Below are 241,872 nucleotides of genomic sequence, written 5' to 3'. Positions count from 1 at the left end.
CCCTTATGTATTTTGAGTATTTGTACTGTACTCGCGTATTTGTATTTTTGTGTACTTTTTGACTAGGACGGGAAAAAAGTACATTATGAGTTGACCACTTAGGCTCTATTTCAAATATGGTGAAAATAGCAGATTTACAAGCTCACAACGCGTCACATCGGAACGCATTGTGAGCTTGTAGATCTGTTTTTTCCTCAATATTTATTAAATTTTTGATCCCACGATTGTTGGAACCCATTTTTTCACCCAGTGCCAATTGCCTAAGCTGTAATCCCGGGCGCTACTCTCCCTCTGCCCCCAAACTGAGCTCAAGTTTCCTTCAACGCATGAGGAGTGAGCAGCCCGCTTCTTATCACCTGACAGGTGGGAGTTTCCCCGGTAGGACGTAGCGCGTGGAAGGAACACGTTATTCCAACCAGTTCCTTTCCCCTCCATCAGGCGCCCCGGCTGACCAAGGGGAGGCAGTATAGAGACCAGGATTACTGCATGTTTTTTGTGAGGGTACCTACCCTAGGGGACACGGGGAGAACATGCAAACTCCACACAGAAAGGCCCTTTTACCAACCCCACCTAGGGTATGGGCACTGATGACGGGAGGAGAGGACACGCCCACAGCGTCCCCGGCGGGAATCGAACCCATGACCTTCTAGCTGTGAGGCGACAGTGCTACCGACTGTGCCACACCGTGCCCCCTTTTTCCTCAATATTAATGATATTTTTTGTTCTTTGTCATTTGTGTGTGCGCACGCGCATGTGTGTGTGAAAGAGAGAGATAAGTACATTAGTGTTATGGGTGGTACATGCAGAAAAGGTTCTTTCTCACCCTTTATTTGATGTCCATCTACACAGTAGATAAATGGTCCAGTCACAGTGTTCTTGTAAATCCTGATCATTAAGGTCGCACTGCATTGTGCATTCCGTCTTTAATTTTCCTGTTTAGTTCAGAATGGATCAGTCGTGAAATGTCTATGTTTAAGTGGTAATATGGGTAAAAATGGGTCCTTTGATGTATTTTTATTTGATCCTTTCCATTGCAGTGCTACACCGCATGGGCATAACTTTGTAATGGGTAGATACTAATGTATAATCCATATTGTTCCAATGGATGGGTGGATCAGTCAAAAAACCGACCATAAAAATCACGTTTCATGGGAAAAACAGAGCAGAAATCTACATTTTCCTCAACCATGTCAGTTGATAGGATAAATAAATCACTGTCAAGAAAAAAATAAAAAAATAAATGTGCTTTTGTCCTTGGACAACATCATACTTGTGGTGTCAGTGAAAGTTGACTAGCTGGAAAACACAGTTGATAGACAACCATGGCTAATGGAGACCACCTATAGTCCAAGACGAGTCAAGACCGAGCATGGCGACATCAAGTCTAAATCGAGTCTCTCTTCTGCCTGAGACCAAGCTTGAATATACTGTACATACATACTGAGACTTGAGTACTACGGTCGTGCTTGCTACACTGAATATGAGTAATTTGTTTGAGGGATACAGGATACATAACTATGCCAATATAGACCTACAGAATCCATGCGGTTTACCTCCTGTATTGTACATCTGATTGAAGATGAGCTGATGAGATATACAGTACAGGTTGATATATATTTTTTTTCAATTAACTTTTTATCCCACGACTTTTGTAACTAATTTTTTCACCCAGTGCCAATTGCCTAAGCTGTAATCCTGGGCGCTACTCTCCCTCTGCCAGCCTGGGGAGAGCCCAGCCTGGGGAGAGAACACGCCCACAGCCGAGCGCTACCAACTGTGCCACCGTGCCCCCAGGTTGATATCCTTCTATAAATGTGGGAAATCCTCTGTGTGTGCATGCGTGTGTCCTACGTATCTCGAGAACCGCCCGACTGATCGACTTCAAACGTGCCGTGCGGTTGGTTTGCCCAATAAATCCGCAAATCCCCATATATAGATAGAGTGCCCTGATCATCAACATGACTTCATATAAACCAGTGGTGGAAAGTAACTAAGTACATTTACTTAAGTACTGTACTTAAGTACAATTTTGAGGTATTTGTACTTTACTTGAGTATTTCCAATTTCCAATACTTTTACTTCTACTCCACTACATCTCAGAGGCAAATATTGTACTTTTACTCCACTACAATTATTTGAAAACTTAAGTTACTTTTCAGATATAAATTATGATATTATAAATCATACATTAACCACTTTAGCCCTATTTTATACATAGGCTATTTGAAAATAGCAGATCTACAAGTTCGATGCGACACGTTGTGAGCTTGTAGATCGGCTATTTTCAAATATTTAGTACTTTTACTTTTGGTACTTTAAGTACATTTTGATGCCAATACTTTTGTACTTTTACTTAAGTAATTTTTTTATTCTGGACTTTTACTTGTAACAGAGTATTTTTTATATTGCAGTATTGGTACTTTTACTTAAGTAAAGAATGAGTACTTTTTCCACCACTGCATATAACTGACTAACACGGAGCCCCATCAATGGGCATAAAAGGGACAGAGACAGACAGATATAGAGATCTCCATATATGGGCATAAAAGGGACACAGACAGTTAGACCAAGCCCCCAGAACCGAGAGGGAGCAGTGGAGCGCATTGGACGTGCTGGCCGTAAGTACTGCAGCTTTTTACGGCCGGGGCCAGACACATGAACGAGGCAAAAGAATGTAAAACAACACAGTTACATTTACAAGTAAGACGCGCGAACGCTGGAAGCGAACGCAGCTCGAAAATATTGTGTATTTACGGACTTGTAATCCGTGTTATTTCACCGTGATGGGGAGAGAACATTGACATCGTGTGTGTGTGTGTGTGTGTGTGTGTGTGTGTGTGTGTGTGTTTTTTGCAGGCTGTTGTGCATTTTAATCAGAGCATTGTCTACATTCCTGCACTCTGGCGCACTCTGGCGGCTGCACACAGGCAGTGCATGCACACAGAGAGACACACACACACAGACAGTCAGAGACACACACACCCCGACCACGGTTTCATAGTAAGCTCCACTTGCGCGGAGGCGCGCCTCCTTCCGCTGCGTTCGCAATAATACTTTTGTCTAAAAGGTCCGACCAAAAAAGTCCTTGCGGACTTGTTTCCGTTGGGGTCCTTGAATTAATTTCATAGACATATATAGTAGCAACCAAACAGTTCAAATATCAACATAAAAATACAGAGAAAAAATACCACTATGTTCAAAAAAAGCATGAAAAAATATATGTATATACAAAAAAATCACACCCTGTGTGAAGTGGGCGGTGTCTTGCTAGCTAATCACAATACTGAATGGAGTCAACCAATCATGTACAAAAAATAAATACATTTATTGAAACTCTTTATGATGGAAGAAACCTTAACTTAGAAAAAACAAATTTATGTTTTTTTTAAAGTTATGGTTTCTTATATAGGGCTATGCACATGTGTCATGTGACACTGGCCAATCACAGTCCTGAATAGACTGTGATTGGCCAATCACGGTGCAGGGTTAGGCGGGGTACCTTTTTGGCCAATCACAGCGCAGGATTTGTTGTACAAATATCCAAACCTCACTTATAGGGGCGGTTTCACCGCCCAAAAAGGGGAGGGGGTCGTCTGTCTACCGGGAAACTGGTACTACCTCCTCTTATGGCCTCCAGAAAGATGAGTTTTTAGGGCTGTTTTAAATGAGCCCAGCGAACTGCATTTTTTGAGGGATGGGGTTAGACTATTCCATACCTTGGTGGCCGTGCTGTAGAAGGAGAATTTGCCCATGTTTGTTTCAATGCAAGTGGATGGGCGGGGTTTCCGGTGCCCTCTCTGTTATTTTTAACTCTATGAGTTAGACAGGTACAGCGGGTTACCCTGACAACGGGTATACAATGGCAATTGCATAACCGGGTGGGGCGTGCATTCCCAACTTGCATCGTTCCCGACCCTGCCATACGTTCCCTAACGTATGTTACCCGTTAACAGTAAAGGACAGATGTGTGTGTGAAGTGTTTTAAGGGCACACGCCTTTTTTTTCGTCTTCTGTGCAAACTTAATCTTTTATGGAACAAGCGGCAGCAGAAATGCTTGTGACGTATTAGGAGCAGAAAATGTCTTAATCTCTCCAGAGACTTTCTCGTGTCATGTCTCGCCTTTTAGGATGCTGTAACCAGATCCGCCACGCTGTAGGATAAACCCCTTCAGCCAGGAAATACCTCATTTCTCAGCCTTGTTCTCCCTCATTAAGTGGATCGGATCTGTCTGACAAAAAGACGGACAGGCAGGGTAGTCTCTCAGTCAGACCCAAAGAATATGTGGCACAGTAGAACACAAATCATGAATCGTGTGTCTGGTCATTCACTGATACAATTATGTCAATGGTTTAGTGAATTATAAGACCTTTATGCCTCCATGTACAGTAAGCCCAACAAAGACAGACGTCATGATATTTCCCCATCGCCAAACAGATCCATGGGCGGGAGTAGAGTAGATTACTGGCAAGCTGATTTTAAAGGTTTAGTCACAGATATGGGAAAGTGGCTCAACCGTGCCACAACAGGTTGTCAGATGCCACAACACGAAGATGATCGCATAATCACATACCACAGGAAATGTAACAATACGCTGTGACGTGACCCAAAAACCCACGGAATACTACAACGTTACAGCCAAGTGCGTTCACATGCAATTTGACGTAATTGGTGCATTGCACTGAGACAACACAACTAATTACGTACAGCTAAGATATGAGAACTAGTTAAATCATTATAGTTCAAGCTTTTTGGTCTCAGGGGACGACTCGATTTAGACTCGGGGTAACTCTTCCTATGAAGCCCTATTGTCTATACCCATTAAGACTGTTTTTATGTGAGTATAAAATATAGTTGAATATAAGTAAAAAGCAGTGGTGTAAAGTAACTAAGTACATTTACTCAAGTACTGTACTTAAGTACAATTTTGTCATACTTTTACTTTACTGGAGTATTTCCAAATTTCTGTGCTTTTACTTCTACTCCACTACATCTCAAGAGGCAAATATCATTTTTGTTAATGTTAATGTTTCTACATTGTGGTATTGATACTTTTACTTAAGTAAAATTGTGGGTACTTTTCCCACCACTGGTAAAAAGTAAAAGACATTAATGAGGAGATAGACACAGACAGACAGACAGAGATTTACAGACAGGATGACACACAGATAGACAAACACACAGCTGCAATGACTGGAGTAATCCCTGGTTTAGACTCCTTTCTGATGCAGAGAGAAACAGAAAAAGTGTGTTGAGAGAGAGAGAGAGAGAGATTGAGAGAGAGAGAGAGAAATAAAAAGTGTGTAGAGAGAGAGAGAGAGAGAGAGAGAAAGAGAGAGAGAGGGGTCAGAAGCGCAGCAGCAAAAAGCCACACAAGAGACACCCAGGAGAGAATGTGTCATGGCTGCCTTTATGGAAATAAATTAACACACTGGAGAGAATGAGCCAACAACAAGGCTCCTATAAACACGGCTCCTGGCATGAGTCGAAAGAAAGACACCCTGGGATATACCCAGATTACCCACTGACCAACACATCCACCCCACCCTGGCCTGAAGTCTGTCTGATCTAATACGCTGTCCTACCAGTCATATGGAGCAACCCAAAAAAAAATGGGGCATCTGAGTCTTCAAAATGCCAACCATAAACAGTGGTGTAAAGTAACTAAGTACGTTTACTCAAGTACTGTACTTAAGTACACTTTTGAGGATTTTTTTACTTTACTGGAGTATTTCTAATTTTCACTACTTATACTTCTACTCCACTACATCTCGGTGGCAAATATTGTACTTTTTCTCCACTACAATTATTTGAAAACTTTAGTTACTAGTTACTCTGCAGGTATAAATTATTACATTATAAAACTTTAGCCCTATTTTATACCTAGGCTATTTGAAAATAGCCGATCTACAAGCTCACAACGCGTCGTGATGATTGTGAGCTTGTAGATCTGCTATTTTCAAACATTTTTGTACTTTTACTTTTGGTACTTTAAGTACATTTTGATGCCAATACTTTTGTACTTTTACTCAAGTAAATTTGGAATTCTGGACTTTTACTTGTAACGGAGTATTTCTATATTGCAGTATTGCTACTTTTACTTAAGTGAAGAATTTGAGTACTTTTTCCACCACTGACCATAAACCACTATAATTGTCAATCTAAAAACAGTGGTGTGGGTGTGTGGGGGGGGGGTACCACTGCATGGGCTAAGAAATTGAACTGACACCGTGAAAAAACCTCCAAACCCACGTGGATCCAGTCGAGTTAAGAAGATGTGCTGCACAGGACCCCCGCGGTGCATTGTGTTTCCAATCCCGAGAACATCTGCACTGAGTTTGAACAGTATGGAATATTCCCTAACACTGCGAGCGGTCCCATATAGGCTAGGCTGACCCTGCATGGCTGTAACTGACACAGACTGGCACTAGTCTATCTATAGTAACATCTGTTCCGCCTTAACAGCCTAGTAGGTGAATACAGTCACCTTCACAATTCACTGATAAGCAGATCAAGACCTCACTGTGGGGCTGGAGCGTTTCCAGGAGGATTTCTCCCTCTCTCTTCCCATGCTGAGCGAGATAGAACCCACCTCCTTTCTCCTCCTGCCTGCCCTGCACACCACAACCTCCTCCCACCACCTCCCACCTCCTGCCCGACCAACCCATGACATTTAAGGGCTCCTGGCATCCGTTTGAAGTGGGAGACGGGCATTAGCTCTGGTTTCCTGCCCCAAATCCCACACGAGCCAATAAAATGTGAGTGCAGGTTCTGAAAAGTATTACAAAAGAATTCCTTGTCCAACATTAATGTTAAACAAACAAGCTTGGGCTATTTATCAGTACATTAGAATACCTACACAGTGGAATAGTTACCTTAGCTTTACCCTAAAAAGATCACGAGCCTGTCCTAGTTCTGTTTGAGCGTGTGTGTGTGTGTGTGTGTGTGTGTGTGTGTGTGTGTGTGTGTGTGTGTGTGTGTGTGTGTGTGTGTGTGTGTGTGTGTGTGTGTGTGTGTGTGTGTGTGTGTGTGTGTGTGTGTGTGTGTGTGTGTGTGTGTGTGTGCATTTATATCAGTGGTGGAAAAAAATTCACTTAAGTAAAAGTATCAATACTGCAATGTAGAAATACTGTACTCTGCTACAATTGAAAGTCCGGAATTCAGAATTTACTTGTGTAAAAGTACAAAAGTATTGGTACTTTAAGTACCAAAAGTAGGAAGTACTCATTATGCAGAAGGTCCCATTTCACACGTTTTCAAATGTATAAAATAATTGAGAAAATAGCAGATCTACAAGCTCACAATGCGTCGCGATGAGCTTGTAGATCGGTTATTTTCAAATGGTCGAAATGTATACATAGGGCTGAAGTGATTAAGTTTTGCAATAATAATCAAAATCTATCTAAGTATTAAGTAATATAATCTATAAGTAACTAGTAACTAAAGTTTTCAAATAATTGCAGTGGAGTAATAGTACAAGTACTGAAAATTGGAAATACTCCAGTAAAGTAAAGAACACCTCAAAATTGTACTTGAGTACAGTACTTGAGTAAATGTACTTAGTTACTTTACACCTCAGATTTATATATAATATATATATATCCCCCATTCTCTCTACCCCCTTATATTTCAGTAATCCCTCTGGCAGGGCTGAGGGGGTAGAAAGGTCAGAGGGAAATCCCAGGAGCTTCTGAATTCATTTTTCTGAGGTGGAAGTGGGACTTAAGCCCCTTTCCCCTCCAAACCCTGGCTCTAAGTAGCAACAGTAGGCACTTGGAAACAGTCCCTGGAGATATTTACGTGTTGACGCTGATCCTGATCAACAGTGCTCTCCTGATTGACCTTTGTTCCTGTGGCTGTGTTCACTGCATGGACTGCCTAGAGACACACAGTCAAGCAGGCTAGTTTAGGAAGCACTGCCATCTTCTGGCGGACTCACACATTTCACCTCCTGGTTTGGAGTTGTTGAGAGAGAACTGTATATTAGGTGTGATTGATTATTACATGTGTGTGTGCACTGTGCAGTGGTGGAAAAAGTACTCCAATTTTTTACTCAAGTAAAAGTATCAATACTGCAATATAAAAATACTCTGTTACAAGTAAAAGTCCGGAATTCAATATGTACTGGAGTTAAAGTCCCCAACGTTCCGGGTGAAAGGGAGAGGCCTACCTCCCTCCCTGGTTTGGGAGGTGACTTATCTTGGGCCCTGTTCAATTTTAAACTGCCAGTCGATGCTTTACCTCCACCCGAGTTCCCTGGTGAAAGGAGGGAGCTGGGGGAATATTCTGGCCCATTTGAGATGGCTGACGTTTTGACTCGGTGCTGAGAAGACAACCGAGACAGAGAGAGTGAATCCGAAAGGCCAGGCGGTGTAGTTTCTTGGTGTTTCAGTGCTTGAGCTGGTGCTTGAGTGGCTAGGGGTTGAGAAGGACCTGAAGGATGGTTGGAATGATGCTGCACGGCCAGCTGAGACAGAAGTGGCCTGTCTAGGCCTAGTAGGGGCCCGGTGCGGTGTGTATCCATGTTCTGATGCTGGGAGGCAAGCTGAGACAGTGAGAGCGTTTGTACTGGTGTCACTGGATTCTGTGACACTATAGGAGTCATGCTGCTATGGGGACTGGGCATGGAACTATAGAGAGTGGGGCTTTGCTTTGAGTGTTCCTGGATTAGATCAGCAAGCGATGGGAATCCATCAGTGGTCTTCATGACCCTGTCTCCTGCCCCAACCTCCACCGACCGGCTGCTCAGAAGGACGGGGCCGAGACCCCTGAAAACGGGAGTGGGAGGGGCCAGAGTGGAGTCACATACCGTCCCTCTTGGGTTGCTTGGTGACAGGCTACTCAATGGAACAAGGAGGGGAGGCACTGGAGGAGATGCAGAGGACATATTCAAAGTCCCCTGCGTTCCAGGTGAAAGGGAGAGGGAGGGAGGAGCAGCACCCAAGGAGTCCAGGCCTAAACCCTGGCCACCTGCCGCTCCCTGAGTATTCTGGTTGTGTTCAGACACGAGCTGAGCCAGGCTAGGACCGCCGTTTGAGCTCGACCCGGGAATCGCTGGGATGTCAGATATTTTGTACATGTTTTTTCCTTTAATGTTATCTCTCCAGTTGATATTACTCCCTATTTGTCAGGCCCTATAGGCCTGTTGCTATGGCATCTACGACGTGACGTCACATACAAATGCAGACCTTACCAAATAGCGTCAATAGTTAATTAACAGGATGGAGTCTTGTTAATGAATGTGGCTCCCACGTGGCGGGCTATGACGTCAAACATCTATGATGTAGGGCTTACATCATAGGAAACGTAGATAGGCTACATTGTAGGCTATCTACGTCTCCATATTTGGGCACGGTCTCAGCCTGAGCCATAATAAATGTATCCATTATAAATGTTATGTTAGATATTTCAAAGAAATACTGTATAAAACATATACAAGTACAGTATGTGAATTTTGCAAACACACACACAGAGACCCAATTTTTGGCAGAAATTCAGATATACTGTTAGTTTTGTTGAAACCATTTTTTTACTTTTACAATATTGGTGTTCATTGGTTCCCATGGTACACGTGTGTGAAGTTGAGCATACAATGTCCAGATAGTGGCCACCAGCAGGAAAGGAGGACAATCATCTGTGTGTTTGCCAGACCCAAGGGGTCGGCTTTGTACCTGTTTCGTCCATACATGGGCATGCCCCCTTTTCCCTCAGGCCTCAGCCATAAAAGTCTGTCCCCCTTTCGTCCATACATGGGCATAGACACAGGCTGACACGTCATGTGAAGTCCGGCTTAGCCGTGACGTAGTGCTCTGATCTTATAAGTACTTATTCTGGGTCTGGCAGAACCAGGCCTCCTGGTCTTTTTTCCTTTTATATTTGATATATTTAACTTCAATGTTATAATGGAAGTCAATGGCAGTCAGATCGGGCTGAAACCTTGCCCAAATATGAGTCATTATGTCATAGTTGACTGACATCACATATTGGTCACATGAAGTCTGACATCCACATGAGGCCACGCCCCTTATTGGACCCCGTTTTATTTATATTATTTATTTGTTGCTGTTGTTAGTCATGGCTTCCAGTTCCCACCTGATGTTGTGTGGGAGTTGTGATTGGTCCAGATCGTACTGAATAACTGCTAGTTTGCATAATGTCTTCAGACTAGGACTTAAGTCTAACATGTACAGGTCAGCAGGCGTGTTTTCTCCTCTAGAGAAGATGATACGATCTCCCACAATACAACAGCACATCAGATACATCCCACACGGTCTTTTCCCTTTGGGCTCAACCCTCTTCCAGGAGAAGGTCTTTGGACTGAATTTCCACAGATCATTGAGGGTAGTAGTATGATTTATTCCACCAAATATGTACAGCTCTCCATTGTAGGTAAAGGCTGAATGACAACAGCGTTCTCTTGGAAGAAGCTGTGCAGAAGGTGTGTTCAGCCAGCAGTTGGTCTCTGTGTCAAACACTCTGATGTTCTTGCTAGAGGAGGCTCCGCCCCCAAATACAAACATCTTTGTCCCGATGATGGTGGCAGAGTGACATGCAGAAGCAGGAGGTGGAGTGCCTCTGGTGTTAATTAAAGCCCAGACCATTGTGGTGGTGTCCAACTTGTACATGTCATTTTGGTGTACAGTCCCTCCATGGACACACATGACCTTCCCCAAGACACAGGCTGTGTGGTTGGTCCTCCTTTCTGGAACAGTTCCAGAAACTTTGGGCTTGAACCATCTGTGGGCGTTGACATCAAATGCATACAGCACGTTGCAGTATTTCCTTGTGTCATATTTATAACCCCCCCAGATGTAGATCATGTCTGTTAAGTTATGCTTAGTTCTGCAGCTTAACGTTGCATTCGGAGAAAACACGGAGATAGAATCCATTTAGCCAAGCATGGCATATTTTATTAGGAGGGCTGCACGCATCAGTCTCACGGTGCAGGCTCCACTACTGATACTGAAGTGAACTGGTTCCACACACAGGTGGTAATGATATAGATGTGATTAGGCTATAGGAGGCAGGCATGCATCCTATACCTTGTACCTTGACGCCTCACTGTGGCACAATCATAACATTGCACATCATACATGGAACAGTGTTACATACAAGTGAGGACATATCCCATCAAATCTTAACACCCCCACTTGTTCTCAGGTTGTTGTAATCTTAAACAAAAACAAATCAAAAACATACAGAATGAATGTGAACCTCTCTTACACATTTCAAACTCCAAAAATAACAGCACCAAACTTCTTCAGTTTCAATTTAGTTACAGGTTTCGTCATTATATCAGCAACCATATCATCTGTAGGACAATACATCAGAATGACTCTCCCCTCACTCACAGTGGATCTGATAAAGTGGTACTTTATGTCCACGTGCTTACTCCTCTGTCTGTTTACAGGGTTTTTGGCGAGAGCAATCGTTCCCTGATTATCCTCATGTACTACAGTTTGTGTGTACTTGTAGTTATCGATACCTTCTAGTAACTGTTCTAGATATAGACACTCCTGTATGGTTGAAGCCAGTGCCATGTACTCCGCCTCGCATGTTGAGAGCGCTACTGTGGGCTGTTTTCTAGTTTTCCAAGACACTAGAGAACTGTTATTACTAAGACTCACACAGTATCCTGTGGTACTGCGCCTGTCGCTGACATCAGACGCCCAGTCAGCATCACTGTAGGCCTGTATACCTAGCTTCTCACCGTTTCTTTTGAAACTTAACCCTTTCTCAGAAGTACCTTTGAGGTATCTTAGAACATGTTTCACAGTAACCCACTGCTCTTCTGTAGGCTCAGCAAAATACTGTGATAACCTGCTTACCACAAAGCTTAAATCCGGTCTGGTACAAGTGGTTAGATATATAAGGCTTCCTACAGCCTCCCTGTACATCCTGACATCATTCATTTTGACTGCATCCTCAGAATATTCTAGTTTTGGTTCACAGGGCGTTTCTCTGGTTCTACAGTTTTCCATATTAAAACGCTGTAGTATCTTATTAGTGTACTTCTCCTGTGACATGGTTACACATCCATCAGATTGGCTGAAATTGATACCCAGAAAATGTTTGAGTCTGCCTAGATCTTTCATTTTAAACTTTCCTGCAAGCATCTCTTTCACCTCTATCAAAATCTTCTCATTGCTGGCTGCAATGATCAAGTCATCGACCCATATGATTATGATTACCTTTTTGTCTTTTGACTCTTTGGCATAAACACAGTGGTCGGCTGGATTTTGTGTGAACTCATTTTCAGTTAAACAATCGTGCAAGACTTTATTCCAATTGCGCCCTGATTGTTTGAGACCATAAAGTGATTTTTCAAGCTTATACACTAGACCATCATCTTTCTCTTCATAACCCTCTGGTGGATTGATGTATATATCATAGTCTATGGGAGCGTGTAAATACGCTGTTTTCACATCCATCTGGTGAAGGAGCAGGTCCTCCTGCGCTGCTTTCTGTAACACCACCCTTACACTCGTCAGGTTTGCTGTGGGTGAAAACGTCTCCCCATAGTCTATTCCCATTACCTGGCTGTAACCCTTGGCCACAAACCGTGCTTTGTACTTGTCTCTTCCCTCTACATCACTCTTGATGGAGTAAACCCATTTACCCCCCACTGTTTTCTTGCCTATTGGCAGGGTTGTCAGGGTAAATGTCTTGTTCTCGTTTAACGAGTGGACCTCCTCATCCATGGCTTTTACCCACTCTTTTGAGTTAGCCGACCTCATAGCCTCCCCAAAAGTCTGTGGGACACCATATACCGCTCTGTAGCAGTAGTCTACTGTGGTGTGAACCCCATCACTATCACTTTCTTCATCTACAAAGTCATCTAAGTGACTAGGTTTCTTCCTTTCTCTAGTTGGATACCTCCTATTCTCAGGTTCATCACCTGTCACACTCTGTTGTGTTTGGTTGTGATTATTAGGCCTCATAACTGCACCTGGACTAACACTGTGTGTATTTCTACTCCTTACACTTGGCTCTTGAGCATTCTCCGCTCTCCTATTGACCTCCTGCGTGGTCTCACTAGTCCTAGGCTGTCTCATATGGTCATAACCATCATTTGAGTCTGTCTCACCTGTCTGTGTCTGTTTCTCTACAGCTACCCTGCTTACAAACTTCACTAGCCTGTGTTTTTGCACTTTATTTGTATCTGGATGATAGACCAAGTACGCCGGGCTGTTCTTGTCATATCCCACAAAACACCCCTGGTCACACCTGGAATCCAGTTTTCCCTTATCCTGTTTGTACGTGTAGCATATAGACCCAAATTTCTGCATTTTTGATACATTAGCCTTCTTGCCTGTCAGCAGCTGGTATGGGGTCTGCCCTGTACGCCTGTTAAAGCATCTGTTGCGTACCACTGCTGCTGTTTGTATTGCATAGTGCCATAATTGTTTTGGTAGCTTGCTTTCAACTAGCATGCACCTACCCATCTCAAAAAGAGTACGCCAACCCCTCTCAGCGGTCCCGTTCTGGTGCGGGGAATACGGAGCTGAAGTTTCATGTCTGATTTTGTTTTTCCTCATCAGTGTTTGAAAATCATTGCAAGTATACTCTGTTCCGTTATCGGATCTCATGCACATCACTTTCCCATAAGGGGATGCATCTGCTAGGAACTTTTCCGTAGCTTGTGCTGTGTCGCTTTTCTTTTTCAGAAAATATACGAACACCGCGCTCGAGTAATCGTCAGTGAACGACAGAGCATATTTGTAACCATCTGTTGACTCTGTGGCTACAGGACCTGCTAGGTCTGTATGCACCATCTGCAAGGGAGCCTCTGCTCTGGTATCAGGGTCTCTATTCCTCGTTTGGGCAAACTTTCCCTGAATACACACCTCACACTCATGTTCGGGCCTAAGTACTGCTTTGCCCTTGATCTGCATACCCTCAACCACATTCTGCAATTTAAGAACATCGTCATAATTACAGTGGCCTAATATCTCATGCCATGTCTGAATGTCATGACATGCATTACATTTGTCATTAGACTCACCCTCAGTATGCAAATAATACAACTTGCCATATACATGTATGTCAAATCTGGTACCGTCTCTGGTTATCAGTGCATCATCCTCTTCTTTAAAAACAACCGTGGCCCCACTGGTGGTCGCCGCCTTTACCGAGAAGATGCTCTGGGGGTACGACGGTATGAATAAAGCGTCTCTCAGCGTCGCCTTGTGTCGCTGTCCTCCGCTGTCGATTAGGGAAACCTCAGCATTTCCCCTTCTCTGAGCGACCCCGTTGCACCGGGTGCCGTCTGCCAACTCGACGCTGTGCTTTTCTGGTCTGAACGCGCTGTCGAAATCCTTAAACTGAGTCACGTCGGTGATTATATGTGATGTGGCCCCCGTGTCCACCATCAGGCCCCTCTCCTGGATGCCACTCGCCGGCTGCTGCTCCCCGTCCCTCATCTTGAACGCGAAGTCGGCGCCGTCATCTGCTTCAGTGACTTTGCACGCGCCATCCCTTTTGTCCTTAATGTCCTTATCCTTACGCCTACATGTGGCGTCTTTGTGTGTGTCGCTTCTGCATCGACTACACCATGTCTTCTGTCGACATTCTCTCGCTCGGTGACCTTTTGTGCCACACTTGAAGCACACCATCTCTGTGTCTTCTTTGCACCAGTCACGTGCGTTTGTCTTCGCGGGTCGCCGCCCGGTTCTCCCCTGGGTCTTCATCACACTGTCGCCCGACTCAGCTGCGTTTGTCTTCTCTGTTTCTTCAAAACTTCGTAGCTTAGTCTTGAATTCCGCAAATGTGATGTTATCATTTGTATGTGCCACATGAATTGCGAATGGCTTAAAACTCACAGGCAGTCCTTTTAAGATCATTGCTACTAGTAGACCATCTCCCAACGTCTCACCTGCATTTCGCAGTGCAGTGATGGCTGTTTCTGCTCTGATGATGTAGTCCATAATACTTTCGTCGTCCGCTTTCTGGAGCGATGTAAGCATGGTGTACAGGTTAATTATCCGGGGTTTTCCCTTCCCGGCATAATACTCTCTTAATATTTTTAGAGCCTTTCTTCCATCGTCGGCAGCATCCCTCATAATTAATGAGAGGCTCTTGTCGTCTAACAGTAGAATCATCTCGGCATACGCGTCGGCATTTTTCTTCTCGTCTGCCGCTCTTTCAGCGTCAGTCCTCGGTTCTCCCAGGACCGTGTGTTTTAGTCCAATCAAATGAAAATGTCCCAACATTTTTGTCTCCCAAATCTCATATTTGGTCTCATCTCCGTCAAACGCCAGTCGAGGCAACCTGCTTGTTCCTCGTTGATCCATGATGCTAGCTTGCTCTCCTTGCTAGCTTAGCAACCCGTTAGCACGCTGTTCGTTGCGCGACTACACGGTGGAAACCGACAAACTTTTCTTCCGAACGACTCCTGGGCCCATAACCTGTTAAGTTATGCTTAGTTCTGCAGCTTAACGTTGCATTCGGAGAAAACACGGAGATAGAATCCATTTAGCCAAGCATGGCATATTTTATTAGGAGGGCTGCACGCATCAGTCTCACGGTGCAGGCTCCACTACTGATACTGAAGTGAACTGGTTCCACACACAGGTGGTAATGATATAGATGTGATTAGGCTATAGGAGGCAGGCATGCATCCTATACCTTGTACCTTGACGCCTCACTGTGGCACAATCATAACATTGCACATCATACATGGAACAGTGTTACATACAAGTGAGGACATATCCCATCAAATCTTAACAATGTCTTCTATCAGCACAGCTGTGTGGGCGCTGCGATTGGATGGAACCTCAAGGTGACATTCTCCTCTTCCAGTTGTCACTGTGGCTTTACGCTGGAGGAAGTTGACTGGGGTCAACTTCCTCCAGCGTAAAGCCACTGTGTTGAAGACGTGAACATCAATCTTGGCGACGTGACGGTACCCTCCAAATGTGTAGACTTCGTCTCCCACGGCAGCAGCAGCAGCCTGACCATCTAACACTGGTAATGTGTTCAGATGCAGCATCCAGTGAGACATTTGTCACAACAGCTCCTCCAGGGATCAAATTAGATTCTTAAAGTCTCGTTGTATAACAGAATGGAGTCCTAATGTGTGCTCTACCACTTATATTGGTTCAGTGGCACAAGTGTCATGCAATGTTTGACCAATCCACTGATGGGTCGGGCTGGCCAATAAAGGAAGTCGATGCCTGTTGATGTCTGCTTCATCTCTCTCTCAGCTAGGGGGTCCTTGGCCTGCATCGTAATGCGACACGTTGTGAGCTTGTAGCTTAAAAAAATTAATTAAAAAAAAGCCTATATTGACATGGCCAAAATATGGGGCGGGTTTATCACCAGAGACATTTGTTTTATCTGCTCCTTGGAAATGCAGGTTCCACACAGAGATTCCAGACTCATATCTACACAGTGATATTAGTCTGACCATGCCAGGCTAGTGAGTTAATACATTGTCAGATACTTGAATGTGTCCTTATATTATCATCACTTTACCCACATACATAGCCGTGGGAAGTGGGGGTGCTGAGGGGGCTCCAGCACCCCTGAAAATAAAGTATGAAAATTTTTAAAATATATATTTAAAAACATTTTTGCATAATGTGCCTGTTGTTGTTGGTCGTTATTTGGGGGGGATTTAGTGCAATAAGTGTTCTGGAACGTGCATACAGCACCCGTAACCTATAACGTCTTCCCACGGCCCTGCCCACATACAGCTCAAGTGGAGTTAGGAGGTTTTTTAACCATTAATGTGGAGATTTTTTTTTTGTAATTTTTTCGTGACAAATTGTTTTTAAAAACATAAACAATGTCTGGTTTATTTTTTTGAATTCTCACATGGAATTTGGATGAGGCTGGAGCCTTGCCTTTTTACGGGGCCAGGCTCTGCAGAGCAAGGCTCCGTTTTGTTATTGGCATTATTCTGTTTCTTCTTCTGCCGTTTTTGCCAGTTCTGGCTTAACCGTGCATACGCTTTTTTTAGCACTCAATTGAAAATGCCAACTTTGAACAGGTACAACTCCTGCCCTGTTTGACCTACAGCCATGAAACTTGGATACACATATGCGTCTCCTCATGCTGAACAACTTTCACACTCTGACCTTTAGATACCCCACCATTTTGAATGATATGAAAAACAGTCATTGGCTCTTTAAAGCTTAATTATTTCACTTATGGAAAATCTGCCACTAAAGTTTTGTCGGCAGAGGTCCAAAGTTCATGTAAAAAGTTTCGTGCAGATTACTCAAAAGTCCCAGGAGGAGATAGATTTGAACTATTGCAGTTTTATGACAATTATTCATCTGCCCCTAACACATACATGCAGACTCACATTTCTTTGAAACTTTGCAGAAATGTAGAGGGTCATTCCAAATATCACTGAAACCAATCTTACTCCAATTGGCCAAAGGGGGGCGCTATAGCAGTTTTTTGAAAATGCAAACTTTAAACAGGCATAAGTCATGCCTCGTTTGGCCGAAAGTCGTGAAACGTGCTAACACTTGTGCCTTGACTCATGAGGAACACATGTATCACTTTAACCAGTAAGCTCCGCCCTTTTAACCAGTAAGCTCCGCAATTTTGAGCAGTTTGAAAAACACTTGTTTTTGGCAGTTCTGGCTTAACCGTGCATACTCTTTTTACGAAACTGCCGTCAGATAATAAATCGGTAAAATCAGGCAAAAATAAGAATTAAACAACATAACCCTAACCTAACCCTACCCTAACCCTAAAACCGAAATAAAGTGACAAAAAGCCCCCCAAAAAGTGACCGAATCCGCCGAAAACCCGCAAAATTTGGCGCGCGCGTGCGCAGGGGGGGGCCTGATCACTGTGCTGTGCCTCCCGGCCCGGCTTTGAGTTGTTCCACCACTGCTCGGCCATATGGTAGATGGTCATGAAAAACTATCAAGAAATAATTCTCACACTCATTCGTCAAACTCAAAACTTTTCAGATACTGTAGCAACGTTTTGTGAGCATGTAGATCGGCTACTTTCACTAGTTTCTGTTCCGAGGACACTTTACAACAATTTCTCTATCGGTAGATGGTTATAGGAACCAGTGATCTAGAGTAGTTAGCAAAACAGAGGCTTGGTCCATCAGGGACGGAAAGACATATATATCAACAGACACTACCAGGGCTATCATATCTCTAGTTTCCTTTTATATTTGATATATTTAACTTCAATGTTATAATGGAAGTCAATGGCAGTCAGATCGGGCTGAAACCTTGCCCAAATATGGAGTCATTATGTCATAGTTGACTGACGTCACAGATCGGTCACATGAAGTCTGACATCCACATGAGGCCACACCCCTTATTGGACCCCGTCTTATTGCCAGACCCAGGGGGTCAGGCCTACATGTGGCTTTGTCGGTCCCCCTCTCCAAACGTTTTCGTCCATACATGGGCATAAAAGAGGGGGTCAGGCCTACATGTGGCTTTGTCGGTCCGCCTCTCCAAACGTTTTCGTCCATACATGGGCATAAAAGAGGTCTGTCTTCTGTCCTCTTTTTGATTGGCCAAGCTTAGCGTGACGTAGTGCTCTGATCTTTCAACCACTAGGGGTCTGGCAGTACCAGGTCTCCTGGTTCCCTTGTTAACAAACATGACCCCTCGCATGCGTTTACATTTCTATAGATTACACCTGTTGCACCAATTATTTAGGGAACCACAAAGACCATTCATTAATGATTGTATTTTATAATCTATTTCTTCACTTGTTTTCGTTTTTTTTTCTCTTGGGGTTTTGTTGAATGCAATTATTCCCGAGTTAAATTGTCCCAATGTAAATCTAATCCACACATCTGGTAAGGACTGGCATATTTGAAATTAAAACGCAGAGAGAGAGAGAGAGAGAGAGAGAGAGAGGAAGAGAATTGGTCGAGTACAGCAGAAAGTATCAACGTTCCAAAACTCAGACATCGTAGCCAATAAGGCCTCCTTTTCCCATGCACTCTCCAATATAGAACCACATCAACACTTCAGTGGCCACCAGTCCATTCCTTAGTGCATCCTTCACTGTTGTTTGTCCAAGGCGTCCTGTCTGGAAGCCCTTGATGAGGCCTTGTACACTCTCAATAGCTCTGGGGATCTCAGCAGGAGACGGCGGAACCAGCTCAACGCGAGCGTAATGCCAGAAGGTCGCCAGCCGGGGTCTGGAATAGGTGACAGTGGCGTCGACCAGTGTGGGTACCTTTGCCATCAACTTCTGCACTGCTTGTGCCATGATGAAGCGTGAACTCGTCCTCTACAACCTGGATCTGTCAACTGAATGTCACCTCCAGCAGACCCACTTTGTTCCTTTTGAATGAATGATGACAGACAGTGACGTGCTTCTCAGGTGGTGCGCTTGCAAGGTCAGGATGTGATGATGATCACAGGCTTGACGCGATCAGTGACATCACCACTGATGTCATGTTATGACATCAGTGACATCACCACTGATGTCATGTTATGACATCTGTGACATCACCACTGATGTCATAACATGACATCAGTGACATCACCACTGATGTCATATTATGACGTCACAAACGAGCGCAAACTGACCTCGCCAAATAAAGTCAATAGTTCACGTACAATATTTGCTTCAGAGATGTAGTGGAGGATTGTTAAAGGTCATACTATGATGTAATTTTCACTTTACTGTCATTTGGGCTATAGCCTGTCCGAAATGGGCTTACTCAAGAAAAAGTATGAGAAACAGTGTAAGGATGTTATGGTTTCTGTGGAGCTCCATGTGTTTGGATCCCACCCTTCTTTAATTAAGCAATATTACACGAGAGGGTGTGCTTTACCGTCATTATTGGCACGCCTGTGATGGTCAGGAACGAGGCGAAGCCGAGTTCCGCCTCCGCATCACAGAAGTGCCAATAATGTAAGGTAAAGCACACCCTCGAGTGTAATATTGCGATTATACAACAGTTACCAACAAAACACATCCAAATGTATTCATATTGTGGAGCAATTCATAATAAAAATGTTTCGCTATTATCCGTTTCCCTGTATAGAGAAGAGTTTTTCACTGAGACATTAAATAGTCCCTGTAGCAGCACTATGAGCCTGAGGCACCGTCTCATCAACACAGCCGAGCTATCCTTGCGCAGTGGAATGAATTCCAGTAGGCTATATGCTCCGTCGTACGACCGTGTCACGTGACCAAAATAACTGATCTACAAGCTGACAACGCGTCGCGATGGCGACGTGTTGTGAACTTGTAGATCGGCTATTTTCGCCGTGCGATACCTTCGTACGATAACGTATAACATACACTGGACTGTTAACGAAATGGGAGTAATTTTACTTTAACACAGGAGGATATTTATAACCTTCTAACCATTGATCAACCGTAAGTCCACCAAATAAGTCAAAATTAACAACATAGTCCATTTTGCATAGCTATTTGTTCTCCGGTGGCGGCGGTGGGTCAGGCTATGCAGGCTACTGTCTGTTTGTTTTCCTACCGTGGGACAGCGTGACTTCACAGCACAGCTGTGCGCTATATGGTCTAATCAGGTGCGGTGTGATTTATTAATGTGATTAGGCCCGTGCTATGATGCTGGTTTGAAGCACGGCTAGAAAGCTATTGCAGCCAATCAGATTGCTTGGTCGGAACTACCTGTTGTATAATAATAATTAGACCTAATAGATCCTATGGAGAAATTCAGTTTCATCCAGTTGATTGCTGCTCACAGCTCAAGGGTTTCAGTGTCTAATTCATGAACATGGTGACACATTACCGGAACAGGGAATCAAACCCTGGACCTTTTGCTTTGCAGGTGGGCTCTCTAGCCATTCAGCTATGACGGCTGCTTTCAATGACCTAGTGGTTCTCAATTTGTACTTGTCGCAGACCCCCTAATGGATATCAGACCATCTTAGGGGGGCGGGGGGTGGGGGTGGGGGGACGAAAGACATGTGTTTAAAACATTAAAGTATTCAAAATGTGTCAATTTTTTTATTTACAAGATTCTTCAAAGTGGGTGTCTGCTACTTGTAGGAATTGAACCCTGGTCCTTATGACATGTAGAAAGTTTCTTACCACATTGAGCTATTGTGGTTGTAGTCTGATAAAGGCCAAATGGATTCATCACACAAAAGCCAGAGGCTTGTTTCCATAGACATTGAAACATCTAAACAAGCAACAGCACAACAATGACACAGAAACTAAATCATTTTAACTACATATTCTGATATATATTTGTTTGTATCGTTGTTTGTTACTTAACCCATTAAGACCGGGGATGCATCTGTGTGTCATTTTTAGATTTCTTTTGCCATTCAAAAATAGCAGATACACAAGCTCATAGTGCGGCACCGAGTGCTGCGCTATGAGCTTGTAGATCTGCTATATAAAATAAAATAAAACTGGTTTTAAAACCCGGTCTTAAAGTGGAGTGGGCAGATAGTATGATAGCTCATTGTGTTAGGACAGTGTCTACATGAGCCGAGAGAGGTGGGTTCAAATCCCCATCTTTACTCTAAAGCATGTTTTAAAGACTAACGTCCAGAAACCACACGTAAAAGCACTGAAGAAACGTGTGTAATGTGTGGAGGTGCCGTAGGGCAGCGGATAATTGGTGGACACCACTGTGGTATTTGGTATCGAAAGCCGCACGGCTTGCTGGGCCACAGGTTCCATTCCCGTCTCGGCAAGTAAGGCGCACAGGATTGTCCAGCCGGCACCGAGGCCAATAGACCAATTATTTGTTTACCAACATTGAGACTGGATGCACAGGTGATTGTTTCACGCAATCAATTCTCAACCTGTTGTTTTGGGGTACGCTGATTTCAGCACACCCCAACCCCCTCTTGTGTGTTGGCTGGTGAGGCGTGTCCTAGCGAGACCTGATAGAATGGGTTTCATTGCGCGCATACTGGTTGCACGGTTCTTATCAGTGTGACGTTGTCTGTTAAGGGGTCTATACTCATCGATGTACCTCGGTACAGCGGGGCTGGGAAGCGGTTTAGCTCCCCGGTGTTTCCACACAGTAACAACGAGGGGTTATGGCAACACAAATAACACCCACCTGACCTTAAACGTAACCAAGGTAACAATGTCAACTAGGTGAAGTCACTTCCTGAACTGCACTCCTCAATCCTATCACTGTTTGTTGTTGTGTTGTGTTGTGTTGTGTTGTGTTGTGTTGTGTTAGTTTTTGTGTCAAACTAAACTTGTTTATTCACACATGTGATGGAATACAGCCAGTCCACTAGATGGCGCTCGCACACTGTCTTCTGGGTTTGTGGGTTCAGGTGTTGTGTATGACGTCACATCCAGGACAACAGTCAGTGTGTTTGTTTTGCTGCCAGAGAGACAAGTCCTTTAGATATGATATCAGATCTATAAACACACTGAGTGGTGAGTCACAGTTAACCTTCTTTATTGTCACAGCTTTTTTTTTACGTTGGTTTGGTACAAAATGGTTAAAAATGTATCTTTTTAACCTTTTTAAGAGGAGCTACAACCACACAACATCTCTAAGGTCTTCCATACATCAAATGGATTCTTATGTCAAAATATTTTACTGCAAAAGTGTTTAAATTGATTTATTGTTATTCTACACCCCTAAACTAATGCTAATCTTGTGAATCACAATGAGAGGATTTAAACAGGACATGCTTGAAGCCAGTGTAGACATGGTTCACATGACGCTCGTCTGTCACAAGCGTCATGGAACCACTTCTTCCTGGTTTGCGAAGTTTGTACATATACAACTTGTACATCTACATAAACGTTCAGATTTCAAATATAAAGTGCTGAATCCACGGCCACGGATGTTACAAGTTAAAGCGCCCTGGTCTAAGTGCCTGTATCTTCCGTATTGTTCAATAAGAAGCCTTTTTATCCGATTAGTGGCCATTTTTTCCGAATTTTCTCTGATACTTTCAACGACGTGACCCTATCGGTTGGAAGGTGTATTGCACTCTAATACATTATGAAAAATTAAATAGATGCTTGGACAATGCTTTTTATTGAACAATACGGAAGATACGGGTACTTAGACCTGTGCGCTTTAACTTGTAACATCCGTGCCTTGGGGGTAAGCACTTTATTTTTTTAATTTGAGCGTTTATGTAGATGTGGCAGTTGTAAATGTAAAACATTCGCAAACCAGGAACACGTGGTTCCATGACTGTCATGTTTCAGGGTTAGGTTTTTTCCCCAGCAGTGACAAACAGCTCCCCCTACTGGAGACGAGCTACAACCACACAACATCTCTAAGGTCTTCCATACATCAAATGCAGAAATATTTTACTGCAAAAGTGTTTGAATTGATGTATTGTTATTATAAACCCCTAAACTAATGCTAATGCAACAGAAATAAAGCCTGACTGTACCACAGGTCCTGGCCACCACCCTGCCCCGGCCCTAGTGGTGCTGCTCATCGACGGGAACCTGGGCTACTGGCACGGTGAAGCTGATGGTGGCACAACGTGGGCGTGTTCGGGCTGTGCTCATGATCACAGCATGGTGCCAGTGATACTGGACACCATGACCATGACCAGCAACCTGGGCTGCAGGAGGTTAACCCATTAAGACCGGGAACGCATCTGTATCATTTTAGATTTCTTTGGCTATTCAGCTCATAGCACGGCACCGAGTGCCGCGCTATGAGCTTGTAGATCTGCTATTTTTGAAAAATCGTGAAAAAAGTGTGCAAATCTTTGAATATTTATGTTTTTAAAGCAAACATTTTTGCTTGCTTCTGGGGGATTCTACAAATGTTCTCTTCAAAAGTATATATACATTCAAAGATTTGCGCAAATTGTCACGATTTTTCAAAAAAGAAAATAGCAGATCTACAAGCGCGTAGCACGGCACTCGTTGCCGCGCTATGAGCTTGTAGATCTGCTATTTTTGAATAGCCAAATTAATCTAAAAATGACAGATGTGGTCCCGGATTCACAAGTGTCTAACTTGTGAGACAACACATTCCGTTTAAACCAGGTTTACAAACTGTAACCATTGTAAGGTATAAGGGAATGTGTTAATATAGCATCACAATAATTTTTACCTTTTTTAACCTTTAACCTTGTGACAATTTGTGCAAACCTTTGAATATATATATATATTTTTTAAGCGGGGGTCCCTGGAAACAGATTTGTCCACGGCCAATTACATTTCATTTTGGGGGTCCTTGACATGAAAAGGTACAGCAGTGGTTCTCAAACCTTTTCATGTCAAGGATATATACTCTCATTTCTCACAGTCAGCAGACACTTCAAACTAGGGCTGCAACTATCCATTATTTTCAAAGCCATTACTCTATCGATTACACATTTATATATATTTTTTATATCAACAAATCAACAAATTCGAATTGACTTTTTGTCCAATTGATTAAATCAATTAGATTAACCCCAGCCCTATTTTATACTTTGCCGAACAATGGTATAAAGCAAAAATTGAGAAAGTAGCTGATCTACAAGCTCACAATGAGTCACAAACTAATCTACAAGCTCACAATGAGTCACTACAAGCTTACAATGAGTCACAAACTTGCACATCAGCTATTTTATCAATCCAACTGATCGCAATCCAACTCATCCATTCATGCTGTTGTGAGCTTGTATTTCCGCTAATGTTCCCCTCAGAATAGGGATGCTAGGGTTTAGTAGTTGAAGTGGCTAGTGTAAAAAAAAATCATGTTGCTGACCATGACCATGTTGCTGTGGATAACATGTTGTTTGTATTTTTTTATGGGTTTGTTTTGTATCTGTGTGGCACATTTTTGCCAGACCCAAGGGGTCGGCCTACAGGAGGCTTTGTCTGTCGGTCTGTCCCTCTTTTCCTCCCCAGCCATTCAGGAACCGTTCAGATTTCAACCACCAGGGGCAACAGAGCAGGTCTGGACTTGCTACCATTTGAAACAGCAGTGAATGGGGACACTTACAATCATTGAATTACCTTTAATTCAACTGGTCTAAAATATGTGCCGTGTAACTGTACAGGATCTGTACTTGTTGTAATTGTGGTGCCTAGTGCCTAGTTTGGTTCATTATTGGCCATTAGATCATATTTATGGAATAGTTAAAAGAAAGACATGTCTAAATGTGGTCATTAACTACAGTACATTAGAGGGCAATAGACTGTCGTGACTGCAACTATTAGTGGGGTAACATTCAAAAACTAAATATGTGATACAGTTTATCCCCTCCCTCTATAACCCCCACCTCTTTTTCTTTCTAGCCACAACCCTTCTTCCCTCTCTCAATTTTTCTGTAAAATTTCAGCTACCCGTTTATATTTTTTCTATAACCCCTCCGCTTTATTGTCTGGAAATCCCGGGGTATAACCCCCCGAGCCCATCCCGCTCAGGCATGGATGAGACGAACTTCAGTACCCTTGCTTCAGTGGGACTTGAACCCGCGGCCCTTAGTGCGACGAGCCCTAGCAAGCTCTGCTTGGTGGAACTGCTAGGCCTTGTGCTGTGACTTAGTCCGCCACGCTATTAGTACCGGCTAATCCTGCTGCTTTCTGTGTTGCTTTTGAGTAGAGGGTAAAGAGTGAGTGGAGTTTAGATCAGATTATGAAGGCAGCAGCGTTTTATGGAATATTTAGATCAGATCATGAAGGCAGCGTCTTATGGAATAGTTAAAAGAAAGACAGATCATGAAGGCAGCGTCTTATGGAATAGTTAAAAGAAAGACAGATCATGAAGGCAGCGTCTTATGGAATAGTTAAAAGAAAGACAGATCATGAAGGCAGCGTCTTATGGAATAGTTAAAAGAAAGACATGTCTAAATGTGGTAATTAACTACAATTAGTGGTGTAACATTCACTAAATATGTGATACAGTTATCCCCTCCATCTATATTCTAGCCACAACCCTTCTTCCCTCTCTAAATTTTTCTGTAAAATGTCAGCTGCCAGTTTATATTTCTTTTCTATAACCCCTCCATTTTATTGTCTGGAAACCCCGGGGAATAACCCCCCGAGCCCACCCCGCTCACGCATGGATGAGAGATCTTCAGTACTATGCTTCAATGGGACTTGAACCCGCGGCCCTTAGTACGGCAAGCGGTAGCAATCTCGGGTGTGCCAGGCTTGGTGACTCTGACTTAGTCCGCCTCGCTATAGTACCGGCTAATCTCACTGTTTTGTGTGTTGCTTTTGACTAGAGCGAGCGAGTGAGTGGAGTTTAGATCATGAAGGCAGCGTCTCTAAACTTTGCAGCGCAAGAATATCAACGTTCGGACACGTGATCCATTTGCATTCTCGTTCCCAGGGTGAATAGTTAATATCAGACGCCAATTCATTCATTTTATTAACGTCTCTCTAGGTATATTTTGCCTATATATAATGTGACGAACTTGTTTCCCTGACCCTAACTAATAAAATAGCCTACATTTTCAGTCATGTCATTGTTATCCAATTACCAAAAATACTCATTATGCAGAATGTCCCATTTCAAGTTTTCAGATTGTAGTGGGTTGAGCTTTTGCTGGTTGCCCCTAGCAACAGGCTGATTAATAGGCAGCTGTACGCAGCCGGTTAGTTTGACGTTTGTCTGCCTGGTTGTGGGAGTGTTCCGTTTCTATTCTTAAGTTTGCTACCGTATGTGTGTGTGTGTGTGTGTGTGTAAACTGCTTAGAGAAACCTAATGTCCTAACTCTGCAGGTGCTCCCCCTCGTAAACGGAGGTGCGTGTCCGTCCAGTCTGTGCCACTTTATAGAGATAAAGGCAGTCGCGCTGCGCACATTGTAGTTTTTGTTTTAAGTCATTATGTCCTTTGTTTTGTTAGAAGCTCCGTTTGCCTCTGCTGTTTTTGTCCTTATTATTTCATTTAGGTTTATTGTTTGTGCAAACCATGTTCTCACTGATAATAAGAAGGGTATATTGGCTCCGTCCCGACAGGTGGGTGGTCACGGGTGTAGTATTGGGGTATTGTATTTACCTTTAGTGCATGATCTATTGCTTGCATGCTCAAGAATCCAGTGTTGTGTGTATTTTAATATATTTCTCTCGTGTCTTACAGTGAGTGAAGTGCCTGTGTGCGCTTTTGGTGGCGGTGAAACCCCTCTCTACCTGCCTCCTGTGTGCTAAGGACACCTATACCCCCCCGGCTACTGGTATCTTAGGCTATTGCCCCTTTTTGATAGATGTTTTAATTAGTTGTGAAATAAATATATTTCATGAACTTTCCCTTTCCATTTTTAGATGCTTATTCTGCCTTGAATTATAAATAAAAACAAACATTATTTTAAACTGGAAACACACGTCTCTGCCTCTTATTAATAACCTGTGGCCGGTATTCAATGTGTATCGTGCATCATGGTATTCTCTGGGTGAAACTCGCAGGGTGGCCTAAGTGCCCTGGTCACAAATAATGCCAGTCCATCAACATAGGTATTGGCTGTAACGTTATGATCAGATCAGTCAAATTGGATATTAAAGAAAGGAGGCCCACAATCCATGTATTTTGGCAGATCCAGTACAGGAGCTGGACAATGAAAACAAAAAAAGGCAGTAAAGATTGTCTCTTGCCATTTGAACAACCAACTCATTTTCAAATGGATGTGTGGGTCATGTAAAAAAAATAACTTTATTTATTTAATCCTTGCTGTTCCTGCTTATCCTTGGTCTGGGGGAAATATTTAACTGATCAGTGAAACAGTAAATCCAGGACTAGGATTGGTCGCCCAAGCAGAGAATGCAGGACCGGCCCAACCTCGACAAAGAAGTTACTGCAGTGCAGGAGCTCGGCAGCCTTGCTGTGCCATCGTCTTCATTCCTCTTTGACACAAAAAAAACTGACTATTAACATGATACTGACTATGATTCTCCTAAACTTTGCAGGTAAATACTGTCCCTAAACATAGTTTAGTCAGAATCTTGTCAGTACCAGAGTATTAGTGTTTCGTCAGTTCCAGGCTCTCTCATCATGACACTGAACTAAACACTATGATACCGACTATGATTCTCCTAAACTAAACAATGACTATGATTCTGAACAAAACACTATGATTCTCCTAAACATAGTTTAGTCAGTACCAGAGTATTAGTGTTGCGTCAGTTCCAGGGTATTAGTGTTTTGTCAGTTCCAGGCTTTGTGTTTTGTCAGTTCCAGGCTTTAGTCAGTACCAGAGTATTAGTGTTTTGAGGCTTTAGTCAGTACCAGAGTATTAGTGTTTTCTCAGTTCCAGGCTTTAGTCAGTACCAGAGTATTAGTGTTTTCTCAGTTCCAGGCTTTAGTCAGTACCAGAGTATTAGTGTTGTGTCAGTTCCAAGTCATAGTCAGTACCAGAGTATTAGTGTTTTGTCGTAGTCAGTACCAGAGTATTAGTGTTGTGTCAGTTCCAAGTCGTAGTCAGTACCAGAGTATTAGTGTTTTGTCAGTTCCAGGCTCTCTTATCATTATACTGACTATGATGATGTAAACTATGACACTGATGCTGAACTAAACCACTATGATTCTCCTGACTATAATTCTCCTAAACACTATGATACTGACTATGATTCTGAACTAAACACTATGATTCTCCTAAACAATGACACTGACTATGATTCTGAACTAAACTATACTATGATACTGTCTATGATTCTCCAAAACTATGACACTGACTATGATTCTCCTAAACTATACTCTGATACTGAGACTATGACTTGGAACTAACACTCTGATACTCTGACTACGACCTCTAATACTGACAAAACTAAACTTGATTCTATGATACTGACTACACTCATAATATGATACTCACTAAACTTGATTTATTGAACTATGACACTGACTATGATTCTCCTAAAACTATACTATGATACTGACGAGGAACTCTAATACTACTGACTAAACTAAACTTGATTCTATGGTACTGACTAAACTTTATTCTATGATACTGACTACACTACTAATATGATGCTGACTAAACTTGAATCTATGATACTCACTAAACTATGATTCTGATACTGACGTTTCACGGGGGGCCGCAATGTATTTCAAAAGCTCACAACGCAAGGCATTGTTGTGAGCTTGTAGTCCAGCTATTTTCACAATTTGACCAGTTTGGTTTTTAAAAGTCCTTAAACTTTCACTTGGGCTAACCTGTCCGAAATGGGCTTACTCAAGTAAAAGTATGAGAAACAGTGTAAGGATGTTATGGTTTTCTGTGGAGCTCCATGTGTTTGGACCTGACCCCATGTCTTTGGGCCTCCTCTACTGTCCTGTGGCAGCTTGTTCTGGAGGCCATCAGTCTGGAATCAAACACACACACACCTCATAATTACCTGGAGAGTAATGGAGTTTCAGGTCACCATCAACTGCTGAAGTTGCACACACACAGAGAGGGTTCTACCCAACATTTCAGGTAAACATACAACAGGACAGGGGCGCCGATATTTATAAGCTCTAGTGGGTGCGCAACCTGACCCGTTCGCGCACGCACGGAAAAAAATGCGGGTTTTGGCCGAATAATTTACTTTTTTGGGGGGGTTTTGTAACTTTATTCCGGTTAATTCGGTGGCGATCTGAACCAGGCGAGTGGGTGCTCCTCATTTCACCTGGGTGTTTTAGCCCCGAGGCACCCACAGTATCGGCACCCTTGCAACAGGACAAAGGTGAAAAATGTCAGCAGGGCACCGCAGGGAGTTGAACCCCATCCCAGTAGAGCAGGAGTACCATACTACCAGCGCCTTTTGCTTTTTGACACCATGTCCTTACCTGCATGTCAATCAGTGTTGATTTTGTCAACAAATAAAAACTAGACTAAAATGTAAGGGTGGAGAAGAGATCCAGTAAAAGTCATTTTATGTTTAGTTGCACTCGGGTGCCTCTACATAGATATTCAGATTTTACACTTCATTTTCCATCTATTGTAGGTATGTGTTCAAAGGACTATATCAGACCTATTTCCAATTTTTCTAGTATTTAGAGCAGGGCTCTGCAACCAGTGGGCCACATCAACATTACGACACCATATCAAAATAAACAGATTTAGTTTTCTTTCACGTCATCAGGAGCCCTGTGTCAACGGTGTACCCAGATGTAGAGGGATGTCCTGGCTTCAAGCAGTGTGGTGTAAAGTAACTAAGTATATTATGTCCTGGCTTCAAGCAGTGTGGTGTAAAGTAACTAAGTATATTTACTCAAGTACTGTGTGTCAAGTACTTTTATTTTACTGGAGTATTTCCAATTTTCAGTACTTTTAACTTCTACTCCACTACATCTCAGAGGCAAATATTGATACTTTTCCTCCACTACAATTATTGTATTGTGGATTATTAAACAAAACATTAACTACGTCAGCCCTATATGTACATTTCGACCATTTGAAAATAGCTGATCTACAAGCTCACAGTGTCGCAAAGCTCAGGCATTGTAGATCTGCTATTTTCAAAAGATTTTTAGAAATTTGATATATTTGAAAACATGTGAAATTGGACTTTCTGCATAATTGGTACTTTCTACTTTTACTCACTTACAGAGTACTTCTACATTGCAGTATTGATACTTTTATGTCAAAAAATGTGAGTACTTTTTCCACCACTGGCTTCAAGCATGTCTGTTTTAATCCTCTCATTGTTGAGTTGATGTGACTAAACCCCCGTACAGTCAGGCTTTATTTCTGTTGCATTTAGCATTAGTTTAGGGCTGTATAATAACAATAAAACAATTTAAACACTTTTGAGTAAAATTTTTCTGCATGGAAGACCTTAGAGATGTTGTAGCTCCTCTCCAGTAGGGGGAGCTGTTTGTCACTGCTGGGGGAAAAACCTAACCCTGAAACATGACAGTCATACCATGACAGTCATGGAACCACTTGTTCGCGAATGTTTTACATTTACATAAACGTTCAGATTTCAAATATAAAGTACTTACCCCCAAGGCACGGATGTTACAAGTTAAAGCGTACCGGTCTAAGTACCCGTATCTTCCGCATTGTTCAATAAAAAGCATTTTAATTCGATCGGCAGCTATTATCTATTTTATTTTTTATAATGTATCAGAGTGCAATACACCTTCCAATCGATAGGGTCGCAAGTATCAGAAAATTCGGGGAAAATGCCCACCAATCGGATGAAAATTGAACAATACGGCAGATACAGGCACTTAGACCAGGGCGCTTTAAATTGTAACGTTTTAACTTGTTACATCCGTGGCCGTGGGTTCAGCACTTTATATTTGAAATCTCAACGTTTATGTAGATGTACAAGTTGTAAATGTACAAACTTCGCAAACCAGGAACAAGTGGTTCCATGACGCTTGTGACAGACGAGCGTCATGTGAACCATGTGTCTACACTGGCTTCAAGCATGTCCTGTTTAAATCCTCTCATTGTGATTCACAAGATTAGGTATAATAACAATAAATCAATTTAAACACTTTTGCAGTAAAATATTTTGACATAAGAATCCGTTTGATGTATGGAAGACCTTAGAGATGTTGTGTGGTTGTAGCTCCTCTTAAAAAGGTTAAAAAGATCAATTTCTAACCATTTTGTACCAGACCAACGTAAACAAAGCTGTGACAACCATTTTGTACCAGACCAACGTAAACAAAGCTGTGACAATAAATCAGGTTAACTGTGACTCACCGCGTTTATAGATCTGATATCTAAAGGACGTGTCTCTCTGGCAGCAAAACACACTGACTGTTGACCTGGATGTGACGTCATACACAACACAAACCCATCTAGTTGACTGCTGTATTCCATCACATGAGTGAATAAACAAGTTTAGTTTGACACAAAAACAACACAACACCAAACAGTGATAGGATTGAGGAGTGCAGTTCAGGAAGTGACTTCACCTAGTTGACATCGTTACCGTGGTTACGTAAAAGGTCAGGTGGGTGTTATTTGTGTTGCCATAACCCCTCGTTGTTACTGTGTGGAAACACAGGGGAGCTAAACGATCCCCAGCCCCACTGTATCGAGGTACATCGATGAGTATTGGCTTCGGTGCCTGCCATGGCTGGACAACCCTGTGCGCCTTACTTGCCGAGACGGGAATAGAACCTGTGGCCCAGCGGCTTTCGATGTGTTGCGACGATGCGCCTTGCAGGACCGCATGTTACGTGTGTGTGTGTGTGTGTGTGTGCACATGTGCAAGAATTGGCTTGTGTGTGTGTGTGTGTGCATGTCTTTAAGTGGCGCATGCAACGGTGCACCTCATGTTACGTGTGTGTGTGTGTGTGTGTGTGTGCGCGCGCATGTGTTGAAGTGGCGCATGTGTTGCATCTTTGCAGTGCTCAAACGGACGGACACACACACACACGGTCAAATGTAGAGCGGCTGGCACCGCTACAAATCGGACAGATCAGTCTTGATCACATGACTATAGAGCTAATTGCATGGTGTTTGGACAAAATCTGTAGGAGTAATATCAAAACAATTGTTTTGCAAAAATCGGCCTCCTGGTGGCGCTATAAAAGGGCTTTGTGAAAACTTTGGGGTAGATGTGCCAGAGATTGGCCGTTCACAGACAGACAGACAGACAGACTCACAGGAGCGAAAACATGATCCCTTGCCTTCAGCCGTTTCCGGCCTACTGGTGGGGATAATCAGTAAATATTCTGAATAGATGAAGCTATAGATTCATATACAATAATATTTGTGTTTAAGAATTATTTTGGGGCTTTTTATGCCTGATGGTACAGTAGGTAGACAGGAAATGGGGAAAGGCTGTTGGGATCGGGACTCGAAACCAAAACGCAGAATACATTGAGCCTAGGTGTACAAAACGCAGAATACATTGAGCCTAGGTGTACAATAATTTAATATCACTCAGACTCAGTGAGTAAGAAACATTGTTGGTTTTATTTTCAAAATAAAAATAGTCACGATTTACAGACCGCAAGACTATTATATAATAAAACGGATGCAGACTTATCACCAACAACTGATTTTGAAACGAGTCACTTCAATTCTCTGCCCCAAAAAAAAAACCTGATTAGGAGTTGCAAGTTTTGTTAACATACAATTTGATGCTAATCATGCTATTCTGTACAAGTAAAATAAAAACGTCTACAATTATGTAAAACTAGAAAGATAATTAACATTCCAGCTTATCTATAAACATGTAATCTATAAGAGTAGAGACCCATTAGAGTTGTGCAAAAATCATGATTTACAGTATACAGCTTGAAATGTATCATTCAAATACAGTATTATCAAGAAGATGTGCACACTGCTGGCAACTGTATTGGAACAGACTTTAACATGTGAAAGCCATGGTGGAAGTAGCCCTCATTATGGACTCCAGTCTTTAACATTTATTTCCATCAGCCTGAGTTTCAACATGCCACCAGAGGGTGGCAGCACTGATACACATCCTCTTCATCATTCAGGTTACCATGAACAAAACCTATGTTTTTGTTCTAGTTCAGCTAAGCTCCTACAGCCCCGCCATCATGGAAGGAGGACTAGGTTATTAAACACACACTGCCCATGGTAAAGTGTGTCTTTAAAGTGGCAGCAACCTGTCCAAAACAAACTCTCGATATCCAATGAATAAAAGGGAAAATAATGTAATTTTTTTTAAATCTCAAACAAATTCCAGAAGGGAAAACATTTCACTCCGTTTGCCAAAGTTTTAACAAACACTGTTTACTTTTTTTTACCTTGATAAAAATCTCAACAGGCAAAAATAAATGAAATAAAATGTTCTTTTTCATTTACAAAGTGTTATTAGCTTTCATTAAGTTTACAATATCATCCAACCCCACTCAGCTATTTTCTGTCATATAAGGGAAAAATACTTTTCTTTTATATTTCTGTTTAACATATTTCTATTTATGATTAAAAACAATCAGCTGTTAAAACAACAAATGGCACAGGAAGACAAGTGCATTATTAGGAATAACATCCCAACAAAGCTCCCAATAAACAAAAGTTACAGAACAGCACAAAAATGGCAATAGATTCCACTGATAACTAAAAGCACAGAGTCACAGTGATATCAGGAGGTTGGGAGGAAACGAGGTACATTTAATTCTTGTTGCGTGAAAATAATATTTAACTTTGATAGAACTTTGGGTTGTATAGCAATCGCTTCCTGGCCATGATAGAAGTCTAAATATTGTTAAAGAAGGTTTCTGGTTCGATGCCTGGTGTAGTTGAGAAAGACGCTGAATCTCGATGAGCAAGTTGGTGCCTTGAATGGCTTCCTCTGCCGTGGGTGAATGCGTGTGTGAATGACTGAACGTATGACACATTATAAAGCACTTAGGATAAAGGCAATATATAGAGAGTGAACAAGGATTCCTTGTTCCCCACTAAAGGAGCACAGGAGCAACTGAAAAGGCGTTTGCCAATATTTGGTCTTATATCTACAACCCAAGTTATTTACCAAAGTTCACTTCACTTTGCGAGGCACAAAAGAGGCCGTTCTAGTTTGGTCCTAATGACCCGATACGTGACCAACAATGCAAAAAAAAACAGAACAATAAACAAGGCGGTAATCTCTCACTGGTAATGAAATGGAGTATCTGGGAAGCAAAACATACAATCCTGACAAAAGAATAAGCAAGAAAAGTAATATATTGTACAAGGAGAGTGGTGCAGTGTGACTCTGAACGTGTTTGAATGGAATGGGTCTTTGGATCAAACGCTGCAATGGCTGCGGGGTGGTATGGCTGTGTCTCTGACGCGAGCGGTGGTTATCATTGATGAATGTACCGTTTGTGTGAGTGTGTGTGTGTGCGTGTGGGGGGTCACCAATATGGCTCAGAAGTCATGCTCAGCGAGTGAGGGGTGTCTTTGGGGCAGTCGTTATGGTACAGTAGCTGAGGCTGTGTTATCACGCGGCACTCAGTTTCCACTACTGTACAGATCCACCGTGCTGGAGCTCAGACCCCGACTCTCCCTCAGCCTGCCGCCGCCGCCGCCGGCACTACTACTACCCCTCCCCTGGGTCTGACAAACAAAGAGACAGAGCGGGAGTAGACAGGGAAGACACAGAGGGCAACAGGGACAGCGGTTAGTGAAAGGGACGGCATAGCATACAGATGTGGAGGAGAAAAGAGATTACCATTACACATTTACTCAAGTAAAAGTACCGATACTGCAATGTAGAAATGCTAATGTTACAAGTAAAAGTGGAATTTAAAATTTACTTGAGTAAAAGTACAGAGGTGTTGGTATCAAAATGTACTTAAAGCACCAAAAGTACAAAGTACTCATCACGCAGAATGTCCCATTTAAAGTTTTCAAACGTATACAAATCTTTTGAAAATAGCAGATCTACAAGCTCACAATGCGTTAGATCGTCTGTTTTCAAATGGGCGAAATGTATATAGGGTTGAAGTGGTTAATGTATGTTTTGTAATAATAATCAAAATCTTTTTTTGTTATATTGAGGGGGTATTTATGACAATACCACAAAAAGGTATTAATGTTACTATGATGAGGATGTCTCTGCTTCATATTTCTGGGAAGACTGTTGTTCAGATTTCATTTTCATTTTAACTTGCTCTCTTAACTAAGAATACACTTTATTCTGAATAGCTATGCAGCTGGGTCTCACCTGGAATGGGTCATCACTGGTCTTGTTCAAGTAATTTAAAGAGGCAGCTCTCTTCATGCTGTTGAACATGAAAGAGTAAAGTGTTAAGAACTGATGTTTTTTGATACAGTGAGTTGCACTTGATACAGTACAATGGTGCATGGATGGCAATACAATTTGTAGGCTCCAGACGGTACTTGTGAGTAAACACTTAAGTTTTAAAGTACATATACATTCAAATTGATTCAGATTTCATGACACCGTTCCACCTTTTTTAAGAAGATGTTTTGGCATTTTATATATTTAATTAGAAGTTAAGTGTAGAGAGAGGTACAATAGGAAACTCTGGGCATAGAGAGATGGGTTAACATGCAAGACTCAAACTCTGGTCCTTGCACTAACTGGCTGAGCTACCGGATTCCCCAACACACAGGAAATAACAGATCCTTTTTTCCCCTGGGGCAGCACAGACTGCCGAGTTGCATAGATGGATGGACTGATCTGAGGTCAGGTCAGATGGTAAACAATACCATGTTGAGCCGACAGGAAGAGTCTAGAATTTGTGTAATTTCTAAAATGAACTGTGGAAGGCAGCAATACACTCGTTTACTCACATTCACAACTCCACTGTGGAGCATAGACATTCTGTCACTCTGATATACCTTGTTCGACTAAATGTGTTTAACAACACACTAGCAAATGATCACCTAGGCTGGCTAGGCATTCCAGCAAACAGCTATTATAACTGCTTTGCCTCAATTATCTGTGGGTCCAAGTAGTAGAGATATGTAAGAGGCAAATGATATATTATACTGTACAGTAGGTCTAAAAGGTGCCAAACATACCCTGTAACCCATTAAGAACGTGTCATTTTCAGATTTCTTTGTCTATTAAAAATCAGCAGATCTACAAGCTCATAGCGCGGCACCGAGTGCCGCGCTATGAGCTTGTAGATCTGCTATTTTTTATAGACAAAGTATAAGATAATGGTTAAAGTGGTTCAAATCTAAAATGACAGATGCTTTCCCAGTCTTAATGGGTTAAGTTACCAACAATCTTTTATAAAGTGACAAATATATCGACTTCTCTTGTAGGCGTCACTTTCTGCTCCACATTGATATGATGGTCTTCAGGTCTTACTTGGTGGGCCGAGGTTCAGGAGGTCCATTGCCTTGTAGCTTCTTCACCAGCAGTTCGCTGCTCCTGCGTAAGACGTCCCTCAGCTTCCCCAGAGAGCCACTGCGCTGCAGCGCTCCACTGCCATCCTGTAGACATAATGCACTTTAACAAAACAATAATACTCACTTCACAAGTTAATGCATGTGTGTAACTTATATTTAAAGTTTACTTAGTAATCTATATACAGTGAGGGATTTTCATGACATGTCGGCCTTTAAAATCGTAAATTATGTAATTTCAAAACCACACAATAGTCAGTAACAAAATAAAAGAACCATTGTTTTTCCTCAAATAAACATTGTGTAGATAGTTTTTATCTGCATAATATATGTCTTATTTATTGGATATTCCAAATCAAAATGGTCGGCTTATGGCTCAGAAGGGACGTATCTGGAGATAACACACATCTATGTGAGCTTATAGGCACAGCCATTAATACATCCTGACTAAGATGTATCACCAGAATGACTAACATGCTGAATATGTGAATGCTCGTTTGGTTTTGAATGACATGCAAGCAACTCATTAACACATGTCCTGGAGTTATTAATGACCCTTTTAATGTACCACATCATTTAGGATTCAAGTGACTCAAACCGTGTCCTGTGAGTGACAGTGACTCAGCTGTGATTGATGGACAGACATCTGTCAAGTGAGTTACTGTGTTGTGCCGAGAGCTCGCTCATTATGACCCAATGGCTGCCGGCCTATTTATCAACTGATGACCGCATTGTTCACTCATTAAAGAAGAATACGGAAAATGTGTGCAATAATGTGAGAAGCGTGAGTGTTAAGAGTAATTTGTAACATGTGAACAATTATCCATCCATCCATCCACCCAAGAACCAACCGTTACCGTAACAGCTCTGTGCATTCAAGACCGCAGGTGTTTAACTTAAAGGGATAGTTCACCCCCAAAAGTATTTTATTTCTATCAATTAGTCACCCCATGGAGACTTGAATTCATGGATATTTTTTTAGCTTTTGTCGCATTCCTAAGCGAGACAATAATTTGATGACCGGCAGCGGTTCAGGTAGGAGACACAAAGTATCCTTTGTGTCTCCTACCCGTCTTATTATTGGCTCGCTTAGGAATGCGACAAAAACTAAAAATATCCATGAATTCAAGTATCCATGGGGTGACTAATCGATGGAACAAAAGTCATTTTGCGGGTGAACTATCCATTTAACAAGTGACCAGTTTACAAATTAGTGATTAAGAGTCATTTACCTTCCTTTGGCTTTGGCCATGACATGCGTCACATGGTAAATACAATGTATGATGGTGGAGTTTATGCATTACAGCAATAGCACCCACAGGGGGCACTATAAGACCAGAAATAAGACCAAGAGCTAGACTTACAAAAGGTACACACCACTAGGGGGCTCAAGAGGCCAAGACAGAAAATGAACATGGTAAAAAGGTCTATTGCCATAATTTTGCAGCAGATGGATACATAAGAAATGTTTTAATTTCATTATGAGATGACATGCATAAATCGGTCGGCAGAGAAAAGATCAAAGTTCAAAGTTCACAAATGAAAAACTTTATTTGAGAATACCAACAAGTGTTGATGCAATAATCTTCACAATGCAGAATGGTAAATATAATGCAGTCCTACTTTCTAAGATAGTGCTTAATAGACCATTACCATTTAGTTAATGTCCGATTTAGGAAAACCAAAGTCACACTATATATGTCAAGAACAGACAGCTCAATAAATAATCAGCATTCCACTAACACAATAATATTGTCAGAATTACGTGATGAACATTGTCTCTTTAATATCTCTTGTTTGGAGTTTGCATTAGAAGTATAGGCCTACTCACTGTAAGGAATGGTGAATCAAGGCGAGTAACATACCGATAGCCATATAATGAATGCACTTATCAAACCCATAAATACAACCTACAATTACACTTCCATGATATTAAAGTAATTTTACATTCAGTTATTTGAAACATCCGAAATGACATTTTGGAACCTTGAGGAAAACAGAGTCACACTTTATGTACTGCTGATGTCTAAAATAAGAGAAGCTTGACCATAGCGACAATGTTTAGGCAACACTCCATTAAGCTTTGTGTTCAAAATACAGTATCTATTAGCCAACGTGGGACCGTATACCACCGAAACGTACACACAAACACACACCAGTACTACCGTGGAAGCCAGACTTCCATCCAATTGTAAAAGCCCCGTGTCGATCGCTGAAAATAGATCCGAAATAGACCCTCACAAGCTTGTAGACCTGAGCTTGTAGCGCTGCAATTTTCTGTGAGCGACACTGTTGTATGACTGAGTATACATTATGCATAATAAGACTGTCTATTCTATTTCCACACTGACAACAAGTCAAAGGCAATATTTAATATTGAAACCCCATTATTGTTGCAATCTCATAGGAGGCCAGCAGCGGTCTTGGATGCTCCAGGTCTGATCTTTATTTGCTTAACATTTGCTAATGTTTGCACATTCCCTTTGTAAATGAAGGCTACCCGTTACATGGTGTACAATACAAGGTACACGGTGCCTGTGTGAATGCTGTGTCATAGGAAAAGACGTTCTAGCCAATGAGAGCATGTTGAGAATAAATTAATGTGGCGATAGCGGCTTGCTTTTTTCGATGTATCTCGCCGACAGCCAAAGCCTATAACTGATGTACTTCAGTCAGAACCTTACAGGCTAAAGCTTTAGTACTGTTAAAAACATTGATGTCTATATACTCAGCCATAAAATACACGCAAAAAAATCTTTTAAAAAAAATGTAAACAAATAAATCATATAAAATTAAACTTAACAAAATAATTATTTATAAAAGCAAAAAATACCAATGCTTGTTTGGGGGGGGAGGGGGAACCCACAATGCACAACCCTTTCACATATCTTAACCCGGCCACAAACGTTTTATTAAAAGAGAGAAGAAAGAAAAAGAGAAGATGACCTATTGAGAGAAGCATTTGTAAGTATACAGTACCTCTTGAACTACGTAGCGTGTTGATCTCAGGCATTTGAACACATTCCAAATGATAAAATGAACTTTAAAAGAGGGGTAGTAAAATGCTATGACTAAAAAACAGGCACCTGGTCTGTTGTAAACCATTACATTTTGAGGCCATCTATGCTCACTGCGACTCGATCCAGTAATAGGCTAAGAGTGCTCAATGCTAGCAAACAAATGCACAGACAGACTGAGACCAGTACAGTAATAATTTGTCTTTTTTATGATATCCAAACAATATTAGTTATTAGTGAGTGTAACTTTCTACAGCGTATCAAGGATTTGGAGTGACATCTGGAGCACTGGAGTTGTGCTTCCAATCATAGTCAGACATTGATCCTCGTTGTTCAAAATCCTAAATGGCATTCCTTAGCTCTCGTTTCCCTCCCCAACAGAATAAAGTTCCAACTCCTAACGCTGTTCTATTTCACTGGTTCTCAACCTTTTCAGGCTGTGACCCGCCCCAAAATAATCATATTTGAACTGGGGACCCCCCAGATAAATATTATGAAAATAGCAGATCTACAAACTTGCTTGTAGATTTTCAAATGTTTTGCCCATTTCTTTTATTATTTGACAATTTGGCCAATGTTTCACCTGTATTGTTTGTTGATTACTTTTGATGGTGTAATGGTAATTTCTTTTAGGTATTAAAAAGGTCCTAAGAGTCCTTAAATTGTCACTTCACTGTCATCCCCCCAAAAATCATGTGGGGACCCCCCTGGGGGTCCCGACCCACAGGTTGAGAACCACTGTTCTATTTAGCCAAATAGATCTACTAAATACATGTGAAAAGTACAAAGAGAATTAAAGTGGGTGAGTTCCTCAGAGAGAAATGTTACACACATGACATTTCAATGTGTTTTTCAGAGAGAGAGAGAAAGCCAGAAGAGTGAAAGGGAGAAGCATTGAAATGACTCCCGACAGAGTGGACGATGACACAAGGTTAGTGATCCGTAAAGGACAGGATAGGAGGAAAAAGTGAAGAAGGAGAGGAGAGGTAAGAAAAGATCACGCATAAAAGAGTAGAAGAGCGATCATCCCAGCAGGTGTCAGTTGAAGAAGGAGGGAGAGAGGGGGATTTGGGGGGGTGGGGGGGTGGTCTGAGTCTCTGCCAGGGCACCAGGAATGGTAGAGGAGCTGAGCTGTTCAATTGGTGGGAGAGAGAAGAACACCAGAGGGGGGTCGACAACACACATCCTTTTGCTATTGTGTTGGGGAAGGAGGGAAGGATGAAGGAATAATCTTGATGGCTTTAGGCCTGATGAAAAGAGAAAGAGAGAGAGATACAGAGACAGAGAGAGAGAGAGGGAGAGAAACAGACAGACAAAAAGACAAAACAGCACACTTTGTAAGATTGATAAATCTGGGAATGGTTGTTCCTACACTGCACTGCAAAGCTAATTTCCATGTATTCTAAGCTACATTTCACTGCACTGTCTGTCCTTAACCTACATCTGGTCTACCCAATAATGTAAACTCACAGATATTATTTCCCCTAAACTTTAACCCATTAAGATCTGAGGCGATTCTTAAAAATGTTTTCTAAATCCTAAGTTTTTTTTGAGAAAAAAAATCTGAAAAATATTTTTTCACGATTTTTCAAAAATAGCAGATCTACAAGCTCATAGCGCGGCACCGAGTGCCGCGCTATGAGCTTGTATATCTGCTATTTTTGAATAGCCAAAGAAATCTAAAGTGACACAGATGCGTTCCAGGTCTTAATGGATTAATATAAAGAGTTACTGCATAGAAGAAAAATAAATAATAGACAAAATCAGCACCATAATTGTTTTCAGAGTTTGATAAATCACAGCGTGGCTTATTAATTAATGGTGCTGTGGAGACAACAGTTGCCTGGTCAGTGATGTAGTAGCTGGGACTGGGTGGGTGCAGTCACTGTGACTCAGCTGTTTTCCCTGTCTCTGTGGGCAGGGGGAGGTTGGCACACATCGCCCCAGCCAGTGACTGTGCAATGCAGACACGGAGGGAAACTGCAAGTATTCAGTGCTGCTGCAACACAACATCTAAATGTTTTTTATATTAAGACCATACCTGGCGTGATCAAATTACTACAACTAGGACAAATTACTGAAATCTAATAAGAACTACTATAGGTAGATCTAGCCTGCTGCCCTATAAAGATTGACTAAACATCTACGCTATTGTCTGATGTCTTATATACCAAGCTTGCTGTGTAGATTAGAATGTGGAATGGGAGACCAAAGAGGGAGAGTACAATCCACCAAAAGGACAGAAATTTTGATTTGATAGGCTGATTGGATGTCATGGCAAGAGTGATCAGCAAGGAAGTAAGGGTTAGAGACACAGAAAAGATAAAAAAAAGGCATCTGAAGCAAAGGAGGGAGGAACTTAAAAGAAACATGCAAACTACTGCGCAATAGATGGGAGGCATCTAGCGTAGCCAACACACAGCCAGACAAACACATAGCGTCATGCATTTGAACAGGCACACAGAAATGTACGTAGGCCCTACACATAGCCTCTATATGAACCCAAAAACAATAATATACCACAAGATGGCGGACATGCTGGCTCCTCAGTACACCACTAATATCACTTGTGCTTTAAAAAGTCAACTTGTAGAGGTTAAGAATAAAACAACTGGTACTTTACATAAGAGGTAGGAGGAGTAAGGAAAGGACAACTGCCTTGAAGAATGACAGAATTGAAACTGAAAATTAAGATAAGATAAAGACGAGTATAACTAGTCATTCTAGAAATCGTAATGTTTACAAATGTCTTTAAAAAAAGAGCAGGCAGCTCCAAACTAACGATCATGTAATCTCTAACACAGCCACCTACTGTATATACGCAGGAAATAGGCTATTTACTGCCTATATACGGTAGGTGGCTGTGTTAGGAATGTACTTTGCATGTTCTATTTTAGCATATCACCTTCTAGCAGAGGTAGATACAGCACAGTGATTATCAAGTCAGTTTTGCGTAATGGTTGGTTGGTTGGTTGGTTGGAATGGATAGAAGGAATTGAACGCTTATTTGTAAGTCAAACCTCCAAGACGGACTGAAAGATTAGAGCACAGTCTTCCTGTTGAACGCATTAATAATAAACTTCTATTTTTACAGCCATCACCAAGGGTAATAAAGAGCTAGCACACACACACACACACACACACCCAGCAATCCTCTGCATGCTGTTACGTGTCTTACTCTTGAAAGACAGAGAGGTACGAGACTTAAGATCAATCAATGTGCGATGACGTGTTTTTTACGGCGGTCATTCTATTACGCATATAAAATAAATTTTGTGCGGATTGCCCAGGAAAAGTTACACATTCATCACCAATCGCACCTGATCCACCAAAACATAATGTTACTCTCACACAGAGAGCACACACACACAAAAAATAATCTGGTTAACAGACAAGGGCAATGCACTTCAAAACAACTGAAAACATGTTCAACACAAAAACGATCCACAAGAGTGCATGTTAAGGGTGAGCCTGGCAGGCCGGCAGTGCTACATGCATGTTGGCACAGGGTTTTAATGGTGAAGGGGAGGGGTGGGGTGGGGGGTGTGCACTAGTTAGGAGAGAAGGCAGTACAGGCACAGACTCAAGACAAGGCATCTCTATTGGGGTGGAGTCCTCACCCTCTGGGCTTTTTGTTGAAGCTCATCGGGCCCTACTTCAAGCTGAGCGTTACCACGTCAGGTCTATTAAACTAAAACCCCATAAAAATGCTATGAGGAAATAGCTTTGTGTCTCGATACCTCTCATAGAGAGGGAGTGATTACACGTTCTGCGGCCCAACAGGACGAGCGGAGCCACAGATAAAAGCCGGGCCGTGGCAATATCTTTCTAACGACTCCCTTGCTCTGTGAGACACACACACACACACACACACACACAGGCTCAGTGGATGTCGTAATGAGGCAATAAAACAGCAGCATGACACAATTACATGTCCACCCACCATTTTACTGCTGTGAGGAGAGGGAGTATGCGAGATATTGGGATTTCTAACAACTGCGCTCAAGAAGAGTCAATACATTATATCATTCCAATAAGGACGTGGATGGGCAATAACTTTATGGACTCTATTAAAGCAAAAAGACATGTTTTCACATGATGATGCCTCAGAATGAGCCTGTGCCTTTCCACCCCCTCACGCCCGCCCCCACCCCCCCCGGGGAGAAGCATTACCAGCGACATAGAACACAACCACTTATTAAAAACAAAGACACTTGGACTTTTTCATTCACAAGCACTGTAAAAAGTAAAAAAGGCAAAAAGAACAAGTCCACAGAACACTGCTGAACTCAAGCAACCGAGTCAGTGTGCCAAGACACTCAATCAGCTTTATAATGTATTTCAACCCAAAAGGGAATCAGGATTTTCCAGTTAAACCCTTATGGGAGCATAGTGAGTTGATGGACTGGTACAGATACAAGCACTTTAAAGCTTGATTTATACTTCGAAAAATCTACAATCTACAAGCTCACAACGCATCGCGTTGTGAGCTTGTAGATCGGCTATTTTCGCCCCTTGAGAAAATGAAGCGTCGAGCGCATGCAGCTCAGGGGCCACGACTGAGTGAACATTTACATCACCACCACTCTCTATTCCTCTAATAATGTTCATATCTCAATTGACAGCGTCAGAGGCATGGAACGGAAAGGATGCTCTGGACCAGTCCAACATCTCAGTGATTTTAACATAGTCCCTACAGTGAAGGCTAATTTATACTCGGGTGTCACACGACATTCATGTTTAAATAATATACTTTTGTCAAACGACAGAAAGTTGTCGTGTGACGGAATATAAATCAGCCTTGAGGCCCACTGTGGCCGAGGGGACTGGAGGACATTATAGTGGATCTGTACTCACCCCATTCCACTCCACGCCCATACTCACTTCCTCGCCGGTCTCCGAGCCACTCTCATACTTAACGTTGGAGGACAGGCTGTCCCGGCTCCTCCGCCTGTCACCGTCCCCATCCTTCAGGATCTCCACCACACGTGTCTGGTGGATGGGGTCGATGCCCTGGTGGAGGGAACGCAAAAAATAAACAGGCTTACGATATGTAACGACTACACTGTACAGTGAGATGTTAAAGGGATAGTTCACTCCGCAAAATGACTTATTTTCTATCAATTCAATTCAAACTTTATTCCAGACACTCAGGGGGTCCATATTACATACTCAATTTACTCGATTTTTTTAGTTTTTGTCCCATTCTTGAGACAATAATTTGATGACCGGCAGCGGCTCCGGTAGGAGACTCAAAGTATCAACTTTGAGTCTCCTACCGGAGACATTAGCATCTTTCCGCCGGTCATCAAATTATTGTCTCAGGAATGCGACAAAAACAAAAAAATCTCCATGAATCCAAGGCTTCATGGGGTGTGTAATTGATAGAACATAAGTCATTTTTTGGGTGAACTACTCCTTTAACTAACACTACAGCATGGTGTGATGTGGGTGTACACAGTACAAGTACATGGAGGTATTAAAGTGATGTTGGTTCAATGTATCTTCTGATGCGCCGAGAGCATCACATCACAGAGACAAGGACACATTGAGAAATAGTTGTTAAATGCATGTGGTTGTTAGGTGCAAGAAGTGAAGGGGGGGGTAGCCTGGGGTCCAGACTGCTTCGCTACGTTCGGCGGATTTCTTTTTCTCAATCGCTATACAGTCTGGAAAGCCTCCTGTGAATCTCTGTTCACAGCACGAGTGAAAAAGACTCGCGGCTTCTGATTGGTCTTTTGGGGGGGGGGCGGGACAATCACTGGTCCCGCCCCCCCCCCCCCAAAGACCAATCGGAAGCCGCGAGTCGGTCCAATGTAAAACTCGAGTCACTTGTCAAATATGAGGCTGGCCAGACTGATAAGCGCAGTGAGAAAAAGAAATCGGCCGAACGCAGTGAATCAGGCTGGATCCCAGGCTAGGGGGTGGTGGGGGGGGCTTTAGTAAGGATATCCGTTAGAAATAAACCCACTTACTGTGTTGCTCTGAATCCAAAGCAATGCAGAGAGAGGGGGGGAAAAAATAACATGAGATTCACTGCCCTAACACTGGAATGCATAAGCCACATCCCCAAAACGTGCATATTGCTGCATATACAGCGTGGCAGCAAATAAGACTATATATGACCAAACAATCTACCTGCATGCAAAAGGGCCATCTCAGCCTGAACTAGGGCTGTCACCATTACAAATTTAAGTCGACGATTAATTGTCACTCAAATAATTGATAATCAAATATTAACGATTTAATTGTGTGTTTGGCATTGAACATTGGAACATATGAAGCCTTTGATATGACAAATTACTGAAATATACATAGAAATTGACATATTAAATAATTTTATACATGTAAAAAATAGCAGAAATAGCGGATCTACAAGCTTACAACGCGTCACGTGGAAGCGATTAGGACAATTATGCAGAAATTTGCGATTATCTCAAATAATTGCGATTAGACGATTATTATGTAATAATTGTGACAGGCCTCGCCTGAACTTGAATTCACGTGAACACAGATCCTGGGTGAGTGTGTGAGTGAGTGTGAGTGTGAGTGTGAGTGTGTGTGTGTGTGTGTGTGTGTGTGTGTGTGTGTGTATGTGTGTGTGCGTCTGTGTATGTGTAAATGCTGACCTGTTTACGAGATCTCATGGCACATTCCTCCAGGGTCTCAGCAGCCTCTAGCTTGCCCTGGCGGCGATACAGGGCACCCAGGTTTCTCAGGGTGGTGTTCACCGTGGGGCTGCACACACACACACACACACACACACACACACACACACACAAACATGCATAGAGACACACACACGCTAGTACCAGTATTTACACCACCAGGTCCGAAATAATCATCCTTTTTCCTTGATAGTAATATCCATGTTCCAATTAAAAACTAACATAGTACTTTTAACCCATTAAGACCTGAAGCGTTTCTACAAATGTCTTCTAAATCCCAACAGTTTTCTGAAAAAAACGTATGTTTCTATATCAGTGGTGCTCAAACATTTTCATGTCAAGAACCCCCAAAATGATAGGTATTTGGCGGCGGACCCCCATCTCAAAATATGTTGTTCCAGGGACCCCCAGAAGCAAAGATTTGAGTTAAAAATGTTTGCTTTAAAACAATACATATTCAAAGGTTTGCACACATTTTCACAATTTTTCAAAAATAGCACCGAGTGCCGCGCTACGAGCTTGTATATCTGCTATTTTTGAATAGCCAAAGTGTAAAATAATGCTTTTTAGCTCAAATCAAAAGGTTACACAGATGCGTTCCAGGTCTTAATGGGTTAAAAGGTGGCATATTAAATGAGGACACTAAGCATTGATGTTTTAATTCACAATTGGATGCTTTAAGTGAAAGACTGCATAGTGATGTTCCCACCAAATCACTTTATTGAAAATCCGTTGATTGTTCCAAAAGGTCATGGAAGATTATCCCTTGGAATTCCAGGTAATAATTGACTTGGGAGCCCAGCACATGCCCTTTACTAGTTTGTGTATTTACTAACAAGTTCAATCACGATCCAACTTGTATAGTCATTTATTTTTTAACAATACAATATAATGCCCAAGCCTTTGGGCTCTTGCCTCACCTGTTGACTTTGCAGGCCTTGTACCAGCCTCCATACTCTCCGTACGGAGTGTTATCTCTGTGCTTGCCCTGGAAGTAAATAAGGCACAGGAGGAAGACAGCGTGAAGGGGAGTGGTAATAGTGAAGGATTTGAAACAGGAACAGCAGCATTTCCGCTGTGTTTACACAGGACTATGATACTGTATGCCTCACAGGGCTTATGTAAATTGCATCCTGCAAACACTTAGTATAATAACTGCAAAAAAACCTGTTAGACCCATTCATTTTAGATGGGAGTTTCGATAGATTCTCAGTGACATTTTCATATAAAATACATAAGTGCAATTTTCAGACATTTTAAATGGGAGTTTCTGTAGATTCTCAATGAAATCACCAGGAATACACAGGATACTCCAAGACTATACCAAAACACTAACCTTGCTCATCTCCTCTCTTTCCTCTGCATGCATCCAGATGGGCTTGTTCTCAGCTGCAGACAGACAAACAGGAGAGGCGTTCGATACAGGGTACAAACTAGTAAGAGGCTCTAACCACGCACCCTTGTGATGTATATAGTGGCGTTGATTCAGAAAGCCACATACAAATCCTATTCAAATATTTTTTAATCACCAGTTAGAAAACGTTAAGTGGACGTGTGAAACTCGCATTCACTGAGCCTCATTAGCCAAATGACTAAGAATGTAGTGATGACATTGATGGGACATGCATATCAGCTACCTGCTATAGTACATGCTAGTTTGTCCATAATTCTCCAGCTGTAAGGTTAATAACAACCCATCTTTCCCCCTCATCTATTTCAACACCTTTAATTAACTTTTTGGCTTTAACCTGGGCTTGCATTAATTGTTACTGCTTATTATTAAAAGCCGAAGATTAAGATGACATGAATTACATGTACAGTAGTGGTCAAAATCTTGCTCCAGAGGCAATTCAGTCCCATACCATTTAAATGTTATGCATTTTGTGTTTTTGTTTTTACAACTTCAGAACAACAGAATCATTGGTGTGAAACAGAATTTATTATAATGCCTTGATTATATACTTCAATACATTTAAGATGCCTTACGTAAGCGTTAAGATAAGGCACTCATCATTACTTGGCACATAGATTTGTCAAACATGCAGTTGGAACCCATGGACATCAAAACACAAAATGTAAACCATATTTAACAGTTTTATTACAGAGAGCCCATATCAGTGACCCATATAGGTTCAATAAAAATACACTAACAATAACATAATAACCACTCATGGAAGGATCATGTGATTGTCATCTGTTGCTAAGCCAACAAGTTGCAACATCAGAAAAAAACAAAAACCACCACCAAGAAAGCACTTGGTCTCACGCTCAAGAGGGAAAACCCTCTTTCCACGGCGTTTCCCCCAGGTGGGTGTGGTTTTACAGGACGCAGCAGTGCACGCTTTGAATCCTGCATGCTTCGGCGAGCTCCATGCCCTGTCTCCGAGTGCCCGTTCATGAGTAGTAGTTTTTGTACAATCTACAATGAATAATGCTTTCAGGTGTTAGGCAGATAGTACTGTACTGTATGTAAAAGAAATGTATTTTGATATGGACCAAACTTCCCTTCCACGTAATGAGTTTCTAAAGCCTGGATAATTGGGCAAACTAGACTATATAATTATTGAAATTGATCAAGAGTCAAGAGTACGGACTGGAAATAGCAGAGCTAGATCGGCTATTTCCAAACCAGGTCCAACTCAGACTATAATGACAAGTTGGGGAGGGGCGGAGTGTTAAATAATCATCTCTGTTTGAAGCTACAACTTGGCGTGAAGTCGGCAGTACATTACATGTTTGGGTTAAGTCAAAGATCAGATTAATAAACAACTTTTCATGTTACGGTTTTGCTAGCTCTCCAATGCTACCAAAATGAGAACGTCCCGCACACTGCACTGTGTGTGATGTAGCACGCAATGGACGGTACCTGGGCGAAACGCTGTGGAAAGAGGGGCTTCCCTCAAAAGAGAGCTGATCACTGAAGCTGTGACTGTGTTGAAACGCTTTAGTTTTGCTCAGCTGAGCATCAGAGCGGTTCGAGTACCTTTCCCTCCATGTGTAGTCAATGTGACACATCAAAAGAAGCAGATAATCTATTCTCTGGAGGCAGCTCATCAAATAGCTGAATTAACCCTCAAGGAAAAGAACACTTTTGCACCTGTACACAAATAAATTGAGTCTTCGTTTCTTCACAGTGCCTCCAGCCTAAATCCTTTAGTCCTCTGAATGGTGGAGACAGGCAATCTGTTCAGAAGGGGCGTCCACTTATCCACGTGAACCCTAGCGTCCCTATTCTGGGCATGTCATAGGCAAATATTTGGCAAAAACAGGCGAACATTCAGTGAAAATCGCTGATCAACAAACTCACAACGAGTTGCAAAGCGATGCATTGTGAGCTTGCAGAGCAGCTATTTTTGGCGAAGAGGGACAAAAATAAGGGGGCCAAGTATAGACCCCTGGGGAACTCCAGTCAACAAAGTATATATGGTTTGAGTGGTTAACCATGTGCCCATCTCTGACCCTGCTCTTTGGTGCAGGACGATGAGTAGATGGAATGCAAGTATAGGCTGGGATACAGCTAACACAATCAAATGGATAACATATCTCCAATGATGAGGATTTGAGGGACATTTTACTGCCAACATTTTGACATTTTTTCTAGTCATGCCTTCATTCCATTCATGAAAACACTTGAAACGCAACGGCAATGTCATCACGATGAACCATGGATATGTGCAGCCATTCAATATGCTCGGTCCATTATGAGTCCTTACCATCAACCGATCCAAACTCTTTCTCGTGGGCACGGGTCAAAATCTCTTTGTACAGAATCTCGGCCTCCTTGTATTTCCCCTGTTTGAGAAAGCAGGATGCCTGTGGAAGGAGAGGATGAAGAAATGAGAGAATGCACTTCATGTTTTTTGTTTTGTTTTTAATAGGCCCAATGAAATGTCCTGTCCTATCCATGAGGACAATGAGCCAATCCTTCAACAATACGACTTCCTGTCCAGTTTATGGCCCATGACAAATGATGTGGTACCACTGTGCCTACCCTTAATGTCTCCTTTGAGTCTCTATCGTTAGTCAGATTAGCATGGAATGGGAGACGGGGGTTTAGAGAGCTTTCAGAGGTATTCTGTCAATAAACATAGTCCTGCTGGCCTTGTACGCAGCAAGCAATGTCATGTAACATGTTTTTCTTCCCACTCCTGCTCACTTCCTTTTGAGGCAATAGCTTAGATCAATTCTGAATATCCTCTATCAATGCCTGTCATGCCAATGTGGGCGTAAGAGAAAGAGACAAACACCTTGAAACATCTTTCTGAGCGCCAAGAGTCTCCTCTGCCTTTCAGGGATTGAACAAAACAGGTCAAATGAAAATGCAGGGATCCATGCTGCAAGCTGAAAAATCCCAAGGTGAAGCTTTTCACGCTGAAATCACTGATAGTGAAAAGACATTTCTGCAGTGACCAAGCTAAGCGGAGAATGTGGAAGAATCCTGCTTTCCATAAATGAATACACACACTGGGTTGGCCTTGGTAAAAATCACAGTTCAACAGAGGTGACGTCTCTGCTCCAAAGTACACCGTCTTACACAACAGCCTGGATTTGTCACACGATGGCCCCGTTACCGTCCCTCTACACCAGTGGTAACCAACCTTTTCAAGCCCAAGAGCACATTTTATTTCCAATTGTAAGCCATGATCTACCACTAAAATATGTTTTTAAAAAAACACTTGCATGATTGCAATTTCTGACATGCTCAATGCATGTGCATACATCCACATAAAGACTAGTAGTTTAAATAAGAATAAAGATGATAGTTATATGATCAATGCCTAAATATTAAGAAAAACGTATTAGAAATATAAATATTAGGACAAAAATGCAAATAAACTTCTTTGTTGAGTTATTTTTAAATAAAACAAAACACAAAGGACATGAAATAAATTGCTTTTACAGATTTCTTCTCTTCAATGCACAATATTTAGTTTCTCAGTTCTCAATTTCTCAGAATGTTCACATTTACAGATATTCTGTTCAAATGTCAAAAATGCATCCATGACCTTATATTTGCACAGATATGGTGACAGATACAATACTCTCAGGATCAGCTTATAATAAGCATACTTGGCAACACTGCCTTGGACGCACTAGTCTAGTCTACACTACACAAATTCTGTGAATTGTCGATGGCTGCCCGTCTGCCACTGGGCCCACCCCGCGATCGACTTAGAAGGCTTTGATGATCTACCAGTAGATCGTAATCGACTGGTTGGTTTCCCCTGCTCTACACTGTGCTACAACACCTGATAAACACATCCATTTAACTCGCTTAGACCGGGAACGCATCAGTGTCATTTTAGATTTTTTTGGCCATTCAAAAATAACAGATAAGCAAGCTCAATTATGCACCGATAGATTCATCTGGTCCCAGGCTAATGAGCTTGTGGATCTGCTATTTTTAAATAGCCAAAGAAATCTAAAATGACAACAGATTTCCCGGTCTTAATGGCTTAAGAGGATAAAAGTGACTCATGGAGGCTGACATGGCAGTGAAAGTAGTGCAGATTATATCTCACCAGGTTGTTCTTGGTTTTGGCCACGTTGGGGTCATCGGGGCCCAGCCTGCACTCGTAGATCTCCAGGGCCCGGCAGTAGTAGTACTCCACCTCCTCGTACTTGCCCTGGTTCTGACACAGCAGAGCCAGGTTGTTCAGCTGCTTGGCCACATCAGGGTGGTCCTTACCGAGGACCTGAGGGGAGAAGCGCAGACACACACACACACACACACAGTTAGACATCTGCAGGGATAAAAAAAGAAAATTACATAATATGACCACAGACATTGTAAATGCCTGTATGAGTCACAGGGCAAATGGCCCCCACAATTTTCAGTCGAAAATGTTTTATACGGCCTAGTAGTTCATGTTCATCTTTTGACATTATTGCCTGCCACTGACGAGATTTCTCGACAGATTTTGCTAAGGCGCAGCCTGCCATTGACGAGTTTGACGAGATTTTGTGTTTTCAGTGGTTTTCCACCAGACGGCGCTGTTCGCTAACCTATGAATGATGCCTTGCCTGTCAGAAAAGGATAGACCCGGAAATGACATAATTTCTTTGTATACAGCTCGTTTACTTCCTGCTTATTCGTTGTGGCTGTATCTCCGTTTCTGTTGCTTTTTGGCAAAAACAAGCCACATTCGACTGGCCACAACTATGCAACAAATTACCGCGACCCCCCCCCCCCCCCCGATTCTACGAGATTTTTCAAATGTTAGTAAAAATCGGATTCGCTGGCAGTGGCTAAGAGTTAAAAAAATAATGCAAGCACACCCTCCAAATGTAACAATAAAACAAAAACGGACCACAACGCGGAAACAGTCACGGTTCATACTGTGTGTACACATCACAGCAGACAGTTGTTTTTGGATTTAGTGAGTATTTCACTTCGCAACCCTGTTTTAGCTTCTCTTGCTTTTACATGCGCCTATCTCCGCCTCCCATCTCCCCATGCTGCCTTCATCAGACAGGAAGTCTGTCTGCTACATGCACTCAAGGCTATGAGAGGAGATTAAAGAAAGCTCCACTGATCAATGGACGGTGTACTGAGGAGGGCTTTGAGGTGCATAGATCCTCTACCATTTATCAAGCTGAGCTCTTTAGTTCATCCACCCACCCCATCTCTCCAATTCCTCGCTTGCCCACTCCCTACTCTTAGCATCCATTTTGCTCTCAATTAAACCCTAGCATTCCCCTCAGACACAGAACATTCCCCGGCAGGAACTTCACAGACAATTTTAAGAACCTAATTCGGTCGGTTCTCTTTTTATAGAAACCCAGTGTAAAAACGGCTCAGTGACATTCCACAAATATAATTAACTTTTTTTCCCTTCTCAACTCAATCTATTTTTTTTACAGATACAGTATATAACCTATTGCGCAGGAAGTAAAACAATTCAAACTAGCATTTTGATTGGTTAAGTGCTGTTGCCCATTGCCCATACATGACCTAGACTTTTGTACAGTTAATGTGCCCACCCACCCACACACACACACACACATCTCAATTTACAAAGACAAAACTATTTCAAGACTACCGCTTCAAAAAGCAATGAGTTTTCTAAAGTATTAGCCTTTGCTATTTTCATATTTTGCTGTCGACATACACATACTGTAGCTATGTTAAGTATGTTATCACAAAGAGATAATTGTTCACCATGTTATCACAATGGCATAACTGTTCCAAGTACTCAGATCTGAGGTCTAGATAAGAGTATGGAAGGACAGCTTTGTTCTCCAGATAGGAACATGGCGGACAGCAGTGAGTTCTAGATAGGAGTAACGTTATAGCTGCAGTGCAGCAGGGACAACATGGCCCACCTTTTCTCTGATCTCCAGGGCCCGCTTGCACAGTGGCTCAGCCTCCTTGTACTTCCCTCTCTTCCCGTAAAGCACGGCCAAGTTGTTCAAAGTAGCAGCGACCTGGACCCAAAAGTATGCATGTTAACAGAAGACAAAGTCAAAGAAATACAAAGAGAAATACAGAAACACAACCGGCTGGGATTGCTACAATCAGTGCTTTCCTTCTTCCATTATCTTCATTCAATTGTACTTCTGGCAGTTTGTCGATCACTTCATTGTTTGTACAATGTTGTCTGATGACAAATCCGAGTCATACGATTACATACTGGCTAATGTAACAGAGGATTCCTCTACATGGTCTTCCTGAATGGAGAAATGGCTAAGGGGCTGGTATAACCCATTCAATTCGGGGACACATCTGTCATTTTAGATTTCTTCGGCTATTCAAAAATAGCAGATATACAAGCTCATAGCACGGCACCGAGTGCCGCCCTATGAGCTTGTAGATCTGCTATTTTCTACTTTTTTGATTGTGAAAATGTGTTCAAATCTTTGAATATATATATATATACATTTTTAACTCAAATATTTGCTTCTGGGGGTCCCTGGGACAAAATATTTTCAGATGGGGGTCCGCAGACAAATACATTTTGGGGGTCCTTCACATGAAAAGGTTTAAGAACCACTGATAAATAGCAACACAAAAATAAATTACGTTTAGGATTTAGAAGACATTTGTAGAATCCCCAGAAGCAATAAGATTTGAGTTACAAATGTTAGATTTCAAAAATATATATATTTATATCACAATTTTTCTAAAATTGCAGATCTACAAACTCATAGCTTAATGGATTAAGGGAGATGGTGGAAGCCTGTGTTGTTGTTTTTTTCCCCATGATTCTGTCTTATGGGATATAAGGATATCAAGAAAGCCCTGAGTGCTGCAGGGACCAGAACTGTGCTTTAATTGCTTCCTTTTGGTTCAACACAGTCATCCACTGGCGCCGCAGCGTACATCTGTTATTGATCGCTTGACAAAAGTCAGGGAAAGATTTCATATCTTAACATCTTAACATACACTCCTATCTGTCACTTGTTTTGGATGGATTTAGCTAGGGGGGATTGCGTAGCTGTGATTGATTACTTCTATGCCTGTAAAGACTGAGGGGGGAAGAGTGGTCAAAAATCCATACTCCAATAAGAGGATGAAATCCATACAGCCAGACTGACAGGGACGGAAGAATAAAGAAGACTTCTCAGTTATTTCTTCCTTATTGACACAGTTTTTGTGCAATTTTGAGCCAAACAGCCTCTGATGCCTAATCTGTTTTCTCTCTCTCAACACAGACTTGTGCTCATACCAAGCGCATGTCTGACGTGGTGGGTACTTACGGCAGGGTGGTCTTTGCCCAGGGTTTTCTCCCGGATGGACAGAGCGTCGTTGAGCAGGTGGGCGGCCTCTTTGTATTTGTTCTGATCCCTGCAAAGATAAAAACATGATAGATTGGGTTATATGATGTCAGCTATATATATGATGGCTATCGATAACTATAACCAGAACCATGCCATAAAAAGGGTGAAGCTTTAGATTAGCTATGGCTGCAGTATGTGCCTGAGAAGGATGCTGAAGCTTCTTTTTATTGACATCTGACATCTGTATGAATGTATTGCAACTGGAGCTGTTGAACGGAACAAATTTCCTTCTGGATTAATTAAGTATATATCCATCTGATGTGCTGACCTGTAAACCAGGGCCAGGATGTTGAGCATGGTGGCCACGTCCGGGTGGTCGTGTCCGGAGGTCTTCTCCAGGTCCTCCAGGGCCTGCTTGCACAGGGGCACCGCCACCTCGTACCGGCCCTGGGAGGCGTACTGGATCACCAGGTTGTGCAGGGTCCTCAGGCGGGCCGGGATCTCGTAGCCCCCTTGTTGGGCGGCCGCCACCGCTGCACTGTTGTGCTGGTGTTGCACTGTGGGGGGGGACGGAGAGAGAGAGGGACCATGAGGCGAGTGAGTGCATGAGGAAGGATGGACACAGGAGCTGCAAAGTCTTCCACCACAACTAGGGCTGTCAACTTTCCTCAGAAATGATATTCGAATATTGGTCTTAAAGATTGGCAGATATTCGAATATATTCGAAAATTGTTATTATTTCTTTGACAGAAACAATACAAAAAACAATGTATCGAGTGCTCGGATCCAATAAAACATATATTTTGTTTTTTTTTATAACTTGATACATTGTTTTTTGTATTGTCCCAGTCAAATAAACATTAAAAAATGTTTTTTTTTATTTTTCATATTCGAATATAAATGTTCATATTCGAATATACATATTTTCCCCATATTCGAGCAATATTCGATATTCAAATATTAATTCACCAGCCCTAATCACAACTCATACAGGCAACAAGTAAATCTGATTATAAAAATAAATTACTTATGGAATCTGCTTTTTGTTTACGGCTAACTGCACACTGTTTAATGTTTTTACATAGTATAACTGTATTTGTAAACCTGAATTTGTAACCATGGTTGTTGAGGTATCATTAAGATGTTAAATGTATGCAATCATTTAGGCTACTGCACCATATAATCGAGATTGATTATTATTTGTTACCGTTTTGGTTGTATTTTAATTGTTTAACTGTTTTTTTGATACCGTCATGTAAAATGTTTTCATGTTATGTAATGTAATGTGGAACCCAGGAAGAGTAAGCTGCTGCTAAGGTAGTAGCCAATAGGGAGCCAAATAAACAAACAAACAAATAAACAGAGGACAAAATAAATAAAAAAAATATGATGCTGAATGATAAATATTTGTATGCATTTTCCTCAATTGGAAACATATGTTCCGCTTAGTTTCAACCTGTCTTCCCCATTTTGAGTCATTATAGGCAAAACCTTTAACCCATTAACTGCCAGAGGTATTTTCATATTTTTTTAGCCAGTGCCAGAGATTTTTCATTGAAAAAACAAAAGTACTCAGGAGCCGAGATACAGAGTTTTAAGTTAACAAGGAAGTGGATAGGAGTCTAGATCTTCGAAAAATCATATCTCCTTGGTCTTTGGGTCAAATTGGGGAAAAAAATATATTAAAAACAATTTAGTTCACGTAGATCTACGCGACTGGCACGTGGCGGCTTTAAATAGGTTCGCGTAGATCTACGTGATTGGCAGTGAATCAGTTAAAGAATATGGAAAATATCAGATTTACAAGCTTGCAACGCATTGCGGCATGTTGTGAGCATTGCCATAGATGGACTGTGCTTGGTTACTTACTGCCTTGGCCGTGCTCCTCCTCGTCGTTGGGGAACAGGTCATCCAGGGAGTCCTTGGGAGTTTCTCCATCCTTCTCCTCCTGCTGATAAAGCACATCACAAATCATACATTAGACCTTCCAACAGACGTCCAGGACCATGGAGGGATCTACATATATTGACCATATTCAGACAGCGGCCATTTCCCCTGGTCAATTAGATATAGTACTTATAGATCATTTTAACTGCTGTGTAAATTGAGCATGTATTAGACACATACTGTATGAGCTTTTGTCAAGATCAAACTCAGGAGTCTATCGTCATTCTTTTTTTTAAAACACGTTGGGTCAAATTACACAAAATGAAATCGCAACTACCTCCAGTATGAGACACACTTTCTATCAAAAAAATCTGTTATTGGGAAATATTTGTTTACACTGTCAACAGCCCGAGGGGGTAATTTATCTAAATGTATTTTTTTGTTCTTTGGTTATAAGACAATTGCGTCTTATCTGTAACTAATCAAATACAAAAATAAATTTAAAAATGACAGATTTTTCCCTGGACAATATATTTGTTAAAGTAAATTTAATACAACATAATTTAAAGACGCTCTCTCTAACCATCTAAGCCATCCTGTTGTTCAACACAAAAATAATGATGATGAAAACCTGTATGCATTAATTAAATACATTATTTTCTTAATTGGGCTGCCTGGTAAAGACCACGATCCCCATAGCTTTTGGCTGGATGTCTTCCTGCTGAGTTAAGCAGTCAAAGCATACGTCTATATATTACAGCCTCTTTCAGTGACTAAAGATAAGGTCAGAGTATCGAGGGGAGTCATCTTCAACACCAGATCAATGATGACCTACCCACAAGGCTCATTCCTGGAACACTATGCCTGCAGGCCATTTCCTCTTCTTGCTACAAACGGCTGTGCTTATCACATACGTTTAGATTTCCACTGGTTAGCTCTGTCTTAGAAACAAATCAGGTAAATTGAGGCTTGCCTTGTGCAATGCTCAGTAGATTGGAAATGCTCCAAGCCGATCAATACTTTAATATAAAAAGGAGTTTGTCTTTGCACTTTTTAATAAACAACCACGTTTTCACCTGCCAGTGTGGAGGGAAAACCCATTCCCATATCGACACGGAAGTTATCTGAAAACACTAAAATCAAATCAATTCAAACAACGCTTTTCTGCGAACAGAGAAAAAAGAAAAATGACCACTAGACCATTTTTTTAAAGAGTCCCATTACAGCAGAGACCTGCAATCTAAGCACTGTACAGAAAAGTGCTCTCAAGCTGAAATTAAATGCCTAAAGACTCACAAGCATTGTTTATTCTATGTCATTCAGAAAACCAGAAGCAAATCTGATCAACTCAAACTCGGTACAACTCAAACCTCCCAAATAATAGATCTAATTATAATAGATAGCGGGCCCCATAGCTGATGGTACATTGAAGAGATGGGTCAATAATGGAATCAGAACTGTGGGGGATCTATACAAAAACGATATATTGTCAAACTTTCAACAATTGTCGTCCAAATTTAACCTGCCCAGACATGACCTATTTAAATATCTCCAAATTAGACATTGGATTCGAGAAAAATCTACAGACTTTCCAAATATCCCAAATAAATCCCCTTTGGAGGATCACATGGCTAGTACACTTGTTACCTCCACCAAAGGTCTAACATCCTCCATTTATAGTATTCTAAACAAAAATCAGCCAATTTATAATGCAATGACTTTTAAACATAAATGGGAGACAGACTTGGGATGCACTTATGATGATGTGGATTGGCAAAACATTTTAGAGAGGTCCCAGAGAGTGTTGATTTCAACAAAACATAGACAGATGCAATTTAACATTTTCCATAGAACTTACTTTACCCCACTCAGATTGCACAAGATGGATGGGAATATTTCCCCTCTGTGCCAAAGATGTAAAGTATCAGAAGGTAATTTGGTTCATATGTTGTGGAGCTGCCCACACCTAGATGATTATTGGAAGTTCATCTTGTCCAGTGTCTCGGAGATCGTGGAATCTGACATTCCACATGACCCAAGAATATGGTTACTGGGGGACGTCAATCCGCTCAATATAAATTTTAATAAAAAATATTTCGTGTCGCTCGCCAGTACAGCCGCGAAGAAAGTCATCCTAGTTAATTGGAAATCCGAAAATTCACCTTCACAGAGACACTGGTTAAATGAACTCTCATCCTATTGCACACCAGAAAAGATATTGTATAATGTAAGAAGAAAACCTGCAATATATCAGAAAATCTGGGGTAATTTCTTTGAAGTTCTTCCATCACTATCTCCTAACAGCTGATTTTTCTATCTCCTCTGGTTTTTATTATTATTTTTTGTTTGCTTTATGATATTTGATACTGTCTGAAAGGTGTTGTGAAAAGAAAAAAAAAGGAAAATAAGAGAATGTTGAGTGTTGAGTAATGTACCATTCTGGGAAAGGGGTGGGGGGAGGGCATGGGAGGACTGTTTTTGTATTTTTGTCTTATTTCTGTTTTGTTTTTGTGTATTGTGTCTTTTCCTTTATTTTTTTTGTATTTTTTATTACGTCTTGTTTACAAAAGAAAAAAAAGAAGAAGAAATGTGATAATGATGTGTACGTTGTACATTGTCAATAAATAAATCATTATAAAAAAAAATAATAGATAGCGGGAACGCATCCGTGTCATTTTAAGATTTCTTTGGCAATTCAAAAATAGCAGATATACAAGCTCATAGCGCGGCACATGAGCTTGTAGATCTGCTATTTTTTAAAAATCGTGAAAATTCACTTTTCACAATTTGAATATATATTTGTAGAATATTTGGTTCCAGGGACAACCAGAAGCAAAGATTTGAGTTACAAATGTTCGCTTTAGAAATAAAAAAATCAAAGATTTGCACAAATAATAAAAAAATAGCAGCTCTACACGCTCATAGCGCGGCACTCAGTGTCGTGCTATGAGCTTGTATATCTGCTATTTTTGAATAGCCAAAGAAATCTAAAAATGACATTCTTTCCTGGTCTGAATGGGTTAATTATTATAATTTATTTATGTGGGTGTTTTTGTTGTCTTGTTTACGTTGCATGTCAATGGCTGTAATGACGACAACATTGTTTACCGTCACTGCGATCAATACAGTACAACGTAGCCCAACCTAACAGACATAATAATATCTCATATCTGATAAGACATATTATTCAGGAGATAAGGGTTGTTTATGGTTCCTGAAAATACTCACAGTGGGCGAGACGTCCTCGTCGTACTTCTTGAGCTGGTTCATGAACTCCAGGTGCTTCTTCTCCTCCTCCAGCTGAGCCACGCTCTGCTCGCTCTTCTGCAGCTTCTGCTGCGTGTTGGCCAGCTCGTCTCGCAGCCACTGGTTCTCCTGGCACAGCCTCCTCACCTGGGCACGCAGCTTCTGCTTCTCGGACTCCACCGCGTTCAGGTGGTTGGACAGTGCCATCATCACCTGGGAGGGGGACAGTCCACTCAGCATATTATTAAGAGAGACCGGCTAATAAGGGACACCGAGAATTAAATACTAGGAGCAATGACGCCGGTGCCAGAGAGGCGAACTGTTTATGAAAGAAGAGACACTTGTGGAAAGAGTTGAGGAAACGGAGTTGACCGAGTGAATCACGATCACCATTCTAGCTCAAGATAGAATGAGGAAATTATGAAGAAACAGCAATATCCTCAGGGCTCTGAACTGAAACTCTCTAAAAACCTCATTTATACTTTGCTGCACAACCCTTTCGACAAGTGTCGCTAGGGCTGTCACAATTATTACATAATAGTCTAATTGCAATTATTTGAGATAGTTGAAATTATTTTTGCATAATCGTCCTAATCGTCATGTTTTCAAATATTTAAAAAAAGCAGAAAAAGCAGATCTACAAGCTTCTTTGTGATGCGTTGTAAGCTTGTAGATCAGCCATTTCTGTTATTTTTACATGTATAACATTTAAATACATATTAAATATGCTAATAATTTCTTTGTACATTTAAGTTATTTGTCATATCTGCCCTGTGATTTTTGATTACGAAGCATAAAAAAAACAGAATTTTTTATTTAATTCATGATTCATGATTCAATGCCAAACACAATTAAATCGTTAATCACAATTATTTTAGTGACAATCAATAGTCAACTTAAATGTGTAATCATGACAGCCCTAGAAATGTACTGAGCACTGAGCTTATAAATTAGCCTCAACACCTCCTTCATAGTGGACTGTAATCACGACCCCCTCACCTGTGCCTCCCCCAGGCCCAACTCGATCATCTCCACTGACTTGCGCAGCAGGTTGGACTTCTCGTGCACCAGGTTGGCCTCCTCATCCTTCTTCAGGCACTTGATGGTCTCCAGCAGGCTGTGGAGGATGGAGTTGTGCTCGTTCTTCAGGGCCTCCAGGCCCTGGATGACCAGCTTGGTGTTGGAGATGATTTCCTCTTGGGAGAGCTTCTCGAGCTTCTCTTCCCGTGGGTAAACCATGGTGGACATTCCTTTTGGACGTAGCTCAGGGAAAACCTGGAAGGATTCAAACAAGAAATTATAAAAAAAAATGTAACTCTGGTTTTTGTTGAGAGTTGGCTAGCCCAGTGGTTCTCAAACTTTTTCATGTCAAGGACACTCAAATTGACACTTCTTAGCCCGCGGACCCCCATTTGAAAAGATATGCCAAGGACCCCACATAAGAGAAGATTTTTACGGCTCTAGCAGTAAAACATTTTAATTTCAAGGACCCCCAGTTAATGGCATTTCTATCTCTGGGACCCCAATTTATGTGGTAAAACCAATGTTAATGTAACTCTGGGAGTGTACAAATGGAACCAAATGGACCCGTTAGGGTCCATTTGGTTCCATTTGCACACTCTCTGAGTTACAGACCCATAAGGGTCAATTTGGTTCCATACTATCTATCATTTAGCTTGGGACCCCCTGGAACTCCCTCAAGGACCCCTGGGGGTCCACGGACCCCACTTTGAGAACCAACGGGCTAGCCCATATGGATTCTGTGGGGAAAGTGTTGAGACTGGGCTGGAGAAACATGCTCTCTCACAAGTCACATGAAAGCAACCTTCTGAAAAAATATATATATATTTTCATGAGCTGCTTCCGAGCGTGCTGCATACATCACGAAAGAACCCAACTGTGTGCGTGCCGAGTTGTGTATTTTGGCGTAGCGGCACATCTACTGTCACAACACCACCACATCTCTTTGGTTACCAACCGTCTTTGTTCAACTGCCAGTCTAAACCCTCATCCCTCTGGCATCAATTTCATCGGATTGCTTAAACCTGAGTTATACTTGGTTGTGTCGCACAGCATGAATGATGGGCTGCGAGATCTGCTATTTTTGGTCCACAACACCCATGCACTGTCAGGACGAGACATTATGCACTGGCCTTTAACTAACTATCCATGACATTGTCCACAGAACAGGTAAAAAGCCGCTATTCAGCAGCATTTAGACTTCAGAGAACTCACACTGTGAGCCCCGTCAAATATACATAGCATGCATTTCCTCTCCCGTTAGGAGGATTAGAGTAGGGCAATTCAATTAAATGAATCCACAAAATGGCATGGTCTGTCACAATAGTGTCTTCACACACGACACTAGTGTGACAAAGGGAATGTGTGTGTTTGCAGCACGCATCGCGTGGAGAATCTGCTGCATGCGTGATGCACAGCTGAGGGCAAAAAGGGACACTGTTGACTTGACGGTGGTACCGGCTTTGGTGTACAACACAAACGTTAGGCCATGGTTGGGAAAGGGGCTTAGAGTGTGACAAGAGAGCACAGATGCTTCATATCTGCAAGGGCCGTTATACCAGTTACAAGGAGTCCTTGTACTGAATGCTTAACACACGGTACAGTCTAGGAGAGGATTACAGGGGAGCGTTAATAACATGGCAGAGCCGTTGGTCAAGTCCCATAAAAATCAGTCATCAGGACAGAAATACAGCATCCGGAAAAAAAAAATCACGAATCCCTTGAGGAAAAAGCATGTGCTGCCTGCGAATCACCTAACACTCTGGACATAGCCTATGACTCATCATTGGGACACGTCATTGTGGATTACATCACTGTCTGAAATGTCTCTGTGGGGCCACAAAATAGCCTCTACCCTTCTACTGGGAAACAGGCAGACAGAAAGAGAGCAAACGCATTCGTCTGGTGCGTTTCATTAAGGGGAAGGGATGAGACACCAGCTGAGAGAACCATCTGCCAAGAGAGGGAAATATACTACACTTGGTGAGCCACTCCCCAGATCACGATGCTCATGCTATCCATCCATTTTCTGTTCTCGTTACATGCAGAGCCATTAGTGAGAAAATGCCTCAAAAAGCTATAGAAATGGAAAACTGTAACATTGACACAACAAAACTAGCAACCAACACTTTCAGAAAGGGGTCACTGGAAGTCAAAAACAAAAGTACATAATCCGTGATAAGCTGCGACCAGCTCTCGGTATGCGCTCAGCATTTAGGAATGACCCAGACCAATAAAGTGGCTCACTGGCCACTTTTTATAGACAACTGAAAATAATTATTTTCCGTACTGTAACGTCCGATGATGATGATATGACTGACTGGTCAGATGTAGCCACACATTATTAAGGCATCAAATCGTTACCGGATTAACTAACTAGCCAACTCAGGCTAGTTATTAACTAAACTGTCGCAAGCAGTCTCCCAAATAAAACAGCCAACATCTGCCTGTGTGTATGTGCTGTATTCCAGGTTAACTTGATACCTGACACAACAATAACAAAGCTTACTGTATAATGGAGGAAACACCCTCAAGGCGTTACTCTTGTTAGCACCAAAACAAAGTGTGCATGTTTCATGGTTATACGAGTAATCCCGGCTCTTCCTCTGATGTTACACACGCTCCACCTTCTAATCCCAGATCTGCTCTGGGCAAAGGGGACTTAAATTTATGATACTTCCCACATGATGGGAATTACACGGATACAGGACAGCCGTCAGCTACAGCGGTCAATTAATGGACAGCTATATCTCAGTCAGGCTGTGGAAATTGCTGAATCTAATCAAGATGACTTAGAGCCTGTGCATTGCTCAGGGCAGGAGGCTTCTGGAGGGGCATGGGAGCACAGTTGATCAATAGGAGTGTCAGGTAACACGACCCTATGGAGCAGATAGGAAGATCCACCATAGGGTATATAATAGGGACGCAGGGTAGGTTGGTGTGTTGCCGATGATTGATGAAACCTCAAATCTCAAAATGTAAGTGATGTTGCCATGTTCCGTTTTTGTCCCTTATGATTCATCAGGAAGAACCAAAACCACCTTTGAGCGTCAAAATTCTTTGTAGCATTGCAAAAAAGCATGATAAAACATGAGACTTCTCTCAAAGAGACACTAAATAGTCGACTTCTCACAGAAACACAAGGCATTTGCATCTACAACAGCAGCTAAATTAAGACACCTCATGGGAGGGCACGCACAGAACGCTGCAAGTCAGTCAACATGATATTGCTGCAGTGCAGGCATCATCTCTGCTTAAACAGCAAGGCAATGCTTACAGTGTCATATAGGAGCACATACATTCTGGCCCACAAAGATGATATTAAGAATCTTTCTTCTGCTATTTAGTACTTTATTGTACTTCCTCTTCCTGAATCCTATACTTCACCTTAGAAGGCAGCAGCATGGCACTTAAATACAAATTTAGCCAAGGGTAACCAAGCTTCTTCAAAGGGCATAGAGCAAAGCCACTATGGCAACCATTGGAGATTTATCATTGAACAAATATAGGTGATATGCCAGCTCTGTGGAAACAAAGGCTCTATCGAAGAGGGAAAAGCATGAGAGAAGGCTTACACTCTTTAGTCTAAGTCTTGCGTGTGTCCTCTGCTACATTTTCCATACCTTCAAAACAAATAATGTGCATAGTCTACACAAATGTTTATTTGTGGCCTGAATGAGCAGACGGTACCTCCCTAGTGAGTCACACTCCAATGAATCACAGTAGTACTAATACCATAATATACTGTAGAATGCTGAATCTTCTGTACATTCAGGACAGAACCAAAAATGTAAACCAATTGGAAGGCATGAAGGCAACCATCAAACTCAAGTGTCTATCTGGTATAAACATTTAATTCCTAAAAATGTGAAATTTCCATGATATGTTTGCACATCAAAATAATGCCCAGCAGAAAATGAACAGCAGGCTTCAATTCATCAGTACCAACAACAACGCATGGCGTAACGCATGACTGCGTCTCACAGTGAAGGTGAAGCCAGTTCAGTTATCAGACCAGAAGATCATGTTTTCAAGAGAGCAAACACAGAATGGCCCATGGGGAAGTCTACTGTCTACATGCAAAACACATTCAAATGTCACAGACAGACATTTCCAGTTCTCTGACCCTTCAGGTAGAACTTATTTCAGCGCTCCAATGAAGCGTCGACAAATCATGTTTGTTTAAACATTTCTACTCCCATTCCCTCTCCCCACGATTCCTGTTCCATTGAGCAACACTTAAGTGGCAACTCAGCAACAATGTAGCTGCCAATGCTTGTTGGTTGTTTTGTATCGCTCATAGTCTGTACATAATTAAAACACAATAATTAACAATAGGCCCATCTAAGAAGAGACCTAAGCCAGGTGGGTTGAGAACTTGGAGTCCTTAGAGCTAGGGACCCGGTTCCCAAGTTATTGAGAGACCCGAAAATCAATAAGGTTTGGGCTAATCAAGACTCTTAGCGGGTTTAGTGGGTCCATGAATTGACGTCATGTGTCGAGAGTCATGTTATTGAATCAAATCACTGAGTTTTTGAAGTTGAAAACAACATCAATAGCAATGCTACTCCACCTCAGCGTTGCACATCAGACAGTATACGCCATAGTATGATGGTGTTATGACTCGTGTCTAAAAAGAACAGATCTACAAGCTAACAACGCAGCAAAATGTGTTATTAGTTTGTAGATCTGATTCAGCGTTGCCTAACAATGACATTAATCATCATTAAATGTGCGACCTCTCGTTATAGTCTTACAGTGACAGTAGAGTACCCATATTTAGCACGATGGAGAGCACAGACATAAACCAAAACCAGTGAGTGAATAATGAAACATAAACAAACCAGTTTCTCCAATAATTAGCACATTTTGCCAAACTAAAGAAGGATCATTTTCATTCATTTAAGATTTACAGTTCAATACAAGCAATACAAGAATGTATTGTTTGTTTCGTCTTTCCACCAAAGAAATAACAGGAACAAAATGGATAGTGGGATCAATGAGGGCCTGGATCAACAAGCAGTATCAATAAATAAAAATGAACTATCCCCATCGCTACTTAAGAGTGAAAGTGGGCTTAGCATTGAACACCTCAAGACGGCTCAGAACATCTCAGATGCACAAAAAACACACGAAGAGGAGCTTTCATCTCAGCTTGAGAAGGCATGGCACTGAAGATCTCAGTTAATATTTCTGTGGTAGTAACGTCTACATGAGCTCTCAAATATCAAATGCGGTCACAATTTAGACAGCTTGTTATTGCAACACAGAAACAACAGACATACTGGGTCTCAGGGGTTTAACACCACTGTGGATGAAAAGACTCATTCAGACTTCATACAAACTGCTACATCAATGGAGCAGCATACAGGTGCTTAAAGGGGGCTTTCATTCTGCTCAGGATAGAAACAGGTAGCCTGGGCTTTGGGATTTGCATAAATAAATATAAAAGTAACGGTATGCGTGGGCTATGACGACTATGCACCACAGTGTCTTCAAACTGGTCATGTTTTGACACAAGCACTCAAAATGTGTTTCTTTCCCCTGTACAAAATAAAACTAAAAATGAACACGCATCAAAATTACACAGTAGAAATCCTCAGTGTTCATTTATCCATTTGAAATTCATAGAGTGTACACAAAAAACATCAAATTAATGCCGTTCACAGAACTGCTACAAAGCGACAGACTACCTATTCCTTTTCAATGGAAGCCAGCGACATGAAGATACAAAGATACACCGGACAAGTGACAACAGTAGCTTTGTCGCCCGCTACAAAGTAACACAATTATCGTGAACTGGCTTCAACTTCACACTAGCAGCTACAAAGCTAGAAAATGATCAAGTGTTGTTAAACACACTTTGGTATCACACATGGCAAGTAGTGCAAAGGACACAGTTTTATCTGTGACATTGGAACTATTGTTAATTGATAAATTTGTATGAAATATAGCTCATCAAAATCAAAGTTTCAATCCTGAACAATAATAGAGGTAGTCTCCCTGAATACCTCAATTCTTACACAACCTATGCAGTGCCTCCTAAAGGACCAACTCATACATCATTCATGCTCGCTGCGTTTTCAGCTACTTGCTGCTGCTCGCTGGACCACAAAACTAACCTCAGTTCCTGTGGCGGATCAGATCCACATCGTTTGGCACAGAAGAAAGCCTGATGAAATAACAACTCCTCCTTCAGCAATAGCTCTACACCCCAGTAAACATCATCGTTTAGGAAAAAGGCTTTGCTAGTCCGTAGAGAAAGAGACGGCCCTCGATATCGAACAACCCGTTCAGAATGAAACGGTCAGGTTGATGCGACAGGAGGACGAGTGCAGATGCAGAGGAGACGAGAGCAGTTGCCTACTGGATGGTGACCTTCCCATTTGATTTGCTCTGTCGGAGCAAGCCAGCCTGATCTCAGAGCAGACACCAGGGAGCTGCCCCGCCCACACCGGCAAGAGAGGAGAAAAGGCTGAGATGAGGGAGGGGGAGGGAGCAATCCTAGATCTAGACACTGCTTCTACTGCCATCAGGACACAAAAGACCTAGCATAATGAGGCTAAAGGCGTTTTCACCAGCCACCAAGGCCCTGTATACAAAACAGTTCCAAAGGTTAAACCCAAGAGTCTTGTGAGGTATTTGTGGAGGTATTCCATTGGCATTGACTGACATTCATTCCCTGGCCCCTTATCCTAACATTAGCTGTAAGCCCCAAATGCCTAACCACACTCAACATTCTACTCTTAAATGTCCACTACTCTTGTCAGGCCCAGCCAGAATGTTACAATGTTATGGGAACAACAGATGGTGACACGTACGCAACACAATGTATGATACATGTAAACAACAACACCACCTGCTCATATTCATACAAGGCTAGGTGCTCGACAAGGCATACATAAGGAACTCTGGGGAATTATTTATGCGATGTGACAAACATGACAGCACTGTGTGTAAGGGCCAGTATCTGACGACATGATAAAGTCAGAAAAGAAGGGTCAGGGGAGGCTAAAAGCCTGAGTCAAAATGTCACCTCGACTGCATGTTTTTTTTTTCTCAAAGAGAAAATCCATCCTAAGATAGCGTACACGTAAATGTGTTATTATAATGTGTTACAAAAGCCCAAATCAGATCCCAGGAGCTAATCAGAAAGGATGAATTATGTCTGTAAATTATGATAAACAAAGCGATTGTTCCGCCTCTGTGGGATTTGAGGGGCATATTTGAGCATGTGTGGGTGTCCGTGAGTCGATCCCATATTCCAGGAGATTCACAGAACTTCCGGAAGAGGTGGAATATATCTGCATTTATATTTCCTCCAAACCCTGAATATTTGTTTTTCCATTGACCCCATCAATGTTTGGGGACCGTTTGATGCATGAAGAAATAAATACCATCCATTCCTAAACCCAGTTCAAGGGCTATAATAGCAGTCACACCTAAATCACTGCAGCCCATCTCTCCTCTTGCCTATAACGCCCAAACAGTGATGCATCGAAGGAGGATGCAGCCAGCGATGGACAGTATATAGTACCGCATGGGAAATTATAGGAGATAATTTGGTAGAATGACCTTCATGGATTCACACAGTCACACAGCAGTGAAACGTACAAGGCCCCCCTTTCATCTCAGCCCGTCCCCTCCAGGTTGCCAAAGGCCCAGATTTCATTAGCATCCATCTGACCCGCACATTATATCATATTATAGAGGCCCACTGTATATAATCCTTTAGGCCAGTGGTTCTCAACCAGTGGTCCGGGGACCACCGGTGGTCCTTGGGGGGTTTCCAGGTGGCCCCCAGCTAAATGATGGAGTCGGTAAGCAAATGGACCCTTATTAGATCTTTAACCCTTCAGAGTTCTAAACAAAATATTCTAAGTTTTGGGTCTGAGAGTCTAAATCTCATCAAACGGTGGTCCGTGGCTCAAATGCCGAATGAATAATTGGACCTTGATACGAAAAGGGTTGAAAACCACTGCTTTAGGCCAATATTAGCATCACTATCCGTCACTGAAATTAAAGGCAGAGTCAGTCAGACAGACTGCTGTCTCCTCACGTCAGCAACTCGTTTATCCTAACACACTACCACATCCTCATCATCATCATCATCATCCTCCTCGAATACAAAACATCTGCCTCTGTGAAATGACAGGGGATGAACTGAATTACCCCAAAACAAGGGTAGTGGTGCACTTGCTGTTGGCAAGTGCAATCTCTTACTGCAGCTAGGTCTGCAAGAGCAAGACTGAGGGCTGTGCTGTCCTCGGGGAAGAACAGAAATCATGTGCTCATGAATTAGATAATAAAATAGAAGCCTTTTTTTCCTCCTCCGCCGTTGCTATGGCTTGCTTACAGTTTCCTTCCAATCATATTTCTTCCCCCTCCCGTACCTTGTTTCAACACACAATCTCTACTCTAATATTAAACCATGGCTATTGGAAAAAACTGCTTCTCTGGAAATTCACAAGATATCTTAGATATGAATTATGAATAACCAGATTTGCACCAGATCAAGGCCCTAGGCAGAACGCTTTCTTGAGATAGGGTGTGGTGCATGTTATTATAGCAATGAAATCCTGGCCTGTGCATTTTAGGAGACCTGGGACTGCATTGCATCAACAAGGCAGCAAGCAGCTGACCTCTGTGCCATCTCTCTGCATATTATTCATTTCCTGCCCACTGGCTGTAGCTGGACAGACACCACCAGCACGTTTTATGTGTTGTTTCCTGTGTGTACACCCTTTCCCCGGGCACAAAGAAGTGCCAGCCAACCGGGGAGGGTGTGGCAGGACATCAGGGACAACTCTGGGGGAAAAGCCAGTGATACTGTGTACCAAATCATTAATCATCCTATTGAAACCAGCTGTATAGACAGTTTCTCACAAATATGACTGTTGAATGGGCCTGCCCAAGGGAGGTGCTAGGGGAAAATATCAAATGGAGCATCTCTCTGCCTTAGGCTGGTGTAATTATAGTCTAAAAAGCCATCCAATACTCCTTTCTAACCGTTTTATCAGAGCATCTTGTAACCGTGTATTTCACACGGTTGATAAATAATCAAGTACGTTCTAGAACAGAAGGATAAAGATCTGATACATTGCTACGAGTGCAAATGGCTCTGCTGCACCATATTGACTCGCACGAAACACAAAAAGGCAGATTAAAAGTCAATTTAAACCAGGTGATGTTCTCTTTTTTTGGGCCCCCCATGGCTTCAGACACAAAACAACAGATCATGAATCTCCCTCGACTGTTACCACCTCCATTACTAAGAAAGGACAGATTATAACACATTATACATTAGATTTCCCACTCAATGTTACTAGAAGAACCTGACATAATGTAGTTTGCCATTCGGATAGATGTTGTGCATAAAGCCCTACACACCCAGACAGAGACAGACAGACTGCTCAGTCGCAGCCACGGTTGCCAGATCTGCTTATTATAATTTCCCCGCAAGATTGTATTTGAAAATAGCCGATCTACAAGCTCACAACGCGTCGCATCACGACGCGTTGTGAGCTTGTAGATCTGCTATGTTCAAATAGCTGATGTATATGTTAAAAGTGCTCATGTGGCCCATAGTCGCTTCTTTTGGGCTGGTTTTCCTAGACCTGGTTGCTTGTTTCTCTCACAGAATCTGGCAACACTGGCCACAGCCTCCTACGAAACAAACCAAGCAGCTTGTTGGGTCTCCTGCGGTCTCGTCAGCTCCGGTTAGCATTAGCCCAGCTAGCATCACTACCACCACTCCCCAAAATAGTGCCGCGTTGCCATCGTTCAAACCAACTTTTCCCTAAAACGTCTACACATAATAATACGTATACGTCTTCTGAAAGTGAAACACTCAGATATGTCGTCGAAACGGCGGTTATAGTCCGTGTTAAATGTCACTTACCGAGAGCTTAGCGGACTGACAGCTGCCTCAGCCCCTTTAAATCCAAAATGTCTGCCTCAGCGCGAGCTGCTGCTCTCAGGCTGTTGATGTGGAGTGACGTCACGTCGTTTTCACCAGCGTGATCTAGTATGAGAGTCACGACACTAGATGACTCCCGTCGAAAGAATGGAATGCGGAAATGCCCGTTCTATCTCAATCAAGGATCTCGATACGAAAGTTCCAATGTTTGGAACTAACAGTCCCAATGCGGCGCGTGTGGTAACTTTCTCTATAATGGGTCTGGTTTTCACCACTTGAAGCTCCATCGCGCGAGGGGAGTCCAAAAAGAAACAGATCTACAAGATAGAACAAGTCAAGTGGTTTGTGAAGAGTGAAGTGTTTTATTTTGTTGCACGACTCGACTGTTTTATGTGGCTATTTCAGCAGCTCTGTAAAGCCCCTTTGAAGCCTACATACAGGTTGAGGTCCGTATCAAGTCGAGAACATCAGCACTATGATCACTTTCGCCATACAGTGTCTATGCGCGTATGTCTGACATAATTAGTTCATTGGACATTGGTCTTTTTATGTGACACAGGCATTTACCAGTGTTGCCAGATTGTGCGAGAGAAAACAAGCCCAAAAGAAGTCACACGAGCACTCGATAACCCATGGCTATTTGAAAATAGCAGCTCTACAAGCTCTGCTATTTTCAAAGAAGAATCTTGGAGATTTTTTTTTTGAAAATGTAGGAATATTTTCAAACCCACAAAATCTTCTATGGGGGTCTCTGGCACAAAATATTTTCAGAAGGTTGGGTCTACACATATATATTCATTTGGGGGTCCTTGACATGAAAGTGTTTGAGGACCACTGGTTTAAACAACATGAGGAAACAAGCCCAAATAAGCAACTACACTTTAGAAACAAGCACAAAAAACTGCAACCCGCAACTACCAATAATTTACAAGCAACTTACAGAAAAACAAGCCCAAAGTCGCTTATTATAGAGGGACATGGCAACATGTGTATTCACAACTGGCATTGGTGGTTCAGTGGTAGAATTCTCGCCTGCCACGCGGGAGGCCCGGGTTCGATTCCCGGCCAATGCAGGATATCCTTTTTATTTTTTTTTGTGTGCGTGGGGATCTCATTTTAAACAAGCTTAGTGCTTTATGAGTCTTCCAGTTTAGTAGACCTTGTATTGTGAATCTGTACTTCCATGTACTGTTGTTCTCATGTCTTACTAAATAAAGTACATCAATCAAACAACCTGATTCCTGAACCCTGTGTGGGTTAAAGGGGTAGTTCACCCCCAAAATAACTTTTTTTCTATGGATTACTCAGCCCATGGAGCCTTGAATTCATGGATATTTTTTTGTTTTTGTCGCATTCCTTCCTTTTTTATTTGATTATAATAAATTTAGCCCCATTGATTCCGGTAGGAGACACAAATGCATTTGTGTCTCCTACCGGAATCAATGGGGACAAATTTATTATAATCAAATTATTGGCTTAGGAATGTGACAAAAACAAAAAAATATCTATGAATTCAAGGCTCCAGGTGGTGAGGAATACATAGAAAAAAAGTTATTTTGGGGGTGAACTACCCCTTTAAGCTTTCTGTAGATATTAATAAACTGTACCACCGCTCCCCCTTGTGGACACCTAGGGCACTGCATGCCCTCACATAAACACTGCATTTGGGCTAAATCTCAACATCAGCTCCCCTAAAAGATCCACTGGATGAACAAAAAACAAGACCAAAACTCTGAGAACAATATGCTTACAGATTCATGTAACTGGGGAACTCAATGTCAGTGAAAGGATGGCCAGGCAAAAAACAAAACAAACTAGAAGATGTGCTCCTCGGAGCACAGGTCTCTGCCAGGTCAGGTTGCAGCACGTCCTGCAAAGCTTAGCCTATGGGCGGTGCCGGAGATTAGCTGGTGACAGACGGACACACACACGGACGGACGGACGGACAGGGGGTAAAACATACTCTCCACCATACCTTCGGCCTGGCGGAGACAAAAAACAAACAAACATGAAAGCAAATAGTGTAAGGCTAATCAATTCAACACCCAACATCTCTTGGAAATCAAATCGTGAACACTGCACAAAAATTAAGACATCTATATACCTCATCAAGCTGCAAACAGTCACCAACACAAGGGATATAGGCAGGTAGAATGAGTTGAGGATGTGATTGATTGATTGACTGAATACTTTATTAGAAGTTTGCAGAAAAAAGCACAAAGTACAGTTCAATACAAGGTCAGCTAATAATAGGAATTTTTCCATTGGGGTCCTTTGTACTCAATTCATAGTGAAATGTCTAGGGTGGAAAGGAAAACCACCCTGGGTCGTTCTGAAATAAGGATAGGATGGAGCAGTGATAATGAAATACACCTCCTTCTTAAACACAAACATCAGCCAAGTGACACAGACGTTATTCTCTTTTCTATGAAAAAGATAGCACATCTTAAATTTCCAGGTCAAGGAGGACAACATACATTTCTTTTTTATTTGGCTCACATCACAATAAAAAGTGCTTACGCGTTTGGAAACACCCTGGAAGAAGGCTCTGTGCCAAAATGCGTAAGCATTTTTTAAAAAAAGAGGGAAAAAAGTGAAATGTGAGTATTTTGTCCTCATTGACCTGAAATTTGAGATGTGCTCTTCTTCATATTTTTGGGAATATGCTCACTGGATTTTGGATCTATCATTGTTGAAGTGTAACTCTATTTTAGTAACTGTTACATAGAATTACAGAGGTTATCTTGGGGAAAAAAAATCAAGAAAACAAGTGTTGACCGAGAATGTAGGTCAACACTTGTTTTCTTGTCATTTTTTTAGATGACATAAATGGCAAGCTACAGAAGGCACAGCAGAGACATGTCAAAATAACCATTGTTAGAGAGGCTTTCACATCACCAGGGTTGTTCATGCTAGATCGCCATGGTAGATCACAGGAGATGACTGAGTGAGAATGAGTCCTGACTTCATGGGTTCCAAATTTAGGCATAATATTCTACGACCTCATAGATTCCATATATGGATATGCCATGATGGATATTTGAGTTTCCATATTTGGACATGATGGTCGATTCAGGATTCCATATTTGGGAATGTAGCCTATGACATATCATGACCTCACCACGATGACACAGCAAATCCAGCCGGTCTGTATAAAGGCGGGCACAGATTCAGTCAGAGGACAGTTTGACTTCCAACCTTGAGACTTGAGATCTCATAATGCTTCCGCTGGACTACTTGGAAGGAGACAAGATGCAGTTTGGACGTCCTCTTTGAGTCACGCAGGCAAGACACCTGTGGTTAGACCTAAATAAAACATCACTGCAGCTCAACCAGCAATCCATACCTTCTCCTAACCCTTTTACAACCATATTAAAGGTACATTTGAATTTGTCATGGGTGCAACCCACATTGCTCATCCCACAAATGCATGTTCCTTACAAATGGGGGACCATTTAAAAGGGGAAACAAATAGGCTTTCCAGTGGTATAAAAGTTATTGCCAAGAAGAATTGCAGAAATGTTTTGTTTTTTATATCCAATAATTTTTCTAACCCAAAAGCAAAGGTTTCTCATTATTTTTGACTGTGACCTCTAGTGCAGTTCTACTGCCATCTAGTGGTTGTGCAAAGGGACACCACTTTGATCTGTTTTATGAGAAGCCACTTTCTTTCTTTTAAATTTTTCATAATTTATACAATTATTAGTGTACTTTAAAATAGTGTACGTGACCACTGCGTGCGTGCGTGCGTGCGTGCGTGTGTGTGTGCGTGTGTGTGTGTGTGTGTGTGTGTGTGTGTTTGTCTGTGCGTGCGTGCTTGCGTGTTTGTGTGCGTGTAGGAGATTGAAACACGTCATAACTATGCGACACGGCGACTGCGTACAGCCTTCTGAAGGACAATATTATAAAGGTTGGGTTTAATAATATCATGTCTTCTACATATTAAAGTACCAATACAACCAGGTTACTAGTTAAATACATTACCTAAAGCATGTATTAATAAAACGTGTTGTAGTTGGTCGCAACGTATAGCTAGAATGCTAAGTTAAGCTTAGCTAAACCCCACGACAACTGACATTATGTATTATTATTTGGAAAAAGATACTATTAATCCTAAAGGTTACTTCTCTTCTCTGATTCACAGTGTAATATCTGGACCTGGTTGTCATGGCGGTGTCTTCTCTAACCAGAGCTCTGAGGACCTTTTCTCTGTCCCAGTCTACTCTGCTGTCCTCACAGGTAAGTCACATTTCTTTTATTTAAGTAAGAGTATCAATACTTAAATATAGAAATACTCTGTTACAAGTTAAAGTCTGGAATTCAAAATTGACTTGAGTAAAAGTACAAAAGTATTGGTATAAAAATGTACTTTAAGTAGAAAGTACTCATCATGCAGAAGGTCCCATTTCACAAGTTTTCAAATGTATAAATATTATAAACATCTTTTGAAAATAGCAGACTGAGCTTGTAGATCTGCTATTTTCAAATGTCCGGCCGAAGTGGTTACTGTATGTTTTATAATAATAATCAAAATCTACAAAGTTCTCAATAATTGTAGTAGAGTCAAAAGTACAGTATTTGCCTCTGAGATGTACTGGAAGTAAAAGTACTGAAAATTGGAAATACTAATTTGTACTTAGTTACTTTCCACCACTGCACACTATGTCAATTTAAGTATTTTACTGCGTAGCAGTAGCACAAAATGACCAGATATGACGTTTTCCAGGTGCTGGGAGGACAGGCCGCTCATAGAACTCATACCATCCTCATGACCCAGTCACCTGTCAGTGTCCTGGGCACATCATCGCCACAATGCAGAGGGTTCCTCACCACGGCCACGTTGGAGCAGAACCGGAGAGACTGGAAGGAGACGCAGAAGGCAGGGAACTACACCATCAAACCCCTTGGGATGAAGAAGACGGGGGGCAGAGATCACTCAGGTATTATATTATAGACAGACTGTTGTGTTTTATGATGAGTCATGATTCTTTGAGAGACACATGCACAGTGGTGGAAAAAGTACTCAAATTCTTTACTTTACTTTACTCTGTTACAAGTAAAAGTCCAGAATTAAAAATTTAATTGAGTAAAAGTACAAAAGTATTGGCATCAAAATGTACTTAAAGTACCAAAAGTAAAAGTACTAAATATTTGAAAATAGCAGATCTACAAGCTCACAACGCGTCGCGAGTTTGTAGATCGGCTATTTTCAAATAGCCTAGGTATAAAATAGGGTTAAAGTGGTTAATGTATGTTTTATAATATAATAATGTATATCTGCAAAGTAACTAGTAACTAAAGTTTTCAAATAAATGTAGTGTAGTGGAGTAAAAGTACAATATTTGCCTCTGAGATGTAGTGGAGTAGAAGTAAAAGTATTGGAAATTGGAAATACTCAAGTAAAATACAAATACCTCAAAATTGTACTTAAGTACAGTACTTAAGTAAATGTACTTAGTTACTTTCCACCACTGCACATGCATGTCTCAAAGACTCGTATACCTGCAGGTATATATGGGGGCGTGGCCGAGTCTGTCTTGTACAGTGGGTGCAAACAACACAGATACTAGCCTTGAGTTTGGGAGACGGATCGTACGTAGAGATGGTGATAATGCAATGCATGGTTCAGTTCCGTAGTGCAGGGACTCTCCTCAACCACCACCTTATGTAAAACGAAGATGTGGTGTCCAAATATACATTTTTCAAGCTCCTAAGCCATTAAATGGAACCAAATTCAAGGGAGAAACACCTTTTTTTTTGCATCTCCAACACACTCACGTGATGTCAGTTCCCTTCCCCCTACACGCAGGCACTAGGGTGTGAGCGTGACATCTATCTGTAGCTGAAAGAATTATCAATTAAATATACATGAAACACATTCTGTTGCTTAGGTATAGGAATTTAAAAGAGTGGTCACATGTTTAACATAAGTTTAATGAGAATTAATCGTAATGTGGTCATTCCATTTGCTTTGCTGGGTTTCACATTTTCACTGTTATTCTCCGTCACTCAGGAAGGATACGGACACATGGCATCGGCGGTGGACACAAACAATTATATCGCTGGATAGACGTCCATCGACTTCCCCTTGAAGCAGGCAAAGACAAGGTCTTTGAAGAGAAGGTCGTTGAAGTTCGTTATGACCCATGCAGGTGAAATGAAAGTCCTCTTATTTAGCACAAGAGACATTTACCAATGTCATTAACATGTCTGTCCACAAAAGTAAGTAATCACACACAACTGACCGCACTGTTTGACTTTTGTTTTTCTGAGTAGATCTGCAGATATTGCTCTAGTAGCCGGGGGCGAAAAGAAGCGATGGATCATTGCTACAGAGAACATGCAGAATGGAGATATCATCAAAACATCTTCAGTTATTGGACGCATGGCAGGTATGAGTTCCACCCGCCAGCTTGTTTGGCTAAACTGCCTCTTACCATTGAATGGAGTCCCCCAGGGGTCTTTAATAGGCCCCCTCCTTTTTTCCCCTCTAGTCTACACCAAATACCTTTGCCGAAAATAGCTGATCTACAAGCTCAATCACGTTGAGGCGCATTCGACGCATTGTGAGCTTGTACAGTAGATGGGCTATTTCCGCCGAATGTTTGCCCCCAGAATAGGGGCGCTAGCATTCCATGTGGTTGAAGGTGGTTTAATGCTCACTGTATAGGACATTTCCATTTCTGCGCACTTGTCATTGGTGGAGATATCAATCTAACTCGCTTCCTCAAGAGGCACAGAACAGGGACCTTTAACATCCTGTGGAGTGTAATGTATTGTGGGACGTGAAAACATTTCTTTAAGTGTTTCTAGGTTGAGCAAGTGACGTCACTCTTGGTATGTGTTACCTTTGTTATCAAAATACTAATACATTTGTCATAACTCAGTTTCAGCCAATGAGGGTGATGCCTACCCACTCGGAGCTCTTCCTGTGGGTACGTTGGTGAACAGCCTGGAGATATACCCAGGAAAAGGAGCTGAATACATACGTGCTGCAGGTAATAAATCATTCACAATCTAAGATTTGGTACATTTATGTTTCTCACTACTCGTGTTATGTGAATACAGAGAGCAGCCTAAATAAAACTAATCAGTATTAGTAGTTAGTTGCTGTAACATTTGATCATTCTACCTCAGTTGAATACTAAACTGTATTGTTTTTTTGCTCAAGGCACATGTGGTGTACTGCTCCGTAAAGTCAATGGAACCGCCATTGTTCAGCTCCCTTCAAAACAGCAGGTTCAGGTAAGGTTCTTTAGATTTGGGCACAAAATGTACTTGAGTAAAAGTATAGAAGTATTGGCAAAGGTATTGGCATCAAAATGTACCAAAAGTAAAAGTACTCATTGTGCAGAATGTCCCATTTCAAGTTGTTACTGTATGTTTTGTAATACAAAAAAATATACAAAGTAACTAAAGTTTTCAAATAAATTGTACAGTAAAAGTAAGTAAAAGTACAATATTTGGAAATGATCAAGTAAAGTACTTAGATAAATGTACTGAGTAACTTTAAACCATGTCACACACAGGTACTGGAGACCTGCACGGTAACCGTGGGCCGTGTTTCCAACGTCGATCACAATAAGCGGATTATCGGCAAAGCGGGTCGCAACCGGTGGCTCGGCATTCGCCCTTCAAGTGGCTTGTGGCAGAGGAAGGGAGGCTGGGCCGGACGCAAGATCAAACCATTACCACCGATGAAGAGCTACATCAACCTGCCCTCAGTTGCAGCAAAATGATATGGACAATATAAACTTGACTCTGGATACTGTATCATGTTTAGGACTGGAATTAACACCACCAGTTCTCACTGGACAAAATGTATGAAGCTGGATCTTGCATCGTAAACGAATATAGTTCGTCACTAAAATGGTGTATTGAGTGAATAATTGGTCAGGGGAGAAAATATGAATAAAGGCAAATATTTGTTTGTACAGAAGATTAAAAATTTTATTAAACACAACTGCTTGTGAGCATGGAAAGAAACAAAACAATATAAAATTCCAAAACATATTTACATCTAGTAAAACATGCAAAGAGTAACCCATATTTTTAGTGGTAAATTTAAAAATACTGTCATGTCATTTAAAATAGGGTTTGTGCAAAGACACTGGGTGGCATTTCAAGTAAATCTTGAGTTATACTTGGTTCTGCATCGTGTCGCGCACCGAAAATAAGGTCTACAAGCGCTCTGTCGCAGTGCGACAGGAGCTTGTAAATCGGCTATTTTCGGGTGCACAACGCCGGTGTGCCACTAAGTATAAATCAGGCATAACAGGATCAATGAGACAGCATATTTTAAACCCCTGGTAGTTTGACCTCTAATGCAAAAGTGATGCTTAAGGTGATTTCCTGCATTGTCGTATTGTTAAATTTAAACATTGCTGTAATTAGCCAGCTCATTGATCCAGTAATATAAAACACCCCCATGCTACCTCTAGGATTTAGGGAAGAAAAAAAAAACTTGAGGTCAAATACATTGAAATACACTTGTTGAATTGTGCCCTTAACGGTATTTAAAGGGCTAGCTCACATGAATTCCCCCCCTAACCACACACAACTGCCATGGCTAGCACTTCATAGCCCAGGTTTTACAAAATATACAAGGGCCAGGTCGTCCCTCAGTTAAAAGATAGTGAACACTTCAAAAATGAAATAGACAACCTGGCTGTACAATCGCAGGCAAACGCATATGGTGGTAGGTGATGAGAAAGCCTTTCAATATGCGGCAAAGAAAGAAGTCACGGAGAGCATTGTAGTTGACCAGACAACAGAAGGCGCTTAACTCTATCGACATAAACATGACCCACTCTACTAAAAGAAGAGTCATGTTAAAACAGAAAGAAAAACGGCAAACCTTCTGATGAATGTAGGTAGTGGTAAATAATTCAAACATAAAGAGTCGTAACACTCCACCTGAAAACCAAATTGTGTCCCGATTAGAGCTGAAAAGGTGAAGAAACCACAAGAAAGTGCATTACATAGTGGGAGAGCATGTACAAGAATTGACATGTAGTAGTGTTTTGCATTGTACAAATCTAAAGTCATGGGTTAAGGAAATATTTGGCATTTAGGGTGGGATACAAGGGGGTAAATATTTGTGCTTTCAATTTAGTGGAATGGACAGTTGCAGTTCACAATGGTACATCTTGTATATTTATATACAATACTATAAAAAGTCTAACAAAGCTTGCAAGTCTTCCACTTTATAAAAACAAAAGCAACAGCAAAGAAAACCCATACAAACAGAAGGCCCTTTCTGTGTCCACATTTTTCCTATTGCAAAAAGTTCACACGAGTAACACTATTGAGGGAGTACCATCAAACACTTAACACACTTAACACACCAACAAAGACACACACAGGCAGTGACAGGAATATCTGGCAAGAATCCATATGCTTCCCCCATTATCATCAAATCCATTTAAAAACGGCTAATAGCTCAACTTGATACTAGGATCAAAAGCAGTTCTTTTCAAGTCAGACAAATAATTTTGAATCAAAAACGTACAAAAAGGAGAAACAATAGGCCAATACAATACTGAATAGGTAATCTGTCAGACGAGACTACATTTTAGGTTATGTACTATTTCCATATCTAGCCGCAATGAGGCCGTATTAACAGACCGCTAATATAATGTGTGCATGTGTATGTACGTACAGCACACGCATAACATGTTTAGAATATGGCCAAATATAATTATGCCAACACTTCACAATATATATATTTTTCTTTTCTTATTTTTTTTTTACAAGCTCAGTACTCTCAATACAGATCTCTGTAATGACAACAAACGTTTCAAGGCTATTAGCTGGCTGAAGCGTAATAAAGTACAAGTGTATATAGTTAAATGCTCTGCTGGTTGGACTGTAGAACACATTTTTTACTTTGGCACATCACTATACATCTGGCCCTAATCAAGAAGCACAGACCCTAGATTTCAGACAACCGACAACTTCTGTGAGTGAGACAGGTTGACAAGTTGTCCACTATGTCAATATACATATGAGTACACTGCGAAGGATTCAAACATATTTTGACCACTTTTCACAAATAAGTGGGAGCCAAAACCCGAAATGAAATGCCAAATACACTACAAGGTGGAAATTGCAATTTAGAACGAAATGCATCAATCGGCACCTTAAAAAGAATAGACGTGACATAGTCACAACTAAAGGGTTTTCTTACATTTGGCATTCAGCTGTAAGAGATCAACAAAATATGTGGTCTTGTGTATCAGATGACCCTGTTTCAAAGTGGTTATAACTGCACAGTAACTCCAACCTCAGGTAATGAATCTACACAAAATCCTCAATGTTCATCTAAGAGTGTGAATGAACAGTGAGGATTTTACTGAGTATACTGACTTGACACATCAACTTCAGCACCTACAATGAAAAAAAAAGAAGTAGAAAAAAAATAATGGTTATCTTTTTTTAAGAACTGTTTACATGTGTTATATAAATGCATTATAGCTACATTCACAATAGCTACCTTCCCAAATATGTTGCTCGACTTGTTATAGATACACAGTGTGCTTTTAACAGCAAAAGGCAGAAACACGTAATATGTTGTTCCTTACTATAAAAAAGAAAAGGAAAAGTTGGGAGTTTGAAAAGATGAAATAAGAGACAAGTCAGAAAACAGAAGACTTGAGTTAGAAGGGATAGGATTCCATCTAGATTCACAGCAATATTCTTTTTGACTTTCAGTTAACAAACACGAACACAGTCGCAAAATGATCTCACACACGCACGCGCGTCACACTGCACATCACCATCATACTTCTCCATTGTCTATAGAGCAACGATAAAAACGTAAGGATTTCACAGAAATAATAAAATGCTAATGAGAACAAAGTGCAAACACAGCTGCCGTTACCGAAATGTGGCAAAATTGTCAGAAAAACCTCAAAAAAAGAAAACACACATTCGAGGCGGCAGCACAGTAACTTACAAAATAGTACTTGTCGTTCTTTTTTTAATATATTGTGTAAAAAACTAAACAAAAAACCCAACAACAACAACAACCAACAAGGTCAACATCGATAATATCAACTTGAACAACGTGAAATGTTTGTGTATTTGAACACATGGTTACAAGTCAGTAAGGTTTCCACAGGAAAACTATTACTGCCGGCCCGGGGAGTTGGCTTTCCTCTCTTTTCTCTGTAGCCTCGCTATTGAGACAAGTGCAGGGGGGAGAGTGTGTCGGTGGCGGTCGGGGGTCGGTGGCTGGGGTCACATGGTTTTGGTGTAACCGAAGACCCCCACGGGGAAATGCTTGACGTGCGTTGGCCACTGGGCGGCTAGCTGGAAGAACTTGACATCGTTCCACTCAACACCATCGATAGACACTGAAAAACAAAGCGATTGACAGTAATTGAGCAACCTGAACAACTAGTAGATTGCGCCCAAATCCATTTTTGGAGTCGGGGGTTGTACGATAATGCCTGGACATTATATACTGTATTACATTGGTTCTCAAAGCGGGGTCCGGGGACCCCCAGGGGTCCTTGAGGGAATTCCAGGGGGTCCCCTATCCCAGATGGATAGGAACCAAATGAACCCTTATGGGCTTGTAACTCTGAAAGTGTACAAATGGAACCAAACGGACTCTAACGGTTCCGTTTGGTTCCATTTGTACACTTTCAGAGTTACATTAACATTGATTTTACAATATAAATTGGGGTCCCAGAGATAGAAATAACATTAAATGGTAGCCTAAAAATGCATGTCAAACTGGGGGTCCTTGAAATTAAAATGGTTGATAATCACTGCTAGAGCTGTAAAAAAAAAAATCTTCTCTTATGGGGGGTCCTTTGACATATTTCTTCAAATGGGGACCCGCGGGCTAATAAGTGTCAATTTGGGGGTCCTTGACATGAAAAAGTTTGAGAACCACTGCTGTATTATACACACACACACACACACACACACACACACACACACACACACACACACACACTATTTAAGAACACAATTCATTAAGCTCTAAGAAAGTAGATTCTCATAAGATATTGAGATTAAAATAGTGTCCCTTTGCATAACCACTAGATGGCAGTAGTGTCTATGCAGTCTCACAGTACCTCTTAGCATCGTGTGCTGATGCTTGGCTGTGCAGATCAACCTGCTGATGCCGTCGATGACTTGGCTCTTAGAGTCCAGGTCTTTCTCCTTGGGCTTCTTGCTGAGGAAAATCACTACGAAGGAGAAAGAATAAACGATTGCACCGATGTAAAAAAAATGTAATAAATAAAAATAAGAATCCTTTAACGTACACATCTTTACAGCTACTACAGAATTTATATATTTTTCACTTCTCAATTTGACATTAGACCCCAGGAATATTGGCTCTCCCCCGGCTCCTTGCTTGCTGAATGCAATGTTAATGATATAGATTTTATATAACCGCTTTAAATCAGTATGCACTCCACCAGGTGAGCCACCAATGATATAGATTTTTTTACATTTAAAAAAAATTCATCTGACCCCTGTTCTCGAACAGAGGTCTTCAACAGGGGGGGGGGGACCCCTAGGGGCTCCTCAGAGTTACTACAGGGTGGCCGCCAAATATTTGAGTGATAGGATCATATTTTTGACATTCACCACCTAGCGTCCCTATTCTGAGGAGAACTTTAGCCAAAAATAGCCGATCTACAAGCTCACAACGCCTCGCAGTGCGAGGCGTTGTGGGCTTGTAGATCTGCTATTTTTGGCAAAGAGGTATAGGTGTAGAGGGGGAAAAAGAGCAGACCAAGTAAAAAAAATAAGTTTCATCTGAAACACAATTTTATACAACATTAGAGGGGGTCCCTGCTTCATCTCTCTCTCAGCTAGGGGGTCCTTGGCCTGAAAAAAAAACTTGAAGACCCCTGTTCTAGAGCCATGTTTTTTTTTTACACTGTGTGCGCTGAGTCACGTGGTTAACGGTTTACCTTTCTTGTTCTTCTCCTTGGTGACCACGGTCATGGCCATGCTGGGCGGAGGGCTGAGCTCTCCGCCGCCGGGCAGCCGGCTGACCTGGAGGGAGCGGAAGTTGCTCTTCAGGGTGTTCTTCATGCCCACGTCTCTCTTCTCGCCCTCCTTCCTCTTCTCGCCGGGGCCCTGCCACGTCCAGTAGTCCACCTGCAGGCCCATCACCTCGCCGCCGCCCGTGCACGGAGAACTGTGGGGGGGAAGTGGCGTCGTAAAAGAAAAACTCAGTTTTTCGCAAACCAAGCTGTTACACATCACATTCAAAAGATTTTTAATCCAAATAAGACCGGGAAAGCATCCGTGTCATTTTTAAGATTTCTTTGGCTATTGAAAAATATCAGATCTACAAGACAGATTGTAGATCTGCTATTTTTGAAAAATCGTGAACATTTTGTCAAATGTTTCGTTCCAGGGGCCGCCCAGAAGCAAAGATTTGAGTTACAAATGCTCGCTTAAAAAAATATATATATAAAAATATATTGCACAAATGTTCAAGATTTTTCAAAAATAGCAGATCTACAAGCTCATAGCGCGGCACCGAGTGCCGCCCTAAGAGCTTTAGATCTGCCTTTTTTTTATCATGAATATTTGTCAAATGCTTTATTCCAGGGACCGCCCAGAAGCAAAGATTTGAGTTACAAATGTTCGCTTTAAAAATACACATATTTAAAGATTTGCACAAAGTGTCACAATTTTTCAAAAATAGTAGATCTACAAGCTCATAGCGCGGCACCGAGAATAGCCCAAAGTAAAAAATAATGGTTAAAGCTAAAAATCAAAAAATGACCCGGATGGAATGGGTTATTTGTGTGTGTGTAGAGTTGCTTTTGTCATACCCAGCTCCAGAGAGGGCGGTGGAGACAGACGGGGACTGAGGAGGGGTACTTCCTATCTCTTTACCATACGGACCAGCCGATGGGGGGGTCGGGGATGACAGGGTGCCGGGGTTGCCGCACATGGCATCGTCTGAGTCCACTGCGAAATAGGAAAATAAATGGTCTAAAGAGAGCAGTGCTTTCCCCCAAACCTTTTCTCACTGGGACCCAAACATACAAAAATACAATATGAATTAACCTGTTGAGCCCTATTTAATAGTGAAAATAGACGATCTACAAGCTCACGACACGTTGCATCGTGACGCAAGCGTGTAGATCTGCCGTTTTCTGAAAATGTTTAATTTTGTTATTTTTGGGGGGAAAAAAGAAAAAGAACTTGCAGGAAACATATTTTTTTTTAACCTTTAATCGCAAACCCCCCAAAAAATGGTCCCCCGACCCATTGTTTGGAAAACAGTGTCCTCGAGGTTTTTCCAAGATGAAAGAACCCACTGAAACACATCCGAGTTCTACACAGATACACTGTCATTGTCTATACTCTATTTATTCTTTACAACTGCAAAATCAATCCTGGCCATAATCTTTATGCGCAAACATGATAGTCTCAGTATTTCAGGAAGTAAATCTGGGTCACTGGTTGAAACCTATACACAGCAGTGCGATGCACGCATGCTGTGCTCATACATAAATACAAGCTGTAGAATGTTACAGCCCTTATTATATATTTAGATCAGAGAGGGGTAATCCCTTGGTGGCTGAGACTGAAACTCTGTGTAGGGCTGCGAGTACGTATGCTCACCCCTCTCACTGTTCCTCGACGACTTCTTTTCATCTATACAGATCACGCAATTATGTGGAGGAAGTTTCACGCTGGTAGCAATTTAAACGTGTGACTTCACAAGTCATTGACAGGAGTACTGCCTACTAGCAGTGATGGAAGAAGTGCTCGGATGTTTTTACTTAACTAAAAGTAGCAATACCGCAAGTAAAAGTCCTGCATTCAAAGTCAACTTTTTCAAAATCTTTCGAAAATAGCAGATATTTAACCTCACAACGTGTCGAATCGCGACGTGTTGTGAGCTTCTAGAATTTATATAATAAATGAATATCCGAAGCATGAAACAGTTCTTAATTGGTTAATGTATGTTTTGCAATAATAATAAAAATCTGAAAAATCACTAGTAGTGAGGGGAAAGTACATTATTTGCCTCTGAGATGTAGCAGAGTAGAAGAAAATGTTTTGAAAATTTTAACTACTCAAGTAAAGTAAAAGTATTGAGTAATTGTACTTAATTACTTTACACCACTGCCTACTAGTACGTAATACTAAGCACTACTACCAACAGCGGTGTGTACGTAGCTGTTGGCTACAGTCTAGACAAACAGTACATTAGTTAGACAGCCTTACCTGAGGTTGAGAGGCTGTGCTCCACGATACCAACCTTCACAACCTGAAAAGAAGAAAAACAAAATGAACTTTAAAATAACTAAAAGTCTGGCACGGAACGCATTGTGTCGCCGCGTTTGTCACTGTGTGCATAAAAAATTATAATTATAAAATCATGTCTTACCCCAATAAATGGCACAAATTTCTGACAGGAGTCGTCATCGGGGCTGTGAACAGAGACAGAGGGACAAGCGGCTGTGTGAGCCAGATCAGGGGGAATATGGGCTTTAAGGTTTCAACACTCCGGGGTCAGAAATGAATGACTCGATGGCCCTGGAAGAATGATGTGGCCTGTTGCATGGCCCATACTGTACTTCATGTCCCATCACAGTGGGATGTGATGGCACATGCCTGGTTGGTTGAGTGGGTGGAATGTGGTTATTCTGGAGAGGGGGGGGGGGTTACGCTACAATGAGATGAATGAGACGACCGCTCCTTACAACCAAAATGACTCCGGGGGTGGGGGGGGGGGGGCATCTTAACACTTTAAGATCTGAGGCGATTCTTAAAAATGTTTTCTAAATCCTAACAGTTTTTTGAAAAAAAAAATCAAACATTTTTTTTTCCAAGATTTTTCAAAAATAGCAGATCTACAAGCTCATAGCGCGGCACTCAGTGCCGCGCTATGAGCTTGTATATCTGCTATTTTTGAATAGCCCAAAGAAATCTAAAGTGACACAGATGTGTTCCAGGTCTTAATGGGTTAACCACATTAAAGGAGAATTCCGGACATTTTAAGTGTTATCTTTGATGTGTCGTTACTCACCTACCGACGTAAACAGTGGCATTGTTTATTTCCAGTTATTCCCCTGTCGTCATATTTTCAACCCCCTCCGTTGTCATAATGGGAGCGCGTGTCATAGGGAAATTCGTCTATTATAACCGATGCAAAGTTATTTTTTTCTCTACTACTACTCATTGTGGAGTCTTATGATAGTCAAACATGCAGTGAAAGTTCCTGAGAGGCTACCGCTAATGACGAACGAGCTAACGCTAGTTGCTTGTTTCTCAACATGGCAACACCAAGTTGCCAGGTTCTGGGAGAGAAACAAGCAACTAGCGTTAGCTCGTTCGTCATTAGCGGTAGCCTCTCAGGAACTTTCACTGCATGTTTGACTATCATAAGACTCCACAATGAGTAGTAGTAGAGAAAAAAATAACTTTGCATCGGTTATAATAGACGAATTTCCCTATGACACGCGCTCCCATTATGACAACGGAGGGGGTTGAAAATATGACGACAGGGGAATAACTGGAAATAAACAATGCCACTGTTTACGTCGGTAGGTGAGTAACGACACATCAAAGATAACACTTAAAATGTCCGGAATTCTCCTTTAAGCCTGGCTATTTCGGCCATGTCATTATAGGCAACAAAGATCTACAAGCTCGCAAAACACATTGTGAGCTTGTAGATCGGCTGTTTTTGTTGCAGGAAAGTCATTTAAAAATAGTGCTTCAGTGGTTACGGTATAGACTGGGATTGGAACTAGCCTGGCATGGCCAGACTAATTTCACCGCGTAGATGTTAGTCTGGAATCTCTGTGTGGTGGAACCTGCATTTCCGACGGGGCAAATTAAAAAAACGCCTCTGGTGATAAACACGCCCCCATATCTGCGTACTGGGCCCTGATTGGTCCCTCACAACTTCGGCGGGAGAGAAATACAATCTCTATTGAGAGGGGCCAGACCTAATTTGCCACGGGCACTTTTTTTTTGCAATGGCAGATACGTCTGGAACCAGGCTAGGTTGGAAGTAATCTCTCAAGAACAGATTCTGCTCTGCGTTTGAATCTGTCGGGGGGGTTCGTCATATCGCGTACGCACTGGCCTACAAGTGGGCGTGCCTTCAGATCAGGAAGCAGGCCGCGCTTTACCCAATCAAATGTAGTGGGCGGGATTCACGTGTCCGTCGATCCTTCCCCACTCGAAACAAACCGAAACTAATTTAACAATAGCGTCCTCGGAGCAGACAAAACCACGGAAAGATATTCACATTTTAACTTGCTCTTTCATCATAGAAACAAGTGGGCTTATAACCAAAACGATCCATGTTCTCTGGGAGAAGTGGAGTTAGTGTTCCGTGTAGAAATATTGTTAGTGGGAATGAAAACATAGTCGCACCACCGGAAGTGATGCGCTGAAGGCAGACCAAAACCCCGGTTTCCTTGCGCACGGGTGCTACGTCAACTTCCTCCCAGAGCCAACTGAGATAGTCAAAAACAGCAGAGGGCGCTGTTTTTCCTTTTCATTTGGCGATGGGTTGGAAGTAGACAGAGCATAGGGTTCTTCCAGATAAAGTGACCAACAGAGGAGATCAGGTTGGATTCGGTAGTGGTGGTACGGTGTGCTTATTTTAACCCATTTAGACCGGGAAAGAATCGGTGTCATTTTTAGATTTCTTTGGCTATTAAAAAATAGCCGATATACAAGCTCTTAGCGTGGCACCGAGCTTGTAGATCTGGTATTTTTTGAAAAATCGTGAAAAGTTTTGCAAATCTTTGATTCATTGAAAATATGTATATTTTCATTTTCATTTTCATTTGTAACTCAAATCTTTGCTTCTGGGAATTCTACAAATGTCTTCTAAATCCTAACACTTTTCTGAAAAACGTATGTCGCTATATGAGTGGTTCTCACACTCAATGTAAAGGACCACCCAAAATGATGTGTGATCTCAAAATATGTCGTTCCAGGGACCCCCAGAAGCACAGATCGGAGTTAAAAATGTTAGTCTTAAAACATATATTTAAAGATTTGCACAAGATTAAAAAAAAAATAGCCCAAAGAAATCTTAAAATGACACACAGATGCGTTCCCGGTCTTAGTGGGTTAGAACTGTATCAGGGCTCTAATAAGGAAACTGCGGCTGCATAGATGTTGTCACTGCTCTGAACTGCACTGACCAGACTGAGGGATTGAGCAGCAGGCGTGACCTTTTCAACATGCTAGGACTAAACTGAACGCCCCTTCTGTTCCTGTACCGTCTCTGAGGGGATTAACAGATGCACCGCATGGCGTGCAGTAAGCACCTGCCCTGAGGAAACACACCCGACCAAAGATCTGTTCTGTTGTTAAAGCATGAAATACAGTTTGAATACCACACAGTCCCATGAAAACCACACCTGCTGCAATAGATCCAAAATCGTAAGGGAAGTACATTTATTTGAGTGTCATGTCATACCAGAGTGATTCCAAACTACCCTTTGGAATATTTGTTTCATAAAAATGTTAGAAAAAGACAATTCACGCTGTTTTTTCTGCACATGTGAGTTTCAAATGTCTCTCTGGGTTCAGAGAGTAGCCCAGAGATCAGGCGTTTGGTTTTGTTCTCCTTGTACTCTCTGTTTAACCGCCGTTAATGCTTAATGAATAGTGTTACCAAAGTTCCTGACGTCCAAACCACGCCTCCTGGGTCATAAATAAATGATCCCGTTTAATGAGACAACGGTCTAACGGTGTGGCTTCCCTGAGGATCTCTGATGTCGTGATGTAGGTGACGTCAATCTCGCTCAAACAGGGAGGCACGGACGAGCACACAAACGCTCTCCTAGACATGGGGCTCCCGAACATTTTCACCTCGAGACCGAAAAGAGACATTTAGCGTCTCCCTGACAACCAAAAATTAATCACAAAAAAAAAGGCGCTGGTTCTTGGTTTTGTTTTTGCAAAAACATTTAAGCTCTATATTCTGACAGTAATCATTGTTATTGAGTGTTTGTTGAGTAACAAGGGTCTCCCCATCTCTTTAATAAAAAACAAAATAGATTTTCAGGTGGGTCAACAATTACATCATATTAGGAGAGAGAACCCATTTATCATCTTTAATTTTTATAGTGTCCCAGTTCCAATTTGTTCTGCTCATTTTCATTCAATTTCCAATTTCACTTGTTTATCCTGCATGAATTCCCTCTCCTGATTAGGCTGAAATTAGTATCCGACCTGAAAATATATTTTCTGCTTACTAAAGACTAAAGAGCTGGAGAGACAAGGAACAAACAAAATTGCTATGGGAATATAGAGCTATTGGACACTTATTTAAAAAAAAAATATATATATCACTTACACCCCCTTTACTCCCCATTAAAAAAATAGTGAAAATAGCTCATCTACAAGCTCTCGACACGTCACGATGCGATGTGTCGTGAGCTTGTAGATAGACCATTTACATATTTCTTTTTCGTATGGAAAGGTTAAAAAACTACTTAGCTATTTAATAGCTAAGCAGACATTTGGCCTATAGGTCAGGAGCCTGTCTCCTGTTACTGTAGCGTGAGGTAGCTTGATGTACAAGTGCATCCCCCAACCATGATGTACTGTAGAGTACACCCACTGAACATGACACTAGTACATATACATGGGCAACTGGCGGCCCGGGGGCCACATGTGGCCCCCACCTTCACTTAATGCGGACCGCAGGTTAATATCGGATTACTGATATATTATTGATTTCAGCTGTTACAATTCCAAACATGCAAACATGACCCGCTTGAATTACTTCAGTCTATATTAGTAGCTTAATGACTAGTATTACAATTCTATTGTCTTTTTTATGTCCAATGTATTTGTATTTAAGTTCATAAAGTCAACATAAGTATAACAAGCACTGCGACGCGTTTTGTGCTAGTAGATCTGCTATTTCTGCTACTTTTGTGTGACATACAATGGCGAAATTAGGATTTCTGAATAGAACAATGTCTTTATGACCAGCGGGGCGGGGTTTTGACATCAGATATTGGTACAATATTGGAGTCATGGGACACTTCCCTCACATGGCAGCTCATCTTAACTCAACGGGTGCCAGCGTTTTATTAAAACAGATTACTTTGAGTGCCAGAGATCGCACCGTTTGTAACGCTGTGCTGTTTATAGCTGTGGACTCCACGGCGAGCACCCACATGCAAACAATGGATGCGTGTATGACGAACGATGGTCCTGGCTGGAACAATAATGTCTCTCACGCGAGTCGCCATTACGGAGTAATTGCCCATCAAAAATGACTCGTTTTCCCCACTGTAAAAAGTTAAGGAGATACGGAGGTTTTTATCAAGGAGCCATGTTTTTGGCACGGTGATCCATCTGTCCCTTCCTTCTCAGAGTCACCGTGGGTGATTCCAGAGCTGCGCTAGCCCCCCCCTTGTGGAAAAAAACAAAAAGACTGATAACACGGTTTTTACCGTGTTCGGCACCTAAGCGCTACTCTCTGAAAACACGGTTTTTACCGTGTTTGGCACCCAATGTGTTAAAATCACCTTACATGACCAATGCCATTTTCTTTCATGTTGAATGCGGAGGGTCCGGACGGAGGCCAATTTATGAAAACTCCACTCCCATTCACTTACCATTGGCAGTGGGCTAAATGAATAACCATCAATGTCAATTGATGAATGTCACATGAAAGAAACGTGAATTCTCCTTCACAGAGTGATATTGTTTTAAGGTTGTTAGGCATTTCTTCACACCAACAGAAACACAGGAATGACAGTCAAGAATCAAAGTCACAGCAAACCAGGCAGACAAGTCAGGACAGAGTGCGTATAGTGAGGTTAAAGTGAGTATCGAGTGTGAAAAGGGAAATGTGTTGACACACACACAGTAAGACGTTCAAGCCAAATGGAGAACAGGGGGGAGAGGGGGGACGACCAGGGTGTAAAAAACAGTTGAATTAGATACCTGATGTAAAAATCAAAATACAAACTTCTCTTCCTTGAATGCAAAGCAAAGGGAAGCGGGAGGAGGGGAAGAAGGAATGCAATATAGTGTTAAATTGTCATGTTGTATTCAAGTACCTCCTGTCTACTAGGAAGCCACTCTGACAAAGAGAGGGAGGGGTTCGATCAAGCCTAGAAGAAAAAAAAACAAACAGACAGACACACACAAGCAAATAAACAGGGTCTCTGTGTTTTAAAGGCGGCAAGCCAAAACGAGTCCATGTGTGTGTGTGTGTGTGCACGGGCATGTTTGTAATGTGACTGAGCGTGTGAACTCTCTGATGGAAGGTGGGCTTTTTTTTAAATAAAGTTTTTATCCCACGATTTTTGCAACCCATTTTTCACCCAGTGCCAATGCCTAAGCTTGTAATCCTGGGCGCTACTCTCCCTCTGCCAGCCTGGGGAGAGCCCCGTACTGAGCTCAGGCTTCCTTCAATGCATGAGGAGCTAACAAGCCGCTTCTTATCACCTGACAGGGGGGAGTTTCGCGTGGAAGGAACACGTTATTCCAACCAGTTCCTTTCCCCTCCATCAGGCGCCCCGGCTGACCAGGGGGAGGCAGTATAGAGACCAGGATTACTGGATGTTTTTTGTGTGGGTACCTACCCTAGGGGACACGGGGAGAACATGCAAACTCCACACAGAAAGGCCCTTTCGCCAACCCCACCTATAGCGTATGGGCACTGAATGGACGGTGGGCTTAAACCGGGCCTGAATGTCTCATTTGCCTCTGGTGCCGTCAGGCTCGAAACTAGGAAGCAGATATTTATGTCGAAGCGATCATGATGTAGCTCTACAGAGGAAATGACCTGACTAAGACTGTGTGTGTGTGTGTGTGTGTGTGTGTGTGTGTGTGTGTGTGTGTGTGTGTGTGTGTGTGTGTGTGTGTGTGTGTGTGTGTGTGTGTGTGTGTGTGTGTGTCCACCACGGTATGTGCATGTTTGTGTGTGTGTGAGTTTGCATGCATTGTGCATATATTTAGATAGACGTTTCCCCACATGCAAATACATTCATATCTCTTTATGACAAGGATCAAGGCCTTGGCAGGTGAGCTTAGCTAGACTGTTTAGCCCCTAACTGTGCTTTGTCTGAGATGTAATGTTAAATAGAGACAGTAGGGGGTTACACATAACATCAAAGCAGCATGTTGGAAATCATTCCAACAGACAGGCATGCAAGATAACATAAAACGGAAGCACCAAACACACACACAGGATTATGCAACGATAACGTCACATTAAACCCAGTCTGCTTACCTCTTCTGTTTGTAGGTGAGCATGGCTTCAGAGATGGGGAACTGGTGGGACACGTTAGCGCCTGCCAGATACTGAACGACTCGTCCTGCTACATCGATGTTATCTGCCAGAGACACACACACACACACACACACACACACACACACACACACACAGCAGTGAGAAATATGGCTTCTCATACACAGTGCCGGCCATACATTGTAAACAATAGAAGATGCAAGAGAGTTCATTCAAATGCTAATGTATATGTGGGCCGCTAGATGTGTGTGTGTGTGTGTGTGTGTGTGTGTGTGTGTGTGTGTGTGTGTGTGTGTGTGTGTGTGTGTGTGTGTGTGTGTGTGTGTGTGTGTGTTCTATAGCAGTGGTTCTCAAACTTTTTCATGTCAAACAAGGACGCCAAAAATGACACTTACTAGCCCACGGACCCCCATTTGAAAATATATGCCAGGGACCCCCAAAAGAGAAGATTTTTACGGCTCTAGCAGTGATTTTCAACCATTCTAATTTCAAGGACCCCTAGTTTGCATTATTAAGCTACGGACCGCGATCTAATGGCATTTATATCTCTGGGACCCCAATTTATATTGTAAAATCAATGTTAATTTAAAAGCGGGGCTCAGAGTGATTTGGCTCGGCCCTTCATTTTAGCTCAGTGCTTCACACTGCACTCCAGCTGGCAAACAGCAGATAAAGTGAAAATAAATCCTCTCTCTGTAAGCAAGCGTGCACAACATTGCCTACAGTGTTGTGCAGACATGTAATATTAATTCATAATAATCACAGTCATAGGAGAGGATGCAGTGAATTCTCGTTCAGCCAATTCTCACTTGTCCTTCTGACCCCGAGTTAGAGCGTTATTCGTGACAGTGTGTGGGCCCGTTTCTCTTGCAGATGTAGCTAATTATTTTGTGAAGCAAATGAAATGTTAGGGTCGAGTAAAAATTATAAGAAATGGGTTTGACACCAGTTAGAACCGAGGAGCTCGATGGAGAGAGGCTTGTGTTTGTGTTTTTCTGTGTGTGTGTGCCTCCTCATAGCCTGTGGCAATTGGCAACCCGTGGGAGACGTACAAGCTGCATGAGGGTAGGTGGCTAATTGGAAGCCTAATTACAACTTCACTTCAAATCTGTAAAGACAAATATTAACCACTTAACTCATTCAGTGCCAATGAAATAAAAAAATGTGCCAGCAATTTTTTAATTTTCTTATACCTTTTTCAAGTGGTCACAGAATATTTATCTCCAGTATAATCGATCCCCTGATGGGTGCTAATCACTGAGGGTTGCACTGTGTGGTTTCACAAATGTCAACGAGGTCATTGGACCTTGTTGACATTAATTGTCTGCCTTTTGAAAATAACATAATAACATTGAAAAATACATAGTAAAAAAAAGACCAATCCAAAAACATTGAAAAATACATAGTAAAAAAAAGACCAATCCAAAAACACGTGAAACACATCATTGGCAATGAGTTAAGCCCTATGTACTTCGTCGTAAAACAAATAGCGAAAAATAGCTGATCTACATCTTGCAGATCTGCCATTTTTATTTTAAGCCTATAATGACATGCTCAAAATAGGGACCAAAAGTGGTAAAAATGAAAAGGTTTGAATTAAGCTGGTGACTCATTCACTAATGTTATAGCTACCAGATAACACATACCACCTGTGGTTCAGCATCAAGCCACAGCAGGTATTCAGGAGTGGTGGAAAAAGTACTCAAATTGTCTACTTAAGTAAAAGTATCAATACTGCAATGTAGAATTACTCTGTTACAAGTAAAAGGCCTGTGTTAAAAATGTTACTTGAGTAAAAGTAGAACGTATTGGCATTAAAACATAGTAAACGTACTACATTTTTTGAAAATAGCAGATCTACAAGCTCACAACGCGTCGCGGTGCGACGCGTTGTGAGCTTGTAGATCGGCTATTTTCAAATAGCCTGTATATAAAACAGGGCTAAAGTGGTTAATGTATGTTTTTATTATATCATATTTAATATCTGCAAAGTAACTAAAGTTTTCAAATAATTGTAAGTGGAGTAAAAGTACAATATTTGCCTGGAGATGTAGTGCAGCAGTAAAGTGAAAGTGTTCGCTACATCGGAAATACTCCAGTAAAGTAAAAGTACCTAAAAATTGTACTTAAAGGCATACTAGGTAACGTTTTCAACAAAACTAAAGTTAAATTGTATATCTTTTGTGAGTGGCAAAAGTTTCACAACACCCACTCCGTGAATTTCACCCCCGGAAGCCTTTTATTTATATATTTTCTATTGAACTTGACTTTCCCAGGAAAATGACGTTCCTGGCCAACGTCATGACGTCGTGGCCGACGTCGGCCAGGAACTACCACAACGGTTTCCTGTTTGGCCAGGAACTAGCGCGCTAATAACAAAAAGGAACCTCACGCTGATTTTAAGAGAATGTAGGATTGGAAGATCGAAAAAGAACAGAAAAAGAAAGCACAGCTCATGGTAACTAATGCTCCACTGGCTAAGAGAAACGATCCGTAGATAGTATAAAACAATTAAAAGATCGCTTTTTGAAACGCTTCCGGCTTCCGGTGAAAACGAATGGAATTCTGGGTAATCGAGGACTACGGAAATTGTATGCAGTGACGGTAGTGACCAGCAGAGGTTGCTAAAAATCGTTATTTGTGATTCTGCATTGTACAACTTTAACTCCTTCAGTGCCATTGACGTCACCGACGTCACGTTTTTATAAGCCCAGGGTGCCAATGACGTCGCCGACGTCATGAAAAAAGAAAAATCTATCTTATAATATCTTATATTTTTTTGAATATTTTTTTTCAGAACCCAATATATCATGATTTGAAGATTTGCTGCTCCATTCACTTCTTGTTTAACATCTTACTGAAAAAGTATGTATCACGCTTCCTAAGCACTTTTTTTTTACAATGTACTTTTGGCTCTGGCACTCAGAGCCAAACTGCCAGAAATAAGTCAGGCACTGAATGAGTTAAGTACAGTACTTGAGTAAATGTACTTAGTTACTTCATCACCACTGGTGGTATTCAGAAACGAAATGTCAAATCGAAACGGTCGATAGCGGTCTCCCAATCCTGAGTATAATCTCTGCACCGGCACCACCCCACTCCCCCTTGGAATTTACAGGTGACCACACACAGCCAAACCTAAGTCGTCTGTCATCTGACATTTTCATCGTAGCTTGGGTTCTGATCGAGTCCGACAACCCTGGAAGGATAAATGATTGAATTGCCCCGGAGTGTCCTCCTGCGAGTCCGGATGAGCGCTTCTTTTCATCATCCAGGCTCCAGATGGGTTTCTCTAGTGGGACTGAGAGGGACCAGACAGTGTGGTGATGATGGAACCGAGCCCGGCCGGTCCCCACAGTCACCGGACCTCAGAGCCTCAAACATCCATCAGCCTCTCTCTGACCCGACACTCTGATCCCATTTCTTTTCTCTTTCACGGTGAGTGAACATGAGACACACAAGCGGGGCCTGTTCCGTGTCCAGATTACAACGACTACACTGTGGAATCCTGAGTGTTCATTTAACCCATTAACACATTGTGTGCCAAAAACGGTCAGGACCGTTTTTGAGAATCCAAGCGAGAAGTGCCGAAAACGGTCCGGACCGTTTTTGACCCAATTTTATTTTTATACGTGGGGCCCACGTGGGGCCCACGTGGGGCGCTCTAACTAAACTTTGGGATCATCCAAGGAGTCTCTGAGAAGGAGAGGCCGGATGTGGATCCATGTCAAAAATCCTTCCGGTCGGCCTTTCCAATGTTAACTCCTTGACTAAAAGCTTAATATCTCCATTTCTTTTTAACGTGGTGGAAGCGAGCCGTTTTCGATCGGCGATCACTCTGCAATGGAGGATCGCGTTAGAAATGTTATTGTTCCAGGCGCTAGTCGGGACCCTCCGCCGTCTCACACGCACGCTTTGTTTACATGCACTTCCGCGTCGGGGCTTCTACAGCACGAAACGTATCAACGTAAGTGGATGGAAGAATAGCAGGCATTGAACGTATAATATTTTAATAAACCTCTGGCACCCAATGTGTTAAGTCCTGAGGCCGATAAAAAAAACAAAAACTAAACCCTAACAGTTTTTTGAAAATTATGTAAAAAATATTTTTTCACGATTTTTTAAAAATAGCAGATATACAAGCTCATAGCGCGGCACTCGGTGCCGTGCTATGAGCTTGTATATCTGCTATTTTTTAATAGCTAAAGAATTCCAAAACGACACAGATGCGTTCCAGGTCTCAATGGGTTAACTCTTGAGCGTGTACAAAATGTATGACCCTTACGCGTGTCCATTTGGTTACATCTGTACATGCTCAAGAGCAGTGGTGGAAAAAAGTACTCAAATATTTTACTTAAGTAAAAGTATCAATACGGCAATATAGAAATACAAATACAATATGTTACAGGTAAAAGTCTGGAATTCAAAATGTACTTGAGTAAAAGTATAAAAGTATTGGCATCAAAATGTACTTAAAAGCACCAAAAGTAAAAGTACTCATTGCAGAATGTCCCATTTCACAGTTTTCAAATGTTTAAAAATCTTTTGAAAATAGCAGATCTACAAGCTCACGATGCGCCGTATCGCGACGCATTGTCAGCTTGTAGATCGGCTATTTTCAAATGGCCGAAATGTATAGGGCTGAAGTGGTTAATGTATATTTATTTTGTAATAATAATTCAAATATATAAAGTAACTATAGTTTTCAAATAATTGTAGTGTCGTAAAGTACAATATTTGCCTCTGAGATGTAGTGGAGTAGTAGTAAAAGTATTGGAAATTGGAAATACTCAAGTAAAAGTACAAATACCTCAAAATTTTACTTAAGTAAATGTACTTAGTTACTTTCCACCACTGGTCACATGCTCAGAGTTACAAATGGACAAAGTAACAATGAGGTTTTTCCCGGATATGCAGTATAGGGCTGCACAATTAATCGTTAAGTAATCTAAAATGGTGATGTTAGGTTTCACAATTACGTAATCGTGAAACTTGGCAATTCATTCAAACCTCTTAATTGGTCAACTACTTCACCTTGCCCTCGTCTCCCCATGATTACGCAAGTTAACAACCGGAACATTTTTTACAACCCATCTCCACATCCAGCAGGCTCACAGGGGAACAATAAAGTCACAGAGGACATTACATGCAGTAGTATTTGGCCAAAGATACGTGCACAAATACGGTCAGGAACATTACCATCAGCTCTAGAGACTGGTAGGTTTAATGCCACTCCAGAGGAAGAGAGATACTGTTTGTTTTTGTGAACTTGGTGAAATTGAAAATGAGGTTCACTTTTTGTTTTATTGCTCTAAATATCATGATGATATCAGAGAGGTATTTGTTAGTAAGATGTCTTCTATTTGTGGCGATTTCCTTGAGTTAGATGATTATGGAAAAAAAAAACTTGAGATATGTTTTATTAAAGGAGCTTTTGTTGTGGCAGATTGTATTTGTCAAGCTTAGGAGAGAAGACGGAACACTCTGTATAATTCTGAGATGTAATTGAATGTATTATGTGAATATATTGTAATACATGTTGTAAGCTTAAAATGGTGTCTTATAAACCCATGAGGGTTGGGCACTTTGTGTCCAGAACACAGAAATAAAATGATCTATCTATCCATCTATGGCAGCAATAAGTAGGGGTGTGCCGATACACTAATTTCACCAAACGATACGATACGATATTTGGCTCACAACTTCGATACGATTTCGATACGATACGCACTTTTTTTATTATGAAAAATAAATGCAAACAAATAATTCTGTTTTTGCATTATTCAGATATGCGAACTTGTAGCTTTTCAGCTACAATAGCCGTTTTGAATCCAAATAGGGCAATAGTGTGACACCTGACCCGAAAAAAAAACACCCTTGTCACCCTTTTCACCTCGGGGCTGTTTGCATGCCTGATTATTATTATTGTAAAAAAAAAAAAACGATACAAATCGTCACGAAAACGTATCGCGATATATCGCGGGACGATATATCGGCACACCCCTAGCAATAAGCATATATATTTTTTAAATAAAATAAAAATTTCCCACACAAAAAAATCACCGTATTCAATGATCATGATTAATAATCGTGATAACAACATTCAGCACAATAATCAGGATTATGATTTTAGTCACAATGGTGAAGAACACAATGTTAGCGGTCCATACCTGAGGTGGGCCGTTCTGTCCTGCAGAACAGCTCCCTCCATGCGGTGTCCATGAAGATGCTATTGAATCTGCTGTCGAATGAGGCCACGTATTTGGCCAGGGGGTGAGAACCTGTGGATGGGTGCAGAACGACACGGCTCCATTAACTCTTAAACTGCCAGGGTTTTTCAAAAATAGTTTGCCACCTCTGCAAGCATGTTTCCAGGTAAAACATAGGAAACATGTTATTTTTTTCTCAGTTTATTGTTTAACATTGAAGTGAATGGAGCAGCAACTTTTTGGAAAATGTTCTCTCCTGGTTCTTTGTGAAGAACGGAAAAACGGAAAAAAAACCAAAATAAAGAATCATTTTAGATTTTTTTGTATTTTGTTTTTTATTAAAAAATAAAATAAAACATTTATAAACGTTTTTGGCAGGTAATAGCTTAAAGGGATACTTCACTCTCGGGCCGGGGACACATTTAAAAAATATATTAAAAATAAATGAAAAAAGTTATGGAAAATTCATGGCCCCCTCACGCATTAGTAGGACACTCTAATGCGTGAGGGGGCCATGAATTTTCCATAACTTTTTTCATTTATTTTTAATATTTTTTTTAAATGTGTCCCCGGCCCTAAAGTGAAGTATCCCTTTAATTCTCAAAAACGTTTATAAACGTTTTTGGCAGTATAAGAGTTAAGTTTGAATACTAGACATTCTTGGAAATGATTACGGTATAAGTTGCAATAATGTAGGGCAACAGGAATTGTGAACTACGACAGATTTGAATGAACCGGATGAAATAAGACGAGCCTTTATTGGTGCTCGGAGGGGTATTAGGGTGTCAAAGCAGAAACAGCAGTATTTATGGCAAAATAAATAAAAGTTTTTAAATCTCCATTCAGACTTCTGGAGAACATACTGTATATCAGTGGTTCTCAAACTTTTTCATGTCAAGGACCCCCAAAATGATATGTATTTGGCCGCGGACCCCCATGTCAAAACATTTTGTTCCAGGGACCCCCAGAAGCAAAGATTTGAATTACAAATGTTCGCTTCAAAAATATATATATATTCAAAGATTTGCACAAATATGCACGATTTTTCAAAAATAGCAGATCTACAAGCTCGCTATGAGCTTGTATATCTGCTATTTTTGAATAGCCCAAGTATAAAATATGGATAAAGGGGTTAAAATGATTGTGATGCTTTATTAACTAATTTTGCTGGGGGGACTCCTGGGGGTCCCCGGACCCCACTTTGAGAACCAATGCTGTATACAAACACACAATGAATACATTGTTGCATTGTGCAATTAAGGCAGTTTAGATAAAAGCATGCCCAGTATCAACAAACAAAGAAATATGGAGTTCAGTCCATATAACACATAATAAGTCATGACCAAGTGGTGGTCCTACTAGGGCTGGTGAATTAATATTCGAATATCGAATATTCCTCGAATATGGGGAAAACATGTATATTCGAATATGAAAATTAATATTAGAATATTAAAAAAAAAAAAATTAAAACTTTTTTTTGACAGGGACAATACAAAAAACGTATCAAGTTATAAAAACAAACAAAAGATATGTTTTATGAGATCCGAGCACTCGATACATTTTTTGTATTGTTTCTGTCAAAAAAAAAAAAAAAATCTTTTTGGGGGGAAATTTTTATTTTTTTATAATAATAATAATATATTCGAATATCTGCCAATTTTTAAGACCAATATTCAAATATAATTTCTGAGGAAAATTGACAGCCCTAGGTCCTACTGTATATTGCCATCCCACCAGCTTGACCCACCTATGGGGATGACCAGAAAGCGGATGTAGCTGAGCCAGTCGGGCGTCTTGTTGGCCAGCTGCTCCACGAAAAACCTCAGGATGGTGCTCAGGTAGCTCTGGTCCCCCGCCACCGCCACCTTGATCGTGGGCGGGGTCTGGGCGTTGCAGTTGCAGCTGTAAAAAAAAGGGCGATGACAGAGCATAGATATAGAGAAACCTAGATACCTCATTGGCCGCTGCAGTTCATTGGAGCGACCTGTATCGTGGCCAGCCATGTTAGAGAGGGGGCACGCTTCCTGACTTCCTGGCCAATCACAGCGCACGTCTTTTCCCGGGACTTGTCAGAATCTAGTTGTATTAAAAATATCCTGTTGTATTTTTATACAACTAGATTCTGCCAAGTCCCAGGAAGAGACGTGCTGTGATTGGCCAGGAGTCAGGAGGCGGGCCCCCTCTAATATGGCGGCCGCGATACAGACGCCCCAGTGTCTACCTTTATATGTCTGTGGATTAGAGTGTGAGAGACATTGTGACACTGTTGCATGTGATTGTGTATTTGTGTCATAGAAAGAATGAGAGAGCAGTGTTGATTTTGACAGCAAATTTTTATTTAGTTTTAGTCATAGTGTTTTGAATAAAATTAAATTTTTAGTTTTAGTCATATTTTAGTCATCTGAAATGTTTTTAGTTTTTAGTCGACTAAATCTACAGTTGATTTAGTCGACTAAAATAGTAGTTTTGCGGGGCCTTGATGGCGTCCTAATGGCTGATTTTACACTTGGCTGCATGCTGAAAATAGCCGATCTAGAAGCTCACAACGCATCGACGCGTTGTGAGCCTGTAGATCTGCTATTTTCAGAGCGCAACACCTGAGCGCAACCAAACATAAAATGACTTGTCTTTTAGTTCTACTGGATCTCTTCTCCTCTACTAGTCCCTCACTAACATTTTAGTCTAGTTTTTAATTGTTGATGAAATTGTCAATATATTTAGTCTTAGTTTTAGTCATCATAGATTAGTTTTAATTTCGTTTTCGTCAGTGAAAAAAGGTAGTCGACCAACATGTTTCGTCATAGTTTTAGTCGACAAAATCAACACTGTGAGCGAGAGAGGGAGGGAGAGAAAATATGGATTTATCAGTGTGAGAGGTTTATTGCTGCAGCTGGTCTCTCAAGCCAGCCTATCTCTTCCACAATCTTCCAACGCTACATGACTGTAACTCCACCCGGTAAGAGTTGAAAACAATATATACTGGTGGTCCGGGGACCACCAGTGGTCCTTGAGGGGGTTCCAGGGTGTCCCCAGACAAATTAATAATTAGGAACCAAATTGACCCTTTTATGTCTGTAACTCTGAGAGTGTACAAATGGAACCATTTGTACACTCTGAGAGTTAAATGAACACAGATGATGATGATGATACAGTGTAGATTGGGACCCCCAAGAAATCTAAATGGTTGAGTCCCTGGCATATCTTTTCAAATGGGGGTCCGAGGGGCTAATATGTGTCAATTTGGGGGTCCTTGACGCGAAAAAAGGTTGAAAAACACTGATATAAGATATTTCTAAATATCATACAAGATATTTCAATACATCTCGTCCATTTCTGCCGAGCAGCCACTGTAGCCAGACAGACTTTGACTAATTTAGTATCCAGTAGGAGTTATTTACACGACCGCACAAGGTGAAAAACGGAAGTGGGCAAATGACTCATTCTCCGAGCTTCTGAAGGACAGACGGGTAGGCGGCGGAAGCGTTTGAAAAATCGTGGGAGACGAGCCAGCGCGCCGTCTGTCTTAACTCATTCAATCCGGGAAACGCATCTGTGTAACCACATAAACCATTATTTTATACTTCTGGCTATTCAAAAATAGCAGATATACAAGCTCATAGCGCGGCACCGAGTGCCGCGCTATGAGCTTGTATATCTGCTATTTTTTGAAAAATCTTGAAAATGTGTGCAAATCTTTGAATTTATATTTTTTTCAAGCAAAAAAATGTTTACTCAAATATTTACTTGGAACAAAATATTCTGAGATATGGGGGGGTGGGTGGGGGGAGGGGGTGTCCACGGCCAAATACATATAATGTTGGGGGTCCTGAGATGAAAAACTTTGAGCACCACTGATGATAGCAACATAAGTTTTTCTGAAAAAACTTTAGGATTATAGAAGACATTTGTAGAATCGGAACCTCAGGTCTTGATGGGTTAAGAGAGAGAGTATGCTGCAGCCAGCCGAAGCAGGCACGGGGGAGTATGAGCGAGCGTATCGACTTCAGAGGAGCGTGCAACGCTCTGCGGGACACAAGCCCCCCCCCCCAGACAGAGCAGACAGGTCGAGTGAGGAGCAGGTGCGAGAGAGAGAGAGAGAGAGAGAGAGAGGAAGTCTCGCTGTTCGGCCAGATTACAAAGAAACATGAGATGGGTTTGACAGAGCAGAGAGGAGAGAGACAGTGGACTGAGGCAACACCTTCTCCCACTGACATGATGTCCTGAGGAGAGGAGACGGATATGAGAGATGAGGAGGAGGAGGAGGAGGAGGAGGGGGGGCTGAAATGCAAGGCCTTCACTGAGACAAGGATAAAACTCTTGAGAGAAAGAAGTCAAGGACAGGCAGCACTCCTGCAGATGTGACTGACTGACTGACTGACTGACTGACTGACTGGCAAGACAATGCGTTTGATTCTTTTGAAGAACACTTTTGGATGTTGAACAGTAACTTTCAAATATTAGCTGCTGTGTGCGTGTGCAGGGTTCCTACACTTTTTACATTTAAAAATTCTCTCAAATTCCTGAATTCTCTGTAGATGATCAGACCATATGTGTGTGTGTGTGTGTGTGTGTGTGTATGTGTGTGTGTGTGTGTGTGTGTGTGTGTGTGTGTGTGCGTGCGTGCGTGACTCACAATCTCTGGATCCGGGTGACGATAGTGTTGAAAGCAGCCTGCACATCGGCAGCAGAGCAGGTGGACACGATGGGCTGGCCCTGTTCATGGAGCACCTCCGCTACATACTGCAATTACAAAATTACTTATAAATCCCCACTAATGGTGGCGCAAATGTTCACTTTGTGTTTAGTAGTAGAAGAGCATAATTGGTAAAGAGTTTAAGACATTTATAATCCCTACATACGTAAAAAAGGACTGGTGGCATTACAAACGAGCATCGATGTGCATCAGTGAGGATGGGGACTTGAAAAGAGTCGAGTCATATTAAAAATACACGCGTACCTGTCCTTGCCATTCAATGGTGTTAATGAGGATGATGCTCTCTGGCAAGCGTTCGTCAGAGATGAGGATCTGGTTCAGCTGGTCGTACACAGACTTCCTGGGAACCTTCAGAGTCAGTCAGAATCACAGTCATGTGAACGGCAAGGTGAGATCAACATGGACGCTCTAAAAAAAGGCTTTGTGCTGCTGGGAGTCAATCCCCTTAGACTTTGTCAAAAAATAAACTGCATACTCCCCTCTGCTTTATTTGTCAATGTTTAGGACAGACAAGGACGTTCATCAGGACATCCTGATGAAGTGTCCTTGTCTGCCCAAAAGTAAGGGGAAAAGTAATGTGAATGGCACACGCAGGCCTGTGTATTTCTATGTGACAAAAACAGGGGAGTTCTGGAGAGAGCAAACAGGTACTGTGTGTCATCTGTAACCTTCCTCTGGGGGATTTACTTTGCAATAATATTTGTTTCAGTATGTTAGTCTGTGTAATGCCCTATGGAAAAAATACTGTGTTTACACTTCGGTCTCTCTTAACACATTGACTGCCAGAGTTTATTCATAATGTACTCACCCCTGTGCCAGCAATTTGCGTGTTTTTTATTTTTTTTGTTTTGTAATTTTTCATTCAAATACATTCTCTGATTGTGTTGTCAAGCACCTACGATTGTTCCACCAGTAGAGAGCAGCACATCCAAACATTGATCACCTCGCTCACCCCCTCCCAAACAGGCCCACGTCATATCCGGTCATTCAAAGGATGTGACGTTTTCGACAATTCCCGTTCCGCTGATCAGCCTGAAAACGACGTGATACACTACGACGATGACTGTTAGTCACCCGGACCAAAGAAAATAGAAGTTGAGCTGTCCGTTTGTCTTTTATACCGTGTGAAAAACCGTGTTTTTCCTTATTCTGGCCGAAAATCACTGGAGAAAAACAGCGTGACCCGGAAATGATTTTTTTTTTTTACATCCGGCTCCGGGTGAGTGTGACGTAAGTGGAAAACGAAAGTGTTGATGAGAAATAAACAAAGCCGTGCGATCACAGATTAAACAATGAAAATTCAAAAGAACGTGTCAACTCGTTCTTAGGAATCCTGGCACTCAAGCGATGGATTTGAAAGAACGTGTGGACGCGATCTTGGCACTGTATGTGTTAAAAGGGCAACTGCTCTGATTTTTAACATGGAAACCATCATTCTATCGTGAGAAGGTCATGTGAAAATCTGTCTTTCAATCGATTAGTCACCCGGTGGAGACTTGAATTCATGGATATCTTTTTAGTTTTCGTCGCATTCCTAAGCCAATAATTTGAATCCCTCAATGAATTCCCATATTAAAATAAAAAGGGTAAAGGCATTATAAGCTACGGCTTCAGCCTACACCTTTTCGGTCCAAGTATTGTTTTTTTAATGTTTGTGACTAACACTCTACACGGCTTAAGACCAAAATAAACTATTCATTCATTCATTCATGTTAGAAGACTGGGGCGTGTTATTTGAACACGGTGCTGGCGGTGACGGTACCTGTGCTATGAGCCGTGATTCTGGGGAGCACTCGCTGTCCATGCTGCTGGTCCTGTCGTTCTGGGCCTTGGAGTTCTGCCGGTCCTTCATGGACGTGCTGCGGGGCCGTCGCTGGAGCTTGTTCTCCGCTTTGCTAGTGGGAGAAACGCACGAACAAACAGGAAGTCAGAAACTCAAGATACATTAAGGTAAACCTAGAAGCTACTGCAGTAGCTTCTGAGCTAAGTCAAATATTCCACTTCAGCGTCTCCTTTTTAATACATATGATTAAACAATCTCTCTACATTGTTAATTTAAAGGGATAGTTCACCCCCAAAATGACTTTTTTTCTGTCGCTTAGTCACCCCATGGAGACTGTATATTATGTTTAATAATATTTCATATGTTTTTGTCGCATTCCTAAGCCGATAATTTGATGACCGGCAGCGGTTCCGGTAGGAGACACAAAGGAGACTCTTTGTGTCTCCTACCGGAACCACTGCTGAAATATCCATGAATTCAAGTCTCCATGGGGTGACTAAGCGATAGAAAAAAGAGTGGGTGAACTGTCCCTTTAACTCCGAGAGGGTACAAACTGTAACCAATGGACCTTTACGGGTCAATAGTCGTAGGATTTCACTGTGTGTGTATGTGTATTAAAGGGCAGCGTTGTTACCTGGGAGACATGTGGTTCTGGGACTCTGTCTTGCAGAGTTTACCCACGGTGCCGGCCAGCCGCTCTGTGCTGACGTCCCAGCTGCTGTTCACCTCCCCGGGTGCCGTTCCTCCACCTCCATCATCCATCTCCGCCTCCTAAAAGCCAAGCAGGAACAAAAGATAACCTATAACACACACTGCAGAGGGCAATGGGCGATCGCCATCACTATGACCACACAGCACAGTAGCGTCATCTCCCATTAATCTATAATCTAACGCATCTGTGTCACTTTTTGATTTGAGCTAAAAAAGCATTATTTTACACTTTGGCTATTCAAAAATAGCAGATATACAAGCTCATAGCGCGGCACCGAGTGCCGCGCTACGAGCTTGTAGATCTGCTATTTTTTGAAAAATCGTGAAAATGTGTGCAAATCTTTGAATATATATTGTTTTAAAGCGAACATTTTTAACTCAAATCTTTGCTTCTGGGGGGTCCCTGGAACAAAATATTTTGAGACGAGGTCGGCGGCCAAATACATATCATTTTGGGGGTCCTCGACATGAAAAAGTTTGAGAACCACTGATATAGAAACATACGTTTTTTTTCAGAATACTGCTGGGATTTAGAAGACATTTTGTAGAATCGGCTTCAGGTCTTAATGGGTTAATCTAGATCAATTCAATTCCTCCCGCCAGGCTTTTTTTTAAACTGTGGGTTTGTACTGTACATGGGAGGGCATCGCAAAACCCACGCATCACTGCACGAGAGCTGGAAGATGTGACGTAGGACTGTTACGATTACACATTTAACACATCGGGTGCCAGCATTTTTTCATAACAACTTACCGTGGGTGCCAGCATTCTCCCCATTGATTGCGCTTTGCTGTTTAAAGCTCTAGACTCCACGACCAGCAAATCCACGTAAAAAAAAGCATCCATTCATGTAGCGTGAGGACCCTGGCTACAGCCTGGAACCATAACATTTCACTCGCAAGTTACAACCGGGACGGATCGCGCATCGCGCATGAGCGGTTTAACACACCGGAAACAGATTCGGAGATATAGGCGTTTTAAAGAAGGAAATAGACAGGAAGCGGATGGAAGCCATGTTTTTGTTTCCGGTGATCCATTTGGCCTATCCTTCTTAGGATCACAATGGGTACTCCCAGAGCTGCTCTAGCCCCGCCCGTGTGGAGAAAAACGAAAAAAACAAAAAGACTGAAAACACGGTTCAGACCGTGAACGGCACCAGAGCGCTACTATGTGAAAACACGGTCCAGACCGTGATCGGCACCCGATGTGTTAAGTTGATTAATTAAGAAGATTAATTGTCACTAAAATAATTGCGATTAACAATTTAACTGTGTGTTTGGCATTAAATATTGGAACATATTAATTAAATAAATAAATCTGTTTGCCTTTTAGGCTTCGTAAAAAAATACATTACAGGGCAGATATGAAAAATAACATAAATATACAAACAAATTGTTAACATATTTAATCTGTATTTACATTTTATACATGTAAAAAATTGCAGAAATAGCTGTTTTACAGGCTTACAACGTTGTAAGCTTGTAGATCAGCTATTTCTGCTTTTTTTTACATTTGAAAATGTGTGAACATTTTTCAACATGTAGAAAATGATGCAAAAAATTATTTAGATGATCTCAAATAACTGCGATTAGACGATTATGTAACAATTGTGACAGGCCTAGATGGGAGTGAATGGAAGTAAAGTTAAGAAGAAGAGAGAGGAGGGATGGTGCAGCTTGACCGAGTTGTAGAGTCTGGAGAATAAAGACCTACGGCAGGTGGGCAGGGAAACACGACTACTGCTCTGCTATTCAATTTAACCCATTAAGGACCTGAAGCCGATTCTACAAAATGTCTTCTAAATCCCAACAGTATTCTGAAAAAAACGTATGTTTCTATATCAGTGGTGCTCAAACGTCTTCATGTCAAGGACCCCCAAAATGATATGTATTTGGCCGCCGACCCCCATCTCAAAATATGTTGTTCCAGGGACCCCCCAGAAGCAAAGATTTGAGTTAAAAATGTTCGCTTTAAAACAATATATATATTCAGATATTCAAGATTTGCACACATTTTCACGATTAAAAAAAAATAGCAGATCTACAAGCTCATAGCGCGGCACTCGGTGCCGCGCTATTCACTTCTTGTTTAACATCTTACTGAAAAAGGCTGTATCTCGCTTCCTAAGCACTTTTTTTTTACAATGTATTTTTGGCTCTGCCAGAAATAAGTCAGGCACTGAATGAGTTAATGGGTTAAACTGGGTTAGCGGAGCATAGCAGGACAGCATGTTAGCTAGAGGGGAACCAGGGATGCTAGGTAACAGCTTGGAAGGGAACAACCACCAGACACTTGTCTCTTTCTCTCTCTCTCGCCTCTGTTATCTGGTCTAACTCCTCCATAATGGATGGCTAGTGTGCTTGTGTTTGTTTTGCTTTCTCAAGCTGGGGTTGGGGGGGGGTTGGGGTTTTAACCCCAAAACAAAAATCATGCCATGGAGAGGGAATGACGAAAAAAGAGAATGGAAGATGATAGTGAGGAGCAGGGGTGATGCAACTTTGATGATGGAGAGGGCCACTATTATTTCCACACTCTCACTCCAGGGGGCCACACATCTTATCTCCATATTTTTGCTTTTTTTGTAAATTAATGCCATACTTAGTCATTCTAGTATGTCACACAAAAATAGCAACAATTCTTTTTTTGCTAAAATAGCAGATCTGCAAGCTCAAAACACGTTGCAATGCGACACGTTTTGAGCTTGTAGATCAGCTATTTTTGCTATTTTGGAATTGGAATCCTGAAAAGTATTTTTTTTAAATAAAATTTCAAATGCATTTAGTTATACTTAACTCATTGAGTGCCCAAATTATTTCTGGCTATTTCTGGCCAGTACGATTTTGTTTTTAAGTAAAAAAAAATAGCTTAGGAAGCGAGATACAGCCTTTTTCAGTTATAAGTTAAACAAGGAGTGGATGGAGCTGCAAATCTTCAGATAATGATATCTTGGGTTCTGAAAAAAAAGTTTTTTTCTATTTTTTTCAAAAACACGTGAAACACGTTAATGGCACGTTGCACCATAGCGGTAAAACACGTGAAACACGTGAATAGCACTCAATGAGTTAAGTTAACTTTATGAACTTAAATACAAATACATTGGACATTAAAAAAAAGTAATTAAACTAATAATATAGACTGAGGTAATAAAAGCGGTGAGGGCCGCATGTGGCCCCCGGGCCCGCCAGTTGCCCATGTATGGTGAGGAGTGAACAAAAAGAAAAGAAAATGAGAAACACTGAGATGTATGTACGTTGTAAAAATGATGACATCCTTGCAAAAAAAAACATACCCCAACAGGTGTGTCCGCAACGCTGTCATCTTGATACCTGGCCCCTTGCACTTTACATCTGTCTACGGACAGAAACTCTCCCATCTGGAAGGGGAACAAACACACATGCACACAGACAGAACCTTTACCATTGTGTGTGGTGCTATAAAAGCCACAAAATGTGACAGTCCCCAAATGACGTTCTACACTCCATTGTGCAGAAGTCAAGACTGACTCACACGAGTGCCTCGGTGACAGCGGCGGAGGTGGCAGCCAGGTACAACTATCTCAAAGCAGGGTACCTGACAACCTGCCTACAACTGCTCACTCTCTGGTGATGCACAGATATACTGTATCAGTGGTTTTCAAACATTTTCATGCCAGGGACCCCTAAATTGATATATATTTGGCCGGGGAACACCATCTGAAATATGTTTTGTGCCAGGGACCCCCCAGAAGCAAAGATTTGAGTTAAAAATGTTCTCTTTGAAAAATTAATATTATTCAAAGATTTGAACACATTTTCATGATTTTTCAAAAAATAGCAGATCTACAAGCTCATAGCGCGGCACTCGGTGCCGCGCTATGAGCTTGTATATCTGCTATTTTTGAATAGCCAAAGCTAAGTGGTTAAAATGATTCTGAGGCTATGTTAACTCATTTAGCTGGGGACCCCCTGGTAGCCCCCCCAAGGACCACTGGTTGAAAACCACTGCTGTATATCGTTGTTGTCGGGCAGAAACCACCAGCTTTATTTTTCCTCATTTGCATTTTTTCCCCATAAATCAGTGCTATTGAACACCCTTTACGTCTGTGTTGGTTAAAAAAAATATTGAACCAATGAAAAGTATTAAAAAGCGCTTCTGACAAAACCAGCTCACTCCATTGGATCCTCAAACTGTCCGCTAAACCCATAGAGGTATAATATAACTCGAGGGCGGATTGCCCCGCCCCCCAGCTATCATTTCAATGAATGTGCTCAGTGGCGTTTTGAAGCACCCGGAAGCCTGCCGGAAGTAGAATTATTGAGTGGTTTTTGGGGACACCATAGAGTTATGAGCATGCGCACTAGTGTCCTTTTTGCGTCCTACGGCAGCCCGGTGTGTCAAGGAATGAACGCGAGATATTTATTAAACACACTCGAGATGCATATTTATATGTAAATGCATATATATTTATGTATAATATGTTTACATATTTATATATATAAATATCTCTCAGTATGTTTTGCCCGTGCATGTATTTCTCCCCGCCTGCAGTTCCAGCTTTGGCCACTGGGGTGGCGGCTTCAATGTTTCTCAGCAACTCTGGGGGCTTGGCTAAACCAGCTAACTCCACCAAAGGGGGGTGGAGTGAGCTAGTTTTGCCGACTCCAGGCTCCACCCGCTTTTGACCTCCAACCTCATTGTGAGCTTGGAGGTCCATTCAGCTGTTCTTATCAATGATGGACGAAACCTCCTTACTCCACTTTTTGTTTTGCTTTTTTCATTTCCTGAAAAATGAACATTTTGGAGTCAACAACAGCAGATATATTTTTTCACTAAGGCAACCAACGCTCTGCTCAAATATACACGAGAAGAGTCTGATGCCTTTGCACTTGGTTGATTCAAACATATCCAGCTAAGTGTTTCTGTACATCAGGGTTTGATCAGAACGTGTTCCTTTGTGCCGTCTTAAAGAGTGTGTTATTTCGAGATGGAGACATTTATTGAGTGACATGTAAGCAGTACTGGAGACAGAAAAAGGCCCACGGCTGTAAGTAATGCCGGTTGAAATGAACTCCCTAGATATTTATAAATACTCGGCTCCCTCTGGTCATCAAGACTCTCCATCTCCCTCTTTGTTCTCTCTTTGTTCCCGTTCTTTCCAACGAACCATAAATGTCAAACAAAATACAATTGCACTCTCCAGCCTTCCTTCTGGGCCTGGAAGTGCAGTTGTGCGTGTGTGTGTGTGTGTGCGTGTGTTAGGGATGGGCAATATTATTATATCGCAATATTTTATTTCGCGATACTGTATCGATACTCCAGGCCACCATATCGCGATTTTTTTTGAAAAAAATATTTTTTTCCCCCCCAGATACAGGCTTTATGAAAAAACATTCAAAGAACCTATCACTGATCTGCAGCTACTCAATATGTAGTGTATACAATATGTAGTTGTGATATATGTATATATCGCAATATATCGCAATATGTATCGTATCGCAATATATCGCAATATATGGCAATATGTATCGTATCGCAATATATCGTGATATAATCGTATCGTGACCCAAGTATCGTGATACGTATCGTATCGTGAGATTCTTGCCAATACCCATCCCTAGTGTGTGTGTGTGTGTGTGTGTGTGTGTGTGTGTGTGTGTGTGTGTGTGCATGCGCGCACCGGGGGTTCATTTTGTGTGTCAATCCCCTATAAATAACCAGCTAGTAATTGTAGTGGTGTATTATTAATTAATTAATTCAATTCAGAAAATAATCACTTAAGATTAGCTAAACAGCAGTTTAGCCTGCTAGCTAATCTGTATTTCTTAGCTGCAGATTAATCAGTTAAGATGGCAATACCTGTTGTTACTAACAGATCTAAATACAGTCATAGCGATAAATATTTGATAAATCACACTTTCTTCCAACATGGCTGTCATTGTGTGGTGTTTTTCATCCTTGTCGTGAATAAGGTCTCACAACCGCACAGCTAGTTTCAGTCTGTTTAGGGCAGCGGTTCTCAACCAATGGTCCGGGGACCACCAGTGGTCCTTGAGGGGGGGTTCCAGGTGATCAGCAAAATGATGGAGTTGGTAACCAAATGGACCCCTTAACTAGATCTTTAACTCTTGAGAGTGTAAAATGAAACCAAATGGACCCGTAAGGGTCCATTTCATTTTACTCTCTCAAGAGTTAAATTATTGTTAAACATCTGCATTACTTAATTTACAAGAAGTCTACACAATTAGAGAATGTAGAAGAATTGTTATTGTGATCAACGTCTGCCTGAATATCTCTCCTGTATGACAAAATCTCATCCAACGATAACAAAATATTCTCTTGGATCTGAGAGGCTAAATCTCTCATCAAACGGTGGTTTGCTTGGCCCAAATGCCCAATAAATAATGGACCGTGATATGAAAAGGGTTGAAAACCACTGGTTTAGGGGCATAAGAATGAGGGCCGCCTAATGGCTTCGACCTCAGTGGATGTTCTGTTATCACATTAGCCATGCAGAGTTTATTATAGATCAGCTGTTTGAAGGTCAGTGCTATCTGTAAGGGCTTTCAGAGAGGATAGATAATAAGACAGAGTGCTAACTGCTAACACAAGAGTACATCGTTGTACGAGTTATATTAGGATGCACTTACGGGGCAGGACAGTTCTCTTTGTTGGCTCTTTTGGCTGTGAACGCTTCCGATCTCCGTCTGGGAGCTGGAGTGGGACATCCCTTCAAAGAACGGCCTGAGAGGAGCAGAGTGTTAAGACGTTTTTTAATGTTTTAGCAAAACTTGAAAGATGTTAAATATGGTGTGTATGCAAATACTTGTAAAGGGTAGTGCTTACACCCAGTTTTAACAACGTTTAACGTCCGTTCCAGTTTATGTCAGAAAATGCATTAAATGGCGCCCACTCATTAACTCCAATGACATAACCCTGATCTACATCGTTGCTCATCTTGGCTTGGTTATGACAGATCCCGTGTGTATTGGAAAATGTGAAAAGCACATTTAAAATCTCACTTTTAATCCATTAAGACATGTCATTTTAAGATTTCTTTGGCTATAAAAATAGCAGATATACAAGCTCATAGCGCGGCACCGAGTGCCGCGCTATGAGCTTGTAGATCTACTATTTTAGATTTTTGTACAAATCTTTGAATATACATATATTTTTAAAGCAAACAGTTGTAACTCAAATCTTTGCTTCGGGGACTTTCATATTCAAAGATTTGTAAACATTTTCTAGATTTGTCAAAAATAGCAGATCTACAAGCTCATATATCTATCTGCTATTTTTGATTAGCCAAAGAAGTCTAAAATGACAAGAGATGTGTTCCCAGTCTTAACCCATTAACTGCCGGAGGTATTTTCATATTCTTTTAGCCAGTGCCAGAGTTTTTCATTGGAAAAAAAAAAGTACTAAGGAGCCGAAATATAGACTTTTTAAGTTTTAAGTTAACAAGGAAGTGGATAGGAGTCTAGATCTTCAACTAATCATATCTCCTTGGTCTTTGGGTGAAATTGGAAAAAAAAAAACATTAAAAAATAAATAAAATAAAAAACGCGATTGGCACGTGGCGGCTTTAAATCGGTTCGCGTAGATCTACGTGATTGGCAGTGAAATGGTTAACGGGTTATAAAATATATTAGTTTTACTGGCATAGAGAATTGATATTTTTTTGTTTTCCATTGAAGTATAATTCAGCCTATGCATCGACCTTCAAGATGTACGAGATCGAGGCTGGTGGACAACATACTTGAGTTTTGGCTTGGGCGTGCTGAGGACACTCTCGTTGTCCTCCATCTCTGGCCCACTGTCGCTCTGGTTGTAGACCTCCAGGCTGTCGTACAGCAGGTCCAGGTCCTCCTCCACCTCCTGGGTCTGGTCCACCGGGTCAGAGTCCAGGACCTGTCACGCACCCAATGAAAACAAACACTTCACTTATTCTGTAAATGAGGAGGAATGGTCAGTTAATGGAACACACGCTGAATAGGGAGGCGTAGTAGACTGCTGCTGTGCATTAACTAATCTCTCTCAGTGATGAGCTGAAAGTGATTAGTGGAAGGGAAGAGAACGAGTGATGCATCGAGAGCTGTAAAATGATTCGTTATGTTATAAAAGCATATCCACGCACCAATCCTAATTGGGCTAATTAACCCATTAAAACCCGGAACAGGGAGGTGGGTATCGGAGGAGAGCTGAGGAGGTGCTGAGTGTTGGTGCTGTTCATCACAGAGGGACTGTAGGCAGCCCGGGTTGGTGTACTACTAATCAGGTGATTAATGCCACTCTGTGAGGAGGAGGCAGGAGGAGCTGGCAGGCGGCAGATAAACACAGTCTGTCCACACTCTGTCCCCCTCCTGGACAACGTGTTTATACTGCCGTTTGCACAGACCTGCCTTGACGCAAATGGCGTGTATTAAGAGACACGGGGGGACGTGATAAAAAGACGCACAGGTCAAACGGCCTTTGGTCTCTAATGCCAGGTTAAGCTTCTCAAGACAGTAAGGGGTGGCAGTGGCTCATGGGTAAAGAGTGGCCGGTAGAGCGGCCAGATGGCAATCGCGAGGTTCTCAGTTCGATCCCGGGCTCCCCCAGAGTTAGTTAGAGTCCTTGAGCAAGACTATGAACCTTGAATTGCTCCCGATGAGCAGGTTGGTGCCTTGCATGGTTTCCTCCGCCATCGGTGTATGAATGTGTGTGTGAATGGGTGAATGTAATGCACAATCTGTGTAAAGCGCTTTGGATAAAAGCACTATATAAATGCACCATTTACCATTTACAAGAGATCAGTGAGTTTAACTATGCTGAAGGGATGACAAAAAAAAAAAGCATTTGTGTTGTGTCTGAAACTCCCAGTAAGATATAAAATGGGAGCAAAGACATCAAAAGACACTAACTGGAGCCATCGCCATCATGCTGATCTTTAAGTTATGAACCATATCAGGAACAAATGATTCAATTATTCCAATTATAGACTTGACTACTACTTTATCTCTGCTGCTGGAAGAACACTCTGCTCTATATTGAATTATTCCTTTCCTGCTCTACTCCTTAATCTATGAACACTATTACCAAGTGGACCATCAGGATTATAACAACCTCATTACTTTGCCATTTCTTATATAACCATGCTCACTATGTATAGTATGTACGCATATATTTTACTCATATATATATGGAATTGGTATATATTTCACTCTATCGGGCATGTTTGAATATCTGACCTGTTTTCCTTGTTCTATCTCTATTCTTCTTCTCTTTCCTTTCTTTTTTTTTATCCCACGATTTTTGTAACCCATTTTTTCACCCAGTGCCAATTGCCTAAGCTGTAATCCTGGGTGCTACTCTACCTCTGCCAGCCTGGGAAGAGCCCTGAACTGAGCTCATGCTTCTTCTTCTTCTTCTTCTCTTTCCTGTGACAACAAATGTTGGGAGCTTGTACAAACTTTTAAGTTGTACTTAAAACTCAGCTATGGAGTTGAGAACATTACGACATGCTACGGATGTTTCCCATCGGTAAGCTACCACAGCAGCCCAGTGCAACTCGGCAAGCTCAGAAAGAAGGACTAGCCTCGATTGAGACCATAACATTCTCAAAACTTGGTCCAAGTCAGACAGCACAAGTAAAGCCAGCTGAGCTGAGCCAACTGAATGTAATCCTCCTGCCCGCTGGCAGAGAGAAGGTGCAATGCCCAAAGCTGCGTTCCCTAGCCAGACACAACCAACGAATGCTTCCCACTCCACAACAACATCCGTTAATATTCATAGTCCATCATCATCACCAATGCTGTGAGTGCAGAATGAATGGGTTTGAAGCATTAATTAATCTGTGTGAGCAAGAAACAGCCCACCAAAAATTATTGGCACAGGAACAAACAAATGAGCAGAGATAAAGCCCTCCACACAGACGCTGGACTAAAACATGATGAAACCCCCCCCCCCCCCCACCACAGATAAAGAAACATGAGGTAAACACCTCCTGATATTCCAATTGTGGGAGACTAAGTTAATAATAATGTACATGATTAAAAAATGCTGCTTCCATACAATGGTCAGTGAAAACATCAATCGAATATTGTCCGAACACCCAAGTTAAGTAATCTTGTGGGGTGCAAATTATATTCACAAAGAACAATCAGAACTGCTAAAACAGGACTTTATGAAACTGTTAATATACTTGCCCGAGTAGATGCTCAGTCATCCATCAGGGGACCAGCAGTTAAACAGAGAACTAAACAAGTTTAGCGGCAGGCTTCTCTCGCTAAAACACATGGCTGTCTTCAACCTGGCAACCACAGAGGGCTGAACAACACTGGCCGTTTCAATCTGTTCTGGAGACAAAGATACTTCTTCAAAGCAGATGGCCACCAGTAAAACTAACAAATGGACAATCTTATTTTTTTCTCCTCTGTAACCAACAACCCCCACTCTGGTGCTCTTCTACATTGTAGGGCTGTCCACGATTATGCAATTTTACGTGACGATTAAATGTCGCTCAAATAATTGCGATTAAGGATTTAATTTATGGTAAATTATGAATAAAAATTACATTTCTGTCGGGCTTTTAGGCTTCGTAAACTAAAAGTTGCACAGGAAAGATATGACAAATATTACAAAAACTTACATTAACTTCATACTTTCTAACTTTATACTTGAAAACAAACATTAATAGTGGAAATAGCCGATCTACAAGCTCAAAACGGGTTCCACTATTTTCTTAAAAAAATTGAAAATATATGATTTTTTTTTTACATTTTTACATGACAATTATGACAATTATGCCAGAAATGTGCGATTATCTCAAATAATTGCTTTTAGGCGATTACGTAATAATTGTGCCAGGCCTACTTCTACATTGTTACACACCACAGCCCCTGTCCAAAAAACAACCTTTACCCCAGTCCCAGGACAACAACAACAACCATGAAGACACAACAACAAAGACCCAAAATCAGCAAAAAAGTACCACATGACAGCACAACAAGGACCCAGCATCAGCCTCGTGACGTCCATGATGACGCATTGTTTTGCCACATCTCACAGCAATGAATGATCACCTTCTCCACACACACACACACACACTCTCTCAGCCACCAGAGAGTCTCCTCCTGCTCTCCATTCCTCCTGTTCTACCTCTTTCGTTTTTACACATCTCTCATGTGGAGTTCATACTGATAGGATGGGAGAACTAGAGAAAAGACTGGCATCATATTTACTTCCCTATATCCCTAGTGCTGCTCCCCTAGAGAGAAAAAAAAAGGAGCAAATAAAATCGGAACTGGAACACTATGAAATTGGAAGCTGATGAAATGGGTTCTCTTTCCTGATTGGATGAAATTGGCATCTCACCTGTCCTGAACATGTAAAAAAGCTGGAGAGATGGGGAGACCTCTGTTACTGAACAAACACTCTAGTCTATAGCAATGATTGCCATCGGACGATATAGATGTTTTACTTTTTAACCCCCCCCCCCACACACACACACACAAAAAAGTGGTGTTTAAACCAAAAAAGGTTTTCTTTTTCTTATTAATGCAAAGCACATTTTTTTCTTCTTTGCTTCCTTTTAATCTATCTATAGCTTCCAGTGTTTTCTCATCTATTTAATGTAATGCAGTGGTTTTCAACCTTTTTCATGCCAAGGACCCCTAAATTGATATACATTTGGCCGCGGACCCCCCATCTGAAAATGTTTTGTAGCCAGGGACCCCCAGAAGAGAAGATTTGTGTTTAAAAAAATCAAAATTCTACAAAATTCTACGAACATTTTCACGATTTTTCTAAAATGTTCAAAAAATTGCAGATATACAAGCTCGCAGCGCGGCACGAAGTGACGCGCTGTGAGCTTGTATATCTGCTATTTTTGAATAGCCAACCTATACAATATGGATAAAGGGGTGAAAATGTATTAACACCTTTTTTGCTGGGGACCCCCTGGAACCCCCTCAAGGACCACTGGTAGTCCCCGGACCACTGGTTGAGAACCACTGATGTAATGCATTTTAAGCTGTATGTTTTGTATGAAAGGTGGTTCTACAAATAAGAGTTCATTAGTATTATTACTACTACCACTACCAATTAATCCTAGAGATTATGCAGTAATATGGTAAATATTGTTCACCGGATTAGGCCTAAACAGCTCATTTGCAGTTTTATGAAGCAAGATGGATGCAAATAGCCTTCCTGCTGCTGTTGACCTGATTCCAAGCCATTATGCAGGACATTTCAATGGAAAAACAGCCACTGAAATAAAGGACTCCAGAGAGGAAACACTCAAACGGGGCCCTGAATTAGCTTCGAAGTTTATGAGCCCACATTTAACATTAGGTTAAGCGGTTAGGAATGACAACGATATAATGGATTGACTGCGTAGATTCACTTCTCATGGCAATGTCTGAACCACACACACATCCACAGTGGAAATACAGCCATTTGCAGCAATAACGATGCGCCCAACATCCACCGAGGCAATGATTTCTTTACAGGCAATTCTCCTCCAGCCTTAGCACTCTCTCTCTCTCTCTCAACACATTAGCAGTGATGTAGAAATATGCTGTTGCAGAGCCAATAGGGAACGGGCAACAGGGCGGAGACTCGCCCAGGATGAGAGAGACTCTATTCCCGTGTCCAGAGGGCACTTTAACAACGGACGCTTCTCACATGAGGCCAGGTGGAGAGCATCATAATATTATTATATATTCATTCAAGTCCGGCACACTTGACAAAATGTGTTACCTTCAAACTTACCCCCTTCCCTTTGATCATGCAGTGCCGAGGAGGTGCCCGTGAAGGTTTTTTTAAATACTGATTAATAATGCATTCATTAGATAATTATTCTCACAACTTACCTCGTCGGTTACCTTGAACCTCTTCAGCAAGGCCACAAACTTCTGCTTGAAGTTCGGTTGCTGTTAAGAGAAAAGAAGGGGCGGGGGGGGGGGGATAGAGCGTTATATTACCATGAAAGAGAAACTTCCGGAAGGGTTATTAGCGATGTTCTATACATGAAAATAGGTTTGACATAATTTAACCCCTCTCCCAGTTGAGCATCCACTGGATTACTCATTCAGAGCCGTGTCCATGTGAGAGTGCCATTAGAATCACTCCAGTGAACACATTACATTCATTTACATGCTCGTCCACATCCTCTTAATGGCCTGGACAAATGGAACACACGGTCCCCTCTTCCCCCTTAAAAGCCTGTGCAATGCAAACACAAGGCTCTCCAGCTATTCTCACCAGGTCAATGATTGACTATGTGTATAAAACAGTGTACGGGCAGGGGTCTTCAACGTTTTGCAGGCAAAGGACCCCCCTAGATGAGAGAGAGATGAAGCAGGGACCCCCTCTATATTGTATAAAATTGTGTTTCAGATAAAAAAAATGTTTTTACTTGGTCTGCTCTTTTTTCTCCTCTACACCTACAGTATACCTCTTTGCCAAAAATAGCAGATCTACAAGCTCACAACGCCTCGCAGTGCGAGGCGTTGTGAGCTTGTAGATCTGCTATTTTTGGCTAAAGTTCTCCTCAGAAAAGGGATGCTAGAGTTCGAGTGGTTAATGTAAAAAAGAAAATCCTATCACACAACGATTTGGTGGCCCCCCTGTAGTAACTCTGAGGACCCCCTAGGGGTCCCGGACCCCCTGTTGAAGACCCGTGGTGTACGGAGGAGGTTATGAGGGAACAGGCTCACCCTGGTCATAGAAGTAGTACGGATCATTTTCCTCCGTGCCTTCTTAGGCTTCCTGACCTCGTCATCCTCATCGTAGAGATCCTGGAACAACCACCACCACCAAAGTGACTAACATACGTATTTGCATGGATTGCAGTGACATTTCCACCCGTGTGCATATTGTGTCGCTGAAAAGCAGCGTCACTACTGGGGGTGTCAGAAAAAAATCGATTCGAATACGAATCGCGATTCTAATGTTGGACGATTCAGAATCGATTCTCATTTTCAAAAAAATTGATAAAAAAAAAAAAATTGGGGGGGGATCTTGGATTTACCTTTGTGTGTTTACATTATTATCAGTTGATAAAACCTTTACAATTATAAAAGCTACATAAATGTACTCTGCTCTCATGCCAGCAGACTGTTTTGAATCAAGAATCGTTTTGAATCGAGAATCGTTTTGAATCGGAAAAAATGGTTTTTGAATCGAGAATGGTTTGTTTTGAAAACCAATCGACCAAGACTTTTTCATGTTTTTTTTCCCATACACAAAAAAACATGAAAAAGTCTTGGTCGATGAATTAACTCGTATGAGTGGACAGCCCTAGTAGCGACTAGTAGCGACTAAGGCAATTCCCATTCTTGGGGTCACGATTTTTTCAGTTTTTTTCAAAACAAACGATTCTCGATTCAAAAACGTTTTTTTTTCGATTTAAAACGATTCTTGATTCAAAACAGTCTGCTGGCATGAGAGCAGAGTACATTTATGTAGCTTTTACACCGCGTCATGAAGTGACGCGGTGAAATTATTAAATTATAAGACACACACACACCACTTTAGCCCTATTATATACATAGGCTATTTGAAAATAGCCGATCTACAAGTCCGGCTATTTTCAAACATTTTAGTACTTTTACTTTTGGTACATTAGTATATTTTGATGCCAATACTTTTGTACTTTTACTCAAGTAACATTTTGAACACATGCCTTTTACTTGTAACAGTACTTCTACACTGTGGGTATTGATACTTTTACTTAAGTAGAAAAAAAATTTCAGTACTTTTCCCACCACTGCATGCATCTTTATTTGGCTTTAACTGTCGAGTTTCCCATTGAGATTCATGGCATGCACACACACGTTTACACACACACACACACACACACGCACACTGTTGTCACCGACCTGGCCGTGCACCGCGTCATCACTGGCTTCCTGCTCTGACGAGTAACTGTCATCGTCCTCCTCGGAATAGTTATCCATGTCAGGGGAGCGGTCTGTAGGAGGAGAAAGAATAGTTATCCATGTCAGGGGAGCGGTCTGTAGGAGGAGAAAGAATAGTTATCCATGTCAGGGGAGCGGTCTGTAGGAGGAGAAAGGAGGCACACAAACACATGCAGCCAGGCGGGCGCACATCAAAACACAAGCAGGGACATGTTCAGAATGATATCAGCAAGCACACGCTACAACACCAGTGGTATAAAGTAACTAAGTACATTTACTTACAATTTTGAGGTATTTTTTACTTTAATGGAGTGGCCATTTGAAAACATGCCCACAATGCGTCGCGACGCATTGTGAGCTTGTAGATCTGCAATTCAACAACACCGTTGTATGATGAAATGGGAAACATGGTATGCCAAAAAAAAAAATTCAGGTACACTTATCTTCCCAAGCACCAAGTGAAACGGTGGCCTACATTTCACATGCCGTGAAACCACAATCCAATAAAGACGTTTTTTTTCTTTACATTTCTATCATCTCTTATTATGTTGTAATGCATAAAAAAAATTAATGCAATGTACACTAATGGCCTTTTAAATCTCTTGAATGAGGCCAAAGAATATTTTCAACTTCTTCTATTCTATTCATGTGTGTAGAAGAACAGTGAAAACTAAATTTCCCTACGGGGATTAATAAAGGTTCAATTATGATTACTATTATTCACTGCTCAGACATTCAAATATATTCATGAAATTAATTACATAAAATTGGGACAAATGTGGTGAATGTAAAAATACATACGTTTTATTCTGAACAGTTAAATACCGAGTTTGCTAGCCGATACACGCAATGAAATGCTTTTCAAATGCAGATTAGCCTGTAAAGGGCTTTTGGGAAAGCATATCCATATTTTGAACAAGCTTTACCCACAGAGTTTTCGTTTGTTTGAAGATCAAACACTAAATGGCCTATAATTCTGCAGGGTTTGAATGACACGTTGGACTGCAGCTGACAGGCCAGGTGACAGAACACTCGGTTCTTTGAGAACATGAGTGAGATATATCTCACATTAGGTGTCGTGCCAATGTGCGATATCGAAAAACACGTCTCTTCTCACTGTGAAAGACCATGTTCTTAGACAGTGGTGTAAAGTACATTTACTCAAGTACTGTTCTTAAGTACAATTTTGAGGTACTTACTTTACTAGAGTATTTCCAATTTTCTGTACTTCTACTACAATACATATCAGAGGCAAATATTGTACTTTTACTCCACTGCAATTATTTGAAAACTTTATTTACTTTGTAGATTTTGATTATTATTACAAAACATACATTAACCACTTCAGCCCTATATACATACCGGCCATTTGAAAATAGACGAGCTACAAGGCTTATAGATCTGCTATTTTCAAAAGATTTTTAGACATTTTATAGTTATATTATATTTGAAAACTTGAGAACTGGGACATTCTGTATAATGAGTACTTTCTACTTTTGGTACGTTAAGTACATTTTGATACCAATACTTTCGTACTTTTACTCAAGTACATTTTGAATTCCAGACTTTTACTTGTAACAGCGTACTTCTACATTGCAGTATTGATACTTTTACTTTAACATTTGAGTTCTTTTTCCACCACTGTTCTTAGATAGGACGGGTGTTATTAACCATTTCCACCCTGATGTCCCTACTTTGTCATTATAAGTATGTCAATTTCAAAAGATCCTGGCATTAAAAAAAAAGAAGAAACAAGACGATCTACAAGCTCACAACACATCACATTGTGACGCGTTGTGTGAGCTTGTGGATCGGATATTTCCCGCTATTGCTAGTATCATGACAAAGTATATACTATAAGACTTAAGTGGTTAGGGATCAGTGGAAAGAAAGATAAACATCTCTCTTTCCCTCTGAGTGTCACTGTTCTAATACTTGGTGCATGAGTTCATCTGTTATGTTTTAGCAGAGCCTCCTTAATAACAACCAGACCCGGGGAGGGATCAACTCCACAAGGATGAAGGCATGTAGAGCCCTGATACCTGCCCCCCCCTTCCAGATTTAGTCCACTGAAAGGCAGTGGTGTAAAGTAACTAAGTACATTTACTCAAGTACTGTATTTAAGTACACATTTTAGGTACAATTTCCAATTGTCTATACTTTTACTCCACTACATCTCAAGAGGCAAATATTGTACTTTTACTCCACTACAATTGTTTGAAAACTTTAGATACTAGTTACTTCTCAGATATAAACGATGATATTATGAAACATACATTAACCACTTTAGCCCTATTTTATACCAAGGCTATTTGAAAATAGCCGATCTACAAGCTCACAACGCGTTACATCGCGACGCGTTGTGAGCTAGCAGATCGGCTAGTTTCAAACATTGTAGTACTTTTATTTTTGGTACTTTAAGTTCATTTTGATGGCAATACTTTTGTACTTTTGCTCCAGTAAATGTTTTATTTTGGACTTTTACTTGCAACAGAGTATTTCTATATTGCCGTATTGATACTTTGCCTTAAGTAAAGAATTTGAGTACTTGTTCCACCCCACTGCAACTCTCCAATGAGCATTTACAACCACAGCCAAAGAGAATAAGCATACCCATGGCCATACGCACTGTGAGTCTGGGATTAGTGAAGTATATTCTGCTCTTTGGAAGGGTGGAAATAGGAGCTGTGTGAACGGGCGGGAACAGAGGGGGGCCTGGGGCAGGGAGCGAGCGCTATAGCTCTGGGACGGAGATTGAAATGACACTCTAGTCTGTCTGTGGGCAGGACAGGAGGACTTGGCTGGGGAGAGTGGGTCTAGAAGGGCTCCCAAACGTTTTAGGCGTTAGACCCCAAAACAAATTTTCAGAACCCAATATATCATGATTTGAAAATATTCTGCTCCATTCACTCTTTGTTTAACTTCTTACTGAAAAAGGCTGTATCTCGGCTCCTAAGCACTTTTTTTTTTTTACAATGAATTTTGGCTGTGGCACTCCAAACTGCCATAAATAAGCCGGGCACTGAATGAGTTAAAAGGAGTAGTTCACCCAAAATACTTATTTTCTATCAATTACACACCCCATGAAGCCTTGAATTCATGGATTATTTTTTAGTTTTTGTAGCAATTCCTAAGCCAATAATTTTATTACCGTCTCCTACCGGGCTAATGTATCCAGTAGGAGACACAAAGGAGTCTCCTACCGGAAATACACACGGTCATCAATTTATTGGCTCAGGAATGGGTAAAAAAAAAAAAAATGAATTCAAGGCTTCATGGGGTGTGTAATTGATAGAAAACAAGTATTTTTTTCGGTGAACTATTCCTTTAAATATTTTTAGAATATTAATTGATGAATAGTTGGGAAGTTTTTTGTTTCAACTTTTTTTTTGAATCTTTTGAAATAATACATTATTTTAAATGTAGGAAACGAAAAAAGGGAATCTTTACTAGTGACCTATGAAAGGGTTGCCAGATCTGCTCATTATAATTTCCCCGCAAGATTTTATTTGAAAATAGCCGATCTACAAGCTCACAACGTGTCGCGATGCGACGCGTTGTGAGCTTGTAGATCTGCTATTTTCCAAATAGCTGATGTATATGTTAAAGTGCTCATGTGGCCCATGAGTTTTCCTAGACCTGGTTGCTTGTTTCTCTCACAGAATCTGGCAACACTGGTCCCGACCCACTGTTTGGGAAACAGTGGCCTAGACTAGAGGTCTCGGGGGAGGGGGGGAGGGGGGAGGGGAGCTGGCTGGTACCCCACCTGAGGCTTTGGTCTTGCGTCCGGCCTGCCCGCTGCCGTCCTCGTGGTCGATGGGCTGGCTGGACAGGGAGAACACGCTGATCTCCGCCACACGCACTGGCGCCTCCTTCACGTTGCTATGGAGACCCAGGATCTGTCCTCCGTCTGTCGGGTGTTGCATCACCTGGAACACGCAGAGAGAGAGACAACGTGTGAAGTTTATGGGGATTAAAGGGAAAACAAAACAAAAATCTACTCAAACAAAATTCCGCAGTGTAGAGCAGTGGTTCTCAACCTTTTCATGCCGTGACCCGCCCCCCCCCCCCAAATAATCATATTTGAACTGGGGACCCCCCCTAAATAATCATATTTGAATTGGGGACCCCCCCCCCAAAAATAATAATAATCATATTTGAACTGGGGACCCAACCCCAAAATAATCATTTTTGGACTGGGGGGACCCCCCCCCCCCCAAAAAAAAAAATCATATTTGGACTGGGGACCCCCCAACCTGACAAGCACTTGGAATGTAGGCATTTCATTTAGTTTGACTCTGATAACCACAGATAAATATTGTGAAAATAGCAGATCTACAAGCTCACAACGCCTCGAGGCGTTGTGAGCTTGTAGATCTGCCATTTTCAAAAATGTTGCCTCTTTCTTACATTATTTGGCAATTTGGCCCATGTTTGAGCAGTTTTTATAGTATAGTTTGTTGATTACTTTTGATGCAGTAATGGTATTTTTTTTTTTTTTTTTTTTTTTTTGAGGTAGCCTATTAAAAAGGTCTTAAAAGTCCTTAAATTGTCATTTCACTTGTCATGTGGGGACCCTCCCAAAAACATGTGGGGACCCCCCTGGGGGTCCCGACCCACAGGTTGAGAACCGCTGGTGTAGAGAAACAGAGCAGTCTCAACAGGACTACCCTTCCCTCTGGCTGTCAACAGTTCAGTGTTCTTGACGGCATTATCCGTTCTGAAATAACCCATTAAGACCTGAAGCCGATTCTACAAATGTCTTCTAAATCCCAACAGTATTCTGAAAAAAAATCTATATCAGTGGTTCTCAAACTTTTTCATGTCAAGGACCCCCAAAATTATATGTATTTGGTCGCCGACCCCCATCTCAAAATATTTTGTTCCAGGGACCCCCAGAAGCAACGATTTGAGTTAAAAATGTTCGCTTTAAAACAATATATTCCAAGATTTGCACACATTTTCACGATTTTTCAAAAATAGCAGATCTACAAGCTCGTAGCGCGGCACTCGGTGCCGCGCTATGAGCTTGTAGATCTGCTATTTTTGAACAGCCAAAGTGTAAAATAATGCTTTTTTTTTTTGCTCAAATCAAAAAGTGACACAGATGCTTCTCCAGGTCTCAATGGGATAAACAACTGTCAACAACATGACTTGATAAATATACCACCTCTCAGTTTACCCAGAGCTATTTCAGCTGTGTGTCCATCAATTTGTCAGGAGTGTTATGTTGGGAACTGCAACTTGTGTCACGCAAATGGAAATTGTTTTCAACAGACAAGGCAGTGGCTTTGTAGGAATTGATTCGCTCTCTTCACTGAAAAGACACAGATCTGACAGAGACTCAGATGACTTCATTACTATACTTGCTTCACTTCACGCCTTGCACAGATTTATGGACCCGAGTTTGATGATAAGTTTACAGCTGTAGGAGTCGATGAATAAATAAATCTTTCAACTCCTGCCACGCTGCTTTGAGCACTTGGCTTTAACTGTGAGAAAATCCAGATTGCTTCTAGCATCGATTCAAACATGGGTTTTGACTGAATTATTCAGATCAGAGAGAGCGCTTTGATTTTAGCACTTTGGCCAGGGGTTAGTTTTACTAGTGCACTTGATCGTATAGAGCCCGACCGATGACGTAGTTTTGGGTTTGGTGCTGATCAGGAGGATCACGAAATGACGCGTTGTAAGCTTGTAGATCTGCCGTTTCTGCTTTTTTTTTATATTTGAAAATGTGCGAAATTTTTTCAACATGTAAGCGCTTGAGACGATTATGCAAAAGTAATTGCGAACATCAAAAAAAAATGCGATTAGACGATTATGTAATAATTGTGACAGGCCTAGTGCTGATCCCTCTTTCTGAGTCCTAGCTCACCGTTTCTAAATGAAAAAAAAAAAAACTTTTATTTGATAAAAGTTTCTATTTGATAAAATTTACCGAACAAAAAAAAACTAATACAATGAAACACAAAAATGTGATAGATTAAAATGTTTTACTAGAATAGATGAAAAGGACCTTTAACTTCAATGCATGAAATAAATAACCTTTAACTTTAATTCTGCGATGAACAATTTAACCCACTTAAGCCCCATTCAAAAGCAGATCTAGCTCACAACGCGGCGTGATATCGCGATATGCATAATTGCCGATACCGATGACATAAAAAAATGACAAATAATTGCAGATATTTGGGCCAAACCGATATATCTGTCAGGCTCTACTACAGTGGTTCTCAACCAGTGGTCCGGGGACCACCAGTGGTCCTTGAGGGGGTTCCAGGTGGTCGCCAGCTAAATAATGGAGAGCTGGTAACCAAGTGGACCCTTATAGTTAACTCTTGAGTGTAAAATGAAACCACACTCTCAAGAGTTATATTATTGTTAAACATCTGCATTATTGAATTAACCCATTAACACATTGGGTGCCAAAACCGTATATATACGGTTTTGCGCATACTAACGTTGAGTGCCAAAACCGTATATATACGTTTTTTTTTTTTTTTGTTTTTTTTTTTTTCCTTCACAGCAACAGGAAATATCACTCCTACAAGATTTAGACTCCAATCCACCTCCTGGTTAACTTATGACTTCAAAAACCTGTATCTCGGCTCCTGTGCACTTTTTTTTTTTACAATGTTAATTTAACTATTTTCAACTGGCTGCAACTATGGAATGGATTTCCGAATGTTTTAAAATTTTTTCCCCCGATTGTACGAGACCTGTATGTGTGTAATGAGGGGATCACCGTGAGGACAGTGATCACTGAAAATATTTTGTGACTACTTGAAAAAGGTTCAAAATGTTTAAAAAGTCCTGGCACTCAAAGTATAATATTTTAATAAACCTCTGGCACCCAATGTGTTAAGACCTGAAGCCGATTTCTACAAAATCTAAATCTAAAACAGTTTTCTGAAAAACATATGTTTCTATATCAGTGGTGCTCAAACTTTTTCATGTCAAGGACCCCCAAGATGATATGTATTTGGCCGCGGACCCCCATCTCAAATATTTTGTTCCAGGGACCCCCAGGAGCAAAGATTTGAGTTAAAAATGTTTGAAAGAATATATATTCAAAAATGTGCACACATTTTCATGATTTTTCAAAAATAGCAGATCTACAAGCTCGAGCTTGTATATCTGCCATTTTGAATAGCCAAAGTGTAAAATAATGTTTTTAGCTCAAGTCAAAAAGTGACACAGATGCGTTCCAGGTCTTAATGGCTTAAATGCTATTTTGATCAACGTTTGCCTGTTGTCTCTCCTATGCAAGACAGCACGTAATTGTGGACAAAATCTTATCCGACGATAATAGAATATTCTAAGGTTTTTCTGAGAGTCTAAAGAGCTCATCAAAGGGTGGTCCGTGGCTCAAATGCTGAATAAATGATGGTCCTTGAGGTGAAAAGGGTTGAAAACCACTGCTCTACTGGATAGGATGCTGCTGAGGGACTGGGGCTAATTTAGCTCAAACGCTGGCAAGGGGGCAACTCGCAGGACTCCATACTGAGCCCAGTAAACCAACTTCCTCCCACTAAATGTCCTGTCAGATTCAAAACGAGGGCACAAGAGACTTTATCCTGTGGCTGATGACAATATAATTTCCCTACGGGTTACAATAATGGACAATCTGGGTTTAAACATAGTGGCTGTGGCTTGTTCACTGCTGCAGTGTGCATGGAAAACAGCCGTGTGGACGAAAGACAAGTCTAAATCATGATGATGTGTTGTTACTCTTTGTTTTCAGATGTCAATCAATGCCCGCCATGGGACTGCTGATGGAAACTAGCTTCAGTTATACACACACACACATCGTTAAGTATCTGTTAAGTATAACACATCTGTTATTATGAGTGTTCTTCAGTACTGTAGTACCACCTGGTATGGATGTCTGTCTGTAGCCTTAAAGTCACAACTGCTGCAGCAACTGAACATTTGTTCAAAGATTGTTGGACAACCACTTCAGAGGCTCTATACATCTACGTATAATGACAGTATGATAAGGTTGGCAAGGAATATCACTTCAAACACAAGCCATGCTTTGTATGGAGAATATAGGTTGCTGCCTTCAGGAAGGAGATACAGTGTTCCTACATACAATAAGGTCAAACTGAAGAGGTCCTTTGTCCATCAGACGACATTGAGGCTTAATCAGGAGTTGTAGGCTTGGGGTAGGCTGAGAGGTGGACATTGCTCTTGTCTTTGTATGTCTTTATGTATGTCTTTTGTTTTGTTTTCTTGTGTCATGTCAAATGTGTGTACTGTTTATTGTTGCATACATGGCTGCTGGGTCGCAAGACAAATTTCAGTGTGAACTGACAATAAAGTATTATCGTATCGTATCGTTAAGTATCTGGGCCACATCTTTACTGACAACCTCCAAGATGATAGAGATATCTCTAGGCAGTGCCGCATACTTTATGCCCAGGCCAATATGCTGCTTCGAAGGTTCAGCATGTGTTCTGATCCTGTCAAATGTGCTCTATTTAAAGCATTTTGCACTCCCATGTATACAGCCTTCTTGTGGTGCTCATACAAGAAGGGTAGTATGCGGAGGCTCAAGGTAGCATACAATGATGCCTTGAGGATTCTACTTAAGGTCCCCAGATGGCATAGTGCCAGTCACTTATTTGTGACATGTGGTATACACACTTGTGAGGCTCTCTTAAGGCACTCCATGTATGGTTTCATGTCACGCCTGGATGAGTCCAGGAATAGTATTATTGAGGATATAGTCAATCCTGGGAAAAGCGGTCTCCGGTACTCATCCAGGCTACGGAATCACTAGAGAAACAGTCTTTATGTGTGATTTGTATGCAATAGTATTTTCTTGTTTGTATGATGTGTTTTTATCTATATATTTTTTTAATTTACTTTCTTAAATATTTGTATGTCTTATCTGTATGCAATATGGACCTCCTGAGTGTCTGGAATAAAGTTTGAATTGAATTGTTAACTAATTCACTATTATTAACATCGGGTCAGTGTTATTTGTGCTTGTACCCTTACAGGAACAAACAGCACCATTAACACTTTACCTGCCAATCACGAGTATAACCGTTGATGAAAAATACACCCGTTTACTGCCATCCACGAGTATAACCGTTTTTTTTTCAATTTATCCACACAGAACCAGAGATATCACGATCCAAAGATTTCTAGCTCCATTCACTCCTTGGTTAACTTATTACTTTAAAATCCTGTATCTCGGCTCCTGTGTAAAAAACATTTAAACACTGGCACTGGGGGAAGTAAAATAAAAAAAAACCTCTGGCAGGGAATGTGTTAAAAGGGTAAGACCACTTTGGTAGATGTTTGGGTTGTGTAGTTACCTTGTCATGATGCTCCAAAGGTGGACAAGAAATAAAAAATAATTGCTCCATTGATTATTAAAGAGGTGGTGCCATGGTTTTGCACTGGTGGTGTTTTTATGGTGTTTTATGTCTTCTCTGACTATTTTAAGTTTCTACCTGGAGGTTGAAACCTTGAGGGTCAAACGTGCCAATAGAAAAACAGCACTTTAATGACACGGTAAAATTATACCCTCCCCCTCATTATCATAACACAACAGGTGTGGGCATGAGGAGGAGGGACTAGGACAGGTGGGTGGTGCTAAGGTGGTGGAGGAGGTGCTAAGGTGAGAACCAGGTATACTTAATGAACTGGAGGCGTGTCCACATAAAAACATAATTTTAACACTTTCTTTACACTTTTTTGAAAACAATCTTCCTCCTAGTATAACCATAATACCTGATGATTATGTTTTAGGGGGGAGGAAATCACTGAAAATCACGGCACCCCGTCTTTAAAATTATGCTCCTTACATTGTACGGTGAAACAGCTCTCAAAGTCACTCTTTTAGCACGTAAACAAACACAAACAAAGTTGATTCAGACAATATAGAACACCACCAAACCCAGTACTGTTTATTTTTTTAATTACGTTGTTAACTTCCTGTTGATTTTGCTATTTCTATTAAGCAAACCCTGACTGGATTCGCGGATCCGGATCTTCAAATAGTAAAATCAGCAGGAAGTTGACATTTTTATAAATACAAAAAAACAGTACTGGGTTTTGTGATGTTCTATATTGTCTAAATCAGCTTTGTTTGTGTTCCTTTACATGCTAAAATAGTGACTTTGAGAGCTGTTTCACTGTACAATGTAAGTCAATGAGGAGCATATTTTGAATTATCAATTTCTAATCAATGGCATCATCATGGCAAGGTAACTACACAACCCAAACCTCTACCAAAGTGGTCTTGCCCTTTAAGGTTCAGAATCTATGAGCTCTTTGACACACATATTGTACACAGGCATTACACAAGCATTTCACAAATGGTAATATCATGTTCAATGCTCGGCATGGTTGAACACACTGTCTGTGTCCACTTGTTTTTAGAGGAATATACTGTATTATAACTAGCTCCAGATGGCCCTGCAATCTCACATAACAGCATGTGTGATAAGCCTGAATCATTTAAGAAGGATGTGCGACACAGGAGGCTCTCTCTCTCTGGCACAAACAAGATGGATCCATAGACACTAATGACTGTCAGTCACCATCAGAGAAGGCCAGAGCGTAATCACAAGCTCGGGGCAAATGAGATCGTTTGCAGTCGGGAGGAAACCTAGTAACGTATGACCTTTATAGGAAATGGAAAAAAAAGGACCTGTGCTCCAGTGGATCCAATGTAGGAATTATTTAGTAGGGGTGGAAAATAAAATCGATTAATAGATTAATCGCGATGCTGACATGGACGTTTATGAATCCATTCACAAATGTCAAAAATCGATTATTTTATTATTTTTAATTTAAAAAAGAATTATTTTTTTGTAAAAAAAAAAGTCAGCATGCGTTTTTGAAAAGAAATGTAAAAAAAAAACGTTCAGAACCCAAGATATCATCATTTGAAGATTTGCTGCTCCATTCACTTCTTGTTTAACTTATTACTGAAAAGGGCTGTATCTCGGCTCCTGAGCACTTTTTTTTACTACGTATTTTTGGCTGGCACAGTTTGCAATTATTTTTTTATCTCACTGAATGAGTTAAAAGGACTTGTTTATTTTCTTGTTGGTTTTCTGCAATTGTTGATGTTGGCAAATATAACCTTCCAGTTGACAGTGACACATCTCTTCCATTTGTTTTTGTAATCAATAAAAGATAATGGAAGTAAATTCATCCCAATGCATCACGAATTGCAATAATCTGAATATAATGAAATCGTAGCCGTCTGAATCGGAATCGTCAGCTACCTAGCAATTTCCGCCCCTATTATTTAGTCACAATTTTCATGGGTTCGATATTCATAAAAACGCACAGAGAGACATAACCATTTGACTTACATTTTTAATATTATTATTTATTTTCTTAAAAATAGCTCAAAGAAAGCGTCCCAATGAGCTTGTAGGTCGCCTATTTTTGCTAGTATGACGGAGTAGGGCATTAATTTACGAAAAACAAAGTTGAAAAATGGAGATGCACGGTTTTTCAAGCAGATGCGTCCTGAAAACTGGTCTGACATAAAAAAGAAAGACGCATACAGCAAATGAAATGAATGCCACCCCCCCCCCACACACACACACACACACAATGGCTGTGCAGTTACCTCTGCCATATTGATCACTCCCACAGCCAGAGTCTTGTAGCCCAGGATGGTGCGATTCTTGTAGCGCTTCCTCCGCTGCAGCATGATCTGGAGGCGGTTGGCGTCCCTCTTCAGAAAATGGGGATACTACCAACAGACAACAACACAAGATAAACAAAACTGCATTACAAGTCATTTACCAAACAATCGAAACGATGAACAAGATAGGACAAACACTTTTGACCCATTAAGGCCGGGAAAGCTGTCATTTTAGATTTTAACCGACTTTAACCATTATCTTATACTTTGGCTAATGAAAAATAGCAGATATACAAGCTCATAGTGCGGCACCGGGTGGTGAGCTTGTAGATCCGCTATTTTTTTTTGACAATTCATGAAGATTTTTGCTAATCTTTGAATATACATATTTTTACAGCGAACATTTTTTTCTCTTTGCTTCTGTGGTTTCTATAAATGTCTTCTAATCCTAACAGTTTTTTGAAAAAAAAATTGCTATAATATTAGTGGTGCTCAAACATTTTCATGTCAAGGGCCCCCAAACCGTGGACCCCCATCTCAAAATACGTTGTTCCAGGGACCCCCAGAAGCAAAGATTTGAGTTACAAATGTTCGCTTTGAAAAATAAATAAATATATATATATATTCAAAGATTTGCACAAATTTTCAAGATTCTTAAAAAATAGAATATCTACAAGCTCATAGCGCGGCACCAAGTGCCACGCTATGAGCTTGTAGATCTGCTATTTTTGAACAGCCAAAGTATAAAATAATGGTTAAAGTGGTTACACAGATGCATTCCCGGTTTCAATGGGTTAAATAGTTTTAATGAGAGCGTTGACGAGGGTACAAGCGTCTCAGCCTGTGGCCATCATCAATGTAATTCATAATTCATGTACTCATCGGCCTTTGCATGAGAACCATCACGTACAGTATACAGCACGCACAGCACTCAGGTTTAGCACCGCAGCAGGGTTATTTGAGTGAACGCTGTCACAGCTGTCAACATTTTGACATGTTCAGGCCTGTCAAGCAACTAAAAGGGTCGGGACCATACTGTGCTTGTATTGCAAGTTTAGCCCAATGACTAATGTCTGATTTCTTTTTTTTAAATAAATCCAAAAATAGCCTATCTACAAGCCAATTCTACGTGTCTCCCTAAATCCTAACAGTATTCTGAAAAGTTTCTATATCAGTGGTGCTCAATCTTTTTCATGTCAAGGACCCCCATCTCAAAAAATATTGTTCCAGGGACCCCCAGAAGCAAAGATTTGAGTTAAAAATGTTTGCTATAAAAGTATATATATTCAAAGATTTGCACACATTTTCACGATTTTTCAAAAATAGCAGATCTACAAGCTCGTAGCTATGAGCTTGTAGATCTGCTATTTTTGAATAGCCAAAGTGTAAAATGATGCTTTTTAGCTCAAATAAAGATGACACGGATGCGTTCCAGGTCTACAAAGGGATAAAGGCAGAAAAAGCCCCCAAAAATATCTTTAAAAACAAAAGATGCATCATAGAAACCCAGTGCCAACAATATCATGTGCCATAAATAAAAAATAAATAAGCACATTTAAGACTTAGGCCAGTAATGCTTGAAGAATTATACTGAAAAAACGCTATAAGCATTTCAATTCACAGTTCAGTTCAAAGAACACAGGTTTCCATAGCACACAACAGTCAACCTCAGTTCAACACGGCTCTTATTCATACAGTAGATTACTGTATGTACAATAATACTTAACACCATCAATCTTTATAAGGGAAACTCAGTTACTCATTTACATAGTACATATCCGTCAGATTGTCGAGTAAGCCTATAGTCAGTGCTCAGAAAAACAAGCAATCAGTGCGGGTATGAATATAAATCGACTACAATGGTCCTTCCACAGCAAAATGAGCAAATAAACAATTCCTCCGAGGGAAATTAATAATCTGATTGCACGAAACGCTGACTGTGGCTGAAATACTATGTACACAATGAACCACAAGTTACCGCATTATGCTCCTACCGTTGCCTGATCCACAGCACGCTCCTTCACCCTATAGATTTATGATTTAAATGTGCACATTTACCATCTACAAATAATAAACTGTCTAAGAATGTATGAGAATATAACCATACAATTTATGTTTAAAATGATCTGCAGAGAGTTGTATTTCTCATATTTTATGATCAATGTAACATAATACTGTTGTTTAAGGAGACCGAGGGAATAAGGGAAGAGGGCACGATTTGTGCTGGGAGAGTATGAGGGCAAGAGTGTCTGTTGTTGTTTTTCTCTGTATGTTTGTGTAACTGTTTTTTGTTTGTGTTATACATTTTACTTGTCTGGAACATTTACCAAATTATCTATCTATATATATTTTATAGTTGTTGGTTAGTTGTTGGCAAATTCCAATAAAAATATGCATCGAACAGAAAATATAAACCAGGCTCCGGTGAGGTTACTGCTTGCCTTGCAATGTTTGTGTAAAAAAAAGAAGACATTGTGTAATTATTCCAAAATCAAAAAACCTACGGGATGCTTTGGAAAACTTCTGGCAGTAATGTTACGAATTAAGTTAATTATGCTAAACATGCAATACCAAGGTTTTTAATAACATGACAATGTTTTTGTTTTGTTACCTGTAAGGAGAAGGTGAGCTCCAGATCCGTCTCCATTAGGCCGCTAGGTGGGAGAACGTACTCGTTTGATCTCAGCAGCCTTTTGGAACCCTGGAAAGGAGACAGAGAATTAAAGGTTCATTTTGAGATCATAATAAAGTACTACTTATTTGCATTAATTGGTTCTCAAAGTGGGGACCCCCAGGGGTCCTTGGGGGGTACCAGGGGGGTCCACAGCAAAATGTGTTAATAAAGCGTCACAATCATTTCAACCACTTTATCCATATTTTATGCTTTGGCTATTCAAAAATAGCAGATATACAAGCTCATAGCACGGCACCGAGTGCCGCGCTATGAGCTCGTATATCTGCTATTTTTGAAAAATCTCAAAACAAGTGTGCAAATCTTTAAATCTTTTTATTTTTTTTAAGGAGAACATTTTGAACTCAAATATTTGCTTCTGGGGGGTCCCTGGCACAACATATTTTCAGGTGGGGGGTGCGCGGCCAAATACATATCAATTTGGGGGTGTCCATGGCACGAAAAAGATTGAAGAATCACTGCTATTAGTGAATAATCAACCAAGCAGGCGTCCTAACAGCAACCTCTTCCAACTGGGCTTTTGAATCCCAGACCATGTTATTTTGTTTGTCTCAATGTTGCTGCAGGCATTTTGAAATAAAGGATTATTTTATTCATGAGATAGTCAGATGTTTTTATTGGCCAGAGAAATGTATTTGAGCCCGTAGGGAAATGATTGTAGTTCTCTGCATAGTTCAGCATTTTGGAAACCTTTAACCCATTAAGACCAGGGAACGTGTCATTTTTAGATTTCTTTGGGCTATTCAAAAATAGTAATGAGCTTGTAGATCTGCCTTTTTTTTTTTTATTCGTGAGAATTTGTGCAAATCTTTGAATATATATATACTGTAAAATTTTTACTCAAATCTCTGCTTCTGGGGGTCCCTGGAACAAAATATTTTCAGAGGGGGGTCCGCGGCCAAATACATTTAATTTTGGGGGTCCACGACATGAAAAAGTTTGAGCACCACTGATATATCTAGCAACATACCTTTTTTATTTTTTAAACTGTTAGGATTTAGAAGACAATTGTAGAATCCCCCAGAAGCAAATATTTGAGTTACAAATGTTTGCTTTAAAAATATATATATATTCAAAGATTTGCGCGGCACTCGGTGCCGCGCAAATCTATATCCGCTTGTATATCTGCTATTTCTGAACAGCCAAATAAATCTAAGTCTTAATGGGTTAGAAGGAGGCAACATAAGTCTTTGACGCATGGCAGCACATCGGGCCCGGTCCACAAACGTCTTTAGTGTTCAAACTTAGTTCAGGGTAACTAAATAGCCTCGCAGTTAGGTAAAATAAGATTTGGGGAGCACCATGGGGCTAGCAGGGATATCCTGTATCTGACTTTAATACCCCGGAGAGAGAACCATTAATAGTCTGGTCTTGGCCGGCAGGACATCAGATCCTAATGCTTGGCTGGCTAAGTTGACTGGCAGAGTAAAGAGCTGTTTGAATTTGGTGTAATGGATACGGAAACAGTTGGAACATTTGGCGCGGACTGGGGAATCATTACAGGAAGCCGAGGGAGGGCTATAGCCTCAGTTCAACTGAGCACTGACACTGCTAGTGTCATGCTGTATTTTCAAGTAATAATGAAGCAGGTTACATTAAAGGGATAGTTCACCCCTAAAATGACTTTTTTTTTTACTATCGATTAGTCACCCCATGGAGACTTGAATTCATGGATTTTTTTTTTGTTTTTGTCTCATTCCTGAGACAATAATTTGATGACCGGCGGACCAGTAGGCAGCGGTTCCGGTAGGAGACACAAAGGAGACTCTTTGTGTCTCCTACCGGAACCGCTGCCGGTCATCAAATTATTGGCTTAGGAATGCGACAAAAAACAAAAAATATCCATGAATTCAATCGAAAAAAATGTAATTTTTTGGGTGAACTATCCCTTTAACCACTTTAAAAAATAAAATAGCAGATCTATACATGCTGACAATGTGTCACGTCATGACTCGGTAGTGAGCTTGTAAATTATAGGGATTAAGTGGTTAAAATGCCATTTAGTCCTTAAAACAGAAACGTAAGCTTTGTGAAACTTTACCCATTAAAAGTGGAAAAAAAAACTAAACTAAAACTAACAAACCACATAACATTTTCAGAGATTTACCATTAAGTCTAGTGAGACCCAAAGCTTGTTTTGTTAAATACTTCTGGTCTTTCTCCCCCCCCCCCCCCTGTATTCACATCTACAAAAACATGTTGATGATGAGAAGAGAAGGATGACGGTAAAACCCTTAGATATGGGCAAAGATAAGCCTCGATAAAAAACTGAAAAGCGGCCAAGAACCCATTCGTCTCTGCTAATGAGGCGCTGAGGGGTAGAGGAGGAGGAGGAGAGTCACAGCCCACAGAGCAGGCATATAAACAACCATGCTTCAATTAACTAACACCCTCAGATCAATCAGCCACGAGGAACAGGCAGAGCCGGAGCAAAACAAAAGCATGAGAGCGACCGCCGTGTAGCTGTGGAGCCGTTTCCCTCTTGAGATGCTGGCAGATAAAATAGGCTACGTTTGTTTTGATAACGTATCTTACCAATGTCACTGTTCAGCTAGGCCTGTCGCAATGGTTTGAGATAATGCCAACTTGTGACGCGTTGTAAGCTTGTACATCAGCCATTTCTGCTGTTTTACATGTATAAAATGATTAAATGTCAATAATTTCTTCATAAATTTAAAGGTAGGGTAAGTGATTTGCTTTGGTTAAAATAAGTGTTAAATAGCTCTATATTCTGATAGTACTCATTGCTATAGAGTGTTTGTTCAGTATTAGGAGTCTCCTTGTCTCTCCACCTCTTTATTAAACAGAAAATGCATTTTCGTTTCAGTTTCAGTTTAATTTCCAATTTTATCCAACCAGGACAGAGAACTCAATCAGGATACAGATTAAACAAGTGAAATTGGAAGTGATGACACTAAGAAATGAGCAGACAAAATTGGAACTGGAACACTATACAAATTAAGCTTAAAAATGGGTACTTTCTCCTGATTGGCTGAGATTTTGACACCTACCGAAAAATGTATTTTCTGTTTATTAAAGAGCTGGAGAGACATGGAGACTCCTGTTACTGAACAAACACTCTATAGCAATGATTACTATCAGAATATAGTATTTTAACCTTTTAACAAAATACTTTTTGTTTTAACCCAAAAATATCACTTACCCTACCTTTAAGTCATGTAAGTTATTTGTCATATCTGCACTTTTTTATTACGAAGCCTAAAAGAAACAGACATTTAATTTGTATTCATATGTCCCAAAGTTCAATGCCAAAAACACAATTAAATCCTTAATCGCAATTATTTGAGTGACAATTAATCGTCAACTTAAATCTGTAATGGTGACAACCCTATGTTCAGCTTGGATTAGCAGCCATCAACAAGTTGCAGATTATTCCACTTAACCACTTAAGCTCTGTACTTTGTCAAACGATGAATAAGGAAAATAGCCGCTAGATCGTAAATCTGCTTCTTTTTTTTAAAGAGATGTATAAAAATTAAATAAACATTATTTTCAAAATAGGGATGCCAGGGTTAATGTGGCTAACAGTAAGAATCACAATTCCCAAACGATGAAGTCCAATATTAACCATCAGAGTACAGAACAATACACAATGGTGTTTTTGTGCCACCACACTGCATTCCCCACAATGTAACTTGCACACGTGTGAAAGCATCAAAAACCCAAACGGTCACCAAATGACTTCTTTACGACAAAGTCATGACTGTGTAATATTGATTGATTGATTGATTGATTGATTGAATACGTTATTAAGAGTTTGCAACAAAAAAAAAGCACAGAAAGTACAGTTTAATACAAATACAACGCTAAAAGGATTGAACCCAAGAAAGCACTATGGCTCGTTTCCATTGGGGGTCCTGTGCAGTGGTGTAAAGTACATGTACTCAAGTATTGTTCTTAAGTACAATTTTGAGGTATTTTTTACTTTACTGGACTATTTCCAATTTCAGTACTTTTACTTCTACTCCACTACATCTCAGAGGCAAATATTGTACTTTTACTCCACTACAATTATTTGAAAACTTTAGCTACTAGTTATTTTGCAATTATCAATTATCATATTATAACATACATTAACCACTTCACCCCTATTTTATACATAGGCTATTTGAAAATAGCCGATCTACAAGCTCACAACGCGTCGCAGTTGTGAGCTTGTAGATCTGCTATTTTCAAACATTTTAGTACTTTTACTTTTGGTGCTTTAAGTACAGTTGGATACCAATACTTTTGTACTTTTACTCAAGTAAATTTTGAATTCCGGACTTTTACTTGTAACGGAGTATTTCTATATTGCAGCATTGATACTTTTACTCGAGTAAAATACACCACTGGTCCTGTGTATTCAATTCATAGAAACATTTAGTGACAGACAATAGAGAAGGCAGCACAGACCCCTTACGGGTCCATGTTCACACTCAGGATTGTGCGTGTGTACAGAATCTGTATCTCTGCCAAGCCTTACAAATATATTCAACCGTTACACAATCTTTTTTTTCTCTATACATCATTATGGCTCAATATGCTGCGGTGACGGAGCACAGCCTTGACAGTATCCACAGTAGATGTTTTGTGCTGCACAGAGAGAGAACAGGGGGGGATAAATCATGGTGGCTGAGGCCGACCTTGTCACTAACTGTAAAGGGCCCACAATGCCGGGCCTTGTATGTGCTCCTTTTCTCAAGCTTTAGTAGCTAGTAACAATGAATCAAGGAACAAAAGCCAAGTGCTCTCAAACTGCCTGACATGCATTAATCCAGTGAGACCGGGCGGGAACGCATCTGTGTCGTTTTAAGATTTATTTGGCTATTTTTGAGCTTGTAGATCTGCTATGTATTTATTTGTAATCGTGAAAATTAGTGCAAATCTTTGATTATATGTTTTTTTAAAGAGATTTTTTTTTACTCAAATCTTTGCTTCTGGGGATTCTACAAATGTCTTCTAAATCCTAACAGTTTTTTGGAGAAAAAAAACCAATGTTGCTATAATATCAGCGGTTCTCAAACGTTTTCATGTCAAGGACCACCCAAAATGATATGTATTTAGCCGTGGATCCCCATCTCAAAATATTTTGTTCCAGGGACTCCCAGAAGTTGTAACAGAGTTAAAAATGTTCGCTTAAAAAAAAAAAATACATATACAAAGATTTGCACAAGTGTTCACGACTTTTCAAAAAATAGCAGATCTACAAGCTCATAGCGCGGCACTCGGTGCCGCGCTATGAACTTGTATATCTGCTATTTTTGAATAGCCCAAAGAAAATCTTAAAAATGACACACACAGATGAGTTCTCCCGGTCCCAACGGATTAACAACACGGAGCCTTGGCGAGGGGAGAGCTTGTACTCGTTGTCCTCTCTCTCTCCCTCTCTCTCTCGCTCTCTCTCTCTTTCTGCACCGCTGCAAGATTCTTTGACTGTCTCTCGGGGGCTCGATTGGGAGTCTGCAACAACGCCTCCTCCTTCTCTACCCAGCTCCGAACGCTTGTGGGAAAGGCCTTGGCAACGCCACCAGTTCCCCACCACTACCACCACTCACTCTCAAGTAATATCTATTTTTAAGGATGTACAATTCCCTCTACATGGAGTCCAATCCTCACAGCTCAGACATGAGATGATTCAGGGGTCAGGAACTACCCATGTATGACTGTATTAACCCTTTAAGACCGGGAGAGCATCATTTGTGTCATTTTAAGATTTATTTGGGCTATTCAAAAATAGCAGATCTACAAGCTCGTAGCGCGGCACTCGGTACGAAAAATCGTGAAAATGTGTGCAAATCTTTGAATATATATTTTTTTTAAGCGAATATTTTTAACTCAAAGCTTTGCTTCTGGGGGTGTCCCTGGAACTAAATATTTTGAGATGGGGGTCCGTGGCCAAATACATATCATTTTGGGGGGTCCTAGACATGAAAAAGTTTGAGAACCACTGATATAGAAACATAGGTTTTTTCAAAAAACTGTTAGGATTTAGAAGACATTTGTAGAATCCCCAGAAGCAAAGATTTGAGTTACAAATGTTTGCTTTCAAAATGTATATATATATTCAAAGATTTTAATTTTTTTTTAAATAGCAGATCTACAAGCTCGTAGCGCAGCTACGAGCTTGTAGATCTGCCATTTTTTGAATAGCCAAAGAAATCAAAAAATTACACAGATTCTTCCCCGGTCTTAATGGGTTAAAGAGATTTAGATGTTGGGAGTTCTTCTGTAGACCGACATGCACAACACACACACACACACAACAGTATCATATCGGAGCTGTTAAAACGAAAGTGCTTTGGACAGTAGCTGGAGGAGCGATGGGGGGATTCTTTACACTCCAGTGGCAGGACAGGACGGATGTCTCGTCGCGACCCGAGGCATCCGACACAGATAGAAAAAGGGCTGAGTGCATACTCGTGTTGCAGCTCATGTAGTTAGCAGAGCACTCTGCAGCAAATCCAGCATGTGTGCAAGAGATAGCAGATAGGCTTGGTCCGAGGAGGGCCTGTTTAGTTGGGGTCTGGCTGGGACGGTGTGTTCCAGCCTAATCTGTAAATGTGACGAACACGATGGATGAGTTGTTCTGCTCGTTCCCCAGTGGGAACAAAGCAGCTTTCAGGAGACTGGAGCTGCTCTCATCAGCATCTTCATCATCATCGTCATAATCCTCAAAATCCCTGGACTTCAGGCGACTTTTATCATTGCTTGGGAGTCATTCTAAAACAGGGGTCTTCAACATTTTTCAGGCAAAGGACCCCCTTAGCTGAGAGAGAGCTGAATCAGGGACCCCCCCCCCCCACTACATATTGTATAACATGTTGCAGATTAAACGTTTTCATAGACAGCTTCATAGACTTGTTTGACACCACTGTCATCAGTGACCGTGTTGGATTCATATTAATGTGTATATTCAGACAGTTGACCACTTAAACCTTCGACACTTAGAAAACGTGTGCTTGATCTGCTCGTTTTTCCCCCTCTACACTCTTGGCTGAAAATAGACGATCTACAAGCTCACAACGCCTCGCAGCGCAAGGCGTTGTGAGCTTGTAGATCGGCTTTTTTCGGGCCAATAAAAAGTTCCTATCATACAAACATTTGACAGCCCCCACTGTAGTAACTCTGAGGACCCACTGTTGAAGAGCCCTGGGTCTAAAAAGGTTGACAGTTTAGATACCCAGGGACTGAGAGAGCAACGAAGCCAACTTAAACCCCAAACGAGCCTCAGGGACAGAGAGAGAGAGACAGACAGCGTTTGCCATGGCAGAGCACTGTTGACATGCAGTGGCAAGGCTTTCTTGTTAGCCCTCCAAAATCACAAAGCCTAATTTTCTCCTCCTCCTCCTCCTCCGCCGCTGCGGTCCCCCCCCCCTTCATCTCCTTGATGAGGTCTCTACTCTGTCCTCCGCATGCCGAACCTGCTGGAAATTGGATTTGGATTTAATTTAACTGCTGCATGCAGTTTCATGAGCAGAGCCTAGCGGAGCTTTCGCTGTGGTTGTGCTGCGTTTTGTGTCCTGCGGGCGGTTCAGCCAACGAATGGAGAGATTTCACGCTCCGGAGACGACGCGGGGCCGAGTGGACGACGACGCAAAGCAAAGCAAAGCCACACTCGGGTCGCTCGCATTCTCCTTCAGGACGAGAGCAAAGCGAGGGACTAGGGAATTGAATTGGTAAATGACTGCATAACATGTTTATTTTTATTTTATTAAAGCTTATGATGAGAAGGAGAAAGCGGATTCAGGGCACACAACACAAGGACCGTAAATACGTCCGACCCCATGGCGCCATTTGGCGGCCATCTTTATGGCCATGCTAGTCAGTAACACTCTCCAGTGTATTACTGTCTTAATGATTCCTAGGCACTGCTCTGCGTATTCCCCCTGTTGGATTGCCAAACCCTCTTCGGTCTTCTAGACAGGAGGGCACAGGTGGAACAGGACTGTGGCACAGTAGGGCTGTCAAACGAATATTTGATATTCGAATATTATTCGAATATTGGGAAAATATTCATATATTCGAATATGAAAATGTATATTCAATTTTTTTTTATTTATTAAAAACGTTCTTTTTTTATTTGACAGGGACAATACAAAAAACAATGTATGAAGTTATAAAAACAAATAAAAGATATGTTTTATTGGATCCGAGAACTTGATACATTGTTTTTTCTTACGGTTTGTCAAAAAAAAAAAATTGAAAAAAAATATATATATGAATATATATATAAATATATATGATAATAATAATATTCGAATATATTTGAATATCTGCCAATTTTTAAGACCAATATTCGAATATAATTTCTGAGGAAAGTTGACAGACAGCCCTATGGCACACACACAGCGACGGCGGCAAAAAAAAGGGGCAGAACCACCGACATGGTGTAAATGAATCACGCAACCCTTTGTTTACACAGTCCAGGTCAAGAGGAACGCTAGGCTTTGTGAAATAGAAAACTCCCAAAACGGGCTGACTGATAGGGTAAAATCTGATGAGTCATCATGAGACAGCAGAACAATATCAAACTCCGATCAAGTGACCATAATATTCACACAGAGGCCATTTTGCAGCAGTGTTAATTTTGTTGACTAAGACAAAGACTAAAAGACTAAGATTTTGATATTTAGTCGACTAAGACTAGAATGAGACTAAACAATTTCAGAAGACTAAAATAGGACTAAAACGAAATGGAAATTTGCTGTCAAAATTAACACTGTTTTGCAGGGTGTTCTTACGAGTATGATGCTTTTTTTGATTGATTGAATATTTTATTAGGCAAAAAATGTAAAACAGCACAGTTACATTTAATATACTTTGTCTAACAGGTCCGTTCATGAAAGTCCTTGCGGTCTTGTTTCCAATGAGGGCCTTGGTAGGGCCTCATTGGAAAGTGACACCACAGTTCGAATATCAATACAAAAAAACTGCAAAAGATAACACTATGTACAACAACAAAAAATAAAAAAAAGGGGGGGGGGGATATGTACAAGAACGGGGGGGGGGGGGGGGGGTCGGCTGTCTAACGGGAAAATGGTACTACCTCCTCTTTTGGCCTCCTGAAAGGTGAGTTTTTAAGGCTCTTTTAAATGAGCCCAGCAAACTGCATTTTTTGAGGGATGGGGTTAGACTATTCCAATCCTGGGTGGCAGTGCTGTAGAAGGAGAATTTGCCCATGTTTGTTTTATGGGTGGGTGGTACCAAATTGTTGTTAACGCTCCCTCTAGTATTGTGACTGTGGGTGTCGCTAACCTTTTGGAGGTATTTACTCAGATATGCGGAAATAGGGGGCATATCGGCATTTACAATTTTGAAGACCAGTCCCATTTTTAGTTGTTTAACCCCGTCTTCCACCCTGAGCCAGCCTAGGCTGGCAAAATGGGTGGGAGAAAGGATGCAAGAGCAAAAATGCAACAGCAAAAATGTCCGGCAACTGTCCTCCACCTCACATTCAACGGCGGGGAAGAAAGTTCAATTGACAATTTTTTTGGGTTAATTGTTTCCACATGGGACACTGTGGGGGGGGACGGTGTATATGTACACTACAGTATACTGCGTGTAATTGCGTGTGTATGTGTGTGTGTGTGTGTGTGTGTGTGTGCGCGTGCGTGCGTGCATGTGGGGGGGGCACACACTGCCCTCAGTGCTCCCCCACTAACTTAATCCATTAAGACCGGGAACGCATCTGTCATTTTAGATGTCTTTGGCTATTCAAAAATAGCAGATCTACAAACTCATAGTGCGGCACTAGATGCCAAGCTATGAGCTTGTAGGTCTGCTATTTTTTACACGGATGCGTTCCCGGTCTTAATGGGTTAACCAAACTGTTTTAGAAGGCAGTGGACCATCATTATTCACAACCACTGCTATAGGACCACTGCTGAGTGTATGGTCTACGGTGATGAAACGTGAGTCTGACTGCAAACCCAACACATTCTAACCGTTAGAAGATGGCGGTTAAGAATCTAACAGTCACCGTGTGCCAGTTTGAGATCAATGGGGGTAAAAGCCTAGATGTTCCCCCGTGAGGCAGACAGGGTACAAACAGCAAGTCTTTACCTATTCTTAGATGGGACAAAGGAAAAGAGGACGGGGGCAACAACATGGCCACTGGGGGCTTTAGCCGTTAAGAATGCTTCAGCAATCAATACAAGATGCCAAATCCTGCTTACTGGTACTTATGCTCCTTGCTTACTACTTCAATGCCCTGTCTGCCTTTTTTAAGTGGCCTGACTAGATGTGACTGGAGGGCTTCCTGTAAGGCTAAAGTGGGTTTGTGTCAATCGGTGAGGGGATTAGTCTAGGCAACCTAGAGGCACAGTGATTTATTATTCTGCAGGAGGGTTTGCACACTTGACAAAATATTGTGAAACGGCAAGACCGTGGTGACACACTGATATGAAACATGTCGCAATCAAAACAGGCTTTTGTTCTCGCTATTGTTAACCCATTAAGACCCGGGAACGCATCGGGGTCATTTTTTTTATTTCTTTGGCTATTCGAAAATAGCAGATATACAAGCTCATAGCGCGGCATCGAGTGCGGCGCTATGAGCTCGTGGATCTGCTATTTTTTTTAAATAATTGCAAATCTTTGAATATATATATATATGTTTAAAGAGAACATTTGTAACTCCAATATTTGCTTCTGGAGGTCCATGGAACAAAATATTTTAGAAACGTTAAAAAATACATGTATTCAAAGATTTGCACTCATTTTCACGATTTTTCAAAAATAGCAGATCTACAAGCTCATAGCGCGGCACTCGGTGCCGCGCTATGAGCTTGTGTATCTGCTATTTTTGAATAGCCCAAAGAAATCTAAAAATGACACAAGATGCGTTCCTGGTCTTAATGGGTTAATGTGCGATAATAACCAACCTGTATTTTCACAGCTATGGACAGGGAGTTGAGTTCTTTATCCAGTTCTTTCAGGACGATGAGCTTCTTCAACGTGAGACTGCAAAGCCTGCATGAGAGAGAGACAGTGGGTAGAAAGAGAGAGAGAGAGAGAGAGAAACAAAGGGGATACGGGAGGGAGGGAGAGAGAGATGAGAAATAACAGATTAGTGTCATGACTGACGACATGAACACACCTTCGTTTATTGTACTGTAACGTATGTGGATGATGGATCATGATGCACGAGAGCATCATGAGTGAAATACCCTTCAGCTCAAGCCAAAACAACTCCCCTTGTTGTTGCCACATCTTATTCCCACTGGTCTCTTTATTCTCCCTCTGTTCTGTAATAACATTAGGCTACATTTTACATGACTCTCAGGGCTAGCCATGGAGGGGAGTGAGTGAGTGAGTGAGTGAGTGAGTGATCGATCGATCGATCAGATCTGGATCTGGGCAACCTACAGCAGTGGTTCTCAAACCTTTCCATGTCAAGGACCCCCAAATTGATAAATATTTGGCCGCAGACCCCCATCTGAAAATATGTTGTGCCAGGGACGCACAGAAGCAAAGATTTGTGTTATGTTCACTACTGTTCAAGATTTTTTTGAAAAATAGCAGATCTACAAGCTCATAGCTTCCTGGGGGTCCTTGATATAGGTCAACACGAACCATTGACCTATATCACTGCTGTCTTGAAACACTTTGTTTTTAAGTAACGGCTGATTCCTTATTGCTGGCTTTATGAGTGAATCCATGATGGAAGGTGCCGGTGCGTTGATGAGCCACACAGGGCAACAGAAGGTCTCCCATTCAGCTCTGTTCCTGCACACCACTACTACACATTTAAATGTTAGCTTTAAGTGATTCACCGCCATCTGTTCAGTATTAAATAAAACAAGTAACTCGCCCCCTACAACAGTCACTTTGGGCTATACTATACTACATTGTATCTCAGCCTCATATGGTAAAGTAGAGTAAGACCCCCTGAGCTCTTCAGGTTATGTGGATGAAGAATGGACCCACTGTAGAGTGCCAACATTAACCCATTGAGACCTGAAGCCGATTCTACAAATGTCTTCTAAATCCCACAGTTCTCTGAAAAACGTATGTTTCTATATCAGTGGTTCTCAAACTTTTTCATGTCAAGGACCCCCAAAATGATATGTATTTGGCCGCGGACCCCCATCTCAAAATATGTTGTTCCAGGGACCCCCCAGAAACAAAAATTCGAGTTACAAATGTTCGCTTGAAAAGAATATATTCAAAGATTTGCACACATTTTCACGATTTAAAAAAAATAGCAGATCTACAAGTTCATAGCGCGGCGAGCTTGTATATCTGCTATTTTTGTGTAAAATAATGTTTTTTAGCTCAAATAAAAAAATGACAGATGCGTTCCAGGTCTTAATGGCTTAACAGAAAACAATATTTAGCTAATTTTATCAGATATTAACACGTTACTTTCTCAAGGGAGACGTGTTGGCTTCCACAATGATCAAATGTTTCTGCCCAACTGAAAATGAGTAGAAAATAAGTCAGACGCCAAGTAATTTCCCCACTTCCGTTTTCACCGACTTGCTCAGCAGATATACACATTTCAATGGTTGGATATCTTAACCCATTGATACCTGGAACGCATCTGTGTCACTTTAGATTTCTTTAGGCTATTCAAAAATAGCAGATATACAAGCTCATAGCGCGGCACTCGCCGCGCTATGTTTTTTTTCCAATTTTTTTTTAGGATTTAGAAGACATTTCTAGAATCTTCTCAGGTCTTAATGGGTTAAAAAAAATGCATTTTCATGAACACTGCGTCTTCATTGGTCGAATACACTTCTCGTCTGAACCGAAGAGCAATGACCGCTTCCTCCTCTCAACTTTTATACCGGGTGCGATTACAGACAGTGAGTCAATATAGCATTGTTAGTCGATTGTGGAAGAGATAAAGGGCTGGTTTTGGCTTGAGACTCGAAAGACCATAATAAACATGTAGGCATGGTAACTTCCCACTTCCCAGTGGATACCTGTGCAAGTCAGACATGGCAACCAATTTCTGTCAAAAAGAGCCAGAGAGTTAACTGTAACTGAATAAGAGTAGAAAAAAAAATGGAAACAGATTCAGGGGCAGTTCCTCATGACCTCCAAGTCCAAACCCATTCAATCCGGGAAAGCATCTGTCGTTTTAGTCTTGTTTTGGCTATTCAAAAATAGCAGATATACAAGCTCATAGCGCGGCACTCGGTGCCACGCTATGAGCTTTTATATCTGCTATTTTTTGAAAAATCGTGAAAAATGTGTACAAATATGTATTTTCCAGGGGACCCCAAGAAGCAAAGATTTGAGTTACAAATGTTTGCTTAAAAAATATGTGTATTCAAAGATTTGCACACATTTTCATGATTTTTTCAAAAATAGCAGATCTACAGCACTCGAGCTTGTATATCTGCTATTTTTGAATAGCCAAAGATTTTTTTTAAATGACACAGATGCGTTCCCTTCCTGGTCTTAATGGGTTAAAAAACCCACAGAGAGAGAGAGAGAGGGAGAGCACTTAACTTTAAAAAAATAAAGAAAACAAACTCGCTACTACAGCGAGACGTCAACAACATCCCCGTGCCAAGTTTACACGACTCTCTCCTCCTGACCCACTTATTCATCCATCCCACAGTGAGTGCATTGCATCGTGTTGAGCCTCAGCCACACCGCTGCCACTGGAAAACCAAACAAACAGATCACCTTTCACTCACCGTTTCTTTGAAAAAAAAAAAAAAAAAGGCTGAGTCATGGACTCTAGCCTGATTTAGTGGTGGAAAAAGTACTCAGATGTTTTAGTTAAGTAAAAGTGTCAATACTGCAATGTAGAAATACTCTGTTACAAGTAATAGTCCAGAATTCAAAGTTTACTTGAGTAAATGTACAAAAGTATTGGTATCAAAATGTACTTAAAGTACCAAAAGTAGAAGTACTAAAATGTTTGAAAATAGCAGATCTACAAGCTTGCGACGTGTTGTGAGCTTGTAGATCGGCTATTTTCAAATAGCCAAAGTATATAGGGCTGAAGTGGTTAATGTATGTTTTGTGATAATAATTTAAATTTGCAAAGTAACTAGAGTTTCCAAATAATTGCCTCTGAGATGTAGTGGAGTAGTAGTAGTAGTAAAGGTATTGAAAATAGGAAATACTTAAGTAAAGTAAAAAATCCTCAAAAGTGTACTTAAGTACAGTACTTGAGTAAATGTACTTAGTTACTTTACACAACTGTTTATACTTTGTGTCACAGCGTGAGACGTTGTGAGCTTGTAGATCTGCTATTTTCAAGCCTTGAACCCTCCCCCTTCCCTACTATAGGTCAATAATCACGTCAACCAATCCATGTCCTCTCCTCCGCTGCCGTCGCAGAACCGGCTATGCTTGATTCATCATCAAGTCCCATCAAGTTCTAAAGCACTAAATACTGTGACAGTGAAGCAGAATAAGTAGAAGACAAAGAAAAACAATGATCAAAGTCTATCAATTCTGACTGAATAGTGCAGGTTACACAGGTTTGTTTATCCCTATGGATGGCTTTTATCTTGGCACTGTAAAGCACTTTTGTAAACACTGTCTTGGAAAAGCGCTTTATAAATAAGGTTTATTATTGTTATGTTACGCAATAAGAGAGGTTTAACCCATTAAGACCTGAAGCCGTCTTCTAAATCCTAACAGTTTTCTGAAATAAAAAAAAAAAAAAAATCTATATCAGTGGTTCTCAATCTTTTTCATGTCAAGGACCCCCAAAATTAGTATGTATTTGGCCGCGGACCCCCAACTCAAAATATGTTGTTCCAGGGACCCCCCAGAAGCAAAGATTTGAGTTAAAAACGTTCCCTTTAAAAGAATATATACACCGGTATTCAAAGATTTGCACACAAAAAAAAAAAAATCACGATAACAAAAATAAATAGCCAAAGTATAAAATAATGGTTTAAGTGGTTACACAGAGGTGTTCCCGGTTTGAATGGGTTAACAAATAAATAAATAAAAAACAGATTGTAATTGTTCCTCCAAACCCAATCTGCAACTGCAAATGTACTGAGATGTTGAAACTAAGTCTAACAGCAACAGGAGGACAGCTTCAAGTTGGGTGTTCACACTTATGCTGAGGCTGTAAAAAAAAGGGTTTGCTGACGTTTTTGCAATGCCAGCAACAAAGCAGTGTGGGGGGTACAAACAAACAAGACCTGTATCTGTGAATTTACAGAGCTATATTAGGGAGGATCTAAACAGCTTTCTTTTTTTTTAACCACTCCCAACAAGTCAAATCTCTCCCAAGGACGAGGTCAAATAAAACCACAGAGATTGCATCTTGAGTGACCGCAATGTGAGCCTTCCAGCAGAGGCCTTGCTTGGAGCACCCGGGGCTCTGTGTTCCTCCATGTGGAATCTAACCGTCCCTGGGCCAAACGCTGCATTCCGCTACATTTTACAAGGACGTGACGAAGAGCCAGTGTTTAACACTTTTTTAAGAGCATTTGTAACTCAAATCTTTGCTTCTGGAGGTCCCTGGAACAATATATTTTGTTGTTCGCTTTAAAAAAAGATATACATTATTCAAAGATTTGCACACATTTTCAAGATTTTTCTAAAATAGCAGATCTACAAGCTTGTAGATCTGCTATTTTTGAATAGCCCAAAGACATCTAAAACGACAGAGATGCTTTCCCGGCTTGAACGGGTTAAAAATGTATGGTGGATTGCCCAAAGTAGCACACAGCATACATATTAACAATGACAAACATGGGGTGTCCTCCGTTCAGTTATTTTTTCCCCCCAATTTCTTTATCCCACGATTTTTGTAACCCATTTTTTCACCCAGTGCCAACTGCCTAAGCTGTAATCCTGGGCGCTACTCTTCCTCTGCCAGCCTGGGGAGAGCCCCGAACTGAGCTCATGCTTCCTCCAATGCATGAGGAGTGAGCAGGTCGCTTCTTATCATCTGACAGGGGGGGAGTTTCCCCGGTAGGACGTAGCGCGTGGAAGGAACACGTTCAGTTATAACCACCTCCCATCTCTTTATCCACAAAAATAAGCTAATGTCCGCAGATGTTTTTTGACTACCCCCCAAAAAAAGAGCGATAGCTCCATTCAGGATGATGGACAAACCTTACCTAACCCTGTAAGCGATGTAAACAAAAAATACTACCATACCATCCACAACTGGTTAAAGCCACGGCAAAATTAACAAACAATAAATCTTCGTTGTATGACAATGTCTCATCAAAAAGAGCAGATCTACATACCATCATCGTGGTGTAACGCTTTGTTATTTTGTAGATCTGTTCCTTGGTGCACAACAATGACGTCACACTACCACTATATAACTAAATGTTTATATGTATGTATTCTTTACACAATTTTGGAATTGAACTTAAATCAATGAATGACATTGAGCTTTAAAATCATAATTTCATGTTTTATTGAATAAATAAACCACTTTTTTATACTGTGAACTACTGTACGCCGCAGTATTTTGTTAGATACCGTACCGTATAACATATACGTGAATACCTCATCTTTCTGTCTGCTCTCATCTGGTGAAGCAACAAAACTAAATCCTGCCTAAAAAGAGTCAACAAGAGTTGAGCGAGTCTATTAGAGACCGGGGGTTATTACATGTTAGTTAAACCTTGTAAGGTAGCGCTCGGATCCAGAATGGCATAATGGCGAGGAGGATGAGTCATCAGCCAGCCACAGCGTGAAGGACAGAGAGTGGTGGGGGAGATGAGAGACAGAAGCAAAGATATAAAGAGCTAACAGAAATAGACAGAATGACACAGTCAAGAGAAAGCAAACAAATATACCAAAATAGACACAATGAGGAGAATCAAAGAGAGAGACAGAGACCGAGGTCTCGCTTCATCTCTATCCCAACCCAGCTCTCTATGGAGGTGGATTCAGATGTAATTTAAAAAAGGGCTGGGGGCGCTGTGGGGTCATCTAGGGAACCCGGGCCCTTTTATTAGACTAGAGGAGGTGCTGTTATCTCCACCATGTCAGGCTGGTAAGTGAGACTCGCAGCCATCTGGCCCCCGGGGTCTACCGTCCGTCCACACCTCCCCCTGTGCCAGTGTTCAGTATGCCATGCCATCCCAACAGCAACGACGACACACCAGGTGCCACCCACAATCACTACAGTCTAGGGCTGTCAACTTTCCTCAGAAATGATATTCGAATATTGGTCTTAAAAAAATTGCTGATATTCGAATATTATTATTATAAAAAAATATATGAATATTTTTTTCAAAAATTTTTTTTTGACAGAAACAGTACAAAAATCAATGTATCGAGTGCTCGGATCCAATAACACATATCTTTTGTTTGTTTTTATAACTTCATACATTGTTTTTTGTATTGTCCCTGTCAAATAAACATACAAAAACCCCCAAAAAAACAAGAGTTACTTTCATACTTACGGTAGTTGTGCGGCGACGTCAAAACACCGGAAAATGGACGATCTACAAGCTCACGTTCTGAGCTTGTAGATCGGCTATTTTCCGGCTTTAGACTTGCAGTTAAAAATGCCCCAAAGAATTTATAAATCAATCATAAAATCGGCTTCCTAAAATATTGATGTCCTCACAAGTATAGTAATACAAACGTGTGTGTACGTGTGTGTACGTGTGTACGTGTGTACGTGCGTGTGCGAGTGTGTGCGCGCGCGTGTGTGAGAGAGAGACTGTTTGTTCCCAGGCAGGATTAAGATTTGATGTCCGGTCTGCCCCTCAACCTCATAGCCAGCCAGTCCCACAAAAAACGCCACCAGCAGCTCACACACACACACACACACACAGACTTGATATCAAAATGCGGTTTCAAAGCAAGCCTCCACCCCGTCCCGCCCCCCAAATGATAATCCTCCTTTTTGGCATGTCATTCCTTAAATCTCCAGAGAGAAGCCTTTAGGGGGGGAATCACAGTGTTGTTGTGAGTGGATTTGTGGTGGTATAGGGGTGGGGCGGTTACAGGCATACAGCAACTCCCCAATTCAATATTCATGCAGAGAGAGGGAAAAGTGAGGATATAACTCACGCTATACAGTCCGTTTTCCAGTTGATAAGCGCCGGCAGGGAAACGTCCCTATCTCGGTCTCAGTACTCGCACTGGTTAAACTCCGTCGGTTGGGTCATTATCGTTATGGCCCGAGTTTATTGATCCTCACTGTGTGTTGTTTGCACTTTGAGTCAATTTGTCTTTCACAAACTCTCCCTCCCTCCCTCCCTCCCTCCCTCCCCGGTCCCTCCCTCCCTCCCCGGTCCCTGCTCAGTCACTGTCTGCTCCTCTTCCTGGGCGAGAGAGGATGCTGTGAGGGGAATTAAGTGCTGGTTAAACAGTGGTTTGGCTGAAGGACAACCTGACCTAGCCTGGTAAACCCCCTCCCTCCGGAAATCTCATTTGCATTTGATTTCAGGGAGGTCTGGGATTGCGCAGGGAGTAAGCATGCCCGAACACTGCGTGTTCGAACCAATCAGCGGCTGCTAGGGGCGGGATCATCCAATCACCTGCCTAGTAGCTTGAAAAAAAGAAAAACTGTCTGTCATCGATTCTGCGACCGGAGTCTCAGATGGGAAGTAGGCTGTGAAACAAATGTGTGTCGCAAGCTTCTTCCATTTGACGGTGTCAGGTTAAACCTGACCAACTATAAAGAGCTCTTATTTATAAGTAAAGCCTCATTTAACCCATTCAAACCGGGAACGCATCTCTGTAATTTTTAGATTTCTTTGGCTATTAAAAAAATAGCAGATCTGCTATTTTTGAAAAATCATAAACATTTGTGCAAATATAAAAATAAAAAAAATTAAGCGTTTGTAACTCAAATCTTTGCATCTGGGGAGTCCCTGGAACAAAATATTTTACAAATGTTCGCTTTAAAAGATATATATTCAAAGATTTGCACAAATGTTCACGATTTAAAAAAAATAGCAGATCTACAAGCTCATAGCGCAGCACTCTGTGCCGCGCTACGAGCTTGTATATCTGCTATTTTTGAATAGCCCAAAGAAATCTTAAAATGACACAAATGATGCTTTCCCCGTCTTAAAAGGGTTAAATACCTATGTATAATAACACAACGTGTGCGGACAACTTCTTAAGACAAATGGATCCAACCTTTTTGCATTGCAGAGCTGCGTAAACACAGAAAACTACAAACCAACTGACAAGCCTTTGGCATGATTCTGTGATGGACGGTGATGATGCGGTCAAGTAGGTTTCTGAGCACCCTAATAGGTTTAGCCTCATGGCATCAGTGACGGCCAGCACTGCTCAATCTAAGTCCATTAGTGCATCCGGTCGGCAGCAGCAGCACTGTGCCATCATTAACCGGTGACCTATTGGACCTCGTCATAACCTTTATTTCAACTCGGGAGTACAGTTGATGGGCAACTAAGCCCTCATTTTCAATGTAGCCGAGATACAGAACATAAATCAACAGGAATACATTTATATACATCAATATTAAAAAGGTAGTGTAAGTGATATTTTTTGGTTAAAACAAAAAGTATTTTGTTAAAAGGTTAAAATACTATATTCTGACTCTCCCTGTCTCTCCAGCTCTTTAATAAACAGAAAATACATTTTTCGGTAGGTGTCAAAATCTCAGCCAATCAGGAGAAAGTACCCATTTTAAGCTTAATTTGTATAGTGTTCCAGTTCCAATTTTGTCTGCTCATTTCTCAGTGTCATCAATTCCAATTTCACTTGTTTAATCTGTATCCTGATTGAGTTCTCTGTCCTGGTTGGATAAAATTGGAAATGAAACTGAAACTGAAACGAAAATGCATTTTCTGTTTTATGAAGAGCTGGAGAGACAAGGAGACTCCTTTTACTGAACAAACACTCTATAGCAATGAGAGATCAGAATATAGAGCTATTTAACACTTATTTTAACCAAAGCAAATCACTTACCCTACCTTTAAATAAGAGAATACAGAGAATACTCTACATATTCTTAGAACTAAAAACAGATAACAGAAATTAAATAAAGCAGTTAACAGTCTGGAACAAAAGTGTTGGAAACCATTGCCCTATATTGACCTGAAAGTAGGCTGCACTAGTCTTCCTGCTTTCGTGTATAGAGGGGCGGGTTTAAAATCAGCGCGGAGAGAATGCCCCTGATCCCATTGGTTCACCGATCTGTCCGTCAGCCCCCGCCCCCGTCAACACAACATTACGAGCGACGCCCACTGCACTCTGGTTGGTTGGGGGAAATGAAACACTTCCTATACCGGGTACACCGAAGACGCGCTGGTCCAGGCTTTTATTTTTTTAGCAAAACTAAACAATAAAAGCCTGGAGATCGAGGCTAACCTGAAAGCAACAAGCAAGGACGTTTACAGTTTAGCTCTCTCCCACTAATCTAGATGTCATACTGATATTGTTAAAGGTTTCATGACATTCAGTTTTACCACACATTAAAAGTCTTTGTCATGGTCCTTCAAACGTGTATAAAAAGTTCTAACAAATAATTCCACTCCAGTGATCCATGGCAGGTGTTTTTCTCTCACATTTCTAAAGCCTTTTCAACTGCAATGAAAAAATAAATCTTTGCCTGCGGGTGTCGCTGTTGAGGGATTTTGCCTGTCAATCATCGCCTCTGCTCTGATCAATGGCCTGTGACTTCACTGCCCAAGGGCCAAGCTCAGATTACTTTTCAGCCTAATTATTCAGAAAACCCCAGACCACAAAAAATCCACTGAATGTTCAAAGTTCAGATTTTTTGGGTGTAATTGAGGTCATAAAACCCCCCAAAAAACATTAAAGATAAAAAAAGTGAAAATGAATATCATAGAACCTTTAAGGTGTGTGTGTGTGTGTGTGTGTGTGTGTGTGTGTGTGTGTGTGTGTGTGTGTGTGTGTGTGTGTGTGTGTGTGTGTGTGTGTGTGTGTGTGTGTGTGTGTGTGTGTGTGTGTGTACTGGGGGGGGGGTGTTAGTTGTGTAGTGAGTGGGACACAAAAAAAAAGTAGTCACTTTTTGTTTCCCTGACAGGTGAACATAGCACCCCCATCCCCAAACGACGCCATAATACCCAACACAGAGGAGCCTTGCTTATCATCCACCCCACAGTGCATTATTGAAGTGCATACATGAAGTGAAAAACCCTGAGCTCCTGAGACGGAAATCAAAATACACTCATCAGACTTCTAACGCACTCCTTGTTAGACGAAGGAAGTGGAGCCCAAAGATGGCTAACATTTTGTCTCTCTCAGTGGGTTAGGTTCAACTTCATACATAGTGGCATTCAGAGGGATATATTTGCCACCCCTCTAGGTTTTTCCCAGTGCCCGTTTCCAACCGTATGACCCAGTCTCCTTCACTCTGAGAGCAACATCCGTCATCTCTCTTCACCTCCTCCTGTTGTCCTCCAGTCAGTGCATCACACAGGGATTTGGTCTAGTCCTGTTCCACTTTAACCCATATATATTATATTTATTTATTTATTTTTATATATATATATATATATATATATATATATATATATATATATATATATATATATATATATATATATATATATATATATATATATATATATATATATATATATATATATTCAAAGATTTGCACACCATCTTCACGACAATTTTTTTTCAAAAATAGCAGATCCACAAGCTCATAGCGCGGCACTCGGTGCCGCGCTATGAGCTTGTAGATCTGCTATTTTTGAATAGCCAAAGACATCTTAAAATGACACGGACGCGTTTCCCTTCCCGGTCTTAATGGGTTAATTATCACACAAAACACAGACACATAAGCAAAGGGCACGTGAAAGGCTCTTTTCAAGTCAGTTTCCCTCTCCAAACTCTTTTCATATGAATGTTATCCGTGGTCAAAATCTCAGATAATGGGGGGGGGAAATGTTTTAATCAAGTCTGATAAGCCTCTACAGGCTGGAGTGGAAGAGAAGTGGCTCATTTGCTGTGCTGCCTACATTTGATTAGCATAATAAACCCTTCACTTCATACCCTGTATTGTGTATGGTGTCTTAAACTCTTAAGAGGCCAAGAAAGTGTGGGCTGCTCGAGTGGTTTATCGTGATGCATTATGAAAATAATCAGCCCAGTAAAAACATGCATTATTCATTGAAAAGGTTTCGTGGCTCCAGGTTTTAGAATAAAATAAATTATTACTGAAGCTATATTCAAATATGATTATTTGCCACAAACTTGAAACAGCTGTATAATAGCCAAAATATTAGACATTAAAACAACAACAAATATTTACCATTTACAGCTTAAGGATTTGCTTAACGCTCTTAGCGACTTCTTAGCAAACTATAATGTCAATATAACAAGCGACATTCGCTGTCAAATGGTCCAAGCCAGGCAAACCACAACAGGCTCAGTGGTCTCAAGCTATGAAAATGTTTTATTAAACATATTGGTCTTTCATTCCACTTTATATACTGCATATGAAAATGAAAACCAACTAATTGGTTACAGGCATCATTTATCAATGTGCCTGTATGCACTTTGTGCCGTTATATTGTGTATTGAATGTATTCATTTATTATTGATAACATTTTTATGTATGTCTCTCCTTTTTGTGTTTTATCCTTTTGACAGATATGTATACAAATATGGTCCTAAAAGATTTTTTTTATGAAAACATCAATCAATCAAACCGATTAAAGCTACAATTCTGGACTTACTTATTTTAATGAACCAAACTTTATTTTAACCAATCTGTATGTCAGTCCGGGTTTAGATCTGATCATTTCCACTCACACTAGGGCTGTCAACTTTTCTCAGAAATGATATTCGAATATTGGTCTTAAAAATTGGCAGATATTCGAAAACATTTTGACAGAAACAATAAAAAAAACGGTATCAAGTGCTCGGATCCAATAAAACATATCTTTTGTTTGTTTTTACAACTTGATACATAGTTTTTTGTATTGTCCCTGTTAAATAAACATAAAAAAATATATATATTTTCTTCTTTTTTTATCGAATATTAATTTTCATATTCGAATATACATATTTTCCCCATATTCGAGGAATATTCGAATATTTATTCACCAGCCCTAACACATACATGAACACAAACGAGGGACACTCTGCCGCCGGCAGCTCCGCGGCACAAAAAAAACCTCCCATAACCATTGTCTTCATTGCACATGGCCAGCATAGCATTCTGACTAAACACTCCATGTCATACATGTGTTTAGTAATGTACTTTTGCGTTCTATCGTTAAATAAAACCATATTTACCAGTCTGTGATCCTCCTGTCGGCAGAATAGACAGTGTACACATGATCTACAGTAAAGAAGGGAGCTACTGTCGGTGTCCAAGGCACTACGCACACACTTTCTTTTTTTTTGTACATGTATTTGTACTCTGTCAACAAGTCAACTTATCAGGCAGCCCACTGAAACAGCTTTGGACAAATATTTGGTTAAGATAAGAGCGTGTTGTGATTGTAGGCCATGCTTCAGGTGAATTATCTTATCTTTATCTTTCCACCTCATCCATTCGCTGCACAGTAACTACAACGACTTTGTGGATAGATAAGTAGTAACTAACCTACCTCAAATAGGATAAGCCTAAGCCTAAGCGTAGTGGACGTGCAGGCCTGCCACTGCATTGCTTAAGGAGGACAAAACATCTGAGGCACCTTTTCATTGGACTGGTTGAGTTACTTGTTGGGAATGACCAGGTTCAAAATAATTTAGCTACTTTTTTTCTTCTTTTTTTACAAAAGAAAGAAGAAAGATCGACAATACAGTAGCTGATCTACAAGCTTACAACATGTTTTTCAAAGTATAAAATAATCCATTTCATCTGCCCCTCTCTGCCCCCCCCCCCCTAGCCTGGTATGGCCTCGTAAATGCAGGTTCCACACAGAGATTCCAGACTAATATCTACGCAGTGATATTAGTCTGGAATCTCTGTGTGGAACCTGCATTTACGAGGGGCAAATTCGAAAAAATGCCTCCGGTGATAAACCTGCCCCCATATTTGCATACTGGGCCCTGATTGGTCCCTCACAACTTCGGAGGGAGAGAAATCCAAGCTCTATTTAGCTCTATGCACAGCCGCCATATTGGAGAGAAATTGGGCCTCTTCTTTACTTCCTTCACAGGTGTTACCAATGATACTAATGAAGGCTCTGTTCCATTCTGGTCAAAACAGAGTCAGGGTGCAGATATTGTTGCATGTTGGCTCACTGGAAACACTCTGCTACACCAGTGGGTCTCTAAGTGTGGTCGAGGGACCTTCATGGTTCCTTGAGGGGGTTTCAAAGGGTCCATTCCGTTCACAATTTGTACACTCAAGAGTTATGGGGGTCTTTGAAATAAAAAAGTTTGAGCACCACTATGCTACATGAAATGGAACAGAGCCTTCATTAGTATCATTGGTAACACCTGTTAACCCATTAAGACCTGAAGAAGCATCTGTGTCATTTTTAGATTTGAGCAAAAAAGCATTATTTTACACCTTTGGCTATTCAAAAATAGCAGATATACAAGCTCATAGCGCGGCACCGAGTGCCACGCTATGAGCTTGTAGATCTGCTATTTTTTTTAAATCGTGAAAATGTGTGCAAATCTTTGAATATATATTCTTTTAAAGCGAACATTTATTACTCAAATCTTTGCTTCTGGGGGTCCCTGGAACAAAATATTTTGAGATGGGTATCTGCGGCCAAATACATATACATTTTGGGGTCCTTGACATGAAAAAGTTTGAGAACCACTGACATAGTAACACAAGTTTTTTTCAAAAATGTATGGAAGGGGCCCAATTTCTTTCCAATATGGCCGCTGTGCATAGAGCCTATTGAGAGGGGCCAGACCTAATCTGCCACGGGCATTTTTTTGTTTGTTGCAATGGCAGATTCGTCTGGAACCAGGCTAAACCTCCCCGAGTCTCAGGTTGGCTAGTTTACTGCAAGAAGGGCCCATCCACATGTCCGACTGAAATCTAGCCTAAAAAAGGACACTGCTGTCCTCTACCAGAAGGTGTTCAATGTTTCAGTCTTTTGAGTCAAGTTATATGCCATTGGAAGCATCCACAACTGTGGTGAAATCACAGTTAAAATGTGCTAAACTTCGCAGACCTTTCAACCTTATAAGATCTCAGAGCCTGAGGATGTGAATATGGGGATGTGGGAATAGTTACTTTGGTTGCAAGGGCATAAAAGCGAAGAAAAAGAAAACATGAAATAGAAATTTAAAACCGTGTTCACACAGTGGGAGAAGACCTTTTAAATTGATATTGGGACATTAATTAAGTGATTATAAGTGGGACTTGTACGGATCCACTGCGTCAACATACCAAATTTGGCCTCTGTTGACCTTTATCTAACAAACATACCAAAAACACAAATTGTGTCCCAAACATGCTGGTATGCAAGCATTTGTGACCGCTCTATTTCAGGACCAGTCAAGCAAAAGCAAAAACTTAAAAGAGTCTCACAGGACATGGCAACTAATAATCATATCGCAGTAAAATCCTAACTTAAGATACCGGTTGCTGACATTGGTTGTCACAACTTGTCAGCGAGGCTGACTGTTGTGGTTGTGGCACATTTCAGAAGTGCTTGATGTTACCCATGTTTATCTCAGGTGAACAGACTGAAGCGCTGATGATAATTGATTTACCCATCCAGAATAGCTAGTTACCCTGCAGATATTTCACATGTAGGCCTGTCACAGTTATTACATCATCGACCAATGTAAATTATTTGAGATAATCGCAATAATTTTTGTCTATAATCGTCATAATCGTTTCCATGTTGAGAAAGGTTCATTCATACATTTTGAAACATCTTCAGAAACAGTGGAAATAGACTAGATGTACAAGTGCGTCGAGACGCGTTGTGAGCTTGTAGATCGTCTATTATTTCCTTTTGTATAAAACTAGAAGTTCTGCCCGCTACGCGGGCAGAATTCTAGTACCCCCCCCCTAACCCCGCCAAAGAAAATGTTGTTTGGGGGTACAAAATCATGGGATAAACAAAAAAACAAAAAAACAAAAAACCCAGAGGGTGCCCCCCCCCCCCTTGGGGGTCCCTGGAGACAGGCCATGACCTACAGACACGGCGAAGGAAAACTGTGAAGCCAGCCACAGCCAGCATGCAAGATGTTGCACATGAACTCAGCAGCCGCACTGAGGCGCTCCAACACAAACACTCTGACATTAAGCTTCACACAACAAACATCAGCGGCAAACATTCACCACAATGACAAATAAATTACGTCCGCGGGAAAATAAGCGAGGGCTTGCTTATTTTGTCTTTCCCTCTCTTCCTCTCTCTCTCTCTCTCCGTCTCTCTGTCTCTGTGTCAGCGAAAATTATGTCGCACTGTTTAGCTGGCTATTCTCTCTCTCCCACCCTCCCTCCCTCTCTCTCCCTGTGTGTGTGTGTGTGTGTGTGTGTGTGTGTGTGTGTGTGTGTGTGTGGGGGGCGGGGGGGACAGCCATGACGCAACGGGACTTTTGAGATGGCTGTTGGCAAAATAGGTTGACTTATTCGGATACATGCGTGTGACTGTTCGCCCCTGACGGTTCTCTGAATTTTTATTTTTAAATAGGCTCTGTCATGATTAATTGACCACACATATGAAGTGAAACAACTAAATTCTATCCAAACGATATGTTATAAGTGAATTCCGTGCCTCAAAGCAGTAGTTTGAGAGCGTTTAATAAGCGAAAATAAGAAGTGAAGGCACTCGGACAACCAACAATGGCTGCCGTTCGTATTTTTTCAGGCTGCGAACTCGCCACCTGATTGGCCAGCTTTTGCTGTCAATCACAGAACGATGAGCGACGTTGCCATGTCCAGGTTTTGTAAGCGTGAAGTGGGTGTAAATTGGTTAGAGAAAGTGCGTCGACGCATGCGCAGTGCGCAGCTTTGTGTTTTTTCATGAAGCTGGTTGCTTGTTGCTCGCGCACGATCTGGCAACAGCGGTGCATACGCATGCGCAGTGCGCAGTTTTGTGGGGACATTTTCCCGTTTTGCCCTTTCAGCCACTTTGCGGATTGTAAGGTAGATATTAAATATGCCGTATTTTGGCCATAATACATCATTTATTTTGATTCTCGGTATTGACCATTGTCAGTAATTTCTTTGTGTATTGAATTCTTTTTATGTCATATCTGACCTGTGCAACTTTTGTTTACAAGGCCTAAAAGCCACACAAATAAATGTGAATCTTCTGCTATCTCACGATTCGATTCCGATTCTTGGGGTCACGATTCCGTTTTTTTCAAAACAAACGATTCTCGATTCAAAACTTTTTTTTCAGATTAAAAAACTATTAAAAAAAATAAAACGATTCTCGATTATTATTATTATCATTTTTTTCTCAAAAATCATTTCCTTTTTTTTGAGAATCGATTCTGAATCGTCCAACATGAGAATCGCGATTCGTATTCGAATAGATTTTTTCCCCACACCCCTAATTATTTGTATGACAATTTATCATTAAGTAAAACTTTGTACTTTGTCACATGTATTCATTTCTGCATGGTTAGAAACAAATGTTTCAGCTCAAAGAGTTGGTATTGGAAGCTCTCCAGCGCTGACAGAACAGCTGCTGTCCCCTCTCATGTTACACACACACACACACACACACACACACACTCCGCATGACATCAGGACAGCTCAGGCCAGTGGAGCTCCACTGAATTGAACGACATGCTGCCCTAAACAAAAACAGACTTTCTGCAATTCTTTTCCCCCATGGTCAGCATTCCAGATGATGTTTTTGCCAGTCCCATGCCCTCGGATCACTGCACAGCAATTGTCAGAGGCACAAAAAAGGGGGAAGTGGAGGACAGAGAGTGAGTGACGTAACCCCGGGCGCTCTGAATGAAAAGAGACTGTCTATGTTTGGTGTCTGTGTGGGAGAGAGAGAGAGAGAGAGAGAGGGGCTGAAAAAGAAAGAAAAACTTTTTCAAATCAGGCCTTTCAATGCCTTCAATGTGCTTTCACTCGAACACTCTGCCCTTGTCATGAATGTGGTTTGATTCTCTCTTCAGGAAGCATGCTTGGACATAATGCTTTGCGTATGGTACAAGCCTATTTTTTTTTCATAGAAAAGCACCCTTTCGCTCCAGTAAAAGCCCATGCTGCTGACAAAAAGCCACCAGCACTTTGTTCACTCATAACGCTACTAGTACCTGGCCGTGTCCAGATGCATAATTGAGTCCAAATAAAGTATGCGCTTGTTTAAAAGCTACTTCCCCTGAATATTTCATTCCCCTACGAGACGAGTTCCAGCGGACGGACAGTCTGTTCGTGTTTATGACTGGGTCCACCTCATTCACTTTTTGTTCACATTTATTTCTTTTCTTTTTTCCTTCCCAGCCTGCAGCACTTCAGACTGATATGATACAGCAGTGGAAGTTGAAGAGACACATTTTAAAGGAGTAGTTCACCCAAAAAATTACGTATTTTCTATCAATTAAACACCCCATGAAGCATTGAATTCATGGAGACGTTTTTTACGTTTGTTGCATTCCTAAGCCAACAATTGATTACCAGTGGAAAGATGCTGATGTATCCGGTAGGAGACTCAAACTTCTCAAAGTAGACTCTTTGAGTCTCCTACCGGAGAGACCGCCAAATTATTGGCTCAGAAATGCGACAAAAACTAAAAAATCTCCATGAATTCAATGCTCGTGTTGCAGTGTAATTGATAGAAAATAAGTCATTTTTTGGTTGAACTACTCCTTTAAAGGTTGATCATTTTGGAGCTGTTCAATATATATATATGTTTAACTCAATCTACACCGGTAATGAAGAACAATCTGCGAGATTGAAGGGGTCAGTCTTATCAACAGCAAGACTACCCCGCCCCCCTCACACACACACACCAATCACTTTGCCAAAAATAGCCGATCTACAAGCTCACAGCACGATGTGTTGGGACGCTATGGTTCATGTGATTAAAGGACATTTCTGTGAGTGCTGGTGATCTTTCCGTTTACATGAAGGCTTACTACATGCATAAGCTACTCCAGAGACCACCGAATATCTGGTTTTATCTGTGCCAGATGGCCATATGTTGGTTGGGATTTCTATTCTCTGGATGAAATCTCCTCAAGCCCAGGGGTTAAAGAGGAGGAAGCCATTCATTTGACATCCCTGGCTTCACCCTGTTCACATTTGACTTACACAACAGATGTTTTAGGATATGAAATGTCCACCGTCATTGGTGGCAAATGAACTTAGAGTCAACTTTAGTTCCCCATCAGAAAATAAAACATGAGGTTTAATACGATGGCCCCAGAGGATTCTGGGCATGTCATAATAGGCATAAACTATGGTGAAATTAGGTACCATGCCCAGGGTCATGGTTTAACCCATTAACTCTCTCAGTGCCACGCCCCGACATATCCCGAGTTTTTCCCGAGTACCCTCAGTGCCAGCACGAGAAATCCCGAGTTTTTACTTTTGACTGTGGTCGCGTTATTCTGTTTATTTTTCATGATCACTTTCGCTTCCTGACTCCTTCAGACTGACCCGGAGCCGGATGTAAAAAAAAATATTCATTTCCGAGTCACGTTGTTTTTCTCCGGTGATTTTCGGCCAGAATAGGGAAAGTCACGGTTTTTCACACGGTATAAAAAGCGAACGGAGAGGTCCACGTCTACTCTCTTTGGTCTGGGTGACGATCAGTCATCGTAGTCGTGTATCGCATCGTAATTTAGCGCGATCAACGATTGTCGAAAATGTCAACATCCGGTTCTGACCGGATATGACGTGAGCCTGTTTGGGAGGGGGCGAGTGAGCCAGCGAGATCATCAATGTGTCGATTTGTTGCTCTCTACTGGTAGAACTGTATTATGGGTTTAAAACCCCAATCAGATCATTTATTTGAATGAAAAATTACAAAATAAAAAATAAAAAAAAACGCAAATTCCTGGCAGTTTGGGAGTACTTTATGAAAATACTCTTGGCACTGAAAGAGTTAAGACCTGAGGCGATTCTTTAAAAAAAAAACTAAATCCTAACAGTTTTTTGGAGAAAAAAAAAACGTTTTATTTTTTCAAGATTTTTCAAAAATAGCAGATCTACAAGCTCATAGCGCGGCACCGGCTATGAGCTTGTATATCTGCTATTTTTGAATAGCCAAAGAAATCTAAAGTGACACAGATGCGTTCCAGGTCTTAAAGGGTTAACCCAACACATTGAATGCCAGAGTTATTTCATATTTTTTAGCTGTTGAATGCCAGAGGTTTTTCATTGTGAAAACAAAAGTACTCAGGAGCCGAGATACAGCATTTTTAAGTTTTAAGTTAACAAGGAAGTGGATGGGAGTCTAAATCTTCTGTGAGTCATATCTCCTTGGTTGGCTTTTTTTTTTTTTAAACGTCTCAAGACGTTCTTGGCACACAAGTGATGGATTCAAAAGAACGGATCGATGCGTTCTTGGCACTGTATGTGTTAAGACCTGGAACGCATCTGTGTCATTTTTTTATTTGATCTAAAAAGCATTATTTTACACTTTGGCTATTCAAAAATAGCAGATATGCAAGTTCATAGCGCGGCACCGAATATCTTTGAATATATATATTTTTAAAGCGAACATTTTTAACTCCGTTAACTTCTGGGGGTCCCTGGAACAAAATATTTTGAGATGGGGGTCCACGGCCAAATACATAAAAAAAAAAGAACTGTTAGGATTTAGAAAACATTCGTAGAATCCCCAGAACCAAATATTTGAGTTACAAATGTTCGCTTTAAAAATATATATACTGTATATTCAAAGATTTGCACACATTTTCACGTTTTTCTTTTTTTTTAAATAGCAGATCTACAAGCTTGTATATCTGCTATTTTTGAATAGCCAAAGAAATCTAAAAATAACACACGGATGCGTTCCCGGTCTTAATGGGTTAAAGTTCAAGAAATATAGCGATAGTCTTAAACACAACATCTTGGTCCCACTTAGTGCTAATAATAATAACGTCTCCCTAGCTATTGTCTTAGAGCTCTTATGACACAAAATCAACACAAATGGCCCCTGCCCATGTATGGACGAAACAGGTACAAAGCCTCATGTAAGCCCCGACCCCTTGGGTCTGGCAAAAACATATACCGGTATTCAAAGATTTGCAAAAAAAATACGATTTTTCAAAAAATTGCAGATCCACAAGCTCATAGCGCGAGCTTGTATATCTGCTATTTTTGAACAGCCAAAGTATAAAAATAATTGTTAAAGTGGTTACACAGATGCGTTCCCGCCGGTCTTAATGGGTTAAGACAGCTTGTCTGTGCAACAACAGCAAACCGTCTCTGCACCTTGCCTTACTGGAGGAACAACAAGCTCATCACAAAGACCACAGTCTACCTTAATATAAGCCGTCTGACCTACTGACAAAGCAAAGCCTGTCAACACCATGGAACCTTGAACAACCTAGTCCCATGTTTCAAGCTGTACTAGCGCCTGACTGTTTTATAGCGTTAACGTTCTAGTTTAGCCTAACATCCAAACATGAAAGATATCATCGCGATCAACGGGCAGAAGCCTTACATCTCCATATTTCATGTTTTTTCATAAATTAATTCCCTATGTTATACTTTACCATTTGCCAATATCACGCAAAATTAGAGAAGAGAACAAATCCGATCTACAAAATCAGAAAACAATTTCTTGCTATTTTTGAAAAATTCTGAAAGATTTGGAAAGTAAAATAGGGACACCAGGTGGCTAAGTCTGTCTGTTTTATAAATATTTAACCAATGAAAAGTAACAAGAGCTTGTGACTAAATAATAACTAGATTGGATCCATTGGGACACGTGTTCCTTTTCCCCCATTTTCTGAGAAGTAGAGATTTGGACTAGCTTATGAGCATGAATAGATAAAAAATAGCAAAAATAGCATATCTATTGTATGTTGAAAAGCAGTATTAATAGATAAGAGGGCTTATATAAGCCAGCTGTTATTGTGCTCATCCTTTCAGAAACCACTGAAGACGATGATTCATCTTAAAAGCCCTGTGAATGACATGCCAAGTGATGAGAACGCAATGCAAGAAGTGGATAAGAAGGACAAGCACACCAAAAGTGAACTGAACCTTTTTTTAACAAATTTCTTTTTTCACTTTCTCCTTTTTTGTTAAATTTAACTTATCCCTATTTAAAACTGCCTTATTTAACTCATTTCTGACAACAGTGTAGACATTCCCAAGTCATTTTTAGTAGAGTCTGTGAGTACCTGTACGACTATTTTTTGATATACAGAGACAATGTGGAGGGGGAAAAAGAAAAAAAAGAGGGATATAATTGTTCATGCATATATGCACCTGTACCTTTGTAACTTATTTTTGCATAATCGTCATAATCGTCATAATCAATTCCATGTTAAAAAATGTCATATATTTTCAAAAATAGTGGAAATACATACATTTTCAACTACAGAAACAATTAAATCGTTAATTTATTTGCAATTATTTGAGTGATAATTAATCGTCAACTTAAATTTGTAATCGTGACAGCCCTAACTCTCATAAAATCATGGTGGCCCCATTTTAGCAGCCAACTTGTTTGTGATCCTAGAAAATAAGCTCCGATACATATAAGACATAAGAGAATATAAATGATCCCTGAGGTAAAAGTAGGTGCCATAGCAACAACATCCGTAGGAATGAAACACAGGAGAGGTACAGCTAGCTAAGAGTAAGTAAGTCAAGAAACAAACCAAGACAGATAAGAATGAAACCTTAAATGAGGTCAGCAATCCCAAAAGAACACAACAGACAGTGCAGGTCTGTTTGTTGCTTGGGTGGGTACCTGCCCTAATGACAGATTAAGGTGACCTGTATAATCCTTGTGACCTGCTGTGACAGTCTTAGCCTGTGTAAAGCTGGGTCTTGCCTTAATGTGATTAAACATGCACAGACATTTATTTTACTTCTATGATTTGCCTGTCATGCAATACATATATGGTGCTTCTAATCTGCAATCGTGTAGATTACATTTACCCTCCAATCCTCATCTAATCAGCTTTCTTCATCATGCAAAGATTCTAAGAAGATTAGTATTACATACAGTGGCATCTAGCGCAAGGACGTTCATTCATAACCACATTCAAAGTAGGTTTGCATCTTTATTATTGCCTCCATATATAGAGCCTGACCGATGCCAGATTCGTCCGAAGTAATTCCGAGATTCCTGAACTCCAGATTAACGCTTTAAAGTGAAACATCTTTACATTAATTTCAAAACTTAGATTTGTGTATAGTTTCTGTTTGAGAACATTTCACTTATTCGCAGAGATCATGTATTGTGTCCCCTCCAATAAATAATTTAAAGATTATACATATATATCGCCAACACGGCGAAACGCGTCGTGCTAATAAAGCAAAAATGAAGCATTAACTGAGTCCTGTCCATCGTCATTGGAGTAGGGCTGCACGATTCTTGCTCAAATGTGAATCACGATTTTCCTCCATAAGAATTGAGATCACGATTCTCACACGATTCTCACACAATTCTCTTGTAAATATAAAAATATTAAGCAAAAAAAAAAAAAAAAAACTTTTTTTTTTTTTTTTTTAATTTGAAAAAAAAATTGTCATAATCTAAAATCGAGATCGCATAGGTGTCTGAATCGAGATCACGATCTTTTTTCGATAAATCGTGCAGCACTACATAGGAGTGTGCAGTCCCTTCATTAGAGAAGCAGTGGGAAGGTTTTTCTTTCTTATATATATATTCAAATATGAAATATAGAAATCAAATCTGGAGAATTCATGTACATCCCTAATAAAAACACAAACTTGATTTTATTAAACCACTTAAACCACCAATATTAATGTAGTAAAAATAATTAATAATAATAATAGCTGATATATCGGTCGGACTCTGCTCCAGATACTTTCACAAACCAGGTCTTAGTTGGAGGGGAATACATGCACACTTTGCACAGTCAGTGTATTAAAGTACAGCAAACTTGACAAAAGGTTATGTGCAGTCAGTGCTAATGATGCCAGCTGTGTTGGTGCTGACTAACAGGCTTTCCCAAAAACCTAAGAGGCATTTCTGCCATGTAGACAACACTATCAAAACAAGAGAAATAGATATGCGCTCTGAACTCTGGCCATCGTGCTATCGATGCTTAGTATCAGCGGATATACAGGCCTGCTTTATTTCCCGAAAATGATTAACCACTTAAAACCCTGTACTTAGTTGAACCGGAGTCCCCCAGGGCTCTATAACAGTAGTTTTCAACCTTTTTCCTGCCAAGGACCCCTAAATTGATATACATTCGGCAACGGACCCGAAAATGTTTTGTGCCAGGGACCCCCAGAAGCAAAGATTTGAGTTAAAAATGTTCGCTTAAAAAATATACATATTCAAAGATATGCACACATTTTTTTCCGCCTTTTTTTTTGCCTTTAAAAAATAATTTTGAATAGCCAATTTTGGATAAAGGGGTTAGAATGATTGTGACGCTTTATTAACTTTATTAAGATCTACAAGCTCATAGCGCGGCACTCGGTGCCGCGCTATGAGCTTGTGTATCTGCTATTTTTGAATAGCCAAAGCTAAGTGGTTAAAATGATTGTGACGCTATGTTAACAAATTTCACTGGACCCCCCCTGGACCACTGGTGGTCCCCGGCCCACTGGTTGAGAACCACTGCTCTATAATGAGTCTGCTAGCATTTCCCTCTCTACCACACCAAATCTTGTCGCCGAAAATAGCCGATCTATAAACGTAGTGAGCTTATAGATCTGCTATTTTCGCTGGATGTTGGCCACAGAAAACGGAACGCTGGGGTTTAAGTGCTAGTGCTCGCTGCACCAAAATCGATACAGTAACTTTCTAGCAAAAAAAAAGAAATCTGTGTGAAACATGTGGAAAATGCAGGTTTTTTAAGGGAAAAGTGTATTATGGATATAAATAAGTAAACACGGTGATTCTCTGGCAAATACACGGACATTGTATTTGAACAAGGTGGACAAACTGGCACCTTGACATGAACACAGATTACACACATTTATCGATCGACCAAGTGTAGCGATATGGAATGGAAAAGTAATGAAACCCCTTTCTTTCTTTCTTTTCTCCCCTTAAAATTGCAAAATACAACACACAAGTACTTAGTATGGTTACAATCGATTATTTGCATTGCAAAACGATACAAAGTCAAAATCGATGCATCGATACGGTTACTGTATAGATGCATCGATACAGTTACTGTATCGTTACACCCCTAGCGGATTATGGTGTTCCTCTGCACACACTACAGCCTCACTTGTCGGTGGACAGAAGCTGGATTCAACACCGTCCAGTCCAAAGAACAACCAGTAGGGGTCAGTACTAGTAGTGACAAGACTACAAGTGTGTGGAGAAATGGGGAATTGGCATAACAATTTTTAAATGGGGGGAAATTGACACAAAAATGCAACTCCACAGTTGCACACAGAGAAAGTTGATGACATCTTGGAAATGGCTGTTGGCTGCTACACTGCACTACAATTCCCCTGCTGGCTTAGTGTGTCCAAATGACTAATCGACTGCATTTACCCAAGCTCCAGCTTCGTCAGAGTTTCAGTGTACCGCCTTAGTTTTTCTTCATTTGCAGGCAAAAGTATGAGTGCAGTCAAGGTGAGTGGAAACCTAAGATGTAAGGTTCATTAGAACTTGGGGGCCATGCAAGTCGGGAACAATGCAAGTCAGCCACCCATTGTGCAATACTCCCTTTATCAGTTGTACTCGCTATCCCTGTTGTCAGCTCCACCGCGTATATCTCGTTCCATTAAGCTCAGCCAATCAGTGAAGCCTGTTCCGTTAAGCTCAGCCAATCAGTGAAGCCGACGGGTCGGGGTTGGCCTATCAGGGAAGCTAATGCCCACACACACCCCAAACACAGAGAGATTTGTGTACGTCCTCCGCAGACCCGATCGAATTGCCATTCGGCATTGCACGACCCCAGGGTCATTCATATAGGACACACACGGCAAGTTTGAGGCCGTTCGGACTGACGGCCCCCCGAGTTATGCCTGGAACCGGCAAACACAGGTTTCGTGAACTAATACATAGATAATGGAAAAAAGGCTAACAGCAAAAAGGCCAAATACAAACAAACAATGCCAAACTAATGACCTACAGCGTTGGATGGACAGCTTTCACTAAAGTGCAACATTCTCATTAGGTGAAGAGGAGAGCTAAGGTCAGGAACAGATGTGACCCATAAGGGGGAGATAAGGGAGGAAAATAATTTGAAAGAGCATTGAAAGTGACAGCTGGTGGACTGAGAGACACGTCAAGATGTGCTGTAGATCAATTCAGACAAGGCATCTTCTTTCCTTCCTCATGTTGACAGAAAGCTCCTCCCAGTTGAATGAACCGGTGTGTGTGAGTGTGAGTGTGTGTGTGTGCGTGCGCGTGTCATGACGATGCTGACAGCTTGAGCTGCAGTGATGCATCCCACTGCGAGTCTCCATACTTTCATCTACAGGAGAAGTTCCAATGAGTAATGCTGCTGTAATCCGAATACTCAGAAGTAGGGATGGGACGATAATCTTTATCGTGATAAAAATAAACACTCACAATAATAGTATCGCAGAGATTTTAATTTATCGTGAAATTGTCCTCGGTCATACGCTGGGATGAATTCAATTCAATTCACAAGTACATTTAGTGGAGTATTTCCAATGTTCAATACTTTTACTTCTACTCCACTACATCTGAGGAAAATATCGTCCTTTTACTCCACTACAATTATTTGAAAACTATAGTTACTAGCTACTTTGTAGATATAAATTATTATATTATAAAACATATATTAACCACTTTAGCCCTATTTTTTACCACGGCTATTTTCAAACATTTTTGTACTTTTACTTTTGGTACTTTAAGTATATTTTGATGCCAATACTTTTGTACTTTTACTCAAGTAACATTTTGAACACAGGCCTTTTACCTGTAACAGAGTATTTTTAAATTAAGTAAGATATCCGAGTCCTTCTTCCACCACTGGTTGTATGATATGGTTCCATGTGTGTGTATATATATAGGGTGTGTGTGTGTGTGTGCGCGCGCTCGCGTGCGCGTGTGTGTGTAATAGAGTATCCTATGCTTTAAGTAACACCTCGCATGTTTTATATGGCTTGTCATGTGCATTCGCTCATTGCACAGTGCTGCTAAAAAGGCCAGAGTGTTTTGTCCTTGAAATAAACAGTCTATGTTGCTGCTGGCACACACGGCTCAGGAAATGCCTGAGGGGAGAGGTGGAAAATAAGAGGAGAGAGCGAGAGAAAAGACAAGCTGAAAAATATTGTCTCTCTTTTCCCCTCCAACGTGCTTATTTTGACAGCATCCTCCCCCATGTCAAAGGACAGCTTCCTTGCCTCGCGCTTCTCGGTTCAGGGAGAGGGATCTCCCTTGGTTAAGTGTAGACCGTACTATTCTACCGTGCTAAATTCTGGCCGTGCATTCTGTGGCACAGAGATAACGAGGAGGGAAAGGTTAAATCTAACCCTTTCTCCACTGTCTGAGGACTTGGCTCAGGCACCATAGCCATTCAGTGGTCAATGGTCCCTTCTACCACTCAACGAGGATGTGCAACACCACTGCTTCAGCATTGCCCCCCTCCTTCTAGAACATTGGTTCTTAAAGTGGGGTCCTGGGACCCCCAGGGGTCCTTGGGGGGGGAGGGGTACTAGGGGGTCCCCAGCAAAATTAGTTAATAAAGCGTCACAATCATTCTAACCCCTTTATCCAAATTTTATACATTTGGCAATTAAAAAAAAAATGTAATCAAATCTTTGCTTCTGGGGGGTCCCTGGCACAACACATTTTCCGGTTGGGGGTCAAGCGGCCACATACATATCAATTTGGGGGTTCTCCTTGGCACGAAAACGTTTCTGAACCACTGTTCTAGAAAGCTAAGAGTGCAGGCTTCTTTAAAAAAAAGGGGGTGGAGAGAATAGAGCCGAGTAGAGTAGTAGGCTGCCTTTAGGACGACGTTCTAGCTAGCAACTCTCCTCTGGTTGTTGAGGAATGCGAAACGTTTCCCAAGGAAATTCCTGCTTCTCTAGGAAGTCAGGGGAAGGAAACCAAGACAAGCTTGACACATTTTCGGGGCAGAGTGGGAGGAGATCATGTGAAGTGGAGCTAACTGAAAGGGGTTGCTTTTCTAGTCTTACTGATAAGAAGTCCTAATCAGGCAGCGAGCAGAGAGGAGGGGCTTCTTAAGACAGGACTGCCCAAGTCCACTGGATCATTTCCAGATGATCAAGAGACACAAACATGAACTGGGTTGCCCCGGTTTATGTTCAACCTAAGAACAAATTGGCAATTTAAAATTGGTTACACTATTTTAGCTCCCGTTAGATATAATCATGAGCGATACTGATGGTTAGACCAATAGCCCACATAGCAATACTGTAACTTGGCAAAAAGCCCCGTCGTCTATTCAGTGTGAAAAACTCCCACACTCAGCTACACTTGGCTGGTCTCATTCAGTCTTCTCAGCTTCCAGTTTCTGAGGTCAAAATGATCCCAGTGTTTTGGCCCTGGATTGTTAAACATAATTTCACTCTTAAGACACACAATTCAACATCACCTCATCAACAACAACACTCGAAACAGCTTGTTCTCTGAGACACACCTAAACGCTATTACAGGATAAAAAATAAACTCCTGGATTTATCATGGAACATCCCTCAGAAACCATCAGCTAGAAATATATCAAACAATCAAATGTTTTACTTAAGTAAAAGTATCAATACTGCAATGTAGAAGTACTCTGTTCCAAGTAAAAGTCTGGAATTCAAAATTGACTTTGAGTAAAAGTACAAAAGTAATGGTATCAAAATGTACTTTAAGTGTACAAAGTGTTTGAAAATAGCAGATCTACAAGCTCACGCGTTGTGAGCTTGAAGATCGGCTAATTTCAAATAGCCTAGGTGTGAAATAGGGCTAAAGTGGTTAGTGTATGTTTTATAATGTAATAATGTATCATCTGCAAGGTAACTAGCGACTAGAGTTTCAAATAATTGTAGTGGAGTAAAAATGCAATATTTGCCTCTGAGATGTAGTGGAGTAGAAGTAAAAGTATAGACAATTGGAGTAAAAGTACCTAAAAATTGTACTTAACTAACAGTACTTGAGTAAATGTAGTTAGTTACTTTACACCACTGCCAAAGAGCGACAGAGAAAAATCTTGAAAAAAATGAGCCGGAACTACCTTAACACAATCTCATCAACAATGAGACTTTTCTTCCCAAGTTTCAGTTTCTATTCTGCCTATTCTACCCACATCATGAAGCCTCTGAACGTGTGAGCAACAGGCCATCATAACTCGGCGAAGTCTATTCCTGTAAGCACTTTTTTGTCATTTGTCAATATTGTGTTGTAGCAGAAGCGAGGTTCATTATAAACACGACACTGATGGACACGGAGTGTTGTGTCACACATTCCTGGAAGTGGGACCAACGGGGTCACTGTTTACGATTCCACCAGGGAGCTGGGAGATTAACCCTTTAAGACCGGGAAGGGAACACATCCGTGTCATTTTTTTTTAGATTTCTTTGGCATTTCAAAAATAGCAGATCTACAAGCTCGCAGCGCGGCACCGAGTGCCACGCTACGAGCTTGTAGATCTGCAATTTTTTGGGGAGAAAAACGTGAAAATGTGTGCAAATCTTAGTTTGAATATATATATTTTTTAAAGCGAATGTTTGTAACTCAAATCTTTGGTTCAGGGGATTCTACAAATGTCTTCTAAATCCTAACAGTTTTTTTTTAATGTATTTGGCCGTGGACCCCATCTCAACATATTTTGTTCCAGGGACCCCCAAAAGTTGTGACAGTTAAAAATGTTCGCTTTAAAATTATATATATATTCAAAGATTTGCAAAAAAAAAAAAAAAAAAAAGCAGATCTACAAGTTCACTCGGTGCCGCGCTATGAGCTTGTATATCTGCTATTTTTTGAATAGCCAAAGAAATCTAAAGATTACACAGATGCGTTCCCGGTCTTAAAGGGTTAAGCAGACAGGGCCCTGTGTGTGCAGCTTCAGATTAAAGCTCATCTTCTTTTCCCTGTTATTATGAAATCAGATTAATTCAGCACAACTGCTGCGAGACATAATGTCCGGCCCAATGGTGGTACGGGACGGGTGTTTGGAAGGGCAAAGAGTTAAAGCACCTCACGTTATCTGGTTGTAAAGAGGCATGTGGGTGGGCTACGTGCATCTCAGTTTAATGGTTACATGTAGGGTTTTAATTCGACATATTGTTGTGAATCAAACGTTAAAGCTGTGAGATTAAGGTCAGGGATGACCTAACCCCGGTAACATTTTAATGTACTTGGAAATATAATACATGGTATATAAAGCCTATAGGACTTTTTATCTGCATTGCTCCATAATGGATAAGTTGACAAATGCAGAATTAATGCTCACTGATGCTCTACTCACAAAGAACATTAAAACAAAACGTTTTATACAGATCTGAGTTTGTCTTGATTATGACACATACTGTATAGAGGTGCAACAGTGCAAATAAAATCCATAATTTACCCAAACACATATCATGGTGATTGAAAGAGGACTTTAAACTAGCAACTGGAAGTGTATAGTATTTATGACAATGTTTATTGTCTCCGCCAGGCCGAAAGGCATGGCGAGAGATTATGTTTTACCCCCTGTCCGTCCGTCCGTGTTTGTGTGTGTCTTGTCCGTCCGTTAGCAGCTAATCTCCGGCACCGTTGACCCGGTCGCTGCGAAACTGTGCACACACACTCCCTGGATGCCAAGTCAGAACCACTGCCCCAATTTTTTCACATGGGCCTGTTATAGCGCCGCCAGGAGGCCGATTTGTGCAAAACCCATTTTTTTACATTACTCCTACAGATTTTATCCAAACGTCATGCAAATTGGTACACAGTATCTCCATAGTCATGTGATCAACACAGATCTTTCAGATTTCCCATATTCCATCCTGATTGGCTAAGGTTGGCTTCCAAAGTTTGCAGGATTGGTCCGTTTTGAACAAAATGCCTCAAATCATGCACGCAGCTTACAATTTCCATGAAATTTCACATGCACATTCCCACTAGGCCTAGGAAGAAATGACACCCTTTTCACATTGGCCTATTATAGCGCCACCAGGAGGCCACAATAACGTACCTGACCTGGCGGACACCTGTGCTCCGAGGAGAACTTTTTCTAGTTTAGGTAATAAAATCAAGTGTAAAGTTCGGCAAAAACCCATCCGCTTGAATGAAGCTTATTTACTTCTGACACCAGCAGGTGTGAAACAGCGAGACTACAGGCCATTCATAGGAACTGTCTCTTCCTATATAGCCTCAATTTACAACTCGGAAGCTGGCCCCTTGGGTACATAATACATATGAGGTTTCCACCCGACAGAGATGATATACTACATTTGATTTTCTGCCATGATAATGCATAAGAAACTAACATCAGCCCCTCAAAAGACTCAATTACCAAACCATGATTACCAAAGATACGGCCCTGCCAGTCCCGAGGGAATATGGCCATCTTGGGGACTCACTCATGCATCAAACAGGCAGAGATGTCACACTCGCTCGAGATAAACATCCGAGGGGATGTGATGTCTCTGTAGCCTAGTAGCCACACATTAACCCATTAAAGACAAGGAAAGCATCCGTCATTTCAGATTTTAACCACTTTAACCATTATCTTATACTTTTCGCTATTCAAAAAATAGCATCTTCTTCGATAGCAAATAGAATCTGCTATTCTTTTGAAAAATCATGAACATTTGTGCAAATCTTATCTTCGAATCTTGCTTCTGGGGGGGATTCTACAAATGTCTTCTAAATCACATTGTCACATGTCAAGCCCCCCCTCCCCCCTCCTCCCATCTCAAAATGGTTTGTTCCAGGGACCCCCAGAAGCAAAGATTTGAGTTACAAATGTTCGCTTTGAAAATATGTACATTCAAAGATTTGCTTAATTTTTCAAGATTTTTCAAACATTGCAGATGTTTGAGTGCTGCGCTATGAGCTTGTTGCGAACGCGGAAGGAGGCGCGGCGAAGCCGCGCCTCCGCCCAAGTGGAGCCTACTATGAAACTCTGCTCGGCTTGTGAGTGTGTGTGTCGGTGTGTCTGTGTTCATGCACTACCTAGTAGAGGGCGCCAGAGTGCAGGAATTTAGACAGGGCGCCAGAGTGCAGGAATTTAGACACAGCCTGCCACACACACACACACACACACACACACACACACACACACACACACACACACACACACACACACACACACACACACACACACACACACACACACACACACACACACACACACACACACACACACACACACACACACACACACACACACACACACTTTTCGAGCTGCGTTCGCTTCCAGCGTTCGCGCGTCTTACTTGTATATCTGCTATTTTTGAACAGCCAAAGAATCTTAATGGGTTAAAGATTTCTTATTTTTCACTTCCTCAACCAAAGAGCAAACTTGAATGGTTGAAGACAAGTGTTGTTGTTTTTGTAATGTTTTGTGCGTGTGCATGTGTCTGTGTGTGTGTGTGTGTGTGTGTGTGTGTGTGTGTGTGTGCGCGCGCACGTGTGTGTGTGTGTGTGTGTCAGTGGTAAATTTGAGAGCCTATTTCTACCAACAAACTGTCCGTCCACTTTAGATACCATCTAGACTAGACTTTCTAATTACAGATATGGCTAAAGGTCACCACTTTTGACCCAGAGTTGTCAAAGACCCTTTGACTTGGTGGGACTGGGGAGCAAACTCTCCCCAGTACTCAATAGATTCTACAACCGTAGCAGATAACTATGGCACATTCTTGACCTCTCTGCGTTAGTATCATGCCTCCAAATACCACACACTGTCCACATCGAATGCCTACGTTGCTAAAGTTAGACATGGGCCGTCCAGGTAAATGCAGGTTACAGTGAGTACATGTTGTTGGCAATGCTGCAAGTCACTCTACATAATGGGTTATCAACATTAGATGTTGATTAGCGCACAGCGCCACCTTCGAAGCACCAAGCGCTTGGACAATGGACAAAACGGTTTCTCTCCTCTTGCTGTTGTGTACATATACAGTACGCTGTTGTTGTTGTTGTCGTTGTGTGTTTGCATTGATTATTATTTATTTATTATTTATTTATTTATTATTTTCTTAACCCTGAAGCCGATTCTAGAAATGTCTTCTAAATCCCAACAGTATTCTGAAAAACGTACGTTTCTATATCAGTGTTTCACAAACTTTTTCATGTCAAGGACCCTCAAAATGATATGTATTTGACCACGGACCCCCATCTCAAAATGTTTTGTTCCAGGGACCCCCAAAAGCAAAGGTTTGAGTTTAAAATGTTTGCTTTAAAAGAATATATATTCAAAGATTTGCACACATGTTCACGATTTTTCATAAATAGCAGATCCACAAGCTCGTAGCAACGTAGTCAACGTAGTCAACAACACAGACTTGGTTAATACAATTATTATGTGGGTTGTATGGGCTCTACAAAGGCAAGGAGTGTGACAGTGACTAGCGTGTTAAATCACTGCTGATATTTATCATAGAAAACAAACAACAAACATACAGTAGTATACCTTTATCAACAATTTAGTAGTGTGAAACTGCATTTTTCCGCGCAAGTGGAGCTTACTATGAAACCGTGCTCGGGTTGTGTGTCTCTCTCTCTGCGTCTCTGTGTTCATGCTCTCATTGGCTCATGTGGCCCATGTGACTCACATGCGTGCACTGCCTGTAAGCAGCCTCCAGAGTGCGCCAGAGTGCAGGAATTTAGACAATGCACACCAGCCTGCCCCCCCACACACACACACACACACACACACACACACACACACACACACACTTCTCTCCACATCACGGTGAAATAACACGGATTACAAGTCCGTAAATACACAATATTTTCGAGCTGCGTTCGCTTCCAGCGTTCGCGCGTCTTACTTGTAGTAAGGAAAAGCAATTCATGAGGTTTTCCCTTTTTGCCATTTTAGGTTATTCAGCAACATTTCCAAAGCTTTGGTCAGCTATTTGTCCCAGGAACAGAGGGCATGGAGAGAAAGTAGACCAAATCTGTACTATCCTCCGAACGACGATACACAGGTTTTTGGGTGCCTACGAAAATCAGGGTTAAGATTCAAGGTTTTAGCCTACGTTAGCTTGTGAAGACTTGTCACAAGCTAGTGGGGAGAAATGGTAGAAACAGGCAGGCAGCACAGAGCTGGAATGAAAACAATGCAAACCAACCAACAACAGCAGGCAGCAGCCGCAGTTGTGTTGAGGATGGAGATGCTGTCACACGCACACGCACGCACACGCACACGCACACGCACACACTCTTGAGGTAGCCATGATGTGGAATACTGTCGCTGTCGGGAAGAAACCTTATCTTGCTATATTTCTTCATTTTTTTACCATAAATAATTACTCCATCACAGTGTCACACAAAAATAGCTGATCTACAGCCTCACAACGTATTGTATTATAACAGGTTGTGCGCTTGTAGATCTGCCATTTTCAACATTTTTTACATATTTTTAAGTCTTTCTGTGGATTTTACAAATATTTAACAAATGAAATGTATTAACAAGAGCTTGTGACTAAATAATAACCACATTGGATCCATTGGAACACAGGTTCCTTGTTAACGTTAATGTTTTGGACATACAAAGCTTCTACCAGACGGTGGCAACATGTTTGCCACGTAGAATATGCTTTGGAAATCATCAACATTAACAAGAAACGATTAGGAAGGAAGGATGTGCAAAAGCCACATGTTACTTTTGCCAGACAGCAGAAGTAACATATTTTCACATTGTGAGATATAGACGTGGTAGAATAGTTGTTGCTTGTAAAATAATGCTTGAAACTACTGCACTGTGCCATACATCAAGAGCGAAGCCGTCACAGAGTGAAGATAAGCTATGAGAGCTAAAGGCATTATTTTCTGATGTAGTACGCTCATGTACTAGTGCAGTGGTTCTCAACCAGTGGTCCGAGGACCACCAGTGGTCCTTGAGGGGGTACCAGGTGGTCCCCAGTGAAATTAGTTAACATAGCGTCACAATCATTTTTAACCACTTAGCTTTGGCTATTGTAGATGTGCTATTTTTGAAAAATCTGTATGTGCATATCTTGGAACATATATATATATTTTTTTAAAGCGAACATTTTTAACTCAAATCTTTGCTTCTGGGGGTCCCTGCCCCTGGCACAAAACATTTTCAGATGGGGGTCCACGGCCAAACGTATATCAATTTAGGGGTCCTTGGCATGAAAAAGGTTGAAAACCACTGTACTAGTGCCATAAAAAAACATAGTCATGGACTTGCCGGTCATCCATCCATTGACTATTTGTTTTAAAGATAAAAAACATAACAGTAAAAAAAGACAGTAGATGGGTGTGTAAAGTTTTGAGGGAGTGCCACAGCAAAAAAAAAAAGTGGCAGCTAGTAGCCCTATGAGCTCATTTGAAATCGTGCCACTCAGCTGGACATCCACATATGCTGTGGTGTGGGCTAACTGAGCAGCAAACAGCTGCAGACAAAGAGGCCCAGCCCCTGAAAGAAAGCCAAACGCAGAAATCTCCAAAAACAGACGCCCTGGGCTGCAGGGCTCACGCATGGTCTTTCAAAACATGTCGTCGTCTATGCTAAAACACAAGAGAGGGCCCACTGGCTTGAAAACACCACCTACTCAATTATTCTGCAAGAGACACTGCAGGGGCTGCATTCCAAAACTGCCATGTCACAGACAAATTACAGCCACGCTGGTTGACAGACATCTAAGCTAAATGAAGAAATAAACTGATATTTTGCAGCATTCATCATCTACACAGTAACAAGATTTTTCATCCAATTACAAAAGCTTATGGCAAGCAGCTAGTCTTTTCTTCTGCTGCATTGTAATGAGTGATGAGCTTCTAAGCCCTCAGCCCATTAATAATCTATAATCAGCCTCACCCTTATTGATCTGTAATACCATCAGCACCTGGTGTGTCGTGCACCGTGGAGTGTAGATAGAGTACAGGATGAGGCAACGGGTGTGAAATTATTAAATAGTGTTCGCTGTCCTTGTATGGCACGGTCTCCAATGCATTTGGCCCCCACGTTCTCACGCTATTTACAAAACAATACTTGTCAAGCGTACAGTGCTACAGGCCTAATCGCTTCACGTTGAAGAAGACAGCAGCTATGGAAACAACCTCAGGCAATTCTGATGTCATCATTAAGTCTTAAGTCTAACATCAATGCTGCCGTTTACGGTGTGTTTTTGGTGTGAAGAAAATGAACAAAAATAAAAAGGGGCATTCAACCCTAACTGTGGAAAAATAAATCCATGCATCACTCTTTTCAGAAATGGGACAAGAATGAGAAAAGGACGGCCAACTGTCAAATGAGAAAGCCAAGACCATCACTTCGAAGTCTACAACACTGTGGTAGTACTTTGAAGTGCTGATCTTGACTGTAGTAACTACAGCATTATTCACCGTCATCTCTCTCATAGGCTGGCTTCATATGAGCTGAGCCGATACTGATTCACAGTGCAGATGGAAATCGTGCTCAAACGCACATCTGAAAAGATCACCATCAGCGGATATTCTGCGATCTCAGTGAGATTATTTTGCCCACTCTTACACACTTGTGCACACACTCCGCACGGAGGGCAGGCAGTATACAGTATGTGAGCACACACACACACACACACACACACACACACACACACACACACACACACACACACACACACACACACACACACACACACACACACACACACACACACACACACACACACACACACACACACACACACACACACACAGTGTGTGTGGAGGAAGCCCTCTCCTGGCCTGCCCCCTTCTCGTCCAGTGAGTGGAACAGATCTAGGTCAAAGCTGATTAACGTGCCCACAGCTCCCGTGAGCTTTCCAGTCAGGTGGTGGTAATGCCTGCTCCCTGACTATGATTACAAAATAGGGAATATCACATCTGCAGTCAACACTACATGGTATCTTCAGTATTAGATCAACTTGGCCGTGGCATCCCTATTTTGAGCGTGTCACTATGGGACAAAATTGTCACAACATTTCACAAATAGCAAATCTACAAGCTCATACAGATCATACGTCGCATGACGAAGTATAAAGGGCTTAAGTGGTTAAAGGCAACATGGATGGGTGTACTGATAGGGACCAAACATAAACAGTTAGCTAGCTATTAAATCTCCACACAGTTGCTTGGAGAGCTCATTCTCATGACACTTACTGCAGCGCTCAAGAATTAAAAGGACGGCTGCTACTTATAACACATGTGAGACAAGACATACAGTGTCCACGTTACTGTATTTATAAACGGGTTGCAGTGGGATGGCATGGCAGGCATTCCCATACACCAAATCAAGTCTAGGAGGCCACCATGGAATTAATCAACTGTGATGTGATGTTACTAGGGGCCTATTTATTACTCTAAGAGCAAAAGCTTGTGATAAAGCAGCAACAACAACACTGGCTGCACTTAGGATGAATGTAGGCCTACTGTATATCATCCCCAGGAACAAAATATGAAATACTAATAGAATACAAGCAACCCCCCAGGACACTAGTCTATGCTAAATCTAAACTGAACAACTAACTTAAGACAACCAATCCCATATAATCATTTTTTTTTTTTAAATATATATTAGCAATAGCTCAGTTTGCAGTCAGACCAAAATGTAAAATACATGAATAAATACATGTTTCACTATCATCATAACATGAGAGACACTCGGCTATGGCTTTATGGGCAGCTTTAGCATTTAGCTAGGTCGCTGGTTAGCTTTGCTAGTTAGCTAAGCCTAACCCACATAACAGTGTGCAGAATGTGGGCAGCCAGCATATTGACCACATAACGTTAGTCTCTACCAGAAAGGCAACGTGAGGCTTTTGCAAACGGGACCATAAACTGATTTGTAAACAATGCAACGCTGCACCGCTGATCGCCTCCCTCGACACTGGCTACAGATAATTACCAGTGGTGGGGGGAAAAGTACTTAAGTAAAAGTATCAATACTGCAATGTAGAAATACTAAGTTAAAGGTCTGGAATATAATTCAAAATGTACTCGAGTAAAAAAGTACAAAAGTATTGGTGCCAAAATATACTTAAAGTAGCAAAAGTAGAAAGTACACATTTTGCAGAATGTCCAAGTGTTCAAAAAATGCATAAAATCTTTTGAAAATAGCAGATCTACAAGCTCACCATGCCATGACGCATTGTGAGCTTGTAGATCTGCTATTTTCAAATGGCCAAAGTGTAAATACTGTAGGGCTGAAGTGGTTGTGTATGTTTTGTAATAATAATCAAAATATACAAAGTAACTAGTAACTAAAGTAGTGGAGTAAAAGTACTGAAAATTGGGAATGCTCCAGTAAAAAGAAGAAAAAAAATCTCAAAACTCTACTTAAGTACAGTACTTGAGTAAATGTACTTAGTTACTTTACACACACGCACACACACTGACAACAACAGACCAGCGTTACCTTGGCACGCAGCTCGGGGATGAGCGGTCTACCTCCCAGGTCGCGAAGAGGTTCATGGGCACGGGCACCGCGGTGCCGGAGGAGCCCGAGCCCGGGACCCCTCCACCGGCCCCGGCCAGCCCGGCTCCTCCTCCGGTCGGGAGGGCGGTTGTCGTCGGTGCGAACGGTCCTCCGCCGCCGCCGCCTCCGCCGCTGCTCGGGTTCAGGAAAGCGGCCCGGACGCCTCCTCTCTCTACAGCCGCCGCCATCATCACCTCCTCCACTCACTGAAGCAGCAGCTCTCGGGCTATAACTGTAACTGTCGGTCGGACTATAGCGCGGGAGGGACGCTATATAGTATCTCCTCCGTCAACCCTCTCTCTCTCTCGTGCGTCTGTCTGCTTCTCTCTACACAGAATACACGGAACGGAACGCATGAGCCCCGCTACACTGAACTGACTGACCGACGGACGGACCGACCGACTGACTGGGGACTGGAGCTACGGGGTTGCCAGGTTTTGAGAGAGAAACAAGCAACCAGGTCCCTGTGAAAACGAGCCCCAAAATAAGCAAGAGCAAGCCATTCGCCCTGGAAATAGCTACACATTTTCTTTGTTTGGAAAATAGCAGATCTACAAGCTCACAACGTGTTGCATGGCGACACGTTGTGAGCCTGTAGAGCTTGTGAGCTTGTAGATTTTTTTGAGGGAAACAACGCATTCGTTGTGAGCTTGTAGATCTGCTATTTTCCCCCAAAAATATCTTGGTAGATCTGCCATTTCCCCCCCCCCCAAAAAAATCTTGGTATATCTGCTATTTTCCCCCAAAGAATCTCGAAGAAAATTGTGGAATATATATGAAACATTTTAACACAAATATTGTATGGAGGTCCGGTCCCTGGGCCTGGCCTGGCCATGAAATATTTTCAGATCGGGTCTTTGACTTGAAATCGTTTGAGAACCACTGGTTTAAAACAACATTAAATATATGATTGATGATGTTTTACCATGTGGCACTCTGAGATTCCTTGTGAATGAAAAGTGCATTACAAATAAAATGTATTATTATTTATTATTATTATTATTAGGAAGCAACACCAAATAAGCAACTACATTTTAGAAACAAGCAGAAAACCAAGCAACTTAACAGAAAAACAAGCCCTAAGTCGCTTATAATAAGCGGACATGGCAACACTGGGGAATTACTGATGGGCGGGGCGTGATCATGCTGAAGCTCCAAGCGATAGGGGGCAGCAGAAAGCCTAACATGTATACTCCTTACATGCGACGGTGTTTCTCGCCTAAAAGATTGGCATAAAAAGGGGGGGGGGGGAATCATTTCTATCACGGTTGTTGATCCCATATATATTTAGTTTTCTAATGCACACAAACTGTGTGTGTGTGTGTGTGTGTGTGTGTGTGAGAGAGAGAGAGAGAGAGAGAGAGAGAGAGAGAGAGAGAGAGAGAGAGAGAGAGAGAGAGAGAGATCAGTTTAGGCCCTTAGCCCTATTCTACCAAAACTAAGTTTTTGGAACTAACTAAATTCTGGAACAGTTGACAAGTTGGAAGCATGCATTGATGTTTGGTGTTTGTTGTAATTTAGATAGCTGGGTAAATGGAGGGGTTTGGCTGAAGGTCAGGGCTAATGTTGATGTTGAGTATTACATATATTAAAAACGTAGGAATGTGAAAAACATGATCGTCTGGGTTTATTGGGCAAAGAGTAACTAGATAATTAACAAGGGCAATTGAGTTTTGCATTCTGATTGGTGGAGGGTCAAGTGGTGCATTCTGATTGGGTAATTCTCAATTGGATTGATTGATTGAATACTTTATATACAGTTTGCAAATAGTACAGTGGTACGATTATACTATAATGCTAAAAGGATAATACAAAAAGCCCTAAGGGCTTCCCATTGTGGTCCTGTGTATTCAATTCATCGAGAGCAGGGAGAGGAGAGTGAATAAAAAGATGAGAATTAAATTGATGAAGCCTGAGGTTACAGTAAGCAGAAGTCAAGTTGAATTATGATGCACAGCATCATGACCATTGCGTGGCATGAGTGTGTTTTAAATGTGTGTTTGTGCTAAGGAAAAAGTCAATGAGTTACTCAACCAGAGGATACCATTGCAAACTTCAAAGGACTGTCATGAGTTATTTTTCACCTTCGCTGCCGTCTGCTTCAGCTCTGACATCACAAACTATACTACAACTCTGACACAGAACTGTGAGATTGGCCTTTTTTTGTGTGTGATCTCCTTCAACCATGACAGAGGATTCGGTTGACCAAATACGCCCCACCTGTTGCACAGGTGTGCAACAGTGTTGTCTGAGAAGCAAAGATTTGAGTTAAAAATGTTCGCTTTAAAACAATATATATTCAAAGATTTGCACGTATTTTCATGATTTTTCAAAAATAGCAGATCTACAAGCTCGTAGCGCGGCACTCGCTGACCCATAGGGTCAGGTTCAAACTCCATATCGAAGATCACGTTCAACATACTGCTATATGGTCATGTCATAAGATTGAACGATATCGGTTGGTTGTTGTGCAGCAATCTTATGACATGACCATATACAGTGAATATCGTCTCCCTCTTCAATCTTACACTTAAAACAGAGAGGTAATAGACAAGGGTTCATTTTATGGCGACGGCTAGGTTCACACCAAATCTCTTCTGCAATTTTAACCCCAAAATCTCTTTCTTAGTCCTGGATGTTAACAGTTGCATTGGATCTTAACAGGCCATAGTGAATGCTAATAAAACCCCTTGTAAAATCCATTGTCAGTGCTCTCTCAATTGGAGGGGTATTCTACACTGCCCAAAAAAATAAAGGGAACTCCAAGTCAATCACACTTCTGGGATATCAACCTGTTAGGAAGCAACACTGATTGTGAATCAATTTCACCTGCTGTTGTGCAAATGGAACAGACAACAGGTGGAAATGAGAGGCAATTTGCAAGCCAACCACTATAAATGAATGGTTCTGCATATGGTGGCCACAGACCATTTCCCTGTCTTTTTTTTGATTTTTGGTTACTTTTGCCATTTGCCAGTGCCCTCACCACTAGAGGTAGCATGAGGCTCGGCCCTCCAAGAGCTTTGCCACCCTCCATGCCCTCAGTGTGTTGGAAACAATTGGGTTTTCACAAAATCTCTCTTCACTGTTGTAGGATCTCTAAGAAACAAGAGGTTTCGGAGAGGGCAATCACACTGTGCAGTTTCGATATCTAGCCAGATTGAAGACTGGTCTCCCTTTAACCATGCTGCTACAAATCGTAATTGTGCAGCTACTTTAAGGATAAGGATAATTCCTTTTTAACAGGTCGTTCATGAAAGTCCTTGCGGTCTTGTTTCCAATGAGAACCTGTGAGCAATTGGGGTTAAGAGTCTTGCTCAGGGACAAATTTCATATCATCGGCACATATGCTGGGATAGCCTGGAATCGAACCTGGGGCAACCAGGGCCAGCTGGTTCCCTAGGCAGGCTCACTAACCACTCAGCTATGGCCGCTACCTGACACCATTTTATATTGGGGTAGCCTGGGCACCATTCCTTTTCGGGTATATGATCCGGTCGGGAGCGGAAGTTAAAAAAAATAAAAAGTGGCCGGATGGGCAGAACCGGAAAGACGTCTCACCCCAAAATAGGTCCGTCCTAATAAAATCCTTGATGCGGCGTAGTTTAGCTTATTTTTTAAATGTAAATGTGCGTGCACTATCCGGTGACTATTTAGTGTCTGTATTATCCCACGGGGAAATTCTATTCCATTTAAATAGGGATTGGGGAACCAAAACAAAGCGGCACCGCAAAACCGGATGGGCAGAATCCGGAAAGAGGATTATTTTTTATTTATTTTTTCCAGTAGGCGTGGCCTAGACCGGATCATATGGGTCTTTAGTAACAGAGACCAGGCTTTCCTCCAAGGTGGAAAGACTGGTGATGCGAGGTTAATATTGGGGAGCTCCAGCCCACCTCAGAGCCAGACAGTTATAATTTTGCTCGTTTTAACCTGGGCCTTCTCTTGCTCCAAATAAACGAACTCAGCCAGCCTTCAATAATCTTAACCACCTTGCTTGAGAGGACAATGGGAATCATTTGGAGTGGATATAATAACCTTGGCAGTCTGTTCATTTTAATAAGCGCCACTCTACCCAACCAAGACAGTGGTAGTGATGCCCACCGCTCAAGGTCAGACTTTATGACTTCCAGGAGAGGAGTAAAGTTGGCACTGTACATTTCTTCAAATAGGGGAGTTAAATGAACACCCAAATAAAACAAAGTCCCCAGTCCTCTTGGAGCGGGTCAGGGGCGCGTGGAGCAGTTTGGAGGGAACCCAGTGGCATGGGTCGATGACTCTTTTAATTTCCGTACATTCCATTCCAAAGAGAATAACATTTTAGAGTTATTTATTTAAATTAGGAGTTTATCAGCCTTTATGGTTAAAGGTTAATAAGCAGTGTTGCAATGCTGAATTGGAAAGTGGTTGCACTGTATTTTAATGCTTAACACCTACACTACAGGGTCACACAATGGACAATTGATATATCTAGGCTCATTCCTATGTTAATCCACCCGGGTGTGAGTCGGGAGCCTTTGGGTGCGTTCGGGAAATACAGCACTGAGCGCAACTGGGCCAATACAAACTAATAGGCGAGTGCGCTCCGGTGCGCAATATCCGAACGCACCCTTTGTAAACTTTGTTGAGGTGTGAATTTAAAGTTGTTTTAAATCTATGCGTGTGCCTGCGCGTGCTCCTGGTCAAATAGGTTCCTGCACGGCGTGCAAGGCCGTCCCATGAGCAATGCACCCCTGTTAATAAGTAAGCAGTTGGCCCGCACTGGCTGGCGTCGCGAAGCGGTCACCTAGGCTGCTAATGCGCTGCGGGTTCGAATCCCGATCCCGACGACCTTTGCTGCGTGTCACTCCCCATCTCTCTCTTCCCATTTCCTGTCAGTCTACTGTAATACTATCAAATAAAGGCAGAAAAGGCCCAAAAACATATCTTAAAATAAATAATATGTAAACGGGTTAAAACGAACCCAAGCCCCCCATCATTCCAGTAATACAGTAACGGGGGTGCTCTCTCTCTCTCTCTCTCTCTCTTCTCTCTCTCTCTCTCTCTCTCTCTCTCTCCTTCTCTCTCTCTCCTCTCTCTCTCTCTCTCTCTCTCTCTCTCTCTCTCTCTCTCTCTCTCTCTCTCTCTCTTCTCTCTCTCTCTTCTCTCTCTCTCTCTCTCTCTCATACTGCATACTGTGTATTATACTGTATGTCAGTGACATATACACACACAAACAAAATTAAAACTACATTTTTGTTTATTAATGTTTTGCCATACAGTAAGTCCCAGAAGACCACCCAATAAGTATTCTAATTTACATACAGCATTTGACCTCTGAAGCATTAAGCATTATGCTACAAATCCATCAAAAGTGATGGAATGAGTGATATTCACTCAAGCCATGAAGCAATATGTTGCGATAAACTAATTTAATGATGGCCTGATTCTGCTTTCACATAAGTAAAAAATGACTATTTAGCATATTTGATCAACTTAATGTCACCTGCACAATTCCTATACTCACCTGATGAAGATCCTGTGAGGATCGAAACCTTGTCAACTCAATAAAGTGATGCTTTACTTGAAGACAGTTGCAGGCTCTACCTCTTTAAATACCTGTAGAGTTTTACAAATAGTTTTCCTTTAACTTGGTCAAAATTAATTCCAGGTACATGGATTTAGTTCTGACCAAGTAACTGCCAACTTCCTTGTTGGCAGTATTGTTGTTATCTGAGAGTTTAACATGACTTGGACGACACACACACACACACACACACACACACACACACACACACACACACACACACACACACACACACACACACACACACACACACACACACACACACACACACACACACACACACACACACACACACACACACACACACACACACACACACACACACACACACACACACACACACACACACACACACACAGCTCATTTGTGGAGTGCACTGCCACCTGGTGTTTGAATACTTGCATTGGAACACAAATGTGGGCCGCAGCTATAACCTATGCACATCGTGAATCTTCCAATAGGTGGCAGGCTGTCTCTATTATTATTTGCCATTATGGCAAGTACATTATATTTTCTCTCTCTCCCTCTCTCCATCTCTCTCTCTCTCCATTATGATAATGTATGCCATGGCACAGCATAAATGTGTGGGCGTGGGCAGGTGAATGGGTAGCCTACAAAATTAATATGACACTGTGACACACTATTGTTTCTATAACGCAGCACTTGGACACCTCATAAGCTTGACAACCACATTCAGTGCTGATGTCTGTAAAATACGACTGAGCATCAATTTGTTAGGGCACACCTGATTCAACACAGAGACTATCTAACCACCACAGAGCACACCCACGACATTGTCCACAGTAAAATGTCAATGGAATGCAATGCAGCCTAAAATTAAATGGAGAGAAGCCTGGAGAGAATGCAGGATAAGAGAGCTACCCTAGTTTTTGACAGTCTCAATGTGTGTCAAACTGTTGTTGAGAAAGGCAGGTACACAGTAAAAAAAAAACTCAGTGTTAATTTATACATTTGCAGTCGTGGAAAAAGTACTAAAATGTTTTACTTAAGTAAAAGTATCAATACTGCAATGCAGAAGTATTCTGTTACAAGTACAAGTCTGGAATAAAACATTTACTTGAGTAAAAGTACAAAAGTATTGGTATCAAAATGTACTTGAGCAAAAGTACAAACGCATTGGTATCAAAATGTACTTAAAAAGTACTAAAATGTTTGAAAATAGCATATCTACAAGCTCACAACGCGTCGCATCGCGACGTGTTGTGAGCTTGTAGATCGGCTATTTTTCAAATAGCCTTGGTATAAAATAGGGCTAAAGTGGTTGATGTATGTTTTATAACGTAATAATTTATATCTGCAAAGTAACTAGTAACTAAAGTTTTCAAATAATTGGTGTCAAGTGTATGTCAATGTAGTGGAGCAGAAGTAAAAGTATTGACAATTGGAAATACTCCAGTAAAGTAAAAGTACCTCAAAATTGTACTTAAGTACAGTACTTGAGTAAATGTACTTAGTTACTTTACACCCCTGGTGCTAATTTATACAAACCATGAGTGTATAAATGTAACCAAATGAACCCTGTCCGAGTCAATTAGGTTACATTTGTACACTCTTGGGGTAAAATTAACCACCATGGGTTTTACTCTCTAGGACTAGAGTGAGATAATGTCCGTTCTAAATGTCAGTTCACACTCACTGATTTCAAAGACTGTAAGATGTTCCTGTCAGAGAGAGAGGGTAGAATTTAAAGATCATTAAAAATCCTATTTTCTTTGAATCATGCACAGCTATCGAGCATGAGTTGTTAATGAGCTGTTGGCTCATTCATCGAGACATTCCTTGGACGTAGTAGCAAGTGAAGTCAGCAATATCAGAGATCTTTCGTTTTTAAGTACTATAGCTGAAAATAGCACACTTCTATTGATCACTGCTCAAGGTTTCACAACTCACAATGCTCACATTCTGGTGTAAGTGAAGACTTCAACGACATTGGGGTTTTGTTATGACATACCTGCTGAGGTAGGCGTGATGAGTCAGTGCATGTCACAGTGGATGCAAGTGAGAGGCATCCTTTGTGTCCTGCTACCAGTCCTTTTATGTGGTTCAAAATACCATGAGATTATTGACACTGAAGCGGCAACACACCTTTAAAATCCATTAAGACCGGGAACGCATCTGTGTCATTTTTAATGATTTCTTTGGCTATTCAAAAATAGCTCATAGCGCGGCACCAGAATATGTATTTTTTAAAGTGAACATTTTTAACTCTGTTACAAACTTCTGGGGGTCCCTGGAACAACATATTTTGAGATGGGGGTCCACGGCCAGATACATTTTCAAAAAAAACTGTTAGGATTTAGAAGGACATTTTGTAGAATCCCAGAAGCAAAGATTTGAGTTACAAATGTTTGCTTTAAAAATCTATATATTCAAAGATTTGCACAAAATTTTCACGATTTTTCAAAAAATAGCAGATCTACAAGCTCATAGCTTTTTCAAAAAATAGCAGATCTACAAGCTCATAGCGCGGCACTCGGTGCCACGCTATGAGCTTGTAGATCTGCTATTTTTGAATAGCCCAAAGATTTTTTTTTTTAAATGACAGAGATGCGTTCCCGGTCTGAATGAAGACGTACCGTGGCCACACTTCATGGTCTTACTGAAGCTGCCATAATGGAATATAGCCTTAAAAATATGAAGCATTATTGCTCCGCCCCAAGCCGTTAGAAAAGGGAGTGCAAATTATAGTGTATTATGTGCACCATATTGACACATTAAGGAGAGGGATGTGAGGTGAGGCTACTTGCGAGGCACACACAGCAGAATTTATGCACCACCATATGCTGTTTTCCGAGGAGCTAAAAAAGGGGCGACATTGTGTGGATCAGTGGATGATTATAAATGCTGCGCGTGGGAGTCGCATGTTTAGTTACCTGCAGCACAGAAAGAGAGAAAGCCTATGTTTATCCGAGTTAAGCCTCTCTGGGGCACTTTTAACATCTGCCTTCCTCCCCTCCCTCTCTTCTCCCTCCAAATCTTATGACAATAAAGTTCACTTTTCAAGATTTCAAAGAAAAATAAACTTGTGGTTTAGCAGTGGTGTAAAGTAACTAAGTACGTGTACTCAAGTACTGTACTTAAGTACAATTTTTAGGTATTTTTTTTTACCTTTTATTTCCAATTGTCTTTACTTTTACTTCTACTCCACTACATCTCAGAGGCAAATATTGTACTTTTACTCCATTACAATTATTTGAAAACTTTAGTTACTGGTTACTTTGCAGATATAAATTATTACATTATAAAACATACATTAACCACTTTAGCCCTATTTTATACCTCGGCTATTTTCAAACAATTTAGTACTTTTACTTTTGGTACTTCAAGTACATTTTGATGCCAATACTTTTGTACTTTTACTCAAGTAAATTTTGAATTCCGGACTTTTACCTGTAACAGAGTACTTATACATTGCCTTATTGATACTTTTACTTAAGTAAAACCTTTGAGTACTGTTTCCACCACTGGCGGTTAGTTTTTCAAGCAGTGGCGTCTGTTTGGACATTTTCTGTTTGGACATTGTTGGCAGTAATTACATGTCACTTGATGTTGCAGAGACAGCACCGTTTCTTTCATTGAGTGTGGAAGTCTATGTCAGCTCATCTGAGGAATGAACCACGTCCACGATAATACACAGTCGTCTTATCTAACAGTGTAATAAAGTTACAAGTGCCAAAAGAAAATGGTTAATCCTCTGCACCATCAAGGCCTTAATCCCAGTTAACCTCGGTGTAAAAGAGGTCTCATTCATCAAGAGCACCGGACACCCGTTATTGTTATGTGTCTCATTTTACACATGTATATTACACCAGGCAGCAGTCTTAGCTCTGAACCAATTGCTCTCTAGGGACCGGCCAGACAGAATCTAAAAGGTCCAGTCTGTTTGTAATCTATTGAAAAGACCAGGCCGCCACGTGCCGGGATGTTAAGTGATCAATTCTCAACAAATCTATTTCTCCTTGATAAGGCTTTGTAGGCCCTACGCCTTCCGCCTCGCTAATCACCTTTTAGAACACGATCGGTCACAGATAGACCGCTTGATCTAATTAAGGTTTTTGTGAACACAGCGACTTAAGGATATTCTGTCATATGTATCATGTCCTCTCTCACTGACTGCATGACCGATGTGTGTAATTTCCTCCATTCCTAATTAATTCTCACATTCTCTCATATTCTGTACATTTTTTTTATCTCACATCTTTCATTTTGAGTCATTACACCATGTAAGTAGCCTTGGGAACCAACCATTCCCAATCCATGTGGCCCGTAGGTCAGGAGCCCATCTCCTGTTTCCTTAGCGTGAGGCAGCTGGGCATGACACTAGCATGTCTGCAGGGACTTTACCCCTCAATCCACTTGATGCTGATTGCCAAGCACGGAGGCATTGGGTATGACTGGGCCTGCATGGGGATTGAACCCCGACCTCCCAATCTCAGGGCTGACACTCTAACCCAGTGGTTTTCAACCTTTTTCATGCCAAGGACCCCTAAATTGATATACATTTGGCCGCGGACCCCCATCGGAAAATGTTGTGCCAGGGACCCCCAGAAACAAAGATTTGAGTAAAAAATGTTTGCGTTAAAAAAGTATATATTCAAAGATTTTGCACACATTTTCACGATTTTTCAAAAATAGCAGATATACAAGCTCATAGCGCGGCACTCGGTGCCGCGCTATGAGCTTGTATATCTGCTATTTTTGAATAGCCAAAGCTAAGTGGTTAAAATGATTATGACGCTATGTTAACACATTTTGCTGGGGACCCCCTGGTACCCCCCCAGGGACCCCTGGTGGTCCCCGGACCACTGGTTGACAACCACTGCTCTAACCCATGGGTAGTGGAGTGCAAAAAACTGGTTGAAGTTTGGTCATGACTGTCATGTTTCAGGGCTACATGTAGCATGTCTTACCTGAGAAGCTGTTGATCCAGAAGTGACATGCTCTCTGTCTGGAAAAACCGGACGGTACGGCTGGTCTTTTCAACAGTCTTGGTTTGGTGTACAGGCGAAAAAAAAGCAGAGCAAGTACAGAGCCAAAGGTCAAGTTTACAAAGTATTGAGGCCGGATTTAAGTCGTTAAATGACTGAAAACACACATTTAACATGAATCCAATATGTAGTGGGGGTCCCTGCTTCATCTCTGTCTCAGCTAAGGGGTCCTTGGCCTGAAAGACGTTGAAGAGACCTGCTCTAACCACAAGGCCACTGAGCTGGTCCACAACGCTATATGTGAAATACTGTAATAGAAGATGGGACAACAATGTCCCCCTGATGTCAGCCTTGATCAGGACATTATGACCGCATACATGCAGGTTCACGATGAGAGAATCCAAACGCTGAAATCTGATCAACAGTAGTTAACGTCATGATCGCGGTAAAGCTCAAGGTGTGCCTGATGTGATCAAGACAGGGGGAGGGATGAATTCGAAAGAGAATTCAATTATGTCGGCTGCCACTCAAAAGATGTACGGACAAGCGAGGCTAGGGAACACATCATAGATTGTGTTTCTCAAGCCTTTGACCACAATACAAAGAACATTGCGTAAGGCAGTTTTCAATGGAGGTCTATATATATGCCGTAACAATACTTAAAGTTGAATGACGTGGACCTCTATATGTACTGCAGTAGACATATCCCTTGTACCAAAGGGATTGAACTAGTGATAATAGGAGGCAAATATTGTACTTTTACTCCACTACAATTATTTGAAAACTTTAGTTACTAGTTACTTTGCAGATATAAATTATTACATTATAAAACATACATTAAACACTTTAACCCTATTTTATACCTAGGCTATTTGAAAATAGCCGATCTATCGCGACGCGTTGTGAGCTTGTAGATCTGCTATTTTCAAACATTTTAGTACTTTTACTTTTGGTACTTTAAGTACATTTAGATACCAATACCTTTTTACTTTTACTCAAGTAAATCTTTAATTCCGGACTTTTACTTGTAACGGAGTACTTCTACATTGCAGTATTGATACTTTTACTTAAGTAAAACATTTGAGTACTTTTTCCACCACTGACCCTAGGCATGTAGATCGAACCACGAAAAAAAACACGGCCCGTCCTGCAGTACCAGTTTCAAATCCCATCCTAATCTCACGGTACATAAAATCTGCATAAAGCACCATTCATAATTCTCTGCCACCGTCTCTTTGTGGTATATGTATCAATAGAGCTCCATTGATCTCTGAAGAGGAATGTACAGCCAAGATTCCCCCAGACGCTCATTGTTGTTGTGCTCTCCGGACAGACAATTCATCCTCCGCCAGAGATTGACAGATGCCCCAGAGATGTGAAAGGCATTATTGAGCGTATAAGCAAGGGGAGGAAAGAAATACAAGCAATCCAAGACAAAAGACACACAGAACAAGGAGTGTTCCAGAGAGAAGACTCTCGTGAGATGTGCTCACAGCGGTGGTGGAAAAAGTACTCAAATGTTTTACTTAAGTAAAAGTATCAATACTGCAACACAGAAATGCTGTGTTACAAGTAAAAGTCCAGAATTAAAAATGTACTTGATTAAAAGTACAAAAGTATTGGCATAAAAGTACTAAAATGTTTGAAAATAGCAGATCTACAAGCTCACAACACGTTGCGATGCGACGCGTTGTGAGCTTGTAGATCGGCTATTTTCAAATAGCCTATGTATAAAATAGGGCTAAAGTGGTTAATGTGTGTTTCATAATATTATAATTTATATCTGAAAAGTAACTAAAGTTTTCAAATAATTGTAGTGGAGTAAAAGTACAATATTTGCCTCTGAGATTTAGTGGAGTAGAAGTAAAAGTATTGGAAATTGGAAATACTCAAGTAAAGTAAAAATACTTACAAAATTGTACTTAAAGGTAGGGTAAGTGATATTTTTTGGTTAAAACAAAAAGTATTTTGTTAAAAGGTTAAAATACTATATTCTGATAGTAATCATTGCAATAGAGTGTTTTTTCAATAACAGGAGTCTCCATGTCTCTCCAGCTCTTTAATAAACAGAAAATACATTTTTCGGTAGGTGTCAAGTTCCAATTTTGTCTGCTCATTTCTTAGTGTCATCACTTCCAATTCCACTTGTTTAATCTGTATCCTGATTGAGTTCTCTGTCCTGGTTGGATAAAATTGGAAATGAAACTGAAACGAAAATACATTTTCTGTTTAATAAAGAGTTGGAGAGACAAGGAGACTCCTTTTAGTGAACAAACACTCTATAGCAATGAGTACTATCAGAATATAGAGCTATTTAACACTTATTTTAACCAAAGCAAATCACTTACCCTACCTTTAAGTACAGTACTTGAGTAAATGTACTTAGTTACATTACACCACTGGCACACAGGCCTCTCAGAGAACGATAATAGGCAGCATGGGGGGAATGCAGGAGGAGGGCCAGGCAGGCAGCTTCACAAAAGGCTGTTTTTGCTGGACAAGAGCCAGTGTTGGGAGATAATTTCTTCTGCCATTAAGAATCCTATTAGTGGTGTAGAAGCAAGAGCCACCACACACCTGACAGGCTTCTCTCTCTCTCTCTCTCTCTCTCTCTCTCTCTCTCTCTCTCTCTCTCTCTCTCTCTCTCTCTCTCTCTCTCTCTCTTCTCTCTCTCTCTCTCTCTCTCTCTCTCTCTCTCTCTCTCTCTCGAAAAAACATTGTTGAAAGGAACCGTTTTGCATTTAGATTTCCCTGAGTAAAAAGAAGAGAGGGGGGGGGGGCTGACGACGTGACGATGACTCCCCCCTGTCGACTGAGAAGTTACTTTAAGAGAAAACTCTTCCTAATGACTCCTCATTCAGGTGATTATTTTCTGCCATAAAAATGCTGTAACTGACTTGTGATAGTTTGTGATTTTGTCTCTAGTATTAAGAGAAAACTCCTCTTAACACGGGCTTCAGTTCGATGTGATACACGACGATGGCTGTTCGTCATCCAGACTAAAGAAAATAGAACTACAGCTCTCCGTTAGTTTTTTATACTGTGTGAAAAACCGTGTTTTTCCCTATTCTGGCCTAAAATGCCTAAAAAAGGCCTTCCGAGAACCGGAAACGGAATCTGCATCATGAATCCGGAACCCGGTGAGTGTGAAGCAAACGCAAAGCGAAACTGATGATGAAAAATAAACAGAACAGCGCGATCACAGATTAAACAATGAAAATTCAAAAGAACGCATATATGCGATCTTTTGAATTGCGGCAATCAAGCGATGGATTTGAAAGAACGCATCAATGCGTTCTTGGCAATCAATGTGTTAATGAGTCCTCATTCAGGTGATTATCTTCTGCCATAAAAATGTTGTAACTGACATGTGATAGTTTGTGATTTTGTCTCTATTAACTCACTCATACTAAACATCAGCAACAGCCACGAGGCATGCATGCATGGCGTATATTTGTGAACTCCATTCAAAGGAATGTGCTCCAGTGTGGTTGATTGGGCCCAGGCGTCATGGTCTCTTCATCGGGCTGGCTTTGTGCTCCGAGAGAGGCTGGCTGGGCTGATATAGTGCGGTGCCCTCTCTCTGGCTGCTGGCATCATGGATTGGGAGGATATACAAACGGTGCCCGTGGCTGAATGTTTTGGCTCGTCCACACCGCTGGATAGCTATATTCTCCGAGCCCAGATAGAGGTTTGGACCCTGGGCACATCCACAATGGGGAAATGACGCGCCACGTGTCCAATTCTCTGCATCAATAGCAGCCAGACTGAGGGCAGCGGGCCCCTTTCCGTGCCTCGTTGCTCTCCCTGGCGACTGGAGGAGGCTGGGAGACCGATGGAGATGCCTGCTGCACTGTCTCCTCACCGCTTGTGTCTCCCTCCTCCACCCACTCACCTCGTCTTACTAAGGCATGGGCATTCGTATAGGCTGATTGGAAGCGCATATAATTGATTGGGGCGGTTCTGCTTCTCGTATAGGGGCATCATGGTGCATCGGCTGCTAACTGGAAGGAATGATAACCACCCAGAGTCTGAGGCACTCAGGTGGGCAGTGGTGGAAAAAGTACTAAAATGTTTTACTTAAGTAAAAGTATCAATACTGCAATGAAGAAATACTCTGTTCAAGTGAAAGTCCGGAATTCAAAATGTACTTGAGTAAAAGTACAAAAGCATTGACATTAAAATGTACTTTTAAAAATAAATCCATGAATGACTAGTTTTCTATGCATTTTGGGAGTGTTTTGGCGGGTTTGACCCCCCAAAAAAAATCCGGTGGCGCGGCCAAAGGAGGGGCCGCGCCGACGCGCGGCGCGCCCCGGACAGTTCACCCTGCCATACCTTAGCTTTTGCTGAACTGATGCCACTGAGTCTACCGGTGCGCCTCAGCCTAAAACGGCCAGTCCGGTGCGTCACAGGGGCAGGGACAACAGAGGCAGAAGAGAGAAACGCTGGAGCAGCACGGACAGTTTAAGCCTTTTATTATTTAGGTGCAAGTGTGAGTGACGTTTCGGTCTTTCGACCTTCCTCAAGAGTCTGAGGAAGGCTCGAAAGACCGAAACGTCAGTCCCACTTTCTAATAAATAAATTGTATCCCTCGATTTTGTAACCCTTTTCCACCCGGTGCCAATTATCTAAGTGATCCTGGGCGCTACATTCCCCCTACCAGCCTAGGGAGCCCAGAGCCGAGCTCATGCCTCCTTCAATGCATGAGAGCCAACTGAGCGTGTGGAAGGAACATGTTATTCCAACCAGTTCCTTTCCCCTCTATCAGGCGCCCCGGCTGTCATGGGGGAGGCGGTATAGCGACCAGGATTACTACATGTTTTTGTGAGGGTATTAACTAGGAGACACGGGGAAAACATGCAAACTCCACACAGAAAGGCCCTTTCACCAACCCCACCTAGGGTATGGGCGCTGATGACGCGGAGGAGAAGACACGCCCCCAGTGCCCACAGCGTCCCCGGCGGTAATCAAACCCAGGACCTTCTAGCTGTGAGGCAACAGCGCTGCCGACTGCGCCACCGTGCCCCTTCAGTCCCACTTTTTGTACTTGCACCTGAATAATAAAAGGCTTAAACTGTCCTTGCTGCTCCAGCGTTTCGCTCTTACTCATTGAGCGACCTCCTCCTCACTTCTGTCCAGCTTGAATATGACGATGAACAGGCTAGGGTGAAACTGTAAGGATGACAATATTTCCTGATTATACTGGTAAGTATTTTGGTACTATGGGTGAACATATAATTATCATTCCCCACAGTGACTGGCAGTGCACTGACATTTAAAATGCGTAAAGTATTGTAATTTATTTGTAAGACTGCCTACTGTTGAGAAGAGTTTAGTTCTATTTGTGATGGTGAAAAACCTTTTGACGGATTGTGTTCCACCAGCCGTAACACTGTATTATTTCAACTGATGAGACAGATGAGCTGATGAGAACACAACACATTGTAAAAGAAAAAAGAAAAAATGTTCTGTAAATGCGATAAGAAAATGCATCTCTTCTCTCTGGCCCAAACTAAGGCATGGCAATTTAATTTGCTCTGAAATAATTTGACGTTTTCCACCTTCCATTAATTTGTACAGTCTCAAGGCAGCTTATGTGGTTTCCGTTGATGATTAAAATGACATCTCTCACCTACGCATTTTGTCATTTTTCCCAATTCTGGTGCATTTTGGTCAATCTGTGATCATTTTAAAGAGTTAAGACATAACTCAGGTTGTTCAGTGTAGCAGTGAGGTGAACTAAACACAGTCCAAAAAGTGGAAAAGTTCATTCTAAGGGCTAGCAATGCAACGTCACTTTGGCAGCTCCCCCCCCCCCTTATCAAGCTCTGAAATGCAAAAAAAAAAGTGCTTCTCGACCATGAAGTTTCATAAAATGTATATGAACATTGATGTATGAATGGGAAAACATGCTCCAAGGCCTCCACACAGTAAAATCCTGAGTATTAATTTAGCTCAGAGAGTGTACAGAATGGAACCGAATGGACCCTTAGGTTACATTTGTACCCTCTCAGAGCTAAATTAACTCTCAGCGTTTCAGAGTATCTGTCCATAGATCTTCTCCTTCAGGGGTAAAAGTGTTGATTGGGTATACTTCAGGGGAGTATAGGGTACTTTTGATAAAAGCCTGAAAGGATGCTGCTAGTTCTCTGCTACCACCCACACCACAGATATTACACATTTATCTAGACTGCCAATTACCAAGCGAGGGTGCCACTGTTTTCCTGAGAGCAACAGACTGAGCTACTTATAGCTGAGGTGTGGGATCTTGTTTCCTGCATTATAAAGGTAGGTGCATCGGTATGGTGCTTTGTCCTTCGCTAAAGGTGGCCTTCAGAAGCAATTGAACCGTGACGGACAACATGGAGCGCATCCTGAATGTCAGAACCACAGAGGAGGCCCCTGTTAAGGCTAACAACACCTTTGTCCTTACCCTGTCAGAGATGTCCCTGTTTCTAGCATGTCCGTGGACTCCTGTAGCGCAGGACAATGACAGATCTGATGTCACTGACAGAGCGGAACAGCGGCAAAAGATCATGCACTTCGCTAACACAGCCCTATAGGGCCGATGCTGGGAAAAAATCAGAACAGTGACTTTATCTTGTAGGTGAGCTGGAAATGTCAGAAGCTTTTTTCATGACCCCCTATCACAAATTGGTCTAAATGGAGTATTTCAAACCTGAAGAAGGTCTATACGACCGAAACGTTGTTCTTTAATAAATGTTCTCTTGAAACGGGCAAGTGGCAGTGTGCGGGCATTTCTCCTTCTTTGATATCCGTATGATATCAGTATGACAGTATGATATATATTATATATTTCTACACACACACGCACACCTAATAAATTCTAACAATATTTATCATGTTAATAAAGTGGCCCCTCTTGTCTGAGGGCATGGCTGAGAGTGTAATGTGTACATGATCCATGGCCTGGCTGCTAGCTAAATAGCATTATTCAAATAGAATTGTTTGATCAACTATATTGACGCTGATAAATGGATCTTATTTGTCCAGCTTTAATTGAATTTTTGCAGAACTGGTGACTTTAGGGATTACCTAAAGCTGGTGGACTCATATGTCAGTTGGCTTATATTAAACAATCCTATAAGCTTTGATCCACAAGGTAAACAAGTGTTCTTATCTGATGTAGATGCAGCCTGTTGAAGGTGCTATGTTAGCAGCTTGAGTCGATTGCCAAGGTTATCATGAAGATGGAAGTAGGGATGGGATGATATAAGATTTGATCATTTAAAACACTCAAGATAATTTTATCATGGTAAATTTCCTTTATTTGAATAATTTTGAATATCCTCATATGAGTGTGAATATCGTGAATAAGCTGAACAACAGTGTTAAACTTATTTTCTTATTAAATTGCGTTCAAAGTAGTACAGTATGCCACAATTTAAAGAACATGCACACACAGTGTTTATTTTTATGATTATACCTTATTGTCCGATTTTTCATATTTCATCCTGATTGGCTAAGATTGGCTTCCAAAGTTTCCAAAGTTATGGTCCCTTTGGAACCAAATGCCTCAAGACATGAAAGTAGCTACTGCTTTTGACCCACTTCCTTCTTTTAAACAGAATATTTGAAGCGGCACGGTATGTTCGGGCTGTGATCCAAAAGCTCTGATCAAAAGGACCAGATGTTATCTCTACGTGGGTAATGGGTTGTCACGTCTCAGGGCACAGATTACAGATTCATTATCCTCCACTCTCTGCGATGTTATTGAGGGAGGTCTCATTATCTTGTCAACACACAGGCACCTCAGTGACTCAGGCTTCTTCTCCCCAATCCAAAAGTACGGGCAGAAAGTACTTTCTGTCACCTCACTTAACCTCACCGCAATCTCAGCAGCTCCTTTGCTAGCTTAGACATGATGGGTAGGCTGGGAATGTATTTGACAATTAATTGCCTGATGATTAGAAATGGTTTAATTGTTAGGGGGTTGTTTGTGTTGTCGATTTCGTCGACTAAAACTATGACGAAAAATGTTCGTCGACTACCTTTTTTCACTGACGAAAACGAAATAAAAACGAAATATAAACTAAGCTATGATGACTAAAACTAAGACTAAATATATTGACACATTTGTCAACAAATAAAAACTAGACTAAAATGTTAGTGAGGGACGAGTGCGGAGAAGAGATCCAGTAGAACTAAAAGACAAGTCATCTTATGTTTGGTTGCGCTCGGGTGTTGTGACGCGTTGTGAGCTTGCAGATCTGCTATTTTCAGCATGGTCGCAGTGCGACGCGTTGTGAGCTTGTAGATCGGCTATTTTCAGCATGCAACCAAGTGTAAAATCAGCCATTACGACGCCATCAAGGCAACGCAAAAAGACATTTTAGTCAACTAAATCAGCTGTAGATTTAGTCGACTATAACTAGACTAAAAGTAAAACATTTCAGGTGACTAAAATATGACTAAAACTAAATGGAATTTTATTCAAAAGAGTATGACTAAAACTAAATCACAATTTGCTGTCAAAATCAACACTGTTTAATTGATTTGACTGAGAGGTGAATCTAACAACCTATGCAATTGATATCGGTTGGCAAAATGGGAGAAACATGGCAAAATGGGAGAAACATGGCAAAATGGGAGAAACATGGCAAAATGGGAGAAACGTGAACATAATCAGTCCATCATTTGTACTGCTCACTTCAATGACGTCGTCTGGCGGCCCATATTACCATCACAAAGTGATGTAATAAAGCAACATATATCAGACAAAAGCGTATCCTGAAAATAAACTGGGTTACACTCTACCACTAACATGAATATGCTGTTAGACACAGAACATCAAATACTGTTTAATTGGGAACATCATATACAGTAGGTCTACAGGTTTGTTGCTGAATGTCCATAATTCTGATTTGTTGGGTTTAGAGAACAGAGTTTGTCTGCCTGTATGTACATACATACAGTATATGTGTATATGCATGTCCCCTCATAAGGAAGCCATGGCCAATTATAGCGTATGCAGCAACTCTATGTGCATGACGTCATGAAAAGGAAGAAACTCTAACCATGAAATCCTGACATGCCTTTGGAGGTCAAATTGAACATATGAGGGAACGTGAACGTTGTGCAGTAGTTTAAAATATATGCATGTAACACTTGCTGTTTTCAGTACGTTTCTTAGTTACAATACACCAACAGTGTATTTGTGAAGAACCTTTGTTGTTGTTGGTGAAGTATTTATAAGGATTGTCATTTCCATCACCAGCACACTAGGACATGCAAACAACCAGCCGACACATTGTAATAATTTGTGCAGCTTCATTCACAATTCACATAAAGATTAGACAGGGAGGGCATGCAATTATTAGAGTTTAGTCTTGTTTCAATTATCGTGTGTGTGTGTGTGTGCGTGTGTGTCTCACATGTATTCCCATAAAGTACCTTTGTACCCCAAATTACCTCTATTGTACCTTCCTAATGTAATCTCTTATTCAATCAATATGAAATTAATTGGACCTGAGAGACACTATCAGCCAATGCTGGTTTTTGAATTTTCATGCCAGAACATCTATAGCAATAACTCCATGATCAAACTTAGCAGTGAATATACGTTCTAAAAGGGTTAATGCGTTTGAAAGTCTATATAGGCTCTCGTCCCAGTGACATACCACATTATCACACATGAATGCAATGTTAAGTGGGCTTGTTTCAGAGGCGTCTCACGTTTTCTAATCTGTCAAAGGCCTAATGGATGGGCCTAATGGTTGAATGACAATTAGTTCACCAACCAAGTCAATCTGCCAGTATGTTGAGAATGCTTTCAACGTGGCTCTCCAGCACACTCTGCGTCACCCAACACCTACGCATGCATCCTCTTCATTGACTTCCACTCTGCCTTCTAATACTATCAACCCGGCCTTCACACTACTCATCACACTGCAGGACATGAATACGAGACTTCCTGAGGAACAGAACACAGACTGTCAAGATGAATCACCCCGCGGCGCACTCTGACCTTCAACACCAGTGCTCCAAAGGGCTGTGTGCTCTACCACCATAGGCTACTGTAGTTGGCCTCATCTTGAAAACAGAGTACCACACGGTGTTGATTTTGACAGAACATTTTGATTTTGTTTTAGTCATAGTCTTTTGAATACAATTCTGTTTAGTTTTAGTCGTAATTTAGTCACCTGAAATGTTTTACTTTTAGTCTAGTTTAAGTCGACTAAATATCACACGATTTTAGTTGACTAAATCTACAGTTGATTTGGTCGACTAAAATGTATTTTGGTGGTGCCTTGATGGCGTCGTAATGGCTGATTTTACACTTGGTTGCATGCTGAAAATAGCGGATCTACAAGCTCACAACGCGTCGCAGCGCTATTTTCAGAGCGCAACACCAGAGCGCAACCAAACATAAAATATCGTGTGTTTTAATTCTTTTTAGTCATCTTTTTTAGTCATCGTAGCTTAGTTTTTATTTAGTTTTTATCTCCTTTTCGTCAGTGAAAAAAGGTAGTCGACGAACATTTTCCGTCATAGTTTTAGTCGATGAAATCAACACTGGTACCACAAAGTGATGGTCAGTGACATGGTGCTGCACTAATAATCTCCCCACACCTCAGAAAACTAAAAAGGACCACAAACACACAATCATGCTAATCTCTGACAAGCCGAGAAAACCACGACAGACACGTTCCAAGTTCCAACACAGGTTCCCACATCAGCTGCTCCTTGAGATGAGACAACATCCCCACCTATAAAACTCAGCGAGAAAGCCCGGCACTTACCCTTATTCAGACAGCTGAATGTCAGGGCTGTGTGCAAAGAGGCGCTCTCCGGGGTGCTGAAGCTGTGGAGTGCAGGGGAAGCAGGGCCGAGGAATGCACAGTCAATGACTGAATGAATCTGAGTGATTAGTCTGCACCTGTTTCTAATGTCTGTAACGACAGGCGGGGACATAGATTGGTGAAGCAATAGGAAGCGGCGCTGGAATCCAACCGCCTGGGTTTGGATCCGCCCTTCAAGACCATCGATAGGGCTCGTTCTTTCAGGCTATAGCAATATTGACGTAGAGTTTTTTTTTGTTGCAAAGTAACATAATCTATTACACCTGCTTCCAGCCTCTGACTTCTCAGCATGTGGGTCCTTATTACAACAATTTGACACTAAAGACGTTTAGAGTCAAACAGCTGCTACGCGATGATTGGTATAACATCATTGGCCGCGAGCTCCCCCCTCAGTGAGCTCATTACCTCTAAACCTGCTGGGAGAATCACAACCGACCCCTCCCATCCAGTGGTGTAAAGTAACTAAGTACATTTACCCAAGTACTGTACTTAAGTACAATTTTGAGGTACTTTTACCTTACCGGAGTATTTCCAATTGCCTATACTTTTACTTCTACTCCACTACATCTCAGAGGCAAATATTGTACTTTAACTCCACTACAATTATTTGAAAACTTTAGTTACTGTTACTTTGCAGATATAAATTATTACATTATAAAACATACATTGTACTTTTACTTTTGGTACTTTAAGTACATTTTGATACCAATACTTTTGTACTTTTACTCAAGTAAATTTTGAATTCCGGATTTTTACTTTATTTCTAAATTGCAGTATTGATACTTTTACTTAAGTAAAACATTTGAGTACTTTTCCAACCACTGACTACCGGGTCCATCACTATACCGTGAGGAAGACGTAACCAATACACACCCATCACACATCCTTATAGTACAACAGAAAAGACAGGCGTATAAATTATACATGCCTATGCCTACATCAGTGCAACAGATAATGGTCTGCCCAGGGAATTCAACACTGTGATTGCTGTAGGGAAAAGCTATTTTTAGAACGAGCAGTTCTGGGGTGCCTAGTTTGCACAGCGGGCTAGTGCAGTTACCATATGCTCCTATGTGAGTCACAAGGGGGACCCGGGTTTGAATCTGATTCTCGTCATGACTCGCATGATCATGTCCCTCCTCTCTCTGCCCTCGGCTTTCTGTCTCTAATTATTGTTTATCTAATCAAGGACAACAAATACCACCAAATCTGGTTGCAGTATCTAGAATTTTTAATAAAGGTTTTCTGATTTTTTTTATATGCTTTGAACACAATTTGAACACAATACTATCTTGGATTTTTGACAAAAAAGTGCCCATAAAACTGCCATTTCAGAATCATCATAGCTGAGTGGATTAATATATTAACCTTCCCTTTACCTTCAGTTCTGATTGTTTTTTTTTTGTATTTTTTTTAGCATGAATACTGTAAATGCAATTAATGTATTCACAATCAAGGACAACTATGCAGATGAAGGTTAATTAGGGAGCCATTTAACTTGATGTTTATTTGTTTGTTTAAACCTCTGAGCACCAGATGAAGTGTTAGTAGGGCATAGCTGAAGCCATACAGTAAGTATGTACCTCTGAACCAGTGAGGTTGGTGAATAGTAGTGAACGTCAAATATAAAATATATATTCAGGAAATGAAATGTTATGTACAAAATATAGATGCAAATAAAGGATACAAAACATATAATATACAGACTATGAAGATCATAAATATGGTAATGCATGTGTGTGTGCGTGTGTCGTTGCAGTAACGGTGTCAGGTGAGTCATGAATTGCTTTTATGTCACATGCGCTCTTCTGTGTGTGTGTGTGTGTGTGTGTGTGTGTGTGTGTGTGTGTGTGTGTGTGTGTGTGTGTGTGTGTGTGTGTGTGGTTGCAGTAACGGTGTCAGGGGAGTCATGAATTGCTTTTACGTCACGTGCACTCCTCTGTGTGTGTGTGTGTGTGTGTGTGTGTGTGTGTGTGTGTGTGTGTGTGTGTGTGTGTGTGTGTGTGTGTGTGAGAGGGGGTTGTGTAGTGGTAGTCAGGGGGCTTGTTTGAGTTCCACACTGAAGAAACTGTTCATGGTGCCAGAACTAGAAGCCCTTGCCAGGGTGCAAAGGTGGAAAGCAGTAAAACGACTCATTGCCCTTCTTTTTCTAGGACGTGTACACGAGTATGTTTATTTGTGACTATGTTCACCCCGTACCCCAATACAATTTGAAAGGAAATGTTTCTTTTTCACTCCAATGCATTTCCCCATGCCCCCTCCAAGTCCCCGGAACATTGGCATTCTAAGCCAATGGGGGGGAAAATTGTTTACTTTGAAAAGAAAATATTGTGTAAGCTCTTAATACTGCCAGCATATTCAGCCCTGTCAGCACGTTGTTGCTACCAAGAAGGATGGCAGCAGCGAATGCAGCTCTCCCTGCCAGCAACAATCATCACCCATGGTCATATCTAAGGGATAATGTTCGAATTCATTGAAGTGAGGGGAGATGATGATAATAATAATAATGATGATAATACTAATGATACTCATACTACTACTACTGCTGCTACTAATAATAATAAATGTTTCTCCTTTTAGTTGTTGGGGTAATTGCCAAACTACATTTTGCACATCCTCTATGGAGTTACATTTGTGTCTTTATTAACCAAACAAAAGAAAAACATTTGAGAGAGAAAAAATATAAACAGAGCAAAGAATAGTTTTGAATGAAAACGAATTAAAACAGCAAGCAAAAAATAATAATTTGTAAGCAAAGGAAATGATATAAACAGAACAACAAAATATTTTTAATTAAAACAAATTAAAAACGCAATCAAAAAAATATATTTGCAAGCAAAAAAATACAAGATTTGAAAGAAAATTAAAAATAATTTAGAACAAAACTTTTAAAATTCAAGAGTAAAAAAATAATGAAAAACTGTTAAACAACAGTAAAACAAAATACTTAGTAAAATGTTTGGGTAATAAAATGTGTTGTGCTAAATAAAATGTTTTTAATGTTTTTTTTCCTCATTTGAAAGTTGTTTTTTTCTGATTGCAAAATGCCTTTTCTCTCAAAACCTATGTCTTTGGTCTCGATTTTTTTTTCTCTCTTGGATTTTTTTGTGTGAGGGGTTAAAGTTCAGAAGGCGGGTCCTACGCTGATAGATGTAAGACACCTCTCCATTGGTCACTCGGAGTCTGAGTGACAGCTTGACAACTTTCCCCTCCCAGCCAACAACAACAACATTCCACTCCGGCTCCCAGTACATTTCTCCAGCTGTGGCAGATTTTTGTGCTGCGAAACTTTGACAGATAGTCAGTGCGTAAGTATTTTAACTTCCCTCCTTTTAACTTTTTCACATATTAGGCCTATGGCGACTTTATTTAATTTAATGATATAAGATGTAGTAAGTTAAAATACATTATTGTGCTGCTAGTGGCCGTCACTCGCGCATCCAACGGCTATTGCCAGCCTGCAGCATGTCGTTGCATGTATATTATGTAGCTACTCCAGTTACCAGGTCAATCATCTATAACGTTAGTTTATGCTCTTATTGTGATGTGCTGCAATTATTTTTGCGTCATGTGATGCAAATGTTATCATTGAGTAAATTAAAAGTGCAGCTCAGTGTGCTAGGCTCTCAACTACGACGCATCCAAACAGGTACATTCTGACGTTTGCGTAACTATTTATATATTGACATAATTGTTGTTCTGGGAACCCAAATGAGTATGAAACTTAAGCCAGGGGTCTTCAGCGCTTTTCAGGCCAAGGACCCCCTAGCTCAGAGAAAGATAAGCAGGGCCCCCAATACATACTGTATAAAATATATATATCTATTTCATAGATAGCTTCATAGACTTGTTTGACAGACACTGTCATGTTGGATTCATGTTAATGTGTATTTTCAGACATTTAACTACTTCAGCCAAATACTTTTTTCCCTCTACACCAAACAACGTTCCCAAAAATAGCAGATCTACAAGCTTGCAGTGCGAGGTGCTGTGAGCTTGTAGATCTGCTATTTTTGGCTAAAGTTCTCTTCAGTGTAGGCAGGGATGCTAGGGTTCAAGTGGTTAATGTAAAAAAAACATGAATTTGGTAGCCCCCCGTCGTAACTCTGAGGGCCCCCTTGGGGTTACGGTGACGGACCCTCAGACCCCTGACTTAAGCATTCGTAAGCCTAGTACAGTGCACCTCAAGTCCGTTTTATTAAGAGTAGCGTTCTAAGTGTTAAACTGAAGTGATATTGATACATTCCAAACATTATCAAAGTATTTTGCGGCACCCCTTGCGGCACCCACTTTGAGAAACCCTGTCCTACACTCATACAGCACATAATATACCCAGATTTTAACCGATTTTAGAATCAGAATAATCTTTGTCACAATCATCTTTATTGTCAAATCACAGGTTTACAGGTGTAAAACAGTGGGTGAAATTAGTTTTTGTGCAAGCTCCATAGTTTCTTGTTTGTTTTCATAAAGAGAAGAAGTGGGGCCACTAACTAACCGGGTACAGGGCAAGCAATGTTCTCAAGTGATCGTAGTGTATCTTGTCAGTAGCACAACACAATTTCATTATCTGGATATCGGACTGTCAGACAAATAATACAGTTTCCGTTCATAATCATATTTGGTCCGCTGTGTATTTTATTGGTGATTCTTGTGAATGAGTTTAACATAATTGCTCTCTTTACGTTTATTGGTATATTTTTTTAAGCTTTGAAACTTGTTACTTCAGATGTTGATCTTTTGTCCTTTCTAAGATGTACAACCAGAAGATGCGGCTGAGGGAGAGAGACCCTCTGTGCTCATGGTGATGCAGTGGCTGACTGGGCAGGGACACAGGCATTTGCTGGTGTCGGAGAGAAAGAAATTCAAAATAGTTGACCACAACTGTCTAGTCCACAGGCCAGGCCACACTGTTTGTTATCCCATTGTTAGTGCTTGTAACACTTCCAACAGCCCACCTTGAAGATTACGAGTCTTTTAAGACCAACTTGCTTTCGGACATTAACGGTGCAAGCTTTGACAGAGTGTAACTTGTAAATAACTGTACATTGTCACTTTCTTACTCCAGTCCATTGTGAATTTTTACTCGTGTTAAGGATACAAACTTAAAGGAAAACTTGGCAGATTATGAACCTCTTGCCCTAACCCATTTTAAAAGTGTTTCAGGTCCAATTTTGTCTGCTCATTTATTTGTGTCATCAATTCCAATTTCACTTCTGTATCTTGACTGAGGTCTCTATCCTGATTGGATAAAATGTGCATCCCAACCTGAGCATGCATTTTCTGTTAGAGAGCCGGAGAGATGTTACTGAACACTCTATATAGCAATGAGTACAATCAGAATGTAGAGCTATTTAACACTTATTTTAACAAAAGAAAATCACTTACCCTCCCTAACGTTTGAAATGATTGCACTTTTTAAGGGCACTGGCAGTGTAACTGTTTTAAAATGTTTTTCTTCTTTCAAATCTGCTCTACAACTGCTCTACAAATGGCAAGTGTGTCACAGTGTTTAAAGTTTATGTGAACCCAAGTAAAAATTCTACAACAGATTCTACCACATTCACACGGATGGATTTGGGGAAATATAATATAAACTCAGACCATTTGTAAATCGGTGTTAATTGTCGATGTTAGGGTTAGCATACGATGGCATACGATATAGCCCACATTTTGGTTAAAATGTATTTTAATAAACAATTCACTGAAAATGTAGTTGTATGAATACATTGTGAATTGCTATATCTGTTAATTTGACCTTCGAATGCAGTTTATGCTAATTATAGGAAAGTCAATGTTGGATAAATAGATTTCTGCTCAACTTAGGCCTTGTCTGTGTATACTGAAATGCTGGACGAATGTGCCAAAACAAAAAGTGCTTCTGCATACTAAGTTAGAACTGCATTTGTTAGGATTTAAGGTTGGCAGGTTGAAAAAATGCATGTGGCATTTAATCATAAAGTAAGCACACTATCAGACGAAACGTTTCCAAAGCAGTCTATCTGGAATGGGCCTGGCCAGTAGGCCAGTCACTTCAGCCTTGCCTTAATTAGAATAACAAATATAACATAAAATAATGTAGCTTTATTTTAAAACTTCAAGGGTTCCCAAATGTTTCAGGCTGTGAATCCCTAAAATAATCATATTTGAACTGGGGACCCCCCAAAATAATCATACTTGAACTGGGGACCACCCACCCTGACAAGCACTTGAAATTGTAGGCATTAGATTTAGTTTGACTCGTTTCCACAGATAAATATTGTGAAAATAGCCGAACAACAAGCGCACAATGCCTTTAAAAAGGTCTTAAAAGTAATTAAATTGTCACTTTAGAAATGTGTTACCCTGTATACACTTATACTGTATATGTTGGTTTGTTTACTGTTGAGAGAGAAAACAATGTTGCCCATTAAGCTAATCTGGGGACCCCCTCTGAGGGTCCCGATCCCAAGTTTGGGAACCACTGGCCTACTATAACAGTAACAACAATACAACAATTTTAAATACAGATCACAAACTGTAAGTAGAACAGAAACCTAACATTAGGGAATCATCTGAATTGCTAATAGCCTAAAATGCTCAATATTGTAACGAATAGTGTAGCGCCCAGAGCTGGGATGGAGCTCTGACCTCAGTCCCAGAGGACCACAATGGAAACAAGCCTTTTTGTGTTATCCTTATAACAATCATTGTACAATTGTACCTCTGTATCCTACTGTTAATAAAGTATTCCATCAATCTGTTTACTCAAACTGTTTACTGTACATATTTTTTTTGTTTTAGTTTTTATGATGTTTTGCATAGTAGTGTATATCTGTCTGTCATTAAATGTCTCTATGAATTGAGTACAAAGGACCCCAATGGAAACAAGTCATCTTTCTTGGGTTTTAAATACTCTTAGCTGACCTTGCATTATACTTTCATGTTTTTTTGTTTTTTTTGCAAACTGCTAATAATTCAATCAATCAAAAAACCATGCTGGCCGTAACACACCTCCATCCCTGCATTCAACAAACTACATAAGGAAGGGGGAGCTGTCACTCAGACTCCAAGTGACCAATGGAGAGGTGTCTTACATCTATCAGCGTAGGACCCGCCTTCTGAACTTTAACCCCTCACACAAAAAAATCCAAGAGAGAGAAAAAAAATCGAGACCAAAGACATAAGTTTTGAGAGAGAAGGCATTTTGCAATCAGAAAAAAACAACTTTCATTCGCAAATGAGGGAAAAAACATTAGAAACATTTTATTTCCCAAATATTTTACTAAGTATTTTGTTTTATGTTGTTTAAACAGTTTTTCCTTATTTTTTCACTCTTGAATTTTTTACTCTTGAATTTTTTACTCTTGAATTTTTAAAGTTTTGTTCTCAATTATTTTTTATTTTCTTTCAAATCTTATATTTTTTTGCTTGCAAATATATTTTTTTGATTGCGTTTTTAATTTGTTTTAATTAAAAATATTTTGTTCTGTTTATATAATTTCCTTTGCTTACAAATTAATATTTTTTGCTTGCTGTTTTAATTCGTTTTCATTCAAAACTATTCTTTGCTCTGTTTATATTTTTTCTCTCTCAAATGTTTTTCTTTTGTTTGGTTAATAAAGACAAAAATGTAACTCCATAATCCTCTGCATTTTACCCACCCAACTACTGGAGCAGTGGGCAAGAATTGAACAGCACCTGGGGAGCAGTTGGGGTTCAGCGCCTTCCTCAGGACAATTACACACTCAGCCAAAGGGAGCTGGCGATCAAATCAGGAACTTTCCAGTTCCCAGGAAGCCACTATACCTCATGTTGTGGGTAAATGACATTCCAGCATTCACAGATTCATACAATTTGAGGACAATCAAAGTTGTATTTAATTACAATGTACATTAATTCGGTTAATTAGGTACAAAAAATTTACTCCATGAGTGTAGATGTCGGAGGTTTTTTATTTAAATGTTTTCTTCGTCCCAAAAGTAGGGGGGATATCCCCCCCCCTCTGCGTCCCTGCATGTAAGTAGTAAGTATCGATTCTCACAATATGCACACCAATATATCCCGCCATCACAGTGCCCAAGTGTGCCCTTCCACCTTGACATCATTTATTATTAAGACACTATCGAAGAAACACTCCTCACGCCTCAGAATCCAGAAGAACAAGCACTGATTGATTGAACAGCTTCATTGTGTGCGCGGGCAATCCGCGGGCATAGACAAGATCAAATCAGTGAATCCCCCCAGAACAACCCAGAGCATTTCAGCTGTTTGCACAGTCAAAAGACCTTTTCTGTGAGTTTACTGAAACCATTGTAGAGTAGGCAAACTGAGACTTTTTTTCTGAGCATGTCATATAAGGTGAACATTCAGCAACAATGGCAGACATCCAAGCTATCTAGACATCTAAGGCTATTTTCGGCAAAGATATTTGGTATGGAGGGGAAAAAAGGAGGGGGCCTAGCATAGAATCCTGTGGGACTCCAGTCAATGAAGTACATTGGGTTTAAGTGGGCATAGCTGGAGCACTGACTCGTGGACAACACAAAGTGAGACACTGAGAAGTGAGACTGGTAACTATGCAGGACTTGTGGAATTGGATAAATAGACTCAACAGATCCCAAAATCCCAGAGTTATTCCACTTCAATTCACATTTTAGCCATGCACTTGAAACCTAGTATCCATATTCTGAACATTAGCCAAAAATAGCAGATCTACAAGCTCATAACGCTTGCGTTATGAGCCCCTCAATAAGGTAACTCAAATGAATAATAATATACTCTGGATTTTAATCCAGTAATACCCCTCTAGGCCAGACTATACCCCCCCCCCTTTGTGTTTATTATTATTATTATTATTATTATCATTATTATTATTATTATTATTATGAATAATAATAATGAATATACATATTTTTTACAATGTACCCTTTAGTTTCAATAAATTGTATAATATTGATAGCAGATACAAACGGACAAAATTAGTTTTCTCAGACGGGTGGCTTGCCTCTCCCTTAGAGACAGGGTGGGAATTTCGGTCATCCGCAAAGGGACTTGGAGCAGAGCCGCTGCTCCTCCACTTGGAAAGGAGCCAGCTTAGGTGGTTCGGGCAGCTAGTACGGATGCCTCCCGAGCGTCTCCCTAGGGAGGTCCTCCCTGCACGTCCCACTGGAAGGAGACCCCCTGGCAGACCAAGGACCAGATGGGGGGATTATATCACCACACTGGCCTTGGAACGCCTCGGGATTCCCCAGGAGGAGGCTAATGTTCCTCCGGAAAGGGAAGTCTGGAGTTCTGAAACTGTTGCCCCCGCGACCCGACTCTGGATAAGCGGTTGAAGATGGATGGATGGATACACTTGATTTAGGTATTTTTGGGGGTATTTTGTATTTTGTATTTGTATCCCATGATTTTGTAACCCATATTTTTTCACCCAGTGCCTATGTAATCCTGGGCGCTACTCTCCCTCTGCCAGCCTAGGGAAGCCCAGAGCTGAGCTCATGCCTCCTTCGATGCATGAGGAGCTAGCAAGCCGCTTCTTATCACCCGACAGGGGGGAGTTTCCCCGGTAGGACGTAGCGCGTGGAAGTAACACGTTATTCCAACCAGTTCCTTTCCCCTCCATCAGGCGCCCCGGCTGACCAGGGGGAGGCAGTATAGAGACCCTAGTGGACACGGGGAAGCAAACTCCACACAGAATGGCCCTCCGGAATGGGGAGAAAAAAAACTTACTATAAATACTGACTATGAAAAACACAAGGGGGGTATAATCTGGACCAGAGGGGTATATTCTGGGCTAGCCTACTTTATACCCAGAATATAAAACAGGCTATAGCCTACTTTAACCACTTAAACCCCATATGGTTGAGTAGAGTCCCTCAGGGTTCTATAGTGTATTTTCTGTTTTCTGTTATTGTGGGGAAAGCTTTCACTGAAACTATCAGATCGACAAGCTCACAACAGGTTGCGTTGCGAGCTTGTCGATCTGCTATTTTCTGCCAAAGCTTTCCCCACTATATGGATGCTGGGGTTTAAGTGGTTAACCCTGCGTATATTTTGGGCTGTTGAGCAACATAACACATACCGCTAAACATCCCCCCCCCCCCCCAACACATTCCCATAGCGAAACTATTGAATAAAATGACAATAAAACCATATAAAAAGTGTGCGTGCCCGAGGCATGCTATAGGAAGTCTTTCCCCTGTCCAATACACAGCCTGGGAGACGCTAGGCCTACACTATTTTCATTAATGTATTAATGTCTCGGAGACGGAGGCAATATAACTTGCAGTTACTTTTTAAATGAACATCTTGAAAGGGACCATTGGGTATCCTAAAAAGTGAAAATACTGCTCAGCGTATTTCACCTGTGAGATTTTCTAAATGCACACACCTGCTGCACTCTGGCCTGCATAATAGTATGCCATGCATATTTCCTCCTCTCTTTGCAAACGCTGAGATCTCTTTATGCTTGTGCACATATTTTCCTCTGAGAGGGACTATCATGTACAACGGCGTTGTGCTATAATTGGATGTGCGCTATCTTGGCCCTATTTCTCTGGGCGGTGTGTCTGTTGTCAGCAATCAGTTGGATACACACAAATCTAAGAAGCTGTTCCAAAAACTCCACACACGGCCCGCTGCAACGATCGATACAAACTGACTACCTGTTAGATATGATTTGAGGAGGTTGTTTGGGGACTTTTTAGCAATTGGATAACTCCCTCCTATACAATGCGGCGATCGATCTTAAATCATCTCTCGCCAGATGCACAGCAATTCTCCAGCTTGTTCCCAATGTCCTCTTGCAGTGGAACATGAAATACCTATAACCTCTGGGCCATGCAGGTCGCTATCCAGCAGTGGTGGAAATGAACTTACAGTACATTTACTTTAGTATTGTACTTAAGTAGAATTTTGAGGTATTTGTACTTTACTGGAGTATTTCCAATTTTCAATACTTTTACCTCTACTCCACTACATCTCAGAGGCAAATATCCTCAACAATTATTTGAAAACTTTAGTTGCTAGTTACATTTTTGTTTTTGATTATTATTACAAAACATACATTAACCACTCCAGCCCTATATACTTTCCGGCCATTTGAAAATAGCCAATCTACAAGCTCACAAGATGCGACGCATTGTGAGCTTGTAGATCTGCTATTTTCAAAAGATTTGTATACATTTTAAACATTTGAAAACTTGTGAAATGGGACATTCTGCATAATGAGTACTTTCTACTTTTGTATTTTTACTCAAGTACATTTTTAATTCCGGACTTTTACTTGTATTTCTACATTGCAGAAGTGATACTTTTACTTGAGTAAAAACAATTTTAGTACTTTTCCCACTGCTATAGATGGTGCTGAATCAGTGTGTTTCAATGAGGGAGATTCTCTAAATTTTCCTACCCCCAAAGAATCAGTGGACACATGCTGTATATTAAATTAATGTAATCACACCAATGGCACTTATATAGCTGTACGTAGAACAGACAGTGTTTGAGACCACAGAGAGGGTGTTTCCTTTGCATGTCATATAGCATTCATCTTGTTTTGGTCAGCAAGATGCAGGAAAGAGAAAGGGGTTTGGAAGGGGGAAAGCATCCATTGATCCATTGTTTACTCGCTTTTGTAAAATATGCTACTATACACAAATCCACGGAGCGCTGCCCTGTAGGGGGCGCCGCCATTGCTGCGGTGTCAGTCAGCTGCTGCTACGGTTCTGTCCGTCTGTTGACGTTAGCAGAGCAGCCATAAACTAGCCTACTGGCACCTGACATAATGTGGTTCGTCACGATTTTCTGTACATCTTTGTAAAGTTAAGGCCTTTGCACACAGGGTGCGATTAGTCAATGAGTTTTTACCGCATGCGAAAAGACGCACGAATCGAACTGGGTTCGATTGAAAAAAAAAACGCATCGCCGCACGGGGTGTGCATGAGGTCATTTAAAAAATGATATTGTCCGTTTTTTCCGTGCGAAAAATCGCACCCTGTCTGCAAAGGCCTTTAGTGTTAGTAAAAGTTAGTAAAAAGCAGGTAAAAGAGTAATGTGAGCAGCCAGTGACTGCCGCTGATTGACTCCGCAGCAGCAGCTGATTGAGTTTGACACCGCAGCAATGGTTGCCAACAGGGCAGCGCTCTGTGGATTTGTGTATAGGCATGTGAGCCATTAGCACTGCAAATCACCTTGTCAGTTTGTGGCAGAATACTATAATCTGTAAAAAAGAAACAGAAAACCTCAACATTGGCATAATTGTTGTTTCTTTTTAATAAACTGAATGCATGGCAAGATACCAAGGTGAAGAGTTAAGTTGTGGTGGTTAAGTTTAAAAAATTTTTTTTTCGAGAATGTACAAATGTGCCATTAGACAATGATACACACATTATACATTCAAAGGAAGGAGTTTCCCTTGATTCTGAGCACAGCCAAGAATAAAGCTCAGATTAATTTAATTTAGCATTTAAAAAATAAATAAAGAGAAAGCACTTCAACCACTTACAGTAAACACATTATACTCTACTTCAATGACCGGAGTCCCCCAGAGGTCTATACTTGAGCCCCCTCCTTCTTCCCCTCTACACTAAATCACTTTGTACAAAACCTAAAAGACGGTCTACAAGCTCATACACAGCGCGCCGCATGGTGCCCCCTGGATAGGGACACTATAGGATTCATGTGGTTAATATTTTTTTAAATGAACTTGGAATGCTCTGAAGGGTTTTCTGAAAAAAAAAAACCTTCAAACACAGAACACAGGCCTCTGGGGTTAGCTGCAGTTACACAGCATTTCACCAGCCTGAAAGTAGTCTGAGCATTTCATGTGAACCTCATTATACCTTGCTTGCCTCCCTCCATTATTAAAGAAATAATGACTAAATGAGAAACAAATCAAACAATTATAAAACAATAACTCTTCCCAGAATTGCTGCAGAGCAAGAACATTGCACATCTCTTCAGCAAGTCTGCTGACCTGGGATCACATAAGAAATGCACATTAGCCTGAAGGGGGCCCAATAAAATAATAGATTACGTGAAAAATCCTATAACCCAAAACTTGGTTATATCTGAAAGAAATGAGAACACTGACTGCTTAAGTATGTCTAGGAGTAAACTTTTATTAACCTGACCTGATGCTGTGTCTGCAAAACTCAACAACTCAGTTATTGTTCCATAATACAGTATTTGTATGCATTAGATATTCTTTAAGTTTTTATATATTTATTATTGTAAAGCACTTTGGGGCGCTCACTGCTCTGGAAAAAGTTATACGAATAAACTTTATTTACTTACTTTAACTTGTCCACAAACTTGACTGTCAACATAGATCAAAACTCCGTACCTTTTAGGTTGAAAAATTTGTCAAACAAGCATAAATATGATTTGAAATAAAAACTAAAATAGCCTTCATTGGTAAACAAAACACTCAATGTCCATTGGAAACACGGAAAAGAAGAAGTTTTGGTTGACTTGTTTCCGAAACCAGCTGCCAAACATCTTCATACTTCAAAGACTTCCATGCGCACACTCTACAGTGATTCGTACAAGAGATAGAATATAATTGCCTCGATATGAATAATTCAGGCACGGGATTTATGATAAGACAAAATTATTTATCGGGGGCTTTCCTTCAAGGTCCCCTGGACTGTTTTCCTATTTACATGGCTGGCTGCACAATACAAGGCTCTGAGGTCTGTATCTTTTACAGTCACTCTTTCCCCCCGATGCCCACAACGTCAGCAAGATTCACACAGACTGACACCCACCCCAGTCATTGCCAACCAAACAGCTCATCCACACTGGCTGCTGTGCAGTAATTTGATGCCGTGGATTAACAACATACTCATCAAAAGGCACGGATGGCAATTGTGCCTGGGTCATAAAGACATCCATCATCATTGTTTCCGAGGCTTATGGTGAATAGCGATCAGTGACAGGGGGCTGACACAGCATCAATAGATTTGGCCAAAGAATGTCACTGTAGAATGAATGAATGTCACCCCAACCCGCCCCCCCCTCCCCCCACACACACACACACACACACACATACACACATTTCGGGAGCAGTTGGTGTCTTGTTAGACATCACAACAATTTTCACAGCCAAATGAAAAATGGAACGACAGTAATGATTACACACCACGGTGTGACATGAAGAAGCATGATGACAGTAGAGGTTGTGCTGCAATTTCTTGAGGTGCTTTTTCATGGCCAGAGTTGGGTAAAGGAAGTCCTCAGAATTGTAATCACTTTAAAGGGATAGTTCACCCCCAAATTTTTTTCCTATCGATTAGTCACCCCACAGAGACTTGAATTCATGGATATTCTTTTAGTTTTTGTCGCAACCCTAAGCCAATAATTTGATGACGAGCAGTGGGTTCCGGTATAGGAGACACAAAGGGGATTCTTTAGAAATCAATAGGAAAAAAAGTCATTTTGGGGGTGAACTATCCCTTTAACCCAATATACTTTGGCTATAGGATCCCTCCAGGGCTCTATACTTGGATTACCTCCTTTTTCCCTCTACACCAAATCTCTCCACCAAAACCAGCCGATCCACAAGCCCACAACACGTGGCGATGTGACAAGTTGTGAGCTTGTTAGATCTGATATGTTTGCCAAATGTTTGCCTACTTTCACAGAATGTTCACCTAATATGACATTAGGTTTTTTTTAAGTGCACAAAGCTTTGTCTTTCAGCACAAACCGCTTCAATTTGCATTACCTCATTGTCTATTAAACACCCCTCAGCTCCCCTGGATGCTCTCAGGCAGTTATTATGACTCATTCATAACATTTTGTCCGCTGTGTGTGCGGTTTTAGTGAGTGTCGGGCCTGTAAAGTTTTTTTTTTCTACCTCCAGTAAATCGATTTGAGCTTCTGCATGTTTTTAACAAGGACCTTAATAAAGCTTTCTTATTAACACTTGGAACCCTGAGAGATAAAATGAATGTTCCATTTCCCTTAGAAAAGAGCTTACTACCTTTTCTTTTAATCAAAATGTGGGTAATTGTACAATTACAATTCAGACATTTAGCAGACGTTCTGACGCACACAGTGCAAGATCAGAGTTGACGGCGTGAAGCGGGTAAAAGGTCGCGTTATGGATTTAAGGTTCTAACTGGAGTTGAAAGCCACCAGGAAACAAGGTTTGCAATCAACTATCAAGGTTGTTTTCCAGATAATGAAGAATGGAATATGTGAATGCTGAATGATGAGTGAGGTGGAAGAAAAAAAGGGTAAAAATAATTGGCTACTCTAACAAACAAAAATAAACTGTGCTTACCTATGATATAGGTATGCACTAATTAGTTGGACATATTATGTCCAACATCAAATATTGGACATATGTCCAACATCATGTCCAACATCAAATGGTAAGTGATTATACAACCGTGCCAACAAGATACAAACTTACCATATAATTCCCACCATTGTACTTCACTCAAAAGAGCTAGTGCACTAATTCTAAACTTTGCTAACTATCTCAAATTAACATCGATGAAACTTCCATTATAAGTATACTCTCACGAAGCAAGCACCTGTGCCATCACAAACTGTGAAACCCTCTCCCCAGATATAAAACATATACATATCTTTCTTTTACAGCGGTACAGTAATCTGAAATTAGATTCAGCCAAATATATAGTTCAAATAGTTCATCTTTCTCTGGATTTAAACGGCTGTATATGAAGTCTGTGGCCACTTACTTGGGTGATGAGGCAATACTTGGGCTGCCACAGGCCTGGCCTAGACAATCTTAAATCCTCTTATCTCTTTTCTCTAAACTTCTCCTATCTTTTACTCTAAATATCTATATTGTCTCTCTTCTTTTTCTTTTTTCTTTTTCTCATGCTGCAGAACAGGAACCCTCTGAAAAACAGCATTTTTGCTGAGTACGGCTGAGAAGCATTTTAATGATCTTTTACGGTCTTTATTATGCTAGGGTAGCAGGTAAACAGCAAACCTAGCACAACATACTTCTATGTTGTGGACCAGCAAACAGTATCTAAATAACCTACATACAGTATGTGAGTACATACGTACATATGTGAGTAACCAACATACTTTTACTTGTAACAGAGTACTTTGACATTGCAGTATTGATGCTTTTACTTAAGTAAAACATTTGAGTACTTTTCCCACCACTGGCTTGGAGTGATGGCCAGGGAGTCGTAGGGAAACTTGTATTTGCTGAAGGAAGTGTGTGAGAAGGGGTGTAGGGCTGGATCAAATCCTGCAGGTAGGGTAGACTGCATACCATTGATCACCTTGAAGGTCATCACCAGTGTTTTCAGTTTCAAAAGAGTTGCCCGATTCCCATAAAAAGTTTCTGCTCTCTGAACCAGACAGCCCCCCGCGTCTGATTGCAAACTTGAAACAAAAGATATACTATAAATCAAATACCACCGAAGTGGAAAAAGCGGCACTCCAAAATAAAGGATGCAAGACTGGCTCAGATACAAATTCTCATTTATTGTATTGTATTTATTGAATTTGTATCTGAGCCAGTCTTGCATTCTTTATTTCGGAGTGCCGCTTTTTCCACTTCGGTGGTATTTGATTTAAGTTATATGCAGGGGCGGATTAACCCTTGGTGGTGCCCGGTGGTGCTACGACCCGTTTCGGTGCCCCCCGGGACCGGTTTGTTAGCGGGGGAAATTGACGGAAAATTTACGCTTCACCGGCACCTTTCACAGTTTTAGCGCTCCTTCAGCAGCCGTTGCTTCTAAATTTCTGCGCTCTTCGGCGATAGCTGAGTATTCTTTCACTTTCTCCATGCCGTTTGGTGCCCCCGCCCCCCCAAGGTTGGCGCCCTGTGCTGCAGCACCTAAAGCCCTTCCGTTAAGCCTGCACTGGTTATATGTATAGCTGAGCACCCACTGCCTAAACTAAAAAGGCATCCAGAGGAAAAGATATACTATGTCACAAAGGAGGAGCAGAATGACCATGTGATGATATTGTATACCCGTTTCAAATTGATAGACAAGACCAGTTGGTAAAGTTTGTCAGACGTATGTGCACTGTTTACGAAGATATAGGCAGGGTATGTAAAGTAAGTGTCTCAGCAGGTTAGATGCCTGCAAGTGTCAGCACTTTTAAAAGTCTTCCACACGTGGTGGCGGAAGCTACAATCACAGTAAAATAGTTTTATGTACATTTTACTTGTTAGGCACTGGATTTTGACATTTAAGCGCATCTGTTTTGATTGTGAGGACAACACATTATTGCCCCACTGTCCTGAATAATAAGCTGGATGAGTCTTACCATTCAGTGGCTGTACCCAAAGAAGAAATGCTGTCAAGGAAAATTACAAGGAAATATAGAAAAATCGAATCTAAACATCAACCATTGACTTAAAGGTAGGGTAAGTGATTTTCTTTGGTTAAAATAAGTGTTAAATAGCTCTATATTCTGATAGTACTCATTGCTATAGAGTGTTTGTTCAGTAAAAGGAGTCTCCTTGTCTCTCCAACTCTTTATAAAACAGAAAATGCATTTTCGTTTCAGTTTCAGTTTCATTTCCAATTTTATCCAATCAGGATAGAGAACTCAATCAGGATACAGATTAAACAAATTGGAAGTGATGACACTAAGAAATGAGCAGGCAAAATTGGAACTGGAACACTATAAAAATAAAGCTTAAAAATGGGTACTTTCTCCTGATTGGCTGAGATTTTGACACCTACCGGAAAATGTATTTTCTGTTTATTAAAGAGCTGGAGAGACGGGGAGACTCCTGTTACTGAACAAACACTCTATAGCAATGATTACTATCAGAATATTGTGCTTTAACCTTTCAACAAAATACTTTTTTGTTTTAACCAAAAAATATCACTTACCCTACCTTTAACCTCACAATTAACCTGACCTTGATTTAGGATCTTGATTTAGAGATCTTTCTTTTACCACTACATTGTGCTCTACATAGTATTACAGCATGTTATATCATCTTAAAACCTCTTAGCTTTGCCCCAGGTGTCTTAACTTTCTCAGCTCTAGAAGAGGATGTTTCCTGCTATACCAGACAATTTAGAGCGTGCCCGTCAGACTCTATCTGCCTCTTTACCAACTGGGGCCGTGGAAGCATGCATGTAGCGGTGTTGACTCTTAGCACTTCAAGGTCTTTGGATCTCCCCTGAAAAAGAGTTGGGAGCTGCAACCCACTCAGCATAGGCAGGCGTTGGTCCCTGGGCATGAATTCTAAAGTGCCTGTGGCAGTGCTGCAATACCCCCACGCAGCAACAGGCCCCGTCTGACGTTATTTCCCAGAAGGCCCGTGGCCTTGACAGAAAGGGGGCCTGATCTCCCGCGACAACTGTGACAATGCACTCTCTGCTGCGCTACGCACCTGAACCCTCACACTGAAGGCTGGAAGAGAAGCTTTATACAAATACACTGCAGAGCTGCATAACACATCCTGAGGTCTTTCTCTGGCCTGGAAAAACATTTGCATTTAGGCAGACGGTCTAAAAAAAAACTAAAGAAAACTTCAAGGTTTGGAGACTGCAACTCAACTGACCCTAGTCTCTCAAGGTTCAAGATTTCCAGTTCCATAGGACGTACGTAAATACTGAAAACTAATATTCATTTGCATAACATAATAATATTGCGGATGAGTTGCTGACTCAAAATACATCAATTTACAATTTAGGCATTTAGCAGACACTCTGAATCCAGAGCAACTTTACAACAAGGACAACACAAGATAATACATCAAATGCATAGAAAAAGTAATCTAATGATAAAGTAATACATAAGTAAACCAAGAATCTAATAATAATCTAATACAAAAGTAAACCAAGAACCTATCATCAGCCTGTACATTTAAACTATACACACTAAAGGATGCCAGGTCAAGAATGACCTGGCATCTGTCTACATAACATGCTATCTAGGTTATATTTTAGCCTTTGCATAAGCCTGCAAGGTCGTCAAGGTTGTCAAAATACATGATAATGACTATGAGCCTATACTATGCAGAGATGCTACCAGAATGTCAAACCCACATCCTGGTGTCTAACATCTAAAGCTGTTATCACAGCCAGTTATTTAACCACATGAACCCTATGTCCCTATTCTAGGGGAGAACATTCAGTGAAAGTAGCAGATCTAAGAGATTTGTTGTAGAGAACAAAAAAAGGTGCGGAGTATAGAGCTCTGTGAGGGATGCCAGTCAACCAAGTACAGTATATAGGGTTTAAAGGGATAGTTCACCCCCAAAATGACCTTTTTTTCTATCGATTAGTCAGTCACCCCATGGAGACTTGAATTCATGGATATTGTTTTTGTCGCATTCCTAAGCCAATAATTTGATGACCGCGGTTTCGGTAGGAGACACAAAGAATATCCATGAATTCAAGTCTCCATGGGGTGACTAATCGATAGAAAAAAAGTCATTTTAGGGTGAACTATCCCTTTAAGTGGTTAAGTAGAGTAAAAAAGAAACACATTGCTATAGTTAGAGTTTCAGTAAAAGTATCAGTTGCTCTATTGTTATGTTTTTAATGGTGGATTTAATCTAATTTATTTTTCGTAATCCGAGACATGAAACGGATTCAATTTAAACTCTACGGTCATGCCCTCTAAATTTTAATATTCTTTACAATAATGTGAAGAACATTTCACAAAGTAGTATACAGTACCGTAGTAAAAGTGCAAAAAATAAAATAAAATAAAGAATAAAACCTAATGGCTGGTGATGGTGCAGTGAAAGTGCATTAAGAGGCTGAAATCAATAAGGGAACACTTGGATCCAACCCAACGCTCAACTACATCCGTTGGCTTACTCTCTCACACAAAATAAATCACAAGCAATTTAACCCATTAAGACCGGGAACGCATCTGTGTCACTTTAGATTTCTTTGGCTATTAAAAAATAGCAGATATACAAGCTAATAGCGCGGCACTGATTGCCACGCTACGAGCTTGTAGATCTGCAATCCTTTGGGGAAAAATCGTGAAAATGTGTGCAAATCTTTGAATATATACATTTTAACTCTTTAATCTTTTCTTCTGGGGGTCCCTGGAACAAAAGATTTTGAGATGGGGGGGGGGGGGGGGGTCAGTGGACAAATACATATCATGTTGGGTGGTCCTAGACATGATTTTTTTTTTGAGAACTACTGATATTATAGCAACATAGGTTATCTTTTTCAAAACAAATTTGCTTTACAAACACATATTCAAAGATTTGCACAAATTTTCAAAAAATAAAATAGCAGATCTACAAGCTCGTAGCGCGGCACTCGGTGCCGCACTATGAGCTTGTAGATCTGCTATTTTTGAATAGCCCAATGTATAAAATAATGATTATAGCAAAAACAAAATCTAAAATGACACAGTATATGCGTTCCCCGGATTGAAGGGGTTAAACAGAAGGCTATGGTCAAACAAACCCTAGTGAATGGAATGCGTAATGCCCTGCAGCCTTGACTAGGCAGGAACCACAGCACTGGCTCCACACATGATGGGTCCCTTGTTTCATCATTAGTCGCCTTCGCCTCCACAGGAAATGAAATGGATGACAATGCAACAGCCTTTTAAAATAGTACCGGGTAATTAAAACATAGGTTCATACTGTAAGACATACGATTTATTCAAGCTGCCTATATGCTCACAACCACATACTGTATGCGCGCGCGCGTGCGCACACACACACACACACACACACACACACACACACACACACACACACACACACACACACACACACACACACACACACACACACACACACACACACACACACAGTTTACCATAGGGAAAACACAAGAGAACTTCAGAAGAAGAACACTTCGGGGGGTGAATCGTTCGTCTCATATGTATGCTGGGTCCACTGAGAATTGGGTAATACGCGGTGGGACAACTATTTGTGTTTTGAGCACCACAACACTAGGATCACCAGAATACACGCAGAGGAGCAGAGGAGCCCGCTCAGTCAGTGAATACATTATTTATTTATTTATTATTATTATTTTAGTTACATAATGTCAGTGGTGTGTTCTACCGTGTTAGGCTAAATACGTAGTGTGACCTGCAGAAAAATGAAGTAGCCAAGCGTATAGCCCTCTACTAACCATTTCATCCATTGAAAACGCGCTGGCGTATCTCCACGACCACGCGCATGTCGTGCAGGGAATGATTATCGTTCGTATCCCTCCGAAAAAAAACCTATAACACACCATTGCATAATGTATATGAGCATCCTTCAAATAAGCATTGTTAAACAACAACAGTTGAGGGAGGATGAGAGGAACGATGGGCCGTTTGACGGCAGGAACAGAGAGGACCCCACTGGGAGAACTGTGGCCCAAGTCACAGTGGGCCTCACACTAGGCCTTCATACTGCAGGCAGGAGATCAGAGGAGCATCTCCTTGAACATGAAGGAGGGACTGGCATGAGAAAGAGCTAGAAAGGAAGAATATGAGGGGCCTAGAGAGAGAAAGAGATGACTCAGAGAGAACAGTGACTCAGAGAGTTGTTCAGGGTGAGTTTCTCACCTCGCTGAATTTTTTAAGCGAATTACAAGGTTGCAAAAGTCCAAAGAATCTGGTGGAAAATGGGAAAATCATATATTTAAAAGTCGAAACAATACTAGAACTAGAAAAAGTGCTCCTCGGAGCACAGGTCTCCGCAGGTCAGGTAGGTTATTGTGGCCTCCTGGTGGCGCTATAATAGGCCAAAGTGAAAAGAGTGCCATTTCTTCTTAGGCCAATCACGGCAATCGCACGCTGCGTTCATGATTTGAGGCATTTTGTTCAAAACGAACCAATCCTGCAAACTTTGGAAGCCAATGTTAGCCAATTAGGATGGAATATGAAATATCGGATAGATCCATCTTGATTACATGACTATGGAGATACTGTGTACCGATTTGCATGATTTTTGGACAGAATCTGAAGAAAAAAAAAGTTTTACAATAGTCGGCTTCCTTGTGGCGCTATAAAAGGCAGATGTGAAAAATGCAGGGCATTTCCTTGGCCTCTGTGTGCGTGCAAAGTTTCGGGGCAACCGGGCCAACAGTGCCGGAGATTAGCTGCTCGCAGACAGACGGACACACGGACGGACAGGGTGCAAAACATAGTCTCGGCCATGCCTTTGGCCTGGCGGAGACAGTGAAACAGCATCTGGTTATGTACCACGATATTGTTATCATAATATGATAACAATATCATTGTTCAATTATACCTCCTTTTATACAAGGTTTATATAAGGTTTTGATGAAATTGGTGAACGATCGAGTCAAAGTGCCAGCCGAAAAAGCTAGAAGTAGAAAATGGTGGTTCTTAGTGATAATATTCATTTATCACTAAGTTTCACAGTTATGATAAAATCCATTTTAAGGTTGATTGTGGACACATTGGCATTACAGGCTTGGGTAAATCTTTGTCTGTGACGACAGCTTTAGCTGCACGCGTCTGCTAGCACAGTACGTGGAGGGAATGTAAAACACAGTCATGACATGGCATACTCTATCAGCATTTACAATGACCTAGCTAATGAAGAATTGTCAACGCAAGGGCAATCTGAAAAACAGCCTATTGTAATTGTTCCCAGTGGAGTCCATTGAAATACGTTGTTCTTTTACCACCCTATTTTTGTAATACCATCACCATGTAATACCGACACTTCTGAGAAATACCGTGGAACGTGATTACCAATATTTAAGTCATGCCTGAACTTATTTTGTGTGTTTTTCAGCAGGCTGTGTGACTTAATGGTGACGCATTTGTTATGTATGCCCTTTTTTAGTATGCAATTATTTATTTGTCTTGCTGAGGCAGCAGCTTCAAGAGAAAAGCGCTTCAAAGAGGAGAAATAAAAGACTTGTTTATGTTGTGCTGTAACCCAAGAATCTTCCTGGCCCCCAGTGTTCGCTGTTTAAAATGCTATCTGTTGCCTTTTAGCACCCCAGACAAATGTAGGCTATCAATAAAGAATGCATTTATTCATTTTTTTTGCTCTTCAAGGATACTGTCTTTAGTCCTGAATTAGCTCTTCAGAGGAACATTTGCTGTTGCTGCTTGAGCTTTAAGCAGTTGCTTGAACATCACAACTGCACAGAAAACATCTGCGTAAAGTAAACCCTACATTCTTAGTTGACCAGGGTCCTCCAGTTCTCTATACTGGGCAGTGGTGGGAAAAGTACTCAAATGTTTTACTCAAGTAAAAGTATCAATATTGCAATATAGAAATACTCTGTTACAAGTAAAAGTCTGGAATTAAAAAAATTACTTGAATAAAAATACAAAAGCATTGGTATCAAAATGTACTTAAAGAACCAAAAGTAGAAAGTACTCATTATGCAGAATGTCCCGTTTCCCCGATAGCTGGGAGCTTGTAGATCTGCTATTTTCACAAAATGTTTGCCTCAGAATAAGGATGCCAGAGTTTATGTGGTTAACTTTTTTTTTTCTCTTTGACTATACTACCAGTACAATCACACTCTCAGATTTAAACTAACACTGAGGATTTTTTACTATGTGCTTTTATTGGTAAGAAATGTGTGTTTAAATGACATTAAATGGCAGGTTTGCACCCTGTAAGGTGAACGCATAAATACATTGTTGCTTCTACTTTGAATGTGATAAAAGCTATGTTGAATGCAACGCTTTCCTCTCTCTCTCTTGAGGGGTGAAGTTGAATTGGTACTTTATGGCCCATCGACCCAAAAAATCTCTTACAAAAGCCAAAGAGATCAAATGTTATAATTTGGCCTTAATTGCTCCAGGAATCCGAGGATGTTCAAAGCCAATGTACCGTAGCAATTTCAAAGGGTATTGCAAAAAAATACTCATCATGGAATGGCGTGGTTAACTGTAAAAAGCCATTCATCCACAAAAGCCCTTTACTATAATAACCATTTAGAGGCCAGGTCACACTGATCCCCCTCAAATCTAATTTCACCACACAGCCAACGTCAGACTACTGCTCTCCAAGCACTTTTTCTAATGAACTGTAATTACCTTTCATCTAATTCTCTTCCCCCTCGGATTCCTGTGTGGCTTTGCGTTTCTTCCATCACATCCTCTCTTGTTTATCCAGACAGTTTATATGCAAGCATTTAAATGGGCCGAATGACCTTCAACTTCACCACTTGCAGCCAACAAACAGCCTATGTGTCTCCATGAGTCAACAATGACGTCGTGCACTTCTTGTAGAAAGTGCTGTCTCTTGCACAGATACGTTAAACAGTGTGCTGTAGGGCGACAGGGAAACTATAATGCAACAACAGGATTTCTTGGTTGAAATCCCAAGTGAGGTTGTATGAGGATAAAGGTTAGTTTGAGAGACACTTTCCTGCAGCTAAACCACTTAAAACTCATTCCCTGCCAGTGACGGGTTCGTCGTGTTTTTTCCCCAAAAGGCTCAGACTGCCATTGACGGATTTGACGGGGTTTTGGTGTTTTCAGTGGTTTTCCACTAGATGGCGCCGTTCGCCAACCCGCGATCACTATCCGAGTCCCTCAGAGGCACGGAAGCAGCAAAACCACGTGATTGCCACCCCCTTGCCCATTCTTTTAACCCCTTCTCAGCCTGACCTAAACTGCATACCTGAACTCGATCCCCCCCCCCCCCCCTCTCTGTCATTATTCCTGCAGGGTTGCTACAATATGAAAAACTCAAAATATTTTTACATTTTCTTTTTTGAAAAAAGGGGGGTGGGGGGGTATTTACTCACAACCCACAAAAATCGGTCCGTGACCCACAATTGGACCCCCGACCCACTGTTTGGGAAACCACTGGCTATTGAAAAGAAGGATTTCTTAAGACCAAAATAATTACCTCTCAATGGGTTTTATACCTGCACGGCTGGATCTGATGGACTATAATAGGGGTTTTGACGAGAGCCAGAGGGCTCATTTACCAGAGCTGGGAGCCCAGAGCAGGCTCACAAAAAATGATAAATACCCAGTCGGATTCCTGAAGAGTTTTAACCCATTGAGACCAGGAACGCATCTGTGTGTCAATTTTTGATTTCTTTGGGCTATTCAAAAAATAGCAGATCTATGAGCTTGTAGATCTGCTATTTTTGAAAAATCGTGAAAGTGTGTGCAAATCTTTGAATATATATATATATATTCTTAAAGCGAACATTTGTAACTCAAATCTTTGCTCCTGGGCGGTCCCTGGAACGACATATTTTGAGATGGGGGTCTGCGGCCTAATACATATACATTTGGGGGTCCTTGACATGAAAGTTATTATTATATTATATCATAGCAACATACGTTTTTACATTTTTTTACTGTTTACTTGGATTTAGAAGACATTTGTAGAATTCCCTCAGAAGCAAAGAATTGAGTTACAAATGTTTGCTTTAAAAAAATATACATATTCAAAGATTTGCACACATTTTCACGATTCTTCAAAAATAGAAGATCTACGCTTGTAGCTTGTAGATCTGCTATTTTTGAATAGCCCAAAGAAAAAGAAAAATGACACGGATGCGTCCCCGGTCTTAATGGATTAAAGAGTGATTTTTGGGGCCCTGTTATCAGATGCATAGAGCAGTCAGTATATCCCCTCGCCATGATTTATGGTGTTTCCCCACAATTCTTCCTATTTTCCATGCACCCAGAGTCTCACCTAGACAATATAAAAGGTACCTATTTCCTTGCTTGCTTGCAGTATTATGTTGAGAATGTGGCAGCAGAAATGAAAGAAAAAACCCTCCAAGGTCTCTAAAGTTTCAACCAAGGTAAAAACACTGTGACGCATTAACCCATTCAATCCGGGAAACGCTATATCTGTGCCATTTTTAGATTTGAGCTACAACCATTATTTTATACTTTGGCTGTTGCAAAAACAGCAGATCTACAAGCTCATAGCGCGGCACAAAGTGCCATGCTATGAGCTTGTAGATCTGCTATTTTTTTTAAAATCATGAAAATTTGTGCAAATCTTTGAATAAGTATTTTTTGTAAAAAAAAAAAAAAAATTACATTTATTTGTAACATTTGTAACTCAAATCTTTGCTTCTGGGGATTCTACAAATGACTTCTAAATCCTATGTTGCTACAATTAGTGGTTCTCAAACATTTTTTATGTCAAGGACCACCCAAAATTATATGTATTTAGCCACGGATCCCCCATCTCAAAATATGTTGTTCCAGGGACCCCCCAGAAGCAAAGATTTGAGTTAAAAATATTTAAAAAATATATATATATATTCAAAGATTTGCAAACATTTTCACGATTTTTCTAAAATAGCAGATCTGCAAGCTCGGTGCCACGCTACAAGCTTGTATATCTGCTATTTTTGAATAGCCAAAAGTATAAAATAATGGTTAAAGTGGTTACACAAGATGCGTTCCCCCGGTTTTAACGGGTTAACATGTTTCATGGTCCTTCACAGCGGCACACAAAACAACTTCACTGAAGGTCAGAATGGCTTGTGGAGCCCTGGAGTGCGCTCACTCAGACACCTTGGGGAATTACTGTGGCCCAGAGAGTGGCTGCATGTCTGAACGCTACAGCGCTGCATTCAGAATACCTTTCTGTATGGGTTCCTTGATGGGGAAAACAGCCCAGCTGGTACATTTAACCCATTAAGACCGGGAACGCATCTGTGTCATTTTTAGATTTCTTTGGGCTATTAAAAAATAGCAGATCTACAAGCTCATAGCGCGGCACCGAGTGCCGCGCTATGAGCTCGTAGATCTGCTATTTTTGAAAAATCGTGAAAATGTGTGCAAATCTTTGAATATATATATATTTTTAAAAGCGAACACTTGTAACTCAAATCTTAGCTTCTGGGGGTCCCTGGAACAACATATTTTACAAATGTTTAAAAAACATTTGTAAAATATAGCAGATTTACAAGCTCATAGCGCGGCACTCAGTGCCGCGCTATGAGCTTGTATATCTGCTATTTTTGAATAGCCCAAAGAAATCTAAAATGATCGACACGGATGCGTTCCCGGTCTTAATGGGTTAATACAGCACACAGTACAAAGGAAATTGTACCTTGTCACACTTTTTACGCAATCGCATGATCGCTATTATTTAACAATTTCAATTGCTTTGCATAATCATTATAATTGCGTATAATCTGCATAAACACAGCACAGTACAAAGCAAATTGTTAGCTGGGCCCTGTCACAATTTCTACGTAATCGCCTGATCACTATTATTCAAAAATCATTTCAATGACTTTACATAATCATTATAATTGCATACAATCTGCATCAAAACAACTGGGTGAAATTAACAGAAATGTTTCCCTCGTTATTTCCATGTCATTGTCCAATGTCCTCTTTTAACCACTTTCAACCTCGCATCCCTGTTTTGGGCATTCAAGACAAATCTATTTTTTTTTTTAAAGTTTTCATACATTTTCATTTGTTGCTCAAAGTGTGACTGAGGGCACGGTCTCACCGCACTTTTGTTCTACCTATGGGGCGGAATCTGCCAATGCTTTTTCAATGAGAATCGCGTGGTTTGATGGTCTTGCGCATCTTTCCGCGTGTAATAACTGGATGGGGCAGCCGGCGCACTACAAATCCCGAACCTATGAACCTAATGTAAATGGTGCATTTATGTAGCACTTTTATCCAAAGCTCTTTACATAGATTGTGCATTAAATTCACCCATTAAATTCACCCATTCACACACACATTCATACACCATGCAAGGCACCAACCTGCTCATCGGGAGCAATTGGGTTCAGAGTCTTGCTCAAGGACACTTCGACACTAACTCTGGGGGAGCCCGGGATCGAACTGGGAACCTGGTTGCCATCCGGCCGCTCTACCCGCTACTCTGAGCCGTGAGCCACTGCCGCCCCTTGGTAACTACTGATGTGCCGTGACAGACCTGTCACTCTTGGTTCAATAAAACCCTAAAGTCCAGTTTATAGACGACATACACAGAAATTACCGTTCACATGCGCAAGGCATCTTTATTGACAAACAAGGGCAATTCCCTCTATAATATGTGAATAAAAGAACAGCAAATTAATGATATTAAAACAATACGACCTGATATATCACGAAGGCAATTCGTTCCACATCACAGTCTGCATGCAAACAAGCGTTCGGTTGAGCGCCTGGAGAATTCTGAAGTTCTTATCTATTACATTCAGTACATCAACGCTGTGGCTATCAAGGCCTGTCTTCTGACTAAACTCTATAAAGTAAAGGTTGACGGCCCAAGGTTCCACAATGGACCATCACTACACAACCTAAATCTCTTCCAAAGTGTTTGCACTTAATAATGCATGAAAAGCGGATGTAGCATATTCACAATAACAAGTCATGGGATGATTGATTTTCAGCATGCACATTGTCATACAGTGTCTGCATTCATAGACTGTGGATAATCAATAACCAGTAGCTACTAGCTACACCAATTATGCATTTTTCCGTGTTCCTAAAACAGTCATTTGTGAAAGCAGTGAATATTACTGAACACCCATAGCTTCTCTGTGAGGATCTGATCCCTAAAGGCCATACTTACTTATGCCAAAAACAGCCGATCGACAAGCTCACAACACATTGTGCTGTGACGTGTTGAGATATTGTTGATCCGCTATTTTCTGTGCGCGGCATGCCACACGACCAAGTAAAAATCCCCCTTTAAAATGCACACCCAGGGATACTGAATGGAGAGTAATTGATTTGAAATATTATTCAGAAACTGAAGCTCATTAGCTGCAATGATGTGGTGTGACATCTCCCTGCCTCCGGAGGCTCTGTCAATATCGCACTGTATTAAAAGTGTAAAACACACATGTCCTAAAATAGCCTTTAGCTTATTAGCCATTCAATAGAGGTACTAGTGAAGAAAATGTAAGTCATTACCAGCATCGATTGTCTGTCTCCAAAATACATGGTCAGCATCTGTGATTATGGATGTTGGATGGATGAGTTGATTCCTCAAGGTCACATTGAAACTGTGATCACTTTGACTAAACACACATAACAGTATGGAGAAAAAAAAGGAAGACTATTACGTTTGGGTCATCTTTATTCTATTCTATTCATGAAGGAGACATGGGTCATTCAAAATGCAGCTGCACGTGCCCAGCCCAGGACCAAGACATCCATACACATTACACTTAACATTAGAAATGACTTTGGGACTGCCTTAAATGCCTTTCACCTTAATACATAACTTGTAGCTTGTCAGATGAACCCCCAGGGTCTCTAAGTTTCACCGTGCAGACTATTAACCTATTCCCAGGATAGAACCAAAAGACCTTAAATGTATCCAAGCGGTACATTCTTTAAAAAAGTAGTAACTATTTAAAAAGGACAGTAAAGCTGCAATCCAGAACTTATTTTAATGAATATAATGTCGTTTTTAAACAATCTGAATGGTAAAGTCTGTTAATACAATATAACTAGCACATCTGCAGTGGTTGGAGGTGGTCTCCCAACTCTTAGAAATGTAGACCCTGGAGGAAAACTACTGTTTTGGCCCTGCCTGAAACTATACTCCCCATAACCACACGAGGACCTCCCTAGGGAGACGCATGGGAGGCATCCGTACTAGATGCCCAAACCACCTAAACTGGCTCCTTTCCAAGTGAAGGGCTCTACTCCAAGCTCCCTGGGGATGACGGGAGAGGCCGCTTGTATCTTGCAATCTTATTCTTTCGGTCATGACCCGCCCTTCATGACCATATAGGTGACAGTAGGAATGAAGATTGCTCTTCTGGCTCAGCTCTCTTTTCCTCTCAACAGTGCGGTACAGCGACTGCAATGCCGCTCCTGCTGCTCCGATTCTCCGGCTGATCTCCCGCTCCGTCCTCCCCTCACACATGAACAAGACCCCTTGCTGCAACTTAGGAATTGCGGCTTTAATTGCATTCTACTGGCTCTTTGCATAACTGCACAAAACAAACACCTCAGTATATAAGGGATACAATGTGTAATATATGTGCTCTGATAAGTATGTACAGAATGGTGTGTAAACTAATTAAGTAGCCTTGGGAACCAGTCGTTCCAGAGCCATATAGCCCATAGGTCAGGAGCCTATCTCCTACTTCCTTAGCATGAGGCAGCTTGATGTACATGTGAGACGTCAACCCCCGCCTCGAGCGCGGTCCAAGCAAACGCAGCCGCGAGCGCTCCCTACCCCTGTTTCAGCCAATCAGAAGCTGCAACTCGCCTCCTAGGAACACTATTATCACCCCCAGGACATGATGCTAGTATGTTGCAGGAACTTACCCCCAATCCAACCCTTGATGCTGAGTGCCAAGCCTGGGGGGCAAATGGTTCGCATTTCTTTAGTACGACTCGACTGGGGATTGAACCCCCAGCCTATCAATCTCAGGGCGGACACTCTAACCACAAGGCCACTGATCTGCTTTAAAGTACATGCTAATAATTCGTAATATCACTGCCAACCTAACTTGAGATAGTTCTGTCGTGATGGGAACGGCTTCTTTCAAGATGAAATCTATCCACAAAGCACGAGTGGTCACTGGATAGATTGACGGTCATGAAAAAAAAAGGTTATGTGCCATAACCCTCTCATCCGTTGAATCTTAACCCAATCAGTCTCAATTCTCAATCAATGACAAACGTTGAAACTCTACGTGAGATGGTGCTTTCCACTACTTTGAACATTAAAGAGTGGGATTTCTTGTGAAACCTGCAGATGCAAGACATTGAGTCCATGCCAGCGCAGTGTTCTGATGCTGCTAATCCAGTATGGTGGCCAACTAAAACTAATCTGGTCCTTATTGTTGGGTAAGTTGCATTTGCTTTAGTTTGGCAGTTCTTCTGTATGTGTGCATTATGCATGTGTGCATTGCAATGTACTGTACACAAATGGAATATAGATAATCAATAGATTAGCCCATTTAGACCTGAGGCAGATTCTAAAAACGCCTTCTAAATCCTGACCTAAGTTTGCTGAAAAACTTTTACAACTTTACAACAAAACAAACAAAATTACAACAAATGTATGTTGCTATATATACTGTACATAGCAACAGGAACCTCGTCCTGAAAGGTATGGTTACAAAAAGGGGTTCCCGCCCCCAAAATGGGTTAGAATTGCGACATAACAATAATCTTTTGATTTCTGCCCATAAATCTTTTTTTTGGTACTGTACAACAACAGCACAAAAAGTTCTGTGCATGAAAAGTGTGATCTGGTTGCCTGAGGACTGCCTCCACAGGCTAAGCAATAGGAGTCAAAAGGAGACTCGGGTGGGAGTTACTGGAAAAGAAAAGTACAGTCACTGCAGAAACAATAGTTTACCATCTTCTACTCCCACACATAATGCACAAAGTTGATATGTAGTTTCCTTTCATATTTGCTGCTGGCCCTTCACTGAAAAGAAGCAGAGCTATACTGTCTAATGCAGGGGTTCCAAAACCTTTTCAGCAAATGGGACATAGAGTATCAAGAGCATCTGAGGATGTGAGGGCTTTGATCCATGACGAGATCATTCTTCGAGTTCGGTCTTGAGCTTAAATGAGCTTATTCAAGCACACAGATAAACTTAATGTACTGTCAATGGAGGTGTGAATCATGTCCCAAATGAGAGATTTGGTGTCTCTCCCCACCTAGGACCCAAACTTATAAAAACACATTATAATAACGTAAAAAATGTTTATTTATTTTGAAAAATAATATAATAATAAATATTATTATCATTATTTTGTTGTTGTAGGATACTTAAAAATAAGGTATATTTACTCTAGACGGATGAAAATTTTACGTTTGGCAATTAAACACTAGTCTAATGAGTATTCACAGACACAATGCAGCTAAGGACGCTATTAAGTCATGTAGATGTGGCATTTATTGAGGATCCGCTGGGGCAATAAGGAGGAGAGTGAGAGAAAGGCTGTGCTCCCTACACACACCATGCATTTAGCTAATATGAGCATGTGGCTCTGGGTGGTCAAGGAGAGAGAGGTGTGTGCGCATTGCATGACCACATGGGGGGGGGGGGGGAGATGACAGCTGGCGAGGCAAATGGTCCAGAGTGCAAACATTCAAGGTAATTATAGAGTAATTATGCCGCATCACTGCCATATGGAAACCAATTGAGTGCCATATATCTTATTTTCATCTTGCGATGATTTTATTGACATGATACCTGGTGGTGACGTCGTCACAGACCATTTAAGCCATTCTATCCGGGAACGCATCCGCATCCGTGATTTTTAGCTATAACCATTCTTTCATACTTTGGCTATTAGAAAAATAGCAGATATGAGCTTGTATATCTGCCATTTCTTTTTTTAATCGTGAACATTTTTAACTCAATTTTTAACTCAAATCGAATATATATATATATATATATATATATATATATTATAATTTTTAAACAAAATTTTGAACTCAAATCTTTGCTTCTGGGGGTCACTGGAACAAAGACTTTTCATGCCAAGGACACCCAAAATTATATGTATTTGTCCGTGGACCCCCATATCAAGATATGTTGTTCCAGGGACCCCGTCCCCGTAGCAAAGTTTTTGAAAATTTTGAAAATTTGAGTCAAAAAGTTAAAAAGACTTTCACGATTTTTCAAAAATAGCAGATCTACAAGCTTGTAGCGCGGCACTCGGTGCCGCGCTATGAGCTTGTATATCTGCTATTTTTTAATAGCCAAAGTATAAGAATAATGGTTAAGTGGTCACACAGATGCGTTCCCGCAAGTCTTAATGGGTTAATTCAGTATAAAATTTCGGAATAATGTTTTGGGGGTAAAAAGACCCATTTAACAGCCAAACCTGTCTTACTGGTTCGTGACCAGCCAGGACAGGACAGATGGGTCATGCGAGCAAGATAACTTTGTCATTAGATGAACAAATCACTACTGCCTGTAATATACAGTATGTGTGTAGACATATATAAAAGAACATGGAAAAACTGTCTCGCCCTTCTTTGCCCTTTGTTCAGGGTTGACTGCAGGTGCGGTGGTCTCAAAAACATAAAAGGAAAACTGACAGAAAAAGACTCGCTTGCTGCATAAATATGAAGGAAAACATCTCAACGTCATGGTGATGACCTTGAGTAGGGATCCTCAGCACCTGAGCTGAGCTGATCTAGAGCCCTATAAAAGAGACTTGTTTGTCTGTGATCCACTCATATAGCACTGACCAAGGTCCCAGAACCCAAACGTTGGCAAATGTTATTCACCCCTCACTATGAGCACAGAGCACTATATGAGCTTTACACAAATAAAATACATTATTTTCTTAAGTCTCAGTCTACGGAGTTTTCCTTAATATTTATGCAGCGAGCGAGTCTTTTTCTGCCAGTTTTCCTATAATAATAATAATAATAATAACTTTATTTATATAGCACTTTTCAAAACATAAGTTACAAAGTGCTGAACAACAGAAAAAAAACATAGCATACAAGATTAAAAAGTCTTATGGACTTGACATAAAAGCATTCAATTCAGATAAGCAGTAAAAACATATCTGGTAATTAAAATAAGTCAAGGAACATGGATAAGGAAGAAATAATATCAAATAAAATAGGTACTAGATAGAAAGACAGCACACACAAAACAGTTATGGCTGATAGGGGGATCTAGGGAAAGGCTTTCCTGAATAAGTGTGTTTTTAGAAGTGTTTTAAAAGATGTCAGGGAATTTGCTTTCCTAATTTCCACAGGTAGGGCATTCCATAGTATAGGTGCTCGGGCAGAGAAAGCCCGATCACCTTTTGTGACCAAATTTGTTTTGGGGACTACTAGGAGGGCCTCCTCAGAGGATCTTAGGCTACGGGGTGGGTCATAGGGAGGCACCAGATCTGTGATATATTTAGGGGGAAGACCATTTTGGGCCTTAAAAGCTAATAAAAGTATCTTAAAATCAATTCTAAAAACTATAGCTATAGCAGACCTATAGACCTATAGACATTATAGACCTATAGACCTATAGACCTATAGACATTATATAGACATTTTTCTTGCGATCGAGAAAGGCCGCCATAGGCAGACCTGGCTCCCATAAGAGAAGACAGACTGTGCACCCACTGCACACAAAACGAGGTAGAAACTGAGCTATACACTTCCTAACCGCCTGCCCACTGTACCAAGACATCAGAGACGCATATCCACAAGTTTCCTAGGGAGGTGGTGGGCATCACTTCCTGTCGATTTGATCCCCGATACCTGATCAAAATCGACAGGAAGTGATGCCCCTACCCACTAGGAAACTTGTGGATACTTCCCACAGATTGCAATCACCCAAGGAGAGTTTTAAACAGGACTAATGACAAAACACATATCTGAATGAAATACAGCAATTTGCAGACACACGCAGCAAGATTTGTGAGCTGTTTGTGTCAGGAGAAGGACGTCTAATGGAATACAACCACTTTAAAGACAACAAATCACTGTGTGTATTTCCTCCTATGGTTTTGTAAGATAGTTTTCAAATTGCGACGTAACACAGCTCTGTTTACACATTTCTTTATTCCCATTTAATTGCACATTGATTGTTTTGTTCCACTTTTGCTATGGCAATGTAAACGTCTGTTTTCTCATGCCAACAAAGCCTGTTTGAATTTAACCCATTAAGACCGGGAACGCATATTATGTGTCATTTTAGATTTTTTTGCTACACCATTATTTTATACTTTATGCTATTTTTGAAAAATCTTGAATATTTTGTGCAAATCTACATATCATTTTTCAAACTCAAATCTTTGCTTCTGGAGGTCCCTGGAACAAAATATTTGACAAATGTTCAAAGATTTGCACACATTTTCACGATTTTTCAAAAACAGCAGATCTACAAGCTCGTAGTGCCGCGCTACGAGCTTGTATTATCTGCTATTTTTGAATAGCCAAAGAAATTCAAAATGACACTGATACTTTCCAGGTCTAAATGTGTTAATTGAATATAGACATTATGTAGTGTGTGACTAAATGTCATGTAGCCTAAAAGTCATGCTGTCACAGAGTGTTCCAGTGATTTATAACAGCTCTAACACATGTCTTAAGACTTTCCAGGAGCTGCCAAAAAAAACAAAACAGCAATAGATAGGTGGAAAAAAAAAAAGAAAGCAATATCCGCTCGCTGCTTGAATGCTCCCAATTAAATGTCTTATTAGAGGCAGATAAGAATCATTCTCCCTTTATCTGAAGAGTTTGTTGGCTCATGAACAGGGGCATAATACTGTTAGATTATAGTAGGGGAAAAAAAGAGAAGGAAAATAAATTACACTTGTCTTGTTAAAGAAATGTGGGTCACAGAGTGGGAGCAGAGTATTTGTCAGTCACAGATCACCCAGTAAGAACACAGAATAATGGACTTAATCCATTAAGACCAGGAACGCGTCTGTGTAATTTTTCAGATTTATTTGGGCTATTAAAAAATAGCAGATATACAAGCTCATAGCGCGGCACCGAGTGCCGCGCTATGAGCTTGTAGATCTACTTTTTTTTTTTATCGTGAAAATTTGTATAAATCTTTGAATATATATTTTTAAAGGGAACATTTGTAACTCAAATATTTGCTTCATGGGGGTCCCTGTAACAAATTATTTTGTGATGGTGGTCCGGACCGCGGCCAAACACATATCATTTTGGGGGTCCTTGACATGAAAAACGTTGGAGCACCACTGATATAGCAACATGAGTGGTGGATTTAGAAATCATTTTTAGATATGTATTTGATTTGACTATGAGCTTGTAGATCTATTTTTGCAAAATCGTGAAAATGTGCGCAAATCTTTGAATATATATATCTTTGTATAAAAAAAATGATTTGAGTTACAAATGTTCGCTTTAAAAATACATATATTCAAAGATTTGCACACATGTTCACAATTTCCTTTCAAAAATAGCAGATCTACAAGCTGCAAAGACATCTTAAAATGACACTAGATGCGCTCCCGGCCTTTATAGGTTAATCAGCCGTCTTACTCTGAACATTTGTACACTCGTTATCTCAGTGACCGCTTGTGTTTGGCTCTCTAGCCCCTTCACGCTTCTGTCTCATGATTACCAATGAGCTGGGTTTTTTTGGGTGAAAAGCAGACATACTGTAATGAACCTAAAGGTTGGATCACTGGTTCTCAAAGTGAATTCTGGGAACACTCAGTGATCCCTGAGGGGGGATTCCAGGGGGTCCCCGGCAAAATGAGGAACAGTTTAAAAACACTTAAAGGACGACTTCACCCAT

The 241,872-nt window shown here is 41.0% G+C and overlaps 4 protein-coding genes across 9 annotated transcripts; 1 reads left to right on the top strand and 3 right to left on the bottom strand.

Moving 5' to 3' along the window:
- Positions 1-18,895: 18,895 nt before the first annotated feature.
- Positions 18,896-19,207, bottom strand: LOC308099926 (ATP synthase subunit g, mitochondrial-like; the record flags this gene model as incomplete). Its single annotated transcript, XM_080448790.1, has 1 exon — positions 18,896-19,207. One exon carries the CDS (start codon positions 19,205-19,207, stop codon positions 18,896-18,898), a length of 312 nt encoding a protein of 103 aa, XP_080304916.1.
- Positions 19,208-32,721: 13,514 nt separating this feature from the next.
- Positions 32,722-71,139, bottom strand: klc1b (kinesin light chain 1b). 4 transcript variants are annotated; one of them, XM_080448580.1, is made up of 16 exons: positions 71,067-71,139; positions 61,145-61,420; positions 60,128-60,358; positions 56,882-56,963; positions 55,341-55,569; positions 54,992-55,079; positions 53,618-53,719; positions 51,814-51,987; positions 50,005-50,104; positions 47,628-47,680; positions 47,212-47,279; positions 46,253-46,361; positions 44,481-44,636; positions 36,569-36,693; positions 35,450-35,507; positions 32,722-34,839 (listed from the first exon to the last, which is right to left on the bottom strand). In XM_080448580.1, the coding sequence occupies exons 2-16, from the start codon at positions 61,391-61,393 to the stop codon at positions 34,735-34,737; spliced, it is 1,929 nt and encodes a 642-aa protein (XP_080304706.1). In that variant the 5' UTR covers positions 61,394-61,420; positions 71,067-71,139; the 3' UTR covers positions 32,722-34,734. The 4 variants fall into 4 exon arrangements, with proteins under 4 accessions (XP_080304706.1, XP_080304708.1, XP_080304707.1 ...); XM_080448582.1 differs by having other exon boundaries at positions 56,882-56,960; XM_080448581.1 differs by lacking the exon at positions 71,067-71,139 and adding an exon at positions 67,288-67,537.
- A 3,804-nt stretch (positions 71,140-74,943) lies between these two features.
- Positions 74,944-79,023, top strand: mrpl2 (mitochondrial ribosomal protein L2). The gene is made up of 8 exons (XM_080448597.1): positions 74,944-74,994; positions 75,229-75,323; positions 75,811-76,024; positions 77,098-77,236; positions 77,361-77,476; positions 77,972-78,082; positions 78,256-78,329; positions 78,614-79,023. The coding sequence occupies exons 2-8, from the start codon at positions 75,252-75,254 to the stop codon at positions 78,821-78,823; spliced, it is 936 nt and encodes a 311-aa protein (XP_080304723.1). The 5' UTR covers positions 74,944-74,994; positions 75,229-75,251; the 3' UTR covers positions 78,824-79,023.
- Positions 79,024-79,192: 169 nt separating this feature from the next.
- On the bottom strand, positions 79,193-184,801 carry LOC308099788 (phosphofurin acidic cluster sorting protein 2-like). Of its 3 annotated transcripts, XM_080448576.1 has the most exons (25): positions 184,374-184,801; positions 146,831-146,918; positions 135,864-135,953; positions 133,235-133,360; positions 125,393-125,555; positions 121,588-121,679; positions 120,424-120,504; positions 119,578-119,637; positions 114,483-114,634; positions 113,374-113,467; positions 110,037-110,120; positions 106,671-106,807; positions 106,016-106,148; positions 104,497-104,601; positions 104,173-104,279; positions 101,287-101,441; positions 99,501-99,611; positions 93,313-93,415; positions 92,135-92,188; positions 86,470-86,512; positions 86,307-86,349; positions 84,899-85,037; positions 84,023-84,252; positions 83,174-83,287; positions 79,193-82,441 (listed from the first exon to the last, which is right to left on the bottom strand). In XM_080448576.1, the coding sequence occupies exons 1-25, from the start codon at positions 184,622-184,624 to the stop codon at positions 82,326-82,328; spliced, it is 2,871 nt and encodes a 956-aa protein (XP_080304702.1). In that variant the 5' UTR covers positions 184,625-184,801; the 3' UTR covers positions 79,193-82,325. The 3 variants fall into 3 exon arrangements, with proteins under 3 accessions (XP_080304702.1, XP_080304703.1, XP_080304704.1); XM_080448577.1 differs by lacking the exon at positions 92,135-92,188; XM_080448578.1 differs by lacking the exon at positions 120,424-120,504.
- Positions 184,802-241,872: the final 57,071 nt, after the last annotated feature.

The sequence above is a fragment of the Gymnoscopelus braueri genome (genome assembly GCF_963280865.1).
Source record: "Gymnoscopelus braueri genome assembly, chromosome: 14".
NCBI lineage: Eukaryota > Metazoa > Chordata > Actinopteri > Myctophiformes > Myctophidae > Gymnoscopelus > Gymnoscopelus braueri.
This window is presented reverse-complemented; position numbering and strand designations above follow the sequence as displayed.

Excerpts from the sequence above, each read along its gene's own strand:
- klc1b (XM_080448580.1), bottom strand. The coding sequence starts at position 61,393 with ATGTCCACCATGGTTTACCCACGGGAAGAGAAGCTCGAGAAGCTCTCC. Across the intron at positions 60,359-61,144 it reads TGGGCCTGGGGGAGGCACAG|GTGATGATGGCACTGTCCAA; the intron begins GTGAGGGGGTCG and ends TCCCCCTCCCAG. Across the intron at positions 44,637-46,252 it reads CCATGAGATCTCGTAAACAG|GGCATCGACCCCATCCACCA; the intron begins GTCAGCATTTAC and ends TCCCTCCACCAG.
- mrpl2 (XM_080448597.1), top strand. The coding sequence starts at position 75,252 with ATGGCGGTGTCTTCTCTAACCAGAGCTCTGAGGACCTTTTCTCTGTCC. Across the intron at positions 75,324-75,810 it reads CTACTCTGCTGTCCTCACAG|GTGCTGGGAGGACAGGCCGC; the intron begins GTAAGTCACATT and ends GACGTTTTCCAG. Across the intron at positions 76,025-77,097 it reads GGGGGGCAGAGATCACTCAG|GAAGGATACGGACACATGGC; the intron begins GTATTATATTAT and ends TCCGTCACTCAG.
- LOC308099788 (XM_080448576.1), bottom strand. The coding sequence starts at position 184,624 with ATGATGGCGGCGGCTGTAGAGAGAGGAGGCGTCCGGGCCGCTTTCCTG. Across the intron at positions 93,416-99,500 it reads GACAGAACGGCCCACCTCAG|ATAACATCGATGTAGCAGGA; the intron begins GTATGGACCGCT and ends TGTCTCTGGCAG. Across the intron at positions 82,442-83,173 it reads TCAGCACACGATGCTAAGAG|TGTCTATCGATGGTGTTGAG; the intron begins GTACTGTGAGAC and ends TTTGTTTTTCAG.